The sequence below is a fragment of the Schistocerca nitens genome, chromosome 10, assembly GCF_023898315.1.
Source record: "Schistocerca nitens isolate TAMUIC-IGC-003100 chromosome 10, iqSchNite1.1, whole genome shotgun sequence".
Taxonomy (NCBI): domain Eukaryota; kingdom Metazoa; phylum Arthropoda; class Insecta; order Orthoptera; family Acrididae; genus Schistocerca; species Schistocerca nitens.
The window spans coordinates 134,728,247-135,016,604 of NC_064623.1; the positions used below are offsets into that span (position 1 = coordinate 134,728,247).

General features: G+C 43.7%; 1 protein-coding gene across 1 annotated transcript; it reads right to left on the reverse strand.

Annotated features, from left to right (window-relative positions):
* Window positions 1-47,057: 47,057 nt before the first annotated feature.
* Window positions 47,058-174,514, reverse strand: LOC126209936 (uncharacterized). Its single transcript, XM_049939053.1, has 5 exons — window positions 174,472-174,514; window positions 173,965-174,147; window positions 138,039-138,518; window positions 55,080-55,172; window positions 47,058-47,176 (listed from the first exon to the last, which is right to left on the reverse strand). The coding sequence occupies exons 1-5, from the start codon at window positions 174,512-174,514 to the stop codon at window positions 47,058-47,060; spliced, it is 918 nt and encodes a 305-aa protein (XP_049795010.1).
* Window positions 174,515-288,358: the final 113,844 nt, after the last annotated feature.

The window sequence follows — 288,358 nt, forward strand, 5'->3', positions numbered from 1 at the left end:
TTATCGCTTCCGAAAAGATAGATTTTAACTGGTAATGAGCATTATACAAGTGGTAACTCGCGGACACACATATGTCTGTGCATTACAGCATTTTAGCGTGCGAGTGTGCTTCAATTTAAGCGCGCAGCTCCCTGATGGGCTATCGACAATGTAAAGTAAATGGCAGACTACGGAGTAGTGAACAACCATTGGTGAGAAACGTTTAGAATTAGTGGTAGTTGCAAGAAACTGAATGTAGCATTTCATGACACTTGTAGATCTGTGGGAAACGGTAATGAACATCTCACCTTCTGTTTACAAGGTACCTAGCAATCATTACCTAGCAACGTGTAAACAGTGGTAAAAATTGTGAAAAGCGTTCCCCGTTCCCTTGCAACGACAAATTTATGTAAGGTTTGATATTTACGGTGTCTGGCTTCATCATTTATAATGGACTGAAATCGGTCATTTTAAATAAATGCATCATGATAAGAGAACCATGAACGTGGATATAAGGATGCCTTACTTGAGAAACATTTCATTTAACGATAAGTAATAGTTTTTATTAATACCTTTTTCGTATCGGCAGAAATGCTAACACGTAAATAGCATCTTTTCGCGTATGAAACCCAAAGGCACTGCAACACGTGTGATTAAGGACGCGATGGTTGCAGACGATCATATGACAAGCTGAGAGAGAAGCTGCAGTTTTTTCTCAAAAAAATTCTTGTACGTAATTTCCAGGTACTGTACGGAAAAGAAACCATTAGCATTTTGCATGATATGTTGTCTTGCATCTTTACATCCGCCGCTTGAGGGTCAGGTATCTATTTCATGAGTGGTGTACTTTACCAACAAATTTTCACAGCTGCGCCAAACATTTAATTAATAACCGCAAACGACACTCACGTAAAACTATCAAATGAAGTTCACTGCGTCTCTGTGTCAGCCACATACACATAAAGCCACATACAGCCATGCCTTATAATGTTTATATGATAGTTACTTAATTAGTCTCCTTTTTGATTTTAGATAATCTGATGATGCCTAACCACGGCGAAATGCATTATTTTTAAATAAAAAAAATTGCAACCGTGACTTTTATTTTCAATATATAACAATGAAAAGTAGTTGCTGTATCAATCAGCCAACGATGGAGTGGAATGAATACAAGAGTAAGTGTCTTTTCCCTTTCCCCAAAACCCACAGGCAAAATTATATCAACAGTCAGTTAACACGGTCAAAATGCAATCAAATAAAACTTGGTAAATTAATGCAAAATTTGCCTGATTAGAAGCGCCCTCACACCAAGCGCTGCTAATTAAAATAATTATTGTATTATTTTATCCACAATTGCTATTAAGTTCAAGATATTTAGTGTTGTAAACTATGCATAATCTTATGTAAGGTTTATATGTCTAATGATGTGTATACCTGCCACAAATTTGTCGAATGTTTTCAAATTTAAATTGGTATTGAGACGACGGAAGAATTTTTGTGTTTTTTATTTCTCTGAGCTCAACGAAATCAATCTTTTCCTAATATAATACAGAATACTCAAAGACTATTGCTAATTTTCCATGTTAAATTAAGGCTTGTACGCATTTAGTTTGTAAATATCCAACCAACGAAATGTATGCAGCGAAGGAGAATGAACGTATTAACTGTTCATTGGATGAAAGATGGACAGTTGTTAGAAATATCACTTCACATAAATATGTCTCAATCACTGTTTTCTTCTGCCTGACAAAGTGGTATTACCAAATGTATGAGAGACAGATTGTAAATAATTATTCAGCATCGCGATGTCGATAATGTCCTTCTGATAAACTTTCTCTCCTTTCAGAACTGGTTCAAAAATGATACTACGCTAAATGACAGAGTAAAGTTTGTACGTAATATACTAGAAATCAATTTTTTTTTTTTTTGCATCTTGGGTAAGACAGCGAAATATTTGTTAAAAGCTGTATCCATTGTCCTTAGTTGACTGTAACTATTAGTAAACACGCATTTACTTACAACCGACTGCTCGATTTCGTAGTCAGAGTGGTATGTATCACGAAACATACAGGTAGCAAGAACCACAGACATCACAGCTGTGTCACTAAATGCAGGATTATGATTCGCAGAATTACGAATGACTAAAGGTAACAGTGCAAAAACTGGATGTTTTATCGCTACAACAGTGTGATAACATGTCAGATATGGAACTAGTCTATGTACAAGCAATATGATTAAATTGTTTTATTTGCTCATGAAAATACCACACATCGTCTTATTCCGGAACTCTGCCAATGTACAACACTGCGCATCTCTCTGATGAATAGCCGTGTCACACGGGAGAAAGTATGAACACACGCACACAAATATGATATAAGCAGTCGTGCGTCTCCTCTAGTTTTATTTTTCCCGATACAGCGTTTACATATTTTCATCGGGTCAGTAAGTTTTTCATTAATCTATAAGATATCAAAAGACAACGACGCAAAGAAGTGTCAGCTCATATTGGGGTTCGAAGCAACGATTGTAAGTTACCTCTGTACACGCGAGTATGTTACATACTTCCTCTTATAAACGATATTTTGCTTTTGATTATGTGGAACACGTCTGGTTAAAACTAAAATTGTAAAATATGTATGACATAAACGTAAGTTGCAAATCAGGAATAATGCCTTAAAATATTAACAATATTTGCATTGCAATTATTTCTGAGTTTTGTATCCAATGTGAAATTCAAGTCTTTTCGTAACATTAATGTTCTTACGTAAACTTATTGCATATTATGTAGAATGACAGGGAAAATGAATAAAAAATACAAAAGCTGAAAAATTCAAAAGTGCAGGTCGACACATTTGAGAATGTCCGTCGATATATATTCTCGGGTATATGCGCAATAATGCGGATAAAAGCTTGCCGCGATGTGGATACCGCCATCTGAATTTACAGATATCCACAATAATTACTTTGCGCTTAAGACGACAGTGTAGCATTACAAATTTTGTAAATTTTTTAATTACAAGCGATCGACAATGGCGATTATTATTTTTAAATCATTATTATAATCTATTCGTAACGGAATACCGCTATATTTTCTTCAATACGCAATATCCTGGAGATGATATGAACCTAGCTGGCATCTGCAAGACCTAAAGTGCTGAAATATCTATCTTCTTGATTTTTCCCACAGTCAAAAGTTAATTGGATCCATAATTGTGGATAAGGTAAACCAAAGACTGCCTTTTATTGGCGGAACTTTTAGAAGATGCAATAAATCTACTCCAGAGGCTTGCTACACAACGCTTGTCCGTTCACGTCTCGAATACTGCTGTGCGGCATTGAATCCTTACCAAATAGAATTAACAGAGGACATCGGAAAACTTCGAAGAAGGGGAGCTCATTCTGCTTTATAGTAAATAGGGGAGAGAGTGTCGTGGATGTGACTCGAGGGTTGAGGTGGTAATCATCAAAACAATGGCGTATATCGTGACGTTTTCACGAAATTTCGATAAGCAACGTTCTTCGACGAATCCCAAAATATTTTGTTAACTCCCACCTACATAGGGAGAAATCACCATCGTAGTACAATATGACAGAACAGAGTTCAAAGTGAAATATTTAGGAGATACATGGTCTGACGCTTTTATCTGCATCGCTTTTATAGCAGATTACAAAATGCACAAAAGTATAAGCTATACCGCAGATCACAAACAGCTACATTAAAAATAGTATTTAGTATAAAGATACAAATTTTGATAAAGATGTTAAAAATACAACCATCACAATCTCAAAACTGAAAAATATATTATTAACATGCAAATTTTTGCCTGTTGTTCGACAGAAAATTAAATGAACCTGTTGACCAATGTGAAACTATTGACCATTGTGAAACTACACCAAAACATGTAGAAGTGGAAAAGAAGAAAAAAATATGTTTGCGCAAAACAGAATCTTTTTTCCAAAATATGTGTTTAAAAGCAGATACTGACAAAAAGTGAAATTTAATCTCAAAGATTAATGTACACTTACGCCATTAATAATTTTCGGTATAAAGTCTGAAATGAGATCAATGTTTCAGTGTAAGAAGAATAATTACAAGTCGCAAAGCAACAATTAAAAAGTGTGGCAAGTTAACATGCTATAACTCTATCGTGAATTGACGTACATTTCACAAAATAACAACACAGATAGCATTTAATAAGTTATGACAACAACCTGTAGCACCGCTTTATTACATGTACCAACGACAAGGAAATATCTTGAGAAAAATTCCGTGAAATTCATTTCGCTGTCTACGAAAGAAATTTGTAACTTACGGAGTGAATGAACAATATGGCAGATATGTATATTTATAAAAGTCCTTGTTTGTAGGTATGCATGTATGTACGTTCCACGTCTCCTTCTAAACCACAGCATCGATTTACACAAGACTTGGTACGCATATCGCTTGCCATGCGGAAATGCGGATTAGAATCCTCTACCTCCCATTGTGGAGGGGGTTGAGGTAGAGATGAAAAGAGCATAAGCTAAACTCATGAATGTCTGAAGCAATTTCAATCAATGCGTGGTTCATTATTTGTGTAAAAATTTGTATGGTTAATACACTCCTACTACCCCTAGGTGTGGCGATAGGTGGAGAAGCTGTGACATGTAAAAGATTCGATAGTGGCAGATATTATAATTGGATCGATAGTTCTCGAAGTCGCTAGGCTCACTGGTTACGTTTCACCCTGGGTGGGTTGATGACAGAAGGTAGAGCGGAGGGTGTTGTAAAGACAGTGGCGTAGGGTAGGCGGGGGAAAAGGTGTTTTTCTTACTTGTGGGTGTAGTCTGGCAACCCTGCATCTTCAGTTGAGAGTTTCTATGGTGAAAAAGTCAAGTGTGTTGTGTTGGTGGTTTGAGCTTTGAAGCTTTCGAGGTACGAAGAGAACCAGCTTTCTGGAACTTTAGATATAAATATTTGGCATGTACTTTATGGCTGTCTGTCTGGTGTAACAAAATCCCAAATAATTTCCTGTACTTCGTTTGCAAGTACATAAACCAACTCAAGCTTTAAACTTAGTTGTTAGTTTAACAAGTTGTCATATTTGGCAGCTAATACCAGATGTTCAGAAATCCGCACCACCTTTCCTCCAGAGTGTTTGTCTTTTCTTTCTTTTAATATCGGACGCCTAGGCTTATTAATCGTATTTAATAGACCATCATTTACAGTTCACTATATCACATCAACTGATTCAGTATTAATAAGACTAGTTCACCTTCATATTATAGAAACTCCGAGAAAAAACTTCGTTCACCCCGTTGTCTTCTAAAACAGGCTAAGAAGCTAATAGAAAATGGATTTTCCATTAGAAATGGAGTTAAAAGGTTTGGATGTAATGAGTAGACCATACGTAAAAGACAAAACAGGATATGGAGTGGCAACACTGGGCGTTTCAAGAGAGTATTTTCTGAGACAGAGAAAACTTAATTGGCGGAGCACTATATGAATCTGGATACTACGTTTTATGGCCTTACGTTGAAACACGTCCGACATTCGGCATACCAGTATGCCGAAAGTAAAGCTGTAAATTACCCGTTCAATAAGGAAACCCAAGTGGCAGGGGAAGCTTGTACTCTCTCACTCATCGCTCGTCATAATTTAAGTTTGAGAAAACCAGAGAAAATCAGTATGGGGAGGATAATGGCGTTCAATAAAGCACGATAGAAATTTTTTGCGGCCACTTTAAAACTTTGCTACAGCAATATAATTATCCGCCCCACCGAGTCTGTGATGAAGACGAAATAAGGAATACAGACTATACCGGGAAAACTAGAGAAAAATGTGGCAAAAGTTCAAACAACAATAATACAGTGTGTTTCCTTGTGTTAAATCGTTTCGCATTTAAATTGGTGATATGTTAGTGTCATCTTTTGATATTTAATACGATCACGATGGTAGATACAATGATGGTGATGACTGTAATGATGATGATGATTCTGATATAGTAAAACTTTATACAAGTTAATAACGGCAGTGCCTTACAGATACTATAACTCTCGTTTAGTCTATTATAATTGTAAGAATTTTATATTGTGTGGAATTTGCCCTTTACAGTAGGATGTTTACCCCAGACTGTGGGGAAAAGATCCATTTCCTTCACTTCTAACATTTTGCTAAATGTAACTTTAATATAGCACACAAGCAATCCTGGACTTATGGTATCGTGTAAAATATGATTCTTACTATATTGTGTACAATTTTCATTTTCATGTAACCAGAAAAGCAGACGGGAAAAACATACAAGTGTAAAGTGCGCACCTTTGCCCCCGCGTGTCCTGTCAGTATTGTAATAAATTTCTGGTGAACCTCGCACACGTATCACCTGCTATAAGGAAAAAATTATTCTGATAGTAAGACACTTGTAGCACCTGTGGATGTAGGTACCGTGCATAGCTCAGGAACGACTGCAGTAATTTCAAATAAATCGGTATATAAGTGACTCAATATTTCCACAAAAGTACATTAGCGGTAAAATATACAACTGCAACTAGAGGTAGCGGTGGGGATGAAAAGATGTGACATTTACAAATGTTGAACCGTTGTATTTTTTCCAGCATAAAGTTTCATTGGAATGTACGAATGATATAGAAGAACGTGGTCATGACAGGCCTCTACGTTCTCAGTCTACAAATTTCAATTGTGATATCTGACTTCAGCAGACGAAAATTCAGACCAACAGCCGGCCTGCCATCACAGTTTCAGCTTACCGAACGCATTAAAGTTGTATACAAAATTTTAATACCCGCGAATGATAATAATGGACTTGCTTACGCGGTGCGGTGTGAACAGGGTTTCTCTCGCCCGCGCAGACCTCAGGTAGTAAGATAAATCGTTTGTAATTGCCTTAGGGTCAGCCGACGCCCAGCGTCGCGACGCCATTTTAGCACGGCGGTCGCGCGTTAGCCATGGCGGCCGACGCGGCGTCTGCTGCCGCCATTCGCCGACGCCGGGCGTCGGTCCATATAGCGGACGACGCCAAGCATCGCTAAGCCGAGACCGCCAGCTGGGAGCATGGCGAAGCGATGACATAATGAGCCCCGCAAACTGCACCTCGCTTCTACTATCAAGGATCGGTTTAACATCACGCGGTAGTACATTATAACATTTAAAAAATATGTATTTCATTACTTCCGTACAAAATCTGAAACTAACGTACAGCAAAATTTTAGATTTAAACACTAAAAGAGTCTATGCATAATAATCAAGGTCCGTGATGCTAAAATTACCCTTCACACTCCGTTCTCATCAGCTCCATTGACACACAATGGAAAAAAGAGAAACACTATATCTCTATGCAGCAGTTTGCATTGCCACGTATGAAAGGGATAGGGAAAGAGAGAGGTTACTCTTTCGAAAAATTCTGGAACACACCACAGAGGAAACAAGCAACAAAAAACGCCACAAAAATTCCGAAAGTCTCAGACAAAATCCGGAGAAAGTCGGTCAGTTTCTTTGGAGATGTGAAAAGAATGGAACACAAGAGAATAACTAGGAGAATCTTGCAATAACAAAAAGAGCAAAACTTGATGGATGAGAAATACTCTAAAAGACGTAGGAGAGGAACATAACTGAAGAAGACAATCAAAATATGGAACTATTCAGAACAAAAGTAAAACCGAAGGCTTTTGAGAAAAAGGTGAGACGTAGAAGAACCTTCACCGAGAAACAAAAACAACCGAGTGAGAGAATGAAAAATTTTTGGGAAGAACTGAAAAAAGCCTTATTCAAGATAACAATTCCTCTGTTATACGAATAAGTGGTTAGCGTAAAGAACCGTTGTCACGGATCCTTACTATCAGTCCAATTGCCGGCAACTAGAATTGAAAGCCGGTCGCCGTTGCGAGCGCCGACTGATAATTTCCAAGAATGATTGCCTATTGAAGTCGGCGGTTCCAAACGGTACATATCGAACGTGTGATCGTAAATCGATCATGAGACTGCTGGCGTGCATTATGAGTATGTTTACGGTTGTCGCTACAGCAACGACAAAAGAAGAGCGTTACAAAAATACTTGTAATTGCAAAGGAGACGACTTACCTTACTCGTCGTCGGTGTTGTTATCATGTGAAAGTCCATTACGGTGGTCTGGATGGATAATTTGGAAGAGTCGAACCATGTGTTCTTCTTGATACTCGTTCGTTTTCCGCACCATCCACAATGAAACTGTAAACGGTATTTCAGCATCGAAACTGTTCTTACGAAATTCTACACACTTCGCACCACCACAGTCTACACAGTCCCTCCTTTCCTCGTCCGGTAGTAGTCCATATTTGCGACAAAAAGTCGAACTATTTTCTACGCTGGATAAACTTGGAATTAGATTTTTCCATGTGAGAGAATCCGCTGAAGAAACGTCAAGAACACCAGACATCCCACTCACTAACGACATAAATCGTCTGGGATTCCCTAGAAACTCACAAATAATTCGCGGAGGGATGTAATTTAGAGCAACTAAGGGAACAACGGAAAACATATAAAAATGACGATCACAAATAATTGATCACAACGCCCGCCACCAGAGTCGCATGATCGATTTACGATCGCACGTTCGATATGTATCGTTTGGACTCCGCGCCTTCGATAGGCAATCATTCTTGGACAGTATCGAAATTTACTTTCTGTTACTAATTTATTGCCTGAGGCTTCACCCGATGCGCATGTCATTTTAACTGCACATACGTACACACACACACACAATTTCCTCGTAACACGATACTTCTACCGGAGGCACTCTACCGTGATTCATGGCCAGTCAAAAATAACACAGACCGAAAACCAGGAATGGAAAATTTTCGGTAAGATATTCAGGCCAATTTTTGGTGACGGAAATCGGATACAGAGGACGTCGGGAAAGGTTTACGAAAAGACACAAGCAACCGCGGACGCTCTTAGAGAATCTGATCAATAATAACGGCGCACAAGGCAAATCTTTGAGGTTGAAAATACGAGTAAAAGCAAGACAAAATATTTCATTGAAACAGAAGAGGATATTAAACAAGTGTGCATCGCATAAGATAACACAAGCAATCGAAAAAAATTCAGAAACACCATAAAGATAGCCACTTGGAGAAAATTACGGCGAGCGTGTGAAGACAGTTTGGGAAGAAAGAAGGTACAAAAAAAGTATGACTACCCAAGTTCAAAAGCTCTCTTAAAAGGGAACAATCGACATAATACTAATTTACTTGTAAACAAAGTCACGGTGATCCTCGGACTCACCAGCCCCTATTGTTGTGACCCGTTCCCGCGTAGCCTGAATTCAATGGTGCCGTTGATAATCTGTTTCATTTCTTCTCAATACTTCCGGTTTATTCCTTTCCGTTGAATGTGGCAGACAGACTACCGTTTCTTCCGACGCATATTGGCAACAGTATCTGATTGTTGTTTCGAGAAACAGGATTGTCGCAGGGAGTTGTCTGATTCCTCACTGTTTTACGCCATGCGACTCGAGATGGGGCGTTAAATGTATCTTTGATATTCAGCCGTGTGGTATGATCTTTGGCCACGAAACATAGTGACCAAATTATTGGCTCGCTGCGGTGTTCTGGCTGTCGCGATCTGGTTGACGCATTCAGCAGCACAAATAAGCGACAGATTTTGCTTCATGTCGTTAAAGTATTCCAAGACAACTTAATACAATAAAAATATACCAACCGGTCGATTCTGAATATTTTTACTATAAGACCCTTCTCATCCCTCCTCTCCCCCAGCCCAAGATGTAGTAGGGTATCTTACTTCTACGGTATAAAAAATGAGGGTGCTAAGGGTTTCTTACGATCACAGTAATTTATTTCCACATAGCAAGTGATACGTACCTGTGCCAGGTTTGTTAGAAATTGTTAAAAGCGGTACAGGTGTATTACACTGTATTTACATCAGTTGACTTCGTAGCAGCTGAGGAGAGCTCCGCCTACCATCCTCCAAGGAAGCCATGGGTCTGAAGATAGTTATATAAATATAACCGAAACCGGTCACCTATGTTATTGAGACAGAAGTGTTGTGATCAAGACTGAACTTTAGTTAAAATATAATACTCTATTGATCACTGTTTCCAAAAATGGTTACCAAAATTTACATCGCCATCTTTTACCCGTCCTTCGGTGTGAAACGTCATCGGGACTGTAACCACAGAGTCCAGAAACTCAGAAAACTAGTGATTCAATGGCTCTGAGCACTATGGGACTCAACTGCTGAGGTCATTAGTCCCCTAGAACTTAGAACTAGTTAAACCTAACTAACCTAAGGACATTTCAAACATCCATGCCCGAGGCAGGATTCGAACCTGCGACCGTAGCGGTCTTGCGGTTCCAGACTGCAGCGCCTTTAACCGCACGGCCACTTCGGCCGGCACTAGTGATTCGATAGTGGTATTAGTCGTTAATATTTCTACGTTTGACAACATCTTATCCCAACCCTCACTCTAGGTTTAGGTGGGGGGTGGGGGTGGGAGGGGGGTGGGGTGGGGGGGGGAGGGATAATATCGTTACCGTTGTGGTCTTCAATCGGAATCTTCACGCTATTCTACTCTGTGCAAGCCTGTTCACCTCCGAATAACTACTGCAACCTACATAATTTTGAGTCTGCTTCCTGTTTTCATCTCTTGGTCTCCCTCTACGATTTTTACCCCCCACACTTCCCTCCGACACAAAATTGGCGATATCTTCATGTCTCATCTGAAGATAGGCACAAGTCCGTAAACGGTCGTTTGTTAAATGAAATCACCTTCTATTGTGACTGGTAGTGGTTATTATTCTTCGTCATTAAGTGTATCGTTTCCTTACCTAATTCCATCAGAATCACTTGATTTAATTCGACTACATTCCTTTGAAGACATTGTCCCTTGCGTTCAACTGCTCTTCCAAGTTCTTTGCTGTCGCTGACAGAATTACAATGTCATTAAAAATGTGCTCACTTTCTTCTCAATAGGTCCTTCCCTTTCATGCCCCTCGACTCTTACTATTACAGTCTGGTTTCTGCAAATAATATAACCCACGTAATATTTTTATACAAATAGTTATACAAACAGCGAGTCACGCATAAAGCAAAGTTATTTGAATTTGCTCCAGGCGTTCTTGCGTTATGCTTCTATGTCTCTTCTTTTCACGCCCACCCCACCGCTATGGGAGGTAGGGGGTTCTCAGCTGATTTCTTGCACGTAATTAGTGAAATGTATATTAAATTTAGTTGTAGTCAATCAAGTAGTTTAAGAAGAGCTTTGGAATGTGCATACATACCATGGTTTTTATAACTAGATGGATAGGTTAGAGGTGGCAACGGTAAAAGTCAGACGTCAGGCAAGAATGACTTTATTGCTCATATGATGCGTTTAGGAATTTATCCACTATCAGATATCCAGGAGCTATTGCTGTACGTCGGTATACACATGAAACAAATATTCGTAGGCGAGGTCTACGTTTCCAGTTATGCACGAAACATATATCTATGTGCGGCAATAGCTTCTGGATATCTGATGATGGACAAGTTCAGAAACGCGTCATATGCGCCGTGAATTTGTTCCTTGCCGAAGTCGGACTTCTACCATTGCGACCCACTCAGCATGTATGCAGAACTGCTGGTTATACTGCATTGTTTTATAGAATAACAAAGTTTTAAGTACTAGACAGAACAAAATTTCGTGTCGCAGTTCATTGTTCTGTGCCACAAAGTAATCTGTCGCGACACGCCGCTTGGGAAAGTCTGATCTCTGCAATGGTCAAAGGTAGAAGCTGGAAAATCTAACTCTGTGACATTCAACGTGAGACAAGGGGCATATTGGTGTATTTAAATGGGTCAAACATTAAAGCATGCCGAAATGTTTACAGGAAAGCGCCACAGCTTGGTAGATAAATCTAGTGCCAAATGAACGAAAAAGAGAATCGCATAAACAGAACTAAGTGGACTAGATCATCACTAACTTCTGTTTCAAGCGAACAGCTGTCAGAATGTGGGAGTATCCTTTTTATACAGCTGGTTCGTTGAGCAACCTACAACGCTTGGTGCGAGAGTATATCAACAAAATGTAGGGGAACTTCGTTAACAATGTGGAGCAACTTACTCTGTCCAAAGCGTGGCAGTTTTGTAATAATGCACAGTAGCCAATAGCGGAACAGGATATCTACCTGTAAACTGAAAAATTATTTCAAGTGCTTTAAAATTACAGCATAACCATGAATAGGCCTATTTTTGAACTGAAAAATGGAAACGTTTAATTTTCATCGGAAAGAAGAGGCAATGCGTCTGTGGGACTTCTCAGTCATAATCTAACTCAGACTCACTTAGAATAGCTATAGACACGAGCAGTGCTGTTATTGATAACATTTCTATAAACACACCGAGTATGCCACAGCCACTGTGTAAATACCTGTAATTAAACAACAAAACTAATAAATTATACAAAAATTGATGAATAAGCGTAATTTCACGGCACAGTGGCGTTCGAGATTGCTTGGGAACTCGCTTGTTTGACGCGGGATCTAAGTCAGCGAACGACTGCTGGTGATCCCGCCAGCCATTTATCACTTGTGTTGTTTGGTGCTTGTTGCTTTATCTTCAACATACCTGTCGATCACGAAGCAACGCTACGACTAGTTTGTGAAACGGACATTGCTAAAACTTCAGTAGAATTCAGTAGAAACTGAACTAGAGAAAGAAATTTAAATGAGGGAAAATCTTATGTGCCGTTGCGGTGAGTGAATCGAAACTGGCAGTCATCGCTTTGCTTTGAAGATTTGCTGTGAGCTTACGTAGTTAATGCAAGGCGTGATCTGTTTGTCAATGAAAAAAAAATGGAATATTCTTTACTAACAATTAGTGCCCTGTCTCAAAAGTACACATTTTTACTTTAAAAATCTGAGTCTACACGTAACACAAACCGTTTCGGCGGTTTCAGCCTATCTTCAAATGTCAGATTCCGTTGTAGCTCTCGGCATCGCTCACGCTTGTAGAGGAAGTTAAAGGTTTAAAAAAAATCTAGACTGGCATACTTCTGCGAGAGACCTCTGTATCAAGAATTTTCGAGGATGAGTAACGATATAGTTACATGGAAAAAATCTGTCTCGACTTTTGCAGTGGAGATGCGGAAACATAGTCGCATTACTAACAATATTCCGTCTCACAGTCAGACATCTAAATACGAGTTTGTTAGCCGGAAGATGCAGTAAAGCTTGATTCACGTCACGTCTAATAATTATACATAAACTCATTTTAAGGCGACGTTTATTTACTTTACAGTTTTTAAATATGTTTAAAAAATCGTTGTTTGGCACAACAGTTGTACGTCAGTTTTTTTCTTTTTTTTTTTAACTGTCAGTCTGTTCTTGTTTCTAGTCCTTCGCCCTGTTAACATGTTGCCTAATGTATAAATGGGGTGCTTTCCCGCCTCCAGTAATCTTGATATCAGAATGACGTCTTATAGTCAATGTCTTTTGCTGACAGTGCACTGTTGTTTGGTTGCCACTGGTAGCTTTAATAAGCGATTTACGGTTGTTGTACAAACCATAATTTTTCAAAGATAAGTTTATTTGCGATTTCCCTACACACAAAATATCGGATTTTTGCATCTGATCTTTTGGAACCTGTTATAAAATTGTTGTGTTACATTACATGACGTCAAAACATAAAAGACAATCCGCAAGTACACATGTTTGGATAAAAATCCAGCTTATAAAATGCACACAGGTGGTAAATTGCATATATGGCAATTTTATAATAAGTTCGATAAGATCAGATGATGGAACCATAAGACTATTGAAATCGGTCATCTTGGAACAATAAAAGTATCTAGACTGCCATCGCGACGTACGAAGGGTGTTCGTTTTCAGCCATAACGATCGCCCCACAGCACACCATATGTACCTTAAGAAATGATTTTTAAAAATAAAAAAGGCAGTTGATATTCTATAAATTCTTGGAGAACATCTTCAAAGCACACAGAGGGCACTAGAACCGTTTCTTATGCAGCAGTTATGACAACAACCGTAACACAAGAGACCGTTATGTATGCATGAAGCAATCTGGGTGGTATTCAGACTCCCACCTTCACTCTCTTCTTGTCTCACTACGTAAACAGCTACACAGCAGCAGATTTCAACATCGTTTGGGGTATTGCCGCTGTGTTCTGCGACAAGACATTTACTCTGTCGAGAATACATACCGGTTCTATTATAACCGAATTTTGACTTCATATCAAAACAAAATTTCCACGAAATGAGCATAAAATTCGGATACCATACCAGACGTCAGTGTCATAATGAGGCGATATAACCTACAATTTATCATCTGTAAAAGTTCACCAGGGAATATCTCAGATGGAAACAATAGTGCTCTTGGGAATCACACAGCTGTATAAGTAGTCACGCAGTCAACTCCCTACATGAGCTAAACTGAAATGCAGCTTTACGTCGCAAATTCCTGTCATTCGTAGGAAATATGTCACTGAATGTGTCACACATGTAGAACTGCCGCTTACGAGCCAAAACCCAGCGTAGGTTAATTTAAAATTACTAAGTCGGCTGTTGAGTGTCGTGCACACGCCTGTCTACCTAAGAACAATGAGTGAGAGCCTTAACCTCAATATTTGTCCTCAGCGTCTCACTACGTCGCTATTCCGTTCGTTAACCGAAAGAACACTACCTGCTATATATTCCTTATCTTCGGATGCCGGTCGCAGCAGTGTCAATAAGAACGTAATCTACTGTTATATATCTGATTTACCTGATTATATCATAATTGTTAACTAATTATGGAATGCACAGGAAATACTGGAAGCCCGTCGCACTTAATCTCAGCATCAATAATATAAAGATTAGTACTCTCAAGCGTGAACCATTCTCTGCAGACATTAACGAGGTACTATACAACGGGTGTTCACTCTCACTCACACTTTTTAATACTGATCTTGATGTGGTCATAAGATAATAACCTCAAAACAGATCACGGTACTTGTATTATTAATGGAATAAATTTTACAACTTTACTATTTGCTGATGACTGCGTCATAAGAGGCAGTGCTGAAAATGAAATACAGATGTAATATACAAATTGAGCTAGATTTCTGAGACAAATGGTATACCAATTTCGCCTATATCTTCCCTTATCCTGCTCAATTTATGCAATTAAAACGAAAGTTATGGCATTTTGAGGATTAGAATCAATAGGAGCAAAAATTGTAATGAAGGGACAATTAATTGAACGAATAAGTGAATTTAAATGTATCGGGCTATCAACTTAAGTGAACACAATCAGACCATGTTGGTGTGAAACTTCAAAGACCTAGGCTCTTTTGTGGGGCAATGCGACAAACATTAAGATGTCAAATTAGAAAGGAAACCCTGCTCAAACTATTCCATGCTACAGCTCTTCCGTTATTGTTGTACTGTAGCGAAAGTTAACTTCAGACCAAGTAAGACAAAGTGAATCGTCTGGAAAAAGGTTTCACCTCTACGTAGATGGATAGTCGCTCCTAGATAATAAGAAAAATATTGGTATTGGACAGGAATTACATGCGGAGTTAGTGAGACAACATGTGTACTAAAAAAATGAAAAATGTGAATGGATCTTGTTCAGCGTATAGATGACAAAAGAAACACAAAAATTGCTTTGCAATGGCAGAGAAAAAAATGAGCACCGATTTAAAAGATGGTGTCCGCAATTCTGAGGTGGAACAACTAATAAGTTTATTCCTTCATGTCGATGATTATGATGTGATGAAATTGTATCAGGAAAAGATTTACAGACTGTCAGAATTTGCTTACAAATAATAAAGGTTAATCGCCCCAAACAAGACCGTAGCAATAAGTTACACCTCGGACTTTTAAGTTCTAAAAATCGTAAATTAGGTACCTAAAATAGGTTCTGTCACAAAAACAGGTTACAAAAATCAGAAAATAGGCGACCAGAATCTGAAATTTCTTTGTCTAGCAAGATAAATAGATGGACAAAAATCCACATTATAATATTGTCCATTTCTATAATTACAGTCACAGTAAATAACTAACACTTTCTGCAGATTTTAAGTTGAGAAACTGCATCTCTTGTCTTATATGCCGAAAACAAGCGTACCACGTCATGAGATGTCTCCGGAGCATATTTAAATGACGGTAATAGGCGTAATGGGGCCGCACTCTCATGTTTTGTTGATTTACCTGATAAGATGTCAACCACTGTGCAGAGGGTGGTCAGTCCTGGGTTTTTTGTAGCACTGTCTTTAGTTTCTCACTAACTTTCATACCAATACAACCTGGTACCAAGTTGATTTTTTCTGTCACCTCTTCTACCAATCTCAGTTGCGTGTAGACTGGTTTCCCTGAACACTCTAGAGCTTTAATAATAGGGACCAAAAAGTCATAATGAGATTTTATCTCGTTGGAACTTGTTGGGTCCTTTAGAAGAGTTTTAGCTGAAGTAATGCTGACTGCCTCCTCCCGCAATTTAAGAACAATGTTCCTAACGCCTTCCAAATGCTCGCTGTAATATTCCAAGGGCTCTAGTCACCTTCCCCAGCGAGTAAGTATGGGTGCTGGGGGAAGTGGTACGTTGGGAAGTTCCTCTGGAAATAACTTGATTCTTGTTGGTGTTTTAATGAAAACCTTTTTGATGGTTGAAACCAGCTTATTTTGGTGAAGAAATTAGAGGCGTATCATCTCAGCTACACGATTCATGGCATGGGCAAGACATGTGATATGGAGCAGGGCTGGGTAAAATACTTTCAACAATTTAACGGCAGCAATCATGTATGCGGCTGCTTCATTTTCATCTAGACTGTTGGGAAAAAGCAATCTGAGGGCTTTATTAACAAAGTAAGCAGCTGTTTCCTGTTAGACTTTTTCAGCTCCTTAATGCAGATCAGATGAGGTAGAGAGCGATTGTCTGGATCTAACTTTCCAACAATCAAATTAGCCACACATCGACTTTGTATGGCAGTTGTCTCATGGACAGAGATCCACATGTACCAATCGCCTGTATCTTCCCTTATCCTGCTCGATTCATTTTCATATAAAGTACCTCAATAGTTCTTTCTCAGAGTGGACCCTGATGGATTGCTGTGGTGACAGTATTTCTCTAGAAAACTTTTGAAATGGCTACTTTCAACTGCACTGAATGGTGTTTGCTGCAACAATGGCTAGACACAAGTCAAGATGAAATTCGTCTTTGTTGCATTTAGTTTAGTTACAAACGTTTGTTTCAAGTTTGATTTATTTTTTAAATTTGCCCTGCCGTTTGCTGACTTATATGCTACCTCTATTCAACACGTACAACAAAACCAAAAAGAAATGAGAAAGACGTTGTGTAAGAATTTACGTACGAGATGTACTTAGCAGAGTCAACCTACACTAAGGGTTTAGAAACTATATTTTTGCATTCTCATGTGTGTGGTCCACGTTAACTTGGGAAGAACAGTGGCATTACTGTTCTCTGAGTGGCATAGCAGATAAAAGGTTAACATTTTACTTACATCTTTGTTGCACACATTGCTGTGTTCATGTATGTGCAACTTTTATTGCCTTTATTTAATGAGGAACAAATTATTTTACCTAAAATTCGATGTCTAGTAATAACATTCTCTCGAGCTTACAGCCGCGTCAAATAGTTAAACATCCAATATCTTTCGGACGTATGCTCCTAGGTCACTGTCAAGTGCCGGGAGACCCGAAAAAATATTATTTATTTTGTACTGCCGCGAGACCATGCAATTCGTACAACACAGTAATAATCTTACTGCACAACCGGAATTAGATCAAAGGCGTTTTTCATCCCCAATCACCTGTGATGACACATTTCAAGATTTTGCCCTTGTTCATGCGAATGAAACCACTTATTTCCATTCCTTCCCGTTGCCGTTTCAGCTAAAAGTATGCTAAGTTCCACTGACACAAAACATCTGTTTATTCTCCCCTCGACAATGTTATTCGAGTTCCACGACAGTTTTTCTCCAAAAGCGATGCAAAATTCGAAAGTATACCCCACTCAAACTACACAGTGTTATAGCTCTTCTGTTGTTGTACAGTAGCATGTGCACCCAGAAGGAGTAGTATGAAACACGAATCAGCTTTCGAAGCAGTACTTTATGTGAAGCGCTACAAATAAAAAAAATGATTCGGTGTTTAATATAAATTTAATCCCAACAATCATACGCCTACCAGCATGAATTGGTGGAGATTAAGTTAAAAATGCACTCATGGATTTATGGACATAAGTTTCAGACAGCCGGTTATTTCTTATTTTAAACCGAACAAGAGTAGAAATAGCGCAGTCTTATGCACACATCAACCTACGCAAGACGTGGCCACCTCGTAGGTCATACAAAAACTGCAAGCAAAATTAAGACGTACTTCTATTTAGCTAAGGTAATTCAGAGGAGAAGAGAGGGATACAGAGAGAGGAGTAGGGTATTTTCTTGTTTTAAGTGTACATGACATTTAATTGAAATGCATTCTTCTGTGTGCTGTTTGTTCACTATTCGACGATAAGCATAAAACTACCGATTGCTTCGTTCTCTACTTCAGTAGTTCCTTTCGTTCAACGAACGTACAGAAGAAAAATAAGTAAACGTTATTTACTACGCGAGTAACTGAGTGACTTTATGTCGTTGAAAAAATTGGAGCACTAACAAGCTTCCGTGGATGTAACAGTCGGCGATAAAATAACTGTTCAGATACACCTATCATTAACGTCCAATCTTAGTACGAAGATAACTAACATTCCGGACGAAAAGCATTCCCTGAAAGCACCATGCTACATCACAAAAATTGCGATGTTCGCGTTTAACTCAAACTATCCGTAACTAACCTAAATTCAGTGCTAAAATCGTCATGTTAAAAGTGTTTTACTGACATAGCTGACGAGCTTAGAATGAAACCTAGCCATCGCTCTAGCGGTGACATATTATTTTACTTTGGTGGGACATGAGTATTTGCGAATATCTTCTCTGTTTCAAAGTGTGATGCAATGGGGGTTGAGACGGAGGGACTGACTGGGAGATTGAAGCCACTGTTCTTTCTCGTTAGCCCCTCGACAAATTAATGATGTGCAATCATTAAAATAATTAATTCTTATCATCAGACGTAATTTGTGTCTGCGTATCTGATTCAGTTCTTAACAATTTGGTGGACGTGGTTCTGTTCCAGAAGAGAAGCGCACAGTTCATAATTTTGTTTCAGTCGTAGCAACTGCAGCTATTTTCCTGAAATAAAATTTGTTTCTAGTATCACAATGTTAAAGCAATTCATATACCGCTGTGTTCAAAAAGTTTCGCAGTGAATCGTGTAGTAAAATCTTACCCAGCTTTCAAAGAAAGTGGAGTCCAGTTTCTCTGTAGAAGGAACATAGAGTCCATAAATATAAAAAGAACTGTCGGTAGACGCACGTAGGGGAGACAAAAACCACTGAAGATGCGCCAATATATTTGGTAACATGTGCTGTTGAACAAAACCTTCGAAAAGACGAGAAATAACTCTTCTTAACTACAAGATAAACAGCGAGCAATAACTCTTCTTAACTATAAGACCAACTGTGCTTTCACTAGTATCTGCTCCTGCTCATTTGTTGAGAGATGACATGCGCAGAGGCTGTTTAGACTTGATGAACTATTGGCAGTTACATATTTTACATCCTTCGCCTGTCTGAAGCAATACAAAAGGCGAGGTAGTGTTCGAAGATACCAACATCTACCAGCAACGAAGTTGCAGAGATTTTCTGTTCCTTGTAACAAACTATTACTGCAACTCCAAATTATTCAAACAAACGTAAATAAATTACTCCTCTTACAATTGTAAACAATCTAAAAAACTAATAAAGGGTTATCTGAGAACGCCATTGACTTTTCAAAACCGTAAAGTTTGTAATATATAATGAAAATACGCACGTCGTATATATAATTATGACCTTTTCGTATTACAATTGTTGCTGACTTAAGTGCTGGAATCGTCTCTGATTTTCATTTATGGTTGTCACAGACGTAAGGCCTGATCAGCTGTGCCATTGGCAGATGTGAAATGGGAGTATAAATCTGTTGTGTTGACAAACAGAACTAGTACAAGACTTTTGCCTGGTGACAGTACAAAAATGGGTATTTTGCTGTCTTTTTCGTTTACCGAGCTAACAGAAGAAACCTTGTAACTGAGACAAATATTATTTATTTTAGAACTGATATGAAGACAAGGTCGTAGATTGTCTAAATGGAAACGACACGGTCAATATGACAGTAAATGGAGCTGTAAGTTATAGTAAGGTTTTCGTTACACAAAATATTCCCTAATCTATTTAAGTTAGTGCGTATATTGCTAATATTCTTACGCTGTGAAAAATTAATTCATGATACACTAAGTAGTGAAGCAAATATCACTGGGCCATAATTTGTGGCTAAACTAAAGCATAAAAGATAAGCGCTAAGTTAAATTCTTCAGTTTCCATTCCAATGTATGTTCCACATATAACTCCATATATTTCTACAGCACTCACAATCTTTCTAACGTCCACTATGGAATAAAAAAAAGATGAAACTCTCTTCAATAAATTACGGGTTCTGAAGGAGCTGAAGAAGCACTTTGTCGAATAGCTAAAGACAGAACCCATATCCAGTTCTTCAAATATGTTAGGTTTGTTTCAAAGTGATTCGCTACCAAAAGCCGTGAAAAATAAATGCTGAAAAACAATGAAGAGAGTCTACTACCGAAGATTTCGATGTAGTTACTAAAACTGTGTCGTTCCTTTTAACAGAACAATAGTCGATTCAAAATCTCAGTATGCAAAGTTACGGTAATTACGGTTCTCTCTTTGAATTACCCTGTTTGTGAGAAAAGTTCCGGTATTCTATCCGTTTATGAAATATTTCACATGTCTACTTATATAGGAAACTCTGTATAATATACGAACGCTTGTATGAGTCCTCTGTCATGAGAAACAGTAAAAAGAAGTAAATAAATGAATAAATTGTGCAGTGCGTTGACCAAGACTCTTTTTGTCAAGTACAAAGCGAAAGATAAAAGTTTTGACTAATTTTCACCCCGTAATCCGATTGTCGAAGGATGCCATGCCCGAAATTCGCAAATTTGGGTGTCTCTAAATTAATAGCTAGTTGCTATCCTTTGCTCCTGGTTGATATTAGTGCATAGAGTCTTTAGAAAAAGTGTGCTGAATTGACCCACACGTTTCTTAACTGTTGGAAATAGAAGAACAGACTCTAGTGATTGTATTTTCAGAAAACAAAAGCGTGTAACAAGAACGGAATCTGGTTTTAGTTCTGTTATATTCTGCAATCGCTACATAAAAGTGTTTTAGTAACTATTTCCTAGTATATACATCCGTTAATTTTTGTCATTCTCAATAGTCGATTTTCCTCGAAAAGAATGTAATGCCTGAATACGATACAAAGACAAAAAAAGAAACTCCACACACATTCCATTGGTTTAATATTAGTACAAAAAGCAGACAGATGCATGGGTACACGTATGTTCGAGAACGTGGTAGAACGAATTAAATGTCTTGTGAGCTTCAAACTGGATTAAGGAATTTTTCTTTCCACGTGCGTGAGAAATAGAACAAATGACGTGATGTTACGTACGTCAAAGCTTCTAGCTGTTGATCCTATTGTTGAAAAGTTGAACACGACCCTACAAATCCTATCGTTCCATAGAATTTTTTTTTGTGGAATGTGATGGCACCAATTATGTATGTAACGCCAAAATTACAACAACGAAATAAAAATTTCTACTGCCGTAAGTTGGATGTTATGTCATGTCATCGATTAAAAGATCCCTCTGATCGGTAAGTAACGCTGCTCCAATGGAGATTATCTTCACAGAGACTTAAAATATCTTTCTTCCATTTAATGATTGTGGTTTAAACTGCTAGAAAATAAAGTTTCATAATAATAATATACTTCATCGTATCGCATTTAAATTAAATAACCATTCCTCGCCTTCTTTACACTTCATAAAAATCGGTATCCGCTCTATTCTTGGCTGATGCAATTAATTTCTGGTGGCAGAGGTTCTCTACATGTAAAATCTTTTAAAGACATGACTCATGTCGGTGAACAAATTTTTTGTAAAATCCTCTATTGCAGTTTCCGTCGTTCAGTCGTTCTCAAGTCGAATGTGTCATTGAAAGAATTTTAAAAACATTCATCATGTGGCAATGACATATAAATAACTGACAGATATTTTTTAAACTTTGAGATTATTGGAACACAAGATTTCTGATTTACTCCTTTCCAAAACGGCTACACAACCGAAAGTGCAGCAATGGATTTTATAAATAAACACGTTTAACAGTCAAATGTGTCGATATGTTTTTGAAGAAGCTTGGTTTATGCAGTGTTAGGATTTGTTGTAAAATTATGGACGATTTTACCGTTGGAGGTATGCTCCAACGAAAGATGTGGAATACGGGTACTAAAGCATTCAGCAGATGAAATTTAACCTCGGCTTACTTGCCGACACAGCAAAAAATACAAAACTGGTGGGTACCAGCCTCAACACTGCACTTGACGACAAAACAAATTCATTCTTATCTTCGTACACGAATGTCTGAAGATACCGCCTGGTCGTACAGAAAATAAAGCTCAGGATGAAGAAACTGAAGCTGTAAGGTTTGCCGATGATTCTGTAATTCTATCAGACACGCAAACACACGTGGAAGAGAATTTGATTGGATGGTGTTTTGAAAATAGCTTGTAAGATGAATATCAACAAAAGTAAAACAACAATGATGGGATACTGTATAAATAAATCAGACGATGCTTGGGGAACTGGATATGGAAATGAGACAGTAAAAGTCGTAGATGAGTTTTGTTACTCAGGCAGAAAAGTAATTGACGATCGCCGAGGAGATGCGATGAAAAACGCAGACTGCCAATAGCAAGAAAAGCGTTTCAGAACCGAACAAAAAGAATATAAATGTATTATGATGCCTTTTCTGAAGTTATTTGTGTGGAGTGTAGCCGTGTATGGCTACTTAGATAGTAATGTTGTGCCACAGAATAAAGCTGAAGATTATATGTCTAGATCGAATAACGAATGAAGGGATATTACATCGAAGGGGAGAAAAGAAACTTATGACACTGTTTGATTAAAAGATGAGGTCGGTTGGTAGAACACACTCTGAGACATCAAGCAATCGACAATTTAGTAATGGAGCAAAGTGTGGGGGGTCAAATAATGGAGACGGAGATCAAGGCTTAACCAGGGTAACAATGTTTCAGTAGTTACAGAGAGACAAAGAGGGTACATAGCATGGAGAACTGAATCGAACCTATATTCGGACTTGAAAAGACAACAACAATTGCAAGAAGTAATATTGGCTTTTTCACAAAGCAGTCTAAGGACAGACACTTCCAAAGAAAAAAAAAAGTTGGTCTACAGAGAGTTGCGTATGAGATGCACAAATTATGTGAGATATATAACATGTGTATACAAATGCATATGCCACGATTTTTCGGGCGGAAAACACAGTAAGGGCAAAAATACAGAAAGCAAGCTTTTAGTCCAAGTAGATAGATTTAAAATTTTAGGGACCATGCAATCTTACACAGGAAACCTACATCGAAAATACATACTTGATAAGTTTAACTACCAAATGGTATCACTAGAAGGTCACGCCAAAATAAAGCGAGAGCATAAATTTTATAAAGTTATGTCGGTAACTACATTGCTGTATGGGAGGTAATCTTGGGAAACTACGAAAAAAATAGATTAAAGGCCAGCGAGATGAAATTCGTGGGAAACAATACAGGATACACAAAATTATACTACAAAGTAACGTAGATATTAAGAAGGTATTGAAAATATTTGATGTAAGTGAGAAGGCTGGAGAAACTAAGCAAACATGAATATCACTCCTGTTGCTAATGGAGGAGTCAATACATTCCGCAAGTTAAATATGCGCTGGAAGGCCAGAAAAAGGATGAAGCGACTGAATGTAGCTGGAACAGGCCGGCCAAGGCCTTTCGCATGACAGGAGAAGAAAAAGAAACACTCAGGGGATTGGAACATGACCGGTAACGTTCACAGGATACATAAATGACTATCACATTGGACGATCATAGGAAAATTAAGAAAGCTTTAGGCAAAATTTTTATTTGCTTTAGTGATGTCTGTTGTCCTGAAATGCAGTATTGCAAGAATTCCTTGGAGAGAGATCTGTGGTGCGTGGAACGAAGTCAGGGCTGTACTTTCTATTTAAGCGCAATGCAGTGAAATGAATTTGTTATTACAGTGCTGATACCGACTACAAAATTACCTAAAATATGAACCTCAGAGCTGACGCGTCGCTGCTGAATTAAAAACCAGAGCACTTGGCACTCTGTTCTCCTCAGACACCGTAATTCGCGGTGAGCTCTTTCAATAACGACGTCACGGCAAGGAGAGGAGAGGTGTGAGGTTTGCGGCCGTTAACTTCTTTGCTCTTGTTCCCCGTTCTTCTACTCGCCGGCGGGCCGCGTGCTGATCGCGGGTGCAGTGCACGTCGACCGGGAAAACTTTAAAATTCATTAGGGCGAGCGAGCGAGAAAGAGAGAGACAGCGCACACGGAAAGTGATTCTCTCTTCCCTGCTTTTTTTCTTCTCTCTCTCTCTCTTTCTCTCTCTCTCTCTCACTCACACCCACACACTCTCAAACACACACAGTACACAGACGGATCTGGCAGAGACAGAGATTTTCTTTTATTCCTCTCGCGCGTCGCAAGTCTTCTGCTCCACGCAGCTCTATCGCGGAAGGTAAACAGTTGCTGAAATCGTGGAAAACACGCGAGAATCGTCTAACAGCGCATACGCGTACATCGTACGGGACAGGAAACTTCTGCTGTTTTCCCTCCTACCGCCGCTTTTCTGATGACAAATGTTAGACAGTCACATATACGTTCTCTATGAACATATATAATTATACAACACAACTAATAACTATTTGCCCGCGGTTTTGCCTGTGTATAGATATGTCACATATGTTTCACACACATTTGTATACACATTTCAGTTGTATTTGCAGCGAATGTCGACCTGCAACTTCATTAGAATCTTCTATTTAAAATCTATTAAATACAGAAAAAAATTATCAACATATAATTTTCCAATATGTTTTTGCATGTCCAACCCATACGGCCAGTAGATATATCTTACAGTGTTTTTGTATAAATAATGAGTCATTTATGTACCGAATTTGTTTGAAATTGCTTCAGGGCATCCTGATTTATGCTTTTATAGTGTCCTTTTCCACCCCCATCCTCTGTCGTAGGGGTACTGGTGTTCTTTCACCAGGTAGCAAATGATAAGCATTCGAATGTAACATTATATGATTGCCTTATCATTTTAAATCATTCGCTAATCGAGCAGTCGCTCGGCAACAGCTACAGTTAGCAAATAATGTTGCGAGAATGTAAAAGGTGAACGACCTGTGACGTAACGTGTTTATTGTCGAAGCGCCGTAACATTATATGATTGCCTTATCATTTTAAATCATTCGCTAATCGAGCAGTCGCTCGGCAACAGCTACAGTTAGCAAATAATGTTGCGAGAATGTAAAAGGTGAACGACCTGTGACGTAACGTGTTTATTGTCGAAGCGCCGTCAGGGATGCACTGAGTTACTGACTTTGAAAACCACGGCGCGAAAAACGGACAGAAGAACAACACTTTTACACATTCTTTTCATGTACGAGATATTCTCGATGAACAGTTACTCAGTCACTCATTTTTTTTCTCTTGTCTCTTGTAACTTGTGTCGGACGCGCATGTCTTGCCGCTGTATTATTATTGCTAAAAATAATATTATTTTAGTGTAAAGTTAAAGTGCATAACTAAAAGTGCAATACTGCATAGCAGTAAATTTATTGTGCGACGTGTATGTGAAAACGTCAAAGGAATTATTTTCATTACGAGAAGTGCCAGTCAAAACGGCATCCATGTTAAATCCTTCATTGCAGTGTAAGTTCATCTATTAATTGCCATAAATTCAGAGTTAAATGGAACTGTGTATGCACTATATTATAGAATCTATGTCTCACTCTTTCATGAAGTTATTTAATTTTCTTTATGTTTCTGCCAAATAGAGAGTTCACAGTCACGAATTCTTTGGTCGAGATCGGACGGAAGTTGCATGCGGCGAAATATTTTCTCCGCGCCATATTCTACTGCTAAATGCATGATAAACTACGGTCTCTTAGGAAATTCATGTTGAGTTATCCAAAAATAATTATATTTTGAACAGGCATTTACTCTCCTCTGCAATGCAACTTCCGACTGATCAGACTATCCAACAAGAAACAGCCTCACACGGTCGGCGTTCGCAAATATACTTCCACCGCTGATTATAGCTATATGTTACAGCACAAAAGTAAACATATTATTATAATTAGCGACTACGAACGGGCACATTTATAACTGTATGTTTATGTATACACATTACGTAAACATATCATTATAATTGGCGCCAGAACAGGGACTTGAACCCTTAATAGAATAAGTTTCAGGTGTTACATAGATATATTGATATTGTCACTGTCTTTGCAAGGGAATAAGACTGGGCCTGTCCTCGACACGATTCAGTCTGCACATCGAACATGCAGTAAAGGAAAGCAGGAAGAAATCTGGAAAGGGAATTAAAAATTTAAGAAGCAAAAATAAAAACTTTGAATATTGTCAATGATGTTGTAAATCTGTTAGAGACGGCAAAGAGATTAGGAGATCGTTTGAACGGAATGGGTACTGCCTTATACAGAGTTTAAGATGATCATCCACAAAAGTTAAACATACGTAGCTGAAAGTACTCGAATCAAATCAGGCGTTGCTGAGAGAATTAGATTAGGATATGAGAAACTAACAGTAATAGGCCTACCTTAGAAAACAAAACGCTTCGTCTGCATGAAACTTCTTTTAATTGGGCTTAACGGTTGGTTTCGCAACATTGCCGGTACAGCCATATCTTCAGGTGACCCTATATATATATATATATATATATATATATATATATATATATATATATATATATATATATATATATATATATACTCTACAGTACGAGTCTTCAGTCTGAAAAAGAAACTGTAATACCGGTTACTCACATATTTCAGGTTATAAGCAACACTGGGATTGTATGGAAGACCCAACATGCGTGGTCAATTGACCGTAAAAACTGTCTGTGTGCATCTGTACCAGCTCTAAATTCTCTTATCTCCGAGTTTCTTGCCCGACATGTACTTTGGCGGCAGCACGCCTCTGGGTTTCTTCGATGTCTCCTTTTAATCCGATCTGGTGAGGAACCCAAACACAGGCGCGTAGCGTGCCATACGTGATATCTTTTCGATAGGTTACACTGCCCTAAAATTCTCCCAATAAATCGAGGTCGACCATTCGCCTCCCTTATTACCGTCATTATGTGCTCGTTCTTTCATATTGCTTTGAAACGTTGCACCTATATATATTTAATCGAAGTGACTGTGTCAACCAACACACTACCAATACTGCATTCAGACATTACGGGATTGTTTTTCCTACTCACTCATCTGCATCAGCTTACATTTTTCTACCTTTATAGCTAGCTGCCATGCATCACAACAGCTAGAAGCTTTGTCTGAGTCATCTTGTCACTCAACGATGACACCATCGCGCACACCACAGTATCATTAGCAAAAAGCCGTAAATTGCTGCCCATCCTGTCCGCCAAATCATGTATGTATACAGAGAACAAGAGTGGGGCACGCCTGACGATACCCTTGTCTTTGATGAACACTCGCCGTTCAGGACAACGTACTGGGCTCTATTACGTAACAAGTCTTTGAGCCACTCACACGTCAGGGAGCCTAATTCGTTCGGACCTCCGGTAACAGTCTGCACTGGGGCACTTCGTCAAACGATACTCTATGGGTACTAACTAAGAGAATATTTCAAACTTTAGTAAGCGGCTGGTCGTAATCACACATTCTCGTTCGTATATTTATTTATTTATTTATTTAACCTGGCAAGATTAGGGCCATCAGGCCCTCTCTTACATCTAACCAGGCATTCTACTTATTTTACATTCATGTGTTTTAGTAGGCATGTTAAACTACATCTAGTACAAAAAGTGAAATAAACAATTTGAAAGGTACACCTGGAAAAATACATACATATAGAGTTTATATTCTTAGATCACAAGTACTGTTATAATTAGACATTATTGAAGAGACAGATTTTAGATAGGAGTGCTGGCAGCAGGGAGTATGAGGGAGACTGATGGTGACGGAAGGAGAAGAATAGAGAGACATGATGAAACATAATTAAGGAAATATAAAGGAAAAGAAGATTGCTTGGCTAATATAGATGAAGAAGAAGGCATCTCAGGAGCAAGGTGGGATACGCTAGCTTTGCTATTTGACAGATGAGAGGATTGGCCTTGTACATTAATTTTGTGGAGAACTTTATGAGGATGATAGTAGGAAATGCTTCAACTTCTTCTTAAAAGCAGCAGGAGATTGAATTTTGCGGAAGGTAAGGGGCAGTTTGTTCCAGAGGCGGACAGCGGCAACTGAGAAGGAGTTTGCAAAAGTTTTTGTTTTGTGAGTGGGCACAGTTAGGATACCAAATAAGAGTGACCTCGTGTTTCGATTATGATGACATGACAGGTTTTTAATCTCTGAAGCAAGGTACTGGGGTGCTTGCGCGACAAGGAGTCGGTGGAGTAGACATAGAGTGTGGTAGTCACGCAATTTGTCCGGCCGCAGCCACTCTAGCTGGGAGTATGAAGCACTAACATGATCATATCGGACAATGTTGCAGGTGTAACGCACACAGGCATTCATGGTTAGCTCTAGCCGTCTTTTGTTTTCACTACTCATGCCTTGTTGAATCACATCACAATAGTGGAGGTTCGGTAGAACGAGTGCTTGCACGAGCTGGCGTTTCAAGTCCTGTGGAAATATGTTCCTAAACTTTTTGAGAGCGTAGAGACAAGCAGACGTCTTTCGGCACACTGCGACTGTATTCTCCGCCCAGTTGAGATGCTCATCCAAAGTTACACCCAAGTTCTTCACTGTTTTCTGACATGGTGTTGGAGTACCGTCGAGCAGAATAGGAGGTAGCCGTTCGCGGAGATCTGAACTTATTAATTTCTGATGGACTATTAAGATTACTTGCGTCTTTTTTGCATTTAGTTTAAGCCCCAGGTTTTTCGACCATGTCACTACTGAAGACAGATCATCATTCATCTGAGCGATTGCAGTGTTTACATCTTCAGGTCTGACGCTTAGGTAGAGCTGGAGGTCGTCGGCATAGTAAACGTATCGTTCGCGCACTCATACCCATTGGAACGTATTTGCTTCTGTTACTACTAAACGCTCCTCCAGCCGAGTCTGTTTTCGCTATTGATTGCGACGCACAGTGTATGCCGGTGTAGAAAAACGCGCGTTTTGCTTTACAGTGATGCAGTATGATACCAACATGTCTTCGTAGTTGGTCAAAAACGCATTTTGTTGTGCCGTTCTTATTTCAGGAAAAACTTTAAAAGGTTGCCGCTAGAGAGTGTATCGAGGGGCAGTGTTGAGGTGTCGGGCGGGCATAACCGGAGCTGATCCTTGCTGCTCCGTCGCCTTGGAGCATGCGTGGCTCGCATATCGATCCAGCGGGGAAGCGCTTCTGCAACTGGGGAGGAATAGCGAGCCCTCGGCACGTCCATCGCTGTTATGAGCGGCTCGCGTAGAAAACCCGTAAACACCGCGAAGCAGTGCCCACGGGAGCCAGTCGGCCACGAAGATGCCACGCAAGTGGACGGCGAAACGCAGGTTTGTCCGTCCCGATAATTACCTTTTATTTTACGTAAAATAACATCTACCTACAAAAAGACTTATCCGATTTCACGAAGTTGACAACGATCGATCCCTTACAGCTAAGGTGGCACAGACTGACACATACAGCGTGGTATTTAGTTCGGAGAGCTGGCGATATTAATCAGATGGTTATCAGTCAAACACCCAGTTATGCAGGTTGTTTCGAAGACATGAGTCATGCTGGGACAGCTTAGCCGTTACAGCACCTGCTCGTGGAAGGAAAAGGTCCCAGGTTCTAGTTGTGGTCCAGTACACAGTTTTTAATTTGACAAGGAAGTTTCAAGGTTTATCTGTGTTCGATGGGTGTATTTCCTACTCGAGTGAAGATTCTAACTTGGGATGAGTTTTAACTTACCCAAAGGACTACGACGATTTTACTACTTACAAAAGAAACATACGGCTTTGCAAGGGTACATTTTTTTATGATCATGCACATACACCATCTCGATATTTGTTATAACAGATAATTCTTATCATTAAGTTTGGGGTCAACGTTTTCACGCACCTTTCTCTAAGTTCCAGTGTTGCCTCCAGCAGACGCACGATACGAGGCGTGTTTTTTAAGTAAAAACCATTTTGAAATTAAAAAAAAAGACGTGCTAGGATATCTCAATAATTTTATTTTTACATGAAAGCCTGTACCTTAATCTACGCACTGACGCCATTACAGTCTGATTCTTCCTTGTTTACCTTGTGTACTGAATGTTTAAGATGCCTGCTATAATCGTGAGTCCCGCCGACTGTGAAGTACGGGCTGTTATAAGATTTCTTAGTGCTAAAAGCCTAAAAGTGATCGATATTCATGGTGAGATCTGTGCAGTTTACAGAGAAAACATTATGAGTGATGGTATGGTAAGAAAGTTGGTGAGAGCATTTAAAGATGCCTGCACAAATGTGCGTAATGAACAACGGAGTGGGCGTTCTTCGGTCGTCAATGAAAGTTTGATGCAGGAAGTGGACAATAAGGTGAGAGAAAATAGACGATGGAATTGTGATCGAGCGCTTCAATTACCGAAAATTGTGCGCAGGTTGGGTACCGAAAATGTTGACGGATGTGCACAAAACCAAACGTTAAGACAGTACATTGACTTTCCTTGAGCGGTACCACAACGACGGTGATCATTTCTTAAGCCAAATTGTTATGAGCGATGAAACATGGGTGGCCTACGTCACACCAGAATCAAAGCAACCGTCCATGGAAGTTGAGCAAGGGCATCGTTTTGCTGCAAGACAATGCCCGTCCGCATGTGGCGAATCAGACCAAAGATCTCATCACATCTTTTCGATGGGAAACTCTAGATCATCCTCCGTACAGCCCCCATCTTGCGCCCAGTGACTACCAACTGTTCCTGCAGTTGAAGAAACATCTGGACGGTCAGCGTCTTCAAGGCAATGACGAAGTCAATACAGTGGTGATGCAGTGGTTAACAAGTCTGGCGGCAGACTTTTATGAGGAGGGTATTCAAAAAGTGGTACAACGTTATGACAAGTGCCTCAATATTGACGGAAATTATATAGAAAAGTAGATTAAGGTACAGGCTTTCATGTAAAAATAAAATTATTGAGATATCTTAGCATGTCTTTTTTAAATTTGAAAACGGCACTTACTTAAAAAATGTCGAGACGGTAGTCAAATAGGTCTGTTGCAAAGGATGTCTTTTTTTAATAATTCATATGAATTCTCAAGGACGTACAGCTTACAAGTCTGTATCTCTTACATCATTGTGCGTATAAAACCTTGGTGTACCGTTTACCATAACTTTTAGGGACAAAGATCATTGACCTACCGCAAATATTCAATTTACAACCCCCCCCCCCTCCCCAAATTACGAAAATCCAGATATGCACATTCAAAGTCGTCTCGTTTTTTCGGGAACACCTCTGTAGATACCGCATTCACTGCTGTTATATGATATCGATTGTTACCCAAAGCTGTTGGAACTGGAGGCACATAGACAACGTCTTTCACAAACCCGCCACGCCAACAGCTGCACATGCAAGGGGTTTTCAATGTCACATGGATCCCTAATATTCCGAAATAATTTTTTTTTTTTCAGGTACGTTTCTGCAGTTGCGGTACACGTTGAAATCCCCGCGCCACACTATGGTGACTGCGCCATTTTGTTTCGACCCCTCTGGGGGTGTGCTGCGGTACTGTGCCGCAGGGATTTCAACGCATATCGGAACTGCAGGAACGTATTATAATAATTATTATTATTACTGCCATTATTATTAATGTCGTCGTTACTGTTATTTATACTACCATTTTAAGACAAGACCTTGTTTAACATTGTTACCAGAAATCTGATTTCACCGATTTACCTCAAATTCTTACACGATACTCTAATGAATAATCGGACTAAGTTGACTGTATATTCTTTTAACATATATGATGTAACTTATAAAGGGGATACGTTGTTAACAAAAATCTCGAAAATTTCTTGACGTCTTTACTTCAAATTTTCCCATGATGCACTAATAAACATTCAAGTATTATAATATATATATATATATATATATATATATATATATATATATATATATATATATAGGTTGCATTGCAATTGCAATAACAATAAATAAACATTACTCATTGCCAGACAGAGGTGTAAGAAGACGGGTGGGGGGCGGGAGAGAGTAGATGGTCAGAGAGAGGGGGGGGGGGGGTGAGGAGGAAATGTACAAAGAGAGGGGGAGGAAGAGATTGGCAGAGAGAGGGAGAGTGGAGTTTAAGATGTATACCAAATTCCTACACATATTTAGCAACTGAGAAACGCTGCTGACTCGCTAGTTATTAAATGAAGTGGTTATTATTATTAAGGCGCAGTCATTCTCTGAGGTCTACTTTGGGCTGTAATTATCGTATGATAGCTAAATTTGCCAGAGATGCTAATGCGTTAATGAAGAACCGATGTAGGATGGAAAAATAATAGTTCAAATTTTGGTCACCAGCTGCAAATCTGACTCTGGTCTACCTCACCGGTCTTGAACAAACTGTGTAAGTGACGGTTAACAGAAGATCAACATTAAGCTTTCCTCACTTGTTTGATCTTTTCTGCCCACGTCCCTTTCATAATCCACTACATATGGAAACATTTCTATAAATCTTTCTTGCACTCACAGCGCCAGATTTGCTCCTGGTGGCCAAAATTGGAACGATTTTTTTCAGCTTGAGTTAGTTCCATAGTAACATATTAGAATGTCTGTCAAGCTTAGCTGCCATACGATTGTTACACCCGAAGCTGGACCACTGTGAGTAGCTATACGTTACGACCACCCATTATACACTCCTGGAAATGGAAAAAAGAACACATTGACACCGGTGTGTCAGACCCACCATACTTGCTCCGGACACTGCGAGAGGGCTGTACAAGCAATGATCACACGCACGGCACAGCGGACACACCAGGAACCGCGGTGTTGGCCGTCGAATGGCGCTAGCTGCGCAGCATTTGTGCACCGCCGCCGTCAGTGTCAGCCAGTTTGCCGTGGCATACGGAGCTCCATCGCAGTCTTTAACACTGGTAGCATTCCGCGACAGCGTGGACGTGAACCGTATGTGCAGTTGACGGACTTTGAGCGAGGGCGTATAGTGGGCATGCGGGAGGCCGGGTGGACGTACCGCCGAATTGCTCAACACGTGGGGCGTGAGGTCTCCACAGTATATCGATGTTGTCGCCAGTGGTCGGCGGAAGGTGCACGTGCCCGTCGACCTGGGACCGGACCGCAGCGACGCACGGATGCACGCCAAGACCGTAGGATCCTACGCAGTGCCGTAGGGGACCGCACCGCCACTTCCCAGCAAATTAGGGACACTGTTGCTCCTGGGGTATCGGCGAGGACCATTCGCAACCGTCTCCATGAAGCTGGGCTACGGTCCCGCACCCCGTTAGGCCGTATTCCGGACACGCCCCAACATCGTGCAGCCCGCCTCCAGTGGTGTCGCGACAGGCGTGAATGGAGGGACGAATGGAGACGTGTCGTCTTCAGCGATGAGAGTCGCTTCTGCCTTGGTGCCAATGATGGTCGTATGCATGTTTGGCGCCGTGCAGGTGAGCGCCACAATCAGGACTGCATACGACCGAGGCACACAGGGCCAACACCCGGCATCATGGTGTGGGGAGCGATCTCCTACACTGGCCGTACACCACTGGTGATCGTCGAGGGGACACTGAATAGTGCGCGGTACATCCAAACCGTCATCGAACCCATCGTTCTACCATTCCTAGACCGGCAAGGGAACTTGCTGTTCCAACAGGACAATGCACGTCCGCATGTATCCCGTGCCACCCAACGTGCTCTAGAAGGTGTAAGTCAACTACCCTGGCCAGCAAGATCTCCGGATCTGTCCCCCATTGAGCATGTTTGGGACTGGATGAAGCGTCGTCTCACGCGGTCTGCACGTCCAGCACGAACGCTGGTCCAACTGAGGCGCCAGGTGGAAATGGCATGGCAAGCCGTTCCACAGGACTACATCCAGCATCTCTACGATCGTCTCCATGGGAGAATAGCAGCCTGCATTGCTGCGAAAGGTGGATATACATTGTACTAGTGCCGACATTGTGCATGCTCTGTTGCCTGTGTCTATGTGCCTGTGGTTCTGTCAGTGTGATCATGTGATGTATCTGACCCCAGGAATGTGTCAATAAAGTTTCCCCTTCCTGGGACAATGAATTCACGGTGTTCTTATTTCAATTTCCAGTAGTGTATATAACTCATCTTCCATTGTCACAATCTTCTACGAGAAGTTAGACCCTGCCGCTGCAACCATATATGTCTCTCCTCTGCCGAGCGTTTCAACTCAGCGTACCTTTGCATTTAAAGAGGAAATTTTTCTTAAACTCTACATTAAGATGAAGAGATTGGACAGGAGAGGAAGTAGTGACGAGCACATCAAACCAGTCGGGAAAAAAAAATGAAAAAAAGAAGACAAATGCTTCCAGTGACTTATTACTAAAGCAGTCACCGAAGTGTATTGAGTATTTGGGCCTGTTACTGTGCAATATGTTATACTTATTTAAAGTCGAAATCAGTCCACTGTCCGTCATGTCATCTGTTTCCTAGCACTTCATACTGAGCTAACATAGCGGCACTGATGTCTCAACACATGCCCTATCGTCATCTCCCTTTTCCTGATCGGTGTTTCCCACGAGTTCCTTTCTTCATTCATTGTGCTGAAAACCTAGTCATTTCTTGCCTCTCCACTCAGTTTTCAGTATCCTTCCCCTAATACCTCAAAGGCACCGACTGTCTTTCCTTTTCAGACACTTAACAGAAAACAACGCGTCATTTTGAAAGGGTCGAAATCGAAAGATGTAAAGGTAATTTCGGGTCTACCCGAATGTAGTGTTATAAGATTGTTATCATTTACAGCATAAATTAATGAGCTAGTGGAAAACATCGGAAGCTCCATGAGGCTGTTAGTAGGTGATGCTGTTATCTCTAGCAATGTGGCGACGCCGGAACATTGCAGCGACATGAGGGATTTTATGTATTCATATAGATGGGAAAAATCAGCTGTTACATAGTCGTCCAAAACCGTCAGCTGTCTTTAATTATGCACAGTGCTACTGATTTCTGCCATAGAGCATTTGCAAGCCTTGCTAGTCTAGTGAACGTGAAAACACGTAAAGTATTTGGTATAGATGGGCGGAAATTCACTACTGTACAATCACCGTAAAATACCCAGGTATAACCACTTGGAGCATAATAAAATAGGATAACCTAGATGTCGAGCTGAGATTCACTGGCGGAGCCTTATGGAAATGTAATTCATCCACGAAAGAAGTGGCTTGCACAACACATGGTCGACCGTCTCTTGAATATTACCCGTTAGTCTGGAAGCCCAACCAGGTCGGTTTAATAGAAGAAATAGAGAAGATACAGCGGAGAGCGGCGCGTTATAAGCGTTATAAGGGGCGCTTTTAACGCCACTAGAAGCATAAAACTATGCCGCCATGTAGCATGTATTGGTACCTAGTTTTTCAAACGGCAGCTTACCATCATTAATTTAGACATCATAGTCCAGAGCAGTAACAGCGATCTGGTGATGCAATTGGGTAGTCGGCGTCCCTAAATGTACTTCCCTGATGCATTAGCTGCCATCTTGGTCTCTCTATTACCTTGACAACGGCGTCACTTCGAGGCCACCTTAACAGTTTTATGGTGGTTTCTGTATATTTTAGTATTTTCATCATTTAATGCAATTAACTGTCAGTTGCATGTCACGTTATGGAGCGCGCGCGCGCGCACACACACACACACACACACACACACACACACACACACACACAAGCGCGCGCACGCACGCACATTCACATCAAAAACTTCTTACTTTAATTTTTTACTTTACATATATACACAAGCGCCAAAGTAACTGGTATAGGGATGCGTATTCAAATGGAGAGATATGCAAACAGGCAGAATACAGTGCTGAGATCGGCAACGCCTATATAAGACAACAAGTGTCTGCTGCAGTTGTTACATCGGTTACTGCTGCTACAATGGCGGGTTATCAAGATTTAAGTGAGTCTGAACGTGGTGCTATAGTCGGCGCACGAGCGATGGGACACAGCATCTTCATGATACCGATGAAGTGAGAATTTTCCCGTACGACCATTTCACGAGTGTACCGTGAATATCAGGAATCGGGTGAAGCGTCAACTCTCCAATATCGCTGCGGCGGTAATAAGACTCTGGAAGGACGGGACCAACGATGACTGAAGAGAAACGTTCAATGTGACAGAAGTGCAACCTTTCCGCAAATTGCCACAGATTTCAATGCTGGGCCATCAACAAGTGTCAGCATGCGAACCACTCAACGAAACATCATCGATATGAGCTTTCGGAGCCGAAGGTCCACTCGTGTACCCTTGATGACTGCACGACACAAACCTTTACGCCTCGCCTGGGCCCATCAACACCGACACTGGACTGTTGATGACTGGTCGGACGAGTCTCGTATCAAACTGTGTCGAGCGGATGGACATGTACGGGTAAGGAATCATGAATCCAAGTACCCTGCATGTCATCAGGGCACTATTGAAGCTGGCGGAGGCTCTGTAATGGTGTGGGGCGTGTGCAGTTGGAGTGATATGGGACCCATGATACGTCTAGATACGACTGTGACAAGTGACATGTACGTAAGCGTCCTGTCTGATCACCTGCATCCATCCATATCCATTGCGCATTCCGACGGACTTGGGCAATTCCAGCAGGACAATGCGACACCCCACACGTCGAGAATTGCTACAGAGTGGCTCCAGAAACATTTTCTAAGTTTCAACACTTACGGTGGCCACCAGACTCACCTGACATGAACATTATTGAACATATCTAGGATGCCTTGCAATGTTCCGTTCAGAAGAGATCCACCCCGTCGTACTCTAGCGGATTTATGGACCGTTCTGCATGATTCATGGTGTCTATTCCCTCCAGCACTACTTCAGACATTAATCGAGTCCATGCCACTTCGTGTTGCCGCACTTCTGCTTGCTCGTGGGGGCCCTACACGATATTAGGGAGGTGTACCAGTTTCTTTGCCTCTTCAGTGTATATGTATAAAGTAAAAAGTTTTGATCTTTTTTTTTTTGCATTTCGGCTGGAAAGAATAGAGAAGGACGTCTTTGTTACTCGTACCGATGCCACTGGGTAGCTCTTCATCTTCTTGCGACCTGTGAGCTCACTCATTTAAATATAAAAAAAATTCTACTTGTTCTTCGATCTGCAACTATTTAGGTTAGGTTAGGTTAGTGTTTTTTAACGTCCCGTCGACAACGAGGTCATTAGAGACGGAGCGCAAGCTCGGGTAGGGAAGGATGGGGAAGGAAATCGGCCGTGCCCTTGCAAAGGACCCATCCCGGCATTTGCCTGAAACGATTTAGGGAAATCACAGAAAACCTAAATCAGGATGGCTGGAGACGGGATTGAACCGTCGTCCTCCCGAATGCGAACTATTTACCTATTTATATATTCGCTCCTAGTTTACAATAATTTATTTTGTAAATCCCATAAAACCTCAGTAATTCACATGTTCGGGAGCGTTACTCGTTGGTTGGAGCTCATATAATTCGCTTCCGGCGCGTAGTTTGCACAGTATTTAACCCGTGGCTCTGAAGCCATCACTCGGCAGTTTACGATGGTTTTGCCGCCTGAGCATGCACGGATAGATGGCGTGAATGTCCGCCTTGTTTTCGCCGTATTTCGTTCGTTATGAGTCATTGTTTTCGCCTACCGATAGAGCACGTTATAGGTATTCTATGTAAGAGAAATGGCGCCCCGTGTTTTATCAAGCAGCAGTCAGGTGAGTAAATGTTACGTCGCTACTTCACTATAATTTCCTCTGACGCGTTACTCATTAGACTTTCTGTACCTCTGCTATTCTGTTCTTACAGTGCGTATTTTCTGAAGAAGACTTCCACATGAAGTAGAAAAAGGTGATAATAAAATATTATTGCGATATGGACTGTTGTTTTAACCCAGCTCATCATCAGTTGAATTGCTCTGAGCACTATGGGACTTAACTGCTGAGGTCATCAGTCCCCTAGAACTTAGAACTACTTAAACCTAACTAACCTAAGGACATAACACACATCCATGCCCGAGGCAGGATTCGAACCTGCGACCGTAGCGGTCGCGCGGTTCCAGACTGTAGAGCCTAGAACCGCTCGGCCACTCCGGCCGTCATCATCAGTTGAGCACCAACGACGAGAATGTAATTATGTGACGGTATGTTGTATATTAAGGCGTTTCAATCGTTAGTAAACTTAATTGTTTATGTTTTTAATATTTTTACTCTTAATGAATGTACACGTTGTACCTGTACTTTCGTAGACACTTAACATTTATAATTTCATCTCTCTTGGACGCCTATGTGCTACTTACGACAATTTGTAAGGCCTGCGTGTTACAGGCAACTATTAATATCACTATGTTTGTTTTGTTGTAACCTGTATGTTTCCTAAGATCCGATGATGGCGGCTTTAGTTTCGCCGAAACCGGTAATCATGGAATAAAAAGAATTCCTGCGATCTTGGCTACCAGTTCATTGTGGAGTATGCGTGTGGAACGATTTGAAGTGGAATGATCATATAAAATTAATTGTTGGTAAGGCGGGTACCAGGTTGAGATTCATTGGGAGAGAACTTAGAAAATGTAGTCCATCAACAAAGGAGGCGGCTTACAAAACACTCGTTCGACCTATACTTGAGTATTGCTCATCAGTGTGGGATCCGTACCAGATCGGGTTGACGGAGGAGATAGAGAAGATCCAAAGAAGAACGGCGCGTTTCGTCATAGGGTTATTTGGTAAGCGTGATAGCGGCACGGAGATGTTTTGCAAACTCAAGTGGCAGACTCTGCAAGAGAGGCGCTCTGCATCGCGGTGTAGCTTGCTGTCCAGGTTTCGAGAGGGTGCGTTTCTGGATGAAGTATCGAATATATTGCTTCCCCCTACTTATACATCCCGAGTAGATGACGAATGTAAAATTAGAGAGATTCGAGCGCGCACGGAGGCTTTCCGGCAGTCGTTCTTCCCGCGAACCATACGCGACTGCAACAGGAAAGGGAGGTAATGACAGTGACACGTAAAGTGCCCTCCGCCACACACCGTTGGGTGGCTTGCGGAGTATAAATGTAGATGTAGATGTAGATTGTTTTATAAGCATCTAGATTGCTCCCACATGAGCACAATGTCCTCCCTACAAAACTGAGTTTCATTTGGGGGATATTTTGCTGATAAGCTGCGGCGTGAAATACGTCAGCAAGTATGCATTTTTTTAAACTAATGAATTAGAGGCCTAACGAAGCAGTGATATAAGACGTGCTCAGCGTGTCCGAATCGTTCTAAAATTTCGAGAATGCAAGCAGTCTGAAATTTGCGACCGACGTGGCCCGGTAACGTACAGGTAAGTGCTCTGGGAACCGGTTGGATATTGTGGTGTGCGTACTGTAAGACCTTCGGTACACACACCATCAGATTATTTGACTTGTCGCTCTAACAAAGTAGGCGAGTGTCAGCAATATGTCTCGTGGTCTTATCGTGGCGTGTTTATCTTCCGCCGTTAGGTCAGACGATAGAAATGCCACCTTCACGCTTAGAGTAGCAGATTGACGGTGACCAACTTTAAACAGAACTTGATTAATTTTCACACACATTTATTAAAATAGTAACAAGCATAAAAATAACTTAACTTGGTTCTGGATGCTATTTACAATTGACAATCTGAAGTTCCTTTGGTATTGGTACGTTAATCTTATTCCCACATATCTTTGATACTTGACAAAGTGTCTATACATTTCTCTTCATGGCTATGTACAGGAATGTGATAATCTTATTAGGCGCAGACTGGAACTTGACCATAGACTAATGTAGACTAATGCAGACTAACTCGTCGGAGGTCTGTACACTCGTTATAATACCTCGAGCGTTCAGGTATCACTGCGCGAGTGTGATCCGCGAGGAGTAAAGGTTCTACGTTAGCAGCAATCTCAATGGCTTCGTTACATATTAATACGCGGATTGGCGGAAGCAGAATTTGGTCCGTCTTTATGGCAGCGCCATCTCGTAGTGCGGAGACGGACGAGCGCTGCGCCTGCGCTGTTGTGCATAGCGGGGCGCGCTCTAGTGGGAAAGTTGTGTACGCGCTGACTACGCGGAACTATGTACACAACGGAAATATTACATACGAATTAGCCGAGTTTCCTGTTGGCTGGGACAAAAATTCACGTCGGTACTCACGGTCTATTTTACTTGCCACTGAAAAGGAAGCTATCGAAGTCGTGCAACGTCCGCTTAGAGGACCGCCTGCCACACGCTATAAGATGCTTTGCGAAGTACTGACGTGGAGTTTGTTTACAGTAAGGAGTGTTTAAACGGCTGGAAAGGTCCCTCGCAGTGGCGGTCAGCTTGGACCACCTGCTGTGTGTGCTGTCGCGTGGCCCACGTGTGTACGTGTGTGTGTACGCTCGCTCGTGCTGACCGCAGGCCGGCAATATCTCGAGTGACCGGCGCCGCACAAAGGGAGCCTCGCTGAATACTGGACACTGGCCGCTGGACACACTGGACGCTGAAACTGGAACTGGTCGGCCACGCGACCGCCCGTCGCAGCCCCTCGTAAATCAGTCGCCTCATTAACAGCGGGGCCAAAACCCGCCATTAATCATGCCGGCCGCTCTCCACGGCTGCACCACTGACGTCGCGGTCTGTCCACGTGGCGCAGTGTATGTGTGTGTCCGCAAGCGCTGTCGCAGTTTTGCTGTCGAACAGTGATCGACTCGATTCCTACTTTCGACAAGTTCGCCGAACAGCAACATGTGTGATCCGCGTCGATTCCAACTTTCGGCTGGCGCCCCTTCGCTACTCCATTTTACCGCGCACACAGGTCAATCACGTTTGGAAATAATCAGTCTACATCTACATCCATACTCCGCAAGCCACCTGACGGTGTGTGGCGGAGGGCACCTTGAGTACCTCAATCGCTTCTCCCTTCTAGTCTCGTATTGTTCGTGGAAAGAAGGATTGTCGGTATGCCTCTGTGTGGGCTCTAATCTCTCTGATTTTATCCTCATTGTCTTATCTCGAGATATACGTAGGAGGGAGCATTATAGTGCTTGATTCCTCGGTGAAAGTATGTTCTCGAAACTTCAACAAAAGCCCGTACCGAGCTACTGAGCGTCTCTCTTGCAGAGTCTTCCACTGGAGTTTACTGTCCACTGGAGTCTACTGTGTGTGAGCGACGGGGGTCGACATAATGATAAGTGAAACAGTTGCCAAACTGTTTGTGGTGCACCAGATATTCCCAAACTTTTCCTCCGACGGAACGCTTTGAGAATCCTGGTACTGTGATGGAACACCTTTTTTATTTGAAGGTTAATGACATTTTTGGAAACGAGGAAATATGGTTATATTAAGTGATTACTTCAGTTTTAGATAATAACTAATAACACAGAAATCACAATAAAATTTTAAAAAGGTAATTAACGTCGTAAAAATGTCGAAAAAGAAAACATCACGTTTTTAACAATTTTTCACGGAGCACATTACTCACTTGTTGTGAAAAATCAATGTTACGCGGAATAGTTTGGGAAACCCAGCGAAAGACGGCTTCAGATCCTGTTCCCTTAAGTATCTCACCGATATCGTTGAATGGATACAAGTGCATGTCTTGCAGACAAACAGGGGAGGAAATCATTTATTTGTCAACGACTCTGAAAATAATATAGTGGGTTCCTCATGACAAAACAGTCTTAATTTTCCGAAAGAATGGAGAACTTTATTTGTAATGGGACCTTCAAGAGTTTTCCTAAGCTGTTCCGCCAAATAGCATGGGGTAAACGAGAAAAAAGCCGTTCCCCGTTGGTACTGCTTTTCATTTCCAATTAAAAAAATTGAGACATATAAGGAAGTTTTGTTTCAGCAGCTTGCGACCTATTAAGAGGGAAGATCGTACGATCTGTTCCCATCTTAACTTCTTTTGAATGCCGCTGTTGTACAGTTACATATTGCCTATAACGAATACGTAGAGAGAATGAAGCAGTCATGTCTCGCAGTATTGGAGAACATAATTAAAATCTCTCTCTCCCTCCATCGCCGGCCGCGGTGGTCTCGCGGTTCTAGGCGCGCAGTCCGGAACCGTGCGACTGCTACGGTCGCAGGTTCGAATCCTGCCTCGGGCATGGATGTGTGTGATGTCCTTAGGTTAGTTAGGTTTAAGTAGTTCTAAGTTCTAGGGGACTGATGACCACAGCAGTTGAGTCCCATAGTGCTCAGAGCCATTTGATTTGAACCATCTCCCTCCATCTGCTCACCACCTCTCTCTTTCTCTCTCCTCTGTCTCTCTCTCTGTCTCTGTATCTGTCTCCCTGTGTGTACGTGTGTGTGTGAGGGCCAGACAGACGCAGAGAGAGATATATACGTTTGATATTTTTACATGTAGTGCAACAAATTGTTACAAATCTCAGTCTTAATTGTATAGCTCTCTATATGCTCACTATTGTAAGATATAATTTACACAGCGTCAACGATATGCAATGACAGCGAAAATGTTCCAGATGATTTGGAAACTGTGCCAAAAATACCTAGTGTTTATCAGAAACATTTCTTTTTTTTTTCATTCATGGCAGACACCGCTGTGATCTGCGCGATAGATACAGCGGTTGGACGGTAGTAAGCACGGTAATCTGTTAGTCTGATGGCGAGATTCCAGGGGCCTCAGCGAAATCCAATACCGTGGTGGCGTGAGCACTCATCGAAATTAACCCTGAAGGGAACTGAAAACTATGTTACGTTCAAAGTACCTCATCTCCCAGACATTTAAACGCTTAAACGTAAAAGTATTACAGCGTACTAAAATTTGCAAAAACAAATTAAATTTTCGACAATAATATAAACTGTTTAGAACAAAAAGTTCACATTTTTATCGAAAATATAATGTAGAAACGAATGAGTAGCTTCTCAGTTGCAAAAGACTGAAAAATTGAGTTTTCACGATTGCTACCAATGGAAAGGAAATGAATTTGGTTAACCCCAGGTATTTTTTGACTTAGAATCCGTATCGGCAATAAAAGAGGGGGTACTCATTTGAAAATAAGAAGTTGATCCCCTCATTTGGAACATTGTTTGTGTATGTGTGTGTGTGGTGGTGGTGGGGGGGGGGGGGGGATTGTGTAATCAAAACTGTGAAACACAAAGATTTTAGTGAGAATGACGATTATCTTAGTTTGGGAAACGTTAGTGGTCCACCAGTGTTGCAGATTATCCTGTGTTGTGACAAAAAGATTTAATAGGATTGATAAAAAAATCTACCCACCATCCACCGGTTATAAAAAGGCATGCTTTCGGAGCCAGTGGATCCTCCCTCATGCAAAATGGTTGAAGGGGAAGGAACAGGGATGAAGGAATAGAGCTCTAGGAAAAGAGCAGACTTACTGGACGGGATGAGAAGGAAAGCCTCTTTCCTTCTCATCCCGTCCGGTAAGTCTTCCGTAATCCGCGGTTCTGGGTGACTTTCCCGAAATCTCCCCCTTTTCCTAGACCTTTCCAGTCCTTTTCCTTCATCCCTGTTCCTTCCCCTTATGGCTGGAGAGGGAACCACTGGCTCCGAAAACTTGCCTAACTGTCACCTTTTTTGTGTGTGTTTTGCCGCCGCTTGGTGAGTAGATTTTTTATCTATCCAATTAAATTACTTTGTCAGAAATTGATTGTTTTCGTTGTTAGATTTTTCTATGTGCGTGATAATATGGAGAGTACAACAGAATATTGGGATATGACGTTTTTTAAACGTTAAAGTTATTTAACTCAGAACGTACTATTGGAATCTATCCTGCAATAAGTCGGATGACTAAGGTTTGAAATATGTAAAGTTGTGGAATTCACGAAACGTGAAAGCTTTGTGGTTTTTCTATTATAATACATAGATGGAACACAGCCATAATCAGTCAAGTCATACGATTAATTGAAAGTAACAACGTGTAGAACGGTGATATTACATGCTTCGTAGCCGGCACTAAACTAGGTGACAGGCTCCAATATATTGGCAGTGCACTAATGAGAAACACTGATGAGAAATTACTTGTACGACGCAGAATGGAGTTTTCACCAAGCGTATGTAAAGAACGGAGGCCTGTTCGATTTGCGAGAGACAATAATAGAAATGTTGAAAAACTTAAAATGGAACGACTTTGGAAAAAAGGAAACGTACTGAAAGTTCACGAATATCTACTTCGAAAATTCCAAGGACGACCCTGGCTGCCGCGGTGGTCTAGCGGTTCTAGGCGCTCAGTCCGGAACCGCGCGACTGCTACGGTCGCAGGTTCGAATCCTGCCTCGGGCATGGATGTGTGTGATGTCCTTAGGTTAGTTAGGTTTAAGTAGTTCTAAGTTCTAGGGGACTGATGACCACAGATGTTAAGTCCCATAGTGCTCAGAGCCATTTGAACCATTTTGAACCCTTCCTGGCTGAATCCACCTATATGCCGCTCTTCATATGTACCTGGATAGTATTCTTCCCCGACAGATATTGTCGACATTAAATTAATAACGAGCAAGAACTAATGTCAAGGCTATTCACAAACAGTTTACAGACAGCACTGTGCAGAATACTCCAGTCCGTCTATACCATCCATTGTTCACTTTGATGATGTTTTAGACGTTCCATTACAATTTAAACCAGGAATACACTGAATAAATTCTTATACATTCGCTGGCCATTCGACCTAACACTACACGCGACTTCACATGTTTTGTAGTGGACAATGTACAACACGCATTTAATGTACTTTATTTGCTTGCTGCATCTTTTATGAATTTGTTGTACAGGTAACATTTGACGATAAGATGGCAGTATCTCGAAAATGGTTATGTGAATATATAAACAGACAGTCGTAACTCGGGCTGTGGCAGAAGTGAATCTCTGCAACACCTGAAAGAGAGGCATAAATAATTCCCTTGCACATCAAGGATTTAGTACCCTAGTAATCAGTGACCACACTTCTGAGCGAGCATCAGACTTCACAAATGGAGGATGCGATTTAACTGTCGATGCAGACCATTACATTAAGACAAAAACCAGTAAGTGTCGTCAGCAGTGTGAAACAGTGGCTTCAGTAAAATACTGGCTTAAGAAAGACGTCGCTCGCAGTTAGTGACTCTGGGATACAAATGCCTAACCGGCTACACGAGGTTTCACGTTTACAACAATGTTTTTATAGTTTCTTACCTCAGGTGACCTTTCACCGACCATTTGATACCCACTGTTCCCGAACATAACGGGTATACTTCCGTTTAGATACATTTTTCTTTTTCTTTTTAAACCTAACACCTTTACGCTATTAGACTTAATCCATCATAAAAATCACATTGAAACGATGTCCATACAACGTATCTCTTTAGATCCCCATGTCCAACTGTACCGTGGACTAATACCGTTGTTCACGGAATTTTACGGAGGTATTGTGTATCGGCGTCCTTTTAACGTGATTCTGATGATGACTTCTGCCGAAACACGTACAGTTTTGAAAGAATGAATAATAACAGGATCCAGGTGGAAAATTAAGTATACATGTGACACAATGGTCTCCGATTTCTATAATTGTTTTGCGTCATTTACTGACAAAAATAGCTACTACGTATCTCAGAAACTGAAATACACAATATTGATGCTCCACACTATATTTATGACAATATAAGACTAAACAGATAGTGCACACAACAGCAGCGAGAATTTATAGTCGTACAATCACTATTATTTCGGATATGTGACCTTATATGACACTATATTTCTACGAAAAACATACGCATGATGAAACACAAACGTAAGCGATCAACAAATAAACCTTGTATTACAATGTAGTCGAAGTTTAGAAGTATAAGAACTTACGGGCCAAGAGAGTACAGAAAAGAGTATTAGCTACTGTGTACTCCTATGTCTTATGGACAAAATAGCCTGTGAATCTCCCGGACAGGTAAAAAAAGGGGCAGAGGGAAGTCAATGGAATGTGAGTGGGGGACAGTTCTGTTATACACGGCAAACGCATTATCTTACGGAGAGAAAAATATCAACTGGCTGCTGCTACTTTAGCTAGTCTGAACCATTAATCATTAAGGATTAATTGGCCTTCGCTGATAGCTAGAATTTCAAGTACTAATAGTTTTCTACCTTTATTTGCTGTGTTTGGAACACCACATGTAATATGGTAGGAATGATGTTAATTAGAGCATTTTTAGCAAAGGTAGACACTTTCTTTTCCAATCTCCAACTACTTTCATGTTCAAACAGTCGGAAATACCGTAAATTTCACTCTTTTCTGAAAGTGGAATCTTATTTCCACTGTCGAACAGATTGTGGGCAACAGATCTTAGGGCGTTTGGTAAATTACGTTGTTCAAAATATTCAGTAGCTGTGCTGGAAGAGTGCTTACAGGTGACGTTTTCAGTAAGCAAGAGAAGTAGTTGTGCTCGTCGTGTCGTCCAGCGGCTTCCACAGACTGGTATTGTACTTACTAGGGACATCTGCCAAAGGTCGCGCCGCCGCTGACCACGCCGTCGTCGCGCCACCCACGCATGCGCACCGCGTCGCACACGCCGCCCTACCCCCACCACATCACGCCCCCACGCCCCCGCACCGCTCTGCTTCGACAGGAGAGCCGCACACACAGCACACGCAAGCACTCCCAAAGACAGACGCACCGCACTATGCGCCTTGCGCCCGGCCTGAGAGACTTCGGCACCTCGGAAGTACATCCGCTTACGTCACCGGTCGACCAGGGCGCCCAGCGCGCTAACTACGCATCTACGCAGCCCTCTGCACACACGAGCTGCGAGCCCTTCGGAGCCCTTCGCGCAGGGCGCACAGCCACTGGCGTCGCTAGCTGCATGCATGGGCCGCGCATACATATTCAACCAGCCAACCGCCGGCGCTGGCCGCTCTTCATTTATTTATTTTCTATTCACTCCTCGCCGGCCCCCCTCTCTTCTTTAACTACCCCACGCTCTCTCTCTCACTCTCTGCCCCCATCCCAGCACCACCCCCTGTGTGTCTCTTTTTCCTTCACCCCTTTCGCGTCCTCGACGGCCCACCGAAGTTAAAAACGGGGCCACCGCTCTCGTCAAAGGACGAGAGGTGGTAATTTTTTTTTGTGCGTCTGTGTGTCTGCATCGACCCCGGGTTTGCATGTGAATGGCGTATCTGGGTCGCCTGGGCGGCGTGCTCTCGCGGCCTTGACGGCTTTTGGCAGGGGAGGGAGAGGGGCGCGGGAAGGGGAAAAAACTTGTCTGTCAAAGGGGTGGCACGCAAGACGCGGGCTTTGTGGCGCCCTTCGGGGGGCCTAAAGGGCTGCGCCTCGCGTCCCTAGCAACACCAGCCTCCGGCGCAGCTTCCAGTGCGCGGCGACAGATTCCCAGCTGGGAGTACCGTGGTTCGTTCCCTTTGCGGTCTACATATATCTTTAAAATGCTTTTTTATTCCAGTATCTGATCAGAATATGCATTCTTTAGACGATGAGCGGTTTCAGTCTGTAATGACCATCCTCAGATCTTTTTTACACCATGTCCTAAAGTGATACGGCCATAATGGCATCGTCAAAACATATAAATATAATCAGCATAGCATCGTCACATAGATTTAAGATATGGTGTAGAATAGGTCACATCGTCCACATGGTGAAAATGCCTGTCACCCAGTGATTCTTTTCATCCGAGGAAAAGATGTAGTCACTGGACAGCATGCCACTCCACTGTGACACACGAATTTTAGTGTTAACTCTGACTGCAGTGACGTACCAGCGAAGAAATACACAAAAAATTAATGATTGTTTTTATTCGTGATGTATGTGGGGTCCTGGTTATCGAAAATGTTAACGGTTGAGCACAATGAATTTTGATAGTGGAAAATCACTAGAAATGACTAAGAAGGTGAAAGCCTTCATCATCAACCACAAGGATCTTATAACACCGATAAAAATAAAAGTAGAAATTACAAGGTCATAACTGTGTCTACCTAAGAAGTTCTTCAGCTTTATTTGACTGCGTCAGTTAGAGATTCTGATATATACAGCGTTAAAAATAAAAGGCATTAGCCAACAGAAAGATATTAAGAAAAATACTTGGCCTCAGATTACACAACGACAAATTAATGTTCACCAGAAATGAAATCTTTTACCGAACTACCGAAAAACTCTGAGACACACTAAGGAAAAGAAGAATGGATTTTTATGGGCATATTCTCAGAATGAATCCAAATAGACTAAAACAAAACTTTCTTTCTGCTTCTCCGACAAAAAAAGTGGCTGAAGTAAACAGAGAAGGGCTTAATACCACTCCAAGTCTCGGAAAAAATGCTCATAAAGAAAACAGCAAAAAAAGAGAGAGAGAGAGAGAACAGAAAAAGAAAGAGAAATTCCAAGTCAAAATAAAAACCAAATGAACGATCCACATCACTGAACAAGAAAGGAACGCAAGATCAGAAAGAATGACACAATACTGGGCCAATAGAAAGACACAGAACATTAAAGTCTGATTTAACGCCCCGTACCCAAAAGCCGGGGAAAGATGAAAGAAATGTTACAGGAAAAACAAGCAAATTCTTTTAAAAATTGTAGATATGATACAGTATCAAAATCTGTTTTAGTTACTGTAATTATAGCCGTACTGTTGATGTTCATGCGTGACGAGATTCGAATTTCCGGGCAGCTACGTAGGTTTGAGTATTATCTTCGACCACTGGCGAGAATGTCTGTGTTTTCTTGATTAAACATTACTTCATTACGTGTTTGTATCTGCGTGTGTCTTTGCTGGAAGAATACAAACCTTGCAGAAGACTAGCTGCTACTGGAATTTTGACTTTTTCAAACCGCGTAGAGTGACGTCATCTTATTGGGACTCAGTGATGAGAGAAGCAGTTTCGCGAAGAAATTAGTTAAGAGAGACAGCGGTTTCAGCCTCGAAATATCATGGAATCCGATGCTTTTTTTAATAAATTCGCAAAGACGTCTCTGATATAGGTACACTAATATCCCAGTGTGGATCGACCTCGTATCCACAAACTCAGCTAACGTATATTCTTTGCCGTATTGTATATTCAGTCTCTCGTTTCACCGTGAAGACGGCAAGTCGGTATATGGCTGAAATATCAGACATGAAGAAACAGAGTTCAATCAAATAATTGTTTCCACTAAATTTTGGGTGTACATCAATCGGAAAATAATAATTATCACAGAACTGGTAAACATGTTCCTTTGAGCAACCTTACCGTAATGTTTTCGTATACTCGAAGACGCTTCAGTTTCCGCAATTAATACGTAGAAAAGTCTCCCGATTAGTTGCAGTGATTGTTGTCTGGAAGTCGTATGTTGTACAGACATCAAGAAAATTCTTGGCGCAGAAAACGGAAAATGGTCCTGCGACATACACTACTGGCCATTAAAATTGCTACACCACGAAGATGACGTGCTACAGACGCGAAATTTAACCGACAGGAAGAAGATGCTGTGATATGCAAATGATTAGCTTTTCAGAGCATTCACACAAGGTTGGCGCCGGTGGCGACACCTACAACAAGCTGACATGAGGGAAGTTTCCAACCGATTTCACATACACAAACAGCAGTTGACCTACGTTACCTGGTGAAACGTTGTTGTGATGCCTCGTGTAAGGAGAAATGCGTACCATCACATTTCCGACTTTGATAAAGGTCGGATTGTAGCCTATCGCGATTGTGGTTCATCGTATCGCGACATTGCTGCTCGCGTTGGTTGAGATCCAAAGACTGTTAGCAGAATATGGAATCGGTGGGTTCAGGAGGGTAATACGGAACGCCGTGCTGGATCCGTACGGCCTCGTAACACTAGCAATCGAGATGACAGGCATCTTATCCGCATGGCTGTAACGGATCGTGCAGCCACGTCTCGATCCCTGGGTCAACAGATGGGGACGTTTGCAAGACAACAACCATCTGCACGAACGACGTTTGCAGCAGAATGGACTATCAGCTCGGAGACCATGGTTGAGGTTACCCTTGACGCTGCATCACAGAGAGAAGCGCCTGCGATGGTGCACTCAACGACGAACCTGGGTCCACGAATGGCAAAACGTCATTTTTTCGGATGAATCCAGGTTCTGTTTACAACATCATGATGGTGGCATCCGTGTTTGGCGACATCGCGGTGAACGCACGATGGAAGCGTGTATTCGTCATTGCCATGGTATGGGGTGCCATTGGTTACGCGTCTCGGTCGCCTCTTGTTCGCATTGACGGCACTTTGAACAGTGGACGTTACATTTCAGATGTGTTACGACCCGTGGCTCCAGCCTTCATTCGATCCTTGCGAAACACTACATTTCAGCAGGATAATGCACGACCGCATACTGCAGGTCCTGTACGGGCCTTTCTGCATACAGAAAATATTTGACTGCTGCCCTGGGCAGCACATTCTCCAGATCTCTCACCAACTGAAAACATCTGGTCAATGGTGACCGAGCAACTGGCTTGTCACAATACGCCAGTCACTACTCTTGATGAACTGTGGTATCGTGTTGGAGCTGCATAGGCAGCTGTACCTGTACACGCCATCCAAGCTCTGTTTTACTCAATGCCCTGGCGTATCAAGACCGTTATTATGGCCAGAGGTGGTTGTTCTGGGTACTGATTTCTCAGGATCTATGCACCCAGATCGCGTGAAAATATAATCACATGACAGTTCTAGTATAATATATTTGTCCAATGTATACCCGTTTATCATCTGCATTTCTCCTTGGTGTAGGAGTTTTAATGGCCAGTAGTGTAGGTATATTCACTTGCTGTTTGTCTGGATCACCAAACCAAAGAAACGAACGGTTGTGTAACGACACAATAGTCTGTTTCCTATGGTAGGTTTTTGGAAATACTCCTGAGTAACGTTACTGCTTACTCTGATGTCTGATCCATCGCACCGTACCATCGGTCAAGCCAGCCCAAATTGTTTCACACTTCAATGATGGTTGTGCTTCCGTCGCATAGAGTACGTGGTCGTTGTCTACACCCAAAAACAGCTTCTTTCAATGGATCCCACGCCAATCCTGGGGCAACCATTTTGCATGATTTCTTGTCCATCTGTAACGGAGTCCATGGCGTTGACCGTGCGTCAGGGTGCTCACCATGATCGTAGGGAATGGAGATTCGCATCGTGGATTCGTCTCCTAACAATCTGATGCGATGCATGACGTCCTGCAGCCTCTTCGATCGCCGAATTCAGTTCTGGAACATTTAGCCTACGCTTTCTCTGGCAGGTAAATCGTAGATATCGATCATCCTGCGCAACTGTCGAACTTGCGGGGGCTGTGCGGTGTAAGTCTTCAACACTGCCTGTCATTTGGAACTGTGTCCATGTCAGCATCACATCACTTTGAGACATCTACCCTAGTTAAGAAGCCTTCTGCGTGTAACGTGATGACATGGACCCGAACACTGGTCGCGATTGTCTTTCGTACCATGATGCATATTCACTCTGCTGTTCCGCAGACTCCCCTATTGCATCCCAACGGGTGCTTTACTTTCAGCTGATATGCCTCAGTCCACTAGAGTGCGGAGTTCTAAGTGTGTGTAGCGCACATGGTAACTGTGCGTATGTTTGCAAGCAATGTCAGGGGTGATCTTCCGATCGGTATAGGAACACTCACGCACTTGCACGACATATCGCGGTGATGAAAACGTTTGTTGATGAGTGTATGTGTATGGAAGTGCGCAGTTTGAAATATCTAGTAATGGTTCTGACAATGAAAATCATAGAAATAATGTCGCGGATGTAATGTAGTGTTTCAAAAAAAGTTTTAGATCATGGACGTAAACGAAAAAAATTATAGATGATGGACGTAAACTAAAAAAAAAAACATTGCTATTTTGTGTAAAACTGACATGGTGAGACCGTGGCTGTGTACAATCAGTGTGGGTGTCCGCCCCCGGTAGCTGAATGGTCAGCGCGACGGACTGTCAATCCTAAGGGCCCGGGTCGATTCCCGGCTGGGTCGGAGATTTTCTCCGCTCAGGGACTGGGTGTTGTGTTGTCCTAATCATCATCATTTCATACCCATCGACACACAAGTCGCCGAAGTGGCGTCAAATCGAAAGACTAGCACCAGGCGAGCGGTCTACCCGACGGGAGGCCCTCGTCACACGCTATAAAAAAATAATAAAAAAAATGTGTTGGTTAAATGGTTCAAACGGCTCTGAGCACTATGGGACTTAACTTCTGAGGTCATCAGTCTCCTAGAACTTAGAACTACTTAAACCTAACTAACCTAAGGACAGCACACACATCCAAGCCCGAGGCAGGATTCGAACCTGCGACCGTAGCGGTCACGCGGTTCCAGACTGTAGCGCCTAGAACCGCTCCGCCACTGCGGCCGGCTAATGTAGGTTAATTCTTACAAAGAAGAAAACAGCAACCAGCCACTCTTAACACTGCTATTTATTTAGGTACAGTTACCGGTTTCGAACTGGCAAGTTCATCATCAGACGGCTGTTCACATGATTTTCAGTATACACTTTACATTATCGTCCGTTTCCGATTTTTATTATTCCACTGTGGCGAAGTATTTTTTGGTGTGTTGTTGCCGTCGAAAATTGCTCGCGATTTTGTTGCGAAGTTGTAGGATTGTATTTTTCGCATATTCCTAAATATATCCAGCACTTACGTAACTTGTACATCTACATCTACATCCATACTCCGCAAGCCAACTGACGGTGTGTGGCGGAGGGTACCCTGAGTACCTCTATCGGTTCTCCCTTCTATTTCAGTCTCGTATTGCTCGTGGATAGAAGGATTGTCGGTATGCTTCTGTGTGGGCTCTAATCTCTCTGATTTTATCCTCATGGTCTCTTCGCGAGATATACGTAGGAGGGAGCAATATACTGCTTGACTCTTCGGTGAAGGTATGTTCTCGAAACTTTAACAAAAGCCCGTACCGAGCTACTGAGCGTCTCTCCTGCAGAGTCTTACACTGGAGTTTATCTATCATCTCCGTAACGCTTTCGCGATTACTAAATGATCCTGTAACGAAGCGCGCTCTCTCCGTTGGATCTTCTCTATCTCTTCTATCAACCCTATGTGGTACGGATCCCACACCGGTGAGCAGTATTCAAGCAGTGGGCGAACAAGCGGTCTGTAACCTACTTCCTTTGTTTTCGGATTGCATTTCCTTAGGATTCTTCCAATGAATCTCAGTCTGGCATCTGCTTTACCGACAATCAACTTTATATGATCATTCCATTTTAAATCACTCCTAATGCGTACTCCCAGATAATTTATGGAATTTACTGCTTCCAGTTGCTGACCTGCTATTTTGTAGTTAAATGATAAGGGAACTATCTTTCTATCTACATGGAGACTCAATTGCCATTCCCTGCACCATGCGTCAATTCACTGCAGATCCTCCTGCATTTCAGTACAATTTTCCATTGTTACAACCTCTCGATACACCACAGAATCATCTGCAAAAAGCCTCAGTGAACTTCCGATGTCATCTACAAGGTCATTTATGTATATTGTGAATAGCAACGGTCCTATGACACTCCCTGGGGCACACCTGAAATCACTCTTACTTCGGAAGACTTCTCTCCATTGACAATGAAATGCTGCGTTCTGTTATCTAAGAACTCTTCAATCCAATCGCACCATTGGTCTGATAGTCCATATGCTCTTACTTTGTTCATTAAACGACTGTGGGGAACTGTATCGAACGTCTTGCGGAAGTCAAGAAACACGGCATCTTCCTGTGAACCCGTGTCTATGGCCCTCTGAGTCTCGTGGACGAATAGAGCGAGCTGGGTTTCACACGACCGTCTTTTTCGAAACCCATGCTGATTCCTACAGAGTAGATTTATAGTCTCCAGAAAAGTCATTATATTCGAACATAATACATGTTCCAAAATTCTACAACTGATCGACGTTAGAGATATAGGTCTACAGTTCTGCACATCTGTTCGACGTCCTTTCTTGAAAACGGGGATGACCTGTGCCCTTTTGCAATCCTTTGAACGCTACGGTCTTCTAGAGACCTACGGTACACCGCTGCAAGAAGGGGGGCAAGTTCCTTCGCGTACTCTGTGTAAAATCGAACTGGTATGCCATCAGGTCCAGCGGCCTTTCCTCTTTCGAGCGATTTTAATTGTTTCTCTATCCCTCTGTCGTCTATTTCGGTATCTACCATTTTGTCACATGTGCGACAATCTAGAGAAGGAACTACAGTGCAGTCTTCCTCTGTGAAACAGCTTTGGAAAAAGACCATATTGTGCAAAGCACCACACACACACACACACCAAAAGAATGTAAAGTGTATCTTGAAAATCATGTGAACAGCCGTCTGATGATGAACTTGCCAGTTCGAAACCGGTAACGGCGCTATTTACCTAAATAAGTAGTAGTATTAATAGTGGCTGGTCGCTGTTTCCCTCTTTGTAAGAATTAACCTACATTAAAAAAAAAAACATTACTGAAATTATGGATGTTTGAACTGGTATAGCAGCGCCGTGAGCCTCGGTCCCTGTGTCTGGGAGATAACCAGAGCTAATTAGAGCGTTTGCTGATGTTTCCAGTTGCAACCCGTCTCCCTCCATTGTGATGAAGCTTCGCGACAGTAACAGCGCCGCCCTAGGCCGAAGTCTGGGGATGGAGCCTCCACTGCATTGTCTTCCCTGCAGAGCCACTGCCCATTGACTTCTGTCTGCATTCCGGACGCGGCCGTGGAGTGCGAATTTGAAATTCACTGCCGACGCCCCTTCCCTCCGCCCTCGGCACCCACCCTGTGTAGGACCCTCCCCTGCTGTCCTCGGGCGCTCCAGCACCGCGGCGTGCCTAGAGAGGCTGCTGGAGAGCTGTGGAGGCTCCAGGCTGGCTGCAATGAAAAAAAAAGAAGAGTGGGAAAACCAGCCACTTGTCGGAAACAACGGCGGGACGGGACGGCCCTTACGGCCTCAACTTGCGCCCGCAGCGTTACTGGGGGCAGATGCCCCAGATAGAGCTGCGAGGCGCGGCGCGCGTCCAAATCTGCTCATTGTGCTGTCTACATGTAGATCTGCATCTACATTCGTGCTGCTCTTTTTGTTGTTAGTCTCCGCTGCTTAATTGCGGTACATCTGTCAATATGTTCTGATGTCAATCCAACTACAGGAACAAACAGGAAAAATTGTTTTTTGTACAAAATATTCTCTGATCTTTGGCCACGCCTGTTCTGAGTGAAAGCTCGAGCTTTTGATGATCGCTACTATCCCCTTCGTCACGAGCAACTTACTGTAGTGACAGCTGGTGTAATGAACTTACACAGGATGTAAACAAAAACGGTTTAGAACTATTTATAAAAATTGGTTCAAATGGCTCTCAGCACAATGCGACTTAACTTCTGAGGTCACCAGTCGCCTATAACTTAGAACTAATTTAACCTAACTAACCTAAGGACATCACACACATCCATGCCCGAGGCAGGATTCGAACCTAAGACCGTAGCGGTCGCGCGGCTCCAGACTGCAGCGCCTAGAACCGCAAGGCCACTACGGCCGGCAAACTATTTATAAAACAGACTACATCACAATGGCACGTTTATTAGAAAGGTGACTGGTGTCGTTCATAGTATGATCATCGTCAGACCTTCAAAACCATATTGATAGAAAATGGCAGTGCATCGAACAGGAACCACTGAATGACTATATCGATTTGAGCTGATTAGTGTCATTAAACGGTGTGTGCGTGCTCCATTGAAAGGGTACAGTACTGCCCGACATTGAAGATAGGTACAGCATTCTTCGTTATTCTTGTCAGAACAACGTAATAATAATTCAAATTCAATTAATACAGCGAAGCCGGATACCAGTGTGGGAAAGAATGACAATTTATTTATTTAACAGATTACATGTGCACTCCCACAAAATAAATCCAGATCTGTGAAATGAATGAATGTATGGTCGTCTGCTAACCGCAGATAGTGAATGTGAATATATGATCATCTTTGAGACGGTACTTGGGTCACCTTTGGTGGGACCAAAGAGATGAAATTTACCTGAGCTTTGAGCGCCTGAAATGTCGCTGACCAGTACGGTAGCAAGGTGCTCCCCCACTTCGGCAGAGGTGCGAGAGGACCTGAAGAACGGGCATGTTTCAGCACTCTGCTGCTCGATCTTGTGTTGTTAAGACCTGTCTTAGGTGTGTTCCGTAAAGACAAAAGAGTGGAGACATGGGATGCATGTGAAAGACTTGAGAGTAGTTTGGAATAATAATTTCTCTATTTCGGGAACTTTTGTGGGGAGAATTAAATGTCAGGCATGTAATATTAAGGGGATCATAGTAATATTCGGAAGTGACCAATGGTTACAATGAAACCACGTGTAGCAATAAGTTGAAATACTTCCGAGAAGTTAAGCTGAATTACTGGCGTGTGTACTATAAGTTGGTAATATTTAAGAAATGGCGTGTGCGGGACTTGAAATTAGAGATGAGTACTTCCACGTCGTGAGTACTGTGTGAGTCTCAATCTGTGTATGAGACAAAGGATAAAGAGAAGTACTCGTCCATGGTATCAGTTGAGGACTCGCGAGTGTGATGAATATCTTCTTAATATTACTTTGCGTGTTATGTTCCGTGTGACGCTTGATTCAAACTATAATACTCTGAGAGAGAAGCAAGGTGAGTCAGCCATCTATCCAGCAACGCCACTTGGCTTGCATTGCACAGGAAGACGTGCATATAACCTCCAGAGTCCATAGTAGGAAAGAAAATTACGAAGTGGGGCAGTGTCGTGCGAAGCTGGGATAAATACTAATTGAAGTGGGAAAGCTGAAAGTGATGTGATTATAATGTTGTGACTATTCCTTGTGTTGTATTCCATGTTGCAGTGTGGTGTATGTCATGTAATTTAAGTATGTGTGGTTGGCATGGGAGAGTAGCAATGTAGTTTCAGAGGTAGTGGGTTATGCATGTTCCTTTTGTACCGCTCTGTCTGGAGGAAAGTTTCGTGACGATGGTTGTGAGAGTCGAAGTGTGAGATATAGCAAAAGATCCACCATCCTATCCAGAACGTGCACTGTAGCGTTAAATAATTACGAGACCATAAGATAGAGATTCACCAATGTAAAGCCATGCCCACTGGGCGGAATTTCTCATGTGTTACTGTTGTAGGTTATAGAATTTGTGTGTTTAGGTTATAGAATTTATCGGAATAAATAAGATAGTGAAAAGAAAAAGATTGGTGGACTTTTCCTTCGAATTGTATGTTGTCATGATGTCCCGAATTTATAATGTGTGCGCCATTCATATTCAGTGCGATGGCCACGTGTTGATAAAGGCCGTTAAATAAGAAAGAAAAATGTGGCATTGCCAGTGCGTAGTGAACAGAGTTCTGAAAATTACTGATAGTCGGATGTGCGTTTCCGTTGCGTAATATTCAAACAGGAGGATAGCTTGTAACTTAATTGTGAGTACTAGAGTTCATGTTACTCGATAAATAAGAATGAATCCACTCGCATGGCAGACCACTCATCTTGCAGGCCTGACTGCTTGATGCCACAGTATGAGCAAGGCATGTGGGTACGTCTCACCATTTACAGCCGTTGCCCATCAAAATGATTTTGACTGTCTGAAGACGATCATGTGGTTGAAACGTCCCCTTAGAACAATTTATGAATGATTGTGCTGATAAACCCCTTACGTTATTTGATTTTCAAACAGCTGAGCAAAATTGAACGTGCACAGACATTTCTCTCTTTACTTATTCAGATCATCAATAAACCGACACACAATATTTTTAGCGCAACGCAACCTGACTTTCAATAATCCCTGCAAAAGAATGGCCCTGACTAACAATAACCTATAACTTTCATGAATCACTTACCTCAATAAAATCTTCCTTACTCGAACTACTGCAATACAGCGAGCGCCAATACTGTCAGCTAAATAAAAGATTCAAACTACTGAAGGCACTAACTACTGATAGGCATAATCAGCAAATTAAAGATTTTGATAGAGAACAAACAATGTATTTACCTTAATAATGTTCCAAAGCCATCATATATATATATATATCAGTTCATGATACCCAGTATTACAAATTTACTCTTTCTGATGGACACACGTCCAGATCGTCTGCACTCAAGATTCTGCCATCTCTCTCCCCACATCCACCAGTGCTGGCGGCTCACCTCCAACTGCGCAACACTACGCGATGTTCACATCCAACTGCCCAACACTACAATAGCGAATATTTCAACAAGGCCAACCAGCCACAGACTGCACACAGCACAGTCAGTGATTTTCATACAGACCGCTACGTGGCGTTACGAACATAAAAACCTGAACACCCTACTTACATAGCCCCCATGCTCCCCACAAAAAATTTTACAAATTGTTTTGGGCAGTGGCCAATACAGATTTGAAAAAAATTCTCATAATTACAATCAAAACTCCGCCATCTCTCTCCCCACATCCACCACTGCTGGCGGCTCACCTCCAACTGCGCAACGCTACGCGCTGTTCACATCCACCTGCCCAACACTACAATAGCGAATATTTCAACAATGCCAACCAGCCACAGACTGCACACAGGACAGTCAGTGATTATCATACAGAGCGCTTCGTGGCGTTACCAGCATAAAAACCTAAACAGCCTACTTACATGGTGGTCCAAACCGGTCACCTTGTAATAAACGTGCCTTTGCGATCTAGACCGTTTGATAATTAATTTCAACTATTCCAGCAATGTTTAGATCGTACCACAGTGGTGCAGCAGAAGTCGAGTCGAACAATATGAAACGGGACAACCCGGAAAATAACCTCAAACTGACCAACAAAAACCACTTCACCTACAGCGCATGCGGGCCGTGCGCGATTTTCAGTGTCGTCTCCCTTTATTTAGCCACACGCTTAATCGGCTATTTTGTCCGCCTTCGTTGACTCTACAATTGTCGGGAAAATATCCGCACGACATTCCGAAAATAGCAGGGGCAGACAAGTGTGAAAACTATCGCAAAATCAACTTAACAGCTGATGCATCCAAGACGCTGATATGAATAATACAGGGTGTAACTAAATTCCGATATGAGTAATATGTTGTTGTTGTGGTCTTCAGTCCTGAGACTGGTTTGATGCAGCTCTCTATGCTACTCTATCCTGTGCAAGGTTCATCATATCCCAGTACTTACTGCAACCTACATCCTTCTGAATCTGCTTAGTCTATTCATCTCTTGGTCTCCCTCTACGATTTTTACCCTCCACGCTGCCCTCCAATGCTAAACTTGTGATCCCCTGATTCCTCAGATCATGTCCTACCAGCCGGTCCCTTCTTCTTGTCAAGTTGTGCCACAAAATCCTCCCCAATTCTATTCAACACCTCCTCATGTGACCTACCCATCTAATCTTCAGCATTCTTCTGTAGCATCACATTTCGAAAGCTTCTATTCTCTTCTTGTCTAAACTATATATCGTCCAAGTTTCACTTACATACGTGGCTACACTCCATACAAATACTTCCAGAAATGGCTTCCTGACAAATCTATACTCGATGTTAACAAATTTCTCTTATTCAGAAACGCTTTCCTTGCCATTGCCAGTCTACATTCTATATCCTCTCTACTTCGACCATCATCAGTTATTTTGATTCCCAAATATCAAAACTCCTTTACTACTTTAAGTGTCTCATTTCCTAATCTAATTCCCTCAGCATCAGCCGAATTAATTCAACTACATTCCATTAATCTCGTTTTGCTTTGGCTGATTTTCATCTTATATCCTCCTTTCAAGACACTGTCCATTCCGTTCAACTGCTCTTCCAAGTCCTTTGCTGTCTGTGACAGAATTACAATGTCATCGGCGAACCTCAAAGTTTTTATTTCTTCTCTGTGGATTTTAATACCTACTCCGAATTTTACTTTTGTTTCCTTTACTGGTTGCTCAATATACAGATTGAATAGCATCTGGGAGAGGCTGCAACCCTGTCTCACTCCCTTCCCAACCACTGCTTCCCTTTCCTGCCCCTCGACTCTTATAACTTCCATCTGGTTTCTGTACAAATTGTAAATAACTTTTCGCTCCCTGTGTTTTATTCCTGCCATATTTAGAATTTGGAAAAGAGTATTCAACATTGTCAAAAGCTTTCTCTAAGTCTACAAATGCTAGAAACTTAAGTTTGCCTTTCCTTAATCCTTCTTCTAAGATAAGTCGTAAGGTCAGTATTGCCTCACGTGTTCCAACATTTCTACGGAATCCAAACTGATCTTCCCCGAGGTCGACTTCTACCAGTTTTTCCATTCGTATGTACAGAATTCGCATTAGTATTTTGCAGCTGTGACTTATTAAACTGAAAATTCGGTATTTTTCACATCTGTCAACACCTGCTTTGTTTGGAATTATTATATTCTTCTTGAAGTCTGAGGGTATTTCTCCTGTCTCATACGTCTTGCTCACCAGATGGTACAGTTTTGTCAGGACTGGCTGTCCCAAGGCCGTCAGTAGTTCTAATGGAATGTTGTCTATTCCCGGGGCCTTGTTTCGACTCAGGTCTTTCATTGCTCTGTCAAACTCTTCACGCAGTATCGTGTCTCCCATTTCATCTTCCTCTAGATCCTCTTCCATTTCCAGGACAAATGTAAGGATGTAGAGGTTTATCCCACTAGGGGTAAGATAGATAATTAAAGAGACCTTTGGAGAAAAGAGAGCCAGATGGAAACCCAGTTCTAAGCAAAGAAGGGAAACCAGAGAGGTGGAAGGAGTATATAGAGGGTATATACAGGGGCGATGTACTTGAGGACAATATTATGGAAATGAGTAATATAGTGTGTAACTAAATTCTCTTTTGAGACACTGAGAAGTCGTGGTGAGGGCCGGGCCCGAAGAAGCCCTACTGGCGCGGATTGTCGCTGCGACGTTTGCTTGAGGACCGAGGATTGCTGATCTTCTGTACCGGAACGTGGCACAGAGGAACGTATGTGTGTTGACGTCGGTGGTCGTCTCATCGATTCCTATTCGTAAGTGGACCCAGAGGACAAGCAACAGGGGTCACAGAGCAACGTGTGTTGCAGTATTTTGCTGTGTAGCCGGTAGTCTGTAAAGGTAATTTAGTAACACCCTGTATACACGAAGAATGGAAAAATTAGGGTCTCTTAGAAGACGATCAGTTTGGCTTTACGAAAGGTAAGGGCACCAGAGAGGCAGTTATGAAGTAACGCTTTTTAATAGAAATAGGACTGATGAAAAATCAAAGCACGCTCATAGGATTTGTCGACCTGGTAAAAAACCATTTGTCAGTGTAAAATGGTGCAAGATGATAGAAATCCTGAGAAAAATAGGAATAAGCTACAGGGAAAGACGGGTGATATATAATATGCACAAGAAACAGGAAATGATAATTAGACTGAAAGAATACGAACGCGAACGAAGTGCTCGGATTAAGAAGAGTGTAAGATAGGAATGTAGTCTTTAACTCCTACTCTTCAGTCTATAAATCGAAGAATCAGTGAGGGAAATAAAAGAAATGTTGAAGAGTGGGATTATATTTCATGGTGAAAGGATATCAATAATGTCAATGATGACATCACTGTGCTCAGTGAAACTGAAGTACAGTTAATGGATCTGTAGAATGGAATGAACCATCTAATGAGAACAGAGTGTGGAGAACGAGTAAACCGGGAAAGACAAACGAAATGAGATGTAGCAGAAATGAGAAAGCGATAAGCTAAACATCTAAACTGGTGGTCACGGACGAAGGTGAGGACTTCTACTACCTTGGTAGCAGAATCCTTAGTAACAGAATAATATGTGACTGACAAAGCAAGGGCATTAAAAGCAGACTACTACAGCCATGAGGGCATTCCTGGCCACGAGAAGTCTACTGGTATCAAAGATTGAAGAGATTTCTGACAATGGAGTACAGTGTTTTATGGTAGTGAATCACGAACTGTAGAAAAACTGGAACAGAACCGTTTCAGACATGGTGCTACAGAAGAATGCTGAAAATTAGGTAGTATGAAAAGGTAATGGATGAGAAGTTTCTCTTCAGAATCGACGAAGAAATGAACATACGAAAAACACTGACATGAAGAAGGGACAGGATGACAGAACATGTGTTAAGAAACCATGGAATAGCTTTAGTGATACTAGAGGGAGCTGTAGGGAGTAAAAACTGTATAGGAAGACAGAGATTGGAGTATGTCCAATACATAACTTTGAACGGATTGTGCAAGTGCTACTTTCAGATACCTAGCACGGAAGAGAAATTGGTGAAGCGCTGCATCAAAACCAGTCAGAAGACTGATGACTAGCCGGCCGAAGTGGCCGTGCGGTTAAAGGCGCTGCAGCCTGGAACCGCAAGACCGCTACGGTCGCAGGTTCGAATCCTGCCTCGGGCATGGATGTTTGTGATGTCCTTAGGTTAGTTAGGTTTAACTAGTTCTAAGTTCTAGGGGACTAATGACCTCAGCAGTTGAGTCCCATAGTGCTCAGAGCCATTTGAACCATTTTTGACTGATGACTGAATAAGAGAGATGAACCGTAAATTTACCTTTTCAGAATCTTTTCTTCAAGAATTTACTTTATTTACTGGTGATTCATCAAGAACATTAACACATTTAATCACACTAGGTGAGCGTGGAAGTAGTTGCCAGGAAGTAACTGATGGAAAATAAAATTACCTTTAACAATTGTGAATTTTATTCCTAAAAGCCTTTTCAAAAACAGATTTAAAATTACAATCAGAAAGCACCCTCTGAATATGAAGTTACAATTATTTAGAGGCAGAGTAGGAGCCTTCGTGCTGAGAACCTTGCCGCTCCCTTTCAACACGGCCGTAGTCACAACCGCTCACAACGACCTCTGGAAAACTACACTGGTGCAAATCTGCAACACACCAGATTACTTTAAACTAAAAATTTTAACAACTCACACAAACACATTAACTATGCACCCCGTAAGAGGGATGGAAATGGTACAAACACTCACACTAAGAAATTATTTGCCACCAAAAGTACAAATTTGTTTTTAAAAGGGCTCTGACGGTGGAAGGGTGGCAACTTTATAAAAATGACTATTTAAATAAAACCCATGAAATTCAGACTTACACAAAATGTACAACATGCTCTACATTACACATATACTGCCTCGCAAGATGATAGGCAAGATAAAAACATATTTCAGGAATTCGGCCTTTACCTTGATTCTATAAATTCCTTAACACCGAATCCGACTAACATGACAGAGGCAGCTATTAACGTACGGCAGATTGAAAGGGGGGGGGGGGGGTTGCTATACAACCCGAACCGAAGATTGCTCTAAACCTCCCCAATACCACACAAGGGAAAAACGGACCATCCAATTCACAAATAACCACCTTCCCGCGGATGGACAAATCGAGAAGAATGGTGGGACGACCCCAAAACAAAGCGGCTTATAACCTCACCAAGAAAACATGTAGAATTTAATAAGTAAGTGAAACATATCTCCAACCACTTAACTTCTAATAAACTGCGATTTCTGGTGAAGACCTGGCGCAGAACCCCCAACGCTCTCCCGAACCGTCCGCTGCCAGCCGCTTCAACGGACGCAGGAAGGCGCGTCGATCTCCCGTCTCACGGCGTCGCAGCTCATCCCGGCCAGCTCGATGTCGTGGTTTCGCTCCTGTTGCTCTCGTGTGAACCGCGAAGCCACTACACCTTTCTATATGGCGCTGCCCACTGGACTCACGTGGGGACCTCACACGCGCCGACGCTCAAGGTGGACACATCTCGTGTCTCAGTGCGCGACCGGCCAACCGACCGATCCAACCGCCAATGACCGTTGCCTGAGCAACTCGAGCAGACTGGCGGCCTAACGCGCAGACTCAGATGCAGGAACTAAGCCCCGACCGGGCGACCACTAGCTGAGTCTGTTACTGGCGGAGTGACAAGACTCTCGTTTTCTGGCTTTAAAGTTGAACATAAGGACAGTCATACTAGCACTCCGACGACAGACAGACACTAACTGCCTCACAAATGCAAACGAGAGACAGACCAGCAACTGGTGACGCGAGACTGACCTAGCCTCACTCCGACTGACCACCTTAACGTACGGCGGACCGACAGACAGACAGACACTAACTGCCCGACACTGAGCCGGCTGACCAACTGACTAGACTCAGACTGACAGACTGACCGACTGCGCTCATAGCGCCCCTGAAATGCACGTGAACAGGGAACTTTTCCCCTTTCCCACCAGAGGGAGACACCAAAGCTGCGATTGCCACAGCGGTGCACCGCCAGAAACGGAGGGCGACTGCTTTACACTACGCGCTGCGGCGCGCTCTTCAAAACAGCAAATTTTACCACGGCTCAAGAGAGACATAGAGAGAAACGGAGAGAGGATGAGAGAGAGAGAGAGAGAGAGAAGAGAGAGAGAGAAAGGAGATCCTGTTAGTGACTTGCAGTCATTTTTGTTGCCGGTTCCCATCCTATTGTCCCATTTGGCTTCTTCTCGTGAAGATCACGTGAAAAGTCGAAAACGACCTCCTGGCAAGAACTTTTGCTGCATGTGGCATTTTTGGAACGACACCAGATATCTTCGACTGTGCCACACTTGCATAGCAACAGAGTGGAAGACACTTTGAGCAGCTGTCGTGATGTACCGCTGTGTGCAGGTTGTGCAGATTGCTCCAGTAACAAATAAAGAATGTTTGTACTTGGGTTTTAACCATCCTCAGCAAACCAATGGCAAATCTGAAATTTTTCATTTTTGTTTATAACTTTGGAGATCAGGGTTCCTCACCACACACTGATACATTGACCTCCTCCATGGAGAGAGGGGCGGTGCAGTGATTAGACTATGGACTCGCATTCTGATGGATGAAGATGTCTGTCGTATCCCTAAATTGCTTAAAGTGAATGACGGGTTTGTTCCTTCTGAAGGGACCAGCCGATTACCCTTTCCAGTCTTTCGATCCGAGCTTGTGCTCCACCTCTAATGACCCCTTCGTCAACGAGACACTGAACCCAAATCTTCCTTTCGCGTTTGCACCATCCCTTAAATACTGTATAAATAAAACAGAAAGACCCTGTACATATGGTATCACTGATGTTATTCTAGCATTGCTACCTCTCGATCATGTGGTCCCGGGTTCGATTCCCGACTGGCATGGGGATTTTCTCTGCCCAGGGACTGAGTGTTTGTGTTGTCCTCACCATTTCATAATCATCATCATCATTCTTGATAGTGGATAGACTGGACTGTGAAAAAAATTGGATTGTAAAAAAATTGGGACTTTGTACGGGTGCTGATGACCGCGCAGTTGAGCGCCATACAAACCAAACATCATCATCACTGATGTTATTCGACGTTTTGTGTGTGAGTGTGTCTTTTCAGTTTGCGAGCATTTTCTGACTGTCATAGTTTGAATATTTTAAATCTAGGAACACATGACAGAAAACAAGAAGTGTCTACATGATTACAAGGTCGTTGTTTTCATGTCACATTGAGAGCTTCCTTCCATCCACTGGTGCTATGTCATTGCTGCGGCCCAAAGTATGTAAGCACTAGAATGTGCTTAAGCACAAGACGGTAAACACAAGGAAGGATGTAGGAGTTAGGAAGGATTGTCAAGGAATTAGGCACGAAGAATGGCACAGGCACAAGGAAAAATGTAGACATGTGCTAGGATACAGACACACAGAGGGGCACAGGCAAGAGGAAGGACATTAGCATTAGAAAATATGTAGGTACACAGAAGATCATAGGCACATGAAAGGACATAGGCAAATATTGAGAAACAGGCACTAGGCACATAAGAGAGAGGTACGCAGGGTACAGACAGTCGGTGGGTCATAGGTGTGTGTGTGTGTGGGGGGGGGGGGGATGTAGACACAAGTAAGGTCCATAAGCACTCAGCAGGTGACCTGACTATGTGGGAAAACAAGCACTTGGGGATGTGTAGGTGCACAGTGAGATTTAGTCATACAGAGCATTTTAGGCACATCAGATGACACAGGCATGTGGGACTTAGACTCATGGGAGATATAGGCATGTAGGGTGGGGAAGGGGGGAGAAGCAGGTACATAAGTGTGTAGGTATGTAGGGGCTTAGGCGCATAGGGGGAAACATGATGGAGATATAGGCATTTCTTCTTCTTAAGTTGCCAATCCTAAGATTGATTTGCAGCAGCTCTCCATTCAGTGCGATTGTCGGCCAGCCTCTTCAATTCCGTGAAACTTCCGCATCCTAGGTCCTGCATTATCTGGCTTATGTACTTTCTTCTAGGTCTGCCTCTTGCCCTTTTGCCCTCCACAAGGCCTTCCATTATAGTGTGGAGAAGACTTTCATGTCTCAGAATGTGTCCCATCCATATATCTCTCCTCTTCTTGACCGTCTTGGGAGGAGGGAAACAATGCAGGGACGTAGGAAAGCAGGAGTGCGTAGGAGTATGGGTGAATGTATGCACAGCATGGATGAGTATAGGCATGTGGGGGAGCATGTGCATATGTGGGGGTGTAGGCATACAGGAAAGCAGAGTAATATGGACGGTTTGTATGTGATAATGGAATAGACATACACAGAGGCATAGGCATGTGCGGGGATGTGTTGGGCTGAGTAGGCATGTGGAAGGGGCAAAGGCACATGAGAGGTGTAGACTTGCAAGAGGCAAAGGCACACAGAAGGATGCAGGCCTGTGGGTAGGCACAAAGCTAGCGTATCTGAGCCAAAGTGCAGCTTCCTTCTTAACATGATATGGTTCTGTTCTTATACTTGCAGATTGTATCCAACAGATTTTGTATCAGTCTGCCTTCGTGAAGAGTTAATAACAGAACTTGCTGATATTCATTTGCATTATGGATAACCTCTCAGGAATATCCCTCCAGCTCTACGGTTGTTTGCCAGATAGATATCCTATTATACGACATTCTAACAAATTAATGTTTACCATTGTTGATGACAGACAGAATCAGTATCCACAACAGGGGAGAGACGACACGCCGATGCAAGGAGAAGAGCAAGCCGTTGTGGAACATGTAACTGCCAACCATAAAAACTGTCCATGGAATTTCTCACGCCCTGCATGTTGATGTTTTCGTGTTCTGCGTTGTGAGCACCTACATCCATCCCATGATCAACCAGTTAAAGCTGTGTTGCAACCCGACGGAAGTTCTCAAAATCGTTCCTTCATGAATGTCATGAATGTGCTATTGCTTCCGGCCCACCACAATTGGTGATACTTGCTGGACGCTCATGTCTTAAACGTGAGGTACTATTTTTTACTCCTTCCGAGCTCACCTTCAGTTTTTTGGGTATCTATTGCCACACACGTAAAAAGTACTGCGTGAAAGTCTGAGCCACCATTTGGGTGCTGGCGAAAGCCGTCGCCAGCACACCAGTCGCCAAGGAGGTTGCAAGAAGATCAATAATAGACGCTGAATGAAGCGTGCCTATTAGAATAGGAGAGAGGCCAAAGACAGACTCGCAGGCATTAGGCCGCCAACGCCCACTCGACCGCCAGTATTTAGATCGCCACCGCGGACCGGATGGCCGTGTCAGTCAGGCAGGCAGTTGCAATCGCAATCAGAGTGTCAGTCTGAGGTAGCACATTGCGATGTGAGTAGTGTACATAGCGGGACTTGTACTGCACCAGCAGTGAGGCTAACATGGACTATTACGGAAGAGCTAGTACCACAGTACATGGACAATGTTAAAGATAAGTTCTGTTCTGGAAAATAAAGAACCGTGTTAATACCTGTGTGCAGTTGTGTTGTATAAAGAGGATACTGGCCACCAAACAACATCCTCTCCTTGCTTCCCCTGGTACGAGACTCTACAGTGGCAACGACGACACAAAATTTGGACTATGCTTGTGGAGCCAGTCCTACTGGGCCCCACATCCTGTAAGATGCACGGTGAACAGTGTTATGCACTTATCACAGTTAGGAGCAGTACACTATCTTACTGAGCCCATCTTTAAAGCATTTCGTACTACAGACTTCAAGAAGAATATAATAATTCCAATCCCAAAGAAAGCAGACGTTGACAGATGTGAAAATTACCGAACTATCAGTTTAATAAGTCACAGCTGCAAAATACTAATGCGAATTCTTTACAGACGAATGGAAAAACTGGTAGAAGTCGACCTCGGGGAAGATCAGTTTGGATTCCGTAGAAATGTTGGAACACGTGAGGCAATACTAACCTTACGACTTATCTTAGAAGAAAGATTAAGAAAAGGCAAACCTACGTTTCTAGCATTTGTAGACTTAGAGAAAGCTTTTGACAACGTTAACTGGAATACTCTCTTTCAAATTCTGAAGGTGGCACGGGTAAAATACAGGGAGCGAACGGCTATTTACAATTTGTACAGAAACCAGATGGCAGTCATAAGAGTCGAGGGGCATGAAAGGGAAGCAGTGGTTGGGAAAGGAGTGAGACAGGGTTGTAGCCTCTCCCCGATGTTATTCAATCTGTATATTGAGCAAGCAGTAAAGGAAACAAAAGAAACATTCGGAGTAGGTATTAAAATTCATGGAGAAGAAGTAAAAACTTTGAAGTTCGCCGATGACATTGTAATTCTGTCACAGACAGCAAAGGACTTGGAAGAGCAGTTGAACGGAATGGACAGTGTCTTGAAAGGAGGATATAAGATGAACATCAACAAAAGCAAAACGAGGATAATGGAATGTAGTCAAATTAAATCGGGTGATGCTGAGGGGATTAGATTAGGAAATGAGACACTTAAAATAGTAAAGGAGTTTTGCTATTTAGGGAGCAAAATAACTGATGATGGTCGAAGTAGGGAGGATATAAAATTTAGACTGGCAATGGCAAGGAAATCGTTTCTGAAGAAGAGAAATTTGTTGACATCGATTATAGATTTAAGTGTCAGGAAGTCGTTTCTGAAAGTATTTGTATGGAGTGTAGCCATGTATGGAAGTGAAACATGGACGATAACCAGTTTGGACAAGAAGAGAATAGATGCTTTTGAAATGTGGTGCTACAGAAGAATGCTGAAGATAAGGTGGGTAGATCACGTAACTAATGAGGATGTATTGAATAGGATTGGGGAGAAGAGAAGTTTGTGGCACAACTTGACTAGAAGAAGGGATCGGTTGGTAGAACATGTTTTGAGGCATCAAGGGATCACAAATTTAGCATTGGAGAGCAGCGTGGAGGGTAAAAATCGTAGAGGAAGACCAAGAGATGAATACACTAAGCAGTTTCAGAAGGATGTAGGCTGCAGTAGGTACTGGGAGATGAAGAAGCTTGCACAGGATAGAGTAGCATGGAGAGCTGCATCAAACCAGTCTCAGGACTGAAGACCACAACAACAAGAGGGAATCGTGGAGTACTACATTCTTACAAGTGCCACGATCTCTAACGAATTTGGTGATCAAAGTATTGTGAAGTATTTTGGCTATTCTTCGATTTAATTGTCAGTTATGTTCTCTAAATCAATCTGGTGTTTTATTTAGGCAACCAAAGCCACAGAAGGTTTGTCACAAAATTATGAGAAGAAATGTAATTCTCACACTACTGCAGAAACTCCATTTCATGTTTGCCTCACACATGTAACTCCTGGTACTGAGTGGTCATCATGCTGATGCAGCTCTCTCTACGCTATTCTATCCCGGGCAAGTCTCTTCAGCTCAGCATAACTGCTGGAATCCACATTCTTATGGAGCCGCTTACTGTAGTCAATCCTTTACTCGCTCTCTACAATGGTTGCCCCTCATACTTCCTTCCCTTACCAAACTGACGATTCCGTGAAGCCTGAGGATATTGCCTAACAACCCACACCTTTTCCTAGTCCAGTTGTCCCCAGTTTGATTCAGTAACTACCTGTTACTTAGTTATTCTATTGACCCATCTAATCTTCAGTATTCTTACGCAGCAGCACACTTCAGAAGCTTCTAAATGAAGCACTGTAATATCGTACGTTAAGGTTATGCTTCAGGAAAATACTGTCACGAAAGACTCCTCAACACTTAAATTTTTATTCGATGTTCACATACTTTTGTTTTGTGTTTCAGTAACGCTTTCCTGGATATTGTGCTTCTCAGTGCTATATCTTGTCCGGTTCTACCACAATCAACTCTTTTGCTACACAAATCCCAAACCTATTCATTCCTTTTAGTGGTAGTGCTTCGGTGAGCACCATCTGATTTAATTCCACTACCTACATTTTACCTTTTTATGTTCGTATTATACCCTCTCTTGAAGACATTATCAATTACGTTCAGTTGATCCTACATATCCATTTCAGTCTTTGACAGAATAGCTAAGTTTTTTTCTTCTACCAGGACTTTAATTTTGTTTTATATCTTTCAAATAAAAAAAGCACCTTATTATTCACAAAGCAGGGCTGAACTGCGAGTTTAATAATCACTCGTTAGGAAATTGAAGATCGCAGTTGTAGTGGCGTAGCAAGACAGCCAAGCCACTCGGAGGTAGCCGAAAGGCACGCGTTAAGCTCACGCAGATTGGCGTGAGGTCTGGAACAAGGTAAAGTAATTATCCTATAAAGAAAAGAACGTAGTTCTTGGAATACTTTAATCCACGTCGCTCTTGTTTAGACATTATTACACTGAATATAAACTGGTAATGGCACCTTGCTAGGTCGTAGCAAATGACGTAGCTGAAGTCTAAGCTAACTATCGTCTCGGCAAATGAGAGCGTATTGGTCAGTGTAGCTTCGCTAGCAAAGTAGGCTGTACAACTGGGGCGAGTGCTAGGACGTCTCTCTAGACCTGCCGTGTGGTGGCGCTCGGTCTGTTATCACTGACAGTGGCGACAAGCGGGTCCGACGTATACTAACGGACCGCGGCCGATTTAAAGGCTACCACCTAGCAAGTGTGGTGTCTGGCGGTGACACCACAGCAGTCGTTTTCAAAGAGTCGCACAGTATTAGAAACAACACGGTTTTCGCCTGAAATATCATCATCGAGTTTCATCATATTCCTTCTTTCCGCTGTGTTCCACTACCACACTTTCTTTGACCGTCGTCCTTTCCAGATATCCACGCTATTTTAGATGTTTCATCTCTATGTTGTCTATTACTGATTTATCGACACCCATAGCCTCTCTTTGTTAGTTTTTGTTAGAGAGTTTTCAGATGCCACAAATTTGACTCCAAAAGTCTAATTCAAGTGCAAGGAACGTCTTTCTCTGACGGTTCTTTACAACCCATGTTCCTGGTCCATACGAAGAAACGTTTTCAACAAATAAGCGATGTACGACCTGTTTGCTCCTTTTTCTCAATTTTGTTATTCCAAAGAAGCGAGTTCAGTTATCCTAAGGCCTTCTTACCCTGCCCTGTTTTATTATTAATTTCATCTGAACTTTTTGCCTTTGATGATACTTGTAGGACTTACATCCCGACTCCAACCTCCAGATTGCGCTGTAGGAAACCTTCAGATATTCGATTTTTGTACATCTAATTGTGGGGCCCCATCTTTCATATTCCTATTTTAATTTCCTAAGCATGAACGTGGCATTGTCCTGGTCACCTGATACGATGACCTGGTTATCGGCGAACAGAAGGCTGTACAAGATTCTGTCCGCCACATGGACGTCAACCATAACATGAGAATTGGTTACCACGAAGTAGACGAAATGAAGGAATTCTCCTACTTGGGAAGCAGAATATCAAATGACGGACATAAAAAGCGGAATAGCTACTGGCATCAAACACAGGCTTAAATTTGTGGAAGAAATTTCTGAGACTGTACGTTTGGAGCACGGCATTGTACGAGGGTAGTCCCAAAAGTAAGGTCTCCTATTTTTTTATAAGTACGTAGACCTGTTTATTTCTACAATGGCTTACATCAGTTTACAGCTTGAACGTGAAGCTGTTTTTCGACATAATCACTATTTCTGTCGATGCATTTTTGTAGACGCTGTGGCATTTTATGTATGCCCATGTCATACCAGCTCGCCGCCGTGGTGTTCAGAAAGTTATGAACCTCTTCTTTCACCTCATCGTCGGAGCTGAATCGCTTTCCGGCCAAATGTTCTTTTAAACTAAGGAACAGGTGATAGTCACTGGGCGCCAAGTCAGGACTATAGGGTGGGTGGGTGATTAAGTTCCACTGAAACTGTTGGAGGAGACCAACGGTTTGCCGAGCGATATGTGGGCGAGCGTTGACATGGAGAGTGTGTACACCCTTGCTCAACGTTCCTCTTCTCTGGTTCTGAATTGCCCGTTTGAGTTTTGTCAGAGTCTCACAGTACCTGACAGCGTTAATTGTGGTCCCAGTGGGCTTAAAGTCGACCGACCCCTTTCCGATCCCAGAAAACTGTTGTCATGACTTTACCGGCAGACTGCAAACTCTCTACACCACTTACGAACATTTTTGACTTCCATGCACGACTCACCATACACTTACGTCAATTTGCGATGGATTTCAATCGGCGCAGTGGCCTTTGCTTTCAGAAACCGAATAACTGCGCGCAGTTCGCACTTGGCGGTAACATCCAATGGGAGCTCCATTCTCAACGGCTGCCAAGCCAAGACTGAGCGCCACAGCGCGGCTTGCGCATGTTTACAGACAGCGCGTGAAGCACTCTTCATAACAGTGTGACCAACTGCCACACAGAGTTCAGTACTTATAAAAAAAATTAGGAGAGTTTACTTTTGGGATTACCCTCGTATTGTAGTGAATCATGGATTGTAGGAAAATCGGAACAGAAGAGAATCTAAGCGTTTGAAAAGTGGTGCTACAGAAGAACGTTGAAAATTAGGTGGACTGATAACGTAATGAATGAGTAAGTTCTCCACACAATCGGTGAAGAAAGGAAAATACGGAAAACAATGAGAAGAAGGAGAGAGAGTTGTATAGGATACATCTTCAATACATCAGGGAGCAGCCTTCATGGTACTACAGGGACTGTAGAAGGTAAAAAGCTGTAGCGGAGACAGAGATTCGAAAAGAGCCAATAAACGTAGATCGGCAATGCTGTTATGAGATGCAGGGTTTGGTAGAATATAGGAATTTGTAAGCCACAGCGAACCTTTAAGAAGACGACGCAGAAAAGGGCAATGTCTCGCTATGGATGAAATCAGTTGTGATATCACATGCCCGATGTGAAAGCTGAAGTACACAACGAATAGGAGAATGCCAAACTCGCTGAATGACAACCTGCTTATGTGGATGCAGGCGTGCTGTGGTGTTAGCGAGTGGAGTGAATCGTGCCGCGCCAAGCTGTCGTTGCCCCATTTGACTGCAGCCACGAGGCAGTGGACTGCGGCAGCTGCTGTGTGTGTGTGTGTGTGTGTGTGTGTGTGTGTGTGTGCGTGTGTAGACTCGTGCGCATTCAGAGCCCGGCGCGGCATTGTGTCCGATTAGAATCGCCTGATCAGCGCTTGCCTGCTGCCTGCTGCCTCTCAGCGCTGACTGATGCTTCGTCGCTGATTTATCGACTTCTCGCCGCCAGCGCTGTTGATGACGTCGCGGTGCTTATTTGCTGACACCACGGCACCGCGCACCTCCGACGCTAAACAGTTTCTGTCTAGCCCAGCCGTTATCCTGTGCTGCGGTGTGCCCGACTAACTCATGCCCCTTGTTTCTCACTTCCAGCTACAGTATAACGTAAAACTTTAGCATAATTTTCGTTGTTAAAACTCGCCAGGTAGCTAAATTTATATCTTCATCTACAAGTTAATTTTGCTAAATGCGAAAGAACTGCAAGAAACAGTTCCTGAGGGTATAAGGATCAGAAAAGGTTATGACGACTTTTGTTTGCATCGTCATTGAAACTGGTTTGATGACAAGTTTCTCTACTGCGCTAACAGCTTATCTCAGAATAGCACTTGCAACCTACGTCCTCAATTATTTGCTGGATGTATTCCAATCTCTGTTCTTCTCTACAAGTTTTACCCTCTACAGCTCCCTCTAGCACCATGGAGGCTGTTTCCTGATGTCTTAACACATGCCCTATCATCCTGTACTCCTTGTTATAGTTTTCCACATATTCCTTTCCTCTCAGATTCTGCGCAGAACCTCTTCATTCCTTGCATTAACAGACCATCTAATTTTCAACATTTGTAACTGCCAAGAGGGAGATGAACATGAATATGGAATAACAAACGGAGAGTAATACTCTTCGAATCGGAGCATAGAATGTCAGAAATTTCAAAGTGGAAGGGAAGCTAGAAAATCTGGAAAGGGAAATGCAAAGGCTCAGTATGTATATAATGGGGTATGTGAAGTGGAATGCAAAGAAAGTGATCTCGGCTAATCCCGCGCGGCGCGTGGACTAGGAGTGGGCGCTTTTCACGAAACTTTCACTCAGAAGGAACCTTTCAGCTCATACATCTTTCGATAACCCTATATCTAGAGCAATATACTGCGTCCTGCTAACTAATAAATCCTCAATCCAGTCCGGAATTTTGTTTTGTAACCTATATGATGGTATTTTCATTAATAAGTGCTGTTGCGGTGTTGACTCAAATACTTTTTGAAGTCAAGAAACAATATATCTTCCTGACTGACTCGATCCATGGGTTTCTGGAGGTCATGTTACAAAACCGCGAGTTCGGTTTCATACGACCGATGTTCTCAGAATCCGTCGTGGAAGGTGTGGAGGAAGGCATTCTGTTGGACATACCTCATAAGGTTTAAGATCAGAATTTGTTCCAGAACAGATGGATATGAATCTAACTATAGATTGGTGTGAACTGAGATTTCACCCAACAATTGGCCGCAGTTTTGTGTCCGATTAAAATGGAATCAGCTGCACTTTCTGCGTAGGATTATATACACTACTGGCCATTAAAATTGCTGCACCACGAACATGACGTGCCACGGACGCGAGATTTAACCGACAGGAATAAGATGCTGTGATATGCAAATGATTAGCTTTTCGCAGTATTCACACAAGGTTGGCGCCGGTGGCGACACCTACAACGTGCTGACATGAGGAAAGTTTCCAACCGATTTCTCATACACAAACAGCAGTTGACCGGCGTTGCCTAGTGAAACGTTGTTGTGATGCAAGGAGGAGAAATGCGTACCATCACGTTTCCGACTTTGATAAAGGTCAGATTATAACCTATCGCGATTGCGGTTTATCGTATCGCGACTTTGCTGCTCGCGTTGGTCGAGATCCAATGACTGTTAGCAGAATATAGAATCGGTGGGTTCAGGAGGGTAATTCGGAACGCTGTGCTGGATCCCAACGGCCTCGTATCACTAGCAGTCGAGATGACAGGCAACTTATCCGCATGGCTGTAACGGATCGTGCAGCCACGTCTCGATCCCTGAGGCAACATATGGGAATGTTTTCAAGACAACAACCATCTGCACGAACAGTTCGACGACGTTTGCAGCAGCATGGACTATCAGCTCGGAGACCATGGCTGCGGTTACCCTTGACGCTGCATCACAGGAGCGCCTGCGATGGTGTACTCAACGACGAACCTCGGTGCACGAATGAAAAACGTCATTGTTTTCGGATGAATCCAGGTTCTGTTTACAGCATCATGATGGTCGCATTCGTGTTTGGCGACATCACGGTGAACGCACATTGGAAGCGTGTATTTGTCATCGCCATAGTGGCGTATCACCCGGCATGATGGTATGGGGTGCCATCGGTTACACGTCTCGGTCACCTCTTGTTCGCATTGTCGGCACTTTGAACAGTGGACGTTACATTTCAGATGTGTTACGACCCGTGGCTCTACCCTTCATTCGATCCTTGTGGAACCTTACATTTCAACACGATAATGCACGACCGCATGTAGCAGGTCCTGTACGGGCCTTTCTGGATACAGCAAATGTTCGACTGCTGCCTGACCAACACTTTCTCCAGATCTCTCACCAATTGAAAACGTCTGGTCAATGGCGGCCGAACAACTGGCTCCTCACTATACGCCAGTATTGAACTGTAGTATGGTGTTGAATCTGCATGGGCAGTTGTACCTGTACACGCCATCCAAGCTCTGTTTGACTCAATGCCCAGGCGTATCAAGGCCGCTATTACGGCCAGAGGTGGTTGTTCTGGGTACTGATTTCTCAAGATCAATGCACCCAAATTGCGTGAAAATGTAATCACATCTCAGTTCTAGTATAATATATTTGTCCAACGAATACCCGTTTATCATCTGCATTTCTTCTTGGTGTAGCAATTTTAATGGCCAGTAGTGTTTGATTTCCATTGGGCCCTTGAGCTCTGACCAGTTTTTAACGAATTCAGCTGCATCTCAACAGCATTGACGTCCACTGAATACGTATTTGGAATGGTACGAGGACTGAACAGTGGCCGTAGTCCCTTTCTATGCAACTGATTATATGAAAACGGAATAAGTATCGATTTCTTGATGGCTGCCGGGAGTCATTATATCAGGAAGACTCCTACAAGCAATACACAGCGTGTTTAAGTAAGAATAGTATATATTTAGCAGGTATTAGTAATAGGCTGATCTGAATAAAACATTCCGTATAAAACAGATGTCCAGTTGTCACTAGTTACACAGACACAGGTGTTAGAATACAACCCAAAGAGATACTCACCGAAAATGTTATACAAAGGCAAATGATTAAGATCAAATTTCGTTTTTACAAATTTCACCTCCAAAATCAATGCACTTTATAATTCCCTTCAGAAGATCAAGTGTAGGTCTTCTGCGGTCCTCTCGGCGTTCTTTTATGAGGACAGATTTATTCTGAATCCGAACGATCAATTGTCTTGTGTTTTATTTTTTTCGTGCATTTCCCCTTTCAACCAAACCAATAGGCAGAAATTAGGTGGACCCATCTTCCAGTTAACGTTAGGTTTAGAAACTGAGTTACCTGACAACTTAAATTGAGAGACACCCACATGCCTTGCTCATACTGTGGCATCAAGCAGTCAGGCCTGCAAGATGAGTGGTCTGCCAAGCGAGTGGACTCATTCTTATTTATCGAGTAACATGAACTCTAGTACTCACACTTAAGTTACAAATTATCCTCCTATATGATTAATACGCAACGGAAACACGTATCTGACTATCAGTAATTCACAGAACTCTGACTGTACACTACGCACTGGCAATACCACATTTTCTTTCTTTTATTTATTTAACGGCTTTTGTGAACACGTGGCCACCGCACTGAATATGAATGGCGCACACATTATAAATTCGGGACATTATGACAACATACAATTCGAAAGAAAAGTCCACCAGTCTTTTTGGTTTCACTATCTTATTTATTCCGATAAATTCTCTAACCTAAACACACAAATTCTATAACCTACAACAATAACCCATGAGAAATTCCGCCCAGTGGGCATGGCTTTACATTGGTGAATCTCTATATTATGGTCTCGTAATTATCAAACGCTACAGTGAACTTTCTGGATAGGATGGTGGATCTTTTATTATTTCTCACACTTCGACTCTCACAATCATCATCACGAAACTTTCCTCCAGACCGAGCAGTACAAAAGGAACACGCATAACCCACTAATCTTTTGAAACTACCTCGCTACTCTCCCATGCAAACCACACATTCCCAAATTACATGACATACACCACACTACAATATGAAATACTCCACAGAGAATAGTCACAACATTATCACTTTCAGCTTTCCCACTTCAATTAGTATTTATCCCAGTTTCACTCGACACTGCCCCACTTCGTAATTCTACTTTCCTACTATGAACACTGGAGATATATGCACGTCTTCCTGTGCAATGCAAGCCAAGTGACGTTGCTGAATAGACGGCCGACTCACCTTGCTTCTCTCTCAGAGTTTGAATCTAGCGTCACACGGAATCATATCACGCAAAGTAATATTAAGAACGTATTTATCACAGACGCGAGTCCTCAACTGATACCACGGACGAGTTCTTCTCTTTATCTTTTGTCTCATACACAGTTTGAGACTCACACAGTACTCACCACGTGGAAGTACTCGTCTCTAATTTCAAGTCCTGCACACGCCATTTCTTAAATATTTCAACTTATGGTACACACGCTATTTCTTAAATATTTCAACTTATTGTACACACGCTAGTAATTCAGCTTAAGCACACGGAAGTATTTCAACTTATTGCTACTCGTGGTTTCATTGTGACCGTTGGTCACTTCCGAAGATTACTACAATCCCATTAATATTACCTGCCTGACATTTAATTCTCCCCACTAAAGTTCCTGAAATAGAGAAATTATTATTTCAAACTACTCTTAAATATTCCACATGCATACCATGTCTCCACTCTTTCGTCATTACGGAGCACAACTAAAACAGGTCTTAACAGCACAAGATCCAGCGGCAGAGTGCTGAAACGTGGCCGTTCTCCAGGTCATCTCACACCTCTGTCGAAGTGGGGGAGCACCTTGCTACCGTATTGGTCAGCCACATTTCAGGTGCTCAGAGCTCAGGTAAATTTCATCTCTTTGGTCCCACCAAAGGTAGCCAAAGGATCGTCTCAAAGATGATCATATATTCACATTCACTATCTGCAGTTAGCAGACGACCATACATTCATTCATTTCACAGATCTCACCAAACTGGATGTAGGGATTTACTTTGTGGGAGTGCACATGTGATCAATTAAATAAATAAATTGTCATTCTTTCCCACACTGGTATCCGGCTTCACTGCATTAATTGAAATTGAGTTATTTTACAAAAAAAATTAGTTGTTCTGACAAAAATAATGAAGTATGTTGTACCTATTTTCAATGTTGGGCGGTACTGTACCCTTTCAAAATATGTCGGAACCGTGAAGAGCATATCCACCCTTGTAGTGAATGCAACCTCCTTAAATAATGCCCAAAGCTCGTTTTCATAAAAGTCTTAGACAAGAGAGCCGTGTAAGACGATGTAGTAACAGAAGAGACCCACTCAACATGTTACCTATTATTTCACATCACGTGTTTGGAGACGAGCGTTCTCGAAAATGTGCCTACGTGACGTGTCAATTACGGGTGTTAGTGACACCGTCGTGACTGAAAGTAGCTTCATCAGTGAAGAATATTAATGGGATTATTAGCCGATTTGCCGTTAAATGACAGAAAAATTGTTTAGTTACATTTCCTTCTCGGCGTTCATCCGCTGTAAGTGACGAAGACAGGGGCCGTGCGTACGTAATGTCCGCCAAATTCTTGTATGTGGAACATCGATGCGTGTAATAATTCTGCGTGTGCTTGTTGACGAATGCATTCTACCTACATCTGCATCTACAACCACACCCAACAAAACACTGTGAAGAGCATCACAGAGGGTACTTTGCACTGTGCCAGGTATAACGCTTTCTACCCTTTCCATTCACGTATGGAACGCGGCAGCAGTGGTTGATTGGATACCTCAGGGCGGTGAATAGTCTGATCTTGTGATCCCTACATACATAAGAGGGCGTAGTGCATTTCTAGAGTTACAACTTAACGCTGTTTCTTGAAATTTCGGAAGTAGGTTTTCTTTGGATAGTTTGCGTCTACTTCAAGAGGCTGCCTGTTTAGATTCTTCTGCATCTCCATGACACTTCCCCAGGGGTCAAACAACCCTGTGGCCATTTATGCCACCTTCCTATGCCATCAAATGGATAATGTCTCACTATTCTAGCTCAGTCTGTTAATTGGCACGTTCGAATAAAATATGAGTACTGGGCAGTGCATCAGTCTGACGCACTTTAATGAAAGCGTGAGCAAACATTCTTAAGTCTGGTAGTCTACGGTTAGGAAATCGTCTACCGTATTCTCTACAAGAAGCAGCAGCGTTTCCATATTTGTGTGTGAATTCCTAAGGGACCAAACAGCTGAGGTTATCGGTCCCTAAACTTATACCCTAGATAAACTACACTACTGGCCATTAAAGTTGCTACACCAAGACGAAATGCAGATGATGAACGGGTATTCATTGGACAAATATATTATACTAGAAATGACATGTGATTACATTTTCACGCAATCTGGGTGAATAGATCCTTAGAAGTCGGTACCCAGAACAACCACCTCTGGTCGTAATAACGGCCTTGATACGCCTGGGCATTGAGTCAAACAGAGCTTGGATGGCGTGTACAGGTACAGCTGACCATGCAGCTTCAACACCATACCACAGTTCATTAAGTGTAGTGACTGGCGTATTGTGACGAGCCAGTTATTCGGCCACCATTGACCAGAAGTTTTCAATTGGTGAGATCTGGAGAATGTGCTGGCCAGGGCAGCAGTCGAACATTTTCTGTATTCAGAAAGGCCCGTACAGGATCTGCAACATACGGCAGTGCATTATCCTGCTGAAATGTAGGGTTTCACGTGGATCAATGAAGGGTACAGCCACGGGTCGTAAGTCATCTGAAATGTAACGTCCACTGTTCAAAATACCGTCAATGAGAACAAGAGGAGACCGAGACGTGTAACCAACGGCACCCCATACCATCACGCCGGGTGATACGCCAGTATGGCAATTACGAATACAAGCTTCCAATGTGCGTTTACCGTGATGTCGCCAAACACGGATGCGACCATCACGATACTGTAAACAGAACCTGGATTCATCCGAAGAAATGACGTTTTGCCATTCGTGCACCCAGGTTCGTCGTTGAGTACACCATCGCCGGCGCTCCTGTCTGTGATGCAGCGTCAAGGGTAACCGCAGCCACGGTCTCCGAGCTGATAGTCGATACTGCTGCAATCGTCGTCGAACTGTTCGTGCAGATGGTTGTTGTCTTGCAAACGTCCCCATCTGTTGACTCAGCGATCGAGACGTGGCTGCACGATCCTTTACAGCCAAGCGGATAAGATGCCTTTCATCTCGACTGCTAGTGATACGAGGCCGTTGGGATCCAGCACGGCGTTCCGTATTACCCACCTGAACCCACCGATTCTATATTCTGCTAAAAGTCATTGGATCTCTACCAACGCGAGCAGCAATGTCGCGATACGATAAACCGCAATCGCGATAGGCTACAATATGACCTTCATCAAAGTCGGAAACGTGATGGTAGTCATTTCTCCTCCTTACACGAGGCATCACAACAACGTTTCACCAGGCAACGTCGGTCAACTGCTGTTTGTGTATGAGAAATCGGTTGGAAACTTTCCTCGTGTCGGCACGTTGTAGGTGTCGCCGCCAGCGCCAACCTTGTGTGAATGCTCTGAAAAGCTAATCATTTGCGTATCACAGCATCTTCTTCCTGTCGGTTAAATTTCGCGTCTGTGGCAGGTCATCTTCGTGGTGTGGCAATTTTAATGGCCAGTAGTGTAAATTATATTAAGAACAACATACACACACACACACACCCTTACCCGAGGGAGTTCTCGAACATCCGGAGGGGGATGAGAGGGGGGGGGGGGGGGGGGCTATCGGTGATATGGCGCCTCTAACTGTGCTGCCACTCCATGCAACGTTTCTATTACGGAACCCGTAAATAGTGTGGTATAGTGGGACACTGATCATCTGTAAATACGTGCATCGTGCCTAGGAAAGTTCACCAACATATCACAATCTCTATTGAAAAATTCTTTTAGGTTAACACATCTTCACAACTTGAAGATCAAAGCAAAAATGAAAATTGATCAATAAGCCTTCAGCAGTTCGAGTACAGTCGGACGAAATGAAGATTACCATCGCAGCCAGTTTAATGTCTGTAACCAATATGTGATATGTTTTATTGGAATTATTCTATGCTACCACATATTGAAACTTTTACTTCCTCCTGGAACTCCCTGTATATGGGCTACACTGAAAAATTTTTCAGGCTTAGCTGAAATAAGCTTTGTAGCGAAACGTAATGCGATGACTGGTGCTACACTATGTCATCAAAAGTATCCGGGCACTCCCAAAGACAAACGTTTTCCATATTTGGTACATTGTGCTGCCACCTACGGGCAGGTTCTGCATATCAGCGACCTCAGTAGTCATTAGACATCATGAGAGAGCATAATGGGGCGCTCCGCGGAACTCACGGACTTCGAATGTGGTCAGATGATTGGGTGTAACTTGTGTCATACGTCTGTTCAAAATGGTTCAAATGGCTCTAACAAGGGAACCTCCCCATCGCACCCCCCTCAAATTTAGTTATAAATTGACACAGTGGATAGGCCTTGAAAAACTGAACACAGATCAATCGAGAAAACAGGAAGAAGTTGTGTGGAACTATGAAAAAATAAACAAAATATACAAACTGAGTAGTCCAAGTGTAACATATCCAACATCTAGGACTATATAACACGAAGAGCGCCGTGGTACCGTGGTTAGAATGAGCAAGTGCGATACCAGAGGTCCTTGGTTCGAGTCCTCCTTCGAGCAAGAATTTTACTTACTTTATTTTCGCTAAGTTACGATCTGACCGTTCATTCATTGACGTCTCTGTTCACTGTAATAAGTTTAGTGTCTGTGTTTTGCGACCGCACCACAAAACCGTGCGATTAGTAGACGAAAGGACGTGCCTCTCCAATAGGAACCGAAAACATTTGATCGCAAATTCATAGGTCAACCGATTTCTCCACAGGTAAACACGTCTGAAATATTCTATACGACACTGGTGACGGCATGTGCGTCACATTACAGGAATATGTTGTCGACCCACCTAACTTGCACACTTTGCGAATGGGTAAAAAGATTCTTCTACCTTGCCCGATTTAGGTTTTCTTGTGGATGTGATAATCACTCCCAAAAAAGTGATGAAAACATTGAGTTTGTCGCATAAACGGCAACAAATGAATGCAACAGTTTCACAGTCGCACAGTTTTCCCTGTGCTCTGTCAAAACAAACGTTTTTAACGTTTTCAAGTTTTTCCGTGTGTAGACCGTCAAATCCTGCATGTGTCCAAGCAAATCTGAACATGTCCTGGAATTTTGGAGAGCAAAGTTGATCATGTCTGAGTGCATGAACTTTGATAATTGTTTGAAAATAAAAAATTAAAACTTCTCACTCGAGGGAGGGTTGAACCAGGGACCTTCCGTTCCGTAGCTGCTCGCGGTAACCACGGGACCACGGTGCTCCTCAGTGAACAGGTACCTTAATGTGACATATCTTGCACACGGACTACTCAGTTTGTATATTTTGCTTATTTTTTTCATAGTTCCATACAACTTCTTCCTGTTTTCTCGATTGATCTGTGTTCAGTTTTTCATGGCCTATCCCTGTGCCAACTTATAACTAAATCTGACGGGGGTGCGATGGGGAGGTTCCCTTGTAAGCACTATGGGACTTAACATCTGAGGTCATACGTCTATACGCGAGATTTTCACACTCCTAAACATCCATAGGTCCACTCTTTCCGATATAAAGGTGAAGGGACACGTGCAAAGGTGAAGGGACACGTACGGACAGAAACTTACAGGCCGAACTCTTCTGTTGACTGACAGAGATCGCTGACTGTTGAAGAGGATCATAATGTGTAGACTAATAGGCAGACATGTATCCAGACCGTCACACAGGAATTCTAATATGCATCAGGATCCACTGCAAGTACTATGACAGTTAGGCGGGAGGTGAGAATACTTGGATTTCATGGTCGAGCGGCTGCTTATAAGCCACACATGACGCCGGTAAATGTCAAACGACGCCTCACTTGGTGTAAGGATCATAAACATTGGACGATTGAACAGTGGAAAAACATTGTGTGGAGTGACGAAACACGGTACACAATGTGGCGATCCGATGGCAGGGTGTCGATATGGCGAATTGCAGGTGAACGTCATTTGCCATCGTGTGTAGCGTCAACGGTAAAATTCGGAGTCGGTGGAGTTATGGTGTGGTCGTGTTTTTCATGGAGAGGGCTTGCACCTCTTGTTGTTTTGTGTGGCAATATCACAGCACAGGCGTATATAGATGTTTTAAGCACCTTCCTGCTTCCCACTGTTGAAAATCAATTCGGGGATGGCTATAAAGAGCCAATAACTTGGCAAATATTGATCTGAATACGGATTTCAGCGTTTCAGGTTTGCCCTCATACCCTCAGTGTCACTTCTAGTGTCATCAAGTGTGCTTGGAGAAAGACATTGGTGCCACTGACAGCCTTTACATATGACCAGAACTTCTTCATATCTAAAATTCTTGGAGGGTGATAATACCACTGGCATCGTCCTCTGTATATTTTAGAATTGAAGATGGCTTAGTTTGTCCGGATTTGATCACAGCAATAATAACACTTGATTTAAAGTACGCTTTGTCTATGAACAATGGTGTCGTTGTATGCTGTATTGAAGCCAGTTTTTCTTCGTAATTTAAGCAAGATTTTCCAGTACCATTTTTTGGCTAATGACATGTCTAGCGACAATGAATTATACTAATGTGGCATCTGAATTTTAAGTACGCTAGTGCTCATTTGGCCAGAGAGCTCCTATGTTGTATCACCAGTACACATGCTCCTGCGCACCATAGATGGAGCAATATTCGAGAGGAACACGACATAGGCCGCTCAAGTAGCTGCTGGGTTCCACTGTGCGTCTCCGCGACAAATTCTGTTGTAAAATTAGCGTTGTGAACTAGCAATCCCTACACCCCCTTCGTCCCCCCCCCCCCACATAGTTCCTCTAACATCTCATCAAATTCTCACCCCTCCTTGCCCACATCGAACACCTCCGAATCTAATGTACTATCCACAAACTTCACTTGTGCGCCCTAAAACCATAAAAAAACTAGGTTCTAATAACCTCATTGTCTCCCCTCTGACCACAAGCTCCCGTATCGTATTCTGCCGCACCTTTAGAAGCACATCCCACCGTCCCAATATCTACACATACACCATATACTATACCAAGGCAGCTTCAATCAGTTACCTCTCCTAGATAATGAGATCTGGTCCCAAATTTATCCCTCCCACGAATTTTAATTCTTCCCATCTATCCCACACCAGAGCAGCTGTCACCTTTACCCTCTCCATGCTTCTGCATTCTTTTCCTCTTGTTATCACTATCGTACTCAAAGATCAAACCCATCTTCTCCCTCTGTCTTTCCCTCCTTCTATATTCTAACTATTCACCCCTCCCTCGCCCCCCTCAAACACCTACCTTGATCTCCATAGTTTTCGTATATAACAGACATCTATCTTTTCAGTCCACACCCCTCAGTCGTCTGGAACGTATTTTCTCCTCCCGAAACACTTCTCACCAAGTGCAGATCCTTCAAATTTTAAGCGAAAGCGCTGTGCTTCATTGCTTTTCGTGAGAGGACTTTCACCATTCTGCGATGCATTTTTAATATCTAAATATATTGGGATTGCTGTGTGGTGTCACCGCCAGACACCACACTTGCTAGGTGGTAGCTTAAATCGGCCGCGGTCCATTAGTACATGTCGGACCCGCGTGTCGCCACTGTCAGGATCGCAGACCGAGCGCCACCACAAGGCAGGTCTCGAGAGACGTACTAGCACTCGCCCCAGTTGTACGACGACGTTGCTAGCGACTACACTGACGAAGCCTTTCTCTCATTTGCCGAGAGACAGTTAGAATAGCCTTCAGCTAAGTTAATGGCTACGACCTAGCAAGGCGCCATTAACCATTTGTAACGTTGCATGTACCTCAAGATAGAGTCTCACTTGTATCATCCAGAATGCTGTATACCAAAGGACAATATAAAAGTTAAGTGTTCTAGTAGCTACGTTCTTTTCTTTATCACATTCATTACGAATCCTGTTCCAGACTTGACGCCAGACGGCGTGAGTTGACGCGTGCCCTTTCGGCTACTTCACTGTGGACTGGCTGCCTTAACAGTCCACTACATACTGTTTTTGTTTTAATTTTTTGTTTTATTTTATTTATATATTCATTTATTTGCTATTTGCCTTTGAACTTTAATTTAAAATGGGAAAAAATTTCTATAGGTTTTTTCTCATCTTTGTATCTTTTTAGTTCCCTTCTTTAAAAAGCGGAATATTGTACCGCTGATGGATTCCCCCCCCCCCTCCCCTCTCTCTCTCCCTCCAACCTTTGCCCATATGGGGCGAAAGGGATGAAATACCAATAAAGGAAAAAATCTAGCCAATGCAAAATACTCAGCTGGAGGTGACTGGACGGTGATCAGCCGAAATATCGTGGCAAGAAGTCTACGTCATCCGGTTGCATTCCCGGAACTTCATGGAATACCATTTCTTTTTCTTTATTTATATGTAACGCCTTTACATCGTCGGTAAAGACTAGGCAGTCTACTGGGGTGTTACATGGTATCTAATTTATGTACCTTCAAGAGACGTTTTGTCGGCCTGTCTCCGTACCTTGATCTCTTCAACTGGAGCCAAGTAGAACAGTCAGCGAATTGCCGTCGTTGCTTTAATGATTTCCTAGTGTGGGCTTCGGACATTCAACGAATCAGTTGTCCTTCCAACGTGTGTTTCAGTAAATCATTTGTTACAGAGACCAGTCCTCTGGCACGAAGAAAGTTAAGTAACGTCGCCGTGTCCACTGAATAGTCATCCTCTTTATTAGTTGTTCCCATGTTGCATGGCTCATTTATACGATTAATCGTGAAGACGAGGATGGAGTCATTTTACACTCATATTACACATTCCATTTAGATAAGATTTTTTAATTTCTTTTATTTTTTTAGTAAAGATGCGATCAGTAATTCCTGCCCACCAGCTTTTACAGATTACACAAATAGAAATTTTTCTGCGGAATGAAAAGAGTTGTCGGGGAGAAAGATTTTCAATTTGTTTTGAAATTTAACTTTGCTGTCTGTCGGATATTTTATAGCATTCTGTATCAGATAAAAAACTTTAGTGACATCATTGTGCACCCGTTTTTGTGCTAATGAGAACCTTAATGTGGAGAAATGAATATAATTGAGCCGTGCGCGGCTCTTGTTCATGCAGTTTCTTGCTTGACAGCTTCTCCTTACGTAACCGTTGCCTCATTTCTTATTCGATTTACTGGTGTCACTAAGTTGCTGGCTTCCCTGCTCGTGAGTGGCAGCAGCAGCGCTGATCGACAAGAGCACTGTCGTATTATCTTTGAAGAGACCGCTAGTATTTCCGGCTCGTCGTGTGTCGTCAGCTTCGACCAAAAATATAACAGACTGGCCCTGACGTCATTTTCGTGGCTCCAACTTCTCTGGGCTAAAGTCACGTGAGTGTTGGCAAAACATGGTTGTTTCGTGTTGCGCTTATGGCTGTACTCAGCGTTTTGTCGGGGGAAATGGCACTACATTTCACGTGTGTTTCTATGATAGTGCAGATGCGTTTATTGAAATCTGCTGAAGTGACCTTTATATGTTTTTTACACTTGAAATAGAGTACCACGTAAATTAAAGTGTTGAAAGTGATGCCTGTTAAGTCAGACTCCTATTACATTTTGGAAAGTATCTGTGATAATTCGGTTACAGAAGTAAGTATAACTTTTTTCTCGTTCCTAGTCATAGGTTCCCTAAGGATGAAAAAAACCGAAGGCAGCTTTGGATACAGGCCCTGAAACGGAAAAACTTCAAAGTCTCACCTTTCATATAAAATATCATTTTTTTTAAACTGATAGTTTAAACTTTTGTAAAAATAGTGGGAAATGAACCTTTGAAGTGCACCTAAAACTGATACTCTAAAATGGACCTGCTCCTTAAGTCGACAATTTTGGCACCTATAGTTGACATAATTCCCATATCCCATTTTCTTTTATAAGTGACTCAAAACGCGGCGAATCCAGTGTTTAAAGTTTTGACACGAGCCCATTCTTACTGTTTAAAAGATTTTAACAACATTTTACTTTAATTGATAGTTTATAGTAATTTCGTCCCACTGCCCACCAGAGCGGCGTTCGATGTATTTGATTGATTTTATAAATGTTACTGTGAACAAATCCAGGTCAAATGTAGTTCTGGCATAACTTTTCGCAAATAAAAAAGTAATTTTTGTTGGAAGCGTTTGGCAGTCAATTGAGAAATGTGGAGAAAATACGATACAAACATAGGATGGCAGACCGCTGATTTGAAATCCCGCCACGTTTTGCCAACAGTCACGTGGTTTATGTTGGAGCCACACCAGCCCTATAGCTTCTGCACAGCAAGGCCAGTCTACTAGTATCCATGGTCGAAGGTCGTGAGTTCGGTGGGACGGAGCGCCAGTGAGGTGTGGACAGACAGTACTCGCCGACCGCTGGCGACACACATGTACTGGCCGACGGAAGGAGACTGGAGCGGAAACGACTGGTGAGTGATCGTTCGGTCGGTCGTCTCATTGGGCGATGTGTGTTTGGTCTTTCGACCGTTTCTGGGCCTCGTCAGTTGGTCATCTTGCCGGACGTGGGTCCGTCCCTTCCTTGCGCAGAGATGTCGGGACGCCAATGGGCAAGTGTTCCCTCTGCATGGTTGGGTCCGACCCAGTGTGCCCGGGTCGCTGTGTCTCTGAGTTCCAAACGGACATCAAGGGAGTCGGGATGGACCTGCAGTGAGCTCCGGACAGCCAAGACTCGCTCGACCATTGCCGACACACATAACTTGAGTGGGGACGACCTCGGTTGTTCGTTCGGTCGGTCGTCTCATCGGACGACGTGTATTTGGTCGCCGACCGCTTATGGAAACCCTGTGTGTGTCGACTTGTGATTTCTCTTTGTAGTTCCTCAGTGATTGGTCTTAGGATTGTCGGAGTTCTTGGTGCAACTGTTTACGTGGTACTGTGTGTAGCTCTGTGATTTCAACTGAGTAGTTATGAATGCTGTTTGCGTACTGGAGTAGGCAGTCGGTCGGTTGGGACGGAGCAGCGAGTCGGTGTTTCCTCGCCGTGTTGATGCTGTCCGGCACCGCCTATAGTTCGACAGCCTTTGGTGTGTGTGTAAAATCTTATACGACTTAACTGTTAAGGTCATCAGTCCCTAAGCTTACACACTACTTAACCTAAATTATCCTAAGGACAAACACACACACACACACACACACACATGCCCAAGGGCCGGCCGCGGTGGCCGAGCGGCTCTAGGCGCTTCAGTCCGGAACCGCGCGACTGCTACGGTCGCAGGTTCGAATCCTGCCTCGGGCATGGATGTGTGTGATGTCCTTAGGTTAGTTAGGTTTAAGTAGTTCTATGTTCTAGGGGACTGATGACCTCAGATGTTAAGTCCCATAGTGCTCAGAGCTATTTGAACCATTTTGAACCATGCCCAAGGGAGGACTCGAACCTCCGCGCGGGACCAGCCGCGCTGTCCATGACTGCAGCGCCTTAGACCGCTCGGCTGATCCCGCGCGGCGACAGCCTTTGGTGTTGTTCATACAGGGTGTTTCAAAAATGACCGGTATATTTGAAACGGCAATAAAAACTAAACGAGCAGCGATAGAAATACACCGTTTGTTGCAATATGCTTGGGACAACAGTACATTTTCAGGCAGACAAACTTTCGAAATTACAGTAGTTACAATTTTCAACAACAGATGGCGCTGCGGTCTGGGAAACACTATAGTACGATATTTTCCACATATCCACCATGCGTAGCAATAATATGGCGTAGTCTCTGAATGAAATTACCCGAAACCTTTGACAACGTGTCTGGCGGAATGGCTTCACATGCAGATGAGATGTACTGCTTCAGCTGTTCAATTGTTTCTGGATTCTGGCGGTACACCTGGTCTTTCAAGTGTCCCCACAGAAAGAAGTCACAGGGGTTCATGTCTGGCGAATAGGGAGGCCAATCCACGCCGCCTCCTGTATGTTTCGGATAGCCCAAAGCAATCACACGATCATCGAAATATTCATTCAGGAAATTAAAGACGTCGGCCGTGCGATGTGGCCGGGCACCATCTTGCATAAACCACGAGGTGTTCGCAGTGTCGTCTAAGGCAGTTTGTACCGCCACAAATTCACGAAGAATGTCCAGATAGCGTGATGCAGTAATCGTTTCGGATCTGAAAAATGGGCCAATGATTCCTTTGGAAGAAATGGCGGCCCAGACCAGTACTTTTTGAGGATGCAGGGACGATGGGACTGCAACATGGGGCTTTTCGGTTCCCCATATGCACCAGTTCTGTTTATTGACGAAGCCGTGCAGGTAAAAATAAGCTTCGTCAGTAAACCAAATGCTGCCCACATGCATATCGCCGTCATCAATCCTGTGCACTATATCGTTAGCGAATGTCTCTCGTGCAGCAATGGTAGCGGCGCTGAGGGGTTGCAGCGTTTGAATTTTGTATGGATAGAGGTGTAAACTCTGGCGCATGAGACGATACGTGGACGTTGGCGTCATTTGGACCGCAGCTGCAACACGGCGAACGGAAACCCGAGGCCGCTGTTGGATCACCTGCTGCACTAGCTGCGCGTTGCCCTCTGTGGTTGCCGTACGCGGTCGCCCTACCTTTCCAGCACGTTCATCCGTCACGTTCCCAGTCCGTTGAAATTTTTCAAACAGATCCTTTATTGTCTCGCTTTTCGGTCCTTTGGTTACATTAAACCTCCGTTGAAAACTTCGTCTTGTTGCAACAACACTGTGTTCTAGGCGGTGGAATTCCAACACCAGAAAAATCCTCTGTTCTATGGAATAAACCATGTTGTCTACAGCACACTTGCACGTTGTGAACAGCACACCCTTACAGCAGAAAGACGACGTACAGAATGGCGCACCCACAGACTGCGTTGTCTTCTATATCTTTCACATCACTTGCAGCGCCATCTGTTGTTGAAAATTGTAACTACTGTAATTTCGAAAGTTTGTCCGCCTGAAAATGTACTGTTGTCCCAACCATATTGCAACAAACTGTGTATTTCTATCGCTGCTCGTTTAGTTTTTATTGCCGTTTCAAATATACCGGTCATTTTTGAAACACCCTGTATTTTTGTGTGGTTATTGTGCCTTGGCTATTTTTAGACGCCAATATTTGAAGATGTAGTGCTGCTGGTATTTTCGCCCTCGCTGATGTTTTCCGTTGTCATGCTGTTGGTCGGCCGCAAGGCAATTGATTAGGTTGTTGGTCGGTCCTTAAGCTGTCCCTGGATTGGATTGCCATCTGATTGTTCAGTTTTACGCTTGGCTGCCTGTCTCGCCTAAACTTATGTCAGAGTTACCTCCTCAGGCCGATCCTTGGACCACTCCTGAGCACCACTGCTTCTGTTGCTTTAGATTGTGATTTTATTTTAGTCCCAAGTACAGTGCGAGGCCTTCAGCCGTCTCTTAATGTAGTTTGTTTTAATGTTAAGATAAGACCTTCAGCCATCTTAAATTAAGATATGAAAAAACTCATTTGTTTAAAACCTTGAAAATTTTCTCCAGTTGTTCTCTGTTCAGTATGTGGCCTTCAGCCGAATCATACGCGAAAGATTTTAAGATAAGGGCTTGAGTCGTCTTAAATTAAAATTTGAAAAAAAATTCTAAGTCCAGTGTGTGTGGCCTTCAGCCGAGTATTTATGTACAATTTTTGTAACCATAGCCTTTAGCCGTATGTATTCCTTAAGCCCATATTAATAACTTGTGTTCGGGCATTCAGCCAATTTGTTTTTGAATGCTTTTAAAGGCATATGTGATTAAGTGTTTCTAACAAAATAAAGTTTGTGTGTTTTCTGCAACTAATTATAACTGATCTTGGCCCCTTTCCACAACTTACGTTTGCCGCTCTGTCCTGCGAAAACAGGTTACGATTATCTTTTCTTCTAATATTTAGCAACGAACGTAATTATTTCTTTCGAATTGCAGTAGATTGTTTACGACAAACTTTGTGAAGGAATAAATGTCCTGTGAAGCAGTATTCAAACGTAAGTCCTTAAACAAATGACTGCAAGACGACCACGGGTGAGCACCGTATACACTGGTGTGTAAAACTTAATGTCGAAAGTAAAATTGGCATGACGCTGCCAGGTAACGTACTTCGTTGAAAGTTGGACCATACAGAGAAAGAATGCTACAGTGCAGTACAGAGAGCATCTTAACTAAATACGCCGTGAAAGGAACAGAAATGACACTTCCATTGCAAGACAATAATTATACTGAAATCACCGCGATTCATGGTGGTCCCCTGGACATGACAAAGAGGCCGTGTTTCTTAATATGGTGTATGATCACCGTGGACGCTAATGCTCTTCCGCGTGTTCCCGTGCTGACCGCAAGCTTGGTAAGGGATTCATGTGGAAAAAGTGTTCCATTCCTCCACAACTGTTGATTGTCCTACATGCACTGCCATCCAGCGTGAAACCACACCCTGTTAAGAAACGTGTCACCTTTTTGTGTAATGTCCAGCAGACCATCATGAATCACCGTAGCAGTGTAATTATTGTCTTTGAATAAAAGCGTTATTTTCGTTCGTCTCATTGCGTATTTCTTTCAGCTACGTTCTATACGATACTGTAACAGTATCATTGAGCTACGTTATTTAACAGTGGCACGTCAGCCGGTCGGAGTGGTCGAGCAGTTCTAGGCGCTACAGTCGGAACCGCGCGACAGCTACGGTCGCAGTTTCGAATCCTGCCTCGGGCATGGATGTGTGTGATGTCCTTAGGTTAGTTCAATTTAAGTAGTTCTAAGTTCTACGGGACTGATGACCTCAGAAGTTAAGTCCCACAGTGCTCAGAGTCAATTTCTAGTATCGCCCACAAAGAGAACTAATTCTGATTTCTGTGCATTAGACGGAAATGTCGACGAATGTCACATTCAGTGTTTTCGTCTTTCTTGAGGTGGAATTACATACCTGTTGTGGACAGTTCATCCCTTTCGGATACCTGCTTGCTAATCTCCTACTGGAGCTGTACATCCACCGTATTCAACAACAATCTCGAAACTCTCAATATATTCAAATGTGCGTGAAATCTTTTGGGACTTAACTGCTACGGTCATCAGTCCCTAAGCTTACACACTACTTAACCTAAATTATCCTAAGGACAAACACACACACCCATGCCCGAGGGAGGACTCGAACCTACGCCGGGACCAGCCACACAGTCCATGACTGCAGCGCCTTAGACCGCTCGTCTTGAGACTGTTGCATCCGACGTTCGGTAGGGGAGATCTTTGGAGAAAGGATCACTTTGGGAAAATACTTTGTTTTCTTAGTGGTTGATGGCCTTGGATGGACCAACAACACAGTTTCGATTCTTATGAGTCATCGTCAGAACTAAAAAATACAGAAAGAAATTAAAACGTATCTTTCTCCTCATGAGTATACAGAAGAGATGAAATAATCCATCCAAGGCGATCAACACAATCGTGAATGAAAAAAAAAAAAAAAAATCCTGAATATACGCCAGGGCACCATCACACTCGCTTCTCTTGCCGATTCTCCATTCTCTCACCGATTCCTCATCATAATCGTTCCAGTTGCCTCTTACTGATTCGGTCTACTTCTCCCACAACAACTGTATGCGCCGCAAGTTTAGTCCCAGATACTCGATCCCTTTAACGGCATCCGGAAGCGTACCCCTTTGTCGCTGTAGCGGAGCAACGGTGCCTTAATGTATGCTTTTCTTCTTCATCTGTCCCGGGACGAACTGCTCCTCGTCGCAGCGACGGAGTGATCGGGCAGTAACGGAAAAGGCGGAGTGCGGAGGGGGGTGTATTCGGCGCCTCCGGTAAGACGTGTCGGCGTAACCGTCGCTATTGATTTGTATGTGTGGCGGCCCGCACTTTGCCTAACGTACCCGGAGAGCGGGTAGAATGCTAATGCCGACAGCCCATTGATATTTTCTTGGCGCGGAATATGCGCGGCGCGGCGCGGTGTGTGGAATGCTATCGGCGCTTTGTGCTCGCGTCAAACCCTTCCCGCCCTTTGTCGCCGCGACGGAAGGCAGTGGCAGATGGGGCGCCTTCACGGCACAGTTCTAGGGCCTCCGCTACCAATCACTCAGCGCGCTCCCACGGGCTGCGCTGTCCTTCACCACCTCTCCCAATAAGGAACGTTTTGTCTACATCTGCATGTACAACAGAGAAAGGAGAAAGACGTTGGAGCACTAACAAAGGCATAAACATAGCTACCAGCGGTTTTTGAAACACCTAATTTATTTCCGATATTCTTGCTCTTGCTGTGGTCTTCTGACCGAAAGCTGGTTTGAGGCAGCCCTCCATGCTACTCTGTCCTGTGCAAGTGTCTATATAACTGAATAAGAACCGCTAACTACATCCTTCTGAACACGTCTATGGATTCATTACAGGTGGTACAAAAAATGGCTCTGAGCACTATGGGACTCAACTGCTGTGGTCATCAGTCCCCTAGAACTTAGAACTAGTTAAACCTAACTAACCTAAGGACATCACACACATCCATGCCCGAGGCAGTATTCGAACCTGCGACCGTAGCAGTCGCATGTTTCCGGACTGCGCGCCTAGAACCGCGAGACCACCGCGGCCGGCACAGGTGGTACAGACAAGCTGTCGTGTGAATTACTTTAGATCACATTATCCGAAAACTGTCTTGAGCAGCTAGGTCGACAGCCAACGCGTAATGGAAATATTTTAGATCTGGTGGCCACGAACAGACCAGACCTCATCGACGATGTCAGTGTTGAGACAGGGATTAGTGATCATGATGTTGTCATTACGACTATGGTTACAAAAGTTAAAAAGTCGGTCAAGAGGGCTAGGAGAGTATTCTTACTAGAAAGAGCAGATAAGCAGTTGTTAGCACCCCACTTAGTAAAAGAATCGACTTCATTTACTTCCGGTGCTGTGGACGTGGAAAAATTATGGGCAAATTTTAAACACATTGTAAATCACGCATTGGACAAGTGTGTGCCGAAAAAGTGGGTTACGAACGGAAAAGACCCAGCGTGGTTTAACAGCGCAATTCGGGGAATGCTCAGGAAGCAAAGGCAGTTGCACTCGCGGTACAAGATAGATCGGGAGCATGAGGACAGGCAAAAGTTACTAGAGATTCGTGCTGCTGTAAAAAGAGCGATGCGCGAAGCATTCAGTCACTACCACCGTCGTACCTTAGCAAAAGATCTTGCTGAAAACCCAAAGAAATTCTGGTCTTACGTAAAATCGGTAAGCGGGTAGAAGGCTTCCATCCAGTCACTCACTGATCAGACTGGCCTGGCAACGGAAGACAGCAAAACGAAAGCTGAAATTTTAAATTTAGCATTTGAGAAATCTTTCACGCAGGAGGATCGTACAAACATACCGCCGTTTGAGTCTCGTACAGATTCCCGTATGGAGGACATAGTAATAGGCATCCCTGGGGTTGTGAAGCAGCTGAATGGGCTGAAAATAAATAAATCGCCAGGTCCTGATGGGATTCCAATTCGGTTTTACAGAGAGTACTCTACTGCATTGGCTCCTTACTTAGCTTCCATTTATCGCGAATCTTTTGCCCAACGTAAAGTCCCGAGCGACTGGAAAAAAGCGCAGGTGACGCCTGTGTATAAGAAGGATAGAAGGACGGATCCTCAAAATTACAGACCAATATCCTTAACATCGGTTTGTTGCAGGATTCTCGAACATATTCTCAGTCCGAATATAATAAATTTCCTTGAGACAGAGAAGTTGCTGTCCATGCATCAGCACGGCTTTAGAAAGCATCGCTCCTGCGAAACGCAACTCGGCCTTTTCTCACATGGTATCTTGCGAACCATGGATGAAGGGTATCAGACGGATGCCATATTCCTTGACTTCCGGAAAGCGTTTGACTCGGTGCCCCACTGCAGACACCTAACTAAGGTACGAGCATCTGGGATTGGTTCCCAAGTATGAGTGGCTCGAAGACTTCTTAAGTAATAGAGCCCAGTACGTTGTCCTCGATGGTGAGTGTTCATCGGAGGTGAGGGTATCATCTGGAGTGGCCCAGGGAAGTGTGGTATGTCCGCTGTTGTTTTCTATCTACATAAATGATCTTTTGGATAGGGTGGATAGCAATGTGCGGCTGTTTGCTGATGATGCTGTGGTGTGCGGAAAGGTGTCGTCGTTGAGTGACTGCAGGAGGATACAAGATGACTTGGATAGGATTTGTGACTGGTGTAAAGAATGGCAGCTAACTCTAGATATAGATAAATGAAAATTAATGCAGATGAATAGGAAAAAGAATCCCGTAATGTTTGAACACTCCGTTAGTAGTGTAGTACTTGACACAGTCACGTCGATTAAATATTTGGGCGTGACATTCCATTACTAAATTTTGATTCCTCCATGCTCAAAATGTGTCCTCTCCTTTTAGTCTAGTTACGGTATAAATTTCTTTTCTCCCCAATTAGATTTAGTATCTCCTCTTTACTTTCGCGGCGAACCCTGGAATTCTGGTTCCACAGCTTCTATTCTTGTCTGAATTGTTTTTCGTTCTGTTTCACGTCCGTGCAAGACTACCCTTAAAATCCTCCCCCCCCCCCTCCCAATCCGCCCCATGAGAGACTTTCTAACATTTCAGTTCCGTTTTTCTTTTTTTCAGACAAGGTTTTCTTGGAATAGCCAGTCTGAATTTTATACAGGGTGCTCTATAATTCTCTTCGCAAACGTCTAGGACCTGTAGAGGGAACTGAGTAGATAATAGCTGCTGGTAAACCTTTCCGGATGTGAGGTCATAGTCCAAGAAACTCTTCTGTTCCTGACGTTTCGTCCAGGACTGCGCTGGACATCCTCAGAGACGCTCCTCCGCTGAGTCTTACCGACTGACCGGTCGGACGTCCGAGAGCGACAGTCGGGAATCATAGATCTTATCTACAACGTCAGATTATTAACCACGACTATGTCGAGAAGCCACTGAAATTTATATGCATCACGATAATTTTAATAGGAATGTGGAGGCAATGAAACTTAGCGACGATTGGACAGAAGCTGTGCAGAATCGCTAGACAATTTTATCTTCGACAAGACGACATTCGATAGTCAAGTTTTATCCCTGACGAGGATTATATCTGCTCATCACGTGTTACATTGACCACGCTCCCTTTCTTACATTATTTATGTCGCTCTCGGACGTCCAAGAGGTCAGTCGGCAAGACTCAGCAAAGGAGCACCTCTAGGATGTCCAGCGCAGTCCTGGACGAAACATCAGGAACAGAAGAGCTTCTTAGACCAGGACTTAACATCCCGAAAGGTTTACCAGTAGCTATGTAATCCGGTCGTCAAATCCTTCATTCTATGATAAGTAGGTAATATTTTGAATTGGTGCCAATGTGCGAAAAAGTACCGTCTCCGGGCTATAGCCGTTTGAAAACTTATTTGCTAGGTAGGTATTGTAACACCTCTGTTCAGTTTACAGTGATAAAAGCTATAGAAAGAATAATTTAAAATTAAGAATAGAATTTTTAGAGGGGAAAATAGTGTAGAATCAGAGTTCGGTAATTTCAGATCAAAATTATAGTACATCAGCAAGTAGTTTAACGTCTAAGTACAGCAAAGCCCCGGAAGCTCCCTCATGGAGAAGGCAGTGACGTTAAACTCTTGTGATGAAGAACCTATAAAAAGTCCTGATCGTCATTATTGCCGCCTTTTTTCTTGATTGTTTCGTTAAAGGGCGGGGAACCCGTGTCAGTCAGAGAGACAATAATTAGATTGGACTTTATCGTGTTAAGATTCACGATAAACTGTTAGAATATTACGGAGATTAATAGTGGTGTAGTGTACGATCTCTGACTGTTGGTAGCAACGGAATATTAAGGGGATTTTACGACTTTAGTGCTGGATTGGAACTTTACGGAAATATAGACGATAGAAACTCAAATTATCTGCTGTTACGAGTGAATTCAGAGGTACCGGTATTCAGATATTAACGTGTGGACTTTTGAAAGTGTCGTGTGCCGCTACTTGCGAATCTGGACGTAGAGCGCGTGCATATCGGCATTTGCGGACTATTTAGATTCCTCCAGGCTAGGAAACTTTTAAATAGACTATCATCCATCACCATCTTAATACTTGAATATAGAAAGTGAAGTACAAAGAGTTGTACTTATTTCATTTACCTAGTACTAATCAGTGAAGGTTTTACGGAATCAAAGCTATTCAGCAGTAATTCCGCACCATCTAGCGGAAAGCGTAGGCATTAACTAACACGCTAACTGAAGTGAACGTATACGTGTTTTACGGAATGCCTACTATGAAATTTTGTGACTCTTTGATGTCCCCACTCCCTCCGACAGGTGGCGCAGGCGGTCTTAATCATAAAAGGGGAGAGTTTTAGCCGGGCAAATTACTAAATAAAAGCGATATTTACAAGACTCGCTGTAATAGCAAAACACAAGGCCCGCACCTCATCGGAGAGTCGTCGCTGTCACGTCGAGAAGTAAAGCCGGAAAACCTACCGACGATACGTATCTACTAGCGGACGTCGACGTGGAGTACCTAAAAAGGGAACCACAAGAGAGTTGGGGATGCTTCAGTATGCAACAGAGTAGTCATAGTGTGGGGTGCTTACACAGGATTTGCTGATGTCATTTGACGTCTGTTTTACCTGTCTGACCTGTTTGGAGCGTCAATCATGTGTCTGTGAATGTTAGCGCAAGGTGGTTGAGTACACTCTTCATGTCATGTTCAGGAACATCTGGACCAACGATTCGGACGCAGATGGATATGCCGAGTTGGTTTAAGCAGATGGCCTCTATAATCACTTGATTCGAGTCCACTGCAGTTATTCCTCTGGCGTCAAATGAAGAGTTTGGTTTACGCGACTCATGTAGAGACAGAAGAAGATCTGGTGGCAGGAGCTGTGGTCGCTGCAGGACAAATTGCAGACACACCATGTCTGATAGAGCTTGTGTATCACAACACCATTCGTAGGTAAAATGCGTGAGGCGAACTTTGGGGCAGCCACGTCTTCGTCATTGCTCGATGGCTTACCTGCAAGCTGTCCAGTCGAAATATCGTAGAGAGTGTAGTTAACGATGACCGCCTTTGAACATCAACTTGCAGGGAAGACTTTAAAATTCAGACGATGTCAAAATGGTACCTTTGCCACTAGCCTGACCGTGACTGTCGGGATATTCCAAACCATACGAATTAAAATCACACGTATGGTAGAAGAGTCTAAAGTGAATACTTTGAGATCACAAAATCATCATCGTCATCGTCGTCGTCGCTCTCTACAGTTTGCAGCCCTTGGCTGGGTCTCTTTGTAACAGAAACCTCTCCAGCTCTTCCAGCTCTCCGGCCCCATTTCTCACTTCTCTCTCGACTTCGTCCCTGTCTTCTCCCCTCTTCATCACTCATTCTTTACTCCAGTGATCTACCTGTATCTCGGTCTCCCAGTGGGCCTGTTGCCTCCTGTTGCTATTTCGTGAGCCCTAGTACGCCTCTCTCCTCAGTCCAAATTCCCATTCACGCCTCAGCCCACTTGAGGGGAGTACCAAATGGGCTGCTGTGTGAATGGGAATTTGGACTGAGGAGAGAGGCGTACTAGGGCAACCCGTTACTTTATGCAAAGCCACTGCTGCAGGATGGCGTAGTGGTCAGCACAGCTGCCTAGTGTGCAGGAGACCCAGGTTCGAATCCTTGCCTTGATGCAAATTTTCATTCGTCGCTTCAGTCTGCTTATACGAGGTGCGGCTAGAAAAAAACCGGACTGATGCTGGAAAAAACATTTATTTACAATTTCATGTTATCTCCTTCAATGTACTCTCCTCCTCGCTCTCTACACCGCTCCATACGAATTTTCCACTGTTCATAGCAATGCTGCAGATCATTTTCGGTAAGTCCATACATTACTTCCGTCGCTTTTTCTTTTACTGCTTCAACAGTCTCAAATCTAGTTCCTTTCAAAGCTGACTTGACTTTAGGGAAAAGAAAAAAGTCACAGGGGGCCAAATCAGGTGAGTAGAGTGGATGATTTAAGATGGGAATGTTGTGTTTTGCCAAAAACGTCTTAACGCACTGTGAGCTGGGGCATTGTCTTGGTGAAGGATCCATGACTTTTTTCTCCACAAATCGTTCCGTTTTCTCCGTACTCGCTCACGTAGGGTAGCCAGGACGCTAATGTAGTAATGCTGATTCACTGTTTGTCCCTCTGGTACCCAATCAATGTGCACAATCCCTTTGATGTCAAAAAAAAAAAAAAAAAACAATCATCATTGGCTTGAATTTCGATTTTGACATTCGTGCTTTTTTTGTCGTGGAGAACCAGGAGTTTTCCAATGCATCGATTGGCGTTTAGTTTCGGGATCGTAAGTAAAAAACCACGATTCATCGCAAGTAATAACATTTTGTAAGAAGGTGGGATCAATTTCAATGTCAGAACAAATCATTCTTCGGCGTTCCTTCTGTTCAATTGTGAGACACTTTGGAACCATTTTTGAACACACTTTGTTCATGTTGAAACTTTCATGAAGAATCTGCCTAACACTTTCCTTGTCAACTCCTGTTAACTCAGACACTGCTCTGATTGTTAAACGGCGATCTTGTCGAACAAGTTTACCGATTTTTTCAATGTTTGCATCAGTTTTTGCTGACAATGGTCTGCCAGTGCGAGTGTCATCACTGGTGTCTTCGCGGCCATCTTTAAATCGTTTAAACCACTCAAACACTTGTGTTCGCGATAAACAATCATCGCCGTACACTTGTTGTAACATTACAAACGTTTCACTTGCAGATTTTCCTAGTTTGAAACAAAATTTGATGTTAACACGCTGTTCTTTCTGTACATTCAACATTTTCCGACGCACAGACAAAACGTCAACTACTTAAAACAGACGCCACGGGCAGACTGAGTGCAGGAGGCAGATGAAACTCGAGCAGTAGGCGGAGCGAGAGTCACGTGACAGGCCACGCGACTTTCAGCCTTATTGCATTCGTTTCATTGTTTCACCAGTACTAGTCCGGTTTTTTTCTAGCCACACCTCGTATACACTCATCCTCATAAATTATCGAGAATGTTGATACATGGCGAAACAACGCTCTAGTGGGCGGTTTGCGGGTTTCAATCTCCTCGGAGTATGACCATGTGGTGCATTTGACTGCGGCCGTCGCACGGTGGCACTCGCAGCAGTCCACATACGCAGAGGTGTGTTGGTGCATGTCAGAGTACGGTGCAGCAAGTAAGTGTGCAGACAGCAGACGTGCTAATGGTGACTGTGTGTTGAAAATGGCTCAAAGAACACATATTGATGACGTTATGGGTAGAATACTAGGGCGACTGGAGGCTGGTCAAACACAGCAGGTCGTAGCACGGCAACGATTCCAACAGACAGGAAACGTGTCCAGGCGCTACAGTACGGAACGTCCACAATGTACAACAACACCAGAAGACCGATATCTCACCATCAGTGCCCGCAGACGGCCATGGAGTACTGCTGGGACCTTACCGCAGCCACTGGAACAGTTGTCTCCAGACACACAGTCTACAGACGACTGAGCAGACATGGTTTATTCGACCGGAGACCTGCAAGGTGCATTCCACTGACCCTGCTCACAGGAGAGCCCGTAAAGCCTGGTGTCAAGAACACAGTACACGGTCATTGGAACAGTGGTCTCAGGTTATGTTCACGGAGGAGTCTAGGTATAGTCTGAACAGTGATTCTCGCCGGGTTTTCATCTGGCGTGAACCAGGAACCAGAAAGGGACCTCTATGCAGATCGTGGTTTGAAGGTGTTGGGTGGGATTATGATTGGTGCACGTACACCCCTGCATGTCTTTGACAGAGGAAATGTAACAGGTCATGTGTACAGCGACGTCATTTTGCACCAGTAAGTCCGCCTTTTCAGGGGTGCAGTGAGTCCCACCTTCCTCCTGATTGATGATAATGTACGGCCCCACCGAGCTGCCATCGTGGTGGAGTACCTTGAAGCAAAAGATATCAGGCGAATGGGAAGGCCTGCCTGTTCTCCAGATCTAAACCCCATCGAGCATATCTGGGATGCTCTCGGTCGACGTCTTCAAACCCCTACGGCACTTCAGGAGCTCCGACAGGCACTGGCGCAAGAATGGGAGGCTATACCCCAGCAGCTGCTCGACCACCTGATCCAGAGTATGCCAACCCATTAAGCGGCCTGTGTACGTGTTCATGGTGATCATATCCCATATTTATGTCGGAGTGCATGCGCAGGGAACAGTGGCATTTTGTAGCGCATGTGTTTCGGACCGGTTTTGTCAACTTATCACCTATACCGTGGACTTGCAGATCTGTGTCGTGTGTGTTCCCCATGTCCCTATGCTATTAGCGCCAGTTTTGTGTAGTGACACGTTGTGTGGCACCACATTCTGCAATTATCCTTAACTTATGAGCATGAGTGTACATCATTTATCGGTGCAGGTCAGGTTCACCTCATAAAAAAAGGTCACTGGCACAAAGAGACAAGAAAATGAAGACGGTACAATATGGAGAAACAACTTAAGAAATAGAACGGTGTAAAAAAAAAAGAAAAAAGGAAAAACAAGATTTTTCCAACAGGAAAGGGAAGAAAACTGACTGCAGGAGAGAGAAAAGGAAAAAAGTTGATTAGCTGGAGTACTGAGGAAAGCTTCATGTTAATGTAGTGTGTAGTAACAATTATATATGCAAAACATACTGACAAGCCAAAATCACGTTCTTTAAAATTCGAGAGGTATGTTGACCCGCCGATGAAGTTTACATTTACGTCGTTTGGGTCGCAGATGACAAGCTAAAGTGCAGGATACCATATAGTTGGTCTTGCCAAACCACATAATGTAAAATCACCGTAAGAAGCAAAACGAGCAAATACTTTCTTTAAGCCTGTCTTTGTTAAATCAGTTATAGCCTAAAATACTTTTACTTTTTACAATTGTCAATAAACAAGATTCCACTGACGATGGCGCAGAGGTGCTGAAACGTGTTTGGGTAAAAAGAAAAAACAGTGTGTTTGCAAAAAGGCTCTGAGTGTACCAAAGGAGTAATTATAAGAAATGTACAGTAATTAATTCAACGCATGAGGTACCACAGTACAAGAAACTTACAGATAGAGCGAAAATTATATAATTCTCTCTGTTTTTACAGCCGCTAATAAATACGGAAAAGAGTACTTTTAGGTATTTGATATATGATGTCTATTCTTCACGCGTGTGAAGCTTCGATCAATTCTGACAGATGGAAGAGCCATAGTAAGCCGTCAAAACGGCATTCAAAAATAAATTGTGGTCGTCCACAAACGTTTGTGTGCAGTATGTGGCAGTGATGCAGTTGACAGCAGTACTGTTGGACTGTGGGTAAACGAAGTCAAAGCGCCAAGAAGTGCAGGAGCTGAGCTCCATAAGCAGACACGTTCCGGACGTCCTGTCGCAGCCACTGCCGCCGGCGTGGAGAATTGCGCGAGTGCCGTTATTCGTGCAGACCGCCGCATCACAACTCGACGGTTGGCTCTGCAGCTATCGATGAGCATTTTAAGTGTGTGTGCAGTGACATTCTCGAATATTCAAAACTGTACACAAGATCAGTTCCACGAGTGCTCACAACAGATTCAAAGAAAAGCCATTTCGTCTGAACTCTTGAAACATTCTGGGACCAATGGAGAGGCCTTTCTGTCATGGATCGTTACACGTGACGAAACCTGGGTGCATAACTTTGAGCTGTAAAGAAAAGGCAGTCACTGGATTCGCAACACCCAAAACCACAAAAAAGAGAGATAATTCAAGGCAGCTACGTCTTCTGGCAAACTTATAATGACAGTTTTTTGGGATACGCATAGTATCGTTTTCGTTTACGTGTTGCGAAAAGACGAAGCCATGGATTCAGCGACATATGGCAGTCGCTGGCAAGATAAAAATAATGACAAATGCAGAGAGTCTAAACCAACTGCAGATTCGTTTTCGATGTGTTCAAAAATACACTCCTGGAAATTGAAATAAGAACACCGTGAATTCATTGTCCCAGGAAGGGGAAACTTTATTGACACATTCCTGGGGTCAGATACATCACATGATCACACTGACAGAACCACAGGCACATAGACACAGGCAACAGAGCATGCACAATGTCGGCACTAGTACAGTGTATATCCACCTTTCGCACCAATGCAGGCTGCTATTCTCCCATGGAGACGATCGTAGAGATGCTGGATGTAGTCCTGTGGAACGGCTTGCCATGCCATTTCCACCTGGCGCCTCAGTTGGACCAGCGTTCGTGCTGGACGTGCAGACCGCGTGAGACGACGCTTCATCCAGTCCCAAACATGCTCAATGGGGGACAGATCCGGAGATCTTGCTGGCCAGGGTAGTTGACTTACACCTTCTAGAGCACGTTGGGTGGCACGGGATACATGCGGACGTGCATTGTCCTGTTGGAACAGCAAGTTCCCTTGCCGGTCTAGGAATGGTAGAACGATGGGTTCGATGACGGTTTGGATGTACCGTGCACTATTCAGTGTCCCCTCGACGATCACCAGTGGTGTACGGCCAGTGTAGGAGATCGCTCCCCACACCATGATGCCGGGTGTTGGCCCTGTGTGCCTCGGTCGTATGCAGTCCTGATTGTGGCGCTCACCTGCACGGCGCCAAACACGCATACGACCACCATTGGCACCAAGGCAGAAGCGACTCTCATCGCTGAAGACGACACGTCTCCATTCGTCCCTCCATTCACGCCTGTCGCGACACCACTGGAGGCGGGCTGCACGATGTTGGGGCGTGAGCGGAAGACGGCCTAACGGTGTGCGGGACCGTAGCCCAGCTTCATGGAGACGGTTGCGAATGGTCCTCGCCGATACCCCAGGAGCAACAGTGTCCCTAATTTGCTGGGAAGTGGCGGTGCGGTCCCCTACGGCACTGCGTAGGATCCTACGGTCTTGGCGTGCATCCGTGCGTCGCTGCGGTCCGGTCCCAGGTCGACGGGCACGTGCACCTTCGGCCGACCACTGGCGACAACATCGTACTGTGGAGACCTCACGCCCCACGTGTTGAGCAATTCGGCGGTACGTCCACCCGGCCTCCCGCATGCCCACTATACGCCCTCGCTCAAAGTCCGTCAACTGCACATACGGTTCACGTCCACGCTGTCGCGGCATGCTACCAGTGTTAAAGACTGCGATGGAGCTCCGTATGCCACGGCAAACTGGCTGACACTGAAAGCGGCGGTGCACAAATGCTGCGCAGCTAGCGCCATTCGACAGCCAACACCGCGGTTCCTGGTGTGTCCGCTGTGCCGTGCGTGTGATCATTGCTTGTACAGCCCTCTCGCAGTGTCCGGAGCAAGTATGGTGGGTCTGACACACCGGTGTCAATGTGTTCTTTTTTCCATTTCCAGGAGTGTAGTTTCGTTGAAATACGACAATGTATGCCCACACACAAGTCTCAGAACCCAGGAAAACATCGCCATATTGGGTTAGACGATGCTGTCTCATCCACCCTACAACGCAGACCTGTCGCCGTCGGATTTGCGTCTGTTTGGACCACTTAAGGATTCTCTACTTGGGACTCACTTTCAACATGATGAGAGCGTAAATCATGCAGTCGAAACTTGGTTACCATCACTGGACAAGAGCTTTCACCAAGAACACTGGCGTAAGACCGGGTAGTGTGATGGAGACTAAGCAGAAAAATTGTGCATGTAAATGAAGTATTAACTGATATTGTCACCAAATTCTAACTCTTCTGAACAAATATCTTCTGAAAATAAAACTGTCGGACAGGACTGGAGGTCCAATGCGTATTGAAATACAGAGATATGTAAACATCAAAAATACGGCCCTGCGGTCGGCAACGTCCTTATAAGACAAGTGTATGGTCCAAAAACTCTCCACACGACTGTACAATAACACGAGACACTCGCGCAACCCGTTTATCCTTTCTCTGGGTAACTACGACCACAACCATAGATGGGAGCATAACAGACCAAAGACATTACTGGCTAGGAACTGAACATCTATGGTCTATAGAACGCTAACACGACAGTACTGGCGAGCCCCTGCCACACAGTTATTACTGGAAACCCAGATGTGCGACTAGCCGAAAAACAGGCAACCGCAGGGAAACCGTACTGTACACAGCACGCAAACCAGCCACACACACCCCCTACACCGTCTGTGAGCCGATCTATGACCGATCGCCCGCTAATCTACAACGACCTTGAACTGTTGCAGGGACGCAGCAACTGCAGCAAGCGCCGCAACAAGCTCCAGCAACGACAAAGGTAACGATGCACGATACCTCGCACTAACATAACCACACCTTGCATGCACTGTCGCAGATAGCAAGCCGCTACTGCTCTCACTACCCGCCCTACTGTCGCAGAGGTTTTTTTCCCTTGGCTCTTGCCTTGGCACTTTTTTTTCCTCTGCCCTTACAACCGCTACCCTTCAATCGTTTTCGACCACTTCTATCTCCTGATGGACTATGTTAATGAGTAATCTTACCCAGACGCATGGACTACATCACAGCCCGCATCCTGTGACGCCTGATTCAAAAACTAACATGTTTACGGAGGTGACAGTAGAACTTTTGGTTTGGGCACCACGTTGGTGTGGGCGTGGAGGGGCCCCATCCTTTGGGGCAGTTGTTACATCAGTTACTGCTGCTACAATGGCATGTGATCAAGATTTAAGTGAGTTTGAACAGTGTTTTATAGTCGGAGCACGAGCGATGGGACACAGCATCTCCGAGGTAGCGATGAAGTCGGGATTTTCTCGTACGAATATTTCATAAGTGTACCGTGAATAGCCCGCATCTCGTGGTCGTGCGGTAGCGTTCTCGCTTCCCACGCCCGGGTTCCCGGGTTCGATTCCCGGCGGGGTCAGGGATTTTCTCTGCCTCGTGATGGCTGGGTGTTGTGTGCTGTCCTTAGCTTAGTTAGGTTTAAGTAGTTCTAAGTTCTAGGGGACTGATGACCATAGATGTTAAGTCCCATAGTGCTCAGAGCCATTTGAACCATTTTGTACCGTGAATATCAGAAATCTGGTAAAGCATCAAATCTCCGAAGTCGCTGCTGCCGGAAAAAGATCCTGCAATAACGGGACCAACGACTACTGAAGAGAATCGTTCAAAGTGACTGTAGTGCAACCCGCTAATGATGACTGCACGAGACAAAGCTTTACGCCTCGCCTGAGCCCGTCAACACCAACAATGGTCTGTTGATGACTGGAAACGTGTTGCCTGGTCGGACGGGCCTCGTTTCAAATTGTATCGAGCGGATGGAGATGTACGGGTATGGAGACAAGCTCACGAATCCCTGTACCCTGCATGCCAGCAGGGGACTATTCAAGCTGGTGGAGGCTCTGTAATGGTGTGGGGCGTGTGCAGTTGGAGTGATGTGGGATGCATAATACGTCTAGATACGACTCTGACAGGTGCACGTACGTAAGCATATTGTCTGATCCTCGACATCCATTCATATCTGTTGTGCATTCCGACGGACTTGGACAGTTCCAGCAGGACAATACGACACCCCACAGGTCAAGATTTTGCTACAGAGTGGCTGCAGGAACACTTTTCCGCGTTTCAACACTTCCGCTGACCACCAAAGTCCCCAGACACGAACATTAGTGGTCATATCTGGGATGCAACGTGCTGTTCAGAAGAGATCTCCATCCCCCCGTACTCTTAAAGATTTATGAACGTATTATGTTCCAGGGACGACCGCCTATGGCCTAAACAGGAGTGTTCGATTGTGAATGGCATGTTCGACGTCAACGTGCAATAGCCGCTGGCAGTGAAGGGTATGTGAAGCACATCGGGGGATGCGGAAAACAGTGCAGTCGTTGCCGTAACGCTGAAACAGAGTAGTTTATCTGACGTCCAAAAGGACATCGTCATTGGCTTTCTGGCCAATGGCCGAAGCATTTTCGAAACGGCTAAGTGTGTATCCTTTTAGCGACGTGGTTAAAGTGTACCTTGCATGACAAAATGGCTATATCCAAAACTACATCTACATCCATACTCCGCAAGCCACCCGACGATGTGCGGCGGAGGGTACCTTGAGTACCTCTATCGGTTCTCCCTTCTATTCCAGTCTCGTATTGCTCGTGGAAAGAAGGATTGTCGGTATGCTTCTGTGTGGACTCTAATCTCTGATTTTATCCTCATGGTCTCTTCGCGAGATATGCGTAGGAGGGAGCAATATACTGCTTGACTCTTCGGTGAAGGTATGTTGTGAATAGCAACGGTCCTATGACACTCCCATGCGGCACACCTGAAATCACTCTTACTTGGGAAGACTTCTCTCCATTGAGAATGACATGCTGCGTTCTGCCGATGCAACTGTGGTGCCTCACACGCTATAGATGACAAATGTGAACGACGGCTGCAGTGACGTGCGATTAGAAGAGCAGCCGTTGAGGAACCAAGGGTCTTCCCAACGACCGTTTGGCGAACGTCCATGCCTATTGGCCTGCTTCATGCACTCGTGCTTACTGCTGTTCGTCAGCGACGAACGCAAATAGACGGACACTGAGTGGAGACAGGTGGTTTTTTTTTCAGATGATATTTTATGCTCCATTGGATCGATGCCCGTTAGCGTGTACGGCGTTGCAGCAATAGTCGGAAGGAGCCAGACCAGAGGACAGAGTGTTATGCTCTGCGGAGAGTTTTCGTGGCGTTCTATGGGTCATCTCCTTGGGAACCGTGCCCACCCCTACATGCATTTTGTTTTTCCTAGGCAAGATGGCGTCTACCAGCAGGACAATGCAACGTGTCACACGGCTCCCGGTGGTCTTGCGTGGTTGGAAGAGCGCCATGATGAATTTCCGTACTCCACTGGCCATTAAACTCTCCGGGCTTAAACCGAGTAGAGAATGTGTGGGATCGGACTGTTCGCGCCTGTATCCTTAACCGAGTAGCCTAGCGCAGCTGGCGACGGTGTAAGTAGTCTCGGCCGGCCGAGGTGGCCGCGCGGTTCTAGGCGCTACAGTCTGGAACCGCGCGACCACTACGGTCGCCGGTTCGAATCCTGCTTCGGGCATGGATGTGTGTCATGTCCTTAGGTTAGTTAGTTTTAAGTAGTTTTAAGTTCTAGGGGACTGATGACCTCAGAAGTTAAGTCCCATAGTGCTCACAGCCATTTGAACCATTAAGTAGCCTGTTTGTATGTTGGCAGCGTTATAGCCTATGTTAATATCGCTGAGAGCGCTCTGCACCCTCGGCTACAGATTCTGTTGTTGGACGGTCAAGTAGTTAGCGAGTGGATAGAGAAGTTTGTGGACATGTTTATCTTAGTAGATAGTGTGTTGGTAGGACACGCAGTGTAAAGTGAGATGAAATTTCTAATTAGAAAAGATGCAAGGAAAGATATGATAACGAATGTATGGTTGATAATGTTTGGATAGTGGAATTATTGACAACTATATAGATTTTGGAAGTGGATATCAGATGATATCTTAGAAGCGAAAGGCAAACCTACGTTTATAGCATTTGTAGACGTAGAGAAAGCTTTTGACAATGTCGACTGGAATACTCTCTTTCAAATTCTGAAGGTGGCAGGGGTAAAATACAGGGAGCGAAAGGCTATTTACAATTTGTACAGAAACCAGATGGCAATTATAAGAGTCGAGGGACATGCAAGGGAAGCAGTGGTTGGGAACGGAGTGAGACAGGGTTGTAGCCTCTCCTCGATGTTATTCAATATGTATATTGAGCAAGCAGTAAAGGATACAAAAGAAAAATTCGGAGTAGGTATTAAAATCCATGGAGAACAAATAAAAACTTTGAGGTTCGCCGGTGACATTGTAATTCTGTCAGACACAGCAAAGGACATGGAAGAGCAGTTGAACGGAATGGACAGTGTCTTCAAAGAATTGTGTAAGATGAACATCAACAAAAGCCAAACAAGGATAATGGAATGTAGTCGAATTACGTTGGGTGATGCTGAGGGAATTAGATTAGGAAATGAGACACTTAAAGTAGTGAATGAGTTTTGCTATTTGGGGAGCAAAATAACTGATGATGTTCGAAGTAGAGAGTATATAAAATGTAGACTGGCAATGGCAAGGAAAGCGTTTCTGAAGAAGAGAGATTTGTTAACATCGAGTATTGATTTAAGTGCCCGGAAGTCGTTTCTGAATGTATTTGTATGGAGTGTAGCCATGTATGGAAGTGAAACATGGACGATAAATAATTTGGACAAGAAGAGAATAAAAGCTTTCGAAATGTGGTGCTACAGAAGAATGCTGAAGATTAGATGGGTAGATCACACAACTAATGAGGAGGTACTGAATAGAATTGGGGAGAAGAGGAGTTTGTGGCACAACTTGACAAGAAGAAGGGACCGGTTGGTAGGAAATGTTCTGAGGCATCAAGGGATCACAAATTTAGCATTGGAGGGCAGCGTGGAGGGTAAAAATCGTAGAAGGAGACCAAGAGACGAATACACTAAGCAGATTCAGAAGGATGTAGGTTGCAGTAGGTACTGGGAGATGAAGGAGCTTGCACGGGATAGAGTAGCATGGAGAGATGCATCAAACTAGTCTCAGGACTCAAGACCACAACAACAACATGTCACATGAATAAGGTAAAATTTTCTAAGTACATTGTTTGCTCTTCAACAAAATCTTTCTTTTGCTAACCATATGCCTCCAAGTAGTTAAGGGTCTATAGTAGTTAGAACCGTTTTATTTGGCTGGCTGTTGTTGGTACTTGCTGTAATTGCTGTAGTTCGTTTTATGAAGATTTTCTGTGAGTTAAGTGTCTTATAAAAATGAATGGGGATTTCCACTATCGGGATTCGTGATTGAAATGATCTTAAACAATTAACAGAGTTGGAGGTGGTTGTTTAATCTCATGTTTGTTGATTTGTATTGTTGTTTGTATTACTTGCAATTCAGAGCCATTCTTTTGTGTTAATTATTGAAAGTCATGTTGTCAATGTATAGCAGTCAGATTACGTTGGGCTTGTATATAGTGGGTAAAAAATGAATAGGTTAAGTCTGAGTTGTGTTTCTCAAGAAAACTTGGGTAGGCCAGTGTATAATAAAAATAATTAAAGACTTAGTTTCAACGGCACTGGAGTCGAAATGGCTCCACATCCCCGTCACCTCCTTCTAGAACTCACTGACTCTCCCCCCTGCACGCCTCGCATCGGTCCGCACAGCAACAGGTGGTTGTTCATACTTTTGACAGATGGTCACATTAAACGAACTGGACAGTGTAAATATGGAAATATACATGGTATATCTTAGAACGGCGGTCTCCAACCTGGGGTGAATTACCTCGTGAGGTGTAAAATGTAATTTTTTGACGGGTAAAAGCAAAAGTGTTCGACTGTCTATCGCCCACGCAAGTGAATTATTTTTAACAAATCCTATTTCGTAATACTAGAGCTAGGGGTGTAAATGTGGAAGCGTGTGGGTAATGTGGAAATGTCTAGTATCTGGCCTGCAGAGTGCTGCACTGTAGTGGGGCAGCCAGAAATTGTTGCAGTAGTTCCTATTTGTCACGGTAGAGGGTTAGAAGTCAGTCGAGCAACAGATGCCGTGACAGTGATGCAATTTACGTTCGCGCATTTTCTAAACCTTTTTCGAGGTAACTTGTGCTATTATATTTATCTACATTCTTTGTAGTTATCTTTCTTTACGTCTGATAGCTTATAAAGGGAGGTGCATAGAAGGATTTAGCAGTCCTTTGTCAACCTTAAATGGATAGTTCCTTAATGTAATCTACCGAAATTTAAAATAGCCATTGTGTAGGTAATGTGGAAGCATACATACGATGGCATTGTGGAAACGTTTCCACAATACCAACATCAAATACATTACTTCTAATACGTTTAGCGTCTGTTTCTAGATGCCACGAAAGCTAACTGATCGGAAACCAAGAGCTATTGTGAAGAAGTGGGATGCTGGAAACATGGTTAAGGCTATAATAGCCTCAAGGGAAAACAGGTGGGGTTAAGAAGAGCAGTAAAAGCTTTCAGTGTACCTCAGACGACACTTCAAAGGTTTGTGCATAGTGATATCACATGAAGAATGTGTTTCTTTGAGACTTGGACGTAAGCTTGTACTACCTGATGCTATTGAGAAACAGTTGGTGCAGGATCTCATTGAAATGGATAAAACAGAAGCTCAACATCGTTGTCAAATACCTCATCAAATACGTGTGTGTCTCCACAAGATATCGTGCCAGTCCTTCCTCTAAAGAGGACGGTTTCCAACAGAGGTCGTCAGCCAGGTTCATCAGCAGGAAGGAAAAACATAGTGACTTAATGCAGAAGTTTTAGAAGGAGAAGAAAACAGGAAAGGGAAGTGCACCTGTGATTGGCTCAAGTCCACTCACTCTCCTAAACGGGAATAATCGAAAATAATGATATTATACACTCCTGGAAATGGAAAAAAGAACACATTGACACCGGTGTGTCAGACCCACCATACTTGCTCCGGACACTGCGAGAGGACTGTACAAGCAATGATCACACGCACGGCACAGCGGACACACCAGGAACCGCGGTGTTGGCCGTCGAATGGCGCTAGCTGCGCAGCATTTGTGCTCCGCCGCCGTCAGTGTCAGCCAGTTTGCCGTGGCATACGGAGCTCCATCGCAGTCTTTAACACTGGTAGCATGCCGCGACAGCGTGGACGTGAACCGTATGTGCAGTTGACGGACTTTGAGCGAGGGCGTATAGTGGGCATGCGGGAGGCCGGGTGGACGTACCGCCGAATTGCTCAACACGTGGGGCGTGAGGTCTCCACAGTACATCGATGTTGTCGCCAGTGGTCGGCGGAAGGTGCACGTGCCCGTCGACCTGGGACCGGACCGCAGCGACGCACGGATGCACGCCAAGACCGTAGGATCCTACGCAGTGCCGTAGGGGACCGCACCGCCACTTCCCAGCAAATTAGGGACACTGTTGCTCCTGGGGTATCGGCGAGGACCATTCGCAACCGTCTCCATGAAGCTGGGCTACGGTCCCGCACACCGTTAGGCCGTCTTCCGCTCACGCCCCAACATCGTGCAGCCCGCCTCCAGTGGTGTCGCGACAGGCGTGAATGGAGGGACGAATGAAGACGTGTCGTCTTCAGCGATGAGAGTCGCTTCTGCCTTGGTGCCAATGATGGTCGTATGCGTGTTTGGCGCCGTGCAGGTGAGCGCCACAATCAGGACTGCATACGACCGAGGCACACAGGGCCAACACCCGGCATCATGGTGTGGGGAGCGATCTCCTACACTGGCCGTACACCACTGGTGATCGTCGAGGGGACACTGAATAGTGCACGGTACATCCAAACCGTCATCGAACCCATCGTTCTACCATTCCTAGACCGGCAAGGGAACTTGCTGTTCCAACAGGACAATGCACATCCGCATGTATCCCGTGCCACCCAAAGTGCTCTAGAAGGTGTAAGTCAACTACCCTGGCCAGCAAGATCTCCGGATCTGTCCCCCATTGAGCATGTTTGGGACTGGATGAAGCGTCGTCTCACGCGGTCTGCACGTCCAGCACGAACACTGGTCAAACTGAGGCGCCAGGTGGAAATGGCATGGCAAGCCGTTCCACAGGACTACATCCAGCATCTCTACGATCGTCTCCATGGGAGAATAGCAGCCTGCATTGCTGCGAAAGGTGGATATACACTGTACTAGTGCCGACATTGTGCATGCTCTGTTGCCTGTGTCTATGTGCCTGTGGTTCTGTCAGTGTGATCATGTGATGTATCTGACCCCAGAAATGTGTCAATAAAGTTTCCCCTTCCTGGGACAATGAATTCACGATGTTCTTATTTCCAGGAGTGTATATAAGAGAGGCAGGGGGAGGGAGAGAGACAGACAGAGAATGTAAATTGTGCATCCACGAAAAATCACGTGGCGGAGGAATAGATTATCGTACAGAAAGAACCGTCTCGCTTCATATGCAGATATACAGATGTCGATGTGCGGTCGCGGGGCTCAGGTAGAAATTCTCCGCGTGCATACGTTTGCGCGCCCGTAGCATCGATCTGCTATTGTCGGGGCGTCGCACAGCTGCCGATGACAACGGGAACCCGCATTCAAATGAGCACGTGCCGAATATCGTTACGGGATTAGCGGCTATCGGCAGCTGCCTCCGTTAAGTTCTGGCCCAGAAGCGCTGTCGATAACGTTGTCATGGAAATGGGCCCGCTACCTGCAATATACCGCTGCAAACACTGCGATGAGCCGTTCATTGTCGACAGTGATCAAAACGAGAAACACAGCTGCCGCTTACTCGCTATGTAACACATAGGTAAGCTGCCTCTTACTTCTTTCGTTGTCCGCGTGATAAGATCACTCTTTAAGTAACTAAATCCTCGTCTTCCATTTGCTTCGAGAAACTGCAACTTTCTCACTTTGTAGGGTAATAGTGCTTGATCGGATTTAAGGTAAACGTAAAATGGCATAGACCTTTTGGCAAATCTGGCTTTCATCGGCAGTAAATGTAGAGAAAATCAGAGCCTATGTTACTCTCTGGCGGAATTGTCTGGGTGACAGAAATGATTCCGCCAAACAGAAGCAGTTGATAGAGGAGTCGAAATACAACAATTTCGTAATTCCTGAACCAGTAAAAGGTTTGGAATGACAGGAATAACAAGAACGATCAACGCGTCAGAAGTTAACCGAAGATAATGTACTCTTTCCTCCAAAACGTTGTGTGGTGTTGGCAGAAGAGCCAACACCGTGTTGCTAGAGGAGGCCGAAATGCACGCCGATTTAGCTCACGCAGGCTGGCGTGAGGAGGGAAGAACTATACTGACGTGCGGTCTGGAACATGACAAGGAATGACAATTCAGAAAGCGGACGTAATTAGTTTGATACTTAACTTTAATCCATTAATGATGAACGTCGCTCTTGACGGTACATGATTCACAATATCAATATGAATAGTAACTGAATATGGCGCCTTGCTAGGTGGTAGCAAATGACGTAGCTGAAGGCTATGCTAAACTGTCGTCTCTGCAAATGAGAGCGCATGTAAACAGTGAACCATCGCTAGCAAAGTCGGTTCTACAACTGGGGCGAGTGCTAGGAAGTCTCTCTAGACTAGACCTGCCGTGTGGCGGCGCTCGGTCTGCAATCACTGATAGTGGCGACACGCGGGTCCGACATATACTAACGGACCGCGGCCGATTTAAAGGCTACCACCTAGCAAGTGTGGTGTCTCGTGGTGAACCCACACGTTGTTCGTTGGAGAAAGTGTCCAAAATGGTGACCACCATATTCAGTACGAAACCGTGTCTTGGCAGAAAATTCTGACTCATTGTACAATGTCCGCCACCAACGCACGTTTCAACGTTTGGCATGTGTGGCGTTGAATTCGTTACGTACTTCCATAGGAAAGTATTCAGATGCTGCGTCTACTTAAATCCACATCTGACGACGCCGTATATCCTCGCACAGTTCTGGAAGAACGTTTTCGTTAAAGATCTTATACGACACTTTCACTCACTCAGTTTCCCTGACTCAGGATTACTTCCAAGATCGTAACTCCCCATTCAAAAGTTGTATTTCGACTCCTGTGCCAGCTCACTGAATTTGTGCCCAACTTCTCGAATCACTTACTTGAAATGTCGACAGCTTTAGTGATGACTTTTGTGTTGAAATTTACACACAAATCTACATTTATATCTACACTCCTAGAAACTGAAATAAGAACACCGTGAATTCATTGTCCCAGGAAGGGGAAACTTTATTGACACATTCCTGGGGTCAGATACATCACATGATCACACTGACAGAACCACAGGCACGTAGACACAGGCAACAGAGCATGCACAATGTCGGCACTAGTACAGTGTATATCCACCTTTCGCAGCAATGCAGGCTGCTATTCTCCCATGGAGACGATCGTAGAGATGCTGGATGTAGTCCTGTGGAACGGCTTGCCATGCCATTTCCACCTGGCGCCTCAGTTGGACCAGCGTTCGTGCTGGACGTGCAGACCGCGTGAGACGACGCTTCATCCAGTCCCAAACATGCTCAATGGGGGACAGATCCGGAGATCTTGCTGGCCAGGGTAGTTGACTTACACCTTCTAGAGCACGTTGGGTGGCACGGGATACATGGGGACGTGCATTGTCCTGTTGGAACAGCAAGTTCCCTTGCCGGTCTAGGAATGGTAGAACGATGGGTTCGATGACGGTTTGGATGTACCGTGCACTATTCAGTGTCCCCTCGACGATCACCAGTGGTGTACGGCCAGTGTAGGAGATCGCTCCCCACACCATGATGCCGGGTGTTGGCCCTGTGTGCCTCGGTCGTATGCAGTCCTGATTGTGGCGCTCACCTGCACGGCGCCAAACACGCATACGACCATCATTGGCACCAAGGCAGAAGCGACTCTCATCGCTGAAGACGACACGTCTCCATTCGTCCCTCCATTCACGCCTGTCGCGACACCACTGGAGGCGGGCTGCACGATGTTGGGGCGTGAGCGGAAGACGGCCTAACGGTGTGCGGGACCGTAGCCCAGCTTCATGGAGACGGTTGCGAATGGTCCTCGCCGATACCCCAGGAGCAACAGTGTCCCTAATTTGCTGGGAAGTGGCGGTGCGGTCCCCTACGGCACTGCGTAGGATCCTACGGTCTTGGCGTGCATCCGTGCGTCGCTGCGGTCCGGTCCCAGGTCGACGGGCACGTGCACCTTCCGCCGACCACTGGCGACAACATCGATGTACTGTGGAGACCTCACGCCCCACGTGTTGAGCAATTCGGCGGTACGTCCACCCGGCCTCCCGCATGCCCACTATACGCCCTCGCTCAAAGTCCGTCAACTGCACATACGGGTCACGTCCACGCTGTCGCGGCATGCTACCAGTGTTAAAGACTGCGATGGAGCTCCGTATGCCACGGCAAACTGGCTGACACTGACGGCGGCGGTGCACAAATGCTGCGCAGCTAGCGCCATTCGACGGCCAACACCGCGGTTCCTGGTGTGTCCGCTGTGCCGTGCGTGTGATCATTGCTTGTACAGCCCTCTCGCAGTGTCCGGAGCAAGTATGGTGGGTCTGACACACCGGTGTTAATGTGTTCTTTTTTCCATTTCCAGGAGTGTAGACTCCACAAGTTATTTTTTGTGTGAGGCGGAGGGTACTTTGTGTACCACTGTCGTTAAGCTTCTGTCCTGTTCCAGTAGCAAATGATTCGCCGGAAGACTATTGCTTGTAAGCCCTCGTGTGACCTCCAAACTCTCAGGTGTAACCTTTATGGTGAGAAGGGAGAAATATATTGGTTCACTCATTTAGGACCAGTATACTAATGAATACAGTATGTAAAGGGGGATGAAAATCTAATAGTCGTGGGGGACTGGAATGAAGATGTAGGGGAAGGAGTAGAAGAAAAGGTAACAGGAAAATATGAGCTTAAGAGAAGGAATGAGAGAGGAGAAAGACTAACAGAGTTCTGTAACAAGTTTCAGCTAATAATAGCGAATACTCTGTTCAAGAATCACAAGAGGAGGAGGTATATTTGGAAAGTTGGAAGATTTCAATTAGATTACATCATGGCCAGACAGAGATTCCGAAATCAGATACTGAATTGCAAGTCGAGCCCAGGATCAGATGTAGACTTAGATCACAATATAGTAGTGATGAAGAGCAGGCTGAAGTTTAAGACATTAGTCAGGAAGAATCAATCCGCAAAGAAGTGGGATACGGAAGTACTAACGAATGACGAGATACGCTTGAAGTTCTCTAAGGCTATATAGGTACAGCAATAATGAATATCTGAATAGGCAGTACAGTTGAAGAGGAATGGACATCTCTAAAAAGGGCCATCACAGTAGTTGGGAAGGAAATAACAGGTACAAAGAAGGTAACTGCGAAGAAACCATGTGTAACAGAAGAAATACTTCAATTGATCGATGAAAGGACGAAGAACAAAAATGTTCTGGGAAACTCAGGAATGCAGAAATACAATTCGCTGAGGAATGAAATTAATACTAAGTGCAGGGAAGCTAAGACGAAATGGCTGAAGGAAAAATGTGAAGAAATCGAAAAAGAAATGATTGTCCTAAGGACAGACTCAGCATAAAGGAAAGTCAAAACAACCTTCGGTGACATTAAAAGCAAGAGTGATAACATTAAGACTGCAACGGGAATACCACTGTTAAATGCAGAGGAGAGTGCGGATAGGTGGAAAGACTACACTGAAGCAGCACGGGATTAGCCGAGCGGTCTCAGGCGCTGCAGTCATGGACCGAGCGGCTGGTCCCGGCGGAGGTTCGAGTCCTGCCTCGGGCATGGGTGGGTGTGTTTGTCCTTAGGATAATTTCGGTTAAGTAGTGCGTAAGCTTAGGGACTGATGACCTTAGCAGTTAAGAACCATAAGATTTCACACACATTTGAACATTTTTTTGGACTACACTGAAAGCCTCTATGAGGGGGAAGATTTGTCTGATGTGATAGAAGAAGAAACAGGAGTCTATTTAGAAGAGATAGGGGATCCAGTATTAGAATCGGAATTTAAAAGAGCTTCGGAGGACTTAAGGTCAAATAAGGCAGAAGGAATAGATAACATTACATCAGAATTTCTAAAATCAATGGGTGAAGTCGCAACAAAACGGCTATTCACGTTGGCGTGTAGAATGTATGTGTCTGGCGACATACCATGTAACTTTCAGAAAAGCGTCATCCACACAATTCCGAAGACGACAAGAGCTGACAAATGGGAGAATTATCGCACAATAATCTTAACAGCTCATCCATCCAAGTTGCTCAAAACCTTTTGAAATTTGTGGTTAGTTATATGGGACCAAACTGATGAGGTCATCGGTCCCTAGGCTTACACAATCTAACTTCAACTAAGCTACACTAAGGACAACACACACACCCATGCCCGAGGGAGGACTGGGAGGACTCGAACCTCCGACGGGGGGAGTCACACGAACCGTGGCAAGGCGTCTGAGACCAAACGGCTACCTCGCGCGGCCAGGTTTCTCACAAGAATAATATACAGAAGAATGGAAAAGAAAATTGAGGATTCGCTAGATGACGATCAGATTGGCTTTGACGTTGCGGTTAATTATGGACGGAAGACTAATGAAGAATCAAGACACTTTCATAGGATTTGTCGACCTGGAAAAAGCGTTCGACAATGTAAAATGGAGCAAAATGTTCGTAATTCTGAAAAAAGTAGGGGTAAGCTATAGGGAGAGACGGATAATATGCAATGTTTATAACAGCCAAGAATGAATAATAAGAGTGGACGACCAAGAACGAAGTGTTCGTTTTCAAAAGGGTGTAATACAACGATGTAGCCTTTCGCACCTACTGTTCAAACTGTACATCGAGGAAACGATGATGGAAATAAAAGAAAGGTTCAGGAATGGAATTAATATTCAAGGTGAGAAGATATCAACGACACGATTCGCTGTTGACATTGCTATCTTGAGTAAAAGTGAAGAAGAATTACATGATTTGCTGAACGGAATGAACAGTCTAATGAGTACACAGTATGGACTGAGAGTAAATCTAAGAAAGACGAAGGTAATGAGAAGTAGTGGAAATGAGAACATCGAGAAACTTAACATCAGGATTGATGGTCACGAAGTAGATGAAGTTAAGGAATCCTGCTACCTAGGCAGTAAAATAGCCAATGAGGGACGGAGCAAGGACATCAAAAGCAGACTATCAATGGCAAAAAGGGTATTCCTAGCCGAGAGAAGTCAACTAATATCAAATATAGGCCCTGAATTGAGAAAGAAATTTCTGAGAAAGTATGTCTGGAGTACAGTACTGTTATGGTAGTGAAACATGGATTGTGGGAAAACCGGAACAGAAGAGAGTCGAAGCATTTGAGATGTGGTGCTACAGACGAATGTTGAACGTTAAGTGGACTCATAAAGTAAAGAATGAGGAGGTTCTCCGAAGAATCGGCGAGGAACGGAATATATGGAAAACACAGTCAAGAAGAAGAGACAGAATGACAGGACATATGTTAAGACACGAGGCAATAACTTCCGTGGTACGTTTTTTTTATCGAATCATCAGTCTCCTTCCTGATTTGATGCGGACCGTCATGAATTCGTCTCCAGAGCCAACCTCCTCACCTCAGAGTAGCACTTACAACCTGCGTCCTCAGTTATTTGCTGCATATATTCCAGTCTCTGCATTCAGTAGGCAATTTGAGCATTGCTTAATAGTATCCGCGTACCTCATCTGGTACACTGACCTTCCTGTTGTTTAACGTTTCCACTTGATTTTCTTTTATTTATGTCGGGATAGTTTCATTAGTATGTTACATTTCGGCGTTCGTGCCATTATTGAAAGGAGAAATCGTACAGAACGTTCCTATGTGAACCAACTTCGCAAGACCGAACTCACTATTATTTCCTTCTCTCTTTCAAGTACTGTTTCTGTACCAGTACGTCACTGTTCGACTGGATAGATTACTGACTTTATGAAAAACCTAAACTTCTTAGAAATTTTCTTTGTACACTTTATTCGCCATACGTCGGCTATGACAAATGGATTCTGATGCCAATTTACGGTCGGCTTTGTAAATTTATTTTGTGACTGAGCCTAACAATAATAATAATCCGTAGATAATACGAAAATGTAAACACAAAATCTAATCCAAGGCGAAATTTCTAAACCATTTGAAATTAGGAGTCCAAAAAGAGTTTTGAATCTCCTCTGTACATTTTAACTGAGTTTTGAAAAGAAAGCGTCGTTTAAAAATGGGAAAGTGCACTGGAAGAAGCTGGAATAGGTAGGCTAAATAAACAATTAAATCTAGGAACAAACACAAAGCAATGCAAATCAAGCAAATGGCATTCGTCGATGACCTTGCCGTCTGCGTCATAGTTAATAAAGTCGGATACGACCCATATAACTCTCTTCGGAAGAAAATGAAAGCACACTTTCTGGTCACAATGTCCAAAGACAGGACAATACTGTATGTACGAACACATGCTATTTCCTATTTGGTGTTCCATTCTAGTGACTCATTTTATAATCACAAAAAAGAATACGCACTGTAGGGCACCATAAGAAATTTTCGGCATTTTTGTTGTTGCGAGCCAAGAGGCTGTGTTAAATGCTGCGTTTGTAATTACTAAGAGTTCTGTATATTTAAGTAAGATATTGTTAGTCCTTCTGTTATAGTTTTATGGTGAATGAAATCCTATAAATTTGTAGGACTAGTTACGTAACGTGTTAGTGGTTAAACCAAACATAACTACGTAGGCTTCCGCTGCCGGTCTAAAGATTAAAATTCTTCTGAGTGTTACACAGCGTCATTGTCTAAAATACTTTAAAATATATACTTTGAAACAGACGTTTCGACCATATTACAACGATCATCCTCAGGACAAGATTTCCATACTTCGTCGGCAGTACACCATCTCCTACCTTCAAACAGAAAAAATCTTCTACCTTGGAACGCCAGATGTTTGTAAATGACCCGAATTCCTTTAAAGTTTCAACATCTCGAAAACTGAAATCTGTGTGAGTTGCCAATAGCTTCGGTTTCAAAATGTTTTTCAAACTTAACTGGTTTTTTATAATATCTCTAGTTAATTTGTCATTTACTTATTGTTACTGTGTAGCAGAGTAATAAAGTAACACATACACTAATAAATGAGGCAGTCACAAGGTTTGCTTGATGCAACATTTTGAAATTTGAAGACTATTTGTTCCCACGTAGATGACTATGTTCTACTTTTGTAACAAATTTGGAAAACCATTATCTTTCCGGAGTAATTTTTGTAATTTTAGAAAAAAACTGCAGCACAAGTAAAGCGGTTTTTATCATTTCAAAATGGAATAAGAAAGTATCTTAAACTTCTGTTACAGGGTTGCTGGAGGCGAAAATCTGAAAGTGTTCCGAGGTACAGCGCCCTACTCTACATGAAATAAGTCGTAGACGCCCCAGATAGTTAAAAAAACGATTTTAGAAAAATTAAAAAAGTTAAAAAGTTTAAACTCGCTCTAGTGATCATTGCAAGCAATGAACTGAAAAAAGAAGCAAATGATGCCACATCCGAGAAGACAGAGATTGTGTTTCAATCTCTCCACTGGCAACTACGGTAAAAAATTTCCATTTATGTGGAAATAAGACAGTATGAAACAGTTACAAAATCGTAATCGCTCTTTCGAGTGAAGTGTACAGAAAAACGGAGAAAAAGGAAGGAGAAGACTTCGTAAAAATTCTGGGACCATAACAGATGAAAATGGCATCTTCAGATTCAAAAGCATCAAATAACTGTATAAAGTAATTTTTAAACTGTCAGAGACAATGTGGAGTAAACGGGCCAATTTCTTTGGACATGTGAAAAGAACAGAGCACAAAAGGTTGACTAAAAAAGAAAATCTTCCAATACTCCAATAAGAGAAAAAACAAAAATCAGTGGATCAAAAGATTTAAAAGAAGTAACCAATGAAGCCACTCAAAACCGAGAATTATTCTATACCAAAAGTAAAAAAAAAAAAATTAAGAAAAATGGTTTTCGAGGATAAGAAAGGATTTAAAATAGTAGCCAAAGAAGCCATTCAGAACCGAGAATTATTCACTACCAAAAGTATATATATATATATATATATATATATATATATATATATTAAGAAAAATGGTTTTCGAGGAGAAGAAAGGAAACGTGGAAGAATTTTTATAAGAATTTTTATCCAGGAATAAAAGCGACAGTTGAGTGACACACTGAAAAAGAAAATTCCAAAGAACTGGAATTGTCGGATTCGACGCAAGAAGAAGAATATATCAGTTAAAGAAAACCTTAGGCGTCGTGTTGTTGCTTCGTTTCGACGGACTTGCTGCTCGTAATCTTCAGCAAACCGGTCGAAACGTTGCGACGACAGTTGATAACCCGAGAAGATTGCAACAATGACATTCCCCGAGAAAGCCTGCAGTCCCATATAATACGTCAATTACATTTCCTCCTAAGAAGAAGTAACGCTCTTTTACACAAAAAACTGTGAATTTCCTGGTAATAAATGTTATCAAGACTGATTACGTCACGCATAATCCCCACGCCCGCAAAAGCGGGCCTCGCAGCGCAAAGAGATTCAGGGCCGCCAACTTAGCAGACGCCACTCCTCGCTAATTCCGGCCGCAGGCGGAGTTTTAAAAGCGCCTCTTTCTCCCCGTCTCCCCCCGCAGCGCCCCCCCCCCCCCATCCTTTCTTGCCTGCAGCTCTCCCTCCCACCCCCCCCACCCCCCCCCCCCCGCTCTTCTTTCCTTTCCAGCCACCGCGCCGCTCTCTTTGCACGTGCTGTGACGTCACGAGACGCTAATTGCCACGTCACACGCTGACGTCACGCAGAAAGAAAGCCCTCCCAGCTGTGGGGAGCTGTAGGGTAGACTTTTCTTTTAAAGAGCGAGCGCTCCATCCGCCGTCTGCGTCTCTCTGAGTGGTTTTTGTTTTCTTTCTATCCGTGACCTCCGTCTTCAGTAGTTATACTTCTCCAACCAGCATACTTTCTAGCGCTACCATCTTCCATAGCAACACCGCTACATCAACAACTACAGCTATACCTCCACGTGTCACCTGTCGGCATGTTGTGGAGGGTACTTCTTGGCCGGCCGGAGTGGCCGAGCGGTTCTAGGCGCTACAGTCTGGAACCGCGCGACCGCTTCGGTCGCAGGTTCGAATCCTGCCTCGGGCATGGATGTGTGTGATGTCCTTAGGTTAGTTAGGTTTAAGTAGTTCTAAGTTCTAGGGGACTGATGACCTCAGATGTTAAGTTCCATAGTCCTCAGAGCCATTTGAACCATTTTTGGTACTTCTGGTGCCACTACAATTTACCACCTTCATTTGCGAAGGTTGTGCGCGAATAGCGAGTGTCATTAAGTTTCTGTATTAAGTCTGCATCTACATCTGCATCTATATGACTATTCGTTCCACAACATTCATAGAACCACTTTCAGACCATTATGCGACCGTTCCACTCTCGAATAGCATTTGGGAAGAACGGATCGCTAAACCCTCCCTTGCGAACTCTGATGTATTGTATTACGATTCTCATTTCTCCCTATGCAGTTGAGAGTCAACGAAATGTTTTCGCATTCGGAGGGGAAAGGTAACGATTTTGATTTCGTGAAAAGAATCACACAATTCGTGTATTATATCCGTGACACTATCTCCCCTATTTTGCGACAGGAGCTAATACAAAACGAACTGCTCTTCTTTGAACTTCCTACATGTTGTCTACCAATCCTGTCTGGTTATGGATCCCACAGTGCGCAGCAAGGTAAAGAAAGATTCATAATTTAAATACTTGGAAGTAAAAATGCAACCAAGAGCTCTGGACAAAATACGTAACATAAACATAACCATAAAAATAGAAACCGTACTCCACAAGACAAAGAACACATACAATTAAAAAAAAACTTATCTGTTAATACGAACCGATGTGTCACAACGTGGTGATGAACAATGGATGTGTTTAATATTTAAAAAATTGGGAAAAGAAAGAAAGAGGAATAACTTGATTAATTTTGGGTCCAAAGTATGAAAATGGGATGTGTAAATTGAGAAGCAAGCTGGAGGTGTATGAAAAAATGAAGAATGTGACAGATACATGAAAATGCTAAGTATTACATTTAATAGCCACTTAATGCATGACAGGAAGTTGACAAAAAATTCAACTTCTTTGACAAAAATTCTAATATCCATATTTTTATGATTTATAGGAGTTAAGAAACTTGTAAGTTGGGAATAGCACAAAAGGACATAGAATAGCCTATAGACATGACATTAGGGAAAAGTTACAAAATGTAAACGTTTTTGAGTAGAAAACGCAAGAGAAGGGAGGAGTAAATGGACAAAAGAAAGAAGGGAACAACAGAAACTAAGGATGAAAATGTATTGGGATCCCTCCCTCGCCCCCCCCCCCCTTCCAAAAAAAAGACATGGTACAGAGTTGGCAAAATTCGAATAATGATGATAATAATAATAATTACTGTTATTACAGAGGGGCTGGCAATGTTATTAATGATCACTGGATTTGCACTTTTTTATTGTCTACGTGGTACTGAGGCTCCAGTGTTCATAATTATGCATTCTGTACATCTTTATCTGCGAGGAGAAAATTGTATAGGTTGAGAACCCTCTTGAGTTCTGCGTCAAATTTGTTCTGAGAATGTTGTTTTAATTTAGTTAGCTTGTTCTTTTTAAATGTAGGTCAATTTTATCTTCACATTCAGTCGGAGACGAAACGTTAGGAGACAGTTTTATACTTCGACCACGGCCTATCAGCCCGGAAGTTTTACGTGAAGAATATATTGACATTATCAGCATTTATAGCAAATGCAGCATGTGATTTCGTCTCAAAAATTTGAGGTGTTCATTGGTCAGTTCCTATCTTTTTTATTAAAATTTATTTGCTGCGGAATCGTTTCAGATCTTTTTGAAGTAAGTTTGATTTGATCTACAACGGGGAGTTGTGTTATGTCTAGGCCTATTGTTCTATCAATTATGTGATTTTTAATCATACTGCTCGCTAATTTGGAAAGTGGTTTAGAATTTAATCCTTTATTCAGAAGATCATGACAACCGAATATTTGTCACACTCTCGACATGTCTAAGAAATCTGAACTTAATGAATTGCACATTTTCAGGTTTTTGATTCGATTTATTTCGAGCCTGCGAGTTAATTTCTATTCTACAAGTGCTTCTTTTACTTCTCCACTCACAATTTGTTTAAAACTGTTCACTGAAAGTCATCCCCCTCACGAACTGTACAGTAAATCATCGCACGAGTTTGCTGCCGTTTTCATACGTTTGGCACTGTTCTCTGGGTTAACACTCCAAAACAGTTTTTAAAGCAAAATTAATTTTGCAAATAACAAGTGCTTCTAATAAATATACAGTTCAAGAGGGAATTGTCGCTTTTATTCAACAAATTTATGGTTGTGTTGTCCACTCTGAAGAAGATGTATTTTAGTGTGTCCGCGCCAGTCACAGACCGAACATATTATATTTCAGTGGCTGACATTTTGCACAGAAATTTGCGGAAATAGTTTCAGTTTTTAAATTTAGAAGCTTCTTCTTTACTGAAAAATTCAAAAGGCAGTCCGTTCACGCTTCAACCGCTGACACAGAGATAAGTAGTGGAACCCCTTCGGAAACACAACACTGCTACCCGCATTACTCACGCGTTAAAGGGTATGCCGGGTCGTTTCGCTATAAGTAGATTCACCTCACGAAAGTGCTTCCCGAAAATTGTAATACGTGAAAGGAAGGGGGGAAAAAGAAAATTTCCTTCTTGAGCATATGCAGTATAGTAGGAAAAATACACTATTGACTATGTTAGCGATCGGAAGATCTAGAGCGTGCGAACTTCGGAACACAGAACTGTAACCACTGGCACCAACAACGACTCTAATCGGGATGGGTACTGAGTCGAATTGACCTTTGATGAGAGGTACCGGTACGTGACTCCACTCTACATCAACTTTTTGACGTTGCGACTTTATTATTGGTTTTAGCCTTATCGTAAGGAACTTTATGACAAGCACTTGGGGCAATGTGGCGCAATTACTGTGTTGTTCGCAAATCCTGTATCTTCTTCTATCATCTTATATTATTTGTGTTCATGATCATTGAAAATTAAAGCTACATTCTAGGCGAATTATTCTCATGGAAATTCAATATGTCCCATACTTGAATCTAAACGAGTATAACTCAGTCCAAAAAGTTTCGAGACTGGATTAATAAAAAGAAAGAGAGAAGTTATGTGGTGGTTTTAATGCTCCAGGTGTCTTACTACGTCTCGCCGCACTTGAGTACAGAGCACAGAACGTTCACACAAGCATACGAAACTGTCAGAAAAGTGGTTCTTTGGGATGTTGCTCAAAACGCGCGTCAGTTTCATACCTTCTTCGGTTTTGACAAACCATCAGCAAAAGCTAACCATTTTGCACGTTGTCGTTTTGTTTGTAGATTCGTATTGATAACACCAAGTATCGTTACCCGTCATGTTTTTTCTTTTTGTTAAATAAGAAAATTCCGCGATTCTCATTTAAGTCACCTCACGGCAGGCATTCACGCATCGTTGTTTTTGTTCGGCAGCCACAAATCTTTGATCACACTCATCTCTTCTCGAAAACACTCTGGGCAATGTCTTGAACACTTTATAGATGTTCAATTCTTTGCTCCTTTGCGATTTGTGACGCAACACCGTTGACAATCTACGGCTGCGCGTCCACTGTTTGTAGGCCAGGAATAAAATCAGCGTCTGAACCTTTTGGACAGGCAGTGTATAACATCAAGTTGGTAATGGGACACGCGTTGTGGCCAAAAAGGACGTTCTTGATTCTCGTAATCTTCCTTGATAACCACTTGTGCTCTTCCTCCTCCTTCTCGGTGGCTTTTGTTACTTTAATTAACGCAATAGTTCGTGAGGCTTGAACTTTGAGTAACACGTGCTCATTCGGTGTGTGCCTTTACTATTTTGACATATGTAACCGCAATCGGAAGCCACATAGCTTTTTATTACTTGACTAACGTTATATGTATGTTTGTACGAGCCCGTTCAGTGGTTTCTTTAAACCAGTCCCGTATTTTGCCGTATGTTCCCAGGGTAGCATTCTCTTTTTTTGAAGAAATTGAGCTGTGTGCGTTGCACAGGCTCATACACGAAAGTGTCTCTTTACAGCGCGTGTGGTGAGTTATTTATAGTACGCGTCTGCGAGATGTAGTACAGACGAAGACTACATCCTTTGCGAATAATCACAGGTCTGATAAGAGAGATTTTCGGTTTCAAGGCATGATTCTGTGAATCAACTCATTCAGATAATGCTGAGTTTGATGTAGGTCACGACTACACTGAAGCGCCAAAGAAACTGGTGTATAGGCATGCGTATTCAAAGACAGATATATGTAAACAGGCGGAATACGGCACTTTGGTCGGCGACGCCTATACAAGACAGCAAGTGTCTGGCGTAGTTCTTAAATCGGTTACTGCTGTTACAATGACAGGTCATCAAGATTTAAGTGAGTCTGAGCGTGGTGTTGTAGTTGGCGCACGAGCGTTGGGATGCAATATCTCCGAGGTAGCGATAAAGTGGAGATTTTTCCGTACGACCATTTGACGAATGTACCGTGAATATCAGGAAACCGGTAAACAATTAAATCTCCGACATCGCTGCGGCTGCCAAAAGATACTGCAAAAACTGGACCAACGACGACTGAAGAGAATCGTTAAACGTGACAGAAGTGCAACCCATTCGCGGATTGCTGCATATTTCAATCCTGAGCCGTCAACAAGTGTCAGCGTGCGAACCATTCAACGTAATATAATCAGTATAGGCTTTCGGAACATAAGGCCCACTCGTGTACCCTTGATGACTACAAGACACGAAGCTTTATGCCTGGTTGGGGCCCGTCAACATCGATATTAAACTAGAATGAAATTTTCACTCTACAGTGGAGTGTGCGCTGATATGAAACTTCCCGGCAGATTAAAACTGTGTGCCGGACCGAGACTCGAACTCGGGACCTTTGCCTTTCGCGGGCAAGTGCTCTACCGACTGAGCTACCCAAGCACGACTCACGCCCCGTCCTCACAGCTTTACTTCTGCCAGTACCTCGTCTCCTACCTTCCAAACTTTACAGAAGCTCTCCTGCGAATCTTGCAGAACTAGCACTCCTGAAAGAAAGGATATTGCGGAGACATGGCTTAGCCACACAGCCTGGGGGATGCTTCTAGAATAATCTGCCAGGAAGTTTCATCGATATTAAACTGTTAATGACTGGAAACATGTCGCCTGCTCGGACGAGTCTCGTTTCAAATTGTATCGAGCGGCTGGATGTGTGCGGGTATGGAGACAGCCTCATGAATCCATGGACCCTGCATTTCAGTAGGGGACTGTTCAAATTAGTGGGGGTTTTGTAATGGTGTGAGGCGTGTGCAGGTGTAGTGATACAGACCCCTGATACGTCTAGGTACGACAGTGACAAGTGATACATACGTAAGCGTCCCGTCTGATCACCTGCATCCATTAATGTCCATTGTGCATTCCGACGGACTTGGGCAATTCCAGCAAGACAATACGACACCCCACACGTTCAGAATTGCTACAGAGTGGCCCCAGGAATACTCATCTGAGTTTAGACACTTCCGCTGGCCACCAAACTCCCCAGACATGAACATTATTGAGCATATGTGTGATACCTTGCAACGTGCCGTTTAGAAGAGAACTCCACCCCCTTGTAATTTTACGGATTTACGGGTAGCCCTGCAGGATTCATGGTGTCAGTTCCCTCCAGCTCCAGCGCTACTTCAGACATTAGTCGAGTCCACGCCGCGTGGTGTTGCGGCACTTCTGCGTGCTCGCGGGGGCCCTACACGATATTAGGCAGGCATACCAGTTTCTTTGCTTCTTCGGTGTAGTTGTTTTCATTTCTTTTAGTTTAAACACAGCACGATGAATATATTTCCAGATAACGATGCGTTCTACTTTATCTTTTGGATTTTCGATGTTCCGTACGCTAGTAAAACGTAGTTCAATACGTAACACTTAGAACTGCGTTCTGCTATAACTACGGTAGTGCAGTTTTGATACAGGGCGTAGTAAGTCGATAGTATTGATAGCGTTTGTAGGCAAAGAAACATAAATGAATGTTTGAGAAAGAAACTTGGAGCCGATGACATCTCATTTTTTGTTTTGTTTTGTTTTATTTCGCACGTAGTTAGAAGCGCACATCCTTCATGCCTTAGCATCTTGTAAAATACAAATTACATTTTATAACTAACAAAAATTAGTCGATCACGTAAGTTTTGTTGTTTTATGTAACCAAGGCAATTACTTTTGATACAAATATAGCTTACATGCACATACATAAAAAGTCTTTGTAATTATTACTGTTATTTTGTACTCAATAGAATGTTCATCGTCGTGATAAAAGGCAAGATTTTTCTGTTATTATTGATAATTGCGAAATTTGGTTATGGATAACAGAAACTTGTGCTGTATAAGCTTGACGGTGTGTTGAAGCAATTTGTTTTTGCTTTGCGATTTCTTTTTTTAAAAAATTTATTTTTTTAAGGAAATTTCATTTCCTAGCGCTTTACGATAAATATGCCTTTTTTAAATTTTTAATACAACATTCCTCTGCTTCATGTTACAAATCAACAATTTTCGAATACAACCTGAATTAAAAGCTGACAGTTTCAGTTTTGTGGCAGATACTGTCCATTGTTAAGTAGCAAGCACGAGGGTAACGACGTAGACAAAAAATGTTCCACACGTTACTCGCCCTTTTATATGTATATATACTTGGTTTCTATGTGGTTCAGCGCTTCCGGCTTCTTGGAGAATCTAGTATGATTCTGTTTTTTTTCTCTTTTTTTTATCGTTTCACAGATGTACTACTACCCCGTGGCTGGACTTCCTAGGTATAATTTTCTGTTTATTTCCGCCTGAGGAGGGTATTGGGCACTCCGTCCTTTTGACCCACCTAAGGTGTTGGTTACTTTATTAGATTTCATTTAATCATACTGTAAGACACTGACTGCATACGCAAGCAAAGGGATCGAAATGAGACAACGTCCGCTGTGTATGCAACACACCTAAGATACGGGTAATGCGGTTACGATCTTAACTGACCGATGCTACTAATTAAAGTACCGTAGTCTATGCTTACCTATGGTAATCTACTGTAGCCTACTGTGATTTTGTTGCTCTACTAACGCTAGAATCCACTGACTGCCATTGAAATTGTTCTGCCTTATTGTACACGCGAAAATGTCCCGTTATTATTAGAAATAATGGGAACTTGAAAACTACACACATCAAAAAATGTTTTTCATCACCTCGGTTTCCAGAGCTCCAGAACCTGCAGAGAAAATTCGAACAGAGATCAACATAAACATCATTTCCACCCTTTTTACTGCTCATGAAAAACATACATTGCATGTTGTACCACCATACAGCGAGACCTTGAGAGGTGCCGGTCAGATTGCTGTACACACCGGTGCCTCTAATACCCAGTAGCACGTCCTCTTGCATTGATGCGTGCCTGTATTCGTCGTGGCATGCTGTTCACAAGTTCTGATGGTCCAGATTGTCCCACTCCTCAACGGCGATTCGGCGTAGATACGTCAGAGTGGTTGGTGGGTCACGTCGTCCATAAACAGCACCTTTCACAGGTACGTTCGATAGGGTTCATGTCTGGAGAACATGCTGGCCACTCTAGCCGAGCAATGTCGTTATCCTGAAGGAAGTCATTCACAAGATGTGCACCATGGGGGCGCGAACTGTCGTCCATGAAGACGAATGCCTCACCAATATGCTGCAGATATGGTAGCATTATCGGTCGGATGATGGTATTCACGTATCGTACAGCCAATACTGCGCCTTCCATGACCAGCAGCGGCGTACGTCGGTCACACATAATGCCACACAAAACCAGCAGGGAACGTCCACCTTGCTGCAGTCGCTGGACAGTGTGCCTAAGGCGTTCAGCCTGACCGGGTTGCCTCCAAACGCATCTCCGACGACTGTCTGGTTGAAGCCGTATGCGACACTCATCGGTGAAGAGAACGTGATGCCAATCCTGAGCGGTCCGTTCGGCATGTTGTTGGGTCCATCTGTACCGCGCTACATGGCGTCGCGGTTGCAAAGATGGACCTCACCATGGACGTCAGGAATGAAGTTGCGTATCATGCATCCTATCGTGCACAGTTTGAGTCATAACACGATGTCCTGTGGCTGCACGAAAAGAATTATTCAACATGCTGGCGGTACTGTCAGGGTTCCTTCGAGCCATAATCCCTAGTCAGCGGTCATCCACCGCAGTAGTGGCCCTTGGGCTACATCGCTTTGGTTCACTCCGAGACGCCTGGACACTTCCCTTGCACAACGTAACAATGCGGACGCGATCGAACCGCGATATTGACCGTCTAGGCATGGTTGAACTACAGACAACACGAGCCGTGTACCTCCTTCCTGGGTGAATGACTCGAACTGATCGGCTGTCGGACCCCCTCCGTCTAATAGGCGCTGCTCATGCATGGTTGTTTACATCTTTGAGCGGGTTTAGTGACATCTCCGAACAGTCAGATGGACTTTCCGTGATACAATATCCATAGTCAACGTCTATCTTCAGGAGTTCAGGGAACCGGGGTGATGCAAAACCTTTTCAGATGTCTATTAGAGACAGAGCAACGTGGTATGTTCTAAAACGTTTAGCAGCTCCTAAACTTTCTTTCTGTTATTCAACAGTTTCAGTGTGTGCCCCACTCTTCGCTCGTTGAAAATCAGGACGATATTCGAGTTCTGCTCACGAAGGGACATTACTGGAGCATCAGTTGTGATTGATTCATTGATTCGTGTACGAAGGGTAGCAGCGTCATTGACTGGTATTGTGCAAACACGATCTTTGTTGTAGCCCTACAATAGTGTCGTGAAACTGGAAGACATCGTGGACCATGCCATGGGGCCGCCACTATTCATTTGCCTCTCAGGAAACGTGTCATTCTGCACAGCCCGCACGTTGAAACACCAGTATGGGAGTGCACCATCATGATGGAAGGATCCATCTTCAAAATCTATGGCAGCAGAACTATACACTAACGACCAAGTAAACATTTCCCATCTCGGCTCTCTCTACGAAGAGTAATGTGGCCTATAACCCTGAAATGTATCGCGCCACACCAAACATTAAGCTTCGGGCTACTCTGGATGCGTTCGCGTGTGTTGTTTGAGTTTCTGGAGACCAAATGGTAATGTTCTGGCGATTCACATGTCCAGAAGTTTGGAACCAGGCATTTTTAAAGACATTTTCGGCATCTATGGAGGACTCATGGAACACGTGAATACACACCGCAGGGAACGACAGCTTGGTTGGAGTACTTGGAGCATTCGAAAACGTATAAGCGCTTCTGTAGCGCTTTATGGACAATTGACCTTGCTTGCTGCTAATCTGGTGATGCACGCCGATTTCACTTCTGAGGGCCTTGTTGAAATGCAGCTTGCACTCTCCACACACTTTATTCAGACACAGGAGAACGTCCTCTTCGAGGAATACCTTTGACACTTCCATTGACACAGATTTGGATTCTGCATACCAGATGACACATAATTCCTTTTCCTAGTACGTGATCATTTCGATGTATTTCAAGACAATTCTGCAATGAAAAAAAGAGTAGAAACGATTTACAACAAACCATGACATCTACTTCTGCATGGCTACTCTCCAATTCACACTTTAGTGTCTGGCAGAGGGTTCACACTTTCACACTATTTCTCTACCTTTTCACTCTGCAGCACACGATAAAAATGACCACTTAAATCTTTCCGTGTGAGCTCTGATTTCTCTCATTTTGATGCACTATTCATTTCTCCCAATGAAGGTGCGTGTCAGCAAAATGTTTTCTCATTCGAAGGAAAAAGCTGGCGGTTGAAATTTCGTGAAAAAAAAAATCGCCACAACGCAAAACGCCTTTGTTTTAATGACTGCTTACCATATTCATAACAATCTTTCCCCTATTTCGCGGTAATACAAAACGGGCTACCATTCTTTGAACTTTTTCGATGTATTCCGTCAACTTGGTGTGGTAAGGATCCCACACAGCACAGCAGTACTCTAGCAGAGGACGGACAGGCGTAATGTAGCCAGTCTCTTTGGTAGATCTGTTGTGTCTTCTAAGTGTTCTGCCAATAAAACGCAGTCTTTCGTTTGCCTTCCCCACAGCATATCTGTGTTATTGTTCCAATCAAAGCTGTTTGTAATTCTGATTCCTCGGTATTTAGTTGAACTGACAGACTTTAGATTTGCTTGGTTTATCGTGTGACCGTAATTTAATGAATTTCGTTTCGTACTCATGTGGATGACCTCAGACTTTTCATTACTTAGGGTCAATTCCCACTTTTCGCACGAACAGATGTCTTGTCTAAATCATTTTGCAATTCGTTTTGATCACGTGATAACTTTATACGATGGTAAATGGCAGCATAATCTGCGAATGATCTATGAGGGCTGATGTGATTGCCTCGTAAATCGTTTACATAGATTTCTATTTTACTCGATGACTTTCGTTGATTACTACGAAGTGTGATTTTTTCGACAGGAAATCACGAATCCAGTCGCAGAACTGAGACTATACTCCATAGGCACGCAATGTGATTAGAAGTCGCTTGTGAGAAACAGTGTCAAAAGACTTCTGGAATTCTATAAATGTTTGAGATTCCCTATCACTAGCACGCATTACGTCCTGGGATTAAAGAGCTACTTGTGTTATAGTTTTCCTGAATCAGTGTTGACCACATGTCAATATAGTTTTCTTGGAGATAATTCATAATGATGGAGCACAAATCAACATCAGCGATATGAGTCCACAGCTCATCGGATTACTCCTCTTTCTTTTCTTGAGTGGTAGTGTGACCCGTGCAGCATTCCAGTCTTTAGGTACGGACGTTTCGCCGAGCGAGCGGTTGTATAAGATTCTTAAGTACGGAGCTATTATGTCAGTATACTCTGAAAGGAACCTAATTGTTATAGAATCTCGACGAGAGAACTAGCGATTATCAAGTCATTTAAGCTGCTTTGCCACGCCGAGGATATCTAGTTCTACGTTACTCGTCCTGGCCGCTGGTGTTGATTCGGATTCTGTAATATCTACTTCGTCTTATTTAGTGAACGAATTACGGAAAACTGTATTCAGTAAGTCCACTCTGATGGCAATGTCATCGGTAACATTACCTTCGCTGTCACGCAGTGAAGCTGTTGATTTCGTCTTGCTGCTGGTGTACTTCACATACGACCAGAATCTCGTTGGATTTTCTGCTAGGTTTTACAGACATAATTTCATTCTGGAAATTACTGAAAGAACATCGCACGGAAGTTCACTCTAAATTTCGAGCTTCTGTAAAACTTCTTTTAAATTTGCCATTTTTTTCGTTGCTTATGCAACACTCTTCTGATCTGCTTTATGTGTCAGTGGGAGGGGTGTGGGACATTTCAGTCTATTACTAATTTATCTTTCCACTGGTGTCGATACTATTTCCTTGAATTTAAACCTTGCTGTATCTCTAATTGTTTCCACGCTGTGAAATGATAGCGGGACTTTAAGAACATCCTGTGTAAGTAGGCTATTTAGGTTTTTATGTTGGTAACGCCACGTAGTGCTCTGTATGAAAATCACTGACTGCGCTGTGTGCAGTCTGTGGCTGGTTTGCATTGTTGGAATATTCTAGTGTTGGGCAGTTGGATGTGAACAGCGCGTAGCGTTGCGCAGTTGGAGGTGAGCAGCCAGCAATGGTGGATGTGGGGAGAGAGATGGCAGAGTTTTGAGAGCGGATGATCTGGACGTGTGTCCATCAGAGACAGTAAATTTATAAGACTGGATGTTATGAACTGATATATATATATATATATATATATATATATATATATATATATATATATATATATATATATACTGCCAGCTAAATAAAAGATTTTAATTATTGAAGTCACTAACTACTGATAGGCATAGTTAGCAAATGAAAGATTTTGATAGAGAACAAACAATGTATTTACCTTAATAAAGTTCAAAAGTGATATATATATATATATATATATATATATATATATATATATATATATATATATATATCAGTTCATGATATCACTTTTGAACTTTATTAAGGTAAATACATTGTTTGTTCTCTATCAAAATCTTTCATTTGCTAACTATGCCTATCAGTAGTTAGTGACTTCAATAATTAGAATCTTTTATTTAGCTGGCAGTATTGGCGCTCGCTGTATTGTAGTAGTTCTAGTAACGAAAATTTTTGTGACGTAAGTGATTCATGAAAGGTATAGGTTATTGTTAGTCAGGGCAATTTTTTTGCAGGGATTTTGAAAGTCAGGTTGCGTTGCGCTAAAAATATTTTGTGTCAGGTTATTGCTGATCTGCACAAGTAAAGAGGGAAATGTCTGTGCACGTTCAGTTTTGCTCAGTTGTTTGAAAATCAAATAACGCATAGGTTTTCCAGCACTGTCATTTATAAAAAAATTTCTTACGGGACGTTTCACCTGTACTTACGTGCTTGTATTCTCTTTTAACTAAAAATGTAACGTACAATGTGTGAAAGTACAATGTTTCGGATTAGCACTTCCTTCCGTCGACTCCTTCAGTTCGTCACTCACCACAGTGCAACTGCAATGGATTAAGTGACGACCGCACTTGTCGTAAGGCGGGCAAGTTGAGTCTCACCTGTGGATCGTTTAAACGCGAAATGAGTCCGCCGCCTCACGAGCGAACCTCCCTCTTCCCGAGACCTACCCTCTTTAAAAACACTCTGCACGGCTTTGGTTCGGCTGCCGGGAGGAGGGGTGGGGGTGGTTAGGTAGGTGGGGGGGGGGGAGTGCGATCGATTTTTTTAATTGGCCCAGTTAGAGGCGCCACCGCACCCTCCATAGAGAGAGAGAGACAGGGCGAGATCAAGGTGAGAGGAGCCTCGGCGCTGATGCCAAAGGAATTTGCATTTGTACCACCCAACGGGTGGTATTGGCTGCTGCGAACTCATTTCTTGGTTCCTGTATTGTATTGTATTGTTGTATAGCAGGGTTTCCAAAACTGTGATCCGTCGAACAATGGTGTTCTGGGAAAATTGAATAGGTGCTTCGCGAAAAACCGCTACTAGATTGGAGATATTTTTCGACATTTTGACGATACTGATCATTTTTTAGAATTTTATAAATTTCTCTGTTATTATTTATCATTTAAAATTGAAATAATCACTCAATGAAACAAGTTTTTGACAGCCTTTTTAAAATTTTATTAAGGTTCGCAATACCAGGTGTACCGGTATGAAATGAGCGTTAAGATACAAATGTGTCGATAAGGAACATTTGTTGTGAACGAGCCTTAATTATTTTGGTTTGGTTGGTATGACATCTGTGAAAGATATTTAGTATACATCAAGTCATGGAACAACCAACATCATATGTTTTCATCGTGTTAACAATGTCGAACTTTGTACCAGAAAGTGATGATTTGCGTAAAGCAAACCTCCTGAAAACTAAATTTTCTTCTTCCTTTAAAATTTCATTCTAGAATTACACCGTGACTATGCCTATAATTTTTCCTCTTTTAAACTAAAATACTGTCTTCTTTAAAATTAAATATTTTCTCATTTAATAAAAATTTTTTGAAAGCATATCGGCCAATTGTTTCGTGGAATGATTTGTCTAAAATTAAGAAAATACAGAGGGGTCCAGAAAAATGTACACACTCTTTGACAGCCTTTATTAATGGAACAAAATTACGTACCGTTATAATTCTTGCACGGTGGAAGGACATTTTTATTCGGTCAAAGTGACCCCCATCAGCAGCCAAACAACGTCGATACGGCTGCACTGTTGACCGAACTTCGGCTGTCAGTGTTGTCGGTCTGATAGGCGCACTGGGCGCCTCGATGGTTTCTCGTAGCTCGTTCAATGTTGCTGGCTTCTGTTGATAAACTTCATTTTTTAAGGTCCTCCACAGGTAGAAGACAAGAGGTGTAAGGTGGTGGGTAACCAATAGATCCTCTTCGGCCTATCCATCATCCAGATAGATTTTCATCCAAGTAGGCTGTGACATTTCTGTGGTACTGAGGCGGAGCGCCATCTTCTTGTAAGGAAAATTTTGTGGCGGCCTTCGTAGCGACAACACTTCGCTGTAGAAACGGCCTACGAAGCCACCGCCACACTTTTAATAGCGGGCCGACCGGTCCGCTGGAACAGTGAACAGAAAGATGAAAACCCAAACACTCGGACTAAATGAAAGTCGGTACTTATCTTTATTAACGACGATACAGAACACAGTGGTGAACATGGTCTACAGAAATCTGTCTAGTTCGAGTCGGAGCGGCTTGGTCAGCGTTGGCTGACGACAAACAACAACTCTGCTGCGATGAACACACAACTGACTAGCAGGTACACAATTCGGTGGCGAGTATACAACTGAGCGGCGAATCCAGAACTGTCCTAGCGCTCGCGACTCCAGCGCTTAAGAAACCAGAAGCCAGCGGTGGCGCGCGCAGACTTGCGGCGATTTCCTGTCTCGCTGGCGCTGCTTATGCGGACGGCGTCCGGACTTTGATGCTGCCAACCTTTTTGGCAGCGGGCTCGGTTGGCATTACTGGCTAGGATATAACACTCCTCCCCCCCAAATCGCCGCACCGTCGTTGAATAATGACGTGGCGAGCGTCGACGGCGGGGGAGGGGTCTGGCCGCAGACGTAGCAGAAGAGACCGGGGCGGAGACTGTTGTCGGTGGCAGTCCCCGGTCCGCACCCCAGCATTGGCTGCGCGGGGCCTCGGGAAACACCGACTGAAAACCGAGGTCAGGGTGCACGCCTGTGACCACGGGCGCAGCTTCTGGTACTGGACGCGACGGGGCGTCGGGACCCACGAAGAGAGGCAGCGTCTCCTGACGCTGCGTCGACGGCTGCTGAGTGGGCGCCGGACAAGGCGCTGCGGTGTCAGACTCCTTGGGGGTGCCCAAGGAAAGCGGCTGCAGTACAGGCTGCACAGCCACCGCTTGGGAAGGCGGCCCGGCTGAGGGGTCGACGTCCATCTGCTCCGAAGGCGGTGGCGACTGAAGAGGGACCGCAGGCGCCGGAGCGACCACCCGGGGCGCTCCCGTATGAAGCTGCGCGGGAGGCATCAACGGGACGGGCTGTCGGCGTGGTAGCGGCGACGGCTGCTGCTGCTGCTGCCCTGGGAGCGGCAGCGAAGTCGGAAGGCGCGGCTGGAACCCGCCGCGGACCAAATCTGTGGACAAAGAACGAGCGGCAGAATCCGGGCGGCCAGCGCGGCGCATCTGGTTCTGATGCCTCCTGTGCACCCCAGTAGCACCTTGAACAGTATAAAAACCGCGACCCTGGACACTTATCACGGTATCACGTTCCCAACGACGGCGACCGTGATAAACTCTGAAAAAAACTGCGTCGTTGCGCTGAAAACGCGTGCGATGCTCAGAAGCGGCGGGTCGATCCGGGGGGTGCAACAACCGTAGTAGGGTGCGATGACGACGGCCGTGGAGAAGCTCCGCAGGCGAAGGGCCGTCGCGTGGCGTGGTCCGGTACGATGACAGGAACGTGATGAGGGCCTGCTGACGAGAGTGCGTAGCACGAAGGCGGTCCATATGATCCTTGAATGTGCGTACAAAACGTTCCGCTGCACCATTCGATTGAGGGTGGAACGGCGGAGTAAGAACATGGCGAATGCCATTGGCAGAACAAAAACTTTCAAATTCAGCAGAGGTAAATTGTGGACCATTGTCAGACACTAAAACTTCTGGAAGACCCTCAATACAAAAAATTGTAGTCAACGCCTGTATAGTTTGTGCAGACGTTGTAGACTGCATGGGTACAACAAACGGAAAATTACTAAATGCATCTATCACGATGAGCCAACGAGAATTCCAATATGGACCAGCGAAATCAATATGTACTCGCTGCCAGGGACCGGCAGGGCGTGCCCACTCAAAATAGCGTTGAGGCGGAGCAGCTTGGTGTTCGGCACACGTCGAACAATCTGTAGACATCTGCGTAATCTGCTTATCAATGCCGATCCATGTACAATGATGGCGGGCAAACTGCTTGGTGCGGACCACTCCCCAATGACCTTGATGCAACAAGTCGAGGACCTTGGATTGGAGCACTTGGGGAACCACTACACGAAGCTGGTCATTCTCGGTGCGTAACAGTAAAACTCCGTGCGAAACAGACAACAGATGACGTTGCGGATAATAGCGACGAACCACAGGATCCGATATGTCCTTTGCCTTGGACGGCCAACCACGTTGAACAAAACGTAATAGTAAACTCAGATGAGGATCCGTAGCTGTCTCACGTGCCACCTGACGATAATCAATCGGAAAATCCCGGAGGGATTGATGCTCATCGGCGTCAATCTGATGGCAAGAGTCGTCAGAGGAATCGAAGACATCATCCGCAGCAATCGGCAATCTAGAAAGCCCGTCAGCGTTTGCATGCTGAGCTGTAGGGCGATACAGTATCTCATACTGGTATTGTGATAACAAAAGAGCCCAACGTTGTAGTCTCGGAGCTGTCCGCTGAGGAACTGGTTTAGACGGATGAAACAGTGACGTCAGGGGCTTGTGATCTGTGACTAAATAGAATGGTCTACCATAGAGGTAGTGATGGAATTTTGTGACACCGAACACAATAGCCAACGCTTCCTTGTCCAATTGGCTATAATTACACTGAGCTTTGTTTAACAATTTAGATGCGAACGCAATAGGACGTTCGGTGTTACCGACTCGGTGAGACAACACAGCACCGAGGCCGAAAGAAGAAGCATCACAAGCTAACACCAGAGGCTTGTTAGGGTCGTAATGGACCAGACAACGATCATTCAATAAAGCCTCTTTAAGCTGCTGAAAGGCTGATTGGCAATCAGCTGACCACACAAACGGAACATTCTTACGGCGGAGACGATGCAACGGTGCAGCAATCTGTGATGCATTAGGTATAAACCTAATATAATATGTCAATTGGCCAAGAACTGCTTGCAATTCATGCAGATTGCGAGGGGCGGGCAAATCACGAATAGCTGCTAAATGTGACTGGGAGGGATGAATGCCTTGAGCATTAATAACGTGTCCCAGATACTCCATCTCCGTAAGGAAAAATGAACATTTATCGATGTTGCAACGTAGGCCTGCCTGAGACAACACTGTAAACAAACACTCCAAATTACGGAAATGTTCAGCAGGCGTCCGACCGGACACAACAATATCGTCTAAATAGTTGCAACACGATGGCACATTAGCCAAAAGTTGGGACAAAAAACGCTGAAAAACAGCTGGAGCTGACGCACAACCAAAAGGCAAACGCAGAAAACGGAACAACCCCAACGACGTGTTTATGACAAAATACTGTTGTGATTGCTCGTCGAGGGGCAATTGCAAATATGCTTCACGGAGATCAATTTTGGAAAAGAAACGAGATTCCCCTAACTTATCCATCAGCTCGTCCGGTCTAGGTAAAGGAAAAGAATCAATGACAGTCTGAGGATTAACTGTCGACTTAAAATCAGCACACAAACGTAACTTGCCAGACGGTTTCTTCATAATAACTAAGGGAGAAGCCCACTGGCTCGCTGAAACGGGTTGAATAACACCGTTGTTTTGCCAACGACGAAGTTCATCTTCTACAGGTGCCCGGAGGGCGTGAGGCACTGGACGAGCACGAAAAAATCGAGGCTGAGCATTATCTTTTAACGTAATATGAGCGGCAAAGTTCGCAGCACAACCGAGTTCGTCTTTAAATATGTCACTGTATTGTTTACACAAATCGGTTATGCTGTCTTGAGGAACAACAACAGAATTAAGTTGCAACACATTGTCTTGGATAGACAGGCCAAACAAGTCAAAACAGTCTAATCCGAAAATGTTTACACTGTCTGTAGCGCGGAGCACTGTGAATGAAACTGTTTTTGTGTTGCCCCGGAATGTGGCTGGCACGCTACATACACCTAACACAGGAATGTGTTCGCCACTATAAGTAGCCAAAGAATGTTTTGCCGCTGAAAGTTTAGGGCGGCCGATAGCCGCATACGTAGCACTATTTATGAGAGTCACAGACGCACCAGTGTCTAATTGAAAATTGAAGGTCTTATCCTGGATGCGTAGCTTCACAAATAGTTTATTACACTGTCTCTGGATCGGTGCAGCGGAGGCGGAAGACACAAAATCAGCGCGTTTAGCGCGTGTTCGCTGCTTACGACAACTCGTGGGTTGGGCGGGTGGAACAACAACTCCCGCTTCACTTGCAGTCTGTACATTACGTGTTACAGCGTTTGAATTACGCTTGGGTCGCATAGCAGAGGGCTGGGTGGGTGGCGTATTGCGATCAAGTTTATTACCCACACGAACCGTGGAAGAGTCTTTACACACGACCTTCTGGGCGGGCTGGCTATGAAGAACATGAATATCCATGGGCTGGGCAGCACTAGAATTGTTCTTGCGTTTACGCAAACAAACAGTCTGGATGTGTCCTTTCCTTTGACAAAAGTGACAAACCGCGTTTCTTAACGGGCAACGTTCACGAGGATGATCAAGAACACACTTAGGGCAAGACTTAACTCTATCATTTTGCACACGCGGCTGACGAATGTGTTTAACATGACGCGGCCGGCTAGTGTTTACAGTCTGACTCTGCCGGTGGGGCCGCGGGCGTGACATAACTTGCTTAGCACGGGCAATTTGAGAAATACATGGCTGATGTAACTCACACTCAGCATAGTCAAAAGTATCTTGGGCTTCAATAATGTTCATCACAGTCTCTAATGACGGGTCGGGCAACTTTAAGATAGCAGCACGAATACGAGAATCTGCAATGTTTTGAGTAATAGCGTCTCGTAACATGACGTCACTGTAGGAAGCTCCACACACACAATTAAATCGGCACTGACGGGTGAGGCCCCGTAAATCTGTTAACCACTGTTTATTAGATTGATGTGGCAGTTTCTTTAATCTGAAGAACTTGAATCTGGCCGCTGCCACATGAACTCGCGACTCGAAATACTCAGCAAGCTTGGTAACAACAACGTCATAGTCTAAAGCTTCTGGCTTGGATTCCGGGAACAAGTTACAAAGTAGTCTATAGACTTCCACGCCTGCAGTGGAAATTAAATAAAGCTGCCGCTCATTACCTGTGATTTTGTAGACTGACATGTGCGCCTGCAACTGCGCGAAATATTCTTGCCATTCTTCTCGTGATGCCTCAAAAGCACGAAAAGGCGGTGCTGCCTGTGCTTGTTCCTTGTGTGGTGGTGGATTAGCCGCTTGTTTGGCGATTGCTTCCACCAGACTTTGTATTTGCTGACTCTGTAACAAGATCAACTGTTGTAATTCGGCAGACATAGTGAACACAAATTAAACCAGCCCCCAAAATTCTATCTCAAGAAACAAGTTGAACCAGCCCTGCACACGAGTTCGGAAGTCCTCGTCGCCAGTTTTGTGGCGGCCTTCGTAGCGACAACACTTCGCTGTAGAAACGGCCTACGAAGCCACCGCCACACTTTTAATAGCGGGCCGACCGGTCCGCTGGAACAGTGAACAGAAAGATGAAAACCCAAACACTCGGACTAAATGAAAGTCGGTACTTATCTTTATTAACGACGATACAGAACACAGTGGTGAACATGGTCTACAGAAATCTGTCTAGTTCGAGTCGGAGCGGCTTGGTCAGCGTTGGCTGACGACAAACAACAACTCTGCTGCGATGAACACACAACTGACTAGCAGGTACACAATTCGGTGGCGAGTATACAACTGAGCGGCGAATCCAGAACTGTCCTAGCGCTCGCGACTCCAGCGCTTAAGAAACCAGAAGCCAGCGGTGGCGCGCGCAGACTTGCGGCGATTTCCTGTCTCGCTGGCGCTGCTTATGCGGACGGCGTCCGGACTTTGATGCTGCCAACCTTTTTGGCAGCGGGCTCGGTTGGCATTACTGGCTAGGATATAACAGAAAATCTTTCATTTCGAAACCTCTCGGATGTCAGGCAAAATCGATATTTGCAGCATATGAAGATACCCCTCAGCAGCTACCGTACCTTCAAAGACGAGTGGGGCAACCAAGTCGTGCGTAACAGACCCCACCACACATTAAGGGGGGTAGGATGTCAAACGGGCCGACTTGGAGCAGGAGAGGCACCACAGGACATTTTACTTTCTATTGTCTATACTTTTACAAATAAATTCATAAAACTTTGTCAGCATGACCAGGAAGGATTCAGGATTCACACTCATAGCAGTGGAAGTGCAAAAACATAACAAAATAATTTTTTTTAGATATGAAATTTCATCATTTTTTTCACTTACTGTTGGCTGCATTTGTTGCGATAGGTACATTTTTCTTCACAAGTAAGAGAGATGTTTTGATGAATTTTGCACAGCATACAAACCATACTTACAGGTGTATGAAACTCTAGAGTTTTCCAAATCTATTAAAAACTGTGGTAAAAATTGACATAATTAACTACAAAATTTGATTTTTTTCTAATCATAAAGTTTAAAACGTAACAGCTCATTCATTTTTTCATAAATTAATTAGATTCTAGAGTTTTAGACACCTGTAAGTATGGTTTGTATGCTGTGCAAAATTCATCGAACAGTATCTCTTACTTATGGAGAAAAGTGTACCTATAACAACAAATGTAGCCAATAGTAAGTGAAAAAATGATGAAATTTCCCATGTAAATAAAATTATTTTGTTATGGTTTTGAACTTCCGCTGCTACGAGTGTGAATCCTGAATCCTTCCTGGTTATGCTGACAAAGTTTTATGAATTTAATTGTAAAAGTATAGACGGTGGAAATTAAAATGTCCTGTGGTGCCTCTCCTGCTCCAGGTCGGACCACTTGACGTCCTACCCCCCTTAATACCCGATGGGTTAACATTTTTGTCCACGTGTATGTGAGGATTTCCAGGAGCCCAGGACACGCAGTTGTGGCAGTTGACGGTATCGTTCAGTTTCAATTGCGCCTTGTCAGCCCAGAAAACCATCCTCGCGAAGCATGCCTTGAAAACACTCGCGGTTCTCATCCTTCGATTCGGATCGCCCTCGTTCATAGCGTACAGTGATCTTGGAATGCACACTTTCCACGCTTTAGCCTACCCCGCTTTCACATGCTCCCTGCTACACAGATTTTTGAGGTTATCTAGTAAAATGTTGCAACACAGCAGCACTGGGAGCTGGACTTGTCGATGTTTTTGGTCGGCCAGAATTTTCCTTACGCACATCCTCAACAGTATCGTCAACTTCAAATTTATCACGAATACCATAAATTGTTGTAGGTGTCGGTAAGTGGCTGTTCCATACACATTATGCCATTGCCGTTGTATCTCTACTATGTTTTCATGCTTCCAGCACCACCTCAATATGGCCTTCCGTTCCTCAGACGGTAATCGCACTTCCTGCTGGAAAACACGCGCAGAGATTTTTTGTGAAGGCAATAGACTACGTCACGGCGCGGAACTGCAACGGTATGTCATTTTGTTCTAAGGCTATTAATCAAGAAGTGACTACGGTTTTCTGGCCCCTCTATAGACTAGGGCAAGATTTGACTTACCCTTGAAAAAGGCTGAGCGATGTGCAGCGAGTGAAATTGAGTTTCCATTTACGCTTCAGGTGATTAACTATGGCGCTAGACTATGTATCAATAGGATTTCGTTCCTTTGAAATGAAATGAAACGAGCGTATAGCATTGTTGGCTGAGGCCCCTTTCGGGGAAGTTCGGCAGCCCAGTGCAAGTCTTATTTCATTCGACGTCACATTTGGCGACTTGCGTGCCGGTGATGAGGATTAAATCTACATCTGAATCTACATCTACATCCATACTCCGCAAGCCACCTGACGGTGTGTGGTGGAGGGTACCTTGAGTATCTCTATCGGTTCTCCCTTCTATTCCAGTCTCGTATTGTTTGTGGAAAGAAGGGTTGTCGGTATGTCTCTGTGTGGGCTCTAATCTCTCTGATTTTATCCTCATGGTCTCTTCGCGAGATATACGGAGGAGGGAGAAATGTACTGCTTCACTCTTCGGTGAAGGTATGTTCTCGAAATTTTAACAAAAGCCCGTACCGAGCTACTGAGCGTCTCTCCTGCAGAGTCTTCCTCTGGAGTTTATCTATCATCTCCGTAACGCTTTCGCCATTACTAAATGATCCTGTAACGAAGCGCGCTGCTCTCCGTTGGATCTTCTCTATCTCTTCCATCAACTCTATCTGGTACGGATCCCACACTGCTGAGCAGTATTCAAGCAGTGGGCGAACATGCGTACTGTAACCTACTTCCTTTGTTTTCGGATTGCATTTCCTTAGGATTCTTCCAATGAATCTCAGTCTGGCATCTGCTTTACCGACGATCAATTTTTATGATCATTCCATTTTAAATCACTCCTAATGCGTACTCCCAGATAATTTATGGAATTAACTGCTCCCAGTTGCTGACCTGCTATTTTGTAGCTAAATGGTAAGGGATCTATCTTTCTATGTATTCGCAGCACATTACATTTGTCTACAGTGAGATTCAATTGCCATTCCCTGCACCATGCGTCAATTCGCTGCAGATCCTCCTGCATTTCAGTACAATTTTCCATTGTTACAACCTCTCGATACACCACAGCATCATCTGCAAAAGGCTCAGTGAACTTCCGATGTCATCCGCAAGGTCATTTATGTATATTGTGAATAGCAACGGTCCTATGACACTCCCCTGCGGCACACCTGAAATCACTCTTACTTCGGAAGACTTCTCTCCATTGAGAATGACATGCTGCGTTCTGCTATCTAGGAACTCTTCAATCCAATCACACAATTGGCCTGATAGTCCATATGCTCTTACTTTGTTCATTAAGCGACTGTGGGGAACTGTATCGAACGCCTTGTGGAAGTCAAGAAACACGGCATCTACCTGTGAACCCGTGTCTATGGCGCTCTGAGTCTCGTGGACGAATAGCGCGAGCTGGGTTTCACACGATCGTCTTTTTCGAAACCCGTGCTGGTTCCTACAGAGTAGATTTCTAGTCTCCAGAAAAGTCATTATACTCGAACATAATACGAGTTCCAAAATTCTACAACTGATCGACGTTATAGGTCTATAGTTCTGCACATCTGTTCGACGTCCCTTCTTGAAAACGGGGATGACCTGTGCCCTTTTCCAATCCTTTGGAAGGCTACGCTCTTCTAGAGACCTACGGTACACCGCTGCAAGAAGGGGGGCAAGTTCCTTCGCGTACTCTGTGTAAAATCGAACTGGTATCCCATCAGGTCCAGCGGCCTTTCCTCTTTTGAGCGATTGTAATTGTTTCTCCATCCCTGTGTCGTCTATTTCGATATCTACCATTTTGTCATCTGTGCGACAATCTAGAGAAGGAACTACAGTGCAGTCTTCCTCTGTGAGACAGCTTTGGAAAAAGACATTTAGTATTTCGGCCTTTAGTCTGTCATCCTCTGTTTCAGTACCATTTTGGTCACAGAGTGTCTGGACATTTTGTTTTGATCCACCTACCGCTTTGACATAACACCAACATTTCTTAGGATTTTCTGCCAAGTCAGCACATAGAACTTTACTTTCGAATTCATTGAACGGCTCTCGCATAGCCCTCCTCACACTACATTTCGCTTCGCGTAATTTTTGTTTGTCTGCAATGCTTTGGCTATGTTTATGTTTGCTGTGAAGTACCCTTTGCTTCCGCAGCAATTTTCTAACTCGGTTGTTGTACCACGGTGGCTCTTTTCCATCTGTTACGATCTTGCTTGGCACATACTCATCTAACGCATATTGAGAGGACAACACAACACCCAGTCCACGAGCTGAGAAAATCCCCAACCCGGCCGGGAATCGAACACAGGCCCGCTGCGAGGGAGGCAACCACGTAACCACCCAGCTAAGCAAGCGGACTTCCGTTCCTTTGAAAGTGCCTTAATGCCGAAATGGGTAAGGATTAATGAAATACCGGGTGATCAAAAAGTCAGAATAAATTTGAAAACCGAATAAATCACGGAATAATGTAGGTACAGAAGTACAAATTGACACACATGCTTGGAATGACATGGGGTTTTATTATAACCAAACAAATACAAAAGTTCAAAAAATGCCCAACAGAAGGCGCTTCATCTGATCAGAATAGCAATAATTTGCATAACAAAGTAAGACAAAGCAAAGATGATGTTCTTTACAGGAAATGCTCAATATGTCCACCATCATTCCTCAACAATAGCTGTAGTCGAGGAATAATGTTGTGAACAGCATTGTAAATCATGTCCGGAGTTAGGGTGAGGCATTGTCGTCGGATGTTGTCTTTCAGCATCCCTAGAGATGTCGGTAGATCACGATGCACTTGCGAATTCAGGTAACCCCAAAGCCAATAATAGCACGGACTGAGGTCTGGGGACCTGGCAGGCAAAGCATGACGAAAGTGGCGGCTGAGCACACGATCATCACCAAACGACGCGCACAAGCGATCTTTCACGCTTCTAGGAATATGGGGTGGAGCGCCATCCTGCATATACATCATACGTGGCAGCATGTGTTTATCAGCCAGGCTGGGGATGATGCGATTCTGTAACATATCGGCGTACCTCTCACTCGTCACGGTAGCAGTTACAAAACCAGAATCACGTATTTCCTCGGAAAAAAAGGCCCGATAACGGCAGATGTGGTAAATCCAACCCACACCGTGACTTTCTCGTCGTGCAATGGAGTTTCCACGACAGTTCTAGGATTTTCGGTAGCCCAAATTCTACAGTTGTGGGCGTTGACAAACCCTCGGAGCGTGAAATGAGCTTCGTCGGTCCACAACACGTTACTCAACCAATCGGCATCTTCCACCATCTTTTGAAACGCCCACACCGCAAATGCCCTTCGCTTCACTAAATCGCCAGGTAACAGTACATGATGCCGATGAATTTTGTACGGATAGCATCGGAGGGTATGCCTAAGTGCCAACCAAACAGTAGTGTATGGAATGCCGGTGCGACGTGCGACTGCACGAGCGCTGACTTCCCCGTGCATAGACGAACCCGCTACAGTCTCCATTTCTTCCTGAACTGTCTCAGCAGCATTGCGCCTTGTGCTCGGTCGGCCACTACGGGGTCTACCGTCTAAACAATCCGTGGCTCGAACTTCGAAATCATTCTCGCCACAGCTGCATTTGTCAACGGACCTTTACCCGTTCGAATCCCCTTCCTATGGTGATAGTCATGCGCGATTGTCTTGCGCAGTCACTGACGTTTTGCTGTCCAGCTCCATCTGTCGGACATTTTGTGAACTTTTTTTTTTTTGGTTCTAATAAAACCCCATGTCATTCCAAGCATGTGTGTCGAATTTTACCTCTCTGTCTACATTATTCGGTGGTTTATTAAGTTTTCAAATTTATACTGACTTTTTGATCACCCGGTATAATAAATAGTTGCGTCAGTAAAAGGGCTTAGCGATAAGTGCTGAATGTCGCCACAACGTCTTACCAATCTTTTATGCAAGGATTAATGAAATATAATAAATACTTGCATCAATAAGATGGCTTTGCCATAAGTGCTGAATTTGGCCACAACGTCTCACAAAGCTTTTACGCAGTATGTATCTAATTTCACAAAACATTAGGCTGTTTTTTGTCATTTTTTCATTTTCTAGTTGAGTTCATAAAGCATGAAATATACTTAAATTTCTGTCTGTATTCTACTATTGTTAAGAGTATATAACTAAAGAGAAAGCCGAGACATTTCAACTTACGCTGGGATTTGGTATTCATTTTATCTGTTACCGAAATAAATTTTTACTCTCAAAACAGCTAGTAGAACTTCTGAAGGGCTTTTTGACACTTCATTTACATAGCTAGCAGCAGCTGCTCGTGAAATATTTCAATTATCCCTCAAATCACTGATTAATTTTTTCTGAAGTACGCTGATTATTTCCAAGCCGTTAACCTTTCTTTCCAAAACTAGACCTCACGCTGCTCAATTTGTTACCTCATATGTCCATTTTCCACTAATCTTTTGACTACGAAAATTCGGACAATAGCTCATTCTATAATTTTCCCTCAAATAACTAATTTAGTTGCTCTTAATTATTGAGATTGATTTCAAGTAATTAAATCTTATATTGGTCCTCACTCCGGCCAATTCTGTGTCCCATTTGACAAAAGTACTGATCATAGCTTCTTGAACACCAACATTTGACCATGTTTAACTTTTTCTTCTCTGCTCTGCTGATGACTTAAAAGGATGTAAAATTACTGAAAAAGAGAGAATCTCTTAATGTTCATGTTTCTGTCTCCAATATTTACGAAGTTCATTATTTTACACTTGCTTTTCTAACTAATAGATATTAAGGAGCAGAACAAAATTGAGGAGCGTTTAAACGTTCTGCCTTCTAAAAAGTCACTAGACTTCGTGTCTAAGACGTTAAATCAAAAAATAAGGAAAAATACGAATAAAACTGTAGGTCATACGGTGTTTACGAAGTTCTAAAATAACTTTTTGTCAGAGACGGTAGGTTTCTCAAGTTCAAGGAAAACAAGGAAGTGCTGTCAACAAACTTGTCAGCTGAAAATAACAGACGCCGGGAAAAGTCGGTGAGAGCAGCCGTTGTGGGATGAAAAAGGGAGACTTGTAGAAGGGGAAGAACTGTTTGGCAACATTCCTTTCTGTCTCCGATAAGGAACAAGAGCGAGTCCGGAAATGGCTGTCTCGGCGGAAATTAGTGGGCGCTGTCGGATAACAGATGGCACTGCCGCGCCCGACGACTGATTTCCGCCGACAGCCGCCAGATGGCTGGCGCTTAGCACCGGCCGGTAAGGCAGCGCTCTGCCTAACGAGCCGAAGCGGTTAGACGACGGAGCGAAAGCGACGAGCCAAAATAAAACAAGCGGCCGCCAATTAAGTGCTCCGCTGCCGCGGCTGATAGGGGGGGGGGGGGGGGGCGGGAGTGAGAAGGAAAGAGTGCGGAAGAGGGAGGAAAGAGTGGGTGGAAGGGAAAGGAGGAGGCGAGTTTCTTAAACGGCGCCGCGAGTCTCGCCGACAAATGAGTTTTCAGCGGATGTTTGTCGCCTTTGAGAGTCGTTATCTGAGGCTGGCGCGTCGACAAGGCACTTAACAGCCGACAGACGCCAGGAGGCGTCGTCGGGGAAACCGATGAATTATTTCTTCTGTTTGAAAGACGCTTGTCCCAGGTACAGGTGCGATCAAGTATGCTAGCTGATTACCAAGCACTTCACCCGTGTTTAAATATGGCAATCTTACATTAGAAAGCAGAAGAAATTAAATCTTTTTTGTATTGATGGATTTTTGCAGCCGTCACATAGCTGATGAAAGACATATTTATTTGCATATATAATGACAGGGGTGCTTGGATTTCATGTTTTTAATTCACGATTTTGTTCGTTAAGAATGCTACCTGGATCCTTTGTAATCTAAAAGAACAAATATTTTTTATATACAATTTTACAAATGTTCTTGTCCAAAGATGAAGCACTCTTTTAATAGATACATAACAGACAGGATTATATTAATGTGTACACATTTTACATATACATTTACAGACATATACACTGCTGGCCACCGTAAATGCAACACCAAGAAAGACAAGAGGTAGCACAACAAGATTTATTTTGTAGATAACATGTTGACCAAGTATCAAATGATTACGTTTACAGACGTCTGTGACATGTGGTTCCTGCCAGAATCAGTAACCAGAGTAGCCGCCATTGTTGGAGATCACCGCTGCCACACGTCTCGGCATTGAGTCAAAGAGACGTTGGATGTGTTCCTGGGGTACAGCAGCCCAAGCAGCTTCCACACGTTGCCAAAGCTCATCTGGTGTGGCAGCTGGGGATGTAATCTGGGTCACTCGTTGAGCAACCATGGACCACATGTTTTCTATCGGCGAAAGATCCGGAGAGCGAGCCGGCCAGGGAAGCAATTCAATCTGGTTATTGACGAAGAACCTTTGGACAATGCGTGCCACATGTGGTCGCGCATTATCCTGTTGAAATATGGCTGTGGCCGAGCCCTGAAGGTAAGGAAGGACAACTGGCTCCAGCACCTCGTATATGTAGCGCCGGCTATTTAAAGTACCGGCAATGCGTACTAGAGGCGTGCGAGAGTAATATCCAATACCGCCCCATATCATAATACCCGGTGCAAGACCAGTGTGGCGGTGCATAATGCAGCTGTCCAGCATCCTCTCTCCACGGTGTCTCCACACTCGAATCCGACCATCGTGGTGCTGCAGACAGAAGCGTGCCTCGTAAGTAAAGACAACGTCATTCCATTCTGCCGTCCACATCTGTCTGTCATCACACCATTGGCGACGGAGACGTCTGTGGTTCTGCGTCAATGGTAGACGAAGCAATGGACGTCTTGCGGACAGACCACTCTGCTGTAAACGGCGTCGAATGGTACGCGTAGACATTGGATGATGCGTTACAGACGCAATGTGCTGTGCTGTGGTTCGGGATGTCACTGAGCGATCCGTCACTGCCATGCGCACAATTTGCCTATCAGCACGTGCAGTGGTGCACCGAGGTGAATGCGATCGACCACGTCGGTCCGTCGTACCCTCCTGCATCCAACGGTCACATATCCGCATTACAGTTGTTTGGTTTCGTCCAACACGACTAGCGATTTCTCTGTATGATAATCCACAATCTCGGTAAGCCACTATCCTTCCTCTGTCGAACTCGGATACTTGATCAAAAGATGTTCGCTGTTGTCTGCGAGGCATAACTGATCGTCTTGTGAAACAACCACAAGGTAAACACACGTGCCGAACGTACACTCGTCGAAATCGCCAAGCCGTAAATGGCGCTATGAGGTGGCGCCACAGGCGCGCGTGATGTGCGTCTGCGCTGAAATTCTAATCAGTTGCATATCTCATCGCTGCAAACCCATGGTGTAAATTTCACTTGATTCGGATGCTTCCTTCAGGGTGTTGCATTTACGGTGGCCAGCAGTGTATAAGGTGAATCATCTAAAACTTGCATGGCAAATATTGCGGAAATGGAAAGTGCTGTTGATGTGCGGTGTTCGCAGAATGGGTTGGTAGTTACGGCTCGAATTATTAGCCAATATACAGATTGTACTAATACTTGAGTGCAAACATACACTTTTTTAAAAATGGAACAATCTCCAAAACGAAAGTAATGTCAGTGGGAAAGAAATATAAACGGATTGAGCGCCAAATAGGAGGAACAAAGTTAGAACAGGTAGACGGTTTCAAGTACTTAGGATGCATATTCTCACAGGATGGCAACATAGTGAAAGAACTGGAAGCGAGGTGAAGCAAAGCTAATGCAGTGAGCGCTCAGCTACGATCTGCTCTCTTCTGCAAGAAGGAAGTCAGTACCAAGACTAAGTTATCTGTGCACCGTTCAATCTTTCGACCAACTTTGTTGCATGGGAGCGAAAGCTGGGTGGATTCAGGTTACCTTATCAACAAGGTTGAGGTTACGGATATGAAAGTAGCTAGGATGATTGCAGGTACTAGTAGATGGGAACAATGGCAGGAGGGTGTCCACAATGAGGAAATCAAAGAAAAACTGGGAATGAACTCTATAGATGTAGCAGTCAGGGCGAACAGGCTTAGATGGTGGGGTCATGTTACACGCATGGGAGAAGCAAGGTTACCCAAGAGACTCATGGGTTCAGCAGTAGAGGGTAGGAGGAGTCGGGGCAGACCAAGGAGAAGGTACATGGATTCGGTTAAGAATGATGTTGAAGTAATAGGCTTAACATCAGAAGAGGCACCAATGTTAGCTCTGAATAGGGGATCATGGAGGAATTTTATAAGGGGGCTATGCTCCAGACTGAACTCTGAAAGGCATAATCAGTCTTAAATGATGATGATGATGAGGAACAATGGCTATTGGTATTAACAAACTAAAGATAAGGTAAATTATAGGGTCTCTGGTGTTTGTTGCAGGAGTCTTTTGAAAACTTACCACACCGACAGTTGTGTGTACCACTCACTCTGCGTGCTTGTGCGTTCCTTGAATGCACTGTGACCTGCTAGTCAGTTAGTGGCTCGTGCTGTACTGAGAGAGTAGGAAGAATGAAGCTCGGTCTTCTATGGTGTATGCGGCAGAATATCCCAATAGACGTCAACTTCGTCGGCCGTTATTTGTCAACCTCTTGAACCGGTCACGTGAAAGTGGTAGAGTAACACATAGGCAACGTAACAGAAGGAAACAAGTGTCGAAAGAAGATGGAGAAATTAATGTTTTTGCTGCTCTTCTTGTTGATCCGCACGATAGCTCCCGTGCAATCGCACGAGGGAGTGACATGTGTCAGGCAGGTGTCTTATGCATTCTCTACCGACATAACTTCCATCCCTATCTCTCTACATCAAGAGCCCCATCGAAACGATTATGAGAATCGTGTTAACTCCTGTACATGGGATGCGATACTCAAAACGTATCATGTATCTGCTTTAGTTATGAAGCCATTTGTACCAGTTATGGCCAGGTATGTATGAGACAGGAGAAATTCCCTCAGACTTCAAGAAGAATATAATAATTCCAATCCCAAGGAAAGCAGGCGTTGACATGTGTGAAAATTACCGAACTATCAGTTTAATAAGTCACAGCTGCAAAATACTAACGCAAATTCTTTACAGACGAATGGAAAAACTGGTAGAAGCCGAGCTCGGGGAAGATCAGTTTGGATTCCGTAGAAATGTTGGAACACGTGAAGCAATACTGACCCTACGACTTATCTTAGAAGAAAGATTAAGGAAAGGCAAACCTACGTTTCTAGTATTTGTAGACTTAGAGAAAGCTTTTGACAATGCTGACTGGAATACTCTCTTTCAAATTCTGAAGGTGTCAGCGGTAAAATACAGGGAGCGAAAGGCTATTTACAATTTGTACACAAACCAGATGGCAGTTATAAGAGTCGAGGGGTATGAAAGGGAAGCAGTGGTTGCGAAGGGAGTGAGACAGGGTTGTAGCCTCTCCCCAATGCTATTCAATCTGTATATTGAGCAAGCAGTAAAGGAAACAAGAGAAAAGTTCGGAGTAGGTATTAAAATCCATGGAGAAGAAATAAAAAACTTTGAGGTTCGCCGATGACATCGTAATTCAGTCAGAGACAGCAAAGGACTTGGGAGAGCAGTTAAATGGAATGGACAGTATCTTGAAAGAAGGATATAAGATGAACATCAAAAAAAGCATAACGAGGATAATGGAATGTAGTAGAATTAAATCGGGTGATACTGAGGGAATTACATTAGGAAATGAGACACTTAAAGTTGTAAAGGAATTTTGCTGTTTGGGGATCAAAATAACTGATGATGGTCGAAGTAGAGAGGATATAAAATGTAGACTGGCAATGGCAAGGAAAGTGTTTCTGAAGAAGAAAAATTTGCTAACATCGAGTATAGATTTAAGTGTCAGGAAGTCGTTTCTGAAAGTATTTGTATGGTGTGTAGCAATGTATGGAAGTGAAACGTGGACGATAAATAGTTTGGATAAGAAGAGAATAGAAGCTTTCGAAATGTGGTGCTACAGAGGAATGCTGAAGATTAGATGGATAGATCACATAACTAATGATGAGGTATTGGATAGAATTGGGGAGAAGAGGATTTTATGGCACAACTTGACTAGAAGAAGGGATCGGTTGGTAGCACATGTTCTGAGGCATCAAGGGATCACCAGTTTAGTACTGGAGGGCAGTGTGGAGGGTAAAAATCGTAGAGGGAGACCAAGAGATGAATACACTAAGCAGATTAAAAAGGATGTAGGTTGCAGTAGGTACTGGGAGATGAAGAAGCTTGCACAGAATAGAGTTGCATGGAGAGCAGCATGAAACCAGTCTCTGGACTGAAGACCACAACAACAACAAGTCTAGGGGACTGATGACCTCAGATGTTAAGTCCCATAGTGCTTAGAGCCGTTTGAACCATTTTGTGATGTTACAACTTGACCAACCACAAGCGGTTTTGGGTAATTGGTTTACGAAATCTGGTCTTGGGGGCCAGAGTATACGTAGTGGGTGTGACTTCATACCACTTACCTATCCACGTATGATCTCAGAGGCAATAAGAGACCTTTTCTATGCTAGTCGTTGCCATGACCGCCATTCCATGTTTTCTTATTGTGACAGTAGTGTCCCGTATCACCACGAAGTGTGGACGTTCAGCGTTTCACAGTGATGACATGTACACACGACGATCTTATTCCGCAATCGACCCTATCGTGGTCGAGTAAGCATGTTTATAACTAGGCTTCGAACATTCACAGGGGTCCACGTTTTCGGCACCTTCATTTTTAACTATCATACCGTAAAGACAGACATGACGCTTGATGCTGGCAGAACTCTACGAAGTGCGACTGTCTTCTTTTTGGCCGCGCGGGATTAGTCGAGTGGTCTAAAGCGCTGCAGTCACGCACTGTGCGGCTGGTCCCGGCGGAGGTTCGAGTACTCCCTCGGGCATGGGTGTGTGTGTTTGTCCTTAGGACAATTTAGGTTGGGTGTAAGCTTAAGGGACTAGTGACTTTAGCAGTTAAGTCCCGCAAGATTTCACACACATTTTTTGTCTCCTTTTGGTGCCTCTGCGAGTGTGTGGTCTTTGCCTTTTTTAAAAATTTATTGTCTTTCGGGTGGTATCCCTGCAGGCATCTCAATGCTGGAAACTATATACTAGAGTTTGTTTCGAAAATTTGGGGTATAGATTAATTTATGTTGTCTATTAGTACGAAGTTACGTAGAGATTACGATATAATGCATATTTCATATTCACTGTATACTAAGACGAGGAAACAAGCCGAAAATATACATATATTAGAGATGATGACTATCATGTCTGTTGTGGTCGTGTGTGTGAATAGTAGGGCATCTGAAACGGCAGTCAGCGCGGCTTTCGTAATAGTGCAGTGTGGATCGAGCTTGTCGTTTGCTTCGGGATATCCAGCAGGCACAACCAGCGCCTTTACTAGACTTGGGCCCACCTGTATGCACCACACCCGCATCGTGATAGTGAATTCCACTGCCGCTGCGTTAGTTTAGTCTAGTCACGGTTATGAAACGTTAAACTGGTCGTGGCATCAATCTGCATACTAGAGATGTTTCATGTGACCTACTGTAGTGCGGTACAAGAGGACTTTCCTACACCTTGTCCCTAAATGCCTCATCTCCATACATTCTTCCTCGACGGGCGGAAGTTGTTTATTTAGCAATTATCTTCCGCACACGCAGTACAATGTGAATTGCCGAATTTTTTCGTCAAAGGGAGGATTTTCTTGCAGATGAACATTCGTCGCCTCTTTAACGGCGTTTCATTGGCTTCAGTCAGTAACGCGTTGGTTGGAGTTTATATGAACCCTCCAGCCACTGTACGGGAGGCCTTGTATTGCATAGTGTCGAGTCTTTTGAGCGTGCGAGCCTTGTCCTGCGACGGTGTAGGTAACAGTACCAATAGTCGCGCGTACCACACTCAGTGCGTGCGGAGATGACTGTCGTTATCTCTCGTTCCACGAAGCATACAGCGCCACGAGTTTGCCGTGAAGTTTGACGCCCTGCGTCTGGACGCACGGCCAGTCTGCCCCTTGGCGGATTCCTGTGGCCCCTCCAGGGTCTGCCGCTAATAAATTTGGGAGCACGTTCCTTCTCGTCTCGTCCCGACCCACGTCGCGCCGTCCCTTCCCGCTACTATCGACCAGCATCGCCCACAGCGAGGGGATCGATCTGTGTGCTGGGGGGAACCCCCTGGCTGCTGGCTCCCTGAGTCCAATGGCCGTCTCGTCGCTAGGCCGACCTCCGAACACAAACTGCATTTCCCTTACCGTCTTACAGCAGCAGGCCTTTGGATATGTGACTGAAGTCCACGTGTTAAAAGATGTGATGTTTCAACCATCACTGCACGGCACACACCATCAGGCTGTCGACGTAAAAAAATCGATAATGTCGGCAGCCCCTTGCCTCTTGTACTTGGAACGCGAAAATGCCGCTAAAAGGCGAAGAATCAGCCGTAATCAAAGGCATGTGGATGCAGACGGCAATGGAAACTACTCTAAAGACACACAACGTGTATCATGACATGTGGACTACAACTGAAAACGTGCCTCCACTGGCTAATGATTTCGGATTAGTGTTCCATTTGAAACTGTAGCAAGGAATTGCCAAGGAGTAGGTATCATTATAAGAAGACCAACACAGGTCGAGTCGGAGTGTGGTATGCTAGAAGTTTCAACGTGATAGGGAAGCAAGAAAATCTAAAAAGGGAAACGCGAAGGCTCAGTATAGATATAGTGAGAGGTCAATGAAGTGAGATGAAGTAGTGTAATACTAACAGCATAGTAGAAGTGTATAACGGGAGTATGATTGGTTATGAATAGGAAGTAAAAGTGGATAACGGGAGTATGATTGGTTATGAATAGGAAGGTACGGCACTGAGTGATTACGTGCGAACATTTCAGTGACAATGTTGTTCTAATTAGCATCGACAGCAAAACAAAGCCATGCCGACGTCAGAAGAAGAAGCTGAAGAGATACAGGCAGCTTATAAAGATACTGAACGGGTAATTTAGTATGAAATAGAAGACGATAATCATTAATCATGTGGGATAGCGGCGGTAGTAGGGGAGCGAGCAGAAGAAAGTCACGCGCAGAATACGAGTTTGGTAGCAGGAATAAGAGAGAAGGAGGACTAATTGAGTGTTCTGGTAAATTTCAGCATGCCTTAGCGAACAGACTGTTGAAAAATCACGATAGGTGGAGCTACACTTGGAAAAGGCCTGGAGATATGAGAAAAATTCCAGGTCCATTGCATCATGATGAGACAGAGATTCTGAATTCAGATACTCAAATGTACTGCCTACCCACAGGTAGTTGTACAGTTGGACCACAATTTAGTATTGATGATTAGATTGAAGTTTAAGAGAATGCAGAGAAGAGAGCGAATAGGTGGAAAGTGTGCATTGAAGGCCTTTAGGAGTGGCAGGGATTGCCTGATGACGTCGTAAAAGAAGAAACAGGAATCGATAGTGAAGAGATAGGGGATCCAGCAATTAGAGTGAGAATTTAAAAGAGCTTTGGACGAGTTAAGATCAAACCTACATTTACATCTACATCATACTCCGCAAGCACGCAATGGTGTGTGACAGAGGGTACGTTTTGTACCACTAACTTCCAACCCTGTTCCACTCGCGGATAGTGCATAGGAAGAATGAATATCGATAAGCTCTAATTTCTCGAATTTTCTCCTCGTTATCATTACACGAGGCGTATGTAGGGGGAAGTAAAATGTTGTCCAGGTCCTCCCCGAAAGCTCTCTCTGTAAATTTCAATAGTAAATCTCACTGTGATGCACAACGTCTGTCTTGTAAAGTCTTAGAATGGAGTTTGTTGAGCATCTCCGTAACGCTCTGGTGCCGACTAAACGGTCCCGTGACGAAAAGTGCCGCCCTTCGTTGGATCTTCTCTATCAGTCCTGTCTGGTAGGGATTCCAGAGAGATGGACAATGCAAGGTAGAAGGGATGATAACATTCCATCAGAATTTCTAAAATCACTGAAGGGAGAAGGGGAGTAGCAGCAAAATGATTATTCACGTTTCTCCGTAGAATATATAAGACTGGCGATATACCACCAGAATTTCGGAAAACACGCCTCCGAAGACAGAAAATGTTGACAAAACAGAATTATTTCTCAAGCAGCTTCACAGCTCTTGCATCCAAGTTGCTGAAAAGAATATGGAGAAGAATGGACAGGAAGATTAAGAATCTGGTAGATTACAATCAGCTTGGCTTTAGGAAAGGTGTTGTTGTTGTTGTGGTCTTCAGTCCTGAGACTGGTTCGATGCAGCTCTCCATGCTACTCTGTCCTGTGCAAGCTTCTTCATCTCCCAGTACCTACTGCAACCTACATCCTTCTGAATCTGCTTAGTGTATTCTCTTGGTCTCCCTCTACGATTTTTACCCTCCACGCTGACCTTCAGTGCTAAATTTGTGATCCCTTGATGTCCTACCAACTGATCCCTTCTTCTAGTCAAGTTGTGCCACAAACGTCTCTTCTTCCCAATCCTATTCAATACCTCCTCATTAGTTATGTGATCTACCCATCTAATCTTCAGAATTATTCTGTAGCACCACATTTCGAAAGCTTCTATTCTCTTCTTGTCCAAACTATTGATCGTCCATGTTTCACTTCCATACATGGCTACATTCCATACAAATACTTTCAGAAACGACTTCCTGACACTTAAATCTATACTCGATGTTAACAAATTTCTCTTCTTCAGAAACGCTTTCCTTGCCATAGCCAGTCTACATTTTGTATCCTCTCTACTTCGACCATCATCAGTTACTTTGCTCCCCAAATAGCAAAACTCCTTTACTACTTTAAGCGTCTCATTTCCTAATCTAATTCCCTCAGCTTTACCCGTCTTAATTCGACTGCATTCCATTATCCTCGTTTTGCTTTTGTTGATGTTCATCTTATATCCCCCTTTGAAGACACTATCCATTCCGTTCAACTGCTCTTCCAAGTCCTTTGCTGTCTCTGACAGAATTACAACGTCATCGGCGAACCTCAACGTTTTTATTTCTTCTCCATGGATTTTAATACCTACTCCGAATTTTTCTTTTGTTTCCTTCACTGCTTGCTCAATATACAGATTGAATAACAGGTAAAGGCACCAATTCTGATGTTTTTGCTGATAATGGAGGCAAAACTCAAAAAAAAAAAAGAAAAAAGACAATACCCTTTTATAGGATTTCTTGACCTCAAAAAAACATCCAACAATATAAAATGACGCAATATGTTCGAAATTTTTTACTTGAAGCAACAATAGATAACAAAAATGGAAGACCAAGAACGAAGTGCTCGGACTAAAATGGGTGTAAGACAGGGATGAAGTCTTTCTAATAACATTGCTATCCTTAGTGAAACTAAAAATAAATTATAGGATTTCTGAAACATGTGAACAGCCTAATGGGTGCAGAATATGGATTGAGGAACAACAGAAAGAAGATTAACCATAAACTGAACATGAAAACTGGTAACCATGGCGCGTAAGAATTTAAGGAATGCTACCATGGTCGAAGCAAAATAACGCATAACGGAAGAAACAAGACATTATGTAACGTTCTCCGGCAGCACGCGTCCGATGTGAAAGTTAAAGGAACATTTCTATGTATAATGCTCACTGTAACAAATAATTTATATGTATTTCTGTTAATTGAATTTCAGAAGGAAAATTTTGTGAGGAATTGTATAATTACGAATTTTGCTATTTTAAATGATTATTCAAAGAGTGTGAAATACTATCTGTGGCTCAGGATGTGCAAAGCGCCACAGAAGAAACGATATGTAATGAGAAATGACAAAGACTGTAGAAGAATTAGTTAAGATATAAATAGGCAATATATTGTAATAGAATCGCTTGTCTTCTGCACGGACTGAATGGGAGAGGAACCCGTGACGTAGCATTAGGCTTTTACGTAGTCTTCATTTGTCACAAGTCGATGATGGACGCCATTTGTAGCTGGGATTTGTAAAATATGTGTAAAGATTTTAACTGTTTCTGTTAAAATATATTTATATAGTAAAATCTGTTTGTCAAAATTACTGCAAAGTTCGCACCGGACATTACCCATTTTATTTAAGAAAGTTCAGCATTTTATTGGATATCGCTGGCGGTGCGGAGCTGCGCCGCGAGCGAGCAGTCTGCAGCAGCGGTAGATTTAAATATACGATCGAAATAACGACCACATCCTAAAAAGGGTGCAGGTAGAGGTGAACGAAAATAATAACGTGTTTCTTTTCACAGCATTCCAGACGCAGAATAATTTTTTATCTTGTGCATTCACAGGTGGATACAAGCTACAGCTTTTGTAAATTTTCATTCAAAAAGTGATAAATTCTGAACATATCGTAAAGTGCATTTAAAAGTGGATAATTTTTCAGGAGAGCTTAGCAATATAAAAAAAGAAAACATTTTCATTTAGTAAAGACAGTCTGATGCTTCAGAGTTAGTCGGCGTATATCCAGTTAAACAAAAGTCCACTGCAACGTGAAAATGTTTGCTAAGTTCGATGGAAAATAATATTTTCATTCTTGCACAAACAGCTTTAGTGCTTGAATAAAAGTAAAATTTGAATAATAATTTTGGAATATTCAAAGGAATTCATTTTCATTAATCTGCAACAGAATATTTCATACATAAAGTAATAATCACAGATGAAAAATTTATTGAAACCTTTCATTTCTCATGTCCATCCATGTATATGTTAAGTTCAATCTCAAAGGTTTCCCAATCAAATTAAACGCAAAAAGCAAAGAAAGTTTAAAACCAGACGGTCAACTCCCGAATAATTAAAACAGACAGAATCGCATTAAAATAAACAGCAAATTTGCAAAGGGAAGATGATATCCCCTGCTGTGGTGTCGGCTACTGTGAGAGTCAGCACCGAACACGGGCAAGGAAGGAGAGAAGTTGCTTTAGCCGGTAACAGGAATCCAAAATGATCTGTACATAACACTTTAACATAAACTGAATACTTTATTTCCAAAAAGAAAAGAAACTTCTGGTGCCTAGTACGTGCAATTACATATATAACGCAGGCTGAGAAATGGCTTCTTATTACTCAGTATTGATGCTCTCGAAGTTTGCGACCGAACTGGGGTCCGACCAGCGATGGGTGGCTGGTTAAGTCAGCGTTGACAAGGGAGTGCTGAACTGTGTCTTCCTGGAGGTGTGGCGCTGTCCGCTCTTTCCATTGGCGCGCTGGTCAGCGCCTTCTCGATGCCGTTTCCTGGCGCTGCGGTTGTCGGTGTGCAATCGATGCTTTAGGACTGCACACTTGCAATCAAACATAGCCCTTAACCTGAGGAAGAAATTTCTGAGAATGTATGTTTGAAGGTGCGTACTGTAGGGTATTAACAAATGGACAACGGAAAAACTGGAAAAGAAGAAAAACGAAGAGGGTGTTGATGCATTAATTTGTTCTGAAAGGGGCGCTGATATTCAAGACAATAAAAGTGGGTTAAAAGCTGTGAGCTACCTGGGGAAGTTAACCTTGCATTACTGAGCAACTGATTATATATATATATATATATATATATATATATATATATATATATATATATATATATATATATCAGTTTATATTTGGACATTTATTTTAACACTGATCATTGTTCTGTTAAAGTTTCAGCATATTAAACTTCATTCATAACTAAACTGGTGCCTTATTTAGGATTGTGAAAATGTGAGTTTGTAATCTTACGCAACACATCAAATATGGAGCCAAGATTGGGAGACTGCATACAACACTGCATTCATAAAATAACACACGAAGCACGTTGAAACACATGCAAGAGGAAATTAACCACAACCAACCGATCCAATTTTCACCCAAAGTTAGGTTCGTAACGCAATCCTGTCTGTCATGAAATTACCACACACTGGTATACGAAATTCATACTAACTCTCTGTGAAATCTTCCCGAAAAGAATAGCTGAGGGCTACTTTGATGACTACACCACATGCTTCACGTGGTCAACTTGGTTTACACGAAGAGTGTAACTCCACAATAATTTTGATAATTAAAATAAATTACATCGAAATGCAATTTACAATAGAAAACCCTCGAACTGGTTACTATCGTCTTACTATTAACCTGATGGGTCAAGCACATAGTACTGGTCTCACAAAGTACACCCCACGTGGCTTAAACATAAAGAAAAGTTGCTATATTGAAAAATACTGTCAATACGAGACGTTATAATCTCACGAACATTCGCATTTAAGATTGATGATCTTAGAGATACGGATCTTCAACACATGGTTCCATTTTACTCACAAAGTAGTGACAAAGCTACTACTGGAAGATATTCTGAACTTCACACTCGAATTACACTGGGTTGCAATTTAAAATAACATATTTTAGATCTAAATCTGAAATAAAGCTGATTAAATTTTCAGTTAGGCTGAACTTAAGAAATCCATTGTCCTACGGACTTAGCAGAGACGTGCTTAGCCGGAAATCTTACCACTTCAGACGCTCGCCGCAGACAGACTGGCCGGGGCCCCTACCGAGGATGCTTCACACATACAAACGGCAGTGACCAGAGAGGCAGCTTCCTATACCAACATGACAAGGGACGAACAGGACCATACTAAGAATAGAAACCTCTTTACTTTTAGAACGCGTAGCTACCTGTTCCGACATTGGTCCTACTGTTCTCTAGCAGACAGGCATGTCTGCTACCATCAAGCATGCAACTAGAAATACATTTGCTCATTCATCCTTTCACACAGAAGGGAAGGGGGATGACAGTATCTTATCATATACACTATATAATAAAAGCGGATGTAGGTTCCATATGAGACTGTGTGACATGAATTACATATACACTGTGTTTTAAAGTGTAGTAGTGTGACAGATCGTTCTTGTTTATGTGTAAAAGTAACGCGTTCCACTGCTCAGTCTCCTACCAGATAGAGTCAGTAAATTTAGAAGAGTAATTTATGCCGTAGATGACAACAGATTTAAGAAATTAACATGTGGCGCTGCCCATTCTCTCCATTGGCGCGCTGGTCAGTGCCTTCTCGATGCCGTTCCGTGGCGCTGCGCTAGTCGGTGTGCAATCGATGCTTTAGTACTGCACACTTGCAATCAAACATAGCTCTTAATTTGAGGAAGAAATTTCTGAGAATGTATGTTTGGAGCCGCGTATTGTAGGGTATTAACAAATGGACAATGGAAAAACTGGAAAAGAAGAAAAACGAAGAGGGTGGGGTGTGATACTACTGACACATGCTAAAAATTAGGTGGACTGATAAGGTAAAGAATTCACAGGTGAACCGTGAAAATGTACGGTTCATTACTTTTCAAAATCTTTTCTTAAAGAATTTATTTACTAGCGATTCATCAAGAACATTAACACAGTGTGTGAGCGTGGAAGTAGTTGCTAAAGAGTAACTGGTGGAAACAAATTAAATTTCAACCAATGGAAATTTTATTCATAAAAGCCTTTTCAAAAACAGGTTTAAAATTTATAAGCAGAAAAACACTCTCGAAATATCAAGTTACAATTTAACAAATGTGAATTTTATTGCTAAAGCTTTTTCAAAACAGTTTTAAAATTATAAGCAGAAAAGCACCCTCGAAATATAAAGCTACAATTATTTAGATGCAGTTTTTTTTTTTTTTTTTTTTTTTTTTTTTGTTACAGTAGGAGCCTTCGGGCTGAGAAGCTTCCGCTCCCTTTGAACACAGCCGAGGTCACGACCGCCCACAACAACCTATACATTAACTACGCACCCCGTAGGAGGGACGGAAATGGTACAAACACTCACACTAAGAACTTATTTTCCACCAAAAGCGCTATTTGTTTTTAAAAGGGCACTTACAGTGGAAGGGTGGTAACTTTATAAAAATGACAGTTTAAATAAACCAATTAAATTCAAACTTACATGAAGTGTACAACATGCTCTACATTACACATATGCCGCCTGGCAATATGATAGGCAAGATAAAAACATATTTCAGGAATTCGGCCCTTACCTTAATTTTATAAACTCGTTAATACCGAATCCGAGAAATATGACAGAGGCAGCTATTAACGTATGGCAGACCGACAGACAGACAGACAGACACTAACTGCCTAACAAATGGGGAGGAGAGACAGACCAGCAACTGGGGACGAAAGACTCACCAAGGAAACAAGTAGAATTTAACAAGTAAATGAAACAACACATCAGCAATCACTTAACTTCTAATAAACTGCGATTTCTCGAGAAGACCTGGCGGAGCACCCCCAAATCGCTCTCCCGAACCGTCCGCTGCCAGCCGCTTCAACGGACGCAGGAAGGCGCGCCGATCTCCCGTCTCACGGCGTCGCAGCTCGCACCGGCCAGACCGATGTCGTGGTTTCGCTCCTGTCGCTCTCGTGTGAACCGCGAAGCCGCTACCCCTCGCTATACGGCGCGGCCACTCGACTCACGTTGCGACCTCACATACGCCGACGCTCAAGACGGACAAGTCATCTTGTGTCTCAGTGCGCGACCGACCAACCGCCAATGACCATTGCCTGAACAAACTCGAGCAGACTGGCGGCCTCACACATACTAGCACTCCGGACGACAAACAGACACTGACTACCGCACAAATGCAAACGAGAGACCGACCAGCAACTGGGGATGCGAGACTGACCTAGCCTCACTGACCACCTTAACGTACGGCAGAGACAGACACTGTCTGCCCGACACTGAGCCGGCTGACCAACTTACTAAACTCAGACTCACTCCCCATCGTCTGACAGACTGAGCAACTGCGGAGCTCATAGCGCCCCTTAAAAGCACGTGAACAGGCAACCTTTCCCCTTTACCACCAGAGGGAGACACCAAAGCTGCGACTGCCACAGCGGCGCCACCGCCAGAAACGCGCTGCGGCGCGCTGTTCAAAACAGCAAATTTTACCACGGCTCAAGGTTCTCCGCAGAATCATCGAGGAAAGAATATATGGAAAACGCTGGCAAGAAGAAGGGGCAGGATGATGGGACCTGTGATAAGACATCAAGGAATAACCTCCGCTGTACTACGGGAAAGTGCTGAAACGTAATGCCTCCGAATATTTTTCGTGAAAATTCTTACAGATGTTTAAATAAAATAAGCACTATCAGCATCATAAATATTTGTTCTTCATGTATTCATGTTTATTTCTCAACGTAGTCACTCTGGCGGCGTACAAATGTCTCCCAAGGAGAGACAAGTGTATTGATACCGTCACTGTACAATGTTTGTCTTCGCTGACGAAGCCACAACCTCACCTCTGCTTGCATCGCTTCCTCATTATCTACACTACTGTCCATTAAAACTACTACACCACGAAGATGACGTGGTACAGACGCGAAATTTAACCGACAGGAAGAAGATTCTGTGATATGCAAATGATTAGTTTTCAGAGCATTCACACAAGGTTGGCGCCGATGACACACCTACAACGTGCTGACATGAGGAAAGTTTCCAACGGATTTCTCATACACAAACAGGAGTTGACCGGCGTTGCCTGGTCAAACGTTGTTGTAATTCCTCGTGAAAGGAGTAGAAATGCGTACCATCACGTTTCCGACTTTGATAAAGGTCGGATTGTAGCCTATCGCGATTGCAGTTTATCGTATCGCGACTGAAAGACTACAACAGCCAGAGTTTCTCTCGTGCAGTGCGATACGACGCATCAAGAACAGGATGGTAGTAATATGATGCGAACTAGGCCACAGATTTTGAATATATTACTCACGCGCGATTTTTGTTGTCTGTCATCCGTATTTCGCATTAGGAAGTCTAGCGTAGTCTACAGCTCGTGGGTTACCCCTACTGTCTATGCAAGCTGCTGCACCCCGCCGCCGAATAAGTTGCCAACGTAACAGGGGAAGGATCAAGCTGGAACGTTGCCAGATATCTATGGGGCCAGCACTTTTAACAGAAAGTATCACTAGAAATGTTTTTGATGACGAAGGACACAGATAATAAACAGACAGCCTTAGAGAAGAAAAATCGGAATCGTGCCATATGTAAAACTTTTAGAGCCTTTTGGTAGAGATTTGTCTTATAAATTATACGAGGTGCACAATAACACCATTGTGAAACTACGTAACAATGGGAAACGTAAATTAATATGAGATGATTTGTGGATTTCGATGTCAAAAGATAACAAGGCACATCAGAGCAAACAAATTTACTGGTTCGACATTGGTTATGTGGGTGCAGATTTCCTAGCTACAGCGAAGTCACAACCACATTTTTTGTGTGGAGAACCTTAATACAATGAACTAATACCATGAAATTCACAGGTTAATGCCATTTAAAATGCTACATAATGTAGTGATTAATCATAGCTATGAACACTTAGAGGGTGCATCCACCCTTAGAGGGTGGATCCTCAGTGCGTGGAACATATCATGCGAAAGTAAACAGATGTTTACTTTATATTGTGAACTTTAGGAACTAACAATCATCGTTGAGCGCCGCTTGTACGGGGCATGGCCATGTGCACAAGGTGCTTTTTAGCCGTAAACGTTTTATCTGACAAACCTTTTAATGTAGTGCTCTATTTCATCCACCATAACGACGAGATGGCATGAGACTCTGTGATCTCCCCTTTTTGGCCTTCTCTTCCTTTTCTTCTCTCTCTTCTCCTCTTCCTTCTTCCTTCGTCGTACTGTGGCTATATCTCAGGGTTTTCAAAACAAAAAGGGAGGTAGAAAGGGGGCACATGTGTGTGGTTGATCACGATGACGTAGTGTTATGTGGAAGTGTCAACCTTATCTCCGTTTTGAGAAGATTGATGACTGAAGCAGAAACATTCCTCTAAAAGAAAAAGGTATGTGCTCTCTTTTTGAAGAAAAGGTAAATAGTAGTGTAGACTGTAATGTCTAACGTTCTACCAAACTGAAGGAGCACGACACAGTATGTAAAGTTTCAACTTCGGATGAAATTTATTGATCCCAAGGAGCTGAAACAAAACTCATCCGTTCCAAATGTCATTCACAACGAGAGTAGTTAGTTTCACTAATGATTAAAATGATAGTTCCAGTAATTCTATCACAATCTGTTTATGGGTTGTTAAGCAACGAATCAACTAGCTCACTATTACGTGATTAATATCTGTCGCATTCAAACAGTAAATCAATTCACACTTGCTTTAAGCATGAAGAACACTTACTATTCCGTCCGATAATTCTTTGATGATTATTATTAAGTTAATGTCAATAAATCACGGTCAGTGTCACTTAATCCTTCACGCGACTATAAAGCGCGATAGCCTACCGCGTATCTCAAACTTCGCGCCGATATTTCAAAGTCCGCGCGCGATTTGTTTGTAACGAAGTTTGGCCGTGGTTCCCTAGAATATTTTGTAAACCAACTCAGGGTTGTGAATTATCAGTTCTATGTCCAGCCATGAAAATTATAGAGGACCCGCACTCGATTACGACCTGTCCGCGCACTCGAGCAACTCAGAAGGTATCATTCTTCTCGAAGAGAAAAAATATCACACATAACGTAGCATTGTGATCTGCTGTGTCAAAATACATTTACATCCACCTCATAAAGACTCATTACCTATTGACCCTTATACATATTGTACTTAATTAAATTCTTTACTCCATAAATAAATAATAAAATTTAGAAATGATTTACATGTATACAGTGTCAATCACTCCGCAAAGATTTCACAACAAAAAAATCTCGACTTGAGATGACGCCATGGGTTACTACCTGTTTTGGCTCTCCTACTCTCACGTGACACAAGGTATATCCGACTGTAATGGACATTCCCACAAGATTATTTCTTAAAGATTTCGAGGGCTGTAAGGACGATTACTAGTGTAATGATACAACTCACTATGAACACGTATAGTAAAAAAAAAAAAATCAGGGCCAGAAGATGACAGTTATGTCTGTAGAAACTGTTTGTCAAAAATACAGACGATGTTATGCGTTTTTTGCCAAATTATTAACTTACTTGAAATAGGGAAAAATAATTGACAAAGTAATGTGATGGAATCAACCTGGCATTCAAAAGAAGAACGTGGCTGAGCAAGTCCTCTTGCTCTCAAGATACTGCAGTACCCAACACTCATAATATGAAAACCACCTTCAGTGAGAAGATGTTAATACAAAATGGCATGGTGGTTAGGTGCCCCATACTAAAGAGAGTGATTAGTTGTTGTTTTGGAGCGTCAGGGCTTTCACTTTTCTTGCGATTCCCTATTCTGTATAGAGAAGTGGTATATCGTTTAGTTTTTCGTCAGGTGATGAAAGAGCCACGTTGGAGCAGAAGTTTCTTCACGTCGCTCCTCTGTTAATATCGCTATTGTGCTAGTATCGGAGACCGGCGCAATCCCAAAACTGCCTGTGAACAACCTAAAAGAGCTGAAACTGAATCTTTCCCTCTTTTGGCAACTGCATTCAATAAACAGCTTCAGGGTAACAAATTTACCGTTGGTAAAATGACCTTTATGTAGTTATCATTATTAACAGCATATAAAAGTAACTTAGTCAATAAATAATAATAATACATAGTTTATCTTATCTTAATTCAGAATGGACTGCTAGATCCTTATTCTATTTCAATTTCAGGAAAGGAATTACCACACAATACTCAACATCATCAGTGGGTCACGCCATACTGTTTTGACTCCTCTAAGGCTTGCAAACAGATACAAAGAAGATAAATGCGAAGAAATTATGGGTAACAGAAGAGATACTTCAACTGATCGATGAAAGAAGGAAGCACAAAATTTTTCAGGGAAATTCACGAATACAGAAACGCAAGGTCACTCGACAATGAAGTAAACAGGAACGCAGGGAAGCTAAGGTGAAATGGCTGCATGGAAATGAGAAGAAATCGAAACAGAGATGATTGTCAGAAGGACTTACTCAGCATATAGAAAAATCACAACCTTCGGTGAAAATGAGGGCATGGATGTTAACATTAAGAGTGCAATGAGAATTTCACTGTCAAATGCTGAGGAGAGAGTGGATCAGTGGAAAGAGTACATTGAAGGCCTCTGCGAGCAGGAAGATTTGTCTGATGACGCGATAGAAGAAGAAACAGGAGTCAGTAGGGAAGAGATAGGGGATACGATATTGGAATCAAAATTTAGAAGAACTTTTGGAAGATATAAAATCAAATAAGGCAGAAGGGATAGATAATATTCTATTGGAATTTCTAAAAGCATTGGGGGAAGTTTACACCAAAGGCATTGTTCACGTTGGTGTGTTGAATTTGCGAGTGATATATTATCAGACTTCCGGAAAAACATCGTCCACATAAATCGAAGATTGCAAGAGGTGGCAAGTGCGATAATTTTTTCACAATGGATAGAAGTTGCTGACAAAAATAACGTACAGAAGGATAGAAAAGAGAATTGAGGGTGTTAGGTGACGATCAATTTGACTTTAGGAAAGGGAAAGGCACCAGAGAGGCAATTCTAACGATGCGGTTAATAATGACCCAAAACTGAAGAAACATCAAGAACAAAGTGCTCAGATTAGAAAGGGTGTACGACAGGGATATAGTCTTTCGCCCCTATTGTTCAATCTGTACTTCGAAGAAGCAATGATCGTAATAAAAGGTTCAAAAGTGGAATTAAAATTCAACGTGAAAGGATTGCAACTAGAAGATTCGCTGATGATATTGCTATCCTCAGTTACAGTGAAGAAGAATAACAGGATCTGCTGAACGGAATGAACAGACTAATGAGTACAGAATCGAAGAGAAGAAGCAAAAAGGAAACATCGAGAAACTTAACAGCAGGGTTGGTAATCACGAAGTAGTTTGATTTAAAGAATTCCGCTACTTTGGCAGCAAAATAACTCATGATGGAAGGATAAATGAGGACATAAAAAGCAGACTAGCACTGACAAAAGTAATCCTGACGAACAGAAATCTACTAGGTCTTAATACATTTGGAGCACGGCTTTATATGGTAGTGAAACATGGACTGTGGGAAAACCGGAAAACAAGAGCATCGAAGCATTTGAGGTGTGGTGCTACAGAAGAACTTTGAAAATTAGATGGACTGATAAAGTAAGGAATGAGGAGATTCTTCGGCGAATTGGAGAGGAAAGAAATGTATGAAAATCACTGACGAACAGAGGGGACGGGTTGATAGGACACCTTCTAAGACACCACGGAACAAGTTCCGTCATACTAGAAGGAGCTGTAGAGGGTAAAAAATGTAGGGGTATAGGGAGATTGGAATATATCCAGCAAATAACTGAGGACGTAGGTTGGAAGTTCCGCCCTGAGATGAATAGGTAAGTAGAGGAGAATTCGTGACGGGTCGCATCAAACCAATCAGAAAATTATGACTCGGAGCCGAGCGCAGAGGTATTGTGGCACGGGAATGATAATCTAATGTTCGGAGATGTTGCGACCGGTTGTCTCGGTTGCTGGGGAATCTTCTGGATTGTATGGTCATGGAGCATGAAAGTTTTTCATTCCTGACCTTTCATCTAGAGATGTCTTGCATATCTTCATAGATTCTCATGGCGGTAATTAGTCTCGCAGGCTGACAGATCGTACGACGGAGGGCAACACACTGTGAAGAGGGGCGTGGCAGAAGTATACATGTGATCAGCAGAGACGTTACTACGTCCTACCCTTTAACTATAAATATAATAGACTGGCCCTGACGTCATTTTCGAGGCTCCAACATCTCTGGGCTAAAGTCACGTGAATGTTGGCAAAACATGGTTGTTTCGTGTTGCGCTTATGGCTGTACTCAGCGTTTTGTCGGGAGAAATGGCATTACATTTCACGTGTAAGTGTTTCTATGATAGTGCAGATGTGTTTATTGAAATCTGCTGATGTGACTTTTATATGTTTTTTACACTTGAAATAGAGTATCACGTAAATTAAAGTGTTGAAAGTGATGCCTGTTAAGTCAGACTCATATTACATTTTGGAAAGTATCTGTGATAATTCGGTTACAGAAGTAAGTATAACTGTTTCTCGTTCCTACTCATAGGTTCCCTAAGGATGAAAACCGAACGCTTTTTCATTCCCTAAGGATGAAAACCGAAGGCAGCTTTGGATACAGGCCCTGAAACGGAAAAAACTTTAAGCCATCTGCACATACGCACCTTTTTGTATATACAAGTGAGATTATAATAAGGTCGACACATAAGGAGAAATTTTCTCTACCTTCAAATACTATTAAACAAATGTAGGCTCCAAAATTATTTTCTGAAACTTCAAAGTCTCACCTTTCATCCAAATTTTCATTTTTTTAAACTGATAGTTTGAATTGCACCTAAACTGATAGTTTGAATTGCACCTAAAATTGATACACTAAAATGGACCTGCTCCTAAAGTCGACAATATTGGCATCTATAGTTGACATAATTCCCATGTCCCATTTTCTTTCATAAGTGACTAGAGCTCAAAACGCGGTGAATCCAATATTTAAAGCTTTGACACGAGCCCACTCTTACTGTTTAAAGGAATGTTAACGACATTTTACTTTAATTGATAGTTTATAGTAATTTCGTCCCACTGCCCACCAGAGTGGCGTTCGATGTATTGGTTAGATTTTATAAATGGTACTGTGGACAAATCCATGTCAAATGTAGTTCTGGCATCATTTTTCGCAAATAAAAAAGTAATATTTGTTGGAAGCGTTTGGCAGTCAATTGAGAAATGTGGAGAAAATACGATACAAACATAGGATGGCAGATCGCTGATTAGAAATCCCGCCACGTTTTGCCAACAGTCACGTGGTTTATGTTGGAGTCACACCAGCCCTATAGCTTTTGCACAGCAAGGCCAGTCTACTAGTATCTATGGTCGAAGGTCCTACCCATCAGTTGCCAAGACACAACGTACGAGTGAGCACCGCGGAAGTTGCCTAGATCAGCTGTGGACGAAACATCAAAAAGTGAAAAATCTAAGGAATCGTGGCGATGTTGTTGTTGTTGTGGTCTTCAGTCCTGAGACTGGTTTGATGCAGCTCTCCATGCTACTCTATTCTGTGCAAGCTTCTTCATCTCCCGGTACCTACTGCAACCTACATCCTTTTGAATCTGCTTAGTGTATTCATCTCTTGGTCTCCCTCTACGAATTTTACCCTCCACGCTGCCCTCCAATACTAAATTGGTGATCCCTTGATGACTCAGAACATGTCCTACCAACCGATCCCTTCTTGTAGTCAAGTTGTGCCACAAACTTCTCTTCTCCCCAATCCTATTCAATACCCCCTCATTAGTTATGTGATCTACCCATCTAATCTTAAGCATTCTTTTGTAGCAACACATTTCGAAACCTTCTATTCTCTTCTTGTCCAAACTATTTATCGTCCATGTTTCACTTCCATACAAACACTTTCAGAAATGACTTCCTGACACTTAAATCTATACTCGATGTTAACAAATTTCTCTTCTTTAGAAACGATTTCCTTGCCATTGCCAGTCTACCTTTTATATCCTCTCTACTTCGATCGTCATCAGTTATTTTGCAAAACTCCTTTACTACTTTAAGTGCCTCATTTCCTAATCTAATTCCCTCAGCATCACCCGACTTAATTTGACTACATTCCATTATCCTCGTTTTGCTTTTGTTGATGTTCATCTGATATTCTCCTTTCAAGACACTATCCATTCCGTTCAACTGCTCTTCCAAGTCCTTTGCTGTCTCTGACAGAATTACAATGTCATCGGCGTAGTTTTTATTTCTTCTCCATGGATTTTAATACATACTCCGAATTTTTCTTTTGTTTTCTTCACTGCTTGCTCAATATACAGATTGAATAACATCGGGGAGAGGCTACAACCCTGTCTCACTCCCTTCCCAACCACTGCTTCCCTTTCGTGGCCCTCGACTATTGTAAGTGCCACCTGGTTTCTGTACAAGTTGTAAATAGCCTTTCGCTCCCTGTATTTTACCCCTGTCACCTTCAGAATTTGAAAGAGCGATATAATCCATAAAATTCATTAGCAACTGCGATAGTTCAAATTTTGGCTAATCGCAGTATGTTGGTAAAGGAGGTATCGGAAGAACAAATCGAGAAAAAACGAATTCAGACGGATATTTTACAGCGTTTCAAATGTTTTGTGCCAAGTTTTGTGAGCTACACGAGATCGCAATTATCGGAGACGAGCTGTGGCGCGCGCAGCTCAGGTCGCTGTGCGGACAAAGGCGGGCAAGTCGAGGGCGCGGTGGCCGCGGGAACGTCAAAGCGACCTCCTCGCGCGCCCTCGCGGCAGTCGGACGAACCACTAATAGGATTCCGCAGAGCGACGGGCCGGGTCGCGCCGTCCTCCGCCCGCCCAGAAAGGCGCCGTGTGCTCCACAGGCTGCGGCCTTTCACACAATTCCACTTTGTGCCGGATCCCAGCCGGTGAGGGGGCGGACCGCCGGAATGCTCTGCGGAAAACACACGCAGCCAGGAGTCACGCGCACACAGGCGCCACACAGACGGCGCAACACACGTCGAGTGCTGCGCGGCCACTCGTGCTAATTGGATGGCTCAGAGTTGGCTAATTACCAGCGCCGCACTCGTCGCGTCGCCGGCTTCGGAGAATTCGCGATCCGCGGTCTGCACGCCCCCGTTCCTGCTTCCGCCTCCGCCCTCACTGCCGCCCCCGCGCCACTCTGCCCGGGCCGATTGTGAGCTGCTGCCTCAGAAGCGTAGCTGCTCCCAAACGCCAACCACCAACCACGAGCGGCGAATCACCAGCCAGTAGATACCAGACAGCGATGGTGCTTGCTGGTTCGTCTGCTGCCTCAGCATGGGGGGAATATTTTCATTGAACAGCTGATTTTTTTGTTTCAAACAGGACTCTTCTGTGTTATACTGGACGGCAAATATTTCACAGCAACAAAGACACCTTGGGCGTGTCCCAAAAAAGTGTAACAGGGTCTCTAAATTTGAAAATACGTCCGAACAAGCCTTGAAACTCAATGGTACCGACCGACCGCCAAGTCACCATCACGCAAAGGCACAACTGGAAGCGGCTGCCTCAGCATGGGGGGAATATTTTGATTGAACAACTGATTTTTTGTCAAACAGGACTCCTCTGTGTTATACTGGACGGCAAATATTTCACAGCAACAAAGACACCGTGGGTGTGTCCCAAAAAAGTGTAATAGCGTCTCTAAATGTGAAAATACGACCGACCGCCATGTCACCCGCACGCAAAGGCACAACTGGAAGCGGCTGCCTCAGCATGGGGGGAATATTTTGATTGAAGAGCTGATTTTTTGTCAAACAGGACTCCTCTGTGTTATACTGGACGGCAAATATTTCACAGCAACAAAGACACCCTGGGTGTGTCCCAAAAAAGTGTAATAGGGTCTCTAAATGTGAAAATACGTCCGATCAAGCCTTGAAAGCTCAGTGGAACCGACTGACCGCCATGTCACCCTCAGCGTAAACGCAAAACTGGAAGCGGCTGCCTCAGCATGGGGGGAATATTTTGATTCAACAGCTGATTTTTTTGTCAAACAGGGCTCTTCCGTGTTATACTGGACGGTAAATATTTCACAGCAACAAGGACACCTTGGGTGTGTCCCAAAAAAAGTGTAATAGGCTCTCTAAATCTGAAAATACGTCCGAACAAGCCTTGAAAGCTCAATGGTACCGACCGACCGCCATGTCACCCTCAGCGCAAACGCACAACTGGAAGCGGCTGCCTCAGCATGGGGGGAATATTTTGATTCAACAGCTGATTTTTTTGTCAAACAGGGCTCTTCCGTGTTATACTGGACGGCAAATATTTCACAGCAACAAGGACACCTTGGGTGTGTCCCAAAAAAAGTGTAATGGGCTCTCTACATCTGAAAATACGTCCGAACGAGCCTTGAAAGCTCAATGGTACCGACCGACCGCCATGTCACCCTCAGCGCAAAGGCACAACTGGAAGCGGCTGCGGAGGGGCATTTGGTCAGCACACCGCTCTCATGGTCGTTGTCTGCTTTCGTGACGTGGCCTCGACTTCTTATTCAAGCAGCTCCTCAACTGGCCCCACAAGGGCTGAGTGCACCCCAGTTGCCGACAGCTCTAGGCAGACCCGAACTGTCATCCATCCAAGTCCTACAGCGCTTAACTTCGGTGACTGGATAGTAACCACTGTTATTGCGGCAATTCCGTTAGCACATAATAGGATCTCTACTGTTCTCAATATACAACAGTTCTTCGAAATTATCGTGAAATCCATTAGTGGTCATTAATATGGGGCGTGGCCACCCTTCGCATTTACGACTGCTTGAAATCTGCTGGAGACAAGGAAGCCCGTTCTTCCTGAAGAGTCGAACCTGGGGAAGGTAGTAATGTTGGACGCAGGAGTCTGTAGCGAAGTCCACGTTCTAACTCATCCAGAGTTGGTCTGTTGGGTTCAGGTCGGGGCTGTGGGCAGACCACTGTATTTCAGGAATGACACTGTCTGCAGACCATTGCCTCAAAGTTATTGCTTTAGGAAAGGGTGCACTGTAATGGTGCCGCCAATAATCCCTGTCTCCAATCTGTTCCAAAAAATGGTTCACATGGCTCTGAGCACTATGGGACTTAACATCTGAGGACATCAGTCCCCTAGAACTACTTAAACCTAACTAACCTAATGACAACATACACATCCATGCCCGAGGCGGGATTCGAACCTGCGACCGTCGCAGCAGCGCGGTTCCAGACTGAAGCGCCTAGAACCGCTCGACCACAACGGCCGGCGAGCTGTTCCTCTCCTGTGGGCGTTACACAACGATATAAAATGTGTTTATGTCCTTCCGTAGTTAGCGTTTCCTTGAGTGCCTCATACGATCACACCACCTGCTCGGTACTTCACTATTGGCACTACTCATGATGGTGGGTAACATTCTCCAGGTATTCGCAAAACCTAAATTCTTCTGTCGCGTTACCACACGGTATAGCTCGATTCATCACTTTCCAAATCCTTTGTTTCCAGTCATCCATTGTACAGTCAGATTGCTCTTCACACTACCTCAAGCACCATTTAGCACTGAGGCTTCTGAGGAATTACTCGACCATTGTCCCCCTTCGTACGTACTTTTGCTAATTGGACTGTTGGAACGCTTTCGAACTCACAAGTGATTCCTTCTGCTGATTTCATCCGATTGTTTAGAACTACTCTCCACAACACTCGACGATCAGTAGTTGAGGTCGTCAGTAAGGTATGCCCTTGTCTTGGCTTAGCTGTGGGTGTCCCTTCGCGGTCGGCCGATGTGGCCGAGCGGTTCTATGCGCTTCAGGCCGGAACCACGCTACTGCTGAGGTCGCAGGTTCGAATCCTGCCTCGGGCATGGATGTGTGTGATGTCCTTAGGTTAGTTAGGTTTAAGTAGTACTAAGTCTAGGGGACTGATGACCTCAGAAGTTAAGTCCCATAGTGCTCAGAGCCTTCTGAACCATTTTTGTCCCTTCACATTTGTACTGAGAGGCAGCCACATGCCTTGCTCATACTGTGGCATCAAGCAGTCAGGCCTGCAAGATGAGTGGTCTGCCAACATCAATGATTGATTACGAACTGTAGTACTCACAATTAAGCTACAAATTATTCTCCTGTTTGAATATTACGCAACGGAAACGGATAACGCACATCTGACTCTTCGGAATTTACACAACTCTGATTGTTCACTACGCTCTGGCAATACCATATTTTCTTTCTTACCCAACGGCTTTGATCAACACGTGGCCATCGCACTGAATATGAATAGCGCACACATTATAAATTCTGGATATCATGACTATACACTATTCGAAGAACAAGGCCACCAATCTTTTTCTTTTCACTATCTTTTTTATTCCGATAAATTCTATTATGATTCAAAGATAGTCTAAACACACCATTACATTTTATACGCATGAGAAACTCCGCCCAGTGGACATGGCTTTACATTGGTCTCGTAATTATCTAACGCTACAGTGCACTTTCTGGATAGGATGGTGGATCTTTTGCTATATCTCACACTTCGACTCTCACACCTATCATCACGAAAATTTACTCCATACCGAGCGGTACAAAAAGGAACATGTGTAACCCACTGCCTCTGAACCTATCTTGCTACTCTCCCACGCAAACCACACGTACTTAAATTACATGAAATACATCACACTGGCAACATAGAATACATAACAAAGAATAGTGACAACGTTAGAATCACTTCACTTTCAGCTTTCCCACTTCAATTAGTATTCATCCCAGTTTCACACGACACTGCCCCACTTCGTAACTTTTCTTTCCTACTACGAACTCTGGAGGATACATGCACGTCTTCCTGTGCAATGCAAGCCAAGTGGCGTTGCTGGATAGACGGCTGATTCACCTTGCTTCTCTCTCAGAGTATTAGAGTTTGAATCTAGCGTCACACTGAAACATAACACGTAAAGTAATATTAAGATCATATATGTCACACACGCGAGTCCTCAACTGATACCATGGACGAGTACTTCTCGTTATCCTTTGCCTCATACACAGATTGAGACTCACACAGTACTCACCATGTGGAAGTACTCGTCTCTAATTTCAAGTCCTGCACACGCCGTTTCTTAAATATTTCAGCTTATGGTGCACACGCTATTTCTTAAATATTTCAACTTATTGTACACACGCTAGTAATTCAGCTTAACTTAAGCACACGGAAGTATTTCAACTTATTGCTACACGTGGTTTCATTGTGACCATTGGTCACTTCTGAAGATTACTACAATCCCATTAATGTTACCTGCCTGACATTTAATTCTCCCCACAAAAGTTCCTTTGATAGAGAAATTATTAGTTCAAACTACTCTTAAATATTCCACATGCATACCATTCTGTCCACTCTTTTGTCTTTACGGAGCACACATAAGACAGCTCTTACCAACACAAGGTCCAGCGCCAGAGTGCTGAAACATGGCCGTTCTTCAGGTCATCTCGCACCTCTGCCGAGGTGGGGGAGCACCATGCTACTGTATTGGTCAGCTACATTTCAGGCGCTCTAAGCTCAGGTAAATTCATCTCTTTGGTTCCACCAAAGGTGACCAAAGGACCGTCTCAAAGGTGATCATGGATTGCACATTCACTATCTGCGGTTAGCAGACGACCATACATTCATTCATTTTACAGATCTCACCAAATTGGATATAGGGATTTATTTTGTGGTAGTGCACATATGATCAATGAAATAAATAAATTATCCTTCTTTCTTACACTGGTATCTGGCTTCGGTGTATTAAGTGAAATTGAGTTATTATTACAAAAAATATGTTGTTCTGACAAGAATAACGAAGAATGTTGTACCTATTTTCAATGTCGGGCAGTACTGTACCCTTTCACTACTTGACTATCACGTCATCAGCAGTGGACTTGGACAGTTTTAGATGGGTTCAAATTTCTCTGAAGAAATTGTTTCTCGTGTGACATCCAAGTCACTGAAGTCTCCTGATAGACTCATTCTGGTGTTTGCTGCTTCTCTACTGTCAGCAGACACCCTCTCCTCGTTTTACCCTTGCGGGTCCTGCTCTCATGACATCTAGTGGTCAGCTCCGCAATTACATAGCTGTGTCTGGATACTTTTGATCAATGTAGATCGGTTTATCACATAGGATCAGTAACACTGCGAGATTGTGCCCTGACAGTGCTGTTATCTATAGGGAAGCATCATCGCTGGACGGTCGAAACGAAGTGTGCAATGACGTGGACAGAACATACACTTGTATGATGTTATATAGCTAAATTCAAATATGAATAACTGTAAGACAGTGTCCACCTTTTTCCACGCTAAAGACATCATTTTATAGAAAACAGTGAATTAATTTAAATTCTAAGAATATTTTGACATGTTAGACGTCTAAAAAACTGTATAAAAATCTTTCACTAAAACTTTATTGGCAAAATTACTAGCACGAACGTTGAGGCCCATTCGATAATAAATTAAAAGCGCTAGTTTGCTTTTGTTCTATGGTATTACTTTCATTGTGTTAAACGGTTTTCGGCTTAGAAAGCCGTCTTCGTACATTTACTGAATAATGTCACCAAAGAAGTTACATTGTTTGTAAACGACATTGGAAAAGATGTTACACATTTATATTAGAGCAGAAATGTACACAGATCTTTGACAGTGTAGTCGTAATGCCATGTAAAAAGCAAAAAATTGAGCTGTAAATAAATATAAAAGGATTAAACACGAAAAAACTTTAACACAAAAGTGAAGCAGCATGCCTACATAACAGTTTATACTAATAAGCAAAACCAATAAAATAAAACAAAAGCAACACTTAATAAGGCTGCTTCAGGAGGTATAAAACATGGAGAGTGATACACAAACCAATTAAAAGAAAGAATTAACACTGTAACTACTTTTAAAATGTAAAAAGTTGAACAAACACAAATATTAGAGGAGCAAACAGGAAAAACATTAACATTACACTCAAAACTGTATCTCTGTAACAGATTGCATTAAATAAATGAACTAAATTAAATACAAAACGGTACTCGATGAGACAACTTCAACAGGCATTAAACATGGAAAGTAATACAAGTACCAGTTGAAAGAAAGACTTAACAATTGGTCTGTATGGATTACATATACAATTTTAATAAAATAAAAGAACTGAATGAATACATGAAAATGGGGGAATATGTAGGAACAGACAGTGTGGAAATAAAAGAAAAACAGAGGCGATAATGTGAAGTTTAGGAGAAGGGAAGTATTAAGCTGTGTCTGGTCATTTAAGATTAGATCTGGACTGTGAGCCAGATGTTTGTTAATTTCCAGGGCTTCCAGCAGGCTGACTTCCTGGCCTTTGTTTGCTAAGTGACGGACATGGTGCTCCGGCTAGTAGATGTGGCTTTCACTCAGTACGGAGACAGAATTCTGCAACACCCAGCTGCATTCATGTTCAGCTGGACTAGTTGCTACGTCTCTGCCTGACTAACCAATGTAAAACTGTTTACATCAGAACATGTAATTTTGTATACTTCATTGTTGGCTAATAACTGGAGCTCGTCTTTGCTATTGAAAATACAATGAGCTGTAGTGTTCTTAACATAGTAGGAGAGCCTGTCTGTACTTGTAGGCTTTCACTGCTTTGGCTACAGTCTGTGACAACTCTCGTAGATACAGTGAAGTACACCATTTCTTGCAGACAGTGGATGGCGAGGCAGATAAGGCATAGATTAGGGGTGTAATTTTCAGTTTTTGTTTCCTGATGTGGTCAATCAGGATTGCGTTTTAGCCACTGATTGAGCTAATAATTTTTTAAATGTATCTATGCTTCAAAATCACTTGTGGATATGGGGACAGATTTGAGGCTGTCTATCATTGAGTGGAAAGCTGCATGTTTATGAGCTGCGGGGTGTTGTGAGCAAGAAGGTGTCACTGAGTCGGTAGTTGTAGTCTTTCTATAAATTTTTAAACAATATGTGTGTTTACTGATGTCAATGGTGAGATCTAAGTAGTTAATGGATTTGTTGCTAATCTCCATTGTGAACTGAATACTTTATATCTTTACACTATGTATTGCGATAGGCTCTACAAGAAGAAGAAGTCAGAGGGTGAGATGTATCGATGGCATCATAGTAGTATTGAGTTCCAACCTGGAAAGCCTACGGGAAAAAGTACAGGACAGAAGAAATTGGAGTGCTTTCGTTCATGCGGTCACGAAGAGTGAGAACGGATTAAACGAATAGGGAGAGAGATTGCCTTTACAGTGCAGACGTTACCAGCTTCTCGCGCAACTACTTCAAAATTTCCGTATAAAATTCGTACTGATTTCACAGTAGTCACACCATTTGTCACATTCTTCTATTTATCTTTATTTTCTCGTTATTCAATTTTAAAATCAGTGAGCTCTTCAATGGAGACCCTTTATGTGGTTCATTCTTACTGCTGTAGTCCTTTCCATTTGAGCCCACTCGAACGTGCGAATTCGTTTTTCTTTTTCTTTTTTTCTTCCGGACTGAGCTCTTGCTTCCAACGAACGAGCAACGATTGTGCACGTTCTGTGCGATGTGTGTATTTTGTTTATTTTGGAATTTTGTGGTACGTTCCTATGGGACCAAGCTGCTAAGGTCATCGGTCCCTAGGCTTTCACACTACTTAATCTAATTTAAACTACCTTACGCTAAGGACAATACATACACCCATGCCCGAGAGAAGACTCGAACCTCCGACGGAGGGAGCCGCGAGAACCGTGGCAAGGCGCCGTAGACCGCACGGCTACCCCGCGTGGCTATTTTGTTTAAGCTGACACTCGGCGCCAATAGTTCGCTGCAAATATAATTGACTTTTCTCAACACGAAATCACTATGGCATCGCTAGGTCAGTAGCTCGTAATTAAATAAAACAGATCTGTTTTGACGGTCTGCGGGTTATGGTTGTTTCGAATCGACAATTATTATCAGTCTCATCTATGTGCAGTAATACGAAATCACTATGGCATCGCTAAGTCAGTAGCTCGTACTTAAATAAAACAGATCTGTTTTGACGGTCTGCGGGTTATGGTTGTTTCGAATCGACAATTATTATCTCATCTATGTGCAGTAATACTGAGTTGATTTTATGCTGGCATGGTTCGCACGGATTAGGTGTTAACTGCATAACTAGCCGTGAACGGATACGGCTGTATGTTTGCTCTATCACTGCTTTTTGGGCATTTTCTTACGGGAAAACTTTGCTGCTGGTCTAACAGAAGTGCAGATTCTTTGCCTGTTGCGGGGTTCTGGTCTGAGTGGTGTTTTGTCGGTGTTTACTGCATCTGTTCACCCTCCATTTCTCAACTGATGGTTTCTGTACAGAAAGCACTGCCTTGAAAACCAGGAAGCGAAAAAGGACATTATACTCTTTCTTAAACTTTGGATGTCTCTGACAGAGGGCCCTTTGGCTTGTCTCACTAGAACAAGTCAATATGAACACTGCAGTAGCAGAACTAAATTCTTTCTTTCTTTCTTTCGCTTATGCCATAGTCCTGCAGCGATCGCAGGATCGGCGTGGTTACAACGTATTTGGCAATGTTAGTGTTAGGGATGGCCGGATGCCCTTCCTGCCGCCACCCCGTACCACCCAGGACGGAATCAGTGTACCCCAACTGTCTGAATCTTGTGTTAATCGTAAAAAAGTGCGGACGTGTTTCAAATGTCTGCGACGCGTGTAACTGAGACGGAACGTGGGGACCAGCCCGGTATTCACCGAGCTGGATGTGGAAAACCACCTAGAAACCACATCCAGGCTGGCCGGCACACCAGCCCTCGTCGTTAATCCGGCGGGCGGATTGGATCCGGGGCCGGCGCGCATACCCGAGTCCAGGAAGCAGCGCGTTAACGCTCTCGGCTACACTGGCGGGTTAGTAGCAGAACTAAAGTAAATTGCATAAAATGTAATCAGAACGCATGTCTCGCAAAGGGTGAGGCTTGTTCTTAATACTTTCACCAAAAGTGTAGCAGTTTAAACAACGTATCTTTTTTTTTTTTTTTTTTTTTTTTTTTTTACGAAAGTTATGGTTTGGTTGTGATTACTACAGTAGGCGAGCCGGACACCTGGCTGAAAATGACTTACAACTTCGTGGCACCCTCCATCGGAAATGCTGGAATTTAACATGGTGGTGGCCCACCATTAGCCTTGATGAAAGCTTCCACTCTCGCAGGAATACGTTCAATCAGGTGCTGAAAGGTTTCTTTGGGAATGGCGGCCCATTCTTCATGAAGTGCTGCGCTGAGGAGAGGGATCGATGTCGGTCGGTGAGGCCTGGCGCGAAATTGGCGTTCCGAAACATCCCAAAGATGTTCTATAGGATTCAGGTCAGGACTCTGTGCAGGCCAGTCCATTACAGGGATGTTATTGTCGTCTAACCACTCTGCCACAGGCCGTGCAATATGAACAGGTGCTCGATCGTGTTGAAAGATGCAGTCGCCATCCCCGAATTGCTCTTCAGCAGTGGGAAGTAAGAAGACGCTTAAAACATTAATGTAGGCCTGTGCTGTGATAGTGCCACACAAAACAACAAGGTGTCCCCTCCATGAAAAACACGACCACACCATAACACCACCGCCTCCGAATTTTACAGTTGGCACTATACACGCTAGCAGATGACGTTCACCGGACATTCGCCATACCCACACCCTGCCATCCGATCGCCACATTGTGCACCGTGATTCGTCACTGCACACAACGTTTTTCCAATGTTCAATCGTCCAATGTTTACGCTCCTTACACCAGGCGAGGCGTCGTTTGGCATTAACTGGCGTGATGTGTGGCTTTTGAGCAGCCGCTCGATCATTAAATCCAAGTTTTCTCACCTCCCGCCTGACTGTCATAGTACTTGCAGTGGATCCTGAGGCAGTTTGGAATTCCTGTGTGATGGTCTGGATAGATGTCTGCCTATTACACATTACGACCCTCTTCAACTGTCGGCGGTCTCTGTGAGTCAACAGACGAGGTCGGCCTGTACGCTTTTGTGCTGTGCATGTCCCTTCACGTTTCCACTTCACTACCAAATCGGAAACAGTGGACGCAGGGATGTTTAGGAGTGTGGATATCCCGCGTATAGACGTATGACACGACACTCAATCACCTGACCACGTTGGAAGTCCGTGAGTTTCGCGGAGCGCCCCATTCTGCTCTCTCAAGATGGCTAATAACTACTGAGGTAGCTGAAATGAGTACCTGGCAGTAGATGGCAACACAATGCACCTAATATGAAACACGTATGTTTTTTGAAGTGTCCGGATACTTTTGATCACTTAGTGTACATTTTTATGCCATACAACATAAATTGTGTAACATTTTGTTAGGAATTTCCTCAAATAAAAGTAAAATAACAACAAGCTTTTATTCGTTACTGTTCCACGTAAACTCAAACATGTCGTGGTAAGTGTTTAGTCCACGAAGCTCCAATCAACCTTTGAGTGCAAAAATTAAATATTGGTTTATATATGTAGATGATGTGCTGTGTATGTGGACTGGCACTAAAAGACACCCCAACTAATTTCGGAGGGAAAATATGCTGATAATCATTATCACGGTAGTACCGTCAAGAGAACATGAGGAGCAGTTTGTAATGCCGTACAGTTTACCAATACAATGTGCCACACAATTCACACCGTAGCTCTCATCTGTGATAAATTTAAGGTAGTTGGCTGTTGACAGTGAGTGTGCTGGACTGCTCTCGCCATGAATACGCCACTGGTAACCCTTATGAAAACAACAGTTTTTTTGAGGTCCGTGGAGACATTTAGAGACCTATGCAAGAAGTGAATTTCGTTATTATCTCACCTAACACCGGACTTAATATCCCTCCTAATTTCATATCCAACTTAATAACTCACTTATCTTCCAACTTAAATTCCCATTTAACACCCCACTTAACATTCCACTATATTTTTCCATTTAACATTCCAGTTAATATCCGCAGTTTATATCCCATTTAGTTTTTCAAATAACATCCCACTTAACTTTACACTTAATCGATACTGATATTTAACATCCCCCCCCCCCTCTACTTTACTTATAATATCACGCGTAACATACCACCTAATATCCCACTCCCTCGGAACTATTAAAATTTTTCAAAGAACCAACAACGGCAAAACTGTACCTCTTCGTACTCAAGGTAAATGTGACAGACGAAATGTATTCGGTCTTCAAGGAAAACGTTATAATTGCAGTTTCAAAGATGGCTGATGGTGAAATCTTTAAACATTATCGAATAACCAATTTAACAATTCATGGTTGCAAAATACTAATACCAAACATTAACAGACGATTGGAACAATAGGTACATGCTGACATTGAGGAAGATCCGTTTCGGTTTTTTACAAATCCAGGAACTCGCGAGATAATCCTAGCCCTATGACTTTTCGTAGAAGATAGGTTAAAGAAAGAAAAAAAACTGGGTATATAGCATTTCAGATTTATAGAAAACTTTCGACAATGTTGTCTGGAAAATTGCTCTGAAATTGTCGAGGGAGCAGGGATGAAAAAAGGATTGTAAACAAGTTGAAGAGAAAGCAGATTCCAGTTATAAAAGCTGAAGTTTATGAAATGAAAGCAGTAGTGCAGAAGGGAGTGAGTCATGGTTGCATTCTGTCTCTCATTTTATTAAATATGTGCATTGAGCAAGCAGTGAAGGAAATAAAAGAGAATGTTACAAAGAGATTAAGGTTGATATATGTTAAAAGTAATTTGTAAAACTTGTTTTGATATCGAAATGCGTTGAGAAATGATTAAATAAAAAGTAAATCTGAATATCACGGTTGGATTTAAAGTTGAACCACGGTTTGGAGAAACCCCTCAACGAGGGCCACACATACACGCTTACGAGCTTAACATGAAGTCACAAACCACAAATACAATTGAATAATCCAGACAGGATATATTCAATAGTCCTAAATCTGAGCAATAAGTAAACTGTAGGACAGAGGCAGGGGGCCACAGGAAAGTTGGGCTCACACTGAACTCGTATGCCTACGTGGTTTGCGGAGACACAATTTCTACGTTTCGTGACCAAATTTTAGCTACATTAAACCACGCAGCCGCGAACAATTAACATTTTACAGAGGACACATTTGAACAGACTAAGTGTAATAGTAGAGGGCCAACGAACTCTGATATTAAACCATATGGATGGTTTTCAACGGACATATAGTAATGAAACAAAGAAAATTAGCAAAGAGGCAGAAATTATCAAGATTCGGAAAAGATTAGAATGTATACACAAGCAGTCACAGTCACACAAACATTCACACTGAACCGAGGGCTCACTTCCTACGTCAGATCGCTTCAACATATGGAACACCTTTGTGCTACGTTCTTCTTATGGACCAAAGTCTGCATTAGGGATCAAACCGAAAGTCTGCAAAAGCCCTGCATTCCTTGCTGCGACCCAGCAAACCAATAAGACGAAACGTGAGGCTAAAAGCTGCACAAGGTACAAGTTCAGTGAGACTGAATTACAAAAAGCTCCCATCTCACTGTGAGACGCGGTTCAAACAACTCACCTTTCTTTGAAGAGACCTCGGCTGCAGACCTTCAGAGAGCTGAAAGCAGATTGCCCCTCTCACACTAAAGCTTCTCCCATGCAACCCCGTGGCCAGAAAACCCATAGGTGAGGCTTCCACCACCAACCTAACACAGGAAACTTTCTCACAAGGGGAACAAACCTCTTTGCCTACCTGTGAACTACAAGGTTTGGCCATTCTGTAATACTACTGCTGATACTCTGCAGCAGACTAAACCACCATACAGCAAAATGAAACACACCCACATTCATTCACTCACGCATGCCAGAGAGTTTGAGAGGTGGCATGAGCCCCCTCTCATATTTCTATCTTACTCTGAGTAATTCGATTTTCCTCTCTAATTGCATGCGGTGAAAAGTCGCTATTCCTGCACACGCGGACTTCCCACGCAGCGTCTCTCGTCACCCGGGTGGTCCGGTGACAGGCGGGTTCAGCTGATCTTGAAAGGGTTAAGCCGACAGGTGTGAGTGAGGGAGTCGAGTGGATGCTTTCCAGACGCCGACATTGTCATAAGAGCGGCGGCGACACGCCCACAGGGGCCTGACGGAGCGGCTGCGCTAGAGATTCCGTTACTTTCCAGAAACTTAGTGAAAACACTTTCTGGCGGGCTACCAGCTAGGCGTGGGAATGACTTGTGTTCCGAGGCAATCTTGGCGGGCAAATTCCCGCGTTTTCTGCAAAATCATAACTGTGATTGGCTTGCTCAGGGAATAGCTCCGTGACATAGCAAAATCGGCGCAGAAATTGGCGCCAAGTATCTCCATTGGTGGAACAGTAGTGCTTCGGCAATAGAGGGGAATTTTCCGCCAGTTTTCGAATTGCTGATTGGAACGTTTAACCACGACCACTGTCGTAGGGGCGGGAATGTTCTGTGTTCGGCTTGTACGGTTGCTCTTGAGAGGGTCGGCTCTCGCCTTTCAGTCGGAGTATGTTACAAGACAGAGCTCTCGCTGCTCTGGACAGCCTGCCTTCCGTTGGCTGTCTAATATACTTTCAATTAATTGTAACTGTTTGACGAAGTTTCTGAAGTTTCTACTTCAACGTAACTTTCCGAGTACAGTTAGCAATTGAGCGTTCTGCGTACAAGCGGCCTATCTTGTCCGTCTTGAGCAGTTTTGGCTAAAGTTGACTGTACCGGAGTTACTGTGTGATTTCTCTTGTGAAAATCACTCACTGTACCATACGTGACTGTGTAGCGAGCCTTCTTCATGTCCCTCAGAGGCGTATTTGTGTTGCTAGGAAGTCTTTAGTCTGGAACAACCAGACCAGGAGAATTTGTTTCGGGCTATACTCACGACATTCTCATCACCACGACGGGACGTCGAAGCAACCAGCCATCGCCTCCGGTATGCCAGATCGTGTCCTTTCAGTTATGAAGACATCTTGGTAATGTACGTCCGCAGCACTGGCAAATCAGGCAATTTTGATAGGTGATAATCAGAGCTCATCAGAATGCGCCTGTTCGTCTTTTCTAACTTTCTTCTGTCTTGGGTGTTCATTGTCTGAGTTATCACTACTGTACCAGCAATTAATGGTGGGTTGGCTGGGCGTTTCTCTTAAGATTTTAGTTGCAAGGAGTTGGCTCCACATACCACTTGGTCATAAATGTCACAATCTAGTTTATGGACAACTTCACCTTCGCAGCATTTATTTGAGTATCCAATTTGATGTATTGTAAATGTTTCGTGTGTTTTGTTTATTATTTTGAGTTTAGTCATAATAAATTAAATTGTTATTTTGGACAGAACTTTCATTCTGTTAATCGGTAGAGCAACGTTTTCATTTCTCACTACGTTAATGAAACTTTCCTTAATTTCTATCCAATTAAATTATTGCAGGTGCCAAACTCTTTTCTACTCCACTTGCAGGGTTGATTACAGTCAGTTCGCGTTTCTTCTTAATCCATGTGAAACAGCAAAAGTAGGCGTCAGAAAAGGGGGGGCTTAGAGCGTCATTTCCATATGAAGATTCGAGAAAAATTTAGTGTTACATACACTGCTAGCACCGGCACCTCGCAAGTTCTGGAATAGGAGAACAAGGGATAATCATTTTATGGAATCATTCTCACGAGTTGGGTTACATACAAAAACATGGAAGACTTATAATGGCGTTATAAGGGGTACCCGTGGTCTAGGAACGCCGGCATGGTAGCTCAGCGTGTTCGGTCAGAGGGTTTACTGCCCTCTGTAATAAAAAAAACTGAGCAAACCGATCAACGACAAACTTGGATGGATGACTTACGACGTCCGCCCCGAGCAGATACAACGAACGAACACGAAAAAAAAAAAAAAAAAAACAGGGCGCAGAAGCGGACAGAGGTTCAGGGCACTCTCTTGTCCTAGGGGTGGGAAATTGCCCCTAAAGGCGGAAGAATCAGCAATGATCAACGACATGAGGATGCAGAAGGCAATGGAAACCACTGCATTAAAGACACGTAACGTGTATCCACAGGACATGTGGCCTGTAATTGAAGAAGTGTCATGATGATCTCTCCATTGGCAAAAGATTCCGGAATAGTCCCCCATTCGGATCACCGGGAGGGGACTGCCAAGGGTGAGGTTACCATGAGAAAAAGATTGAATAATCAACGAAACGTTCTACGAGTCGGGGCGTGGAATGTCAGAAGCTTGAACGTGGTAGGGAAACTAGAAAATCTGAAAAGGGAAATGGAAAGGCTCAGTCTAGATATAGTAGTGGTCAGTGAAGTGAAGTGGAAGGAAGACAAGGATTTCTGGTCAGATGAGTATCGGGTAATGTCAACAGCAGCAGAAAATGGTATAACAGGTGTAGGATTCGTTATGAATAGGAAGGTAGGGCAGAGGGTGTGTTACTGTGAACAGTTCAGTGACAGGGTTGTTCTAATCAGAATCGACAGCTGACCAACACCGACAACGATAGTTCAGGTATACATGCCGACGTCCCAAGCTGAGGATGAACAGATAGAGAAAGTGTATGAGGATAATGAAAGGGTAATGCAGTATGTAAAGGGGGACGAAAATCTAATAGTCATGGGCGACTGGAACGCAGTTGTAGGGGAAGGAGTAGAAGAAAAGGTTACAGGAGAATATGGGCTTGGGACTAGGAATGAAAGAGGAGAAAGACTAATTGAGTTCTATAACAAGTTTCAGCTAGTAATAGCGAATACCCTGTTCAAGAATCACAAGAGGAGGAGGTATACTTGGAAAAGGCCGGGAGATACGGGAAGATTTCAATTAGATTACATCATGGTCAGACAGAGATTCCGAAATCAGATACTGGATTGTAAGCCGTACCCAGGAGCAGATATAGACTCTGATCACAATATAGTAGTGATGAAGAGTAGGCTGAAGTTCAAGACATTAGTCAGGAAGAATCAATACGCAAAGAAGTGGGATACGGAAGTACTAAGGAATGACGAGATACGTTTGAAGTTCTCTAACGCTATAGATACAGCAATAAGGAATAGCGAAGTAGGCAGTACAGTATAAGAGGAATGGACATCTCTATAAAGGGCCATCACAGAAGTTGGGAAGGAAAACATAGGTACAAAGAAGGTAGCTGCGAAGAAACCATAGGTAACAGAAAAATACTTCAGTTGATTGATGAAAGGAGGAAGTACAAACATGTTCCGGGAAAATCAGGAATACAGAAATACAAGTCGCTGAGGAATGAAATAAATAGGAAGTGCAGGGAAGCTAAGACGAAATGGCTGCAGGAAAAATGTGAAGACATCGAAAAAGATAGGATTGTCGGAAGGACAGACTCAACATACAGGAAAGTCAAAATAACCTTTGGTGACATTAAAAGCAATTGTGGTAACATTAAGAGTGCAACGGGAATTCCACTGTTCAATACAGAGGAGAGAGCAGATAGGTGGAAAGAATACATTGAAAGCCTCTATGAGGGTGAAGATTTGTCTAATGTGATAGAAGAAGAAATAGGAGTCGATTTAGAAAAGATAGGGGATCCAGTATTAGAATCGGAATTTAAAAGAGCTTTGGAGGACTTACGGTCAAATAAGGCAGAAGGGATAGATAACATTCCATCAGAATTTCTAAAATCATTGGGGGAAGTGGCAACAAAACGACTATTCACGTTGGTGTGTAGAATATATGAGTCTGGCGATATACCATGTGACTTCCGGAAAAGCATCATCCACACAATTCCGAAGACGGCAATAGCTGACAAGTGCGAGAATTATCGCACAATCAGCTTAACAGCTCATGCATCGAAGCTGCTTACAAGAATAATATACAGAAGAATGGAAAAGAAAATTGAGAATGCGCTAGGTGACGATCAGTTTGGCTTTAGGAAAAGTAAAGGGACGAGAGAGGCAGTTCTGACGTTACGGCTAATAATGGAAGCAAGGCTAAAGAAAAATCAAGACACTTTCATAGGATTTGTCGACCTGGAAAAAGCGTTCGACAATATAAAATGGTGCAAGCTGTTCGAGATTCTGAAAAAAATCGGGGTAAGCTATAGGGAGAGACGGGTCATATACAATATGTACAACAACCAACAGGGAATAATAAGAGTGGACGATCAAGAACGAAGTGCTCGTATTAAGAAGGGTGTAAGACAAGGCTGTAGCCTTTCGCCCCTACTCTTCAATCTGTACATCGAGGAAGCAATGATGGAAATAAAAGAAAGGTTCAGGATTGGAATTAAAATACAAGGTGAAAGGATATCAATGATACGATTCGCTGATATTGCTATCCTGAGTGAAAGTGAAGAAGAATTAAATGATCTGCTGAACGGAATGAACAGTCTAATGAGTACACAGTACGGTTTGAGAGTAAATCGGAGAAAGACGAAAGTAATGAGAAGTAGTAGAAATGAGAACAGCGAGAAACTTAACATCAGGATTGATGGTCACGAAGTCAATGAAGTTAAGGAATTCTGCTACCTAGGCAGTAAAATAACCAATGACGGACGGAGCAAGGAGGACATCAAAAGCAGGCTCGCTATGGCAAAAAAGGCATTTCTGGCCAAGAGAAGTCTACTAATATCAAATACCGGCCTTAATTTGAGGAAGAAATTTCTGAGGATGTACGTCTGGAGTACAGCATTGCATGGTGGTGAAACATGAACTGTGAGAAAACCGGAACAGAAGAGAATCGAAGCATTTGAGATGTGGTGCTATAGACGAATGTTGAAAATTAGGTGGACTGATAAGGTAAGGAATGAGGAGGTTGTACGCAGAATCGGAGAGGAAAGGAATATGTGGAAACCACTGACAAGGAGAAGGGACAGGATGATAGGACATCTGCTAAGACATGAGGGAATGACTTCCATGGTACTAGAGGGAGCTGAAGAGGGCAAAAACTGTAGAGGAAGACAGAGATTGGAATACGTCAAGCAAATAATTGAGGACGTAGGTTGCAAGTGCTACTCTGAGATGAAGAGGTTAGCACAGGAAAGGAATTCGTGGCGGGCCGCATCAAACCAGTCAGTAGACTGATGACAAAAAAAAAAAAAAAAAAAAAAAAAAAAAAAAAAAGAAAAAAAAAAAAATTACATATTTGCAAGTCTGAAAAGAACCAACATAACAACCATATGATGCCTGCAAATCGTTGAAAGAAATAGGCTAATGCTAGATTGAATCGTTGCTCAGTCTTCTTTGGTACGAAGTTTAGCATCGAAAACACCCGAATTGTTCTGTAGGATGCAAAGCGCACTGGAAAGCAAATAAAATGATAATGAAAGAGGACTATAGGACCATTTCACTATACAGTTGTATGATTAGGATGAAATAACAGGGTGAACCAATTTCTTTAAATCTCAAGAATGATTACGAAAACACTGTTTAAAGAAATGTTTCAGGCTGCAAAAAAGTAAATTTACTATAAAAAAGTCTTATCTGGTAGCTGTAGGCTTGGGTGTGGCGCACATTTATGACGGCTACACTACCCACTGTACAGCCTGTAAGTATCTTGCTCACTTTCTCTTCTTGGCGCCGTTCAATTATACATACAGTATCCCAACAACTTGCAGCTATGCCGTAAGCCGTTTGCAGTCTCCATCCGAGGCATTTTGTGCGAATTTGCAGGAAAAGCTTCTCCTCCTCCACAAGGGTGGTGCATCAATCTCTGCTACCTACAAACTGTGTGGCTTACTTCCCCTTTCCACCCCCCCCCTCCCCAGATCCACTTTCGTTTTAGACAAAAGCACACCGGCTTTTACGTAACACCTATTTACCTATTTCTTATATTGTTGCTAAGAGTGACCATTTCTTAAATTGTCAAATTTACATTAACATGAACAATTTATACACACAAATATTTTTAAATACGAAAGGTCATCAGAAAATTATTTAACATAATAAACAACTCACATAGTATTTTACATACATTACTCACATAAAATGCAAAGAACTTCGATCTCCAGTATAGTTCACGTTACTTGACATATACAGAAAATTAAGTACCAATCTGCGAAAATTTTTTAAAGCAAAAACAATATAAAAATTTTAAATGAACCATAAACCAATATTGTTATGTGGATAACTAAATACGAGTGAATATAAATATGAAACACATTATATCCTATAGCAATCCGACTGAAGAATCTGGGTTTGGTGAATGTCTCGAGAACATTACCCTCCATCATATACTGTATAGAACCAGCAGTGAAGAGCACAGGCGATGGTGTTACAGTGTAGCGGACTACGTGCGTATCTATCCCCTATGTAGAAGCCTGTGAACGTGTCTTACACGATTGCATTCCGTACACAGTAGAGGAACAGTTCGGAGACGAAGACTGTATCAGCATAAAGCAGAATCCCTGACGCAACGATTTGTGGACAGTAAGATTCCTGAAGTGGATCGGGCAGTCCGCAGTTCCTATCTCAACCCAGTGGAACGCTTTGGGTTGAGCCAGAATGTTGGCTTTGGTTCTGACCTCAGCCTCCGTTATCGCAATGTTCTCTGGCTTCGGCTCTACATACTTGGGTAGTCGTTTCGTTGCCACTTACCCTACAATGATTTTGGAAATTCCGATGAAATGTTAACCATTCCTTCTGCCTTATTTGATCTCAAATCTTCCCGATCACGCTTACATTCTAATACCGGATCCCTTGCGTCTTCCGTTTCGACTGCAATTCTGTCACATCATCAGACCCACACCCCCATAGAGGCATTCAGTGTGCACTTTCTACCTATCTGCTCTCTCCTTTGCACTTGACAGTGGAATCCTCATTTCACTCTTAATATTACCATCCTTGCCTTACAATGTCACTAAACTCTTTAAAAAAATAGCGGTAAATGCTCAGTGAGTCCTTCCACGGTCATTTCTTCTCCGATTTCTTAAAATTTTTCCTACAGCAGTTTTCCTTTGCTGCCCTGAACATCATATTCATTTCATTTCTAACGGATTAATAGTGCTGTAATGCTGTATTTCCATTAACATTTTTATACACACTCCTTTTTACGATCAACTGGAGTATTTCTTCTGTTACCGTCTGCTCCCCGGCATTTCTCTTCCTTGTACCTACGTTGGACTGTTCAACATCTGTGGTTGCCCTTTTTAAACACGTCTGCCCTTCTTCAACTAAACTGCCGATTCTGGTAGTTCCTATCGCAGCAAACAAAGTCTTAGCGAATTTCAAACATAAGAATTTCAGTGTCCCACTTCCTTCCACACAGAGTCTTCCTAAAGTATTCTCTTAAACTTCAGCCTATTCTCCATCATTATCAATTGTGATGTGAGTATTTGTATTGTATTGTATGTTAACCGGGGACCTAGAAACGACGGAGAGGTTCCATCCCCGCCGCAGCCGCAGTGGTCCGCAACCGCACGACTACTGCAGTCCATGTCACGCCTCCGCAGCCCCACACCGAACCCAGGGTTATTGAGCGGTTCGGCCACCGGTGGACCCCCCAGGGAACGTCTCACACCAGACGAGTGTATTCCCTACGTTTGCGTGGTAGAGTAATGGTGGTGTACGCGTAAGTGGAGAACTTGTTTGCGCAGCAATCGCCGACGTAGTGTAACTGAGGCGGAATAAGGGGAACCAGACCGCATTCGCCGAGGCAGATGGAAAACCGCCTAAAAACCTTCCACAGACTGGCCGGTTCAGGCGCTCCTTCCCGCCCGGAAATCCGTGCGTTAGACAGCACGGCCAACCGGGAGGGCCTGATGTGAGTCTTTACTTATTCCTGGTTACGCCTTGCAATGCAATATCTGATTTATAAATCTCCGACTGACCATGACGTTACCCACCTGGAATCTTCCCGTGTCTCCTGGTGTTTTCCAAGTACAATTCCTCCTCTTGTGGTTCTCGGACAGAGCACTCACAATTTGTGTTGCGTACCTCAATTAGCCTTTCTTCTCTCTCATTCCTACCACCACGCCCTTATTCTCACGTAACCCTTTCTTCTACTCCTTCCCGTACAAGCTCATTCCAATCCACCATTACTATTACATTTCCATCTCCATTTACCTCCTGCACTGGATTACCCGTTAAGTATCCTCATATACTTTCTCTATCTCTTCTCCTCTGCTTGAGATGTCCGCAAGTATACCTGCCTATTGTTGTCGGTGTTAGCACACAAAGAAAAGATGGAAGATAAATAAAATGCGACAGTTGGCAACACTACAGCCTGTACACACACACACACACACACACACACACACACACACACACACACACACACACAGCCATGTCAGGGATTTCCCGCCAAGTTACATAACAGTTTCAAGAATATCTAGCTCAGACTCCACAAGACCAGTCAACACATCAGCGTCACTCAAACTTGCAAAATAAATAATGCAATTCCAAGTTATATTAACACAGAACGAACACAAACGAAAAAATGAAACACCCACAAACAAAAGTGACCAGAAAGAAAAACTCAACAAACTAAAACACACATTAAATCACAAATTTCACCCAAAACTAATAAACCTTACAGTTATAGAATCAACAGAGAAGGAAACAAGGCTATTGGAGAAAGCGCTCAAACACAAAATCACTACAAAAATGGCTAACCACTCCGTTGGAAACCTGATTCCAGAAGCAGAAAGAATCCTGACCGAAGAAGAGAAACAAGAAAATTAAATGCAAATATTGAGCTAACACGAGAACTAGTGAAGAAAGAAATAAACAACTTAATCACCATGTCAAAGAAAGAGCAAAACAGGAGACTTGAAACAGGAAAGAACATTACTAAGAAATTAAAAGAAAAACTACAACGTAGCAACATGATAGTCACAAGATGTAACAAAAAGAACAGCACAGTACTGATAAATGAAGAAAAATGTATAGAAAAACTAAAGATTTTATCTCCTCTAAGAATATCACAAAATTGAAATCTGATCCAACAGCACGTTTCCAGACACATATAAAAAGCAAACTCAAAGACATCAGACACATACCACGCCGAAGAAAAAGTTCAAAGGTGAACTCTCAACTGGCAAAGTCATGTCGACGGTCTTCTAGGACCCCGGAGGGGTTATTCTGTTTGAAGTCTTCCCTCGTGGTACAACGATCAACTCTGAAGTATTGTGTTATCTTCAGGAAATTAAAGAAATGTCTTTGGGCGTTCGACGGCACAAAAATGGTTCAAATGGCTCTGAGCACTATGGGACTTAACTTCTGAGGTCATCAGTCCCCTAGAACTTAGAACTACTTAAACCTAACTAACCTAAGGACATCACACACATCCATGCCCGACGCAGGATTCGAACCTGCGACCGTAGCGGTCGCGCGGTTCCAGACTGTAGCGCCTAGTGGCGCGGGATTAGCGGAGCGGTCTTGGCGCTGCAGTCATGGACTGAGCCCGCTGGTCCTGGCGGAGGTTCGGGGCCTCCCTCGGGCATAGGTGTGCGTGTTTGTCCTTAGGATAATTTAGGTTAAATAGTGTGTAAGCTTAGGGACTGATGACCTTAGCAGTTAAGTCCCATAAGATTTCACACACACATGTAGCGCCTAGAACCGCTAGGCCATCCCGGCCGGCACAACGGCACAAAAATGCAAACGAAGCTCTACCTTCCGCATGATAACGCAAGGCCTCACACAAATCTAAGAAGCCGAGAGTAGGTCACAAAACACCATTGCACTGCTCTTCTTCATCCACCCTACTGCCCCCGATTCCGCATCCTAAAACTTCCATCTCTTTGGCCCAATGAAGGATGCAATCGGCGGGAAGCAGTGCGTGGATGATGATGAGGTTATTGATGCAGCAAGAAGTTGGCTCAGATGTTGCCAAGTCGGTAAAACGCGGGTGTAAAGGCCCAAGTAGTAAGGTGATGTAAGCCCATCCCAGTGAACGAAGGTTGTGTTGAAAACTAGCGTTTAGTTATCGAAAGAGTGGGAAACAATATGGTTTATTGGAATAATAAGTAAAACCAACCTGCTTTCAGAACAAAAGAAATGTGTAGCATTGCTGACGGAACGTCCCTCGTATTACATTATACACTCCTGGAAATTGAAATAAGAACACCGTGAATTCATTGTCCCAGGAAGGGGAAACTTTATTGACACATTCCTGGGGTCAGATACATCACATGATCACACTGACAGAACCACAGGCACATAGACACAGGCAACAGAGCATGCACAATGTCGGCACTAGTACAGTGTATATCCACCTTTCGCAGCAATGCAGGCTGCTATTCTCCCATGGAGACGATCGTAGAGATGCTGGATGTAGTCCTGTGGAACGGCTTGCCATGCCATTTCCACCTGGCGCCTCAGTTTGACCAGCGTTCGTGCTGGACGTGCAGACCGCGTGAGACGACACTTCATCCAGTCCCAAACATGCTCAATGGGGGACAGATCCGGAGATCTTGCTGGCCAGGGTAGTTGACTTACACCTTCTAGAGCACGTTGGGTGGCACGGGATACATGCGGACGTGCATTGTCCTGTTGGAACAGCAAGTTCCCTTGCCGGTCTAGGAATGGTAGAACGATGGGTTCGATGACGGTTTGGATGTACCGTGCACTATTTAGTGTCCCCTCGACGATCACCAGTGGTGTACGGCCAGTGTAGGAGATCGCTCCCCACACCATGATGCTGGGTGTTGGCCCTGTGTGCCTCGGTCGTATGCAGTCCTGATTGTGGCGCTCACCTGCACGGCGCCAAACACGCATACGACCATCATTGGCACCAAGGCAGAAGCGACTCTCATCGCTGAAGACCTCCATTCACGCCCGTCGCGACACCACTGGAGGCGGGCTGCACGATGTTGGGGCGTGAGCGGAAGACGGCCTAACGGTGTGCGGGACCGTAGCCCAGCTTCATGGAGACGGTTGCGAATGGTCCTCGCCGATACCCCAGGAGCAACAGTGTCCCTAATTTGCTGGGAAGTGGCGGTGCGGTCCCCTACGGCACTGCGTAGGATCCTACGGTCTTGGCGTGCATCCGTGCGTCGCTGCGGTCCGGTTCCAGGTCGACGGGCACGTGCACCTTCCGCCGACCATTGGCGACAACATCGATGTACTGTGGAGACCTCACGCCCCACGTGTTGAGCAATTCGGCGGTACGTCCACCCGGCCTCCCGCATGCCCACTATACGCCCTCGCTCAAAGTCCGTCAACTGCACATACGGTTCACGTCCACGCTGTCGCGGCATGCTACCAGTGTTAAAGACTGCGATGGAGCTCCGTATGCCACGGCAAACCGGCTGACACTGACGGCGGCGGTGCACAAATGCTGCGCAGCTAGCGCCATTCGACGGCCAACACCGCGGGTCCTGGTGTGTCCGCTGTGCCGTGCGTGTGATCATTGCTTGTACAGCCCTCTCGCAGTGTCCGGAGCAAGTATGGTGGGTCTGACACACCGGTGTCAATGTGCTCTTTTTTCCATTTCCAGGAGTGTATAATGAAGAGATAAAGAAAGTGGTACAGCTGCCTATAATCCTGTAGGGCCGCCGCGAGCAAGCAGAAGTGCCGTAACATGACGTGGCATGGACTACCCTAATGTCTGGGGTAGTGCTGGAGAGAACTGACACCATGAATCCTTCAGGGCTGTCCGTAAATTCGTAACAGTACGAGGGGGTGGAGATCTCTTCTGAACAGCACGCTGCAAGACATCGTAGGTGCGCTCACTAATGTTCATGTCTGGGGAGTTTGGTGGCCATCGGAAGTAATTAAAATCAGACGAGTGTTCCTGGAGCCCCACTGTAGCAATTCTGGACGTGTGGAGTGTCGCATTGTCTCACTGGAATAACCCAAGTCCGTCGGAATGCACAATGGACATGAATGGATGCAGGTGATCAGACGGGATGCTTACGTACGTGTCACCTGTCAGAGTCGTATTTAGACACATCAGGGGTCCCATATCGCTGCAACTGCACACGCCCCACACCATCACAGAGCCCCCACCAGCTTGAACAGTCCCGTACCGCAATGCAGGGTCCATAGATTCATGAGGTTGTCTCCATAGACGTCCACCTGCTCGATACAATTTGAAAAGAGACTCTTCCGATCAGGGAACGTGTTTTCAGTCATCAACAGTCCAGTTTCGGTGTTGACGGACTCAGGCTAGGCGTAAAACTTGGTGTCGCGCCTTCGGCTCCGAAAGCCCATATCGATGACGTTTCGTTGAACGGTTCAAACGTTGACACTTGTTGATGACCCAGCATTGAAATCTGTAGAAATTTGCGGAAGGGTTGCACTTCTTTTACGTTGAATGATCCTCTTCAGTCTTGCAGGATCTTTTCCCGGCGATGTCTGAGATTTGATGTTTTATCGGATTCCTGATATTCATGGTACACTTGTGAAATGCTCGTAAGGGAAAATCCTCCCTTCATCGCTGCCTCAGAGATGCTGTGTCCCAATGCTCGTGCGCCGACAGTAACACCAGCAGCAGTAACCGATTTAACAACTGTGCCAGACACTTGCCTTATACAGGGTGTTACAAAAAGGTACGGCCAAACTTTCAGGAAACATTCCTCACACATAAATAAAGAAAAGATGTTATGTGGACATGTGTCCGGAAACGCTTAATTTCCATGTTACAGCTCATTTTAGTTCCGTCAGTATGTACTGTACTTCCTCGATTCACCGCCAGTTGGCCCAATTGAAGGAAGGTAATGTTGACTTCGGTGCTTGTGTCGACATGCGACTCATTGCTCTATAGTACGGACATCAAGCACATCAGTACGTAGCATCAACAGGTTAGTGCTCATCACGAACGTGGTTTTGCAGCCAGTGCAATGTTTACCAATGCGGAGTTGGCAGATGCCCATTTGATGTATGGATTAGCACGGGGTAATAGCCGTGGCGCGGTATGTTTGTATCGAGACAGGTTTCCAGAACGAAGGTGTCCCGACAGGAAGACGTTCGAAGCAATTGATCGGCGTCTTAGGGAGCACGGAACATTCCAGCCTATGACTCGCGACTGGGGAAGACCTAGAACGACGAGGACACCTGCAATGGGCGAGGCAATTCTTCGTGCAGTTGACGATAACCCTAATGTCAGCGTCAGAGAAGTTGCTGCTGTACAATTTAATGTTGACCACGTCACTGTATGGAGAGTGCTACGGGAGAACCAGTTGTTTCCGTACCATGTACAGCGTGTGCAGGCACTATCAGCAGCTGATTGGCCTCCACGGGTACACTTATGCGAATGGTTCATCCAACAATGTGTCAATCCTCATTTCAATGCAAATGTTCTCTTTACGGATGAGGCTTCATTCCAACGTGATGAAATTGTAAATATTCACAATCAACATGTGTGGGCTGACGAGAATCCGCACGCAATTGTGCAATCACGTTATCAACACAGATTTTCTGTGAACGTTTGGGCAGGAATTGTTGGTGATGTCTCGATTGGGCCCCATGTTCTTCCACCTACGCTCAATGGAGCACGTTATCATGATTTCATACGGGGTACTCTACCTGTGCTGCTAGAACATGTGCCTTTACAAGTACGACACAACATGTGGTTTATGCACTATGGAGCTCCTGCACATTTCAGTCGAAGTGTTCGTACGCTTCTCAACAACAGATTCGGTGACCGATGGACTGGTAGAGGCGGACCAATTCCGTGGCCTCCACGCTCTCCTGACCTCAACCCTCTTGACTTTCATTTATGGGGGCATTTGAAAGCTCTTGTCTACGCAAGCCCGGTACCAAATGTAGAGACTCTTCGTGCTCGTATTGTGGACGGCTGTGATACAATACGCCATTCTCCAGGGCTGCATCAGCGCATCAGGCATTCCAAGCGACGGAGGGTGGATGCATGTATCGTCGCTATCGGAGGACATTTTGAACATTTCCTGTAACAAAGTGTTTGAAGTCACGCTGGTACGTTCTGTTGCTGTGTTTTTCCATTCCATGATTAATGTGATTTGAAGAGAAGTAATAAAATGTGCTCTAACATGGAAAGTAAGCGCTTCCCGAAACATGTCCACATAACATATTTTCTTTCTTTGTGTGTAAGGAATGTTTCCTGAAAGTTTGGCCGTACCTTTTTGTAACACCCTGTATAGGCGTTGCCGACCTCAACGCCGTATTCTGCCTGTGTTTGAACACGCATGGCTACACTAGTTTTTTGGAGTTTCAATGTGTTTTCAATCTTTCACTCTAAACTCGACTGCTGTCACACGCACGTCATACCTGAGCAAGAGCAATAGGGTCGTCAAGTGGCTGCTATGAAATTGTGTAAAACACTTGTAAACGGAATTGGTGATCACGCAGCGATTGTTTTTACATTAACCCTTGAAAATTCCACCCTGAACGCTGACATTGTTGCAGTTCGGCGTGAATGTATTTTTTATAATTGACCATGCGATATTATCTGCTACATTATTTCGTAAGCCACTTGCATAACATATAAATTCACAGAAAGAATAACAAACAGAAATCTGCAACCGAACGAAAGAATATAATTATATAATTAATAAATCTCGCCCCCCCCCCCCCGTCTATGTCGTTCTCTCTCTCTCTCTCTCTGTCTGTACCGCTAAGACGCCCGGGGTGGCCGAGCGGTTCTAGGGGCTACAGTCTGGAACCGCCTACTGCTACGGTCGCAGGTTCAAATCCTGCCTCGAGCATGGATGTGTGTGATGTCCTTAGGTTAGTTAGGTTTAAGTAGTTCTAAGTTCTAGGGGACTGATGACCACAGAAGTAAAGTCCCATAGTGCTCAGAGCCATTTGAGCCATTTCCACCGCTACCACAACCCCTCTCCCTCTTTCCCTCCCGCTCTATCTCTCTCTCTCTCTGCCGTTGAGATGACCTTATAATCGGTCCTAGATCGGTCAGCCCATATGATCGTAGCGTCATGCTGCCAGATATTATGTCGATTTCTACTATTGTAGAAAGTGCCCTTAGAACATACCAAACTTGGTGAATTTCGCTGCGGTCTGTCTAGATGCATCTTCACGGAAGGGGAAGTACAGCAGTGCGGGATTGTGTTTTAACTTTTAATGATATTCTCTTAAAATTGAATCGGGTCGTGCTGGGTGCCATTTTAATGAAATTCCTGGAATGAATGATTTGAAATTTCGTAGAAATAAAAAAAGGAAATAATAATTTTATTTCTTGCTTAAAAGTTAATTTGCCTTAGTGCGAACTTTGTTGTAGAACCACTCTCTTCATTACGTGTGGTAATAAAAAAAAAACAAGTTTTACTTTCTTAAGGATTACGTACATTTAAAGGAAATTATTACGTGCACTCATATTAATTGGATAGTACTATCTGGATAAGAACTGAGTCTCTTAAATCATTCGGCCTTGGCATACACTTTCCAGAATGCAGTGGGTTTTTCTTTTTGTGAAATATTTTTACTGACTTTTATCCCGGCACTAGCCATAGAACACAAGAATATTTTAATTAACAGAAAATGTCTTAATTATTGCCAAGCCGACATTTATCACTGATCAAACCTACTACATTACGCATGTGATTTATAGATGACGTGGGCATGCTCAATTACATAAATAATTCACACTTTTAATGAATACTAATATATTTAGCCCAAACAACAAGTCAACTCACATTAATTCGTACGCTTTGATTAAAGGCGGCAAAGTCCCGACAGATACAAAAGAAGTACATCTTAACTCTGCTGGATAACCACGATGCATACACAACCTTTAGTGCCCACAATGCGGGTTAATGAATCAGGCGCGTCTAATGGGCGCGAGTGTAGCTGCACATCGCGTCTGCTAGAGCGAGCAAGGATTAACACTTCCTCACTTCTTCCTCACTTCAGCTGTTCTGTCCACAACTGACCCTTCCTCACTCTAGCGGCTCTGTCCACACAACGACAGAGAGTCTCCACATGCCAAAGATAAACAACGGCACGACTATTACGATTATTAACATTTCTTTGTAACTCGATTTCTAGCAAATATCGCTGATACCGCAAATACTGACACTTTTACATTCACATAATAAATATAGAAATTTCCTATCCTAATACAGAGAAATGTTACAAAAAAATATAATAAAAATAACAAACATATTTCATACCACATTCAGTAATATTAAGATATATATATATAACTTGCCCAGATCGGCGTATATGTTACAAATAAATTGTGAAAATGCCAGGGAACGTTACATTGCCCCCTGGCAGCATTTGGCAAAGAGGTTTTACACTTTGACACAATGGTGCCAGTAACGTTCTTTACACCTCTGTATGTTTTATGAAATGGCTCTTGTAATTAGCCCCAGGATTATATAAGTACATGGCTCCCCCATTTGGGCGTAGGCAATCAGGAAACCTGGGCAAAACTGTGCCGGAGCCCAGCCATCCCAGTTGGTTTATAGTCCATATTAACAGTTTTTCATTTGAAGTATTTTTGCAGTTTGTCACAAACGGGTTTACACAATTACACAATATCACTATTTTTCTTGTGATACACTACAAGGTCACTTGTCCTAGGATATATCAATTACGGACGTACATAGTACATGTTCAATGTTTATCAAAATGAAGTCATTAATATGTTATTCAGTTTATGTAAACATTTCAAAAGCCAATAATGTATTTGATGAGCGGTGGGGTGCGGCGCTCGGCGCGGCGCGCTGACTTCGTGTAGGTCACCGCCCCATCGTTGACAGCTACGGCGCGTACGGGCGTGGCTGTCTGGTCTGCTACGGGCTGCTGTGGCCGCTGCATAGCTGCTATAGCCGAACGCGTTGGATACCAGCTCGCCCGTGCGACGTCTTCTTGCGGTGCTCCAGGAAACATGCAACAAGTTCACAAACAGTATACTATCCGTATTTCCTGCTGTGGGAAAGAACGCACACAATTAGTGGTAGTTATTACTCAGTAGGCCTTCACTAGTCTGGTTCGCACAAGGTTTCATTGTCACAGTACACTTTTATGGGCACACAATATTTTCCACCGTCATGACTTGTCATTAGTCACACGCTCTTTCCTAGCGTCCCTTTACATACAAAAAGTTAAAATTTGACACTAGGTTTATCCACCGTCCGTTATCGGTTCACTGTTCGTGTTGTGCTAGTTCTTTATCAGTGACTGTCACTGTCTGTTTCTGCCGCACAATACTACACTTTTGTTAAAGTTTATTTATTTCTATTTACAATGTCCGCTGCTGAATTTGTTTGCAACAGCACATTCGTAACCTTTTACCAGAGTGTAAGATTTACGTACATACAATCAACGTCCTACGTAACCACAGTGAAGTCTCTGTAGGCGAAAATTTATTTGGACCGTATCTGGCTAGCTCTTTCTTATTGATTGAATCTGCACATGCTTCAATTGAAGCTTCTTTGTGAGTTTCTTTACGCTACATAAATTTACAACAAGGTTGCCTCCCGTGGTGCTCTCGGGTCACTACTGGGTGCATTATTTTGTGATAACACTAGTGAGATAATAAAGTTCTCAGGGCCTTATATTACTAATATTGTTCCGGGTTCAGATCTGTCAATCTGACAGCTACACATAGATACACATAATATAAAGGATTGTGCCAAGAAATATCTCAAATTAAACACAAATTAAAAGAGTACATAACACAAATATCCACACACATGAAAAAAGTCAATCATATTCTTATAACTATACACTCCTACACTAGTACACCTTATTAATGTTCATTGTTTACAAAGGAACGGTGTCCGCATAGGACTATTAGTCTTTTACTGTAGGAATGCTTTTACATCCTTACGCGGATACAGTCCCCGTACTCTCCCTGAGTGGGGATCTGCTAAGAGATAGCTACACTCATGTGGCACACTTACTACTCTAAAAGGTCCATTATACACCAATTGCCACTTGCTATTCTGTTTCAAAGATGCCGAGGACTTAGGATGATTGCGTAAGAGCACCAAGTCCCCAACATTAAATGTTTGGTTATTCGTTACATGTCGATTATATTTTTCCGTCCTTTTCTGGGCGCACCTGGTAAGGTTGCATCCCGCTTTTCTTATCTTCTCTTCCTTAGGCTCAGGAATGACTGGGACCTTAGGCAAGGGTGCCAGCCACTCGTTCAGTTTTCTTATTTCCTTAGCTACTATTTCCTTCTTGGACCAAGGAATGGAGTATGAGGCTCGACAGTAAGTTTTGTGAGGCTTTACCTCGATCTTGTATTGATATCCCTTAACAACTCCTGGTCGTTCAGAAAATACATCTGCATAATTAGATAATAACTGTACTATTTCCTTCTGTTGAATTGAATTTAAATTTTCGGACTGTGATACTTTGTTCACTAATATATCCATATTCGCCTTTGATTGATCACCTTGTACGTCAGGATAATAGAGATTCTGCCCTGGACAATAATTGTCTAATTGTAGTATCGATTGATTCCTACATTTTATATTTATGGCGTTACAATTAGGTACAGGTACCTCTTCAGATCTAAGCATGGAAAATTCTATTCTCCTACCAGCATTCATCAAACTTAATTTTCCCCGAGAAAGGTCTATTATTGCGTCCCTCTCTCTCAAAAAATCTACCCCCAAAATGCAGGCTACCTTTAAACCCTTTACTACCAGGAATGAGCTCGTTATGGCTTCTTCCCCTATATACATCTCTACCCGCACTTGGAGCTTAATTATTTGTCGCTGTGCACTTATGGCTCCAGTGACTCTACAATTATTCACGGGAAAAGTCAGCATACGCCTTTCCTTCCCCAGTACCTTGAATAAGTCCATACTCATAACACTAACAGTAGCACCTGTATCTATGACCACTTGCACATCAATATTGTTAATTTTAACTTCTATTATCACTTGTACATTGTCCTTGTGTTCCTTTATGCACGTGGATGGTTCGGTTATTAATTCATCTCCCATCTGTACCCCGTCATTATACCTAAGGATACAGATTGTTTTCGGTGTTTTGTTTTGTGTCGGGCTGCTCTCACTCCAAACCGTAGCCGACGATGGAGAGCGTATCTCGGCCGCATCTAGTTTGTTGAATTATTGCTAGTGGATGGGCGTGGCTGCTCTGTGTCATTGACCTCCACTATGTGCACGTTGTGTTGCGTCGGCCGCCACGGCTGCGCAATTGGCGCATTTTGTGGTGGCGGTCGGTTATTGTCATATCTATCACTGTTTTGCCGGTCCGGACTGGGCCTCTGGTTCTGTGGCCAAGTTCGGTTTGCATCATTATAAGTATTAGTGTTGTACGGCCCCCTGGCATTTTTCCATCTATGACTGCTTGGTGGGCCTGTTTCATACCGGTCATCGAACCTCCTTTTCCTATCATTATTCCCCGGTGGTCTATTTCCGTTCCGGTCTCTATCTCTATTTCCGTTTTGTGTATACCCTTGTCTCCTATTATTACCTCCGCCGTTTCTATTACTGGTTAGAGGCGTGTTATTTCTACCATTTCTATAACTATTTCCGTTACTTCTAATCTGTTCAGAGGCCGCCTTAATGTCCTCCTGAATCAGGTCAATTGCGTCCAGAATAGACAAGAAATGTTCCATATCATTTTCGGGCACGTGTATAAGCTTTTCCTTTACATCTATCGGCAAGTGTGATTTCAAAAGTCTGATCAAATCCCGAGATGAAATCTGTTCGTCCCAGTAACGGGTCTTATTAATGTACTTCTCAAAATATTTTCGCAAATTGCCTAATCGTGGAGAATACGGCTCTGGATTATATACTTCCTTCCGTAATCTCTCCTGAATACATGTTGACCAATATTTGGCCAAGAATGCCTTTTCGAATTGCTCATATGTATCGCAACTGTCAGCTGCTTCGGTTGCCCATAACGCAGCATCTCCCTGTATGTAAGACATAACAAACTGTATTTTCTGGGTATGACTCCAAACGCTAGGCAAAATGTTTCTAAATCCCTTGATAAACACTACAGGGTGAACAGATTTCTTCTCCGTTGTAAAGATCTGAAACTGTCGGTTCCTAATCAGACTTTCTTCAATCACTACTTTGGAATGACATTTATTTGTTCCGCTTACATCGGTTGCCTGTCCTGTCTTGCAGTCACAATTGTGTACTGCTGTATTTATATGCCTATCATTGTTGGACTTGGCTGGCGTGACATACGCCAGCGCATCGTCTTGCCTCAAACTTAGCTCCATTTCGGCAAGACGGCGGTCCACACTCCGCTGCCACAGCGGAATGTCCTTTTGCACTATCTTTTTAAGATCTTGCACATCCGCAGTAGAATCCATCTCTCTGGCCTCAATTGCGGCGTGCACTTTCTCATCTAATTCCTTTATGAAGTTACGTTCTACTTTGTGCACATGTTCGATCACTTTGTTCTCAATTACGTGGGTTGTGTTAAGTTCTAGTTGTTCGACCCTATTAGTCAGGACACTGACTTCCTCTACGATATTGGCATTAGCCATTTGAATACTATTTAGTCCTTCGCTTAATGCTTGCACCGTTTTGGGCATGGTTTCATATTTTTGTTTCAAGTTAACAATGTCACTTTGCATAACTTCTAAAGCTTGCATCAACTGCAAGTCCCTCTCATGCATGCGTCGGTCACGCTCTGCTTGTTTGGCATCACGTTCTTTATCACGCTCTGCTTGTTTACACGCAAATTCAGCTACCAATCTCTGGTCACGCTTTGCTTGTTCGGCATCACGTTCTTTATCACGCTCTGCTTGTTTACATGCAAATTCAGCTACCAATCTCTGGTCACGCTTTGCTTGTTCGGCATCACGTTCTTTATCACGCTCTACTTGCATTTGTACAAATTCAGCTTGGAAAGTGATCATGCGCTCAAACATATCTTTTAATGATTGCACTTCTGACATCACACCACTCTCTGGTCCGTGCCCAGTGCTTGCGGATGGCTCACTATTTACGCTATCAACTGAATCACTGGGTGGTAGTGGCAACATTTCTTGCCCTTCTGCCCCCAGATTCTCACATTGTACTTCCTGAGCTACGTCACTAACATTACTTTGTGTCCCATTTTCTAACTCGGTATCACTATTAACTAACTGTTGCTCATTATCCATGTTGATATCTTTCTGACTACGCAATCTAACCATATTAAACAAAAGAAATAAAATCTGAACTAAGTATCCTAACACTTCAGGTTTCATTCACATAAGCACACAAGAAATGGACATTACCCAATACATACGTACTATATACTACAATGACTAACTACTTAAATGTCCTGTTATTTTAAAACAAAGTACTAACAACAAGCACACCACTAATGATCCGAGGACACTGCACGGAGGCTACTTTACTACCTACAGGACAACTACACTGTAGCTTTACCTTTTGGTGATCTATCTTGGGTGCTGCTGCCCCCTGATATTGTGGAAGGTTATTAATTTTTCAAAATAATGAGCTCTCTGCTTCAGCTCCGGATACATAGTGTTCTCATGCAAAAAATCATACACAGGTATTACCACACAATATTGGTTAAGCAATACATACAGTACATGACAAAATTATTAAATGTCCTGCAACAAAGTTCGACTATATTAATTCCCTAGGTATCTCAAGGGTATTTCGTGGCCACTGCATATTCGAGCCCCACGCTGGGCGCCATTTTAATGATATTCTCTTAATATTCCATCGGGCCCCACGCTGGGCGCCATTTTAATGATATTCTCTTAAAATTGAATCGAGCTTCACGCTGGGCGCCATTTTAATGATATTCTCTTAAAATTGAATCGGGTCGTGCTGGGTGCCATTTTAATGAAATTCCTGGAATGAATGATTTGAAATTTCGTAGAAATAAAAAAAGGAAATAATAATTTTATTTCTTGCTTAAAAGTTAATTTGCCTTAGTGCGAACTTTGTTGTAGAACCACTCTCTTCATTACGTGTGGTAATAAAAAAAAAAACAAGTTTTACTTTCTTAAGGATTACGTACATTTAAAGGAAATTATTACGTGCACTCATATTAATTGGATAGTACTATCTGGATAAGAACTGAGTCTCTTAAATCATTCGGCCTTGGCATACACTTTCCAGAATGCAGTGGGTTTTTCTTTTTGTGAAATATTTTTACTGACTTTTATCCCGGCACTAGCCATAGAACACAAGAATATTTTAATTAACAGAAAATGTCTTAATTATTGCCAAGCCGACATTTATCACTGATCAAACCTACTACATTACGCATGTGATTTATAGATGACGTGGGCATGCTCAATTACATAAATAATTCACACTTTTAATGAATACTAATATATTTAGCCCAAACAACAAGTCAACTCACATTAATTCGTACGCTTTGATTAAAGGCGGCAAAGTCCCGACAGATACAAAAGAAGTACATCTTAACTCTGCTGGATAACCACGATGCATACACAACCTTTAGTGCCCACAATGCGGGTTAATGAATCAGGCGCGTCTAATGGGCGCGAGTGTAGCTGCACATCGCGTCTGCTAGAGCGAGCAAGGATTAACACTTCCTCACTTCTTCCTCACTTCAGCTGTTCTGTCCACAACTGACCCTTCCTCACTCTAGCGGCTCTGTCCACACAACGACAGAGAGTCTCCACATGCCAAAGATAAACAACGGCACGACTATTACGATTATTAACATTTCTTTGTAAATCGATTTCTAGCAAATATCGCTGATACCGCAAATACTGACACTTTTACATTCACATAATAAATATAGAAATTTCCTATCCTAATACAGAGAAATGTTACAAAAAAATATAATAAAAATAACAAACATATTTCATACCACATTCAGTAATATTAAGATATATATATATAACTTGCCCAGATCGGCGTATATGTTACAAATAAATTGTGAAAATGCCAGGGAACGTTACAAACTGAAGAAAAAAATGGTTCAAATCGCTATGAGCAATATGGGAGTCAACTTCTGAGGTCATTAACACCTAGAACTTAGAACTAGCTAAACGTATGACATCACACACATCCATTCCCGAGGCAGGATTCAAACCTGCGACCGTAGCGGTCTCGCGGTTCAAGACTGCAGCGCCTAGAACCGCACGGCCACTTCGGCCGGCTTAACTGAACAACGTCTTGGCATTTTCTTATCTTGGGATCCCTAAATTAGTACACTGACGGGAAAAAATTGCAACATCATAAAACGGTATAGAGTAATTACATTTCGGGACTACTCTCGTCTAGGTAACATACTTGAGTGATTAACATTGCAAGATCACAGATTAATGTGAAATGCTGGTGCATTAATAACCGGTGTAACCGCCAGAATACTGACTGCAATTATGAAACAGGGCAGGTGCCAGATGTCAGTTTATGCAATGGAGTTCCATGTCTGTTGCACTTGGTCGGTCAATACAGGGACGGTAAATGCTGGTTATGGATGACGCTGGAGCTATCGTCCGATGATGTTCCATATACGTTCGATGAGAGAGACATTTACACTACTGGCCATTAAAATTGCTACACCAAGAAGAAATGTAGATGATAAACGGGTATTCATTGGAAAAACATATTATACTAGAACTGACATGTGATTACATTTTCACGCAGTTTGGGTGCATAGATCCTGCGACATCAGTACCCAGAACAACCACCTCTGGCCGTAATAACTTCCTTGATACGCCTGGGCATTGAGTCACACAGAGCTGCCGGCCGAAGTGGCCGTGCGGTTGAAAGCGCTGCAGTCTCGAACCGCAAGACCGCTACGGTCGCAGGTTCGAATCCTGCCTCGGGCATGGATGTTCGTAATGTCCTTAGGTTAGTTAGGTTTAACTAGTTCTAAGTTCTAGGGGACTAATGACCTCAGAAGTTGAGTCCCATAGTGCTCAGAGCCATTTGAACCACACAGAGCTAGGATGGTGTGTACAGGTACAGCTGCCCCTGCAGCTACAACAAGATACCACAGTTCATCAAGAGTGGTAACTGGCGTATTGTGACGAGCCAGTTACTCGGCCACCATTGACCAGACGTTTTCAATTGGTGAGAGATCTGGTGAATGTGCTGGCCAGGGCGGCAGTCGAGCATTTTCTGTATCCAGAAAGGCCCGTACAGGACCTGCAACATGCGGTCGTGCATTATCCTACTGAAATGTAGGGTTTCGCAGGGATCGAATGAAGGGTAGAGCCACGGGTCGTAACACATCTGAAATATAACGTCCACAGTTGAAAGTGCCGTCAATGTGGACAAGATGTGACCGAGACGTGTAACGAATGGCACCCCGTACCATCACGCCGGGTGAAACGCCAGTATGGCGATGACGAATACACACTTCCAAAGTGCGTTCACCGTGATGTCGCCAAACACGGATGCGACCATCACGATGCTGTAAACAGAACCTGGATTCATCCGAAAAAATGACGTTTTGCCATTCGTGAACGCAGGTTCGTCGTTGAGTACACCATCGCAGGCGCTCCTGTCTGTGATGCAGCGTCAAGGGTAACCGCAGCCATGGTCCGAGCTGATAGTCCATGCTGCTGCAAACGTCGTCGAGCTGTTCGTGCAGATGGTTGTTGTCTTGCAAACGTCCCCATCTGTTGACTCAGGGATCGAGACGTGGCTTCACGATCCGTTACACCCAAGCTGATAAGATGCCTGTCATCTCGATTGCTAGTGATACGAGGCCGTTGGGATCCAGCACGGCGTTCCGTATTACCCTCCTGAACCCACCGATTCAATATTCTGCTAACAGTCACTGGATCTCGACCAACGCGAGCAGCAATGTCGCGATACGATAAACCGCAATCGCGATAGGCCACAATCCGACCTTTATCACTGTCGGAAACATGATGGTACGCTTTTGTCCTCCTTACACGAGGCATCACAACAACGTTTCACCAGGCAACGCCGGTCAACTGCTGTTTGTGTATGAGAAATCGGTTGGAAACTTTACTCATATTAGTGCGTTGTAGGTGTCGCCACCGGCGCTAACCTTGTGTGAATGTTCTGAAAACCTAATCATTTGGATATCACAGCATCTTCTTCCTGTCGGTTAAATTTCGCGTCTGTAGGACGTCATCTTCATGGTGTAGCAATTTTAATGGCCAGTAGTGTAACATATCAGGTCAGGGAAACATGTCGACACTCTGTAGAGCTTGTTTGTTACAACAGCGGTTTGCGGGTGAGCGCTGTTGGAAAAGACCCCTGGACTGCTGTTCTTCAACGGCAGGCTCTAAGCACTATGGGACAACATCTGAGGTCATCAGTCCCATAGAACTACTTATACCTAATTAACCTGAGAACATCACATACATCCATGCCCGAGGCAGGATTCGAACCTACGAGAAGAGCAGCCGCGTGGATCCGGACTGAAGCTCCTAGAACCGGCTCAACAGTAGGTCGAACCATCAGATTGACGTATAAAGTGGCAGTGAGGGTGCGTGCGACAGCTACGACAGTGCTCCTGCACACGAAACCGAACCCCAAACGATAGCTCCAGTGTCTCTAGCGCGCACATACACCACTGGCCAAGAAAATTGCTGCACCACGAAGATGACGTGCTACAGAAGCGAAATTTAACCGACAGGAAGAAGATGATGTGATATGCAAATGATTAGCTTTTCAGAGTATTGACGCAAGGTTGCCGCCGGTGGCGACACCTACAATGTGCTGACATGAGGAAAGATTCCAGTCGGTATCTCATACACAAACAGCAGTTGACCGGCGATCCCTGATGAAACGTTGTTGTGATGCATCGCGTAAGGAGAAGGAATGCGTACCATCACGTTTCCGACTTTGATAAAGGTCGGATTGTAGCCTACCGTGAATGCGGTTTATCGTATCGTGACATTGCTCCTCGCGTTGGTCGAGATGCAATGACTGTTAGCAAAATATGGAATCGGTGGGTTCAGGAGGGCAATACGGAACGCCGTGCTGGATCCCAACGGCCTCGTATCACTAGCAGTCGAGATGACAGGCATCTTATCCGCGTGGCTGTAACGTATCGTGAAGCCACGTCTCGATAGCTGAGTGAACAGATGGAGACGTTTGCAAGACAACAACCATCTGCACGAACAGTTCGACGACGTTAGCAGCAGCATGGACTATCAGCTCGGAGACCACGGCTGCGGCTACCCTGGACGCTGCATCACAGACAGTAGCGCCTGCGATGGTGTGCTCGACGACGAACCTGGGTGCACGAATGGGAAAACGTCATTTTTTCGGATGAATCCAGGTTCTATTTACAGCATCATGATGATCGCATCCGTGTTTGGCGACATCGCGGTGAACGCACATTAAAAGCGTGCATTCGTCATCGCCATATTGGCGTATCACTCGGCGTGATGGTATGGGGTGCCATTGGTTGAACGTCTCGGTCACCTCTTGTTCGCATTGACGGCACTTTGAACAGCGGACGTTACATTTCAGATGTGTTACGACCCGTGGCTCTACCCTTCATTCGATCCCTGCGAAACCCTATATTACAGCAGGATAACTAACGACCGCATGTTTCTGGTCCTGTATGGGCCTTTCTGGATATAGCGACTGCTGCCCAGCCAGCAGATTCTCCAGATCTCTCACCAATTGAAAACGTCTGGTCAATGGTGGCCGAGCAACTGGCTCATCACAATACGCCAGTCATTACTCTTGATGAACTGTGGAATCGTGTTGAAGCTGCATGGGCAGCTGTACCTGTACACGCCATCCAAGCTCTGTTTGACTCAATGCCCGGCGTATCAAGGCCGTTATTACGGCCTGAGGTGGTTGTGGCTCTGAGCACTATGGGACTCAACTGCTGAGGTCATCAGTCCCCTAGAACTTAGAACTAGTTAAACCTAACTAACCTAAGGACATCACAAACATCCATGCCCGAGGCAGGATTCGAACCTGCGACCGTAGCGGTCTTGCGGTTCCAGACTGCAGCGCCTTTAACCGCACGGCCACTTCGGCCGGCTGAGGTGGTTGTTCTGGGTACTGATTTCTCAGGATCTATGCACCCAAATTGCGTGAAAATGTAATCACATATCAGTGCTAGTATAATATATTTGTCCAAAGAATACCCGTTTATCATCTGTAATTCTTCTTGATGCATAAATTTTAATGGCCAGTAGTGTAGGTTGGTTGCAGGTCCTCAACTGGCCTTGTAATCAACACACTCCATCACTGCCACCGAGGCAGAACCAGCTTTCATCGGGGAAAACAACAGATCTCCACCCTGGTGAGCTCTCGCTTGACACCACTGACGTCACAAATGGCGGTGGTTTGGGGTCAGTGGAAAGCACGCTACAGGGTATCTGGATCGGAGCTGTCCTTAAAGTAGCCGTTTTGCATCGGTTCGTTGTGTCACTGTGACGCCAACTGCTGCTCAAATTGCTGCTGCAGATGCAGCGCCAGAGCCATAAACCGAACACTACGGCCTTCGCTCTCGGTAGTGTCACGTGGCCGTCCGGAGACCGGTCTTCTTGCGACCGTACCTTCCCGTGACCACAGCTGCCAGCAGTCATCTACATCTACATCTACATCTACATACATACTCCGCAATCCACCATACGGTGCGTGGCGGAAGGTACCTCGTACCACAACTAGCATCTTCTCTCCCTGTTCCACTCCCAAACAGAACGAGGGAAAAATTACAGCCTATATGCCTCTGTACGAGCCCTAATCTCTCTTATCTTCTTGGTCTTTCCGCGAAATGTAAGCTGGTGGCAGTAAAATTGTACTGCAGCCAGCCTCAAATGCTGGTTCTCTAAATTTCCTCAGTAGCGATTCACGAAAAGAACGTCTCCTTTCTTCTAGAGACTCCCACCCGAATTCCTGAAGCATTTCCGTGACACTCGCGTGATGATATAAACTACCAATAACAAATCTAGCAGCCCGCCTCTGAATTCAGTCTATGTCCTCCCTCAATCTGACCTGACAGGGAACCCAAACGCTCGAGCAGTACTCAAGCATAGGTCGTATTAGTGTTTTATAAGCGGTCTCCTTTACATATGAACCACATCTTCCCAAAATTCGACCAATGAACCGAAGACGACTATCCACCTTCCCCACAACTGCCATTACATGCTTGTCCCACTTCATATCGCTCTGTAATGTTACGACCAAATATTTAATCGACGTGACTGTGTCAAGCGCTACACTACTAATGGAGTATTCAAACATTATGGGATTCTTTTTCCTGTTCATCTGCATTAATTTACATTTATCTGTATTTAAAGTTAGCTGCCGTTCTCTACACCAATCACAAATCCTGTCCAAGTCATCTTGTATCCTCCTACAGTCACTCAACGACGACACCTTCCCGCACACCACAGCATCATCAGCAAACAGCCGCACATTGCTATCCACCCTACCCAAAAGATCATTTATGTAGATAGAAAACAACAGTGGACCTACCACACTTCCCTGGGGCGCTCCAGATGATACCCTCACCTCCGATGAACACTCACCATCGAGGACAACGTACTGGGTTCTATTACTTAATAAGTCTTCGAGCCACTCACATATTTGGGAACCAATCCCATATGCTCGTACCTGACTTAGGAGTCTGCAGTGGGGCACCGAGTCAAACGCTTTCCGGAAGTCAAGGAATATGGTATCCGTCTGATACCCTTTATCCATGGTTCGCAAGATACCATGTGAAAAAAGGGCGAGTTGCGTTTCGCAAGAGCGATGCTTTCCAAAGCTGTCCTGATGCATGGACAGCAACTTCTCTGTCTCAAGGAAATTCATTATATTCGGACTGAGAATATGTTCGAGAATCCTGCAACAAACATATGTTAAGGATATTGGTCTGTAATTTAGAGGATGCGTCCTTCTACCCTTCTTATATACAGGCGTCACCTGCGCTATTTTCCAGTCGCTCGGGACTTTACGTTGGCCAAGAGATTCACGATAAATGCAAGCTAAGTAAGGATCCAATGCAGTAGAGTACTCTCTGTAAAACCGAATTCGAATCCCATCAGGACCTGGCGATTTATTTACTTTCAACTCATTCAGCTGCTTCACAACTCCAGGGATGTCTATCACTATGTCCTCCATACGGAAATCTGTACAGTGGCTGCCAGGTATTTCCGTAATATCTAAGAAGAAACATATGGATTCTCATAGCCCTACTAAACGACCTCGGTCAAACTCAGCGAGGTGTTGATAACGGCCACTTTGTCGTCTTAAAGGCATTCTTGACTAACATCACGTCGAATTTCAAATGTAACAAACGCCCACTGCCGTTACAACGAGTATCTAAAGCAAACCTGATTCGCATCCTCATAGTGACTGGCAAGAAATTTGAATCTTGGAGATGTACAAAATCGTCTACCAAGTTTCTCTTATGTCGCACAACTTTGAAAGGTGGCTACACTGAGTCACAGCGCCAGAGATTGCGCCGAATATCATTATTCCGCCGCCTCCACTGGGCAGTAGTAGTTCAGAGGATATCGAGAGCAGTTGTTGTTCTGTTGGGCGAGAGAGTAGACGCTGTTCGGTTGGTGTAATGTATGCGTGAAAGAAGTTTCAATTGTCAGAATATTTTTGAGAAAGGAGATAGCTTTTGATTTATGATGCTGGTGTAATGGAATGTTTTCGTCAATATATAAAGAGGTAAAAAGGTATTACAGTTTTCAGTAATGACAATCCCTCTTGCTCACAGGTACATTCAACAAAGCATCTGGCTCGTGCTCATTTGTTAGACTTGTAATTCTGGTTTCTATGTGCAATTATAGTGTTTCTGGTTTTTCAATTAGTCCATTGTAAATGATGTTTAAAATATTTTGTCGTATTGAGAAAGAACCGAGCCAGATACATGTACGTTGAGTCACACTACCACACACAGAACAGTTACACTTGTGCTTTGTTGTTTCGTAGCTTTTATAGTTGCAGGGGACTTAATTAATCAATTGTGTTAATGGAAATTCCTTGTCATTCTTTATTTTTATTTTATGTAGTCGGATTGCATGCTAATACTAGTCAGGGCCAACCGATTACGAGACTTCGTAATCGGTCACACAGCTACTAAAATTATTGCATTTATTCATTAATATTAGTCCTTTCTTATTAATGAAGCCCCCATGCAACTTCTTGGTGTTGCGATTTTTTTCCGTCATTGTATTTTCACGCTTGCTTTGTTGGTGAAGTTGGAGGTGGTCGGCAACGAAATGATGTATGCAGGAGAACGGGAGGCCAGGAGTGGCGATACATAAGCGTGCACACAATAGAGAATTGTAGTGGACCTAGGACTGACCCTTGTGGTAATCCTGAGAAAATATGTATCCAGCACTTCTTTCTATTCTCATCAAGAACACTTTACGGACTGTATTTCGAGTAGCTTTCATACCAATTCCGCGTACTGTCAGGAAATTTGTCTGTATGAAATCCTTATTTCAGTGCAAGTATGTAGGAGTTCACAGTATCAGAGAAATACTATACTTAAGTCTGGTGGTGTTAGTGTTGTGGTCTCAAGGCCGTCCATGACGTATCTCAGGTCACCGATTAGGTCAGTTGGCCCAGTGCTACGGTATTCGTGAAAACAACACTGACACTTGCGATTGGATTTATGTAATTGTGGACTCAGTAGATCGTATCAACCGATACCAAGGCCCTAAGGCTTTGGGTACAATGATTAGAATGACAAGCATCCCATAATCACGAGATGCTTGTTATTTTGCGTCTAAGGAATAGCTCGAATTGTGTTTCTTTTACGTTAGTGAGATACAATCCGTTTTCGAAAGAAAACGTAAATATGTCTCTCAGGATTGATGCTAAGATCTCCAAACATCATTGATCATCATACCGTCGTCGCCTATAGCTTTTTCTGCATTATTGGAATATATGTTTTGCTTTTCCCGAATAGATTTTTTTAAAATCTGGAATGAAGATTGATGGTATTCGCTGCACTAGATTTACCTATGACACTGCAATCGTGGCAGATTCAGGGAAGGAACTAAGGAAGATGCTTCAGGTCTTAAATCAAGAGATAACGAAACTGCAATTAAAATTAAACGTAAAGAATACAACAGTCGTGGTTATGTACAAGAAAGTAGGTGGAGGCAATACTGACATAAGGATAGGAAGTCAGAAGTTCGAGAAAGTAACCAAATTTCACTATTTCAGTGCCGCCCTGGAGGAAAACAATCGATTGCTCCAAGAAACCAAGGGAAGAATTCCACTGCCCAAGAACGGCTTCCAAAATAAGAATAGCGGTCTGCTGAAGAAGCAGATAAGCGTTCGCATTAAGAAAAGATTTGTAAAGACTTTTGTATGGAATGTCCTGCCATGCTATGAGTGTGTGAGAGAGAGTGATATACTTGTGGGAATGATAAACCCCTTCCTTCGAAAATATTTCTCTCTTTCATACCTCACTGATCATTTGTACTAAGATTGCAGTACACGTAATGTGGCTATTTGCATCCATCACCTTGAGTCGAATGCATAAATTCTAATAAATGTTCACCAACCTGCAGTCTTATACATTTGTTGTCCCCTGCGCAGAAAAGAGCACTTTGGTCCTGAATACGTAATCTTTATGAAACTTCCTGGCATATTAAAACTGTGCGACGGACCGAGAAACGAACTCGGGACCTTTGCCGTTCGTGGGCAAATGCTCTACCAACTGAGCTACCCAAGCACGACTCACGCCCCGTCCTCACAGATTTACTTCTGCCAGTACCTCGTCTCCTACCTTCCAAACTTAACAGAAGCTCTCCTGCGAACCTTGCCAGGAAGTTTCATATCAGTGCACACTCCGCTGCAGAGTGAAAATCTCATTCTGGAAACATCCCCCAGGCTGTGGGTAAGCCATGTCTCCGCAATATCCTTTCTTTCAGGAGTGCTAGTTCTGCAACGTTCGCAGGAGAGCTTCTGTAAAGTTTGGAAGTTAGGAGACGAGGTACTGGCAGAAGTAAAGCTGTGTGGACGGGGCGTGTGTCGTGCTTGGGTAGCTCAGTTGGTAGAGCACTTGCCCGCGAAAAGCAAAGGTCCCGAGTTCGAGTCTCGGTCAGGCACACAGTTTTAAACTGCCAGGAAGTTTCATATCAGCGTACATTCTGCTGCAGAGTGAAAATCTCATTTTGATCGCCTAAGTGCTTCGACTGCCTTTTCGTTTTGCAGTTGTTTATTATTTTGCTGGTTATTAATACTTGGGAAATAATGGAATGATAGCACTCTTTTGAGAGATGTTTTATATTTGAAATGTAAGTAAATATGCTGTTTGGTATGTCTAACATTAATAACAAAAGATTATCATTTTGGCACGCTACTTCCCAATGTAGCAGCCAATCGCAGAGAAGGATCACAATTCAGGTGGTCGTTCTCACGATATCCGTACTGAAAAAACCATCTGTCATCGGTACCTCATACCACCTTACACATTCCCACTGCTGCCTTCTCAAGTGCTCTAAAAAGAGTTTCTTGTAGCCACGTATGATGGCTGCAAAGTCAGAAATATTACAATACAGACGTGAAATCTGGACGTTAGGGAACCAGGAGAAAGTTCGCCTGGAATATGCGGAAATTTCGTTCTGGAGGAGGATTACAAGAACTAGCTGAATTGACAGAAAAGCAAATGGTTCTACAAGAAAAAGGAGGGAAAAGAGCTAATGAAAGTTATACGCCCTCGCTAAGCAAATTTCACTGGATAATTAATTAGAGTTCCACTCCAACAAATCTACAGTTCGGCAGTTTTGGTACAGTACATGAATGACGTAGTATATGGTCATATTGCTGGTAGTATTAGCGATATAGATAGGGAAAGACACATAAATGAATAGGGCTGTGTGTGAGAGAAACTGGGAGCCGCCGACTTCTCTTTGTTTCTTTATTTTGCGCACAATTAGAATTGCATATAGTTCAGTCTTAGGCAACTGCATGTTTTACATTCTTACAAAACATAAATTACATTTTATGAGAAATTAAAAACAGTTGTTTTTTATGTGACCAAAGTATTTACTTTTGATGTAAGTACTGTTTACACGCACGTACATAAAAATCTGTATAATGATAAGCTGTGTGGTTTTCTTCTTAATTTTTAGTACGTCTCCCACTGTTCCACGTTACAAATCAACAGTTTTCCAATAAAACCTGAATTAACATCTACAGTTTCAATTTTACTATAAATACTGTTTATTTTTAAGTAACAGGAGGTTAAGTATGTAGAACAAATATGTTCTGTGGGTTACATGGTCCTTTATATATAGTCACTCAATTTCTAGATGCTTACTGCTTCCGGTTTCTGAGGGGTATCTACGCAAACAAAGCGATCGAACTGAAATAGCGCCTGATAGGTATGCAAGACACCTAACGTCCAGGTAACACGGTTACATTTTAAGTTGAGCAAGGCTATTAGAAAAACTACCCTACTTCACGCTTACTTAGTCTACGGTAGCCTATAGTAGTTATGCAACTTCAATTAGAATCGATATTCTTTAAGTAAAAGTCTTCGAATGCAAGACTGTAGGGACGAAAACAGGGTATAATCGATATCATCCTATTTAAGAAAATATGATCCGTACTATGGGATATTCTTCATATATGGAGATGAAGAGAGCTGCTGAAGGGAGGAAACTGTGACTGCAGATACGAGTCAGGCTTTTGGAAAAGGGGGAAGCTTTCCTAGGTTATTGTATAGTTGCGTGAATATACACGACTGCCAATGCAAAACTAAAAGACAAGCGGTACAACAGAGTCTCTTGTAAACGCACGGCATAGATCATCAACTCGTCGCTACTGTGTCCCTGTGTGCGACGGAATATTAGGAAGAGCGAGCGCCTCTTACCGGCTAAGCGTTTCGCTTCGCAGCTACTCGGAGCCGGCCATGATGCGGCGTGCGTCAGCTGTTCTGGGGTGCGCGCGCATCGGCCCCCACCTCCCGCGCCTGCAGCTGTCTCGCTCTCTCCCCCCACCACGGCGCCCGACAGGGCAGCCAGCCAGCGGTGACCGTGGTGTGGTCAGCTGCTGCGCGCTGATTGGTCCGTGGCGTCTGGACCCCGTCCACGCGGTCGCGCGAGGGTGGGGCCGCTCTTCCACTGTTTACAGTCCTCTCAGCCCTCCCACACACACACACACACACACACACACACCACATCAGTCACTGCCTCTCGACAAGGGCTCTCCTTGCGGCTGAATGTAGAGTCATGAGTATTTGTGTGTGTGTGTGTGTGTGTGTGTGTGTGTGTGTGTGTGTCGTGTGCGCTTTGCCCTCGGCTTCCCCTTTGGCCAATTTGACCGGCGGTATTCAGAAGTTTAATTAGTCATCTCGCCGGGGCCAGTGGCACCTTCAACGTCGTTCGGTCTCTTTGACGCCATTTCACAGAGGTTTTGCTTTAGAAATTTTGGCTTTCCAATTTACGTTTCTTGTGAAGGGGGACAAAGTTTTCCACGGCTAGTCTGACAGGCTTGTTAATTAGCTGCCCTCAGAGAGCTGAATGCCATTATTTTGATGAGGTGATAGCTTCCGAGTCGGCCGGTCTGAGAACGATTAATTAGGAACGGAAAATACTGTTGGCGGATATTGCAAGGAAATACCGTCAGATACGTGTGGCACCAAACCCTTTTCAGCCTCTCTTCGTGACAGTCTCGTGTTCATACATTTCTATATCACTTCATGACATTCTCATGCACACTCCGCGATAAGAAAACGGCGACGACGAAACGAGTTGCGGAAATTGCCCACAAACTGATATTCATACAGATATCGATGGAAAATGCAAACTGTAAACCTTGGTGGCCGATAGATGAATGTGTGACGCTGCAGCGCAATTTCACTGTACATCTAGTAAGCATAGTAAACAGGAGACATGTCGATACCAGGGCATAAACTCTTCGCGTAATTCATTCCTTGTACCTATTCAGTTCGACAGTAACGATACCTAGCCGACAAGTTCATGAGTAATAAGCATTTGAGAGAGGTAGTGCGGTTGGGCTCAAAGAAGCCAGTTGGAGTAATCGGCGAATCACTCGATATTCGGATAGGAGCGATGTACTATTCGATGACATTGGCAGGAATGGGCGAAGAATATTTTATTTATTTAACCTGGTCAGATTAGGGCCATCAGGCCCTCTCTTACAACGGACCAGTGTTCCATACATGCAGCATTTCACACATCAGAGTTACATCATGACAATAGTTTAAATAATAAAATTAGATTACTCTAGTGACAATATGAATAAAGAGTAATGACTAAGACCTAATAAAGTAAATGCTGGCAGTATTTTTACAACAGGTACTATACATACAAATTATGATAAAAGCAATAATAATAACAGTAAAAAAAGAAAATCAAATAATAATGATGAACATGAGAAAAATTGGCAATAGTAATGAAGATTTGTGCAGATGTACATTAATATCTCGGTGTGTAAAGTAGATGTTTACTAGTATAGCGAATTTTGGGGAAGGGAGATTGAAGTAGGGGGAAAGAGGGCAGTAATGAGGTGATGTACTGTTGCTTAAGTAGATACGTCATTAACTGTTTTTTGAAGCCGGACATGTTTTTAAGTTCTCTAACATAACGGGGGAGGTTATTCCAGAGTCGGGTTCCCGCTACTGTAAAGGACTTGGAGAAAGTGACTGAGCGATGCAGTGGAACAGAGAGGATTTTATTATGATGGGAACGTGTGTTTCTGTCATGTTGTTCGACATAAGCGTTAAGGACGAGGAGAGATATGAGGGACAGTGTACATTTATAAGGCAGTAGATGAGACAGAGTGTATGGAAATCTTGAGAGGTGTCATGAGCCCCCTCTCATATTTCTATCTTACGATTCTTCTCTCTAGTTGCATGCGGTGGAGGGTTGCTATTCCTTCACATGCGGACTTCCCATGCAGCGTCTCTCGTCACCAGGGTGGTCCAGTGACAGGCGGGCTCTTCTGACTTTGAAAGGGTAGGCCGACAGGCGTGGGAGGTCGAGTGAATGCTTTCCGGACGCCGGCATTGTCAGGAGACGCGCCCGTTTGGGGCCGGAAGTGGCGGCTGGGCTGGAGGTTCCGTTGCTTCGCAGAAGCTTAGCGAAAACACTTTCTGGCGGGCTACCAGCGAGGCGTGGGAATGACTTATGTACCCAGGCAGCTGTGGCGGGAAAATTCCCGCGCTTTCTGCAAAATAGTAACTGTGATTGGCTTGCTCAGGGCATAGCTCCGTGACGTAGCAAAATCAGCACAGAAATTGGCGCCAAGAATCTCCATTGGTGGAATGGTAGTGCTCCGGCAATGGAGTGGAATTTCCGCCGGTTATCGAGTTGCTGATTGGAACGTAACCACGGTCACTGTCGTGGGGGCGGGATTGTTGTGAGTTCGGCCTGTACGGGTGCTCTAGGCAGTCGGCTCTCGCCTTTCGGTCGAGGACGTCGAAGCAACCAGCCATCGCCTCCGGTACGCCAGATCGTGTTCTGGCAGTTAAGAAGACAGTTTGGTAATGTATGTCCGCAGCACTGGCAGATAGGGATTTTCCTAGGTGATAATCAGAGCTCAGCAGAGCGCGCCTGTTCGTCTTTTTCTAACTTTGTTCTGTCTTGAGTAGCAGCAATTAATGTTGGGTTAGCTGTGTGTCTCTCTTAAGATTTGAGTGGGAAGGAATTGGCTCCACATACCACTTCGTCTTAAACCTCACGATCTAGTTTAGGGACAACTTCACCTTTACAGTGTTTGTATGAATCTCCAATGTGAGCCAATTTGATGTATTATAAATATTTCCTGTGTTTCTTTTACTATTCTGTGTTTAGTCTTAATAAATCATATTGTTATTTTGGACAGAACTTTCATTCTGTTAATCGATAGAGCAACCCTATCATTCCTCACTATGCTAATGAAACCTTTGTTTATTTAACTTATTTATCAAATTAAATTATTGCAGGTGCTAAACTCTCTTCTACTCCACTGGCAGGGTTGATTAGAGGCAGTTCGCGTATTTTTTTTTTTTTATCCTTGTGCAACAGCAAAAGTCGGAGTTAGAATAGGGGGGGCTTAGAGCATGATTTACATATGTGGATTCTAGTAGAATTTAGTGATAAATACACTGCTAGCCCCGGCACCTCGCAATCTCTGCGTTTGTCTGCACGCAGCCAGGACAATTTTGCATGTACTGGTGAAATGTGATTAAAAAGTCGAACGTCAGATATATCGGACGCAGGAATTCATGACCAGTTCCAGACGTCGCGAATTTTCCTGAGAGAGGCCTTGTAGGATAATATCGCTGTAGTCAATGATTGGGAGTATAAGCGTTTGTACTAATTTCTTTTTCAGATCGAAAGGGAAGAGTTTTTTATATTTTTGTAGGACATGAACGGATGCTGATAGTTTTTTGCACACTGCAGTTACGTGCTCAGTCCAATTTAGATTTTCATCTATTATTACTCCCAAACTCTTTGCTGAGGGAGAGAAGTTAATATTTGTTCCATTTTGGATAAGAGATGATACGGATTCCCGATGTTTTGGACTAATGAGCTTAGAGTGACCAACAAGTACCGCTTGGGTTTTAGATGGTTTTAGTTTTAGTCCTATGTCCTGTGCCCATTTTGATAGTGCATCGAGGTCAGTATTGAAATTTTCAATAGCTTTCTTAAGATTGCTTGGTATCACACTTAGATACAACTGAAGGTTATCAGCATACATACGATATTTGCAATAGGTCACAACCGACGACACATCATTGACATACAGAGAGAATAGTATAGTATTAAATACTGAGCCTTGGGGAGCGCCTGACGCTACCTGCCGCCATTGTGATTTTATATTCCCGGACAGGACGCGTTGCTGACGAGACGTCATGTATGAGCGAAACCATTGCACTGCACTTGGTGAGAAATTTAGACCGCTAAGTTTGGCTGGTAAGATGTCGAAGTCGACAGTATCAAATGCTTTGCCGAAATCTAAGAAGCAAATGATAGTCGCTTCTTGTCTGTCCATGGCAAGTTTCAGGTCATCTGTCACCTTTATCATTGCGGATGTTGTGCTTCGATGTTTAAAGAAACCTGATTGGTATTCGTCTAGTAGGTTGTTAGTAGGTGAACCATGGCGGAACATAGTGTCAAGGAAGAAGCGGTCGGCCTAGGGAGACAACAAAATCTGAAGACCGAGGAATTCTCTGAGAGGATTCATTAATATCATCGATCCCACGTGCAGCTGGTACTTCAGTGAGTTGAAGGACGATTAATAGACGGCTTACAGAAAGGAGACAGAGCTCACGGTGGCCCTTGCGCCTACTCTTACTGACCTCTGTACACCAACAGGACTGTTTGCAGTTATTCCGGGCGCATTCGGCCTGGAATCTCATTGAATGGAATAGTAATGTTTTCAGCGATGATTCGCGTTTCGAACTGAGTCCCGATGACCAGGGAAGAAGTGTCTAGGGACGTCCCAGGCAGCGGCGGGACACCAAAATGACTGATACCCACTGTGCCGCTCGGCGACCAGTGATGATCTGGGTTGCCATTGCATTTCATAGCAGCACCTGGGTTGTTATTCTCGGAACCCTTACAGCATAGCGGTTAGTCGACCATATTCTACAAGCCGTTTTGTCGCCCTTCACGGCAAGCCATCCTGGGCATACATTTCAGCAAGATGATACCTACCCGTAGACGACGAGAGTTTGTACTGCTTGTCGTCGAGCTTGCCACACCCTACCTCAGCCAGAAGAGTCGCCACATCTGTCCCCAATTGAGAAGGTTTGGAGCAGTATGGGCAGGGCCCTGCAACCAGCTAGCGATTTTGGCGATGTAACATGGAAATTGCAAAGAATTTATCACGATATCCCTCAGCAAAATGGCTTTGAGCACTATGGGACTTCTCAGAAGTTAAGTCCATGACCTCAGGTCATCAGTCCCCTAGAACATAAAACTTCTAAAAGCTAACTAACGTAAGGACATCACACACATCCATGGCCGAGGCAGAATTGGAACCTGCGACCGTAGCGGGCGCGCAGTTCCAGACTGTAGCGTCTACAGTGTGTAAACTTTTGGATGGCAGACCTCTCCCTAGTCCTGAATCCGTAGAAGTCGGTAAACGTCGGGAGGCTTCGGTAGGCACGCAGTTTCGACTGCTGCCAACATTACGTAGCTGATTGTGTTGTACAAGGTAGCCATTGTCGTCTGCTTCGTTATTGTTTTGCGCTGTACTGTTCTGCGTGTTTTTATTGTGCAGTTGTGCTAAACATTATCAAAGTGAGTGAAGATACAGTTGCTGCCCCATCTCGGGAGTCGCCAACCCCTACCGGTAGGCCTACTTTTACAAGAGGCCTTTCGTCTGCTTTCGTGTAAGAATGACGCGCAATTTGTAGTGCCAGCACTGCAACTGGTAGGCGTGCCTCCCCCCCCCCCCCCAAAAGGGTTCACTCCCATCCCCTCGCCGCCAATGCTTGCTTCCTCCTCTCCCCGCACTCCCCTTTCAACTCGGCCGTCTTACAGTTAACACACTGTAGAACCGCTCGGCCACCCCGGCCGGCGATATCCCTCAGCAGGACGTTCAACAATATCCAATTCTTCTGAAGTAATCATTTGTTTGTCCCCACTTGTACTTCACCTCTACTGATTTCTGTCCCATTCTGATAATTGTTTCGTGGAGCGTCACTGGTTTTTGTTTTTTTTGTTTTTTCATGTTTATCAGTGTCGTCTATTTATAAAGTATATTTCCAGAATGAGATTTTCACTCTGCAGCGGAGTGTGTGCTGATATGAAACTTCCTGGCAGATTAAAACTGTGTGCCCGACCGAGACTCGAACTCGGGACCTTTGCCTTTCGCGGGCAAGTGCTCTACCAACTGAGCTACCGAAGCACGACTCACGCCCGGTACCCACAGCTTTACTTCTGCCAGTATCTCGTCTCCTACCTTCCAAACTTTACAGAAGTTCTCCTGCGAAACTTGCAGAACTAGCACTCCTGAAAGAAAGGATATAGCGGAGACATGGCTTAGCCACAGCCTGGGGGATGTTTCCAGAATGAGATTTTCACTCTGCAGCGGAGTGTGCGCTGATATGAAACTTCCTGGCAGATTAAAACTGTGTGCCCGACCGAGACTCGAACTCGGGACCTTTGCCTTTCGCGGGAGTTCGAGTCTCGGTCGGGCACACAGTTTTAATCTGCCAGGAAGTTTCATATCAGCGCACACTCCGCTGCAGAGTGAAAATCTCATTCTGGAAACATCCCCCAGGCTGTGGCTAAGCCATGTCTCCGCTATATCCTTTCTTTCAGGAGTGCTAGTTCTGCAAGTTTCGCAGGAGAACTTCTGTAAAGTTTGGAAGGTAGGAGCCGAGATACTGGCAGAAGTAAAGCTGTGGGTACCGGGCGTGAGTCGTGCTTCGGTAGCTCAGTTGGTAGAGCACTTGCCCGCGAAAGGCAAAGGTCCCGAGTTCGAGTCTCGGTCGGGCACACAGTTTTAATCTGCCAGGAAGTTTTATAAAGTATATTGTTCCGAGCAAAATTACGCCGTGTTAAAATTTTCTTGTGGTAATCTTACACTATTGCAGGAGCAGAATGTTTAGCGTCGCAGCAGTCAGTGCGGAAGGACCTTGGGTTCGATTTTCAGTACATCCTTTTTTTTATTTTTTTAAAGGGGTTGGAGGTCTGGGATGGGGTCTTCTCAGCCTCATGAGGACAGATAAGTGGCTGCCTGAATAAAGAGGCAACGGTATTACCAGGAGTCATCTGCTGGCTATAACGACTGGAGGGACTCGCCACATCCTGGCAGCATGACCCGCCATCATAGACCGCTCCTCGCACTGGCTTGTAGGAAAAGCTAGGCCCATCGGAACAGGTTCAAAATGGTTCAAATGGCTGTGAGCACTATGGGGCTTAACTTCTGAGGTCATCAGTCCTCTAGAACTTAGAACTACATAAACCTAAGGACATCACACACATCCATGCACGAGGTAGGATTCGAACCTGCGACCGTAGCTGTCGCGCGATTCCACACTATAGCGCCTAGAACCGTTCGGCCACACCGGCCGGACCATCGGAACAGGCCTAAGGCCTAATTCCCTGAGGGGGGTTTTCGGTTTTCAATGTTAATTTTCTATGCCTCCAAAAATAAGTTTTTCTTTCTGTTTTAATTTTTAAATCATTGTGAGTAGCATTGCGACAAGTCCAAGATGTTGGGGCTGGAAGATCTCTGATGCTAGCTGAAGCGATCTGCTACCCATTCTTTGCTATAATCCAAAGATCGCGGTGCTTAAATACCACTGACACTAGCAACGTCTATCTACAATCCGCAAGGACGAATGGGAGAGGCTGAAAAATACCCGCCCTCTCTCACAGCACAGCGGCGAACTCGTATCGGCGCCAGTAGGGGAAAGTCCCTACAAACAGGTAACGTTTTTAAAATGTAATATCACCCTTAAATTAGCAATCTTTAAATGAATTAAAATGTACTATGCTGTTACTAGCGAATATTTCAACACTTCTCCTGCAAAAAATTGTTAGCTCCAGAAAATATGGTTCTTAATTTCAGGTTTTGAAGTTTCCTGATTGTTGTTGTTGTGGTCTTCAGTCCTGAGACTGATTTGATGCAGCTCTCCATACTACCCTATCCTCTGCAAGCTTCTTCATCTCCCAGTACTCAATGCAACTTACATCCTTCTGAATCTGCTTAATATATTCATCTCTTGGTCTCCATGATTTTTACCCTCTACGCTACCCTCCAATGCTAAATTTGTGATCCCTTAATGCCTCAGAACATGTCCTACCAACCGGTCCCTTCTTCTTGTCAAGTTGTGCCACAAACTCCTCTTCTCCCCAATTCTATTCGATACCTCCTCATTAGTTATGTGATCTACCCATCTAATCTTCAGCATTCTTCTGTAGCACCACATTTCGAAAGCTTCTATTCTCTTCTTGTCCAAAGTATTTACCGTCCATGTTTCACTTCCATACATGGCTACACTCCATACAAATACTTTCAGAAACGACTTCCTGACACTCAAATCTGTACTCGATGTTAACAAATTTCTCTTCTTCAGAAACGCTTTCCTTGCCATTGCCAGTCTATATTTTATATCTTCTCTACTTCGACCATCATCAGTTATTGTGCTCCTTTATTACGTTAAGTGTCTCATTTCCTGATCTAATTCCCTCAGCATCACCCGACCTTATTCGAGTACATTCCAATACCCTCGTTTTGCTTTTGTTGATGTTAATCTTATATCCTCTTTTCAAGACACTGTCCATTCCGTTCAACTGCTCTTCCAAGTCCTTTGCTGTCTCTGACAGAATTACAATGTCATCGGCAAACCTCAAAGTTTTTATTCCTTATCCATGGATTTTAATACCTACTCCGAATTTTTCTTTTGTTTCCTTTACTGCATGCTCAATATACAGATTGAATAACATCGGGGACAGGATACAACCTTGTCTCACTCCCTTCCCAACCACTGCTTCCCTTTCATGCCCCTCGACTCTTATTACTGCCATCTGGTTTCTGTACAAATTGTAAATAGCCTTTCGCCCCCTGTATTTTACCCCTGCCACCTTCAGAATTTGAAAGAGAGTATTCCAGTTAACATTGTCAAAAGCTTTCTCTAAGTCTACAAATGCTAGAAACGTAGGTTTGCCTTTTCTTAATCTTTTTTCTAAGATAAGTCGTAAGGTCAGTATTGCATCACGTGTTCCGATATTTCTACGGAATCCAAACTGATCTTCCCCGAGCTCGGCTTCTACCAGTTTTTCCATTCGTCTGTAAAGAATCGCAAATGTGACTTATTAAACTGTTAGTTCGGTAATTTTCACATCTGTCAACACCTACTTTCTTTGGGATTGGAATTTCCTGATTATGAGTTGTAATTAAGCAATAAAATTTAATGAATTACTACCATAGCCTTAATTCGCACCAACCGTTTCTTCCAAAAGTAAACAGTGCTGAATAATTGTCGGTTACTCTGCAGACGCTTCAACGATAACGAGAAAAATGCTCAGTGTTTGTGCTTTTTGGTACGGAAGTCACATTTAAAAAGTATCCAAGTATCGTCATCGACATCTGCACAAAGCTCGTAACACCTGCCAAACCGTCCGATGCATTTAATCCAGATCTCTTTAGAGGTATCAGCGGACCACAGTTGGTCGCAGTAAATGCACTCCTCGTCCTCTTCGTATTCAGATGATGAGTTTCTCAAGGGTTCGATCGGTGTCTTGCTCAACACAATCTTGCTGCTTGGTGATTCTCTGGTTCTTTCTAACGAAGAGATTCCTTTTGTTAGCCCCAGTTGCAGAATGTCTATCAGATCGATCAAGTGAAGCACCTAGACTGGGTTCTGTCTTCCCTATAGTCTTTGTTCTTGTTTTCTTTTGCTCTTTAACTAGGGGCTGCTCCAAAGCCATTTTAAAAGGAGATAACGTGAACACTATTGCTTTACTTGTCCTTGGTGTTGGGTCTGATGGTGGAAGTGCAGGAGGCGGGCTGATTTCAAACGTGGAAACCGCCCAGCATGTTGGGCTACAACAAGACATGTGAGCGAGCGTTATCCTGGTGGAAAACGCGTCCTGAAACGCTATTCATGAATGGCAGCACGACAGGTCGAATCACCAGACTAGCGTACCACTGTGCAGTACCACTTGGTTGTATTGAGAGGCACCCACATGCCTTGCTCATACTGTGGCATCAAGCAGTCAGGCCTGCAAGATGAGTGGTCTGCCAAGCGAGTGGATTCATTCTTATTTGTCGAGTAACATGAACTCTAGTACTCACACTTAAGTTACAAGTTATCCTCCTATATGATTAATACGCAACGGAAACACGCATCTGACTATCAGTAATTTACAGAACTCTGACTGTACACTACGCACTGGCAATACCACATTTTCTTTTTGTCTTTTATTTAACGGCTTTTGTCAACACGTGGCCACCGCACTGAATATGAATGGCGCACACATTATAAATTCGGGACATTATGACAACATACAATTCGAAGGAAAAGTCCACCAATCTTTTTCTTTTCACTATCTTATTTATTCCGGTAAATTCTCTAACCTAAACACACAAATTCTATAACCTACAACAATAACACATGAGAAATTCCGCCCAGTGGGCATTGCTTTACATTGGTGAATCTCTATATTATGGTCTCGTAATTATCTAACGCTACAGTGCACTTTCTGGATAGGATGGTGGATCTTTTATTATATCTCACACTTCGACTCACACAGTCATCATCACGAAACTATCCTCCAGACCGAGCGGTACCGAAGGAACAAGCATAATCCACAAATCTTTTGAAACTACCTCGCTACTCTCCCATGCAAACCACACATACCCAAATTACATGACATACACCACACTACAATATGAAATACTACACTAAAGCCGGCCGGTGTGGCCGTGCGGTTAAAGGCGCTTCAGTCTGGAACCGCGTGACCGCTCCGGTCGCAGGTTCGAATCCTGCCTCGGGCATGGATGTGTGTGATGTCCTTAGGTTAGTTAGGTTTAAGTAGTTCTAAGTTCTAGGGGACTGATGACCACAGATGTTAAGTCCCATAGTGCTCAGAGCCATTTGAACCACTACACTAAATAGTCACAACACTATCACTTTCAGCTTTCCCACTTCAATTAGTATTTATCCCAGTTTCACACGACACTGCCCCACTTTGTAATTCTACTTTCCTACTATGAACTCTGGAGATATTTGCACGTCTTCCTGTGCAATGCAAGCCAAGTGGCGTTGCTGGATAGACGGCCGACTCACCTTGCTTCTCTCTCAGAGTTTGAATCTAGCGTCACACGGAATCATATCACGCAAAGTAATATTAAGAACGTATTCATCACACACGCGAGTCCTCAAGTGATACCATGGACGAGTACTTCTCCTTATCTTTTGTCTCATACACAGTTTGAGACACACAGTACTCACCACGTGGAAGTACTCGTCTCTAATTTCAAGTCCTGCACACGCCATTTCTTAAATACGTATTTCAACTTATGGTACACACGCTATTTCTTAAATATTTCAACTTATTGTACACACGCTAGTAATTCATCTTAACTTAAGCACTCGGAAGTATTTCAACTTATTGCTACACGTGGTTTCATTGTGACCGTTGGTCACTTCCGAAGATTACTACAATCCCATTAATATTACCTGCCTGACATTTAATTGTCCCACAAAAGTTCCTGAAATAGAGAAATTATTATTTCAAACTACTCTTAAATATTCCACATGCATACCATGTCTCCACTCTTTTGTCATTACGGAGCACAACTAAAACAGGTCTTAACAGCACAAGATCCAGCGGCAGAGTGCTGAAACATGGCCGTTCTTTATGTCATCTCGCACCTCTGTCGAGGTGGGGGAAGACCATGCTACCGTATTGGTCAGCCACATTTCAGGTGCTCAAAGCTCAGGTAAATTTCATCTCTTTGGTCCCACCAAAGGTGGCCAAAGGATCGACTCAAAGATGATCATATATTCACATTCACTATCTGCGGTTAGCAGACGACCATACATTCATTCATTTCACAGATCTCACCAAACTGGATGTAGGGATTTACTTTGTGGGAGTGCACATGTGATCAATGAAATAAATAAATTGTCATTCTTTCCCACACTGGTATCCGGCTTCGTTGTATTAACTGAAATTGAGTTATTTTACAAAAAAAAAAATCTGTTGTTCTGACAAAAATAATGAAGTATGTTGTACCTATTTTCAATGTCGGGCGGTACTGTACCCTTTCACCATATCCTCAAGTGACCCTCTCCTAACGAAGATATGGCCATCACGGGTACCGAGGCAGAAATAGCTTTTATAAGAAAACACAATAGTCCTCCGCCCTTTCCTCCAACGTACTCTAGGGACGGTGGAATGCACGCTACAGCGCGCCTGGCGGGGAGCCGCCCTAGAAGTAACCGATTTATAACCGTTCCTTGTATCACTGTGCTGCAAAGGCTGCTCACATTTAAACGACCCTATTCAAACTCAATGGGGTGCTGGTAATGGGACGTTCAACAGTATACCCATTAATCCAATGAATCAGACAAACCTGTGACCATTCGTGCTGAACTTCTCTCAATTCGTTCAGTATGCCGAGTAAGTGTAATTTGGTAGGCGTGGCACGAGGAGGAGACTATGTGAATTTGTACAGCATAAGACCCGAACATGTTAACGTAGTCTTACCGAAACCGGATACCGAAACAAATACTTTACCAGCGATTTTGGCTATTTGAAGTTGTTCTGAGTTTACCACACACTTTCCCCAGGGCACACCTGAAATTATTTGTAAATCCGTCGATGACTCTCCATCCACGATAATATAATGCGTTCAACGTGCCAAGAGATCCTCAGTTGATTCACACTTTTGCATTACATAAACTAAAAGTTACTAAATTAAAAAAGAATCTCGCATGGAATAAAAGTAGCCTCCTAGGGGGACTTTTCGAGCTTACTTTCATATACGAGGTGCGGCTAGAAAAAAACCGGACTGATACTGGAAAAAACATTTATTTACAATTATTTACAATTTCGTGTTATCTCCTTCAATGTACTCTCCTCCTCGGTCTCTACACCGCTCCATACGAATTTTCCACTGTTCATAGCAATGCTGCAGATCATTTTCGGTAAGTCCATACATTACTTCCGTCGCTTTTTCTTTTACTGCTTCAACAGTCTCAAATCTAGTTCCTTTCAAAGCTGACTTGACTTTAGGGAAAAGAAAAAAGTCACAGGGGGCCAAATCAGGTGAGTAGGGTGAATGATCTAAGATGGGAATGTTGTGTTTTGCCAAAAACGTCTTCACTGACAACGCACTGTGAGCTGGAGCATTGTCTTGGTGAAGGATCCATGACTTTTTTCTCCACAAATCGTTCCGTTTTCTCCGTACTCGCTCACGTAGGGTAGCCAGGACGCTAATGTAGTAATGCTGATTCACTGTTTGTCCCTCTGGTACCCAATCAATGTGCACAATCCCTTTGATGTCAAAAAAAACAATCATCATTGCCTTGAATTTCGATTTTGACATTCGTGCTTTTTTTTGTCGTGGAGAACCAGGAGCTTTCCAATGCATCGATTGGCGTTTAGTTTCGGGATCGTAAGTAAAAAACCACGATTCATTGCAAGTAATAACATTTTGTAAGAAGGTGGGATCACTTTCAATGTTTTCCAGGATGTCAGAACAAATCATTCTTCGGCGTTCCTTCTGTTCAATTGTGAGACACTTTGGAACCATTTTTGAACACACTTTGTTCATGTTGAAACTTTCATGAAGAATCTGCCTAACACTTTCCTTGTCAACTCCTGTTAACTCAGACACTGCTCTGATTGTTAAACGGCGATCTTGTCGAACAAGTTTACCGATTTTTTCAATGTTTGCATCAGTTTTTGCTGACAATGGTCTGCCAGTGCGAGTGTCATCACTGGTGTCTTCGCGGCCATCTTTAAATCGTTTAAACCACTCAAACACTTGTGTTCGCGATAAACAATCATCGCCGTACACTTGTTGTAACATTACAAACGTTTCACTTGCAGATTTTCCTAGTTTGAAACAAAATTTGATGTTAACACGCTGTTCTTTCTGTACACTCAACATTTTCCGACGCACAGACAAAACGTCAACTACTTAAAACAGACGCCACGGGCAGACTGAGTGCAGGAGGCAGATGAAACTCGAGCAGTAGGCGGAGCGAGAGGCACGTGACAGGCCACGCGACTTTCAGCCTTATTGCATTCGTTTTATTGTTTCACCAGTACTAGTCCGGTTTTTTTCTAGCCACACCTCGTATATCTTGGTATCTATCAGGCGTGTTATATCATGGGGTAAGTGATGAAAGGTTTTAGTAGCAGGATTATCCACGGCTTCCTTACCTGTAGCCAAAAATGAAGATTAACGATGGTAAATTTTTTTCTGACGGATAATTAATTGTGGATGTCACTATTCCTTCTGAACTCTACTGGGACTGTTCACAACAAATTTCGTATGGCAACATATGAAGTATGACGCTACACCCAAAATACCTAGAACGATATACAATTTTCTACTACATGTTCGAGGGCGAGCAACACACTGTGACGATTCCATATCCTCACACGTCCTAATATTCACTATTCTTTTCGCATTTTTTAAATCTTATTGTTTAGTTTGCTTGCATATTGAGTATCGATAGTCACGTAGCAAAAGCTGGTTCAGTAGAAACCAACAATTAAAAATAATCTTCGCCTGCTGATAGTGGTTTGTCAAATATTATTTGCTGTAGTGTGGCGCGCGTGAGCTGGACGTTGTATTTGAAAAAGGGAAAAGGATGCAAGGTTAGAGTTTAAACTCCCGTCGACAGCGGTCGTTAGAGATGGAGCACAAGTTCGGAGTACGAAAGATTGGCGAAGGAAATAAATTGTGCCGTTTTCAAAGGATCCAACCCGGCGATTTAGGGAAATCATAATCATGGAAAACCTAAATCTGGATGGCCGAAGGGAGTTTGAACCGTCGTCCGCCCAAATGATGGCAACACTGCGTTTCTTTGTGTGTGCGTGTGTGTGTGTGTGTGTGTGTGTGTGTGTGTGTGCGTGTGTGTAATATCTGAGTCATTCCAGTCGGTTGGCAGCAATCTTTGGTTACGGACGCGTTTAGACATCTGTGTTGCGATTTTTTCAAGGTAAAATTGTCTCCATCTTGACAAAACGTCCTGTCTAATACACTACTGGCCATTAAAATTGTTACACCACGAAGATGACGTGCTACAGACGAGAAATTTAACCGTCAGGAAGAAGATGTTGTGATATGCAAATGATTAGCTTTTCAGCGCATTCACACAAGGTTGGCGCCGGTGGCGACACCTACAACGTGCTGACGTGAGGAAAGTTTCCAACCGATTTCTCATACACAAACAGCAGTTGACCGGCGTTGCCTGGTGAAACGTTGTTGTGATGCCTCGTGTAAGGAGGAGAAATGCGTACCATCACGTTTCCGACTTTGATAAAGGTCGAATTGTAGCCTATCGCGATTGCGGTTTATCGTATCGTGACATTGCTGCTCGCGTTGGTCGAGATCCAATCACTGTTAGCAGAATATGGAATCGGTGGGCTCTGGAGGGTAATACGGAACGCCGTGCTGGATCCCAACGGCCTCGTATCAGTAGCAGTCGAGATGGCAGGCATCATATCCACAAGGCTGTAACGTATCGTGAAGCCACGTCTCGATACCTTAGTCAACAGATGGGAACGTTTGCGAGACAACAAGCATCTGCACGAACAGTTCGACGACGTTTGCAGCAGCATTGGCTATCAGCTCGGAGACCATGGCTGCGGTTACCCTTGACGCTGCATCACAGACAGTAGCGCCTGCGATGGTGTAGTCAACGACGAACCTGGGTGTACGAATGGGAAAACGACATTTTTTCTGATGAATCCAGGTTCTGTTTACAGCATCATGATGGTCGCATCCGTGTTTGGCGACATCGAGATGAACGCAAATGAAAGATTTTGATAAAGAACAAACAATGTATTTACCTTAATAATGTTCAAAAGTCATCATATATATATCAGTTCATGATATGCAGTATTACAAATTTACTCTTTCTGATGGACACACTTCCAGATCGTCCGGTCTCAAAATTCTGCCATCTCTCCCCCTACATCCACCACTGCTGGCGGCTCACCTCCAACTGCGCAACGCTACGCGCTGTTCACATCCAACTGCCCAACACTACAATAGCAAAAATTCCAACAATGCAAACCAGCCACAGACTGCACACAGCACAGCCAGTGGTTTCCAACCAGAGCGCTACGTGACGTTACCAACATAAAAACCTAAACAGCCTACTTACAAACTTCCTGGCAGATTAAAACTGTGTGGCCGACCGAGACTCGAACTCGGGACCTTTGCATTTCGCGGGCCTCTACCGTCTGAGCTACCGAAGCACGACTCACGTACGGTCCTCACAGCTTTACTTCTGCCAGTATCTTGTCTCCTACCTGCCAAACTTTACAGAAGCTCTCCTGCGAACCTTGCAGAACTAGCACTCCTGAAAGAAAGGATACTGGGGAGACATGGCTTAGCCACAGCCTGGAGGATGTTTCCAGAATGAGATTTTCACTCTGCAGCGGAGTGTGCGCTTATATCAAATTTCCTGACAGATTAAAACTGTTTGGCCGACCGAGACTCGAACTCGGGACCTTTGCCTTTCACGGGCAAGTGCTCTACCGTCTGAGCTACCGAAGCACGACTCACGCCCGGTCCTCAGCTGCAGAGTGAAAATCTCATTCTGGAAACATCCCCCAGGCTGTGGCTAAGCCATGTCTCTGCAGTATCCTTTCTTTCAGGAGTGCTAGTTCTGCAAGGTTCGCAGGAGTGGTTCTGTAAAGTTTGGAAGGTAGGAGACGAGATACTTGCAGAAGTAAAGCTGTGAGGACCGGGCGTGAGTCGTGGTTCGGTAGCTCAGACGGTAGAGCACTTGCCCGCGAAAGGCAAATGTCCCGAGTTCGAGTCTCGGTCGGCCACACAGTTTCAATCTGCCAGGAAGTTTCATTTCAGCGCACACTCCGCTGCAGAGTGAAAATCTCATTCTGGCAGCCTACTTACAAAGTTATCCCAGTGTTGGCAGATTGCTGTAAATAGTGAAGGATAATATAACTTATGCCCTAACCTAATAAGTTAAGTTACTGAATTGTCTCTTCCACAGGTTGCAATTCCGCGAAGTGCAATAGTGGCTCAACTGAGATGTTCAAGCGTTTCCAAACCTTTCTTTTTTTTTTTTAATTTCAAATTCTTGTCAATAGACAAACGCATAAATTACCAAGACACAGTTTACGTTACTAATTCTTGCTAATACTTTACCTTATTATACTATATGCAGAATTCAATATGCGATGTTTCGTTAAAATTAGGAGACCAGCCAGTTGCCAGTAAACAGTTAACGTAAAGAACTTGAGAGTCAGGGGAATGAAGACTCTCATTGTCTTTAGAGTACCCAAATTAGCAACAACAACAAAATAATCATATTTTATTACTCAACCCATCGATTCATATCTGTCTTCCTAGCTCGGTGGTCAATATTACGCGGAAGACCCGGGGTTCGATTACCGGTACTGCCAGGGACTTTTAGTCGGTAGGAGAATTCGAACTGGTAGTATCTAGCTACTAATTTTTTGCATCCATTCTTACATCAACAACACGGGGTGCAGGTCAAATGATAAGCAAGTATACAAGAAAACAGTAAAATAACGAAGTATTTTTTTTCTTTTTTTCTCACGTTTGTTTACAAACAATTTCGTTGAAGAATAGACACATTGAGACGCAGAAGTTAACGCGTGCAGTTTTGGGAAGAGGAGTTTGTAGGACATCGCAGCGAAAGTTAATCGTATTACATGCCAGGGAAAACTTCATCTTTGCTCGAGAAACTACCTCAAATTGTGGTGCTGTATGACATTACGGAGAGGTCAGTTTCTTGGCGAAATGTTGGCGGCACTGCATTGTTCCAGACCAGCTGAAGCAGCCAACAGTGGAGGAGTCCTTAGCTTAAAAACTTTCCGCTCTTAAAGCCGAGCTGCCCTTCCTTGTAGCAGCGAGTTTTCGCGAGAAAAGTGGCAGACGCACGAGATAAAGAAACCGCGTTGGCCGACAACGATGGGGGGAGAGATAGAGGGAAAGAGAGAGAGAGACAGAGAGGGAGAGAGAGAGTTGGGGGGAGGGAGACCGTCTACGTGCCCGTCATGCAGAGCAGGCGGCGATATAATGAAATTCTCGGCACCTCTATCACGCAGGCCTGAGAGAATAAAAGAAAACAATTACGCCGCTTTTTATTGATACGCTTCCCTCGCCAAAAGACCGTGACTTAAGGGACTACGTTTGATGGGAACGTTTGACTCTCTTTTCCAAACCTAATTCACCTCGTCTGTCTAGAGCCAAATTTGCTTTCATCATCATCATCAGTACCATGATCACCACCCTCATTACATCACCATCACCACCACAATCACAACTACCACCACTACCACTGTCACCACCATCTCTCATGACCACCATCATCATCAACTGCACCCTCATGATCATCATCACCATCATTGTATCGTCAAAGTCATCACTATCACCATGTTGCCATCAGCACTATCACCATCATCAAGAACATAATCACTATTGCCTTAATCATCATCATCATCATCGTCATCTTAGTCATCATCACGGCCATCGCCATCATCAGCCATTCGAATTCCACTGTAGGATGAAGTACTCTCCTAAGATTTTTAATCCATTATTGTTCACAGTTAAACGGAGGAATAGACATGAAATTTCAATAATCTCCTCGAAAAAGTAAGTTATTCAATTATCCTTTTTTGCTATGTGTGGTGTCTGTCCTGTTGCACTCTATTTTTATGATACAGTTGTAGTGTATGCATATAATACAAGATCTTAAGAACAACGAAGAACACGGCTACAATTGGGCATGGGAATAAACACAACGTTGACAATTGAAAATCGAAGCGAATGTACAGATATACTAGCAAACCTGGCAGTGCTTCACAATTGAGAAATATTTGTGGCAAACGCATATACGTGCTAATCTCTTCCACCCCGTCTGTTCATCAACTCTCTGTCCATCTCCCCCTCCCCCCTGCGGCCATTCCTCGTCCCATCCGTTGTCCATTTCCTCTTCCCACTATAAAATAAATAAATAAAAAAATATTAATTATTGTATATGTACTATAGTGATTGGTTGTAATTAATATTTGCTTATCTAGAACATGGACGTTTAATTATTTGGTATCAGACGCTTGACAATGGCTTTTTCGTAAATGCAATGTTATTCGTAGTTGACCGTGAAATGTAACACAAATAATCGGACTACGTACTTAAATCGTTTCCAAAGACTGCTGCGGTAGGTGCGGACTCAAAATCATAATATTAGAATAATTTGCCAGCCATGTCAATACGTCGTACAGAGGTGACTGTCTGCTAAACATAAAAAAGTTTACACAGTTAGTTAAATCAGATATATTCAACATATAAGCCTACAGTTGAATAGTTCAACTTACTTTCATAAATATAGAATCTTTACAGAGTCGAGTGCCTAGTGAGATTGCAACTCGCAGTGTTCTTATATAACATCAAATATGGCGGTGTGCCAGTTAATAAAATATACGTGCTTCCCGCACCAGCTATTGCAGAAGACCTACTTCTTCTGAATGAAATATAAGTGTGTCGTAATTGTATTTTGTTTTATCAGCGGCGTAGCGCTGCAGTTCTGTGCCATAGGCTTTATTTATTTGTCAGAGATTAATTATTTAATTAAGATTTCGCGTTTCCGAGGAAACTCACGCAGGTCATGAAAATGTGCCTTTATACCACCTCTCTCTGACCTTCGACCTTGTTTATTCAGGTTCTGCAGTAATATACTAACCATAAGCCGATGAGCCATAAATGTAAGTTAGCTGTTTACTATGAAAACCGAGTGGCGAAGAATAAAATAAAGCCGCGCATTGTTCTGAATAAAGTTTTTATATATAATAGTATGTAATGGGAAAGAACGTGTCGCAGAGAAACAATTTCTCTAATGGTGTAAATGTCCTCATATTGTAGTTGCAAGATAAACAACGCACTTCTTCACTGCAGGACACCAAACAGCATTTTCTTTCTCGTGGTCGGTTGTAACACAAAACCTGTAGACAGGGATCTCTAAAGTAACGAAATATGCTAAGTGCCAAAGAAACTGGTATAGGCAACCGTATTCAAATACAGAGACAAGTAAAGAGGCAGAATACGGCGCTGCGGTCTGCAACGCCTATATGAGAAAACAAGTGTCTGGCGCAGTTGTTAGATCGGTTACTGCTGCTACAATGGCAGGTTATCAAGATTTAACTGAGTTTGAAAGTGGTGTTATAGTCGGTGCACGAGCGTTGGGACACAGCATCTCCGAGGTAGCGATGAAGTGGAGATTTTCCTGTGCGACCATTTCGCGAGTGCACCGTGAATATCAGGAATCCGATGAAACATCAAATCTCCGACATCGCTGAGGCCGGAAAAAGATGCGGCAAGAACGGCACTAACAACTACTGAAGAGAATCGTTCGGCATGACAGAAGTGCAACCCTTCTGGAAATTGGGGTGGAGATTTCTTCTGAACAGGACGTTGCAAGGCATCCCAAATGTGCCCAATAATGTTCACGTCTGGGGAGTTTGGTGGCCAGTGGAAGTGTTAAAACTCAGAAGACTGTTCCTGAAGCCACTCTGTAGCAATTCTGGACGCGTGGGGTATCGCATTGTCCTGCTGGAATTGCTCAAGTCCGTCGGAATGCACAATAGACATGAATGGATGCACGCGATCATACAGGACGCTTACGTACCTGTCATCTGTCAGAGTCGTATCTAGACGTATCAGGGGTCCCATATCACTCCAACTGCACACGCCCCACACCATTAGAGAGACTCCTCCAGCTTGAACAGTCCCCTGCCGTCACGCAGGCTCCGTGGATTCATGAGGTTGTTTGCATACCCGTTCACGTTCATTCGCTCAATGCAATTTGACAAGAGACTCCTCCGATCAGGCAATATTTTTCCAGTCACCAACAGTCCAGTGTCGGTGTTGACGGGCCCAAGCGAGACGTAAAGCTTTGTGTCGTGCAGTCATCAAGGGCACATGAGGGGACGTTCGGCTCCAAAAGCTCAAATCTTCTTTCACGTTGAACAATTCTCTTCAGCTGTCGTTGGTCTCGCTCTTGCAGGATCTTTTTCCGACCGCAGCAATGTCGGAGATTTGAAGTTTTACCGGATTTCTGATAGATTAGATTAGATTAGAGTTACTTTCGTTCTAATTGATCCACAGTGAGGAGGTCCTCCAGGATGTAGAACATGTCAGAAAAGCAATAATACGTGAAAGATACTTACAACTGAAACAAATAAGCTAATGTACCTTTCACAGGTCCCAAGTGGAATGATCGGTTTTTTTCTTTTTAATGAACATTATATGAATGAAACATTTCACTAACACTCATTTACTAAGATCGCATTATTGCACTGAATTTAAAATTAAAAAATAATGTTTTTTTTATTTATAAGGTAATATACATATAATAGAACTACTACAATACTTGTTTACAATGAACACATTACTGTACTGAAATGGTGCTGAAGTTAGATTGTACTTATACACACACACACACACACACACACACACACACACATACTTATTTACAATGAACACATTACTGCACGGAAATTGTGCGGAATATATATATATAGGGTGGTCCATTGATCGTGACCCTGTAAGTAGGCAATTTAGGTTTTTATGTTGGTAACGCCACGTAGCGCACTGTATGAAAATCACTGGCTGTGGTGTGTGCAGTCTGTGGCTGGTTTGCATTGTTGGAATATTTGCTATTGTAGGATTGGGTAGTTGGATGTGAACTGCACATAGCGTTGCGCACTTGGAGGTGAGCCGCCAGCAGTGGTGGATGTGGGGAAAGAGAAACGCAGAGTTTTGAGAGCGGACGATCTGGACGTGTGTCTGTCAGAAACACGAAATTTGTAAGACTGAATGTCATGAACTGATATATATATTATGACTTTTGAATACTATTAAGGTAAATACATTGTTTGTTCTCCATCAAAGTCTTTCATTTGCTAATTATGCCTACCAGTGGTTAGTGCCTTCAGTAGTTAGAATCTTTTATTTAGCTGGCAGTATTGGCGCTCGCTGTATTGCAGTAGTTTGTGTAACGAAGATTTTTGTTAGGTAAGTGATTTATGAAAGGTAGAGGTTATTGTTAGTGAGGGCCATTCTTTTTTTTTTTTTTTGTAGTTGTGCTGAAGTCTGATCAACTTTGTTGACTTTTACTTCTATAGGGAATGGAAAGGGCAAAAATTTTCGCTTTATTTATTTATTCTTCTTTCAGCTTTAGTTTGGGCACACAGAGGGGTCCTTTAACTCGCTGCTTTTGGTGTGTTTTTGAAAACAGTGTGTAGAAGTGCTAAAGGACTTTATGGAGAATTACGTAGGGAAAACATTTGCGGGGATCAAATACTATCGCCTTCGGTACTTTATATTTGTGGTTGCGTAAGGGTTCTACCGTACCTACTGTGGTGAGTTGTGGTGTACTGTCACGTATCATGCCCAACTTCCGAAATAAGGTTCGTGCCTTCTCCTTGACCTTGTCTGAGAGGTAAGATCCGCTTAAGGCTCGGATCCACCATTGCGCTCCACTGATCCATCGTAGGCATCTGCTTTGTACAACCTGTAACTTCTTGTAGTTAGTGGCACACGTAGTACCCCAAGAGGTCGATCCATACAAAATAGATGGTTCGACTGTGGCGTGGTACAACTGGAGTTTCGTGCGTTGGCTGAGACTCTTCAGAAACGGGTGGAGAGCTGCCAGTATTTTGAGGCCAGACGTCATCTTCTCCATAATGTAGTTACTATATAGCAGTTTGGCGTCCAGATGCACTCCCAGGTATTTTACAGTTGTTGCCCACGGCCGTGGCTGGTTTGATATCCGTAGGCGTTCATTGACGATGGGTCTCCGACGTGTGAAGTCAATAACTTTGGTTTTCTCTGCATTGACCGTTATTTTGTTCCTGTGGGTCCAGTGGTCCACTAAATCTTGTTGGCGCTGCATCCGTGTGACGAGGTGGTCCATTCTGGTGCCTGCAGTCAGGAGCGCTGTGTCGTCGGCATAGAAACTGGCAGTAACATGTGGCACCGTTGGGAGGTCGTTAATGTACGAGGGGCGTTCAGAAAGTAAGCTCCGATCGGTCGTGAAATGGAAACGACTATGAAAATCCGATAAAGCTTTGCACAGATGTGTTGGGTAGTGTCTCTAGTATAACCCCAGTTAGCATCACGTCGCTCTTCTCATTTCTGAGCTCGCAGTGAGTGCGTAAAGATGTCTAGAAAATAGTGTCTGCCGCCAAGTACGAGGGCCTGGTGAGAAATTTCGCCTGAAGCTATGCAGCTAACATTACATAACTGTCGTGCTGTTTCGTCTTCAAGACAATTCTCAGCCGCATTCTGCAGGGGCAATGAAGATGCTCCTGCATCGTTTTCAAATGGAAATGTGAGATTACCCACAATACAGTCCGCAATTGTCTCCCCCTGAGTTTCATCTCTGGTCACATGAACCGCTGTCTTTGAAGACAACATTTTGACACAGACAACGAGGTGTAGGCCAGCGTGGAGAATTGGCGGAAAGCACTGGCGGCTGCCTTCTATGGTGAGGCTATTGAAAAGTTGGTACAACGCTATGACAAAAGTCTAAGTCAGAACGGCGACTACGTAGAAAAGTAGCTGAAAGGTGTAGCTAATTGTTACAAGTAAAACATTTCTGATGTTCACTGTGGTTTCAATTTGGCAATCAATCGGAGCTTACTTTCTGAACAGGCCTCGTATAAATTAAACAGCAGTGGAGATATGACCGATCCTTGTGGAAGTCCTTCAGGGACAGGCCGTGTTGTTGAATTCTTGTCATCAATGCGAACATATAATCTGCGATCCTGAAGAAAATTGTCGAGAAGTTTTAAATAGCAGTCTGGCAGGGGAGTGGTCATCAATGCGAACATATAATCTGCGATCCTGAAGAAAATTGTCGAGAAGTTTTAAATAGCAGTCTGGCAGTGGAGTGGTACGTCGGAGCTTGAGGATCAAGTTGCGTCGCCATACTTTATCGTAAGCCTTCTCTATACCGAGAAATACTCCAATGGTATGTTTTTTCTTGTTGAAATTGCCTTTGATAGATTCCGTGATGTGTAGTAGTTTTAACTCAGCCGATAGCTTCGCCTGGAAGCCAAACTGCTCCGGTCGGATGATGTTGTGTGTCTCAAGGATGTCCCGCATGCGTTTAAGGAGCACACAGCGTCGGCAGTAAGCTTATGGGTCTGTAGCTGTCAGGGTGTGAGAGATCCTTGCCCGGTTTTGGTATTGGCACTATTCTGGCAATCTTTCACGCCTCGGGGAAGTATTAAGTCCTGAGGCAGCTGTTCACTATCCGGGTGAGAAGCACGATTTCTCGGTAGGTATTTTAATTCCGTATTGCCGATTCTATCTGTTCCAGGTCAGGTGTGTTTCCTATACTTGATAATCCTCCGAATTTCCTCGGCTTTGTCAGCCGGGGCCTAGTGTTAGTCGGGGCGTCCCGAATAGCTTCCCATTCCGCCGCTGTGTCCTCCTCTGCACGGTGGAGTGCATCATCTACATCCTCCGTGGGGGGCGTAGTCATCTGTTGTTGGTATGTATCCGCATACAGCTCCGCCTGCGCCAGTGAATCGTACAAGAGGCCATGGGGTCCTCGAATTGCCCTTTTGGGGGGCTGTTGCTGTCTGAGACTTTTAACTATTCGCCATTCATCTTTGGTGCGTAATACAAAGTTGTCCATTCGGAGTTCCCACGTGCGTTGCTTCCAGTCCAGAACCTTCCGCCCGAGTTCTCGGGTTAGTCTGTGAGTTTCCCGTCTATCGTCCGGATGGCGGTAACGGACCCATCGTTTCCGACAGCGATTGCGCCTTAAGTTCCTGCAGTGGTGGTGGAAACTCGTCATAATTGACTTCTGGTTGCAGGCGCTGCGTGAGTGCTCTCGCACTGTTAATCTTCTCAGTGAGTACTGCAACTGCCACATCAATCGCTTCTCTGGTAGTAACAACCTGGGTCGGTCGCACATTGCTGTTGAGGTACGTTTGGAACTCTGCCAGTCGTAAGTTCTGGTCGTCGGCAGTGGGAGTTGCAAAGTGGCCCTCTCTATGAGTCGTAACACCGGCCTGTGGTCCGACGAAAGATCATCCAGCGTCCGCAGATGGAGATTCGGGTTGATGTTCTTGGTTATGGTGATGTCTAGAACATCAGGGTCTTGTGTCTGGACGTAAGGTATCCTCGTCGGTTCCCGTGGGCCATGGATGGAAACATGCAAATCCTCAACCAATGCAAACAACATATGTCCTTTTGGGTTAGTCTTACGGGAATTCCAGGCAACATGTTTACTATTGAGATCCCCTCCAAGAAGGATCTTGTCGTAACCCTCTGTAATGGCGTAAAGATCTTCTGGGTTGAGAGGCTTCTTTGGGCTAAGGTAAGCTGCAATACGGGTAATGTTTCCAAGCGTCGTGTGGATTGTTACTGCCGTGGCCTCAGGACTTTGGTAAGTTGGGGTAAATGTTCTTGGTGGTGACGAATGCATTTTTTGATCAGAACTTCGGTCCCCCCACCCCTATGGTCCCGTCTGTCCGTCCGGTAGATGTGCATGTTCCTCAAGCGGAGGTCGGTTGACTCGCGGAGATGTCTTTCGGAGACAAATGCTACGTCTATCCTGTGGCGATGTAAGAAATCCGTGAATTCTGTTCAGTTTCAGGCCGTTCGCATTCCAGATGCAGAAGTTGAGATTCCTCGTGTGATGCCGTCTATCCATTTAGGGTGTTTGAAAAGCTGTCAGTACGCTTTCTACAAGCGAGAGGATAGACATCAGATTCTGCTGGAGGGCGGTGAGTAGCTGAACAATGTCAGCTAACGCTGGTGTAAAGGTGGTCGACCAAATGGTTCAAATGGCTCTGAGCACTATGGGACTCAACTGCTGAGGTCATAAGTCCCCTAGAACTTAGAACTACTTAAACCTAACTAACCTAAGGACAACACACACATCCATGCCCGAGGCAAGATTCGAACCTGCGACCGTAGCGGTCGCGCGGTTCCAGATTGTAGCGCCAGAACCGCTCGGCCACCAACGGCCGGCGTGGTCGACCAGGCAGATGATGTCTCCGCTGGTGTTGGTGTCGGTGGATGGGCGTATATTGCTTCGGAGTAAGGGTGCTGTTGTCTTGTCTGTCGTAGAATCAGGTGCAGGTTGTGGTCGAGAGGCGATTGTTTCCACAGGGAGAGGTGCCGCTTGTTGTTGGGTGGCCGGAATCGCTGCCATGGCCGAGTTCTTAACAATTATAGGCCGTTGTGGGGTCGACTTCATTGGTGTCCTTCTAGTATATTTCCGTAGGTCGCTGGATGTTCTTGTTCACAACTGGCGCACTTTGGGGGCGCCGTTCTAAGATGGGCACAATTCCACGTTTTGTGGGAGCCACCGCAGCGGACGGAGCGGGCTGGCATGCTGCAGTAGTTCACTGTATGATCGAAAGGTTGACAATGTCGGCACTGAACTGGTTCTTCTTTACTATTATAAGTTTCTATTATCTCTCGTGTGTAGAGCAGGTACTTGACATCATACATCTTGTCACTGTCTTTTCTGGATGGGAGGGTGACTCGGTACACAGATTGCGGTATCAGTTGTTTCGTCTTCTCGTCGCGTTCCTTAAATTGGTAGACTTGTAACACTTTTCCTTGAGGGCATAGTAAAGTTGTTCTTCGGTAACTTCTGCCGGAAGGCGTTTGGCAACTACTTCCAGTTCCCTGTCGTCTGGTGCTTGGTGCGTAAAGTATGAAAAGCTGTTGTTCGTGAGGCCGGCAGGAGTGGCCGTGCGGTTCTAGGCGCTACAGTCTGGAGCCGAGCGACCGCTGCGGTCGCAGGTTCGAATCCTGCCTCCGGCATGGATGTGTGTGATGTCCTTAGATTAGTTAGGTTTAAGTAGTTCTAAGTTCTTGGCGACTGATGACCTCAGAAGTTAAGTCGCACAGTGCTCAGAGCCATTTGAACCATTTGTTGTTCGTGAAGAATTTTATTGCACGTCTTTGGTCTTCGAAGGACTCAAAGTGGTTTTTGATGCGGTCCTTTTGGTATATAGCTTTAAGGTTGCCCTCTAGAAGTCAGTTGAGCGTTTCATTGAGGTGAACGTAATCCTTCGTGTGATAAATAGTGACTGGGGGCACTTTGTGAAGCACATTCTTGTCTCTGTCCACGGCTTCTGCGGCATTAGAAGTTTGTGCCTGTGGCTTGTTGCTGGGTGATGGAGGCGTAGCTTGAGGCGTCAGTGGCGCGAATCGGTTCGTTATGGGAATGGTCTCTGTTCGTCTCTTAGCCGGCTTGGCTAAGTCCTTGGCTAATGCGTTGCTTCTGCGCCGTTTGTTGTGTACGAGCGTAAAGTCCCCCCCTGCGTGTGGGGAGTCGTTGTCGTTTTCCGCTGGAAAGGCCGCTGCCATCTCAGCGTCGTCGTCCGTTTGGTGGGAGTGCTGTGATTCGACATCTGAGTCCATAGCTGGCGATGCCAGGCAGGTGTCGTTATCCTGCTCTTGCGTTTTCCGCGCGTAGCGGATAAGGCGTTGTATGTCCTTCAGCGTTTCTTTGTCCTCCTCCCGACATATATCGAGTCTTCTGGCGTAGTCCGGTCAATCGTCTGCGTTGCTGCGTCCGTCGTGGTGTGACGTATGGCCGACGTCCGAATACTGTTTCGCCGTGTGGTGTGTAGTCTGCTGCGGTCGAATAGCGCCTGTCGATCGTCGTTCTTGACGTTCTATCCTGTCATAAACCGGTGCCGTAGCCTGGGTCGTCAACCTGGGATCCGTCCTGTGTGGAGCGGCCGCTGAGGCGTCCGGCGGGCCAGGCCCAACCGACCGACCAGCGGCCGACTCCGGCGCGTCCGAGCAACACCACCTAGACTACAGGCCTGCGCGCACGCTTGTGACGTCATATACTGATGGCCGGGTCCGTATCGGAACGCTCCTGTTACGCACTCTGCAGCTATACGAACTTTACAGGTTTTAGAGCTGAGACCGCATAGAGATTCTCGTGCTTTCCTCTTCTACATGTCCTTGTAATGAAAGTATGTCCTATGTCATTTCAAAATGTAAAATTATTTTGACGATTTGCCTTAAATACACGTTTCTAGGCTTGAATACAAACTTTAATTTTAAATTCTATCTTTCACCTCAGGAGCTACGCTTTCTTGCAGTGAAAAATCGGCAATATGCAACAACTAGCAGACCTTTTCGGTTTTAAATAAAGCAGCTGGAGCTCCTACAGAATTTAAGAATTTATTTCCCTGGTTATTTTCCTAAATTTTCCTCTCACACGAAACTCAAATCATTCGATGAAATAGAGCACCTCCTGACATAATGTTTAATAAATCAAAAAACCCGAAAAAATATTTTATTTCCCTGTTTCTCCAGAACTTTAGAACCTTAAACATGAAAAGATCGTTTCTCCAACATCCTTGATTGAAATTCGTGTCACAGAGTGCTGTTAATTTAATCATAATGCACTTACCTCGAAATTCTGCTTTCTATACTGCTTAATCTGTCTAACACTGAATTTATTAAAGCAGTTTTCTAAGGTAGTTTACTGAAATTGAAATTATTTCCGAATAGCTGTATATGTAAAACTGAACAAAATCATTCTGTAGCTCTTCCAAATAAAATTACTGGAAACTCGATAATCTGGTAGGAATGATAAGGAATACTAAACATTTTCCAGTCACACTAATTAATGTAACTATTCTGTATGACAATAGTTGCAAATATGAGAGACATTTCACAGCCAGCTTCGTATTAACCTCGCAGCAATGGTCCAGAATTAAGAAACAAATGATTCTGGTACATGATACATAACTGCTTTTAAAAAAATTGGAAAATGTGGTGCAATAGAAACAAATAGCACGCTACAAATTTTTTGTAATTTACTTACCCTTGAAAGATGCGTAGACACAAATTCTTGTCTGGGAATAGCTGCAGTCCAGCGATTTCTCAACTTCATACGTTTGGGAAATCGAAACATGTGCATTTTCATGCCTTTTTGGGATTTATAATTTCCCTGCGAAAAGGGAACGCAGCACTTGTATCCCATACTTCGAAGAACTGTAGGCGAATACTGTATGAAATATATATCACTGTCACGTGTCTCACGCTTTCAACAGAACGTACACACCAACAGGACTTCCGACTGACGATAAGATGGCCAGCAGTTAGTGACGTCGGCATGTCGTACTCGCTGTGCTCTAAAAAAAAAAAAAAAAAAAAATATTGCGTGTCAGCTTACTGTTGATCAGAATAAGTGAAGAGAGAAATGTTTGAGTACGTTCATTTTTGCCCAGCTGTTTGAAAAAACAAATAACGTAAGAGGTTTACCAGCACAGTCATTCATAGTTTTTCTAAGGGGATGTTTCCACCCGGCCAAATATCTCACGAAATAAGCGTCAAACGAAAAAACTACAAAGAACATAACTCGTCTAGCCTGAAGGGGAAACCAGACGGCGCTATGGTTGGCCCGCTAGATGGCGCTGCCATACGTCAAACGGATATCAACTGCGTTTCTTTTTTTTTTTTTAAATAGGAACCCCCATTTTTATTACATATTCGTGTAGTACGTAAGGAAATGTGAACGATTAGTTGGACCACTTTTTTCACTTTGTGATATATGGTGCTGTAATAGTCACAAACGTATAAGTGCGTGGTATCACGCAACATTCCGCCAGTGCGAACGGTATTTGCTTCGTGATGCATTACCCGTGTTAAAATGGACCGTTTACCAATTGCGGAAAAGGTCGATATCGTGTTGATGTATGGCTATTGTGATCAAAATGCCCAACGGGCGTGTGCTATGTATGCTGCTCGGTATCCCGGACATCATCCAAGTGTCCAGACCGTTCGCCGGTTAGTTATGTTATTTACGGAAACAGGAAGTGTTCAGACACATGTAAACGTCAACCACGACCTGTAACAGTTAATGATGCCCAAGTAGGTGTTTTAGCTGCTGTCACGGCTAATCCGCACATCAGTAGCAGACGAATTGCGCGAGAATCGGGAATCTCAGAAACGTCGGTGTTGAGAATGCTACATCAACATCGATTGCACCCATAGCATATTTCTATGCACCAGGAACAGCATAGCGACGGCTTTGAAAGTCGTGTACAGTTCTGCCACTGGGAACAAGAAAAATTACTGGACGATGACAAATTTTTTGCACCAACAGCGGTAACGTAAACCGGCATAATACAAAACGAGCTGCCCTTCTTTGTACTTTTTCAATGTCATGCGTCAGTCCCACCTGATGCGGATCCCACACCGCGCAGCAATACTCCAGAGTAGGGCGGACAAACGTGGTGTCAGCAGTCTTTTTAGTAGACCTGTGGCCACATCTAAGTATTCTGTCAATGAATCGCAGTCTTTGGGTGGTTCTACGCACAAAGTTATCTATGTGATCGTTCCAGTTTAGGGTATTTAGGGTATTTCATGGGAGTTATGCGTTGTGGAGCTAACATCTTACGACGCTAAGGGGATAAATCGTCGCAGGAGTAAGAGGTTTGGCTGTAAAACATAGGGACTATCGATGTAATACCTTTTATTAATAAAATACCTATTTAGTTATTGTCATCCTCAATATACTGCCCTCCTCTATCCCTAAAAAAAACTCCATGCGAGTTTTCCACAGATGCAAAAAGCACTGGAAATCTACCTCTGTGAGCTCCTTGACGACGCGTGGCGCTTTTTTTTCACTGCTTCGACTCGCTGAACTCTTGTTCCTTTGAAGGGGCTCCGGAACGCCCTATACTTGCAATGTTAAAATAACACTTATAAATTACATCTTTCCTCACAAAGTATTTGAGGTAGGAAGTTCAACTTTTTACAGATTATTTATTGGAATATGGGCTACAACTTAACACAGGCATTTTACAAAATTTTAGTTCAGTTATTCAAGATGATTTTTTTTTCATTTGTAATGAAAATTCACAACATTTTTTTGAATTTTTTATTTATATATTCAAAAATATACAGTTTTTTTGGAAAAAGGCTGTGTGAAATTATGCAGAAGGTACTGTGTAACATTTACTGAAAGTTTGAAACAAATATGTTTGGAAGATCCTTAGAAAACATGTAATTAGTATGAGAAAATAAAAGTTTTGGGAATCGAGCGACAAAGATTGGATTAACTTTTTAGTGCATTCCAGGTCCATAGGATTGATTATCTTCATCCTCTGCAAACTCCTCCTCCAGCTTCCTCTTGTTCCTCCTCCTGTTTACTCTTGCTTGTATTTCTAGACTCTTTACAGCCCTGTCTGCAGCCCGAAGGCGTTCCTTGTCTAAAGCAAGCATCGCTCGTACCATGTTAGAACCTATCTTCATTCCCATATTTCTAAATACCATGCACCTTACAATGTTGCCACCATTGAAAGTCGCAACAGCATCATACACACCAAAGTGAAGTGTTTCTATTCCAACAAATAAAGTCTTGGGGATTCTCGACCATATAACACTATTTACACTTTCATTGGGGTTTTGAGTTTTTCCGTGAATACACTTTTTCAACAGTTCAGGTGCTGCTAAGTCTCTGAAAATAGGTTTTATCACCTCCATTATTGCATGAGGCAGACTATGCTTATGAGTGTACACTTCACCAGTTAGCAATCCTTTGTTATATTTACACCAACTGTCTTCTTCTTTGGGACACAAGCTATGTTGGGGATTTTCATCGTCTTTATTGTTTACAGTAATAACACATACCTTTGGCTTTCCAACATTTCTCCTTTTCTTAAAAGCCTTCAGAGGATTTCTAAGAACTTTACTTTTACTCATTATTATACTTCAACAAAACAGAGACTCAAGAAACATTAATTACGAATATTTTCGAGATAACGACAGAGTAAATAAACATGAAACAATCGACAATCACACCAGCGATATATATTGAACCATCACAGGTTAGCCACAACACATACTTTATCTCACATCACTAAAATGTACCTGATGAACACGGACGTTAATAATAACACCATTTGACAGCAGTTTAACAGCGCCACAGTGGGTCACGCCCATGTAGAACACATTTCAAAAAAAATTTAAAAATAGTTGTAGTCTTCGGAATTGAATAAATTATATATCTATTAAAAGGTAATAGTCTGCAGATTCAGAAAACGCAAAAAAGTAAAAATTGAACTCTTCATGATTTCCGGAGCCCCTTAATGCAAATTTGACTTTGGGGAACAGATGAAAGTACGTGGCGCTAGGTCAGGCGAATAAGGTGGGTTTATATTTAGCCAGAAACGTTTTAACAGAAAATGTGGAACGAGCCGGGACGTTGTCTTGATTCAGAACCAGTGAGTTGTTCTTCCACAGATCGGGTCGGTTTCTTTTTATTTTCTCATCGATCAAGAACTTCAAGGTAGTAATGTGGGTGAACTATTTGACCTTCACGAATCCAGTTAAGATAAATTCCTCGAACTTCGATAAAAGAATCAACATCTTTTTGAACCTCAATTCGCACATTCGAGCTTTTTTTTTCGTTCTCGGTGAAGTTAGGCCCTTGCAATGCATGGATTAGCGCTTATTTCTGGATCATAAGTGAAAAACTATAGTTCGTCGCATGTTGTCGCTCTTAACAAGAAATTGGGATAATTTTCAATGGTATTCAAGGTGTCAGTACAAACGTTTGGAAGAGCTTGTTTTTGTTCGATCATGAGAATTTTCGGTACTAGTTTTGCTCTCACTTTTCTCATGTTAAATTGGGTATGTAAAATTTGCGATACCCATTCTTTGTCAACTCCTCTAGATTCGTCAATCGATCGAATAGTCAACTGACGATCAACTCAAATCACATTACCTATTTTTTCGATATTTTCATCCATTTTTGATGTTGAAGGGCCTCCCGGGCATGAGTCATCTTCAACTTGTTTTATGTCTGATGTGTCGGCAGCTGGGCCAACACCTTGTAGTTAGAGGTGGCTTAACAGGCACGCGAGACTAACGCAGACGGGCGTGAAGTACTGGAACAGGATACGTAATTAATGCTATGAAGAAAAGAACGGAGCTTCTCATATACTTATCTTTAATGTCTTCTTGTACATCTCAATGGTGAACACAAGTGAGACTCTAATTACAATCACTGTAAGGCTAATGGCGCCTTGCTAGTTCGTAGCCATTAGCTGAAGGCTATTCTGTCTCTCGGCTAATGAGAGAGAAAGGCTTCGTACGTCTAGTCGCTAGCTCTGTCGTCCGTACAACTGGGCTGAGTTCGAGTCAGTCTCTCGAGACCTGCCTTGTGGTGGCGCTAGGTTTGCGATCACACAGTGGCGACACGCGGGTCCGACATGTACTACAGGACCGCGGCCGATTTAAGCTACCACCTAGGACGTGTGGTGTCTGGCTGTGACACCACATTCCTCCCCCGCAAATCGGCGAACGGTCGTGAGATAAGGCTTCCGCCCGCCGTGGGGAGGACCCCATGTTGACGTATGCGATGAGGTGGGGAGCCTAACAACAGGCGAGTCTGTGCCACCCGCACCCGGCCATTCGGTCCGAGGGGAGCTAGGAAACGCCTGAAAACCTAGTCCAGGGTGCACGTCAACATGCGGTGTATGCGCCCGTAAAGAGACAGGAGGGGCCGAAGGGGCGACCTCCATGTGGTCGGAGAATCCGACGCGCGATGACGACATCTGGTCCGGAGCGGGCAAGAGTTCCATGGCGGAGGACAGCTGGTCACGGGAAGCGAACGGCGGCGCGTGACCCAGGGAGGCGCGTGGCGGCTGCAGCGAAGTGTCCACTGCGGGCGGCGCCGGAGGCGGCTGCGGCGGCTGCGGCGGCTGCGGCGGCTGCGGTGGCGGCGCGACGCCATGAGGCAAAATGGAAGGCAGCGTCGGTAACACCTGGTGATGAGGCGAGCCAGTAGATGGGTCCCCAGGGTGCTGACCTGACGGCTCCGCCGCTGAAAGCAGACGGGGAGCGGCAGAACCCAGGCGACGACAGAGTCGCAGCTGATTGAGATGCCGACGCACCTCACCAGAGGCCCCCAAAACCAAATACATCGCGCGGCCGAGGCAGCGAAGAATGCGCCCTGCGAGCCAACGCCGTGAACCGCGATAGGTGCGATAGAAGACAACGTCGCCAGGAGCAAAAGCAGGAGTCTGCCGCTGCACAGGAACCTGATGCGGCGGATGCAGCAAAAACATCAAGGTTCGATGAGAACGACCATGGAGCAATTCAGCCGGCGAGCGACCATCGCGGGGCTGTGAGCGATACGAGGACAAAAAGAGCAATAATGCGTCCTCCCGAGAATGCGACTCTTTCAATTTCAACATCTGTGACTTGAAAGTCCGGACCAATCGTTCCGCGGCACCGTTTGACTGAGGCGAAAACGGCGCGGACGTCAGATGGTGAATACCATTAGCCTTGCAGAAGGACTGAAATTCTGCGGACATGAATTGTGGGCCATTGTCGGAAACAATAGTCTGCGGAAGACCTTCAATGCAAAAGATAGCAGACAAGGCTTGGATTGTGGCAGAAGACGTCGTGGAAGGCATCCGGACAACAAAAGGAAAATTACTGAAAGCATCGACCACAACCAACCATGAGCATTCCAGAATGGACCAGCAAAATCGATGTGCAAGCGTTGCCAAGGGGAAGTGGCTTTCGGCCATGCAAAGAATTTCCACGGCGGTGCGGATTGTTGTTCGGCACATGCCACGCAAGAGGAGCACATATTCGTAATCGCAGCATCGATTCCGAACCAAGTACAGTGCTGACGAGCAAGTTGTTTCGTACGCACTATACCCCAATGTCCTTGGTGAAGAAGCCGTAAGACAGAGGACTGTAACGAACGTGGGACCACGACTCGGGACTGATCATTATCAGAACGCAACAACAAAACACCACGTCGTACAAAAAGTCTCTCCTTGTGAGCAAAAAATCGGCGAACCAGCGGATCCTCGATCCGTGACTTTGACAAGGGCCATTGCGTAGCAACAAAACGCAAAACAGTAGCAAGGACAGGGTCAGCAGCTGTGGCTGTAGCGACACGACGAAAATCAATCGGAAACGATTCGACCACGTCATCGGTTTCCGCATCAATGAACATGCAAGCAAGTTCGGAAGAATCGAATGCTTTATCCTCAGCAACAGGCAAACGGGACAACGCATCAGCGTTTCCGTGCTTAGCAGTGGACCGATACCAGATATCGTAGCGGTACTGCGAGAGGAAAAGAATTTCTGCGCCGTACGCGGAGGTACTGGCTTGTTCGGATGAAAAAGCGATGTCAAAGGTTTGTGGTCCGTGATGATGGTAAAGTGACGACCATACAAGAAATCGTGAAACTTAGTAACACCAAACACGAGAGCTAAAGCCTCTTTCTCTGTCTGTGAGTAATTTCTTTGCGCAGATGAGAGCAATTTTGACGCAAAGGCAATAGGGCGATCATGCGATCCATCTTTGTGCGCAAGCACAGCACCGATCCCGAAATCCGATGCATCTACCATCAACAAAAGGGGTTTCTGTGGATCGAATGGCGTAAGGCAAGTATGTGAAAGCAACGCCGATTTCAACTGGCGAAAGGCGCGTTCGCATTCCATCGTCCAGACGAACGGAACACCTTTACGGCGTAAGCGATGAAGCGGAGCTGAAATGGAAGAAGCATTGCGCAGAAATTTATGATAATAATTAATTTACCCAGCACACTCTGTAGATGTTTCAAGTTCTGCGGTGACGGCAAATCCTGTATGGCACGGAGGTGCTCGGGACTCGGATGTATTCCTTGGGCATTGAGGACATGGCCCAGGTAGGGTAAATCCCGAGCAAAAAACACACATTTGTCCTTCCTCAAGCGAAAACCATTTTGTCGCAAGACCTGAAATAATGTTCGGAGATTTTGCAAATGTTCGGCTTTTGTCTTTCCGGAGATCACAATATCGTCCAGATAGTTCGCAGCAGTAGGGACCGACGCACAAATAGTTTGTAAATATTGCTGAAACAATGCAGGGGCGGATGCACACCCGAAAGGCAGTCTTTTGAAGCGATACAAGCCAAGATGCGTGTTTACCACCAAGACACGCTGGGATTCTTCGTCCACAGGTAATTGCAAGTGCGCATCTGCTAGGTCCAATTTCGAAAAGTATTTACCCGGGCACAGTTTATCAAAAAGATCTTCCGGGCGGGGCAAAGGAAAAGTTGCAGTCACAATTTGGGGATTCACAGTTGCCTTGAAGTCCACACAAAGTCTCAATTTTCCGGAAGGTTTTGGCAAAATTACTAAGGGTGAGGCCCAGAGAGAAGCCTGCACACGTTCAATTACACCTTGAGATTCTAAATCGTGTAATGTTCTTGCGACCTCATCACGCAATGCGTGGGGAACATTGCGCGCTCTGAAAAATTTCGGTGGCGCGTTCTCTTTCAGTTCCAAATGTGCTGCATAGTTCTTAGCGCAACCAAGGCCCGGTGCAAAAATGTCTGCAAATTCCTCACATAGACTAGAAACACTGGCGGAAGGCACAGTCTGATTCACTGATAGGACCTGATTTACTATAGACAAATTAAACAACTGAAATAAATCTAAACCAAACAAGTACACTGCAGTAGAAGAACGAAGAACGTAAAATGACACAAGTTTTGTTTGTCCCTTGTATGTTGCAAGAAGGCTGCACTGTCCTAACACTGGTATTTTCTGGCCTGAGTAACTATTGAGCTGAACATTTGCGGCACGCAACGGAGGTTTGCCCAGTTGGTTGTACGTGTCGTGATTGAGCAATGAAACTGCAGCTCCGGTATCGAGCTGGAATGGTATCACTTTGCCTGCAAAGTCTAAGTCGACAAAAAGTTTATTGTCCTGCTGACGACAAAAGCGACTGTTTTGTGCAACTGGAACAGACACTGGGACAGAATCACGTGCGACGTGACGGGACTTCCGTCGACGTCGACGCACACTTTTTGTGGAATGAACACTGTCACCGGACGGGGTGGAATGAACTACATGAATATCCATGTGCGAAGGTTCACGAGCCTGAGGTTCCTTGGTTCGATTCCGGCACGAAGCAAAGGGCCTGGAATTGGTGTGAGTGTCTGATCTGAGCTTTTTCTGGCAAACACTTTGGACATGTCCTTTCGTATGAGAGTAAAAGCAAACAGCTTGGCGTGACGGGCAATTTTCACGCGAATGGCTAGTGGCACACCGCGGGCATGATTTCACTGCATTAGCTTGCTTACGCAGCGCACGTGTTTGCGAGCTAGGCTGTCGCTGCGCTGACGGGCGCGAGGGCCGCTGAGCGTCCCGTGCAGCGGGCCCGGTGGGCCGGTTAATGTGACACACTGCTGGCGAAGTTTCAAACGAGGCCTGAGCAAAGTCAAGTGTGTCTTGCCTGTCCAATATGTCTATCACTTGTTGAAGGGAGGGATTAACTAGTTTCAAAATCTGTTCCCGTATGCGAACATCAGAAACGTTCTGTGCTATTGCATCACGCACCATAGTATCTGAATAAGGAAGTCCACATTCGCATTCAAACGCACACTCCCTAGTAAGTCCTTGCAATGTCGCAACCCACTCCCTATTAGTCTGACCGGCCGTACGTTTTGTACGAAAGAACGTATACCTTCTTGCAACGACATTTACTGTTTCCTTGAAATAGGCATCTAAAGCAGACAAAATTTCTTCGTAGGACAGAGTTGCTACGTCGCGCCGGGGAAACAACTTCACTATCACTCGGTAGGTGGACACACCGACACAAGAAAGCAAAAACGGCTGCCGCTCATTACCTTGAATTCTGTAGGCGGCTAGATGAAAGCTGAACTGGTGGGACCACTCCTGCCAGGTTTCTTGGGTTGCGTCAAAGGGTCTGAATTGAGGTGCAACAGCATGTTGTGGCGGCGGTAGCGATGAAGCGGCGGCGGCCGCATCGGTGTGCAGCGCACGTTGACCCTGGACGAGCTGTCCAAGAGCATACAATAACGCCTGCGTCTGCTGATTCTGCAAGCGATAAAATTCGGACAGTACATCTGGAGATTGTGGCGAAGCCATGACACAAAGAAATCAGGGCAAAGTAAAACACAAGATCCTTTGTAGACTCGTCGCCATGTGATGTGTCGGCAGCTGGGCCAACACCTTGTAGTTAGAGGTGGCTTAACAGACACGCGAGACTAACGCAGACGGGCGTGAAGTACTGGAACAGGATACGTAATTAATGCTATGAAGAAAAGAACGGAGCTTCTCATATACTTATCTTTAATGTCTTCTTGTACATCTCAATGGTGAACACAAGTGAGACTCTAATTACAATCACTGTAAGGCTAATGGCGCCTTGCTAGTTCGTAGCCATTAGCTGAAGGCTATTCTGTCTCTCGGCTAATGAGAGAGAAAGGCTTCGTACGTCTAGTCGCTAGCTCTGTCGTCCGTACAACTGGGCTGAGTTCGAGTCAGTCTCTCGAGACCTGCCTTGTGGTGGCGCTAGGTTTGCGATCACACAGTGGCGACACGCGGGTCCGACATGTACTACAGGACCGCGGCCGATTTAAGCTACCACCTACGACGTGTGGTGTCTGGCTGTGACACCACAATGTCATCTTGCAATGATTGAACCGTTAAAAATCTCGTGTACGTGATAAACAGTGTTCGCCATGCATTTCTTTCAGTAAAAGATAGGTTTCAGTAGCAGTTTTTCCAAGTGTCATTTAAACTACACAATTCGTTTCTCTATTTTTTTTTTTTTTTTTGACTAAGGGCCACACTGACTACAGACACCAGACATTGTGCATTCGAATGCTTCACGCTTCGTAGCTATGTTCGTTCATCTTTGATGTATGCGTATGTACACAGTGAAAGGAACACTCCAGTTATTTTATACTAAAACCTCGTATGTTACTGAAATCTCCTCAGAAGTAAGATAAAATGTCGTGGGAGGCTGACCAATATGATTTTGTTGCTTCACGACTAACGCTCCAGCTCACTGCGAATAGGACACAGTCACCTTCTCCTGTCATAGTTTTACCTGCCTCCCTCCTCCCTCTTCCGTATCGCGTATCGTCTGTTGTGACCATGAGTCGTACGATCTCAACTCCACTGCAAGTTAGCCTTCCCTTTAGTGGCGCTGGTTGCACGGGTCAGCCTAACAACCAGGCGGAGCGAGTGCGCTAGCAATACGGGCGATGTACTACAGAAAACCCCGGACCATCAGTCTCCTGCCAATACTGGAACGGATCATACTCCAACGACTTCGTCCACTAATCATCAAATGTGATGTGACACGCTCGGACCTGTTCGCTTTCCAGTCACGCCTGTCAGCCGAACTCCAGCTTCTCTGGGTTGCGGAGTACGTAGCATATAACATGAACCATGCGAACTATACAGCCGCGACCTTTCTCGATTAAAAGACATGTGATCTAGTACGGAGAAATAAGTTACTCATCAAACCGCATCATATCTCCACCACCCTTGACCAATGCGCGAAGAGTATTTCAAGATAGACGCTACTTTGTCCGAATAGACGGTCAGCTGTCCAGCATTCAACAACTTCTGGAGGGCATCATGCAAGGCCCTTTTCCATCATCTGTCTTGTATGTGAATGACCTGCCGCTACTTCCACACGTCGTCCTAGCTCCATTCGCTGACGATACCACAATCCTTACCAGCAGCCACAGAATCGACGCAGATGCACTGTGCCTCCAACGTCCACATACACTTACTGAATTATGGAGAACCTGAATGCAGGCCATTATGTTTACTCGCCGTCGGCCCGAACTCACAGAGCGCCTCACACTGCAAACCGTCGTACGGCCTTAGAAAAAAAATGGTTCAAATGGCTCTGAGCGCTATGGGACTCAACTGCTGTGGTCATAAGTCCCCTAGAACTTAGAACTACTTAAACCTAACTAACCTAAAGACAGCACACAACACCCAGCCATCACGAGGCAGAGAAAATCCCTGACCCCGCCGGGAATCGAACCCGGGAACCCGGGCGTGGGAAGCGAGAACGCTACCGCACGACCACGAGATGCGGGCGTACGGCCTTGGACAAATCAGGTGAAATACCTGGGTGATATTGGACCGGAAACTCCTCTTCAAGGACCATGTTTAAGGAAAATGCATCAACATCATGCACTTGTTTCACTAATTATACGCACGCCTTTCTAGTTAACATCTGAACGTGAGGACCAAACCATGCCTCTACCGACCAAAGATCCTGCCGTCAGTCTTAAATGGATGCTCCTCCTGGGGGATCTCTTGTAACAGCAATCTCAAACCGCTGGAAACCGTACAAAACCGATACCTACGGTTAATCCTTGGAGCACCTAGGTGGGCGAGGATCAGGGATCTTTATCAGAAACTGCACATGGAGACCATCAGGGAATTAATCGTATCATCCACACAAAAACAGCTCGCTATCGTTCTAGAACTAAAGCGCACTTCACATCTTGATTACGTGGGGTCCGTCGTTCCTGAGAGGTCGCTCAAATCAGAGTCCTCCGAGCCAAATCATGTAGCAATCATGTAGCAAAGTAACATAAGTTTATAAACAGAAAAAGGTGAAAAAGTAATGTAACGCTGAGTGACAGAAAGGTAAGGTCAACGGGAACAATAATTAACATTAAATGAAATGTAATAAAGTAACCAACATCTTAGAGGGTCAAATGACCTAGTGACCGAAACCTTTCTCACGCGGAAATAAAATGAAAATTATACAATGAGCCACGGGGTGGTAGTACTTCTGTGTTCTGTGACATAATAGGAAAAAAAGAGAGAAAGAAAAGAAAAAAGCCGTTGTTGCCGACATTCCCTTTTATTTACTTGTACATATACGCTCTCACTTCCTATCTGATATTAGAAAACAATTTTCGTTTCATTGCTGTTGAATCAGAAAATTTACTTTCTAATTACCCAGTTATAAAGTTTTCAAGCATTTAGGAGAAAAGTATATTTTCGCCAAGAGATCCAAAGGTGTGTAGGGAAGAATACTGTTGCATTATCATATGACATTTTTCTTGTTCTAATCCGAAATATTGCTTAGGAAGACGAACTGCCAGTCATCTCTTGTTTACAATCAATTATTAGACATTTCAGCTGAAAGACCTATTCACTAATTATAAGGGAAAAAGCAGTGAGTGACAGCGAAAGAAAAAAATGTTTTTGGCTTGGAGGGGGATCAGGGGGAGGGGGGAAAGGTGTTGGATGATCAGCCCTCGGCCTGTTTTGATGTGGCCTGCCACTAATTCATCTCTTGTGCGAACCTCTTCATCAGTAAGTGACACTTGCCCCCTATATTCTCAGTCCAGTTTTTAAAAAAGTATGTGAAATCCTATGGGACTTAACTGCTAAGGTCATCAGTCCCTAAGCTTACACACTATTTAACCTAAAGTATCCTAAGGACAAACACACACACACATGCCGGAGGGAGGACTCGAACCTCCGCCGGGACCAGCCGCACAGTCCATGACTGCAGCGCCCTAGACCGCTCGGCTAATCCCGCGAGGCTCCTTCAGTTTTTACTCGCTGCGGCTCCCCCTAGCACCACGTGAGTTATTCCCCGATGTATTAACAGATGTGCTACCATCCTTTCTCTTGTTCTTGTCAGAGAGGGTCACATTTTTCCTTCCTCGCCTTTTCTGCGGAGAACTTCCTCCGTCCACCTTATTTTCAACATCGTTCCATAACACAACTCAGATACTTCGAGTCTCTTTCTCTTTTTCCAATGCCATGATACACTAACAGACAATGCTGTACTCCAAACGTGCAGTCTCAGAAATTTCCTCCTCAAATTAAGGCCTTTGTTCGATACTAACAGACTGCTTTTGACAAGGACTGTCCTCTTGGCTCGTGGTACCCTGCGTTTTACATCTTTCTTGCTACGTCCGTCAAGTGTTATTTTGATTCCAAGACAGCAGAATCCCTACGCTTGGTCTGCTTCGTGTTCCTCAACTCTGATATCGTGTTTACAATTAATTTCATTCCTGCTACTCGTCATTACTTTCATCTATCTTCGATTTACTCTCAGTCCTTATTTTGCTTACCCTCCAAATGTTATTGACTTATCCTGAGGATAGCAATGTCATCAATGGGTTTTATCATCGATATTCATCTATCGTGAGTTTTGAGCCTACTCTTCAAGCTTATAATGAGCCAAATGTTTTTATAACCTTCCGAACCTAGGCTGGAAAGTATGCATGGGTGACTGACAAATTTTTATTACTGTTATAAATTTTGAAATCTGTCGAATAGTCACCCACACTATCAGCTCATTTTTTATAATTTTACTATTATTTTAAGTAAATGGATGTTAGGGAAAGTTAAATCAAAGAAAAGTAAAGTAGGTTTAAACTTTTACATTTATTTTAAAATTCACCAGTGTTCAATAAACCGTATAACTCATGCTAAGTCTGTCTCCAAGCTGGTGCCTTATTTACTGTTGCAAATTAATTAAGAAAAGTGTTACTCAGTTGGGGTTCAATTGGCATAAAATGTGATTTTCAAAGAATAGGAAACGGAAAGAATAGGAAACAGGATGGTATAACGCATCAAACAAACACACAATGATAGTTCAAGCGTACAGAAAAAAGGAACTGAACCATCACCAATCCATTCTATTTAAGGAATTGAAATTCCGCTGCTAGCATAGCCGTGTTCCCAATGTATAACCACAGACTGGTATTGGAAGTTTAGACAAAGATCACGTGTTTCGATGTATCCGCAATCTTACCAAAATGTTCTACAAAAATCTTTATAGAAATTGTGAAATAGGAAAATTGCTTACGATAGCGATTAATTTGAATACGCGAAATATTATGCAAAATATTAGCTGAGGACATGTTCCACGTGCACAAGTACATTTACAGAAAATATGTAATTCCACAACGATTTTAATCCAAACACATTAGTGACGAAAGAAACTTCCGAACGGCATTAATAACGGCATAGTATTGACCTGATGGCTCAAACAATTTTACGAGCACGTGGAACTGCTACTACAAAGCACACACCACTTGGGTTGAACCCAATGAGAAATTATTAATGTTACGAGTTCTGCACCACTTGTTAGCAGCAGACACAGTGGCTGCGCCAAAGACTGAGACGTCGTGGGGTTTTACAATTATTTATTGAACTTTCTTTACAATTTCTCCCTCGTCGTCGCTGCCGGCCGTGGTGGCCGAGCGGTTCTAGGCGCTACAGTCTGGAACCGCGTGACCGCTACGGTCGCAGGTTCGAATCCTGCCTCGGGCATGGATGTTTTTGATGTCAAAATGGTTCAAATGGCTCTGAGCACTATGGGACTCAACTGCTGAGGTCATTAGTCCCCTAGAACTTAGAACTAGTTAAACCTAACTAACCTAAGGACATCACAAACATCCATGCCCGAGGCAGGATTCGAACCTGCGACCGTAGCGGTCTTGCGGTTCCAGACTGCAGCGCCTTTAACCGCACGGCCACTTCGGCCGGCGTTTTTGATGTCCTTAGGTTAGTTAGGTTTAAGTAGTTCTAAGTTCTAGGGGACTGATGACCTTAGAAGTTAAGTCCCATAGTGCTCAGAGCCATTTGAACCAATCGTCGTCGCTGCCAAGCCCTGGGTATCCCTCCGCCTGGCTGCTGCTGTGTAGATTCTCCGACAATGCGCGCAACGCGCGCCGCTGACCGCACTCGGGAGCCTCAGGCCAGCAGTGCTCTGCCGAAGCCAGGGTGCCCTGTGGTTGAGATGAACTCGTCACCGGTCAGCGACCCTAGTACGGCACGCCCACGTAGCCGCATCGCCGTGAGGCCAGCTGCCGACGCCTGCGGCTGGGAAGCCGTTAGTCGCGATGTCCGCGAGGTCCCCTCACGGACGGACCACGAGCCATGGAGCCGGGTTGCCGTGGAGTCCGGCCGGGCGTCAGTCCCCAGCAGCGCCTGTGACCGAGACCGCGCTGCAGCCGGTCCTGCTGGAAGTTCTCGCTGTAGTCAGTCAGCCACGGTGCCGACCGAACACGGACCGACCTCCAGAGCTGAAGTTGACATCTGCCGGCGAACGGATGACTCCTGCGAGCTGGAACAGACTTCCAGAATCGTCACCTACGAAGATTGAACATTCGGACACGGACCACGTCCGTCCTCAGATCCGAACTGCTTCCTAATGGCTTCTGCCTGTTGCTGCCTGCGCTCCACTACTTATATCTGGCAGGAGGACGTTTTTTACCGTCGGTGGTAGCTTTTTGTTATTACTTCCGCAGTATATTGCAGCGTAACTTAGCGCGCTGGCCTCACTTCCCCTTACTCAGCACTCTCCAGGCTTCGCTCGGTGCTCGGTCTGTGTGCGTCCTTGAGTCAGTCTGCTGTCAGCAAGGCTATCTGTGTCGCACTTACTTCCAAACACCTCGGTCGCTGGCGTGCCTCTGTTTTGCCATTCTCCACTGCGTGAAGCAACGCTTACTACATGTGGCTGCAACATTGATTTCAGGAATTTCAATCAGCATTACGCCTCATGACAACATGCTTCCACTTTCCTTTACTGGAGTGGAAACAAAGCAACTACCGCAATACACTCTGAAACCAACACTTAAATCGCACTTAATCCCGATTTGAAATAATATATAAAACATTTTCCATGTAGATCTGTAAGCAATTAATAAGTAATTAATATTTCAGTGAGTTTGAAAAGTTAAGAATTTCATTGTCCTTCGGACTCACCAAACACGCTCTTATCCGGAGATGTTACCACCTGAGAAACTGCCCGCAGACTGACTAGCGTTGGTCCCGTCCGAGGGTGTCCCACAGATACAGTAGGAAGTGACCAGAGAGGTAGCTTCCTTTACCAACCTGACAAGGGACGGACAGAACCACACTAAGGGCCGGCCGAAGTGGCCGCGCGGTTCTGGCGCTGCAGTCTGGAACCGCGAGACCGCTACGGTCGCAGGTTCGAATCCTGCTTCGGGCATGGATGTGTGTGATGTCCTTAGGTTAGTTAGGTTTAACGAGCAGCAGTTGACTCCCATAGTGCTCAGAGCCATTTTTGAACCACACTAAGGAGACAAGCCTCTTCGTCTTAAAAATCGTATCTGCCTACTCAGACGTTGGTCCTACTGTTCTCTAGCAGACAGAACTTCTCTGCTACCACCAAGCATGCAACTAAAAATACATTTATTCATCGTTTCACGCCACACGGGAAGGAGATGACAATATCTTAAGAGATCATATACACTTGGTAAAGGAGACTGATGTGGGTTTCATAGGAAACTGTATTCTAAGAATTACATATAAAAATGTGTTTGAAAATGTTGTATGACAAGTTGTTCGTGTTTATATGTCAATATAACATATTCTTCTGCTCAGTCTGCTCCCAGATAAATTTAGAAATGCCACAGTAAATTAGAGGTGCAAATGTATAAAGTAAACCACAATAAATCGCGGAAAATAGCATGAAAGGAATGTAACTGACACCTTTCAAGCTTTTTTTTTTTTTTAATGTCCGTAACTTTTCTTCGATTTATAGATTGAACTGTAGGGGCGAAAGCCTTCAGCCCTGTGTTACACCGTTTTCAACCTGACCCCTTCCTTCTTCGCATTCCATTCTTAACATTCCTTAAATACTTACTTTACTTTACTTTAGTTTACATGTGGCAAGGGCCTTATCGACCATACGCCTGCTCTATGAGCCTCTTCCACTTCTGCCTGTCCAATGCGCTGTATGTCCAGTTGCTGCTGCTGTTCATCCTAGTTGCGTCCTCCCGAATTTTGTCCCGCCTTCTGATTCTGGGTCTCCATCTTCCTCTCGTTACATCTACTGTTCTGCTGAATGCCATTCTAGGTAGTCTATTCTCTGTCATTCTTGCTATATGGCCTGCCCTATTCAACCTTCTCCTCTTGAGCACTTCGAAGATGTTACGGTGTTTGTACAGCCCTCTTAATTCTTCATTTCTTCTTATTCTCCATTCCATGTTATTTTCGTCGTATACAGGTCAAAATATTTTCCTTAGTACTTTTCTTTCGAATATTAACAGTTTTTCTTCATCTTTCTTTCTAAATATTAATGTTTCACATCCATATAATATCACAGGTATAATGGTCGATTGATATAAGCGGATTTTGAAGTTACTGCTAAGTGATCTTTTTCTTAGAATTTTGATGAAACTAAAAAGTGTCTTGTTTGCTGTTGATAAACGGGCATCTATTTCTATATCTGTTCTGTTGTTATTACTAAAAATACTTCCTAGGTACTTGAATTGGTCAACAGTCTTGAAATTGAATCCATCTACAGTCAGAAGTTCATCTTTTCTGGTTTTCTTACTTATGGGCACGTATTCTGTCTTTTCTTCATTAACATGTAATCCTGTTTTCTCAGCAATTCTGTAGTAATTTTGCATCATTCTGATTAATTCTCTTTTGGAACTACTTATTAGTGCTACATCATCTGCATAGGCAAGTCCTGTGATGGTCACATCCTGTAGCTCGATCCCCTTGTGGACTGGTTTTAGAAAATTCTCTATCGATCTTCTCTAGGACAAGGTTAAATAAAATAGGTGAAATGGCATCCCCCTGTCTCAGTCTAGTGTACACCTTAAAATCTTCAGTTTCTCCTACCGGTGTCTTTATGCGACATAAAGTTTCATCTATACACATTTTAAGTAATCTGATTAATTTTTATGGTATTTTAAATTCGTTCAATATATTTAGGAGTGTCTTAAATACTAATATAGCTAAAATTGCGTCAGCAGTTTATGGTAGCCCCATATGGCGAAAACAGAATGAAGATAGTGGTTGCTGATTTCAGCCTAATATTAAGAAGATGTTAAAGTGTGAGATAGTTAGGCATGGAAGGATTTATTGTCGGGATGTTGAGTGAGATGTTAAGAGAATGATTCGGAAGTTAAACAACAACCTGGTTTTCACTAATCACTGTATTAAATTTCTTAAGAAGAATTTTAAATATACTGTTGAGTCACGTTAATATTCGACATTAATATTCGAAGCAAAACGTTTCTAGTTAAAGAAAACGGCATATCCATGGCCCTTTCACAATCTCCTTGTGAAGTATCTATCTGAAATGAATACCATCCACTTCAGGAAAACCTCATGATGACGCTGCATTCACTGTTTCACTCGCATCGGCATTCCTGATGCATCACGAAACCCGTCAGACGTAACGAGTTCCCAGATCTCTCTTCTGAAAGAAAAATTGTAATGGACTGTGCACAAACTGGGATTGGGGAAAGCCGGGAAAGAAATCGACGGTATCTGTTTTTCAGAGGAACTATCACGCTATTTAGCCTTCAGCTAAAAAACATGAAAACTAAATGTGGATGTCTCAACGGGGTTTACAATGCCATAAACACTTAGACACCTCACTCGGTTTGATGGCTCAAGGTTCTCACATAGTTCGTCCTCCAGTCACTTGGTAGGGTTCATTTTGGAGCTTTGAGATCAGCCCACAAACTCTGTTTCACCTTACAGCGCAATTTTTACTGTAATTACACTGTCCAGGTGCATTAACGTGACAACTTGTCAAAAGCACCTTTTTGCAGCGCCAACCGCTACGAGACGTGTAGCAAGAGAGTCAATGACATTCTGGAAGGTTCTCGATCGGGGGAGTTTGGTGGCCAAGGGATTTCGGTATGCTCATCCTGATGGTCTACAAATCCCGCACGTACGCTGCGAGCTGTGTGACATGTTGCAACGTCCTTCTGGTAGATGTAAAGGTTCTGAGGAAAACCGTGGGGGTGCCCGTGGTCCCCAGGGGTAGATGTGTACCTGTGTCGATTCACTGCTGTGGACTCCGCACTTCCGGGGCGTCTCGTCCCCATTGCGAGGTGAGGCGCACCAAGAGCGTACACGTTGGGATCCGAAAGATGGCGAACTATGCCTGGCCAGGACGAAGTCAGGGGAAACCCTGATGGAGGTTCGTAGCGATACTGACGTGCAAATCAATCGTCGGAGCTGCGTGTAGGGGCGAAAGACTAATCGAACCATCTAGTAGCTGGTTCCCTCCGAAAATCACCCAGAGATTCAAAGAAAGAAATTGCCCAGACTATAACGCTCTCTCCTCCGGGCTGGACCCTTACGACGATTGTTACAGGTTATTTGCTCTGTTTACTTTCAAACGTTTCACTCCGTACTCTTCAATGGCCATCTGTCTGATGGAGAAAAATATGTTTATTTATTTATTTTATTTATTTATAGTATGGCAACAACAGCAAACATTGACAAGTACATGGCTCTGAGCACTATGGGACTCAACTGCTGAGGTCATTAGTCCCCTAGAACTTAGAACTAGTTAAACCTAACTAACCTAAGGACATCACAAACATCCATGCGCGAGGCAGGATTCGAACCTGCGACCGTAGCGGTCCTGCGGTTCCAGACTGCAGCGCCTTTAACCGCACGGCCACTTCGGCCGGCTGACAAGTACATGAAGTTTAATTTTGTACACTACTGGCCATTAAAATTGCCACACCAAGAAGAAATGCAGATGATAAACGGGTATTCATTGGTCAAATATAATAAACTAGAACTGACATGTGATTACATTTTTTAAAAATATGTTAAAATGTGTGTGAAATCTTAAGGGACTTAACTTCTAAGGTCATCAGTCCCTAAGCTTACAAACTACTTAACCTAAATTATCCTAAGGACAAACACACACACCCATGCCCGAGGGAGGACTCGAACCTCCGCCGGGACCAGACGCACAGTCCAGCTTACATTTTCACGCAATTTGGGTGCATAGATCCTGAGGAATCAGAACCCAGAACAACCACCTCTGGCCGTAATAACGGCCTTGATACGCCTGGGCATTGATTCAAACAGAGCTCGAATGGCGTGTACAGGTACAGCTACCCATGCAGCTTCAACACGATACCACAGTTCATCAAGAGTAGTGACTGGCGTATTGTGACGAGCCAGTTGCTCGGCCACCATTGACCAGACGTTTCCAATCAGTGAGAGATCTGGAGAATGTGCTGGCCAGGGCAGCAGTCGAACATTTTCTGTATCCAGAAGGACCTGCAACATGCGGTCGTGCATTATCCTGCTGAAATGTAGGATTTAGCAGGGATCGAATGAAGGGTCGTAACACATCTGAAATGTAACGTCCACTGTTCAAAGTGCCGTCAATGCGAACAAGAGGTGACCGAGACGTGTAACCAATGGCACCCCATACCATCACGACGGGTGATACGCCAGCATGGCGATGACGAATACACGCTTCGAATGTGTGTTCACCGCGATGTCATCAAACACGGATGCGACCATCATGATGCTGTAAACAGAACCTGAATTCATCCGAAAAAAATGACGTTTTGCCATTCGTGCACCCAGGTTCGTCGTTGAATACACCATCGCAGGCGCTCCTGTCAGTGATGCACCGTCAAGGGTAACCGCAGCCACGGTCTCCGAGCTGATACTGCATGCTGCTGCAAACGTCGTCGAACTGTTCGTGCAGATGGTTGTTGTCTTGCAAACGTCCCCATCTGCTGACTCATGGATCGAGACGTGGCTGCACGATCTGTTACAGTCATGCGGATAAGATGCCTGTCATCTTGACTGCTAGTGATACGAGACGGTTGGGATCCAGCACGGCGTTCCGTATTACCCTGCTGAACCCACCGATTCCATATTCTGCTAACAGTCATTAGATCTCGACCAACGCGAGCAGCAATGTAGCGATACGATAAACCGCAATCGCGATAGGCTACAATCCGACCTTTATCAAAGCCGGAAACATGATTATACGAGCCATCACAACAACGTTTCAGCAGGCAACGCCGGTCAACTGCTGTTTGTGTATGAGAAATCCGTTTGGAAACTTTCCTCATGTCAGCACGTTGTAGGTGTCGCCAACGGCGCCAACCTTGTGTAATGCTCTGAAAAGCTAATCATTTGCATATCACAGCACCTTCTTCCTGTCGGTTAAATTTAGCGTCTGTAGCACGTCATCTTCGTCTTGTACCAATTTTAATGGCCAGTTTCTTTCTGGATGGGAATACACGTAACATGCGAGTGCAGGTGTCTTACACAAGAACGACGACAGATAGAAGTTTGAGTGTGGGTGTGATTCGTACACAGATAGCCGAAATGGTTAACGCGACCGCTCGCGTAAAGTGAGAAAGCAGGGTTCGAGTACCGGTCCGGTACAAATTTTCATTGTTGTCATTCTGCTCGTAATATATTGCCGAAAATAGTTTGTTTTCGTAACTGCGAATAAATTTCCTATATTTCTTGACACTGTAGTCGGAGCTGTGCCTCTTCCTTCAATAATACATGCACGTCCGAAGGAATATTCCACCGTGCTTCTTAATAACATAGGCACTGCTGTTTTGTATTTATTCGCCAATATCAGGCTCTCCACTCTCAATAAATATGTCCTTCTTGGACTGGAATACACTAAAGTATGAGCGCAGTTGGTGAAACAAGGATGACGGGGTACGGAAGTTTGGTTTGGCCGTGATTCGTGCACAGATAGTCTGAGTGGTTAAGGTGATCGCTATCGTAAAGCGAGAAATACGGTTTCGTGTCCCCGTCGCGCACAACTTTTCTTTATGTTTCTTCTAATACGGAGCCCCGAAGGTAGTTACGATTCGCTATTGCGCATCATTCCTGCGCTCAATTTAAAATGTGTATGGCAACTCCTTTAATCACATAGTATTTACGTAAGAATATCACTTTGGATCCCGTAGAAATATTGGAACATGTGAGGTAATAATGACCCTACGACTTATCTTAGAAGCTAGATTAAGGAAAGGCCAACCTACGTTTCTAGCATTTGTAGACTTAGAGAAAGCTTTTGACAATGTTGACTGGAATACTCTCATTCAAATTCTGAAGGTGGCAGGGGTAAAATACAGGGAGCGAAAGTCTATTTACAATTTGTACAGAAACCACATGGCAGTTATAAGAGTCGAGGGGCATGAAAGGGAAGCAGTGGTTGGGAAGGGAGTGAGACAGGGTTGTAGCCTATCCCCTACGCTATTCAATCTGTATATTGAGCATGCAGTAAAGGAAACAAAAGAGAAATTCAGAGTAGGAATTCAAATCCATGGAGAAGAAATAAAAACTTTGAGGTTTGCCGATGACATTGTAATTCTGTCAGAGACAGCAAAGGACTTGGAAGAGCAGTTGAACGGAATGGACAGTGTCATGAAAGAAGGATATAAGATCAACATCAACGAAAGCAAAACGAGGATACTGGAATGTAGTCGAATTAAATCGGGTGATGCTGAGGGTATTAGATTAGGAAATGAGACACTCAAAGTAGTAAAGGGGTTTTGCTATCTGGGGAGCAAAATAACTGATGATGGTCGAAGTAGAGAGGATATAAAATGTAGACTGGCAATGGCAAGGAAAGCGTTTCTGAAGAAGAGAAATTTGTTAACATCGAGTATAGATTTAAGTGTCAGGTAGTCGTTTCTGAAAGTATTTGTATGGAGCGTAGCCATGTATGGAAGTGAAACATGAAGGGTAAATAGCTTGGACAAGAAGAGAGTAGAAGCTTTCGAAATGTGGTGCTACAGAAGAATGCTGAAGATTAGATGGGTAGATCATATACGAGGGGCGTTCAGAAAGTAAGCTCCGATCGGTCGCGAAATGGAAACGACTATGAAAATCCGATAAAGCTTTGCACAGATGTGTTGGGTAGTGTCTCTAGTATAACCCCAGTTAGCATCACGTCGCTCTTCTCATTTCTGAGCTCGCAGTGAGTGCGTAAAGATGTCTAGAAAATAGTGTCTGCCGCCAAGTACGAGGGCCTGGTGAGAAATTTCGCCTGAAGCTATGCAGCTAACATTACATAACTGTCGTGCTGTTTCTTCTTCAAGACAATTCTCAGCCGCATTCTGCAGGGGCAATGAAGATGCTCCTGCATCGTTTTCAAATGGAAATGTGAGATTACCCACAATACAGTCCGCAATTGTCTCCCCCTGAGTTTCATCTCTGGTCACATGAACCGCTGTCTTTGAAGACAACATTTTGACACAGACAACGAGGTGTAGGCCAGCGTGGAGAATTGGCGGAAAGCACTGGCGGCTGCCTTCTATGATGAGGCTATTGAAAAGTTGGTACAACGCTATGACAAAAGTCTAAGTGAGAACGGCGACTACGTAGAGAAGTAGCTGAAAGGTGTAGCTAATTGTTGTAAAACATTTCTGATGTTCACTGTGGTTTCAATTTGTCAATCAATCGGAGCTTACTTTCTGAACAGGCCTCGTAACTAATGAGGAGGTATTGAATAGGATTGAGGAGAAGAGAAGTTTGTGGCACAACTTGACTGGAAGAATGGATCGGTTTGTAGGACATGTTCTGAGGCATCAAGGGATCACCAATTTAGTATTGGAGGGCAACATCATTGCTTTGTCCAGTTCAAAGACTATTCCTGTTACAGCGGATACACACAGGAGTATTAAGAATAGCGGACCCTTATACAAAGCATATAATACAGTTGCAATGGTAATGTGAATTGCGTAATAACGCAGACGAAAGGTGTGCAGGACTCAAGTTTCCGCTGTTGACGAATAACAAGTGGAGCACTGAAGGTACAACCGCGACGGCGTGGAAGCACCGAGCAGTCTGGAACCGGCTGGAAGAGCCTGGCCGCTCCAGGCGCCTCGCCCCTGCTCCGCTCGAGACTCTAGACGGGCTGCGCAGCAGGTGGCGTGTGGGGGCGCGTGGCCTGGCTCTGCGGCCACCCCACCCCCACCCCCGCGCCCACCCCCGCTGCTCAATAAATCAATAGCGGTGCCGGCGGCCGCGGTCCCGCCCTGCCAGAGCGGAGCCACCCCCGCCACCCCCGGCTGGCTGCCGCCCTCGCTGCCACCCTGCAGCACAAGCCTCCGGAACAGACCAGCCTCTCCAGCGTGCGGCGTCCTAACACACAGCTTTCCGCCTTCTAACGATACAGCACTTCCTGCCCACCTCTACCTTTCTTTACGTCATCAGTGTTCTAGCCTGATTTCTTATCCAACACTGGAAAATCGGGGATGCAATAGTAGCGTATTATGAAGTGGATACGTTGCAGCTCGCCGTGTAGTGGATATATTGTGTCGCAGACTAGCACAACGAAGAGGCTACTAAATAAGTAAGCTTTCGGCCAGAGGGCCTTCTTGTGAATTGTCAACATACACACACGGATTCATGAAAGCGGAGCTCACACACAAAAACACATTATCACTGTCTACGGCTGCCGAGGACAGACTGTGTGTGTGTGAGGCGTGCTTGCGTGAATCTGTGTTTGTATGTTGTCCATTTCAGAAGAAGGCCTATAACACTTTCACTCCGCTACTGTTATACCATAATCTTAAAGTTGGAAGCAGGTCGTGAAATAACACTATCATGTTAAAGCAACTATGGTATAAAGTGACAGACCAATGTTACACTCTGAGAGGAATTTTGTTATGTTGACCGCGTTGTACCTAACAGAGGTGGCTTATCGGAAATGAAAGTCTGAATTACGTAAATGTTTGAACAGTAACAAACAAAATTTTGCTATCTGCACTGTTTAACTGATAATGGAAAACGGTCGCCAGCCTAACTAGGCGAAAGAATGATTAACATTCTCGTTGAAGAAAATAGTTATTAGTAATTTTAACGGATAAACACAACCTATACTTGGCCACACGCGAGTGCAATGAACTCTGTCTGACACACTCATATGATTACGGTAAGATTGAAACTGACAGTTGGAGCAGCACAAACTATTTGGAAAATTATAACAGCTACCGAAACACACTATTACTTTCAGGGCTTACACAAAGTGAATGGTCTTTATAACATTACTATTAATATGCCCTTCTAATACACAAGAGAGACAAACACTTAGCAAACAAGAGTGTATAACGTTTCACCACTGCAGCTTTCTCACTTTTACTACATCGAAACACAATGCTAACGAAATTGCAAGAAACTGGCTCACCTTTTAGAATTTACTACAGATATCAAGGTGACCATTAGCTAAGCAAAACTTTAGAAACCTCAGTCTTAAGAACTTTTAATTTTGCAGTTGGCAACAGCACTTTAATAAGCAGTATTAACAGGAAAATTATTTTCATCAAACAACATTTACTTTAACCCACTTTCTTGTCACATTAACTTTAACTTTCTTTTTACTAAGTTCAAGAGACATTAATTAGCATAACATTGGTCATAAAAGTTCTTTCAGTAGGGACACTCGGTAATCACTTTAGTTCAAATGGAGAGGACCCTGAGAGGTGTTATGAGGAGGAGAAAAGTCAAGGTAGGCACATAAATTCAGATATAAATTACCTTGTATTTCAGCACACTAAAACATCCAATAAGCTGATCCTTCACTGTACATCATTATAGTATTACGTTACAGTGATTGCGCAACGTGGTGGCAACTGCATGTTGGTAGGTGGATTCGCAGACAGAATTGCTGGACTCTGTCATTTCTAGGTGGCGATGATAGATACAAATTCCAGGATAGTTCCAGCTATTTATCCATCCATCCGAGGCCTTGGAAAGAAGCAGGGAAAGCCTCTCTCGGGATCAGCACAATATGCATCTTTTACATGGCAGTGCACAGGATCGTAGCTCGCCTCCGACTGACTCTTGTTCCACCTTTTCTACCTAGGCCAACCACAATTTGCGCGCGCTACACAGTTCTGTTCCCGAGGGGAACCGCTACGCCTCTTATACACAGAATACTAAGAGCCGTAAGTGAGGATCAGCAATTTACATAACAGTAACCAAATACATTAAATAAAACAGAACATTTACACATATTGACATCTCTACAAAAAAATTATTCACACAAAATTACAATCATATACAGTAAGTTTTGTTCCCTCCAAATGGGACAAAGAATATAAATTGCAGATATACTACTTTGCATTGAACCAAAACATGACGTCAAAGTTTGTACAAAGAAAGGAGTATACAATTTTATGTTATCGATTCAAACAAACACATTTACAGAAGCTCAATGATGTAACATTAAAGGAAACAAAGGCAAAATAGATCAGTAGTGCATTAGAGCCATGGTGTTACAGGCCTTCTGGCCGAAAGCTTACGTGTTTAGTAGCCTTTTTGTTATGCCTGTCTGCGTCTCAACATATCCACTAGATGGTGAGCAGCAATCTACTGATTTTTTTATCCAGTATTCGATGGCGTAAGCGGTCGGCATCGTTCCTATGGTCTGTCGGTAAACTGAAGAGTGATCTAGCGAGTCCCCACTGTGCCTACCCAGCTACATCACAAGGCTCTTCTACAGGCTGTTTCACAACGTACTACCGGCCCTGCCGCGGCGCGCGCTTTGAATCTGTGGCGTATTTCTTCCTCTGACGAAATTTTTGAATTTTGCCCACGCCCTTTCAATTGGATTTGAATCACAGTTGTATGGTGGAAGTCGCAGCACTCTGTGGCCATAACCTTCAAGTACTTTATTAATTTCAAATACTTTGTCTGCCAGCTTATGTTGTTCAATTAAATGAAATAATTTTGTTTTCATCATTGACAAATAAACTTTCACCTTATTTTTTAACAATAATTCAATAGTTTCCCTTTTATTCGAGGACCTAGTCGGAGCTTTGTTATGCTCCTTGTTGTGACTTGAGGTGTTGTCCATTACAATAACAAAGTTCGGTGGCAGATTCGGAATTACTTTAGTCGGTATCCAATTTGAAACATTTTCGTAGTTCATTTGCCCACGGTAGTCCCCTATTGCATATCCCGCTTTATAAATTAGCTCTGCGTTGGATTAAAAACTCAAATTTTGACTCAGTATTGACCACTATAATCCTATTGCTTCAGCTGACATTGGCGATAATGCTATCAACGCCAGGGCCCAGCCAACATTTTCTGTAAGTAATATTATTGTCCACCCAAGTTTTATCAATATAAAAGAAATTTTCTGCCCAACTCCCCTAATTTCCTCGGTTCAGGTACTAAAATCGCCAGTCAATTATATCCGTTCTCTCTATCAGAAACTTTCTTTTACTTGTAGATCTTTTCCATGTAAATCCCACTTCAAGCAGTGTTTTATGTAAACCATTTTTTTGCCAAAGAAACTCGAATTTTTGTTTCACAGCAGTAAGTAGTGCCATAACGTCGGCATTATTTTTTGGTTTTTGTGAAAGTCCTCCATCGTTTGTCGAATGACCGATTTTGTGAAACTGCCTGTAACGATGAGTTTCCTCCAAAATTATTAGTTTTCCTTCGTGGCGGTTTCAGCAAACACGCAGTTTATTTCCGCGCTTCTTCCTTATGCGTCCTATTGTGGCGAGGCTGACGTTTGCATAAACTGCATCCCTATGACTGGGACTGGTAATATTAGCCAACAGTTCTTTTTGTGCCGCCTCTTTAACACATGATGTTGTAACATTAGAGACGATCGAACGCTCGTTACTCCATAAATACAGCTTCTCCATATTCTGCACATTTTCTTGCAATGCATATGGCTTATCAATCACTTCCGGATACCGAAGTATATCAGTAAACATACAAAATTGACTAACAATGGCAATTAAGATCCCACGAACAGAACGACGTGTGTCACTGCACGCCGATCTACAGCGCTAGACAGGTAATGGGCAACAGATTTTGGGTGCCCCTGTAGGCCGGTGGCAGCGTTCTTCCGGGAAAGGCCACTTCCCCCACCAAAAGCGCTGCTCGATCTTGAGTTTACAGACAGACTATACTAGGTGGGGGATCTCTTTGTATATCAGCCAAGGGTTGTAGAATTTCGCAGCACTAACAAGGAAGTTATAGGCTTGTCACCCCTTCGAGTCGGGGCGTGGAGTGTCAGAAGTTTGAACACCGTGGGGAAGCTAGAAACTCTGAAAAGAGAAATGCTGAGGCTGAATTTAGATGTAGTGGGAGGGCGGGCGGTGGCTAAAGTGAAATGGAAGGCAGGCCAGCATTTCTGATCAGATGAGTATAGGGTAATATGAATGGCAGCAGAAAATGGTATAAAGGAAGTCAGATGCGTTAATAATAGGAAGGTAGGAAAAAGAGTGAGTGCTTGTGAAGATTTCAGAGATAGGCTTGTTCTCATCAGAACAGGCAACAAATCAACACTGACGACGGTAGGCCGCGCGGGATTAGCCGAGCGGTCTTAGGCGCTGCAGTCATGGACTGTGCGTATGATCCCGGCGGAGATTCGAGTCCTCCCTCGGGCATCGGTGTGAGTGTTTGTCCTTAGGATAATTTAGGTTAAGTAGTGTGTAAGCTTAGGGACTGATGATCTTAGCGGTTAAGTCCCATAAGATTTCACACACATTTTTCGACGACGGTAGTGTAAACATACATCCCGACGTCGCAAGCAGAGAATGAAGAGATAGAAAAAGTATATGAGGATATTGGACGTGTATTTCAGTACGTGAAGGGAGACGAAAATGTAATAGCCATGTGGAATTAGAAATGTGGCTGTAGGCGAGGAAGCAGAAGAAAGTGTTACGGGGGAGTATGGTCTTGGTATCAGGAACGAGAGAGGAGAAATACTTATTGTGTTGTGCAATAAATACCGGTTAATAATAGCGAATACTCTTTTGAAGAATCATAAGAGGAGAAGATACAGTTAGAAAAGGCCGAAAAATACGGGAGATTCCAGTTAGATCATGGTCAGGAAGAGGTTCCGAAATCAGATATTCGATTGTAAGGGGCGTACTCTGCGGCAGATATAGAATCAGATCACAATTTAGTAATGATTAAGGGTAGGCTGAAACTTCAGAGGCTACAATCATCGCACATTCAGCTCAATAGCCTATGCATCCAATTTGCTAACAAGAATGATTTACAAAAGAACGGAAAAATATTGGGGACCTATTAGATGACAGGACAGCTTGTAAAGGCGCCAGAGAGGGACTTGTGACGTTGTGGCTGATAATGGAAACAAGACTGAAGAAAAATCAAGACAGTTTGTAAGACCTGCAAAAAGCATTCGACTATGTAAAATTGTGCAAGGTATTAGTTACTCGTGAATAAAATAGCGATAAGTTACAGGGAGGAACAGGTAACAGGCAATATACACAAGACCTAAGAAGGAGCAGTCAGACTGAAAGACCAAGAAAGAAGTGTTCGAATTAAAAAGAGGTAAGATAGCGACGTAGTATTTCGTCCATGCTGTTCAATCTATACGTCGCGAGAAGCAGTGACGAAAATAAAAGAAAGGTTCAAGATAAGGATTGAAATTCAAGCTGGAAGGAAAACAATGTTAAGGTTCGCTGATGACATTGCTATCCTCAGTGAAAGTGAAGAAGAATTTGCAGGAGGCGTCGAATGGAATGAGGAGATATGTGGATTTACAGTAAATGGATGAAAAGTGAAAGTAATGAGAAGCAGACGAAGTTAAGGAATTCTGCTATCTAGGCAGCAAAGTAGCTCATGATGGACGGAAAGCAGATGGGCACTGGCAGAAAGGGCATTCCTGGCTACGAGATGTCTGCTACTATCAAATATAGGTCTTAATTTGGGGACGAAATTTCCGACCTTTTACGTTTGGGGCACAACATTGTATAACAGTGAAACATGGGCTGTGGGAAAACCGGCACAGAAGAGAATCGAAGAATTTCAGATGTGGCGCTAAAGAAAAATGTTAATAATTAGGTGGACTGGACAAGGGATGAGGTTCTCCTAAGATTAGGCGAGGAAAGCGGTATATGGAAAACAGCGACAAGAAGGAGCAGGATGATAGGAGAACTGTTAATGCGACAAGGTATGACTTCCGTGGTACTAGAGGGAGCTGTAGAGGGGGAAAACTGTAGAGGAAGACAGAGACTGGAAAAGTTGGTACATGAGAGGAATTTATGGCGTGCTGTATCAGACCAGTGAGAAGACTGATGACAAAATAGTAATATTAAAAGGAAGGTCAGCGTTGGTCGTAATATTGATGTTTTATTGATAGCAGAATCGATTTTCGATCACATACTGATCATCTTCGGTGCTGTACACATTGAACTCAGACACTGGTATCAAGTTATCATCGGTCCTTAAGCTTACGCACCCAGAAACTGGTATCAAGTTATCAACCAACTGATAACTTGATACCAGTGTCTGAGTTCAATGTGTACAGCACCGAAGATGATCAGTATGTGATCGAAAATCGATTCTGCTATCAGTAAAACATCAATATTACGACCAACGCTGACCTTCCTTTTAATATAACATATATGGTCGTGGTGCACACAGCACTCCATGGAGTCGCCAATCAACAAATAATAATAATAATAATAATCGACCGTGTAAGGCGTCGCCAACGGTTTGGTTACAAGCGAAACATTTTAATAACTTTCTGTTATTTTGGACACACTTTTTACTATATCCAAAATTCAAAAAGTGTGGTCAAAACATCAGAAAGTTATTAAGGCGCATGCAAATGGCCGCTTCGTCTGACGGCATTTTGCTGCAAATTGCAGCTAACTGTATTAAAGACAGAGAATGGAACAATATTACGGTGACGGTTGCTCTTGGATTGGACGGCACTGCTACCCCGCGCGGCCTTCCTGATACTGCACAGCGACAATACAGGGTGTCCGAAAAGACTGTCCCCGATTACATAAACTGATAACTCAGGCTAGAAGTAAGATACAAATATAAAACTTGTGTCAAATTGTTTACAACTATCAAAGCTTTTTTTTGTTTTAGGTTCGCAGTACGTAAGTAGTGGATGAGGTGCAGCGTCCAAGAAGCCATGTTAACCAATCAGGAGAAGGCGCAGTGTGTCCTGTGGTACCATGAGACACGATCACCAACCACAGTGCAGAGACACTTCCAGACAACATTTGGAAGGAATCCACCTGATGTCAAGAGCATTAAAGCCTGGTATGAGAGGTTCAAGAACACAGGATTGGTTGCTGACCTTCCGAAGTCTGGTCGACCAAGAACCTCAGCAGACAGGGTGGAAGCTGTAAGGCAGTCTTTTCTGCGAAGTCCGAAAAAATCGGTGCACAGGACCTCACGTGGATTACAGATGCCAAAAAAGCTCTCTCCATGACATTTTACACAAACGTTTATTGTTTCGTGCATACAAAGTGCAAATCGTTCAGGCCTTGTTACCCAATGACAGTACACGTCGGTATGACTTTACGATCGAAATCCTATCACGTAATAAGGACGATGATGGTTATCTCAGATGAATTGCCTTTTCCGACGAAGCGACCTTTTTTGTCAGTGGAGTAGTGAATCGCCATAATGTGCGCGTTTGGGGTTCACAACGCCCTGGCGAGGTCATGGAGTGCACCAGAGGTAGTCCAAAGGTGAAAGTTTGGTGCGCGCTATTGCACGATTGAATTATCGGGCCATTCTTCTTCGCTGAGGCTACAGTCACATCTGCAGTGTATCTGGACATGTTGCAACTGTATGCTGTTCCTCAGCTGCTTCAGTATCACCCCGATGTCTTGTTTCAGCAAGACGGTGCACCGCCTCACTGGGGTTTGGACGTCCGTGCCTATCTCGATATGACCTTTCCTGGGCGACGGATTGGTCGTGATGGGCCAACGGTTTGGCCTCCACGCTCTGCTGAAAAAACCCCATTAGACTTCTTTTTATGGGGTTATGTCAAGGACGAGGTCTACCGAACACCAGATCTTGAAACCCTGCGGCAACGGATAACCACAGTCCTTGAATCGATCCCTCCAGTGATGTTGGCTAATGTGTGGACGGAAACTGAATATCGCCTAGATGTGCTACGTGCTACCAATGGTGCTCATGTGGAAGTTTACTGATGTGTGAAAAAAACTTTGATAGTTTGTAAACAATTACACACCTGTTTCATATTTGTATCTTACTTCTAGTCTGAGTTATCAATTTATGTAACAGGGAAAGACTTTTCGGACTCCCTGTATGTTACACAGAATGTGTACTGAATCAAAAATAGACACATACAACTGATATAAAATAGGAAAGAGAATGCTGAAACACGAGAAGCCGTTAAGAGAGTCAAAAGGGAAGGAGAGGGGGGCGGGGAAAATCTGATGACCCATATCATATGTTTGGTAACGTCAGTTTTTTGTCGAAGTACGAGATAGTCGCGCTCAGTGAGTCAATGAAACGGCGAGGAAAAACGGAAGACATTGCTGTGTGCTGTTCTCAGTAACGAAAACGGTGATACTGTTAAGACACCACGGCGGTAATACTTATAGCAAGCCTGGCTGCATACAGTGACGTGGCTGCAGTTGCACTTGCTGGTCAGAGCTCATAAAGCGCGTGCAAAGGGTATGTGGGGAAGTGAAGGACGCTTCACAGTATAGACGTCCACACTGTAACACTCGACCTGCTTCCCACGGAAAAATAAGCATTAGTCGCTTGATCTGCACCCATCCACTTGGAGGCACTACCAAAACTAAAAACATAACACTTGTAATAGCTATAATTATTAGTCTACAAATGACTTAAATACGGATGTAATGTTGATCAGTACGCTGGTGTCAGTCACCAACAAAAACATACGCGCTCATCCCGCTTACACCCAGTGTAATTCAGCTTAATGTTGATGTGTACACAGTCATCAGTCACCAACAAAAATACACTACTGGCCACTAAAATTGCTACACCATGAAGATGACGTGCTACAGAAGCGAAATTTAACCGCCTGGAAGAAGATGCTGTGATAAGTCAAATGATTAGCTTTTCGAAGCATTCACACAAGGTTGGCGACAGTGGCGAATCCTACAACGTGCTGACATGAGGGAAGTTTCCAAGTGATTTCTCATACACAAACAGCAGTTGACAGGCTTTGCCTGGGGAAACGTTGTTGTGATGCCTCGTGCAAGGAGGAGAAATACGCACCATCACGTTCCCGACTTTGATAAAGGTCGGATTGTAGCCTATCGCGATTGCAGCTTATCGTATCGCGACACTGCTGCTCGCGTTGGTCGAGATCCAAAGACTGTTGGCAGAATATGGAATCGGTGGGTGCAGGAGGGTAATACGGAATGCCGTGCTGGATCCCAACGGCCTCGTATCAGTAACAGTCGAGAGGGCAGGCATCTTATCCGCATGGCTGTAACGGATCGTGCAGCCCCGTCTCGATCCCTGAGACAACAGATGGGGACGTTTGCAAGACAAGAACCATCTGCACGAACAGTTCGAGGACGTTTGCAGCAGCATGGACTAACAGCTCGGAGACCAGGGCTGCGGTTACCCTTGACGTTGCCTCACAGACAGGAGCTCCTGCGTTGGTGTACACAACGACGAACCTGGGAGAACGAATGGCAAAACGGCATTTTTTCGGATGAATCCGGGTTCTGTTTTCAGCATCACGATGGTCGCAATAAATGTTTGGCGACATCGCGGTGAACGCACATTGGAAGCATATATTAGTCATCGCCATACTAGCGTGTCACCCGACGTGATGGTATGGGGTGCCATTGGTTACACGTCTCGATCACCTCTTGTTCGCATTGACGACACATTGAACAGTGGACGTTACGTTTCAGATCTGTTACGACCAGTGGCTCTAACCGTCATTCGATCCCTGCGAAACCCTACATTTCAGCAGGATAATGCACGACCGCATGTTGTAGGTCCTGTACGGGACTTTCTTGATACAGAAAATGTTCGACTGCTGCCCAGGCAAGCACATTCTCGGTCACCTCTTGTTCGCATTGACGACACTTTGAACAGTGGACGTTACGTTTCAGATGTGTTACGACCAGTGGCTCTAACCGTCATTCGATCCCTGCGAAACCTTACATTTCAGCAGGATAATGCACGACCGCATGTTGCAGGTCCTGTACGGGCCTTTCTTGATACAGAAAATGTTCGACTGCTGCCCTGGCCAGCACATTCTCCAGATCTCTCACGAAACGAAAACATCTGGTCAATGGTGGCCGAGCAACTGGCTCGTCACAATACGCCAGTGCCTACTCTTGATGAACTTTGGTATCGTTTTGAAGCTGCATGGGCAGCTGTACCTGTACACGCCATCCAAGCTCTGACTCAATGCCCAGGCGGATCAAGGCCGTTATTACGGCCAAAGGTGGTTGTTCTGGATACTGATTTCTCGGGATCTATGCACCCAAATGGCGTGAAAATGTAATCACATGCTAGTTGTAGTATAATATATTTGTCCAATGAATACCTGTTTATCATCTGCATTTCTTCTTGGTGTAGCAATCTTAATGGCCAGTAGTGTATATGCACTTATAAACCTTACTCCCTTTAGAATGGGCCATACGTGGCAACAGCCAGACCTTGTACGGGAAGATTCACGCCACGCTCTAGTACACATCCCACTACGTGTGAGAGTGGGGAGCTGGAGCCTGTCAGATGCCACATAGGTTTCCTACCGTAGCTCAGCCACAACCGTCTACGGTGCTGATGGGCAACAAGATGCTCGTTTAAATCTTCTGCGGTTTCTCAGGGTTATAACCATCACGAATAAATTATTAACTCCTCTAAAAATGGCGGCAGTCTGTTTCCAGTTTTCAGTTCGTCGGTATGTCAGGAGCCATTTCTATAAAGCTTCATTTCTCTCAAAAATTTCGTTAATGGTTTAATTCGTGACTGATTTATCTACTTTATTTTATTTTTTAGTCATCAGCCTTCTGACCGATCTAATACGGCCCGCCAGGAATTTGTCTCCTGTACCAACATCTTCATCTCAAGTACCATATGCAACCTACGTCCTCAATTGTTTGCTGAATGCATTCCAAACTCTGTCTTGCTCTACAGTTTTTGCTCTCTACAGCTCCTTCTAGTACCATGGAAGACATTCTCTGATGTCTTAACAGATGTCCTACCATCCTGTCTCTTCTCCTTAGCAGTCTTTTCCACATATTCCTTTCCTCTCCGATTCTACGCACAACCTGCTCATTCCTTACCTTATCAGTCCACGTAATTTTTAATATTCGTCTGTATCACCACATCTCAATTGCTTCGATTCTCTCCTGTTCCGGTTTTCCGACAGTCCATGTTCCACTACCATACAATGCTGTGCTCCAAACGTACATGCTCAGAAATTTCAATCCCAAATTAAGGCCTATGTTTTTAACATTACTTTCGTTTTTCTTTTATTTACTCTCAATCCGTATTCTGTACCCATTAGACTGTTCATTCCATTCAGCAGATCACGAATTATTCTTCACTTTCACTCAGGACAGCAATGTCATCAGCGAATAGTGTCATTGGTATCCTTTCACCTTGAATTTCTGTCCACTCCTGAACCTTTCTTATATTTTCGTGATTGCTTCTTTGATGTACAGATTGAACAGTAGGAGCGAAGGACTACAACCCGGTCTTACACCATTTTTAATCCGAACACTTCATTCTTGGTCGGCCACTCTTATTATACCCTCTGTGAATTTTTAAGTACATCAGAATAAAATTTATTGATAAGTTATGAATATATCGACGGGTTGTTAGCTGTCAAATGATCCAGAATCTGTCACCTTATTTATTGATTATTAATTTCTGCTCGATTGTCCCTTTGTGTCCGGCATTGCGCTGCCGCACACTCACCGTGACATGTACGGAAACTGTTGTAGCACATCACATGTCCAATGCCAATGCCTTCATCTCAGAGTCGCATTTGCATCCAGTGTCCTCAGTTACTTCTTCTATGTAGTGATATCTCCGCCACTTTCATCGACTCCCAGCGGCAGCAGCACAGGACGAGAAGGAAGTCGGATCTCATTCAGCGGGCAATAGACGTAATGTGGCGATGTGACGGCAGGGTGTGGGTATGGTGAATGCCCGGTGAACGTCATCTGCCAGTGTGTGAAGTGCCAACAGTAAAATTCGGAGGCGGTGGTGTTATGTTGTGGTCGTGGTTTTCATGGAAGGAGCTTGCACCCCTTGTTGTAGTGTGACTCCACACAACGTTTTTCCACGGTTCGATCGTCCAATGTTTACGCTTCTTTCACCAAGCGAGACGTCGTTTGCCATTTACCGGCGTCGTGTGTAGTTTATGAGCAGCCACTCGACCACGAATTCCTGGCTAACTGTCATAGTACCTGCAGTGAATCATGATGCAGTTTGTAATTCCTGTGTGAAGGTCTGTTACGACCCTCTCAACTGTCGACGGTCTCTGTCAGCCAACAGACGGGCCTGTACGATTTTGTGCTGTAAGTGTCGCTTCACGTTTCCACTTCACTATCACATCGGAAACAACGGCCCTAGGGATGTTTAGGACTGTGGAAATCTCGCGTACAGGCGTATAACACAAGTGACACCCAATCACCTGACCACGTTCGAACTCCGTGAGTTTCGAGGAGCGCCGCATTATGCTCTCTCACGATGTCAATGAATTCTGAGGGCGCTGATATGGAGTTCCTGGTAGATGGCACCACAATGCACCTAATATGAAAAACGTATGTTTTGGGGGTGTCGGGATACTATTGATCACATAGTGTATGTCGAAACAAGGCCCTGGGTGTAGACAGCATTCCATAAGAACTACTGATGGCCTTGGGAGAGCCAGCCCTGACGAAACTCCACCATATGGTGAGCAAGACACTTGAGACGGGTTTCAAGAAGAATATAGTAACGACTATCCCAAAGAAAGCTGGCGTTGACAAGTGTGAAAATTACTGAACTATCAGTGTGACAGGTCACGGCTACAAAATAATAACACGAATTCCTTACAGACGAATGGAAAAACTGGTAGAAGCCGACCTCGGGGAAGATCGGTTTGGATTCCATAGAAATGGAACATGCGAGGCATTACTGACTTCATGACTAATCTTAGGAGATAGGTTAAATGTAGACAAACCTACGTTTCTAGCACTTGTAAACTTAGAGAAAGCTTTTGACAATGGTGACTGGAATATATATGAAGGTAGTATCTGTTCCCGAAAGAACAGATACCATTGATGACGGTGCAGCTTCTCTAAATGAAATGATAATGGAATCGAAACCTTAGCTGCAAAACAGGCGTTGATATACATCGTTGGGGACATGTGAAAATGTATGCCCCGACTGGGACACGAACCCAGGATCTCCTGCTTACATGGCAGACGCTCTATCTATCTGAGCCACCGAGGGCACAGAGGATAGTGCGCCTGCAGGGACTCATCCCTTGCAAGCTCCCCGTGAGATCTACATTCCCAACAGGTGATGGGCAAACATCTATTACGAATGTAGTGGTGTGGACATGCTGCGGCAAGGAAAGCGTTTCTGATGAAGAGAAATTTGTCAACATCGAGGATATATGTAAGCGTCAGGTAGTCTTTTCTGAATATTTGTATGAAATGTAGTCATTATGGAAGTGAAAACTGGACTATAAGTAGTTTAGACAGGAACAGAATAGAAGCATTCGAAATGTGGTGCTACAGAAGAACGCTGAAGATACGTGGGGAGATCACGTAACTAATAAGAAACATAAAATTGGAGAGAAGAGAAATTTGTGGCATAATTTGAGAAGAAGAATGGATCATTTGGTAGCACATGTTCTGAGGCATCAAGGGATCACCAATTTAATACTGGAGCGGAAGCGTGGAGTGTGAAAATCGTAGAGGGAGACCAAAAGATGAATACTTTAAGCAGATTCAGAACGATGTAGGTTGCAGTAGTTAGTCAGAGATGAAGAAGCTTGCACAGGATAGAGTAGCATGGAAAGCTGCATGAAACCAGTTCCTGAAGACTACGAAAAGAAAAACAACAACATCAACAAAAACCTTAAGATCTTTTTTTTTACACAGTACAAAAAATAAATATTTCAATGAAAGCCAGAATTTCTTCTAATACTCTCCGCATCTCCCCCCCCCCACCTCCCCCCTTTTTAGCATAGAAAGTTGCATCAAAACAGTTCCTGAAGACCACAAAACCAGGAACAACAACAACAAGAGCAATAACAACAACGATATCTTCAAGGTTTCTTTTTTTACACAGTACAAAATGTAAATATTTCGATGAAAGCCAGAATCCCTTCTCCTACTCTCGGCGTCTCCCACCCCTCCCTCCCTCCGCTAAGCATGGCAAGCTGCATCAAACCAGTCCCTGATGACAATAAAAACAACAACAACAACAACAACAAAATCTTAAGGTCTTTTTTTTTTACACAGTACAAAATACCGATATTTTGATGAAAGCCAGAATCCCTTCTAGTACTCTCCGGGTCTCCCCCCCCCCCCCTTACCCCCTTTGAGCATGGAAAGCTGCATCAAATCAGTCCCTGAAGACTACAAAAACAAGAAGAAGAACAACAACAAAATCTTTAAGGTATTTTTTTTTACACAGTACAAAATATAAATATTTCGATGAAAGCCAGAGTCGCTTCTACTACTCTCCGGGTCTCCCCCTCATCTCCCCTTTGAGCATGGAAAGTTACATTAAACCAGTCCCCCCAAAGACCAGGTAAACAAGAACAACAACAACAAAAACAAAATCTTTAAGGCCTTTTTTTACACAGTACAAAATATAAATATTTCGATGAAAGCCAGAATCCCTTCTACTACTCCCCCCCCCCCCCTTTTTTTGTGGAAAGTAGGTCTAGACAGCTGACTGCGGTATCTGCAGCTCTCCTCTCCCACCTACTTTCTATTTCTCTGGAATCCTGACGAAGGGTTACTGCTCACTCTCTGCCTCTACTGATGGTCCCGACCGTCTTATTTTCTTTGCTCTACATACGCAGCTCGTCTCACTGAATTTGTTGTACCACCGTTAATTGTTTTTGTTCCCGCTTTTACCTGATATTTGGTACCTACTCGTCACTGGAGCGCTACAAGTGACATTTAACAAGTTCAAGATAACAAACCGCTCTCATCGCTCCATTAGACATTTATACATGCCTACCCCATAGTCACGCGACCCGCTACTATTCCATGGTGCTTGTTTTGAATCGAAACGTGAAGCACTGCACTGTCCTCAAATATGTCTCATTTTTCTGTACGCCTTGTAGTTTTCACGCAGTCGCCTTCTGCAACACCAGAGGCATTTATGAAAATAACACTATATATATATCATAAAGGGTCCGCGTCCGTAGATGGGTAGTCACAGTAGCTGATAGCCATGCAGGGAATCCGGGTTCGATTCCCGGTACTGCCAGGGATTTTCCTTGGTGGGAGGACTGGAAAGGTGTGCACACAACCTCGTG

Bases quoted from the DNA above. Each gene is read 5' to 3' on its own strand.
- LOC126209936 (XM_049939053.1), bottom strand. From the start codon at position 174,514: ATGCTGAGGCAGCAGACGAACCAGCAAGCACCATCGCTGTCTG. The intron at 55,173-138,038 runs GTGCGGACCGGG...TTTTCATTGCAG, and splicing joins CCCGCGCAGCCAATGCTGGG to CCAGCCTGGAGCCTCCACAG. The intron at 47,177-55,079 runs GTGGGTGCCGAG...CCATGCATGCAG, and splicing joins AGGGGAGGGTCCTACACAGG to CTAGCGACGCCAGTGGCTGT.